The sequence below is a fragment of the Peromyscus maniculatus genome, chromosome 16 (assembly GCF_049852395.1).
Source record: "Peromyscus maniculatus bairdii isolate BWxNUB_F1_BW_parent chromosome 16, HU_Pman_BW_mat_3.1, whole genome shotgun sequence".
NCBI lineage: Eukaryota > Metazoa > Chordata > Mammalia > Rodentia > Cricetidae > Peromyscus > Peromyscus maniculatus.
This window is the reverse complement of record NC_134867.1, coordinates 13,298,519-13,542,311: the sequence shown is the minus strand read 5'-3', so window position 1 is coordinate 13,542,311 and position 243,793 is coordinate 13,298,519. Positions and strand designations below refer to the sequence as shown.

Below are 243,793 nucleotides of genomic sequence, written 5' to 3'. Positions count from 1 at the left end.
TATCCTCATTTTGTAGCATGAGCTCAAGAAGTTTAGTTACTTGTCTAAGGCCCCACAGCAAGCAGAAGAGAGCAGGCGTCAAACAGGAATGCCACGCAGCTAAGCCCGTGCTTCTAATCTGTTAGGTCATCTCTCTTAGATACAGTCTAACGGGAAAATAGCACCTAATTCAGTCGGTGTATTTCAAATGAAAAGAAAGGCAAAGTATTCTTTTTCATCAGTTTTACTTAATTCAAGAAGTAGGTGGCCAGGGCTGGAGAGATGGCTCAGTGGTTAAGGGCACTGTCTGCTCTTCTAGAGGACCTGAGTTTGGCTCCCAGCACCCAAGTCCAGCAGCTCAAAACCATCTATAACTCCAGTTCCAGGGACTCTGTCACCCTCTTCTGAATTCAAGGGAATCCATACACACAGGGCATATGTTTACACAGACACAAACATACACATAAATTTTTTTAAAAAAATCTTTTTAAAAATATAGGAGCTGGAGAGATGGCTCAGTGGTTAAGAGCACTGGTTGCTTTTGCAGAGGACCTGAGTTTGATTCCTAAGTACCCACCAGACAGCTCACAACCATTTATAACTCCAGTCTCAGATATGACACCCTCTTCTGGCCCTCACAGGTACTGCATGCACAGGGTGCACATGCAGGTCAAACATCCATACAAACAAAAGAAAAAAATTAAACTAAAAATCCAAAGAGACAGATGATCTAAAGCAGTTTTTCCTCCTACTCCTGTGCTGGGGATAAAAGCAGGGTAGTCAAGTGCTCTACTGCTGAGCTGCATCCCCAGCCTTCAGAGCAGTGTTCTCTGTTTCCTCGGCTTATTCTTTCTCTAATAGAGAACAAGAAAAGACTAGCATGAGTCAGGGAACTTATTCTTAGATGCAGTAAGGGCTGGGAAAGACGCCTGCGCAGTCATGCATGCACCTTCCCGGACACCATCCCCCGGACAAACCCCAAGTCTCCACTGCGCAGATCCTTGACTAGTGAACCGACAAGCACATTCAAATTCCAAAGTGGTCGGATTGGGATTTTTAAAGCTATTTTCTAAGTGATTTAAAGGCAAATAGAAAGAGAAGTCTTAAAAATGCATATATTTCCATCTCACATCTCTCATAGCAGAAAATATATATATTCATTTTTCCATAATATCTAGAAAAGGAAGAAATGCTTACTTCTTTCAAAAATGCTTAGGCTATTCACTAAAATCAGTATTTTTTAAATGCTCCACATGTGTTAACACTGAGAAACGGCCATGCTTTTACCACTTCCCGGGAATGAGGGAGGCCTGACTCCCCAGATCTGCCTTTAGACTGTGTCATGTTAGAAAGAGGGCGTGGGCAGGGGCTCTAGGGGCGTGTGGTGACTCTGGATTCGCTTCAGAAGCTGCTGGGCCACAGGTTTGAATTCTGTTTCCCAGTGGAGTCTGTGATAGCTTCTTAGGTCTTGGTCAAAACTGCCATCCAGGGCCAGTTCTTCATCTGTATCAGGAAAAAAAAAAAATCAAAATTAGAGCAATTACATGGAGCGTGATCACACTGAATAGAGTTTGTTTCCCATGGGAGGAGACTTTTCATTCAGGGTCATCGTTAATGCCACCATGACTGGACATGACCCAATGACACACCATGTGATTTAGGATTAAAACACATGTATTTATTTATTTATTTGGTCTGTGTGTTTTTGAGATAGGGTCTCCTATGTTGCCTAGGCTTCTGCTAATCTGTAAACTCCTGAACTCGTGATTCTCCTGCCTCGGATATCCCAGGAGAGGTGACCACAGGCTCATACCACTGCACCCTGAGAAAGAAAGCTATTTTAATGAGCATTCTTTTGAACTTTACAAATAGTTAAGAACAATGTGTGTGTGTGTGTGAGTGTGAGTGTGTGTGTGTGTGTGTGTGTGTGTGTGTGTGTGTGTGTGTGTGTTTACTCAGTCTTTTTTTGGTTATTTTTATTTTATTATTATTATTACTAATATTTCTGGGTGTTCCCCCTGTTGTAAGCCTGTGCACCACATACATGTCTGGTGTCTGTGGAGGTCAGAAGAGGCGACTGGATGCCCTGGAACTGAAGTTAGAGATGGTTGTGAGCCTCTGTGTGAATGCTGGAAATTAGGACAGTGCCTTGGAATTTTAGAACCTCAGCATTCAGACTCTGGAATGCTAAGTGCTGGGACTGCTAGCATGCACCAGCACACCTCTGCAAGCTAGCATGCACCAACATGCCCATGCAAGCTAGCATGCACCAGTATGCCCCTGCAAAACAAGTATATTTTAATGTCTCAATTTAAAAGGGCAATATTTTGTTGTTGTTGTTGTTTGGGGAAAAAAACCCTCTTAGACTGAAGTGAGCTTCTCTTTCAATAATTTCCTAAGTTTCACACTTCTGTTTGCATCCAAAAGTCAGTAACAATTTCTCAAAATAAATGAAGACTAGATAGATGTGCTTTAGAAAGGCTAATTACTTCAATGATAGAGAGGAATCCATCGGGAAAATGGGTCAATTTGATACAAAAGTCACTCTCCGACCCCACACTTCCCATAAAAAAAATGGGGGATGTTAGAATCCAAAAGACTGAGTCCCCAAAGAGAACATAAAAACTGCAGAAAAGCACTTGTGAAAATAAAATGAAAAATAAAAGTTTAGTTTGTGCAACCCAGAGCACACTTAAGTATCTCCATCCTGCGTGGAAAAACACATGGCCACAGTCCTCATGAGCCGCCACCTCTTTCCGTCCCTACTGGCCTCACTCACACCCTAGGCGACAGACTTCTGGAAAGTGCGCTGGCTCTGCCATCCCTAGCTCTGTGGCCTGAGGTGGACATCTTACCTGGCGGCCACTAAGTCCCAAGATGACCACAAGTCCTGTTACTCACACATGCACCATGCTGTAGGACCGATCAGAGCCCGTTGAATGGCGCCTGCTGCTCCGATTACAGTTTCTGCACCAGACATTTGTGTCTGCTCAGTGTGTACTTGGCACCAAGGGTGGAGTGGCATCAGCGTTAGATAAGGGACTGTCCCCTCCCCTCCTCGGGATCAAGTGCAGAGTTATGCAGCTCTGAGATAAGTTCTATGCAGACACCAGCACTCCAGCCAGACCTCTATGGAGACCTTGTAAGCAAACCTGGCCCTCTCCACGGCTGAGATAACCCAGGCCTCGAGCAGGGAGGGTGTGGCCAGTGTTCCATGCCTTCAAAGGCCTTCCTGTCTGGCTTCTTCTGGACAAGAAGAACCTGCTAGACAGAGTGACTCCAGATTTCCAGACCATCTTCCTGTTTCCTCTTTTCTAGATCTTTCTGAGCACTGAACATTTGTTGGCAGAGTCTGTGTTCTGTTCTCCTTTCCCAAGGTGTTAGTTCTAAGCAGCAGGACCCTTTACAATTCCTTCCTCTGCTAGGGCTATGGATGCATTTGGTGGTTTGGCATATTCTCTGTTTGGGGGGCTTTTTGTTTGTTTTCTTGGTTGGTTGGTTTGGTTTTTCAAGACAGGGTTTCTCTGTGTAGCTCTGGCTGTCCTGGAACTTGATCTGTAGCCCAGGCTGGCCTCGAAATCAGAGATCTGCCTGGCTCTGCCTTCTGAGTGATGGGAGTAAAGGTGTGTGGCACCACCACTGCCCAGCCAGTGTTTGGTTTTTAATCTAATGTTAATGTTAGCATTCTGTTGCCCTTGAGGCCCAGCCAATATAGAAATTAATTATCAGTAGTCAGACCATATTAACTCCAAGTCAGGACAGACAGGATAGAGATAGTCAAATAACTGCCAATAAGAAAAATGCAGGAATAAAAAGTGCATTAAAAAGGGGTGCGTCTCGTAGGCGTTAGAGTTCTGAGCGTGTACTGCAAGGAGTGGCAGAGACTGATCCCCAGAAAATGCAGATCCACCAAATGTCCCGTGACCCGCAGGAAGCAGTAGTTCTTGTTCCGTGACTCTCTACATACTTATTCATACAAATAACAAATAAATGCTACCTTTTCTATGTGCAATGATATATCTGGTATTTTCTTTGCCACTTCAGTTTTTTACATTTTTATTTTTTGCTTTTAAATATTTATGGTTATAATGGATTCAGTTGACTTCCTAGCCACAGTGTGAATTGCACTGATCTTGATAACCAGGCATTCTTATGCTTTCTCTATGCACTGTACATTTCCAAATATTAAAACTTAGGGTGAGGTATTACAAAGGATTGAAAGACTTAAAATAGTCAGTGCCCCAGTGTCACCATGCACAGAGAAGCAGTGCTCCGGTGCTGCGGTGCCCAGTGAAGCAGTGCTCCAGTGCTGTGGTGCCCAGTGCTGCGGTGCCCAGTGAAGCAGTGCTCCAGTGCTGTGGTGCCCAGTGAAGCAGTGCTCCAGTGCTGCAGTGCCTAGTGAAGCAGTGCTCCAGTGCTGCGGTGGCCAGTGAAGCAGTGCTCCAGTGCTGCGGTGCCCAGGGAAGTAGTGCTCCAATGCTGTGGTGCCCAGTGAAGCAGTGCCCCAGTGCCACCATGCACAGAGAAGCAGTGCTCCAGTGTTGCGGTGCCCAGTGAAGCAGTGTTCCAGTGCTGTGGTGCCCAGTGCTGCGGTGCCCAGTGAAGCAGTGCTCCAGTGCTGTGGTGCCCAGTGAAGCAGTGCCCCAGTGCTGCGGTGTCCAGTGAAGCAGTGCTCCAGTGCTGCGGTGCCCCGGGAAGTAGTGCTCCAGTGCCGTGGTGCCCAGTGAAGCAGTGCTCCAGTGCCACGGTGCCCAGTGAAGCAGTGCTCCAGTGCTGCAGTGCCCAGGGAAGCAGTGCTCCAGTGCTGTGGTGCCCAGGGAAGCAGTGCTCCAGTGCTGTGGTGCCCAGTGAAGCAGTGCTCCAATGCCACGGTGCCCAGGGAAGCAGTGCTCCAGTGCTGCACTGCCCAGGGAAGCAGTGCTCCAGTGCTGCGGTGCCCAGTGAAGCAGTGCTCCAGTGCTGCGGTGCCCAGTGAAGCAGTGCTCCAGTGCTGCGGTGCCCAGTGAAGCAGTGCTCCAGTGCTGCGGTGCCCAGGGAAGCAGTGCTCCAGTGCTGTGGTGCCCAGTGAAGCAGTGCTCCAGTGCTGCGGTGCCCAGTGAAGCAGTGCTCCAGTGCTGCGGTGCCCAGTGAAGCAGTGCTCCAGTGCCCAGTGAAGCAGCGCTCCAGTGCCGCAGTGCCCAGTATCTTGTGCTCCAGTGCCCAGTGAAGCTTCCCTCGAGCAGTGTACTGGCTCTTAGCTTCCTATGCAGCACAAGTCACTGGTGGAGAGGTCTCATGTCTCTCAGTCATCCTCTTTTAGGGAACAGTCCTCAGCTGCTCCAGGAGCACCTGGTGGCACTTTGATATTGTCCTCATGCTGTGATTCTCCAACTGGAATGCTGAGTCCCACTGTCCCTTGTCACAAAACCTGATGCCAAGAGCCATGCACCTTGGGGTGAGCATACCACAACTGAGTATAGGGCAAGCAGGCTGGCCCAGCAGGTTAAGGGGTCTCCTGCCAAGTTTGGCAACCTAAGTGTGACCCCCAGAACCCATACAATGGGAGGAAAGAACTATGCCCCAACTGTCTTCTAATCTCCACACTCTATCATGACAGGCTCAGGTGTCCTGTGAGCCAGCTCCCTGGTCAAACTGAGCTGGTTTAACTGCCCACACCGCAACGGTCCTGGGGGAGACTGCTTGAGTGCTAGGCACATAACAGAGGAAAACACAGTACAGATGTTGATCCTTTGAAGACAAGCCCCAGCTTCTGTAACAGCATCACTTTCGGCAAGTCATGTTGCCTTTCTAGACTCACTTGCTACTAAGTGAAAGCACCTAGTTAAGGACCCCAAACACATACAGGGAGTATAGAATGAACTTAGAAAGAAAATAACAAAGTACAGACACGCTGACACAACAGAGGCTGGGAGACGGCAGGCTCTCGGTTAGTCTGGACAACCAAATGGCCTGTTGCTACATCATAATGTAAAGATCCTAAAGGAAAAGGACTCTTAACACAAAGGTAGCTGGCACCCCTTGTAGCCAATCACAGCTTTCACAAGGCACCACTCGGGATGAAATGTGATTTCCTTCCAGGGACTCAGTGGGAGCCGAGAAATAAAGCTTACAAAACCATCCCAAAGGAGAAATCACACAGGTCGTGCATTATGAGTGACTGCTGTCTCAGCAGCCTAGGATTTCTGTGATCAGACCATGGGGGGGGGGGGCTTCAAAAGCTGTGAAACCCGCAAGGGAGTGCACGGCATGTGGGCACACCGAGGGCTGGAGGAGCCAGGTGGGAAACTTGGCAATGGGGCAGAAGGCAACAGACCGGCTACAACCAAATGCCTCCTGGGGATTCTGCCCTGCTCGGGAGCCAGCCCTGCCCACAGCTTTCCTGGCTGCTCCTGACAGGTGGTGTGGCCCCTGACACCCTTGTTATCCAGAGCTGACTGCCCCAAGCTTGGACAATGATGGCCTTTCAGACACACAAAATCTGACACACGCCAAAGCCTCAGACTCCTGGGGAGCGGCTCCCTGAGCCAGCCAGGTCTTCTCCCTGAATGGAAGATGGGAAGAGTGCCAACAGCCAGAGAGAGGCAGCCACGAACACTGGGTGTGGAGAGTGGAAACACGAGGTAGCGGGATACATGAGCAAGCGTGGAATGAGACGGGTGAGGAGGAACAGGGGAGCTAGCCGAGGCAGAGCTGGGGCCCCTGAACGGTGGACCCAGAGCGGGGCTGAGGACGCCTGCTCCTGAACCAATCCTTGAGGCTGATGGATCCCAAGCAGCCCCCGGGGACACTGCACTATCTGGTTTCCCTTCCTCCACACCCTTCCCTGAATGTCTTCACGAACTACAGCAGAGGTCCCCAACTCTGGCTCTGCACCTCATTCTCATGGATTCCCAGGCTGGCCCTAGAGCCCCTGAAATAAGAACCGCTAAGGCTGTGCCAGGCTGGCTGTCCTGATTTCCGAGCTCAGGCCCCATGGCAACTGAACTCAGATAACCTGTGTAAGCATCCCTGCTTCCTGCCACCAGAGAAACCTCCCAGTTCACAAGGACGCCGAGAACTTCAGTCATTTACAACTAGGTCCATTCTTTTTCTTGGCCAGAATTTTAACACACGTACACACAAGTATCATATACCTTCTTGACAAACTCCATTCATAGCCAAATAGATCGGATTCTTTCAAGGAATTTCTGAGCTTCTGTTCCGGTCCAGTGATCTCCTGCTGCATCCCTTAGCATCCACAAAGCACATTAGCCCTGCTTGAGGTCTTGCCTGGTATCAGGCACAGTACTAAACTCTTGGTGTAAGTGCACAGTTATCCCTAGGTGCCCTGAAGAGTAGCCATCGATCAACCTGCGCTCAGAGGGGATTAAAAACTTAAGCTGAAAGAGGAATGGTGGTGTGAACAGGAATGGCCCCCAAGGCTCATAGTTGAATGCTTGGTCATTAGGACATGGCGCTAGTTGACAGGGATTAGGAGGTATGGCTTCGTGGGAGGAAGTCTGTCACTAGGGGCAGGCTTTGAGGTTTCAAAAGTCTGCGCCAGGGCCCAGTCTCTCTCTCCTGCTGCCTGAGGATCTGCATGTAGAACTCTGCTTCTCCAGCGCCATACCTGCCTATTGCCCTGCTCCCCGCCATGAGGATAATGGACTAAGCCTCTGAAACTGTAAGCCAGCCCCAGTTAAATGCTTTCGTATGTAAGAGTTGCTGTGGTCATGGCATCTCTCTCTTCACAGCGACGGTCCAGTGACTAAGATGAGAGGCTAAACCTAAGCTTTAACAGCTTATGAGGGATGAAGCAAGGGCCTGGAATGTGGAGATGTTGGACTTGAACACTGTGGGTCTTCTGTTTCTGTGTGATGCTTGTCTAAGCCTCACAGTTAACTTCCTGGGACTACGTGGGGTTCGTCACACTCCCACTTTAAAAACAGAAAGGTAGGCAACAGAAAAGAGACACACTATTCAAAGAACACCACAAATACAATCTGGAAGAATTCAGGCCCTGGATTCTGAGTTGCACTGAGCCTTTCCACACAGCCCATCCTAACTGGATCACCATGGACCCTCGCCTTTAAGTAGGGAATAGAATTTGTAAAAATCATTCACTCATTAACTTACCTAAATTATTGTTTTTAGACAAACACCAGGTTGGAAAAAAAATGCTAAAAGTAGAAAAAAGTTAAAGTAGGAAGTGATCTTCAGTTTATAGGCTTTCCTACCTTTCAAGCATGGGGACCCCACTGTAATGTCATATAATTTCACAGACCCTTCCCCACGTGATCATGAACACCACTAATTAAAATATAGTCAACTGGAAATGTTGACTTAATTCAAAATAGCTTTTAACCGTAGTTTCTCAGTTATGACAGAGTCTATATGCCTTTAACAGCAGAGGCACAGCACAAGGCTGCTGATATTTATGAATCAAAGAAGAAGAAGAAGGGGGAGGCCACAGGAGAAACTGACCGTTGCAGTTCCGGGCAGTTAGGAATCCTTCTGCTCGGACTGGAACTAGTTCTCCGTCTCTTCCAGAAACTATCTGCAAGAGTTTCCTTTGGCATTACCCCGCCAGGTCAGAGAACACAGTTTTCTTGCTTGTTGGGTGAAGGTCACAGATCCACAGCAAGGGCCCTTACCTAAAAACGACGACAGGAGGACCAGGAGCCTGTTGGCATCTTCATCTCCAAAACACAGTGATGCGCTTGTGATATTCTCGCTGAAGTTCCACAGGGTCTTGCACACCAGACAGGCCAGCTGCCAGTCGCCGGGACCAAACTCTCTTAAGCAGTCCACTAACCTGGGCGAGGAATGCCAAAGCGAAGGCGTCAGCAGATCAGAATCTGTCTTGACGTTTTCTATCGTTGGTACGATGGCTAGTCTTCTGAACTCCACATAATCATCCTCTAAGTTCGTAGCTACACATTTAACCGACTACAGAGTTTTCACTCATGCACCTCTGGATTGTGGTTAAGTGTCCAGTAGATTCTCACCCCCCTCTGGACCCCTGCTCCTCTAGTGGAATGGTCGAAGGGCCCAACCTCCAGTGTACTGAGAGTTGGGAGTTCTTGCCTTACTTACTTTTTAATGCCTCCACCTTCTTTCAGAATGGCACGCTTGTCTTTATCCACGGTGAGGTTTAGGAGAACCCCACAGGCGGCAAAGCAAATGTCCTGATGCTTGGCTTCCAGCAGCGCGATCATGAACTTGTGCACTGGGAGAGCAGAGAACATGTGCAGAGCGTCAAAGTCTGCACCCCAGCTGCAGCTTGTTTTACAAATGGGGTGGGGGGTTCGGGGCTGAGGGATGGGGCAGGGGTGGGGAAGCGGGAAGATGTGGCTTGCAACTCTGGAACCTTGGTGAGTGTGCCGAACCCATTCCTCCTAAGTTTTCTCCAGCTCCCACTGTGGACCCGATAATACCCACTGCTCTTGGAGCCGTTCCTACCTTCCACAGCCTCTGGCCCTATTACGGCTACCACTGACCCAACAGCAGCCCCCTCTCTGGGGGGAGGCCCCAGTGGTGACATCTGCCTCTCCCCTTGGCATTTTATAAAAAGCCCTTGGGATTGAACCTCAAGGTGACTGGGTATTGACCCAGGGCCCTCCCGAAGCCATCCTGTGTCTCTGTCTTATTGTCTCCTTCTATATTTTTATCTAACACTTCCTCATCCCTCTCTCCTCCCCCAGGAACCCTTCAACAGGTCAGAGTTGGACTCTGACAGACTTCCATAGGGGCGGCAGAAAAACCTGATAATATTTACAAATCATAATACGTTATATTTATTGCAGATGTCCTTTGGGTTGTTGGACACTTAGTGTGTTCAGTTACAAGCAAAGTGTAATGTATTCTAGCATGTGAATGAAAAAAATCTCCAGTCTGTCCCTAGGGATAGACATAATGAGTGCAGATTCCATTAAGCACAGACCATATACATACACACATACACACACACACACACACACACACACACACACACACACACACACATACACACACACACATGAATGCACGCATGCACTGCCTTATCCTATCACTTAAGGGCTACTCTCGGGGAGAGACACAGCCTTGGTCTATTGCAGCGTTCTGAGCTGCTCCCCCATCTGGGACAAATGTAAAGCATGGTTCATCTTACAATGGAAACAAACACCACACTTTATCACCCAAGCTTCCAAGCCACTTAGCTGACTAGTGGCAAGAGTCACGTGCTTAGGATCTCAAATGTCATTTACCCACCATTTTTCTGCATGAGGAAATTGCAGACGTCACGGTCCTGGGAGAGGTTTCCAAAGACCCGCACGGCCTCCAGGATGCCATCCATGTTGTTACTCACGAGGAGCTTTAAGAGCACTGGATTTGGCAATCAGACAGAAAATGAATAAATTTAAAATAACTTCCAAACACCATTTATACTCTCTACTGTTACTACAGAAATGTACATACTTCAGCAATGATAGAAGGAGTACTGTGTGTATGAGGTTCTGTTATGTGGGTTTGCTGTTATTTGTTTGATACATCCCTGGCTGTCCTGGAACTCACTCTGTAGACCAGGCTGGCCCTAAACTCACCGAGATCCACCTGTCTCTGCCTCTGGAGCTGACGTTCCACACAGTTCTAAACCTACACTGGTGACGTCATTCTCTACTTCTTACTGTAACCGTATTTAAAGGTGAGTGAAAGCTAATCTCCTAGCAAATACAGAGAACTTCACATCTTTTTAATGCTGCTAAAATACAACGCACAGGCCATTTCAATGAGAACTAAGAGACAAATTGTTCCCATGGTCGAGCATCTCGGCTATCATGGGGCGGCTGCTGCAGCAATGCCTCCAGGGTGTGTTTTAGGTGCTAAAATCAAGACCTTAAAGGAGTGCCAGTGGAGCCATGCCCGACTGAGCCTTACGTTCGGCGACATACAGCTTTCTGTGTTGCAGGACGGAGCTCTTCACTTGATAGAATGACAGGTTGTTGAGGGCTGCCGTGGCGTTGATCACCAGCTCCTCACAGTCGCCCAGTGACTTGGATTCTGAAACCAAGCGATCAGGGAGTCAGAAACCCTTGGCTCTGCAGGGACGCCATATTGACAGCAGCAGGAGTTGGGGCCAGGGAGCAAGCTGGGTGTAGGGGCCCAAGAGGCACGCTTGAGGAAGCTTTCCTGCCCGTGACAATGCAGGACGTGCTAACCCGATTCCCACAGCCAGGTCTAGAAAAGTCAGACGGGGCCCTGGGTCTGCAGTGAAAGGTGCAATACCACCGGGACTGGGACCTGAGATGTCCCTGACCTAACCCACGTGCCCTGGCCTTCGGGACCCAACCTGGGTAGCTTACTTCAGTTCCCACATCTTGCCTCTCAACAGAGTGATCCTCAGGTCCTTATCCATCCTTCACCATTGACTCTCTCTTCCAAACACAACAGATGGCTCCTGGCTTCCTCCGTTACCCCCAGCCCGGCCCACCTCTGATCTGCCTGCATCCCCCTCCTGGGTGCCAGAGTTAGAAGTGCGCCCACCATGCCCAGTTTATTTTATTTTTTTGAACCCACACTTGAATTTTAAGTATTTACTGGAGCTCCAAGTACATTTACACGGGCTGGAGCTGCAGCTCCATTGGTAGGGGGCTTGCCTAGCATGCACAGAGTCCTGGTTCGATTCCCAGCACTGCATAAACTGGGCATGGTGGTGTGCACCTCATGTGGTAGAGACAGGAAGATCAGGAGTTCAAGGTCATCCTTGGACACATAGTGAGTGTAAGGTGAGCCTGAGCTATATGAAAAGAAACTACGAAGAAAGACAAAAGAAACAAACACTTGATGAGCATGAAAATGAATAAACAGAATTTCAGCTTGATACATAAGGAGACTGTGGGTTTTTTGTTTGTTTTTTTTTTTTGTCCCTATCTCTCATGCCACCTCCAGACTCATCTCTTGAGGCTACGGTCACCATGCAGAGGGGCACAGATGAGCTATGGAGCAGTCGGGTGCCTCGGATAGTGTGACTTCCCTGAGGCACGGGGCAGAGGCCAGTGTGCCTGGAGACTGGGTACCATGGTGAAGGAGAGGAGAAACCTGAGTGACTTGGTTTGGGGCTTTCAGAACTGGCAAGTGATTGTTGTATGGTTTGGATGAATATCTTCTGAAAGCCCGCGTATTCAACATTTTGTTGCCAGCCTGTGGTGGTCAACAGCGAGAGGTAGCATCTAATGGGGGAAAGGTATGTCACTGGGGTGTGCCCTTAGAGAGGGCAGCAAGACTTGTGGACCTCCCTCTTCTCTATTTTTGACCCAAAGATAGAAAAAGAGAGACAGACAGTCTCCCCATCTCAATAGTAGTTTCCACTAAAGAAAGACCATGGAGTCACCCAGTGTGTGAGAAGGTGCTAGCTACAGCCGGAAGAGGCTTTCTCTCCGGGGGTAGGATTGGCTGCGGCACTGACCGTGAACCTCAGCCTCCAGGCATGTGAGAAATAAATTTCTGTTGTGGGAGCCTGGGGAGATGGCTCAGCAGTTGAAGGTGCTTGCTGCTCCTCCAAAGGACCGGAGTTACATTCCCAGCACCCTTATCTGGCAGCTCACCTTATGCAGTTCCAGATCTGGGGGTTCTGACGCCCTCCTCTGGCCTCATAAGCACCCGCAAGCGTGGCATACAATCTCAGGCGCACGCACACACAGATCAGCATCAGTTTGCTGTGGCAGGGTAAACTAGAAAGGCAGGCCATGAAGGATGGGGACATAATTACAGGTAACCCAAGAACTAGAAAAAGAAATGAACCTTCTCCGTGTGGACTGATCCTGGAAAAATGTGTCATTTTAAACTTTCAGCCAGTGTTTGCTCTTTTGATCGATAAAAATTGTTCTAAATTGTGATATGATTCGCCAACCATAAAACTTGACCTTTTAATATTTTTGCTTACTTATCTACTTACTGCGTGCCACAGCCCACCGTGCACGTGTGGAAGTCAGAGGGTAACGTGTGGAGGTTGATTCTTGCCTTCCACTCTGTGCATCCTGGGGCAGAACTCCAGTCGTCAGGGCTGGCCACGAGTACCTTTCGCTGGTAAGCCATCGAAACAGCCCAAACTCACCCTTCTGAGGGGCATGATTCAGTGGTTGTGCTCTTTGGCTAAGATTTATGGCATTCCCCATCTTCCTGTTTGGAAATCTGGGGTGTGTTAAAGCACCTCTAGGCAGAAAGGTTTTGTGGTGGCAGGTTTGGTTTTGCCTCGTGTAGCCCAGGCTGGCCTTTAGCTTCCCTGCCTCTACTTCCCGACTGCTGGGGTTACAGGCATGTGCCACCCCCCATGGTATAAGCAACGCTGGAGACTGACCCCTGGGGGGTGTGTATGTCAGGCAAGCACTCTGCCAACCGAGCCAAATGCCCCAAAGTGTTTTTCCTTTCCACAGTGAAGGAGGTTCCCTAAAGGGGGCCAAACCCTCACCACAGCCCTCCCACGGAACAGCCCCGAGCTACAGTTCTCACCCAGCGTGGTCAGCAACAGGTCCACCACCCGAGGATCGGCGGCCAGCACTGGGCCGATGCGCGGGTGAATGGCTACGTTGGCCAGGACGCGGGTCAGCTTGACCAGCACGTCCTCAGCCTCCGCTGCCGGACTGGCTCCTGAGGGCCCCAGCCTTGGGGGGTGCTGGTCAAGTTGGTAGAAGTTCTGAAACAACGTGAGCAGAGTTTCGATGCTCCCTCGTTCCCTGGAGAAAACTTCCCGGGCCTGGTTATTCTTTGCTGTCAGGTTGCCAAGGATAAAAACAATGCGAATTACTAAATCCTGCAAAAAAACAAAACAAAAAGACAGAGCGTCACAAGCACGAAGGAGCTGGAACCGTCGTTGGAAAGAATAGAGTCTTAATTCAATTTATTCACAACTTAACTAATAGTAAAAAAATGGATCACATCTGGCCTCTGCAAAGTCTTGTGGCGTGTGGGTCCCAAGATGGGTGCAAAGTGACAGAAGAGACCGGGGGTGCTTGGTGGCCCTGAAAGAAGGCAGGGTGGCTGATGGGAGCCCTCATCTCAAAATCTGGGTGGTCTTTTTGAAAAGTTCCCTGAGAACAATTAGTGGAGGGAGCTAAGTATGTCATGTGAATTAAAGTTCTGAAGCTAACACATTTCTTGAGCATCCAAATCCTTTATCATAAAAAACCCTCCCCCCCCCAACACCCCTACTCCCCACTGGGGTACCGTATTCAAAACTCAAGCACCTAATAGAGGAATGGGTTACAGCAGGGCTTCTTGATTTCAACACTGTTGACACTTGCAGGAAGGGAAGTCTGTCTGTCTGTCTGTCTGCTGAGACACGGCCTCTTCATGTAGCCATGCCTACAACCATTGCACTACGGAGGGACCCCATATTAATACAGCGGCTGTTAACTCTGAGCATAGGTGATAGCTATACAACTGAAACTTTTAAAAATTGTTTGATGGTTTATATATGTGTGCAAATGTACTTTTCGGTACATACGCCATATTATAGATATGTTTTTATCTATTGGCTTTTCTTGACATATGGTCTCATGCATTCCAGACTGGCCTTGAACTTACTATGTAGCCAAAGATGACCTTGAACTCCTGGTCCTTTGTTTCCACCTTGGAGGGCTGGGGTTGCAGGTCTGTGGCACCAAACCCAGTTTATTTTGTAGTGGGAATTGGCCACCGAGCTTTGTGTGTACTAGACAAGCAAGCACCTACCAACTGGAACACTCCCCTCCTCTAAAACTAGTTTGGTTCATTCATTCATTCATTTATTTATTTATTTATTTATTTATTTATTTATTTATTTATTTATTTATTTATTGGTTTGGTTTTTTGTTTTGTTTTAAAGAAAGGTAAAATATAGACATGAGAAGCTGAGGAACTGCCATGTGTTCAAGGCCAGAATGGGCTACATAATGAATTCCAGGTAGCCTAGGCTAGAGAAAAGGGGGGAAAAAAAAAGGAAAGAAAGAAAAAGAAACATGAAGGAGAAAAAAATTAAAAACCCAACATGAGAAACCTTTAAATTAAAGATACAGAAGTATTTTTGGCTTCACTGGGCAAGGTGCTGCATGCCTGTAATCCTGGCACTGAGAGGAAGGCAGAGGGTCATGAGTTCAAGGTCATCCTCCTCCACTACACAGCCAGTGGGAGGCCATCCGAGCGACCTGGCACCCTGTCTCAAGTGAACAACTGTTTGCTTAGTCTGACAAGGTTACACAGAAGAATGGAGGTGAGCCCTTTTAGTCCAGGGTGAGTGAGGAATGAGCAGATGAGGTCACACGGAAGGAAATGAGGACGAAATGCTTGCTGAGGTCATCGCTTAGCTGGGTGTGCTATTTAGTGTGCCGGCCACCGAGCGCTTTTACCCGGGCTACTGCAGAAGCTGTGCAGGCCCATGGCCAGCCCAAGTGGAACAGATCCTGGGCCCTGGGGCCCTCCCACACAGGGGCCATTGGTTCCTCTCCTCTGTCCTGCCGGCTTGCAGACCGTTAAGGACTTAGGCCACTGGCTAGGGGGATTTCCACCATTCTGGCTTTGCTGATCAGATTAGTAGCTACAGCAGCCTCAAGGAAGGGGGCGGGGCCAAGGGCTAGGCACAACTTTTAACAAGGTACAAAGGAACAGATGGAATCCTGAGGTCCAGTCCTAGGGGTTGGGTGTGGCAGAGTCAGGAAGATTGAGGGCAAAGGACACCTTTTGATTTGCCGGAGACAAATCTGCCAATGCCAACTTGCTCCTGCTTGTCTGGAAGGAACGTCCCTGACCCTGGCAGGGCAGCTGCCGGCCTGCCGCTGGCTGGCGCAGCTGTGAACCACTTGCCATCATGAAGAAGGGGCAGAGCCCAACACTGCGGCAAGGACAGGAGCCTGCCCAGGACAGGGACCATTTTCAGAGACAGTCAACTCACAGCTACCTCCCAGACAGGGTCTGTGCTCACACAGACCATAATGGCAGTGTTCCGAACAGTTTACAAATCTACTTGACCAGCACAGACTAATCTATGAGGGGGGACATCTTTGCAAAGAGTGGAACGGTAAAGGAGATGAATTCTAGCTAGAGAGCCACGGGAGACGCAGGGTCGCTGGACCCCTAGAGACTGTATCCTGACACTGAATGAGTGAGACACTGAATGAGTGAGACACTGAATGAGTGAGACATGTGACTGAGTGCACCAAGATCTTAGCTAACAGCGCTGAACTGTGGAGCAGAGCCTGCAGATTGAGAGTGTAGAAAACAAAAAAACAAAAAAATGGATGCTCAAAGCCGGGAGTAGGGGTGCAGACCTGGATTCCTGGCAGTCATGAGGACTGAGTTCAAAGCCAAAGCCAGCCTCTGAAATACAGTGAGGGAGGGGGAAGTGTAAGGATTCGGTCCTTAATTACGTCATCAGCCTGGGACTTAATTATGTCATCAGCGTCCCAGCCTAAAAAGCAGGTGGGCCCTCTGTGCGTCCCTCTCTTTCCTTCCCGCTCCTTCCTTCCATCTGCCCCCTTCCCTTCCCCCCTCCTCTCTCTCTCTCTCTCTCTCTCTCTCTCTCTCTCTCTCTCTCTCTCGTTCTTTCTCTCTCTCCCCTCTCTCCCAATAAAGCTCTAAAAAGGTAACCATGGCCTGTGATTCCTCCTCCAGCATGCTCCTCCGCCGGCATGGCCCCGCGGGCGGCAGCCAGCCACGAGCAGCGTGCCATTTAACCAACATGAAGGAGGGAAGGAAGAGAGGAAGGAAGAGACAAAAGAGGAGTAGAGAAGGAGGGGGAGAAGAGGAGGGAGGTAAAGAGAGGAAGAAAAGGGGGAGATGAAGAGAGAAGAGAGAAAAACGATGGGTGTGAGAGGAAAACAGAAAAAAGAAAGAGAATGGGGGAATGGATGGAGAGACAGAGAGAGGCAGGTGAGACGGCTCAGGGTTAGTTAAAGGCTCTTGCTGCCAAGCTTGAGGACCTGAGTTCAACTTCTGGAACCCACAGAGTAGGTGGAGAGAAGCTACTCCCCAAAAGTTAGCTTCTGATCTCCACATGTGTGCCATGGCATGCTTGTGCCTGCACATGCTCTCGAACACACACACACACACACACACACACACACACACACACAAATAAACATTTTGAGGGGGGAAAAAGGAAGAGGGAAGAAGGGAGCCAGTGAGCAACAGATTCACCACAAAAGAACTTGAGATCAACCTTGAAATGCTAGGGAGTGCTGACTGTGTGGACGGGCTGGGGGTAGTCTGTAAAAGGTCCCTGTGGGACAATCTCATGATGCCTGATATCAAATTATGATTGCTTGGCCATGTGCATTCCCCAAAGGACCTGAAGCCTGCCGGAAGCACAGGATTTCACCAGGACACTGAATCCATGGCACGGTTCCTTCAAGCAAGTCCCAGTGCCAAAGGCCCTGGGCTCTGGAGACGGTGTTTCCAACACCCAGGCCAGGTGCCGGAGAAAAGCAGGACAGAGGGGGTTGCCCAGCACTAAGTTCCCTGGTAGGAAATTCTGCTTCCTATTTTCCAAGCCAATGACTGTGAGCAGAATTTCTGCAGGAACTTTGATCTGCTTTCTGACTCTATACAAGCTCTGCTTCTGTGCTGATTAATACGGACCACAGCAGGGGTGTCAATGACCAACACACCGGCCTCCAGATGTGCTGGTGGGGTTCCCTCTCTGCTCTGATAAACACCATGACCAAAGGCAACTTGGGAAAGAAAGGCTTTGTTTGTTTGGCTTATGCTTCCACATCAAGTCCGGGCAGGAACCTGGAGGCAGGGACTGAAGCAGGGGCCGTGGAGGAAGGCTGCTCTCAGGCTCACAGCTCTCAGGCTCACAGCTCTCAGGCTCACATTCAGCCACTTTCCTTACCCCTCCCAGGATCACTAGCCCAGGAGTGGCATCACCCACAGTAGACTGGACCCTCTCACGTCAATTATCAATTCAGAAAATGCCCCACAGGTTTGCCTACAGCCCAATCTATTGTGGGGTTGGGGGTTGAGGGGTTTTTGTTTTGTTTTGTTTTGTTTTGTTTTTTCAGTTGAGGTTCTCTCTTGCCAGATGACCCAAGCTTGAGTCAAGTTGATAAGACAACATAACTAACCTGCAAACAAGGCTTAATAGACGCACATGAACCGCATCACTACCCGTGATCTTGGCCATGTGAACAAAGCTGTTCCCAGCGTCTTATCCCCGACAGCAAGCTCCTCCCCCATTTCACAACAGCTGCCTTACTGTCCCCACGCGGTGATCTCCCAGCCCCACAAGGGAACATTAAAAGAGACAGCAGAGACTTTGTGAGTGATTTAAAATGTCCTCTGGGGAATTTAACAAACAGCTTATTCATCTTGCTACATCATTGTCAGGACTAATCCATTTACTCCCCACATGTCGAGGGCTGCACTGTGGAGAATTCTCAGTGCTGGGTTCTTTTTCTCCCCCTTCCCTCCCCCTCTTCCTGGGTTCCTCTGGCCCAGGTTACTTCCTCCACCAATCCCTGCTCAGCGGCTGGGGGCATTTATCCCAGAGCCTGTGAAATTCATCTGGACAGACCAAGCACTGCTTTCCCTAAAACCCCCCCTGGGTCCTTGCCACATCTGAATTTTTTTTTTTAATTCTAACTTCCGTGTGGGTCATGGCATGGCGTGGATGACTCGGTTCGCAGAGGTTGCAGGGCGGGAAGAGTTAATGCGGTCACCATGCCTCTCCCCTGCCTTCAGATGGCAGAGGGAGGGGGTGGTTCCTGGCAGTCGCGGTGCCAACTGAGGGATGGCACGCAAGAGCAACAAACGGGACTGACAGATTGCGCCGTTCGCGGCACCCGGCTTCCACCAGCTGCTCCCCGCACCGTGTCTGTCCGCTACTGAGGTGTCCTGTCTTCCCACCTTTCTCAAATATGTTTCCCAGGGAGCCAGGAGTGCAAAATAGGCCGAAACAGAAGCAGACTCCTGGAAGGCTGCTCCTGCACCGGCCCCCGCGCCTGCGTGGCTCACCTTCAGTCCTGAGCCTGGAAACTGAGCCAAGGTCTCTGCAAGGTCATGGCCTCACTGTAAGTGGCCTGGGCTCTCCTCATTCCAGCCCTGAAGAGTATCCCCACCCCCAAAAGCAGACCTGTGGTTATCTACTGCTTCCCAGACCGTCTGAAGTATATAAAGTACCTCTTAGCTTAAAAAAAAAACAAAGAACACCCTAAACACAGAGAACATGCCAAGAATGAGAAATCAGTTCATAGACCCTCCAATTTCACAACCGAAAACGGTTCCATCAACACACCGCTCTCCATCCCTCACTCTCTCATGGTCTCTGAGAAGAGCGTTCCACTTTCACAGCATTTCTATTACACCAACACAATGGTGCACACTCACACCACAATTGCACAGTTCTGAGACAGCAAGACGAAGGTGAATCAGGCGAGGCTTTCACCCGTGGAGAAGACAATCTAGTATAATCAGCTTGCACGGGCTTTCTAAGTTTGCTGAAAATAGAACTAATTATTAACAGTGACAGCCAACCAGCGCACAGACAAGCAGTTGCATCCACTGTGAGGGGCCTGGTTCTCCTCAAGCACCCCCGGCCTCTCTTCTTCGGGGCATGCCCAAATGCTCAGGGCATGAACTTGTTTAGACTTTGCGGGCCCCACAAACTGTACATAAATGACTTTAACTGGGACAGAATACAGAACAGGGCACTGCTAATGGTCTGTGACCAGCTCCAGCAACAGCAGCAGCTTCTGTGGGGGTTACCTTCCCTGTGAGAGATCCAGGCTTAAGGCCGACAGGAGTTTGTCGCCCTTACTCTGGGGTATGGAAACTGGGGCTCCCAGAGATCCCACTGGTGAGGGACAAGACAGAGCCTGAATAACTATTTCAGAGCATGTTGATGGACTTCAATACCTCATTCCCGACTACCCTTGATTTCCAGTCCCCCAGCCCTGAGGGATTATTTTTAGGGGAGGAAACTTGAGACAGGGTCTCTCTACATAGCCCAGGCTGTCCTGGAACTTACTATTTAGACAGGCTGGTCTCAAACCCAAACAGAGATCTGTCTGCTTCTTCCTTCTGAATACTGGGAATAAAGGCATTCACCACCACACTAGGGCCCTAAGGCATCTTTGATCCTTCACCAGCCTCTGAAGCTGATTGCCTCTTTTCGCTTGTGAAAGGTGCCCCTGGTGGCCGATCTGTGCATTGCAGGACTTGGAACCTCTTCTCTCTCTTGGGAGCAGAACATTCTTCTGCTCAAAAACATCCACTGCCTCTTATCACCCGGTGAAGGAGCATCCAATGAGCCATCTGCCCTGGGTGATCTCCAGTGCTTCACCTCACGATGCTCCCACCCACTGGCAGCAAAAGGGAGCACATGATTCTCACACCCGCCCCAGTGTACCCTAAAATAGTGCACGAGGCTGCTCCGAGGAGAAGGACTGATGTCAAGCTGTCACAGAAGGAGTAAGCTGTGTTCCACAGACCCCTCCAACCTAGCAGACAACTCCTCCCCAGCCCAGAAAAACAGTTTAGAAAGATCTTTAAGAATGGGCTAAGCTTAGCTGGGTGGTGGCAGTACACATCTTTAATCCCAGCACTCTGGAGGCAGAGGCAGGCAGACCTCTGTGAGTTTGAGGCCAGCCTGGTCTACAGAGTGAGTTCCAGGACAGCTAGGGCTACACAAAGAAACCCTGTCTCTAAAAAAAACAAAACTTAAAAAAAAAAATGGGTGAAACGTAAAGGAAGATATAAACGGACTGAGACTTTGACACCCCCCCCCCATCCCTTTAACCAGAAAACTCATCAAAACGCCCTATTTTAAACTCTGGGTAAAGTTTCCTGCATCTTAGACTTGTGTCAGGCTCTCCTCCTGTTTGCTTTATTTACCCAACTTTCCACCTTTAAATAAAACCTCCACTGTCTGCGAGCTTACAGGTGGCTGAAGAATAAATACAGGTTACCAAATGCAAGCTGTAGACAACTGGGAAAATGCTCGTTAACCCATCGGCCCTGGAGGTGGATGCCAGCTTCCCTGAGCATTTAACAAATGTATCTAGCAGAGCCATCTGAGACGCCACAGACTCAAAACCAAGGACCTAAGCAGATCGTTTTTAAGGCAGAGACGGCCACCCACCCATCCACCCTATCAGCAATTATTTACTGAGCACCCATACTCCCAGGGCGACAGTAGAATTCTGCTGTGCTGGGTTCCTTGTTGAGCCACAGGCATGAAGGCATGTGGGTTCTGTGACGAGCCGGGGGAGAGCTGGTTCCACAAGGACAGAGCAGCAGGAGCTGGAAAGAATGAGCAAGCTCAGGCCCACTGTGCCTGCCGGGTCAGGGGTGCAGAAGAGGGCGAGGCTGAACAAGGAGCAAGCTCAGCCAAGTGCTCGCTCTCCCGGCACCCACTGGGAATGCGCCTGCAGAGAGGCTGGGAAGGCAGCCAAAGGGCACGCTCCTGCCAGGGAGGAGGCAGAGAGCCAGTGGGAGCAAGTTACCACACAAAGACACCAGGGGAAGGGGTGGAGGCACCCTCCTAACCAATCCTCCACAGCTGCGAAGAGGCTGTAGGGGATGGCGGGCGGGGGTTGGGGGTTGGGGGTGGGGGGAGGGCTATCTCTGCACTGCCGAATGCCTGGGTAGCACCAGAGCTAGCTAAGTGGGGAGGGCTGGGATGCTTTCGCTTCCGGCCCCCATCTCCAGCCATTCCAGGTCTCTCTTCCCACAACAACATGATGTCCATGTTGTCCAAATCAGTGCGCACCCTGCGTGCCTGGCTGGAGGGACGGCTTACCCTACAGATCTAAGTGGAACAAGAGGCTGATTTTAAATACGACACAAGCCTGGTGATTCCCGACAGTGTTTGCAAAGCTCTGTTGGTGATCCTGCATCTGCTAGTTCTGTTTAAGAAAGAAAAAAATGAGAGAAAGAAATTCACCCTATTGAAAGTGGAAAGAGCCGGGGGATAGTGACTTCATGGCGACTGAACACTAACGTAGATAAAGGCTCTTCTTTTTGACCTGTGGATGACCTTTGTAAAAGGCTGCCACCCTTATATAAGTCTTATTTCAGGCATTTTACCAGATCTCTTGCCCAGCAGATATTTACAGAAGAAATGGGGAAAATCCCTTCATGTTCTTCCAAAAATCAAACCCACGTGTATTTTGCTGAAGCTTCTAAATGCGTAGCACTGACATCAGAGCCGCCTCAGGAGCCAGCCCTCCTCCAGCAACGCGGCTTGCTCCTTCTCCTCCTCAGGCCCATCTGTTTGCACATTTGGTTTGTACCAAACGCAATTTACACCACAAAGCAGACAATATGTGCCTATTTCTTAAACGAGATTTGTCATTTAATTGGCTCTTGATAGGAATTCTTATCTAACTGGATGGGGTGGCTTTGAATCAAGCTGAAGGCGACTGTTTCTGTTTTGTGCCCACCGAGACCTGATTGTGTCTAGGAGCTTGAACAAATGAATTACACAGCTCTGCGCGGAAGACGCTTCCCTGCCGTCCCTGTGGGAGTCCGTTCTGAGAGCTGGGAGGAGAGCTTTTGTAGAGGCAGTTGACCCAGAATCCCCCAGCTGGAGTCCATGACCATCAAATCCAGACGGAGCCCACTTCACCCTGGACTGGGCTGAAGATGGGCTGTCCGCAGGAATAATGCACCACTCTCAAGTACATCTGTTGCCAACTCACAAAGGTCAGATGTGTCCAGACTGTGCTCTCTCAAAGGAGGAAATCTACGGGAACACTGGATTGTTTGAACGACTTAATCTTGTTTTATTTCACATGTCAACAACTGGAAGCTTGTCTAGCTAACCCTGGCCCACGTGCCCGCCCCTGGGCAGGTCATCCTGAGGGTCCCAAGGGTCCGGTCTCATCCCTCCTGAGTGGGCTACTCTGATTGGTGCTGCCTGCCTGCCAAGGATGGCAGCTGGTCCCAGGGCAACTTGTTTTGACAAAAGTCTGGCAGAGAAAACTGGGAGAAGAGTCTAACATAACAATATAACATCTTGTTTTCCCTAAGAAACTGTCTCTAGCTGGTAGAGCGCTTGTTTAACATGCCCTACTCCCCAGTATCTATACACAGAGCGAAAAGACCAGAAACCGTCAGCGGTCCATGCAAAGGCAGGTGAGACAGCCTCACCATTTTCTGGAGAAGCTCACTTGGCTGGCTCGCCACTTGCTTCCCACTTTGACACACTCAGCCTGTGTCAGGAAGATCTGAGTAAGCCTTTGCACACCCCTAGGGGTTTATCTACAAGTCACTGTGCACACACTGAAGGCTGTGTCTTAGGGGACCCCCTCAACCGTTTGTGTTAGGTTCTCCAGGCTAATGCTGCTCAGTTCAAGCCCCTGCAGGAGTGTCTTAGAAATGGGCTCTTGGGTCCCCTCCGACCTCAATCAGAACCACCCAGGGTGGGGCCCAGGAACCTGCATTTTCAAAGCTTGCCAAGACAGCCATTCCAAGGACAAACCAAGCCTGGAGCCTGGGGTTAAACCGAGGAACCACAGAGCACTTCTCAGCTTTAATCCCTACTATTTTTATAGGATCACTTCACAAAACATGCGAATTCACATGCCTGTGAAATCATTCTCACAGCACAGACAAGTGAAATCCAGCCGGGCAGTGGTGAGGCAGGCCTTTAATCCCAGTACTCCAGAGGTGGAGGCAGGCGGATCTCTGAGTTCGAGGCCAGCCTGATCTACAAAGCTGAGGCTGCACAGACAAACCCTGTTTCAAAAGAAAAAACAAAAACAACAAACAACAACAAAAAAACTAAAAAAAAAAAAAAAAAAAAAAACCCCAACCAAACAAACAAACAAACCAAAACAGTGAAATCTATCTACCCCTTCTTTAACTTCCAGTACACATAGAAAGTGCTGTAAATGCTGAAGTCAGGCTTAGCCACAAGGTAAACACTTACTTTGGGTATTTTCTCATATAATTTCTCTTTTTTCCCTTTAACAAAAACAACAGCACATGGGGAAGAAATATTTCACATCTCCCAACAGAAGTTAGCCCAGGTTCTAAACAGGATCTCCCTCTCAGTGTGCTGTGGAAGTGACTGGCCGCAGCTTACTGTGCCCTGCTGCCCCCCTCCCCCAGATGACTTCTAGGGGTGTGTGTAGGCGACATTTATCATTATGAAGCTTTGGGGGTGTTGTCTAGGGGACTCACTATGTAGCTTGGGCTGGTATCCAACTCATGATCCTCCTGCCTCAGTTTTCCTAGCGCTAGGACTAGAGGTATGTGTTTTAGATTTCAGATTGTATGGTCTTTAAAATCATAACTGGCACACACTTGTAGTCTCAGCACTCTGGAGGTAGAGACAGAAAGACTGCCTATTCAATGCCAGCCTGGTGGGTTCCATGCTATCAAGGCTACTACAGTAAGATCACATGGCCAGAAGGAAGGAAGGAAGGAAGGAAGGAAGGAAGGAAGGAAGGAAGGAAGGAAGGAAGGAAGGAAGGAAGGAAGGAAGGAAGGAAAGAAAGAAAGAAAGAAAGAAAGAAAGAAAGAAAGAAAGAAAGAAAGAAAGAAAGAAAGAAAGAAAGAAAGAAAGAAAGAAAGATTGATTTAATTCATGTGGTGGTGGCCCATGCTTTTAATCCCAGCACTCAGGAGGCAGAGGCAGGACAATCTGGTCTACAGACAGAGTTCCAGAACAGCCAGAGAAACCCCGTCTCAGAAAGACAAAAAACAAACAAAAATTTAAAAACAAAAAAAAAAAGGAGAGAAAAAAAAAAGTTAACATGCACAGCTATAAATATTATTTTGGTTTTATTTTCACACGGCTCTTGGCAACAAGTCACGTTGTATTGAGAAATGAAGAGCGCAGTTTCTCCACGCTGCTTAGGGAGCATGGTGGACATTCAGGGCATTCAGCTCTCAGAGCGGACACCAGGGAGGAGATGATTGGACCCAGAACCTTTCACACACTGGACAGTCCCTCTCCACTGAATCATACCCCCGGGCCCAGATTGCTGCTCCCTTCCTTCATTTTATTCAACATTAATTTTTAAGTTATTTTTATTTTGTGTGTATGGGTGTTTTGACTGCATGTATGTGTGCCTGGTGCCTGTAGAGGCCAGAAGAGGGCGTCAAATCCTCTGGACCTGGAGTTACAGACAGTTGTGAGCTGCCATGTGAGTGCCGGAATCGAACCCAGGTCCTCTGCAAGAGCAGTCAGAGCTCTGAACCACTGAGCCATCTCTCCAGTCCCTCAACATTATTTTTTAAATATGCAAGATAATTTCAGATTTTGTTGGGTCAATCAATGCTAAGTTATAAGTCGTACAAATACATGCTATTGAGAGCACAATGATCCATCTTGAAGGGAAGAAAGACCACATACTTTCATTTAATGCTTTTGCACATTTGGATTAGAATTCTGCATAGGCCAGATTAACTTTTTTTTTTTATGTTTTGTTTTTCAAGACAGACAGGGATTAAACAGGGTATCTCTGTGTAGCCCTGACTGTCTGGAACTCTCTCTGTAGACCAGGCTAGCCTCAAACTCAGAGATCCACCAGTCACTGCCTCCTTAGGATTAAAGACATGTGCCGCCACACCTGGCTCAGATGAACTCTTAAATGCTCCTGGTATAATAACTAACTTTTAAAAGGCTACACCATGTACAAGTATTTGTACTGTTAACAATCACATGGAGGTAACATTTTTGGCACGCCAGCTGATAGAACATCTGTATAATTCCTGCGGACACACACACAACTGTTGGCTTTCTGAACTACGCAGACAGCAGAGTAAACTGCTGTTTTTCTAAAGGATGATTTTTAGCAAAAAGCACAGTAAATGTTAAGGTGGGGTGTGCTGCCGAGTTTTATGTCAACTTGACACAAGCTACAGTCAGCTGAAAGGAGGGAGCCTCAATTGAGAAAATGTGTCCAGAAGATGCAGCTGTAAGGCATCTTCTTAATTAGTGATTGATGGGGAGGACCCAGCCCATTGTAGGTGGGGACATCGTTGGGCTGGTGATCCTGGGTTCTATAAGAAAGCAGGCTGAGCAAGCCAAGGGGAGTAAGCCAGTAAGCAGCACCCTCCATGGCCTCTGCTTCAGTTCCTGCCCTCACAGCTTTGGATGATGAACCGTTATATGGAACTGGGAGTGAAAAAAAAATAAAGCCTTTCCTCCGCAAGTTGCTTTTGGTCATGGTGTTTCGTCACAGCAATAGTAACCCTAGCTAAGACATGGGGCATTCAAGGTCATGATTTTCTCCAACTTACTGGCAATGAGCTCAGGAAGCTTTTAAGTTTTATGATTTAACTGATTCAACCTAAAAAGCCATGTTTACAAATACATGTGGTCATCACAAGAGGAAATGCTGTATAAAAATAAAACTTCAATGTGCAACACAAGATTCTCCCACAAGTTTTATTACATTTGTGTTGCTGGGGATAGACATTTGGGGCCTTTCCCACACGGACGAGAACTCTACCACTTGGCCCTAGCCACCCCCCAGTCCTCTTCTAAACATCTTCTTGAGACAGGGTCTCAGTCGAATGTACTCTGTGGTCCAAGTAGGCCTTGAACTTGCAATTCTCCTGCCTCAGCCTCTTTGTCTTAGTTTGGGGTTTTTATTGCTGTGAAGAGCCACCGTGATCATGGCATCTCTTATAAAGCAAACATTGAATTGGGGTGGCTCACTTACAGTTTCAGAGATTCTGTCCATTATCATCATGAAGGGGAGCATGGTGGCGTGCAGGCAGATGTGGTACTAGAGTGGAGGTTGCTACGTCTTGCAGGCAACAGAAAGCTGACTGAGTGTCACACAGAGTGAAGCTTGAGAAAAAGACCTCAAAGCCCACCCTTGTTGTTGGATTTTCTTTTTCTGTAGCCCCACATTGGGCACCAAAATGTTGTTGTTTTTTTACTCTTCTGGGGGTCCCGCCACCCAGCTCCCAAATAAATCACACACAGAGGCTTATTTTTAATTATAAATGCCTGGCCTTAGCTTGGCTTATTTCTAGCCAGCTTTTCTTAACTTAAAATGATCCCCATCTATCTTTTACCTCTCGGCTTTTTCTTTTCTTTTCCTATATACCTTTCATTGTTTCTCTGTTTCTATTTGTATAGTGAGTGGCTGGCCCCTGATGTCGTCCTCCTTCTCTGGCTACTTCTTCAATCTTCTCTTCCTCCCAGATTTCTCCTATATATTATTCTCTCTGCCTGCCAGCCCCACCCATCCTTTCTCCTGCCTCACTACTGGCCGTTCAGCTCTTTATTAGACCATCATATGTTTCAGACAGGGACAGTAACACAGCTTCACAGAGTTAAACAAATGCAACATAAACAAAAGTAACACACCTTAAAATAATATTCTATGCCAGTGGTGGTGGCGCACACCTTTAATCCCAGCACTTGGGAGGCAGAGGCAGGTGGATCTCTGTGAGTTCCAGGCCAGCCTGGTCTACAGAGCGAGTTCCAGGACAGGCTCCAAAGCTACACAGAGAAACCCTGTTTTGAAAAAACAAAAACAAACAACCAAAAAACAAAAACAAACAAAACAAAACAAAAATTTCTACAACATGCCCCAACAATGATACACTTCCTCCAACAAGGCCACACCTCCTAATACTGGCACTCCCTTTGGGGGTCATTTTCTTTCAAACTACCACACTCTTATAGCTGAGTACAATAGCCTATAGTACAGGCCAGAGTCATCAGACCCAGCTCCCAGGCTGGGGCTTGTGATGGTCACTGAAACGTGGGGTTTAGGGACTGAACTGAGTGGTACTCGGTTTCCCCCATTACTCCTTCTTGTTGGCAGCTTTTGATTCAGCACACTTAACAAATACAATGGCATACATACGATTTCATCTCCCAAACCATACTGTACCTGGGTATCTATCGAGAAAGAAATCTCTCATTCAGTTATCCGACTTCATGTAAGTCTGTTATAGAGGTGTTCTGTCACAAGGGAGGTCAAAACTGAGTCCCTGAACCACCGGGGGGTTGGTTTAGTTTGGGTTGGTTTGGGTTTGGGTTTTTCGAGACAAAGTTTCTCTGTGTAACCCTGACTGTCCTGGAACTCACTCTGTACTAAACCACAGTTTTCATAGAACTGAGCATCACGTGGGGCCCCATAACGAAATAAGAGCCTCCTATCCAAACACTACCTGGGGGAGAGAATATTGCTTAGCTTCTGAGACAGATAAAATCAGGCATGTTGGGATGGTACCGGCATAATTGAAATATGAAATGTGGTTTCTAGAACCCTCTGAAGATTAAGTAAATTCCTTGAAAACGTCTGGAGGGCTTGGGGGGGGGGCACCTGACTTAGAAATAAACAAAGTCTCTAAGGTGTAGCAGACCTTTCCTGGTGGCTAAGCGCTTGCTGCTAGCTCTGTACATTAAGAAACCACAAAGCTGCCGGGCGGTGGTGGCGCACGCCTTTAATCCCAGCACTCGGGAGGCAGAGCCAGGAGGATCTCTGTGAGTTCGAGGCCAGCCTGGGCTACCAAGTGAGTCCCAGGAAAGGCGCAAAGCTACACAGAGAAACCCTGTCTCAAAAAACCAAAAAAAAAAAAAAAAAAAAAAAGAAACCACAAAGCTTTCAAATATATTTCTACAACCCAAGTTAATCTCGCAGAAATAGTTCGCACAACTGAAACAGAAATAATCAGAGCTAGTAGTACATCTGCTTAAGCTTCCACGGGCCTGAGTTCCACTTTGAAGTGTAGACTATCTAGAAACCGGCTTTGTTTTTCAGGGGTGCGGCAGGAATTTGGTTTGGGCTGTCCCTTTGGGCCTGTGCTGATCTGAGGTGAGTGTCAACCTGCCTTCTCTGTTTTGCGTTCTTATGGCAGCCCACCAGTACGAAAAGAGGGGTGGGGACAGTTCTTAGTGAGTCCTCCTCCAAACCGGGAAGAGAACAGTAAATACTTAGGGAGACACTTGAGCATTAGGAAAAAATATTTTACAACGCTTTACAGATTCCAAAGAATCTCAGACTCCAAACTCATTCTTTCCACATTGAGAGCTTCCCGCGTGAGCATCACACACACACACACACACACACACACACACACACACACACACACACACACACTCCACATCACGGCATATGACCCTGGGGAGCTCATGGCAGTCGGGGAGGCGCCTGCATAAATGATGACCTTGGTTACCACGACAAAAGACTTGTACAAGACTTATGGTTAATGACTTGAGGAAGTACTTGAGACACATAATTACTTCCTTGTAGTCTGACCACTCTCCCTGCTCTTCTAAAATATTTTGGCTTTGAGGAAAATAAAAATGAAGTATTTTTCTTACTAGAAAAAAAAAACAACACAAAAACCTCAAAGGTATAACATTGCAATACTCAAGTAAAAAACATAAGGGATACTTGAAAAAAATCTTCATTTTTATTTTTATTTATTTTATATGTATTACTGTTTAGCTCACACGTCATTACTTATGCGCTTGGTGCCTAAGGAGCTCAGAAGAGGCATGGGACCTCCTGGAACTGGCGTTATAGATGGTTGTGAGCCACCACGTGGGTGCTGGGAATCAAACCTGGGTCCTCTGCAAGAACAAGTGCTCTTAACCACTGAGCCATCTCTCTAGCCCCATGGATACTTTTCTAAAAGTTAAAAACATACTATAAAAATGAACAGTTTAAAAAATATTTCTCAGTTGGATGTGGTGGAATACGCCTGTAATGTGGAGCTCGCCTGTAATGTGGAGCATGCCTGTAATGTGGAGCACACCTGTGATGTGGAGCACGCCTGTGATGTGGAGCTCGCCTGTAATGTGGAGCATGCCTGTAACGTGGAGCACACCTGTAATGTGGAGCACGCCTGTGATGTGGAGCACGCCTGTGATGTGGAGCATGCCTGTAACGTGGAGCACGCCTGTGATGTGGAGCATGCTTGTGATGTGGAGCATGCCTGTAACGTGGAGCACGTCTGTGATGTGGAGCACGCCTGTGACGTGGAGCACACCTGTGATGTGGAGCATGCTTGTGATGTGGAGCACGCCTGTGACGTGGAGCACGCCTGTAATGTGGAGCACGCCTGTAATGTGGAGCTCGCCTGTGATGTGGAGCACGCCTGTGATGTGGAGCACACCTGTGATGTGGAGCACGCCTGTGATGTGGAGCACGCCTGTGATGTGGAGCACACCTGTAATGTGGAGCTTGCCTGTGATGTGGAGCTCACCTGTAACATGGAGCACGCCTGTGATGTGGAGCTCGCCTGTAATCCCAGCACTTGAGGCAGAGGCAGAATGATCAGGAGGAAGCTGAGGGCCAGTCTGTGCTCTATGAGACCTTGACTGAAAGGCTGCCCCCCTACATTATTTATCTCACGAATGAGGGAACCAATATGATAATAAAGTTGTTTCTAGGAGCAATTGAAGAACTGAGCATTTATAAGCATTTAAAAGAATATCAGTTCTAGACATGGTAGTGGGCACCTGAAGCCCCAGCATGCAGGAGGTGGAGTAAGAGAATCAGGAGTTCAAGGCCATCCTTGGCTATACAGCAAGTTCAAGACCAGCCTGGGCTATGTGAGATCCTGTTTCAAAAAACAAACAAACAAACAAAAACCCAAGAATATTAGAATAAGATTTGGGGGATAGATACTGTGATAGTTTGAATGAGACTAAGCTCCATAGGTGTATATTTTAAACACTTGGTCGCCAGTTGGAAGAATTTTTCTGGGAAGGAGTGGAGGCTTGAAAGAAAAGGGCCCCACAGCGAGTGGCGCTCTTAGGAAGTGTTGTGGGATATTAGATCACACGGTGTGAAAAAGTGTCACTGGTTAACCTGCCTGCATAGGCACTTTCTGTTCGGTTTAATAAAGAGCTGAATGGTCAATAGCTAGGCAGGAGAGGACAGGTGGGACTTCTGAGCAGAGATAGGAACTCTGGGAAGAATCTGAGGCATGCAGGATTGACCAGTGAGATGGGGTGGGGTGGGGTTGGATATACAGTATGGAGGAGAGGTAACGAGCCACAGGACAGAATATAGATTAATATGAACGAGTAAATTTAAGTTATAAGAACTAGTTGGGAACAAGTCTAAGCTAAGGCCAAGTTTTATAACAATAATAAGTCTCCGTGCCATTATTTGGGATCTGGCAGTCTAAAGAACTATAAGGAGATATGGCTTTGTTGGAGTAGGCATGGCCTTGCTGGAGGAAGTGTGTCACTGTGGGGTGGGCTTTGAGGTCTCCTATGCTCAAGCTACGCTCAGTGCGGCACACAGTTGCTTCTGCTTCCTTCTGATCAAGACGTAAAATTCTCAGCTCCTTCTCCAGCACCATGTCTGCCTGTTGTCCTTTTTAAAAATGGTTGCTGCCCAGCTCTGAGCAGTTACCCTCAGCTTCATTCCTACTTGGTCAAACAAGTCATACTTAACTCTGGCTTCAAGATAGATATCATCTATGACCCCTTGCTTGGGTCTCTCAGCCTAGCCAAGAAGTATTGGTATGGCAGAACAAACCCAGAGGGAAACTCCATTCTGACTGGATTTGTACAGTGGACGGTTAATAAATGTACTAAATTGTGAAAAAAAAAAAAAAAAGGTTGCTGCCTTTTAAGCTGTAGCTGTCGGAATCAGCAACTGTGACTTCCGCTGCTACCACAGAGGTTTGGCCGCAAGGGATGTAGCCGGAGGGAATTCTGTTCCCCGGGCACTGACTCTTTCAAAGCTAAACTAAACCTCTCTCCCTCTAAAGAACCCAAGATCCAAAGTTAAGGTGGAATTCTGCTCTTCAGAGGCTGAATAGCAAGTCGCTCACCTCCTCTCCTTGCTCATGTCCTCCAAAAAGCCCTCTTGCTTCTCCTCGCCCCTCCTTATAAACTCTTTCTCACCTGGCTCCTCCCTTCTACTTCCTGTCAGCTAGTTGCTGACTCAGCCTCCTGACCTCAGGTGAATTTTATTTAATCAAACACATCTTGGCATCATTAAACAAACGTTCCAGAGCATAAATAAAAGTAACACACCTTACAGTAATATTCTACAACATCTACTTGCACAGCACCAAGTCCTGCCATGGAGATAATGGACTAAACCTCTGTCAGCCAGCCCCAAATAAATGTTTTCCTTTATAAGAGCTGCTGTGGTCATGGTGTCTCTTCACAGCAATAGAAACCCTACCTAAGACAGAAGGAATAGGAGGTGTGGCTTTGTTGGAGAAGGTATGTCACTGAGGGTGTATACCAGGCTTTTTCTTCTTGGGCCACCAACCAGCTCCCAAATCATGACATGGAGACTTATTAGTCTTTGACTGCTCAGCCTTAGCTTAGCCCTTTTCTGGCTAGCTATTTTAACTTAAATTAACCTGTTTCTCTTTATCTACCTTTTGCCTCTGGACTTGTTACCTTTCTTTCTTTCTGCAGATCTTACTTTCACTGTTTCTTGTGTCTGACTGGTAGCTGCCTGACTTCTGGCCCCTCGTTCTCTCCTCCTCCTTCTCTCATTCCTCTTTTCTTTTCTCCAGAGAGCAGATTCCTCCTCCTATTTATTCTCTCTGCCTGCCAGCCCCACCTATCCCTCTCCTGCCTAGCTATTGGACATTCAGCTTTTTATTAGACCAATCATGTACCTTAGGCAGGCAAGTTGAAACAGCAACACATCTTTACATAACTAAACAAATACAGCATAAGCAAATGTAACAACTCTTTGCCTAGCTAAAATAATACCCTGCAGTAGAGGTGGGCTCTGAGGTTTGTTTGTGTGTCTCTCTGCCTCCTGCTTATGGATTAAGATGTGAGCTCTTCAGCTGTCCCCGCCATCATGCCTTCGGTCTAACCCTCTGAAACTGTGAGCCCAAATTAAATGCTTTCTTTTATAAGTTCCCTTAACAAGTAACTGAAATACACCACGATAACCACTTACAAAGTAATGGACCCATAACTTCTGAAGTGATCCTATCTACCATTTAGACACCTACAAGTTAATGTACAACTCCACAATGTCCAGGCTTCAGTCAATTAATCAATAACAAATTCTCCTAAAGACGGAGGCCACTGTCAGCCATGCTTCCTCCCACTCACACCTTATTGGTGAGCTTTGAATACTTTTACTTTTCCTGAGGTCAGAAGAGTTCACCTACAACACAATACCCAGGCGTCGAAGCATTACACACCGTGGGTTTTCACTTTAACTCTTTGGAAAGTCATTTCTTTGGCTTAAGGGGGGGGTGGTGAAGGGAAAACCATGCAAAGCTCAGGGGGTGAAGTAGAGAGCAACAGGTCTGCAGCTTTAATGCCATCCTCACAGGGAAGGGCTCAAGGCCCTGCTAGTGGGAGCACAGGAGGTACCATTTCTGGGCTCCCACTGTGTCACACTTCAGCTGTGTGCTCTACACAGGCACAATACTGTTTTCCCTTTGCTGCTCTGTTTCCTTGGTGTGTATAGTTCAGGACCGTACGTGTGTGTGTGTGTGTGTGTGTGTGTGTGTGTGTGTGTGGTTTATGTGTGTGAGTGTCTGGTGTGTGAGTGGTATATGTATATGTCTATCTGTCAGAGAGTGTGTGTGGTGTGTGTCTATGTGTGAGTTATGGTGTGTGTGTGGGTATATGTGTGTCTGTGAGTGTGTGTGTGTGTGTGTGTATGTGTGTGTGGTTTATGAGTGTGAGTGTCTGGTATGTATATATCTGTCTGTCGGAGAGTGTGTGTGGTGTGTGTCTATGTCTGAGTTGTGGTGTGTGTGTGTGTGTGGTATATGTGTGTCTGTTGTCTGTGAGTGTGTGTGTGTGGTTTATGAGTGTGAATGTCTGGTGTGTGTGTGAGTGGTATGTGTATATGTCTGTCTGTCAGAGAGTGTGTGTGGTGTGTGTGTGTGACTGTGTGAATGTATGGTTTGTGTGTGAGTTGTGCGTGGTATATGTGTGTGTGGTGTGGTGGTGTATGTGTATGCATGTGCACAAGTGTGGCAGATGTACATGTACATGTGTGCATACATATGAAAGCCAGAGGGTGACATCTACCATCTTCTTCAATGACTCTCCACCTTATATACTGAAGCAGGCTCTCTCACTTGAACTCAGAGGTCACCAATTTGGCTAGTCTAGGTAACCAGATTCACCTTAGGGGACCCCTGTCTCTGCCTCCCCTATACTGAACTTCAGGGGGCCACCATGACCACTGGACCGGCTTTTATGTAGGTGCTGGAGAAGCCAAGGTTCTGATGCTTATGTTCTCTTCTGAGGCATCATGTCCCCAGCCCCTGAAAACCCTAACACAAGGCAAAAGGAGATCTTCTCCAGCAAAGTCATCTAGACCACCCAAGACCAAACCTCTGCAGTAAAAACAATGATGGTAGAATAAAATTACAAAGACCATAAAATTCAATTATAAGATAAGGTGTATAAATCTCTTTTAAGTATAACACCAAGCTACAATAAAATATATTTTCTTTTTCTTTCTCTCTCTCTCTCTTTCTCTCTTTCTTTCTTTCCTTCTTTCTCCTTTCTTCCTTCCTTTCCTCTTTCTCTCTCTCTCTCTCTTTTCTCTCTCTCTCTTTCTTTCTTTCTCTTTCTTTCTTTCTTTCTTTCTTTCTTTCTTTCTTTCTTTCTTTCTTTCTTTCTTTCTTTCTTTCTTTCTTTCTTTCTTTCTTTCTAACAGGGTTTCTCTGTGTAGCTTTGGAGCCTGTCCTGGATCTCTCCCTGTAGACTAGGCTGGCCTCAAACTCACAGAGATTTGCCTGGCTCTGCCTCCCAAGTGCTGGAATTAAAGGCGTGCACTGCCTCCGCCGCCGCCGCCGCCGCCGCCGCCGCCGCCGCCGCCGCCGCCGCCACCACCACCTGACTAAACTATATTTTATATCTTTTTTTTCTTAAAATAGAAACTCCTGGAGCTTAGCAGACGGTTCCATGAAACCTGCTTGCTATGCAAGAATGAGGGCCTGAGTCCAGATCCCCAGCACCCACAAAACAGCTGCGTGAAGTAGCACCCACTTGTAATCCCAGCCTAGCCAATCAGTGAGCTCCAGTTTCTGTAAAAGCTCCTGTCTCAAAAAATAAGGTGGACAGCAGTAGAGGACACTGCCCAACATTGACCTCTGACCTCCATAGGCACATGTGTGGGAGTGCACTTCTCAGTCTCCAAAACATAGCCCCCTTGGCCTCCCCCCAAAGCAAAAAAAAAAATCCAAGATAACAAAGTTTATCCTTGGGTTAATTCATTGTCAAAAGATTATAGTCAGATTAAAGATAGTTTAATTTATAAAATCTAAATTAAATGCTTGATTACACAAGTAAATGGTGTATTGTGAATGATTTAAAATAGATTAGACAAGTTCATTTATTGTCTGATGTGGTGTGGTTTGAAAGAAAATGGCCCTCAAAGGGAGTGGCACTATTAGGAAGTGTGGCCTTGATGAAGTAAGTGTGCCATTGTGGGGTGGGTTTTAAGGTCTCTTTCTCAAGTTTCCCTCAGAGTGACAGCCAGTCAACTTCCTGTTGCCTGCAAGATGTAGAACTCTCAGCTCTAGCACCAAGTCTGTCTGCTCACTGCCATGCTCCCTGCCATGATGATAGGGGACTGAACCTCTGAAAATGTAAGCGAGCCACCCTAAATTAAATTGTCTTTTTGTAAGAGTTGTCATGGTCTGTAGGAGCCCACAGAGGCTATCTAGTGAGAACTTACTCAGGTTCAGAGAATCTGGGCTTGCTTTACCCAGCAGGGCTGCATAAGGAGATGATTTGGCCACAGGCACCAGGTGTTTGGAAGGGTCTACACTTGGCTATACAGTATGTTTTGATCTTGCAAGGGGGAGGTCTTTTGCCTCTCCCCTTGGCATATTATAAACAGCCTTTTTCAATAAAGGATGAGACTGTTGGGTATTGATCCAGGCCCTCCCAAAGCTATCATGTATATCTGTCTTCTTATTGGCTAGGTTGTTGCTCTTTCTATCTGATATTTTCTTGTCCCTCTCTCCTCTTCCTAAGAACGCTTCAAAAGGTGGGATCTAGACTCCCACAGATGGTGCCAGAACATGGGACTTAGGTACAAAAGATAAGAGAGAAGGGGTACCGCAAAGCACAGGTAATTAAGTTGAGGCAGTAGTATTCTATTCTTCAGGAATAAAATTGTAAATATAAATAAAGCAGAATAGTTCAAGTTAGGCTGCAGCAAGTACCTCTATCTGTCTCTGTCTATCTATGTTTCTATGGTTTCTCTAAAGTTGTAAAAGAAAGTTTTGGTAAAGTTTGGAGAATAGGGCTGGAGAGATGGCTCAGCCGTTAAAGGCTAGGCTCACAACCAAAAATATAAGTTTGGAGAATATAAGCTTTAGGTCCAGGGATACCATGAAGGCTTTCTTTTTAATAAGAAAGTCACTTAGGGTTATGAGTAGTTTTTCCCCTGAGTATGGATAGGACCTGGGATGCAGAAAGCAGCGTCCAAGACCTAGCAGCCACTGCGAACGTAGCAGTCTAAGCAGCTTCAGAAGCTCCAGAAGCTGCCAACAACAGCAGATGCCAAGTGAGGCAGTACAAGCAATGGGGTTCTGTGTGATTCCTGTAGGGAAGAAGTCATGGTGGGACAATGTAGTCAGCCAGCTGGAGAGAGATGGCTTGAGGCTATGAGCAACCTTGACAAGCCAAGCAGAGATGCTGCACAGCGAGAGATGAATGGCAGGCAGCAGCTTGGAGAGCAGCAGAGACTTCAGACCACAGTGGCTAGAGCACCAGGAGCCAGAGTCCCTAGTGGCCAGAGCTGAGTGAGGGATGCCCTGGGAGAGTTCAGGCAGAGTGTGGGTGGAGAGCTGAGTGGAGCAGCATCACCCTGGGGTGGAACAGTGGCGGAGGTAGTGCTGTGGACTCAGGGGTAACTGCTGGCTGACAGAATGCCATGGAACTCAGGCCAGCCTGGGCTCACAGCAGCAGAGTGAAGTGGAGCTGTGTGGCCAGCACTGGTCAGCCATGGAGCGGGGTAGCACGTGGAGAAGGACCCCTGCCATTGCAAGTAATGGAGCTGGGGGTGCAGCAGCCACAACTGGCCAAGGCTGGGTTTACTCCTGGAACCAGAATTGTTGAAAGCTGTGGTTCGTAATGGCGGGAGGAACCTTGAGCCCTCTAGCCTCAGGACACAGGGGTCCTTGGCAGATGGGCCAGTTATAGGAGGCACAGACAGCCTGGAACAGTAGAAGCTGAACAGAGCTAGCAGCAAAAGCTGTGCAATTTGTTTGCTGGCAGTTTATGCTGGCTGCACAAAGAGCTCTTCCCCATCCAGCGAGCAGCTTCTGCCCTGGAGCAGTTGTTGCCTAGGGAAAAATTAACTCAAAGTGCCTCTGAGGTTGAGAGTGAGGCTTCAGAGATGCTTGTCTGAACTGGGTTGCAGGCAAGGGGAACTGCAGTAAGTTTTGGTAATGAGACTCCTCATATTCAGAGCTGTTTGCTTCAGAGTCATTACAACTTTGACAGCTATACAAAGACTACAGGGCAGCTGATGAGCCAGGCCCTGATTTTGAGTGCTCAGAGGAACTTTAAGACTGGTACCAGAACTGTCTTTTTGAACTTTTCAGACTTAAGAAATGGGATGAACAGGAGTGGTTTAATTGCAATGGGGTAATTTTGAATTTACTTATGCATATAGACTCTATCAACTGTGATGACTTCTGAACTGTTTTGTGTATGCATATATGTTTTTATTAACTGTGGTGATTCACAAACTGTGTAGAAATGAAGAAATTTGTTTTTTTCTAATGAGGCCCAAGATACAGCTTAAAAAATTATGAAGAAAAGGTGGAGTTAATATTCCTCAGTCTCTTTAATTTTTGAAAAAAAAATTTTTCTTGTTTTGTATGGATAATGTTAACTTGTGTTAATGTACCCTATGTTTTATTAGCAAAAAGTGTAAAAACTCTATTAAGAATTACTTTTGGATGTTTGCTAAAGTTTGTAAAGTGTAAATACTTTTATTGAGAGTTTGCTTTTGCATGTAAGTTTGTAAGAATTGTAATTATGTACAGTAATATTCATCCTTGAATTATGTTAACCTGTTAATGTTGATGAACCATGGTATGGTTATGCTAAGGAGTTCTTGGGTTTGATGTGGCTGCAGCAAGAGTTTACTGATTTATTTGGTGCAGTTGCACCAGGAGTTTATTGATTTAAAAAGGGCTTGGTACAGCTAAGACTGCTGTAGTCATCTTAGACCCATTCAGAAAGACCATTCTATATTTATCATCCTCTACTCCTTTACTGGGAGGTATGGCAGCCATAGGGAGCAGGAGTATTGATGTGGTAATTCTAGCTATTTGCAAGCTCTTAGTAGAAAGCTGATTTGGAGCTAAATAGAGTTAAGCTCTGAACCATCCCCTGCCAGAGGCTGGTAGTCAGTGACAGGTAATTCCTTCTTGCTAGATATCAACCTAAGACAGAGTACACTTGGCAGAAAGTGTATCTCAATGACAGGAAAAGCTGTCTAGTGGTAGAAGATGACCTAAGACAGGCACAGTCCATCTGAGGGGTCTGAGGGCCCTTTAAATTATTAAGAAGGGGGACCCATGGGAGCCCACAGAGGCTATATAGTGAGGACTTACTCAGGGTCAGAGAATCTGAGCTTGCTTTACCCAGCAGGGCTGCATAAGGAGATGACTTGATCATAGGCATGGTTACCAGGTATTTGGAAGGGTCTACACTTGGCTGTATGGTGTGCTTTGATCTTGCAAGAGGGAGGTCTTTTGCCTCTCCCCTTGGCATATTATAAAAAGCCCTTCTCAATAAAGGGTGAGGTCATTGGGTATTAATCCAGGCCCTCCCAAAGCTATCCTGTATTTCTGTCTTTCTTCTTGTCAGCTAGGTCTCTCTTTCTATCTAATATTTTCTTATCCCTCTCTCCTCCTCCTAAGAACGCTTCAAAAGGTGGGACCTGGACTCCCACAGTGGTCATGATGTCTCTTTGCAGCAATAAAAACCCTAACTAAGACATCTGACATGAGAAAATCTCATATCCCGAAGCCTTTTAAAGGATACAGTTTGTAGAAAATACGAAGCACACATGTGAAGGGTTTGTGGCCTAAATACTCAAAGGAAAACTCAATTGCAGTGCAGTGCATAGCGGCACACACCTATAATTCCATCACTTGGGGGGATGAGGCAGGAGGACCTCAAGGATAGTTCAGCCTGGATTACAAAATGAGTTCCAGGCCAGCCTGGGCTACACAGCAAGGCTCTGTCTGCCTCTGCCCTCTGCTGTCTATTTCCTGCCCCACTGAGTTCAACCCCATCTCTCTCATATGTGTGCACATACACAAATAAATAAATATTTGTAGATCAGTTTTTAACATAAGAACTTACCAGCACTTTCAGCAAGGTCTTATCTTTAAATTGAGGCAATGACAGAAATTTCTCTATCACTAAAAGCAGAATAATAAATGGCTAAACTAATGTAAGCTGACAAATTTAGTCATTTTCAGCAGAAGTACTTGACTGGAAAAATTAAATTCAGTTCCATTTGGTGGCAATAGGTCATATGATTTAGGGTGGCCTGGCCTGACATAACAAAAACTTTGGATGAATATCATCTGGGTCTATATGTGACTTCAGCTACTGACCTGAAGCTGCTGCTATTAAGCAACTTTAAGGACTTGCCATGTTCAAAATAAATACATAATGAGTTCGTGTTTAAAATGTCCCTTTTGTCATTTACAAAGGTGAATAAAAGAAGTCTATATTTAACAGATAGTCAAAATGTTACTATTTGTACCAAGTAACACACCATATTAAAGAGAAGCCACTTGTGAGGCTTGCTTTGTTAAGACAGCTGAGTGTAGCCCAGTTGACTACTTATATTCCTCCCTCACCTCTCAAGTGCTGGGATTACAGATGTGTACCACCACATCTGGCTAAATTTGTCAATTGAAAACAACTATAAGGCCATCAAGAAGACTCACTGGGTTAAGGAACTTGAAGACTCATTGGTTTAAGGAACTTGAAGATTCACTGGGTTAAGGAACTTGAAGACTCATTGGGTTAAGGAACTTGAAGACTCATTGGGTTAAGGAACTTGAAGATTCATTGGGTTAAGGAACTTGAAGATTCATTGGGTTAAGGAACTTGAAGATTCATTGGGTTAAGGAACTTGAAGACTCATTGGGTTAAGGAACTTGAAGACTCATTGGTTTAAGGAACTTGAAGATTCACTGGGTTAAGGAACTTGAAGATTCATTGGGTTAAGGAACTTGAAGACTCATTGGGTTAAGGAACTTGAAGATTCATTGGGTTAAGGAACTTGCTGCCAAACATGATCTGATCTCAATTCCTAGGTCCCATGTGGTAGAAAAAAAAAAACAACCAGCACAAGTTGTCTTCTCACCTCCACACATTGTGTATGTATGTATAATGAATAAATAAAGGCATAAGTACAATTTTAGAATGTAAAAAATGTATTATACATTTTCCTGATCCATTAAAGCTATGTTCTTTCATAAATATTTTGTCCTGAAAGCAGGTGAGCTGGCTCAGCAGTTAAGAGCACTTGTGCTCTGACCCAGGTTCAGTTCCCAGGACCCACATCAGGCATCTCACAACTATCTGTAACTCCAGTTCCAGGGGATCCAATATCCTCTTCTGGTTTCCTAAGGTCCCTGCATGCATATAGTACACAGACACACACCCAGGCACACACATATACACATAAAGAAATAAATCTTCAAATACTTTACCTCCAAATTCCATATTGTAAAATACAACAGGATCAAAGAATCAGGAAATTTAAAGGCTAAAAGAATCTTCAAGGTACCTCTCCTGTGGAGGATTCTAAGCTTTTTCCTGCATTTTAAGTCCCCATGGTTCTTATAAAAATGCTGATGGACAAGCCTCACTCTGCCCATCTAACTCCATAAGCCTGGGGTGAAGTTCAGTGGGTCTTCTACTGAAATAACCAGTGTACTTCATGCCCACCCTAGGACAACCCATGTAGGCAATCTGTAAATCCCCAAGACCAATGGAACTCCTGTGGTCCACACCTTAAATCAAATACCGCCCATAACAACCATATCTCACGGAGGCAGTTTCTGCCTTAGATTATTCTCTGTTCAATCCTTGCAGGTATTCACTGCCTCCTGGGGCCATTATACCACTAATGGAAGCTTCTAGCAGGGGCTACTATGTTAAAAAACATAAACTCACTCAACATGGGCTTCCACAAGTACACCAGTGCACAGACACTGAGAAAGAATGAAATGTGTGACTGACCTGTTTCTTCTGGTATTTGTTCAGTAGACTCAGAAACAAGACATAGCATCTGGAATAGCTTGCCAGGGCTGCACAGCAGTCATGGTAAGATGTCAGTTTGCTGTGGGAAATGCCAAATGGGAAAAATAAGAATAAACTCTATTTTTTTTATTTAAGTGCACAGAATATCATTCTAACTGCAGGTCATGCAAATTCATGAAAAGAAGTCTAGAGATACCTTATGCAGTCCAGAGAAATGAGTTAATTCATTGTCCAAAGATTACAGTTAATTTACAAAGACAAAGTTTAGTTCACAAAGTCCAGAGAAAATGCAAAGAGGCTTGCTACCTGCTCTAGACTCTAGGAGGGCAGAGGGAATGTTTTAAAGCCCTTTCCTTAGTGGGGCTGAGGACTTAGCTCAGTGGTAAACACTTGTCTAGCAAGCATGAGCCCCTGAGTTTGGTTCCCAAAAAGATGGCAAAGATGGCATCACAGTGTCCTACACTCTTTCTATTGCTCTGGTAAACTCCATGACCAAGAGCAACTTGGGGAGGACAGGGTTGATTCTTTGCAAAAACTGATGATTGGTGACTGAGAGATGGCTCAGCAGTTAAGGGCACTGGCTGCTCTTGCAGAGACGCAGGCTCAGTTCCCAGCACCCACATGGTGGCTCAGCTGTCACTCCAGCTCCTCTGAGGAGGAAGCAGCCTCTTCTGACCTCCAAGAGCACCAGGCACACACGTGGTGTACATACATGCATACATACATACATGCATACATACATACATACATACATGCATACATACATACATACATACATACATACATACATAAGGCATTCACAATATACATAATAAATCTTTAAAAAAAAACTAAAAAACTAATGACTGTCAAACCTTTTGCAAGACTGATCAAGGAAATCAAAAAAATCATAAGAAAGTCAAACTAAACATGAAAAGCAATTTTAATAACAAAGAAGCCACATAATATGGGAGTAAAATGTGTGAATTCTAGCTGGGTGGCGGTGGTGGCACACACCTTTAATTCCAGCACTCAGAAGGCAGAGGCAGGCAGATCTCTGTAAATTCAAGACCAACCTGGTCTACAGATTGAGTTCTAGGACATTCAGGGCTGTTACACAAAGAAACCCTATCTCAAAAAAAAAAAAAGTGATTTCTACAGTCAAAGATGCCTGACCTGAACTGAGGCTCTGTGACCTACTGATTGTAAGATGTTAGGAAAACAATTGCATTTCTCTGTGCCTTGGTTTCCTTCTACGTTGGATGAGGTGACAATCATGACATGTATTTGATTAGTTCTTGGAAAGTACTTGATTGACCAGCATGCAGTAAGTACAGTACCGTGGTTACAAATAAGTAAAATAAAAAACAAAAGCAAAAACAAAAAACTATCATTACAGATAGAACCAATTAAAATGATCGTTGATTGACTGAGGTACTAGAAACCAAACCTAGGGCCTCTCACATGCTAGGCAAGCGCTCTACCACAGAGCAACAGAGTACAGAGTCACACACTGTATTTATTTATTCACTGAAACAGGATCTTACAATGTACTCCACGCTGGTCTCAAACAATTGCAACCTTTCTGCCTCAGCCTCTAAAAGCTGAGGTGGAACATTTAATGTTGTTTGAAAACTTAGGGGAAAAATGAACAAATTCTATTTAAAAAAAAAAACAACTGTTCGAAGCTGAACTAAGTGGAAAACATGACAGCATATGTGGTCTTTAAAGAAGTGAATTAAGCCGGGCGGTGGTGGCGCACGCCTTTAATCCCAGCACTCGGGAGGCAGAGCCAGGCGGATCGCTGTGAGTTCGAGGCCAGCCTGGGCTACCAAGTGAGCTCCAGGAAAGGCGCAAAGCTACACAGAGAAACCCTGTCTCGAAAAACCAAAAAAAAAAAAAAAAAAAAAAAAAAAAAAAAAAAAGAAGTGAATTAGTAGCCATGGCGGCAAGTACCTGGAGTCTGTCTACTCAGGAGGCAGAGGAAGGAGGACCATTTTAGCTCAGCAGTTTGGGATCAGCCCTGGCAATACAATGAGATGAGAGAGAGAACAGAGATAGACGGGGTGGAGAATCATCTTGTAAGACTGTTGGCCAAGCGCATAGAAGGAAAAACGTAAATGCCTAACTTTAAAGGCATTTCTGAAGCTGATCAGCATCTGGCTACTTTCAAACAACCTAGCTTCAAATGATTATCAAATGTGGGACAGTGGGTGCAAAGGTGACTAGTGAATGTGGGAGTCCAAGTTCAAACAACTGACACAAAGTTCTAAGAACGTAATGCTAGCACTGAGCTGTCCTGGCCACAGTCCACACAGCAGCTTTGCCCTCTGGCAGACAGCCACAGCACCCACAGAGCATTGTCTGCCCATCTCTGCCTTATGGACTTCAGGTGCCAGGGCTTTTCACCCGGGGAAGTGAGTTTACATCAAAAGAGGGTACTGGATATTTATCCCGCTCCCCACACCCTTTCCTGCCTCCTGCCCAGGACCCAGAGTGCCTGGCCACAGGTGTGCGCTGTAAAAACGTGCTCATCCTCAGAAAGGTATAAGGAGAGACACCACTCCTTCCAGGCGGGCTCTTATTCCTCTCTTCACAGCTCCCACCTGCTGTGTGGTATTAATTTAAAATGTGTTACATTTGTTTATGCTGTGGGACATTTGTTTAATAATGCAAAGATGAGCTGCATTCTTTTATGCTGCATTTGGTTAACTCTGCAAAGCTGTGTTCCTTTGCCTGTCTAAAACACCTGATTGATCTAATAAAGAGCTGAACGGCCAATAGCTAGGCAGGAGAGAGAAATACGTGGGGCTGGCAGGCAAAGAGAATAAACAGGAGGAGAAACCTAGGGAAGAGGGTGAGGAGTTAGAAAAGGAGAAGGAGAGGCGGACGCCAGGGCCAGCTACTCAGCCACACAGCCAGCCACAGGGGGCCAGCTACTCAGCCACACAGCCAGCCACAGAGTAAGAAGGAAAGGCATATAGGATAAGGAAAGGTAAAAAGCCCAGAGGCAAAACATAGTTAAAGAGAAACGGGATAATTTAAGTTAGAAAAGCTGACTAGAAACAAGCCAAGCTAAGGCTGGGAATTCATAAGTAAAAATAAGTCTCTGTGTATTTCTTTGGGAGCTGGGTGGTGGGTCTTCAAAGAGTAAAAAAAAAAAAAACCTCCAACTACACCCACCATGCTGTCTATCTGTCTGTCTTTCCATAGCATTAATATTTTCTAATGAACTCTATACTCCAGCAGTCTATCTCAATGTCCCTCTTGAACTCCTATCAGAGACCTTTCAAAAATAACAATTACAAATTAAACCAGACCAGACTTGAATCAGCAATCTCCTTTTTGAGATAAAGCACTTGAGTGTTATATCCGGTACGCCAAAACTTGTGATATGTTTTGTGGGACATCGTTCTTTGTCTCCAAGGGGCAAAGAAGACAGGCGAGCAAAGTAACACACGCATTTGGCTAGTTCACAGCCTTCCTGCGTGCTAAGTACCTGACAGCCAGCCTAGAGTGGCATTACACTCACACAAGAAACCAGCTTGAGTCGGGTGTTTTCATCTACATTCACGGTGTTGGCTGCAGACGAACTCAAAGCGGGGAAAGTTCCTTTCTAGTTAGGCACACAAATACTAGAGAGAACTCAAAATGTACATTAGCATCGGCTCTATTTTGCTGTGATAAAACACTGACTCAACTTGGAAAGGACTTGTTTGGCTCATGTCTCCCTGTCACAGTCCATCAGTGAGGGAAGGGACGGCAGGGCGGACATTCAAGCAGGAACGCGGAGGCAGGAACTGAGCAGAGACCATGGAGAATGCAGTTTAGCGCTTACCTCCCATAGCTCGCTCAGTCTACCTTTTCTATAACCCAGGCCCTCCTGCCCAGTGGGCTGGGCCACCCCACATTAATCAAGAAAATGTCCCACAGACATGCCCACAGGCCGATCTGATGGAGGCCATTCCTCAACTGAGGTTTCCACTTCCCTGGTGACTCTATGAGAGAGTCACGAAAACTGACCAGTACAGCACTTTTTTTTTATAAATATAATTTAATTTAATTTTACATATCAGCCACGGATTCCCTTGTTCTCCCCCCTCTTGCTCCTCCCCTTGCCTTCCCCCCAGCCCACCCCCAGTACAGCACTTTTAACGAGGTGTCTTCACATTCGGTCTACCTACCTAAATATTCTGGCGATGTTGGTGCAGACATCCTTGTCGTCCATGTACTGCTCCATCACTGTGCAGAGCGGGGGGAAGGCCCCGACCTTCAGGAGCCTGCTTCTCGTCAGCGGTGAGTCGGCCAAGTTTCTCAGCGTAGCAGTTGTCTAGGGAAACGTATGCTTGTGTCATTTAAGTAAAGCTTAGAAACAGGGCCATGCCACTAGGAAAGCCACGCCTCCCCGGAGTGCCCCTGGGGTGGGAGTGGGGATGGTGGGGGAGGATGGTGGGGTGGGGGTGGGGATGGTGGGGGGAAGGTGGGGATGGTGGGGGGATGGGGGTGGGGATGGTGGGGATGGTAGGGATGGTGGGGGTGGGGATGGTGGGAGTGAGGTGGGGATGGTGGGGGTGGGGATGGTGGGGGTGAGGTGGGGATGGTGGGGGTGGGGTGGGGATGGTGGGGGTGGGGATGGTGGGGGTGAGGTGGGGATGGTGGGGGTGGGGATGGTGGTGGTGGGGATGGTGGGGGTGAGGAGGGTGGTGGAGGGTGGGGATAGGGGGGTAGGGGTGGGAACAGTCCGTGCACAAGCAGCGTGAGATGAGAACAATGAAGTGTAACTAGAGTTTTCCTGCCTTGCCCACAGTCAGGACAAATCTCTGTCACCCACCAGTCCCACAGCCGCTCAGACCCAACCAAGTAAACACAGAGACTTACATTGCTTACAAACTGTATGGCCGTGGCAGGCTTCTTGCTAACTGTTCTTATATCTTAAATTAATCCATTTCCATAAATCTATACCTTGCCACATGGCTCGTGGCTTACCAGCATCTTCACATGCTGCTTATCCTGGCGGGCGGCTGGCAGTGACCCCTTCTGTCTTCCTGTTCCCTCCTTTCTCCTCTCTGTTAGTCCCACCTATACTTCCTGCCTAGCCACTGGCCAATCAGTGTTTTACTTATTGACCAATCAGAGTAATTTGACATACAGACTGTCCCACAGCAACAAAGCCCAAATCAGCTCAGTTGTGGAGAATGGAAGACTGCTGGGTGTGGTGGCATATGACTATAGTCTCAGCACAAGGAAGGTGAGACACAGGGTTACAAATTCAAGGCCAGCCTGGGCTACAAGAGGGATCCTGTCTCAAACAAATATGTAGATGGAATATATATATGGTTTTTCAAAGACAGGGTTTCTCTGCTTAGTCCTTGCTATCCTGGAACTCACTTGGAATATTAATATTTTTAATTAAATAGTTTGCAAAACCCTCAGAGTTAAACAATCATCATCTTGTCTTTGACCCTGTCTAGGCCCAAGTACTGCATATAAGAACCTTCCCACTCCAAATTCTTTTAAAAATTTTATTTATTCATTTATTTATTTACTTATTTATTTAGTGTGAGTGTGAGTGTGTGTGGGCGTGTGCATGTGTGCATATGTGTGTGTGCATGTGTGTGTGCGCGCGCGTGCATGTGTGTGCGTGTGTGCATGTGCATGTGTGTGTGCATATGTGTGTGTGTGCATATGTGCGTGTGTGCATATGTGTGTGTGCGTGTGTGTGTGTGTGTGTGTGTGTGTGTGTGTGTGTGTGTGTGTGTGTGTACATGGGGAGGGGTACCCACATGCTGTAGTGCTCATGTAGCGGTCAGGGAACCTCTGAGAGGCAGTTCTCTGTCTGTACCGGGTGGGTTCCGGGGGTCAGGTTTAGGTCCTGAGCTTGGTGGCACAAGCCTTATCCACTAAGCCATCTCACCAGCCCCTACATTCTTCGTTGTTGTGAGACAGGGTCCTGTGTAGCCCAGGCTAGCCTCACACTTGCCATGTAGCTGAGGCTGACCTTGTGATCCTCTTGCCCGAGATTACAGGTGTGATCCGTTTGCCCAGTTCCCCTCCCTAAATTCTTCTAAGTGGCACTGAAGAAGGATGAAGCCAATAGTTCTGAAAGACGTTTAGTCTCACTTTACTCAGAATGCTGAGTTCTTACCAATTTAGCACATTTTGTTAAGAGCTTTTCTCCAGAAAGATTTTTGCTGTGGGCTTTTGTCTGAGGGTCAAGAAGAGAGCAATTTGGTAAATGTGTGGCAGTGATTTTGTTGTCTAGAGATTTTAATTTTCAGTGTGATCTTTCTCCATGGGATTCTCAGCAAGGCACCCGTGAAGAGTCGCTGGGTCCCCCACCTCCAGCCTGGCTTGCTTCGTTCCTCTCCCACAGTACCTCCACCTCGGGGTGGGGCGGGACTCACTGGCTGTCTTATCATGTGAGACGAGAGGAGATAATGGGATGTGTGGACGGCACTGTTAGTGTCCACCGCACAGGGTGGGGCTGCCCTTCGCTGCCAGCTTCCCCCAGAGGTGCAGAGGAGGGAGCCCGGGCCTGAGAGCCACTGTGGTAGGATTAGGACCATCACTCACTCCTCAACCCTCTAGATCATCATCTGTGGGAAGCCGAGTGGCCTTCCCCTGGTCACTTTCTGGGTGGTGGGTGTATGGAGTGTAGACGATGTAAGAATGATTTGTGTATACTGTAAAGCTCTGTGCAAATGGAAGGCAATGTTGTTGGCATGGTACACTTTTAAAAAGCAATTGATGCAAACCCAGTGCACCTGGAATCTCAGTGTTTGGGGGTAGAGACAGGGGGTGGAGACAGGGGGTGGAGACAGGGAGTGGAGACGGGGTAGACTCGACTACAGAGAGAATCTGAGGCCAGCCTGGGCTAGGAGACTGCCGCAAAACGAAAACAAAAACACAACAACAACAACAAAACCAAACCAAATAAACAACAAAAAATTTAGTGAGATGACTGGCACCCTTGATTAGTTTTTCCTTTTTATCAATGAACTGAAATATAACTGATTAAAATACAACTGATCGTGTTGAACTAAGGTCCTTCTTGAAAGCTGCATCACCAATCAGCAGGGATATAAACGCCTCGCACATTCCAGTCGACCACAGACCTCCGTTGGCCAACTATGTATCATCTGAGTCAGCCCCTCCCATTCCCCTGGCACCTGGGCACTACTGATTCATGAGTCTAAAAGTGGTTCTCAACCTTCCTAATGCTGAGACCCTTTAATACAACTCCTTGTGTTGTGGTGACCCCCCCAGCCATAAAATTATTTTCATTGCTACTTCATAATCACAATTTTGCTACTGTTACAAATCATCATGTAAATATCTGTTTTCTGATGGTCTTAGGCCACCCCTGTGTCAGTCTAGGGGTCGCGACCCAAGAGTTGAGAACCTCTGGTTTAAAGGCTGGCTCACCCACTTCCCCCCAGGAAACTGGAGAACCAACGCCTGAATGACTTCTGTCTTTCCCCAGGGCAGGCAGAGCCCATGGGCACCAGGAACATGTGTGCCAAGCATGCTATGAAGACAATTTCTTCTCTCTGTCTGCCATGGCTGAAAAACCGTGGATGTCGCATATGGGGCACAGTCACCATGCTCCCTCACCAACCTCCTCAGCTTTTGGCTAGAAAGGGGTCACAGTGTCCCTGGGAACTCTTGCTCCTAATTTAAACCCTAGTTCATCCCTCCCCCACTCCATTTTCTCCTCTCATTAGAAAAGGTTCAAGTTTTACGATTCTTCCGTTCCAAACACATTATTTTTGTAAAAGACCCAGTGGCTGGGCATAATGGCTCACACCTGCAATCCCAGCACTCCAAAGGTTGAGACAGGAGGATTGTGAGTGACACCAAGCTTGGCTACATAATAAACTGGAACCAGCCTGGGATGAGATCCTGTCCTCTACCCCCCAAAACAGTCCAAAGCAGGAGTGGAGGCACACACATTAATACAATCATGTTGCTGCATTGTGTGGCATGCATGTAGTTGTAGGGGTAATATATGATCTCTTGAGCATTTCTGCATCTATCAATAGTAGTGCTGGCAGGAAAAAAATACATTAAGCTCATACCCCTGTGTGCAAACTGTCTGGTAACACCTCAGCAGATCATCAGCCATCAGTCTGGGTGCCCAGGCTTACAAAGTCGCCCCTGCTCTCTGTCACCTGAAGCCCGGGTGCTGTGTCCATTTGTCTCAAGATAAGACTCAGTGGCCTGACCATGACCTCATGATCTGGTTGTTCTCGATCACTCAAATGCCACTTCCTGCCACAGACCCTACAAGAACTCTGCACTCTCCTCTGGCTGCCTGTCTGCTCTGGGCCGGAAGCTTCAGGGACGGCATGTGACATGTTTGTCTTTTCACTGTGTCCCCAGGTCCAAGGCTGGCATGAACATATACGAAAGAGAGTTCCTCTCCTCTGCGCCTGCTCTGGCGGCCACCATCTCTCCCACAGCTTCGGCTCTTGCCATCTCCACAGTCCCCTGAGTAGACACCATCTGTCACTCTCTGTCCGGCTCTCCCCAAGGCCACTCTCTGTGACGAGGGGCTTTCAAAACCTACCCTTCCTTGACCTCCCAAAGCCAAGGGACATCATCCACGTCCTCCAGGCCCTCGCTCCCCCAGTCCATGCCTCCAAATTCACCTCCTTTCCCTGCCTCTTTCCCTCCCGACTCCTGCCTTTCAACATACTTCCGCCACTCGGTGTGTCTTCCTCAACTACCCTCAGCCTCTTGCTCACCTGCAGGGCCCAGCGAGGTCCACTTCTTTGCGCAGATGGTATAGTGACTAGTCAGTGCTTCTTTCTCTGTCAACACCACCTTGCTCAAGTCCCTCCCTCTGCAGCCATTATATATGTGTGTATGTGTGTGTGTGTGTGTGACGTATTATTTATTAGATATAATTACATTATTTTTATATAACATATATATGACACACACACAAAATCAGTGCTTTCATGCACCTCCTCTCTCGTGGAGAGTCCCTCTGGTGTACCATTCCTTCCTCCCTCCCTCCCTCCCTCCCTTCCTCCCTCCCTCCCTCCCTCCTTCCCTCCCACCCTCCCTCCCTTCCTAGGGTTTTATTTTAATATGTTTGTGTGCATGTATGCATGTGTACCATGCAAGTTCCTGGTGTCCCGAGAGGCCAGAAGAGGGTATTGGATTCCCTGGAATTAGAGTTACAGACTACTGTGAGCCATCACGCGGGGGTTGAGTGGTGAACCTGGATCTTCTCCTACAAGCGCAGCAAGCGCTTTTAACGTCTCAGACAGCCCTCCATAATCCATCTCTTCAAGCTTTCCAGTGTTTAATTGCTGGCAACTGGGTGAATGACACCCAGAGGGAAAAGACACAGAAGGAAGGAGGAGAAGTGGGGAGGCGAAGCTTCCCGTGTTAGAGACTTCCGGGAAGTAGAGGTTGGGGGAGGGGCTGGGGGAGGGGCTACGGTGGCCAGAAGGGCGAGTTCCGAACCTAGTTCTGAACTTCACTCCAACTCTTGAGCTCCGCTCACGAAAGTGAACATTTTAAATCAGTAAAAACTCACAGTGGAGTAGCAAGGCGTTGAGCTGAGCCGGGGTGCTCCAGGCATGCGCCCTGGGGGCGGTTATCTTCCACTCCGAGCAGCCCATCCACCCTGTCTGCGGGCTGGAGCTGATGGGAGGGCACGCTTCGCTCACAGATAGGTTTGCCCCCCTCTACTCTCTCCACCAGTTCCCGAATCTCCTTAGATATTGTTATTTCCTGCACTCTTAGGCCTCTCCAATCCTTTCTTTAGAGAAAGCAGAGATCTAAAGAGGCAAGCTTCTGAAGGGCTTGCCCGGGCCATCCACTCCCAACTCCCACCTGCCATTTCACCAGGAGACAAAGGAGAAACCAGGAGCTGCGATTCTTAGCTCTGCAGCAGGCGAGGCAGGCAGAGGCAGGAAGAGCTGGCTGGGGACAGGGAACGGAGACAGAGGCTGTGCAACTGACTGAGAGGGAGGCCGAGCAGGGCTCAGTGCGCCCACTTTTGTTAGATGGTGAGTGGAACAAAGGGAACCGAAATGTTTGCCGCCGTTTATCAAGGGAGGAACATTCCATCTGGGCTACCTATCTACTGCCCACTTCCCCATGCACCGCCCTCAGCCAGGCAGCACACCCCAAGATCCCGCCCCCCTCCGGCCAAGCTGCCTGTCTGGCACTGAGCGTGCTGAGTCTTGAAGTCTCGTGGTGCAATCAATATCGGGAGACCATTCTTATTTTATTTTACATTTTGGTGCTGGGGACCGAACCGAGGGCCTTGTGCTTGCTAGGTAAGCACTCTACTGTGAAACATATAAAGGCTCGAATAGCCTTTTAAATGCATTATACCCAAGAACCCTTAAAATTTAGTATACATTTTTTTTCTAAATTGACTATTGGTATGTAATGACCGATTTTAAATTGTATTTTTGACCAGTAATGAGCTGAAAAGGCCTTAGAAAACTAGAGGACTTTGTCTTAGACTCCGAGGGCCCTGGCGTCGGCCACAGCACAGGCCCAGCCCCCTTGCTGCCGTCCCCTGCTCCAGTGGAGAGCAAAGAAGAAGAGGGTACTCGGTGGGCAGGAGTCCCACCCCTCCCCAGCACCCCAACTGTCTCCTTCCAGAGTGGGTGACATGCTTTTTCTTCCTCTCTGGGAGTTTAAAAGCAGCAGCTACCTGTGGTGATATTTTATTTGTGCACCCCAATAAAGCTCAGCTGGGAGATGAGAGAGCAAGCCAGCCACGTCTTACCTCTGGGAAATCCTCAGCCAAATAAAATATCACCACAGCTACCACTCAGGCATACGGGGTGCCACAGATCCGAAAGACTCTAACTTGCCGTCTCAGAACTCCCTCCTTTAGCGCCCGAGGCCAAGCAAGCTGAGCAGGAAGGACTTTTCAGCCTTAGTCAGGACACTGCCACAGGAGACTCACTTTCTCAATCTAAAAAGAATCTTGCAAAGAAACATTTGGGCACGCTATGATTAAGGAGCCTAGAAAGTACCGTGCTGCTTCAACCACAGCCAGCATCAGGATTCCATTTCACTCTTCAGTATTGCTAAAGGTGTTAGGCAGATGACCTGACAAGCTACTCCATGGCTAACGAAGCAGCTTGTGTGCATCATCCCATTTGCCGCTTGAAACAATGGTAGCTCAGGCAGGAAAAACTGGTGCGCGTTTCTCAGACGAGGAAACTGGGGTACAGGAAGTCTACAAGCGTCCCGGTAGCCTGGAGTCCTGGACCTCAGGCTCCCTGTCCAGTGCTCTTCTCCCACTCTATTTGACATTTGTCTCTAAACACATTTATTTTCTCTCTCAGTTGTCTGGAATACCCACACCCCACGTCCCTCAAGTTTTACTTCAACTGCCAATTGCAAAGCGGTTCACTTCCCGCTGACGCTGTGAAGGGATAAACACCGTCCCCAGAGACCACAAATGAGGCCTCATGATTGCAACACCAAAGCTGGTTTTCTAACCCCAGCTAAACCCACCTCCCCCATTAACGAAAGCACACTCAGTCTTTGGACTTTTGCCCAACTGAGACCACATATATGTCTGAATCCAAGCCTCTGTGGTAACCCACGAGGTTTCCCGTTGTCTCACATATGGTGAATACAGTCTGGCGGAAATACAAGATACCAACACACAGTGTCACTGTACACATGAAACTGTTAGAGCCAAACTTTTCCAGGAATCTCATGGGAGTCCAGGCAGGCATATGCAGAGGAAAGTTGCTCATTCACAAGCCTGCTGAGACCTGCCTACCCATCTCCCACCACGGCTCTTTGACTCCAGCAGGAAGTACCCCAGTCTTCCCCACCCACAATGTCCTATTTCGAGGCTCTGACATGTGCCTATGTCCATCACTGGGTATCTCTTTACTACGTGGAGGTCTTTTTACCTTGGGAAAGAGAATACATGACTGATCCTTTTCATTTTAATAATCATATGTCATTAAGACAGGAGGGAGTTTGGAAGTTGTATAAATTACATAGAATGTTGATGCGTCAAAATGAAGAAATGGGGTCTGGAGAAGATATATTAATAACTACTGAGGAAGAAGGGGCATGGTGCTGGGTGGTGGTGGCGCACACCTTTAATCCCAGTACTTGGGAGGCAGGGTAGGCAGATCTCTTGAGTTTGAGGCCAGCCTGGTCTATGGAACTAGTTCTAGGACAGCCAGAGCTACACAGAGAAACCCTGTCTTGAAGATAAACAAAATCATGGGTGTGGTGTACAGTTGTAATTCTAGCAACTGGGAGGCAGAGGTGGGAACTTCTGAAGTTCCAGGTCGTTCAGAAATCCTGTCTCAAAAGCTAAAAACCACTAAGCGATGAAATGGTAACTCTGGATTTCACAATTCCATGCTAAAAGTTAGTGGCATTTCTTCATCGCCACAGTGAATATATTCACAGGGAAGAGGCAGGGCTGAGCAGACATGATAATGTAATGGCAAGCAAATGGGCCACTGCGCACAGTGAGCGTGCATCCATATTTCCCCACCCTCGATCTTCCTGGCTGCTGAGGAAAGAGCTTCAGCCTACTCCTCCTGGCCATGCTGTGCTCTACCCCTCCTTCCTGATTGGAGGCTCGGTCCAGACCAGTCCCGGTTCCTTCCTCTTGTAAAAGTAAGCTGCCGTTACAACATAGTATTTTCTGAAACTCTAAGGATGTCATGGGCCACAAGAATATGAAGTAGGAGTCCTGTAGCTGGAGTTTCCTCCAGTCCCGCTCAGACCCGCAGCCACTCAGACCCAAATAAACACACAGAGGCTATATTATTTAAACTGTTTGGTCTAATGGCTCAGTTGAGACAGGGTTTCTCTGTGTAGCTTTGCACCTTTCCTGGAACTCACTTGGTAGCCCAGGCTGGCCTCAAACTCACAGAGATCCGCCTGGCTCTGCCTCCCAAGTGTAGTTCTTATATCTTAAATTAACCTATTTCTATTAACCTATAAGTTGCCACATGGCTTGTGGCTTACTGGTACCTTACATCTTGCTTCTCATAGCGGCAGTGGCTGGCAGCGTCTCCTGACTCAGCCTTCCACTTTCCAGAATTCTCTTCTCTGTTTGTCTCACCTATACTATACTTCCTGCCTGGCTACTGGCCAATCAGCACTTTATTTATTAACCAATCAGAGCAACACATTCACAGCACACAGATATCCACAGCAGAGCCCAGCTATATACAATACGCAATACCTTGATTGACCAAGGAGTTCTTCAAGAGGGAAGCCATTTATCAAGAAATATTTGGTGTTATTCAACCTTTAATATACATCAGCTGTCTTCTGCTATGAAATTCTTGTGCGTTCATATACTACTAAGCCATATGGCAAACAGTTTTAAATTTCTCAGACCTACTGCTGATCCACTAGGTAACTAACACCCTTGCAGGGCCTTGGAGACAGGCAGGCTGTAGATGCACATCTTTGTTTCTTGTGCAAATGAAGCTCAGACCATCCCCTTCCTTCAGGCCTAGTAGCAATGCAGAGCTACAGACTGAGGACAGCAGGGCCTTTTGCATAACCAGGTGCAGTAAGGACTGGAGCAGGATTCCTGGCCCGAGGAAAAGGAACAGGGCAGATCTTTTGTAGAGAATAAGGATTTGAATCAGGTCGGGGAGTAGGAGAGGAAGGAAAGATGGAAGACGGAGGGATGGAGGATGAAGAGGAGATTGAAAGCACAGGTGCTTACTAAAACTATGAGAGGACAGCAAAAGAAGGGGCAGAGAGGAGCTGAGTGTCAGGACGGAACTGAAGCTGTGTAGATAGAATTTTGTGTTAGAGAAATAAAGTATTCGGACAAGAGAGCATGGTGTACATAGATTCTTTTCCCTCAGCTAACCCCACGCCGGACATAGTGTCTTCCCCAGGACCCTGGGAAGGGATCTTCTCAGGGCAAGTGCCTGGGAAAATTCTGATATAGGGACAGACAGAGCCTGTGACTGGGTAGGTAAATGGCATTTGAGGACTCAGCTGTAAAATTCATCCTCCAACCACAGTGATGGGCCCCACCCTTCCATAGTTCAGAAACCAAGGCATTACAAGACTGGGATTCTCCCCACATCTTCCGGCCTGCTGCCCTTGGACAGTCAGAAGCAAGCGTGAGTTACCACTGGGAAGCTGCCTCCCAAGAAAGGGCAGAAGAGAGAGAAGGGTGGACTCTGAATGTCTGTTTTCCCATGTCAAGGGAGTGGTAAGGGCCAGGTGCCCTGGGGGATAAGGTATTCCTTTATAGGAAGTCCATAAATGAAAAACAGCTGTCCCGATTCAGTGAAAATAAGTCATTACAATTTGCATATCATCAAAAAATTATCAAGCCTAGTAGCCAATCCTCTGGATTATGATCCTCCCCAAGTGTCATTAACCTTAGGGACATCGTGTGAAGCAAAATATGTAGATGCAGAGCTGTAGTCAAGTGTACTGTGCCCTCATGGCTTCTGCTTTTGATAAGATGTTTCCACTGGCTGGATGGTGGGTACTTGGGACCTCATGGTGGGTACTTGGGACCTCATGGTGGGTACTTGGGACCTCATGGTGGGTACTTGGGACCTCATGGTGGGCACTTGGGAACTCATGGTGGGTACTTGGGACCTCATGGTGGGTTCTTGGGACCTCATGGTGGGTACTTGGGACCTCATGGTGGGTACTTGGGACCTCATGGTGGGTACTTGGGACCTCATGGTGGGTACTTGGGACCTCATGGTGGGTACTTGGGTCCTTGGTTTACAATTTTTGCAACATTTTATGAATTTACATTTAGTTAAATATGGAAGTTTTATTTATTTCTTTTCAGCTTTCAAACTCACATTTCTCCTGTCTCAGCCTCCCACAGGCTGAGGTTAGGGACACACCAGCCTCACCACACTCGGCTACAGGTCAGTGTTTCTGACAAAGGCAACTCAGGGACTTCCCTCAGTTCTAAGGCTACACCATCCCAAAGGTTGTCCTTTAGAGATAAAGATGAAGCCCAGCACCTCATGATAGCCTCCTGCTGATCAACACTGGCTAATTCCTCTCTCTGCTGCTCCCCTGGGGCAGGTAATTTACTACAGGCTTTAAGGGGCCTGGCCTTCCAGCTAGCCTGTGTTCCTTACTCCGTGTACTCTGGACTTTAACAGTTTATAGCTTAACTGTGATTCTACCAACTTCCATCTTCAGAGCACGGGTGAAGCCCTCATATTGTCAAAATGCCAAAATTATATGACGTGTGTCTGTCTGATACACAGCACAGATGGAACACTGGCCGTGTGGAAATGTATACATTATGGGTGACTCTTCTCTGGTCGTAGGGATTTAATGAAGAGTTATCCCTGCTGGTGGATGTCCTATGACCAGTACCCTCGCATCCAAGCATGTCACGGAACAGCCACCCACAGACACTTGTGAATTGAATATTCCTTGGCTTCAGCCAAGGAGCAGACACACCAGACTTCAGAACTAGCTAACTCCAGTACGAGGCATTTTGAAAAACAACTTTGTTCTATTGAAAAAAATATATCACTTGAGGCTCTGATAATAACAAGATGGTATGTTAAGCCAGAAAACACGGGGTGGGGGAGGGGGGCGGAGGGGACATGACACCAGCAGGCACCATTGGACCAGAGCGCTGTAGAAACTTTGACGCCCTCTCTGGGGCCTTTTTATCGGATGTACACACAGTGGGCTCTGGCACAGGCCTAAAGTCCTCCTGTTTCCCTAAGGATACAGGTGAACGGAGGGAAATCACCTGCTGCTGGACCCGAGGTGTGTGGAGGATTTTGGGAAACTGGAGTCAAGAGAAAAGGATGCTAAATATTCAAATTGAAAATAAGTTAGGTACTTGGAGAATGCTGTACAGAGTAGAGGGGAGTGGGGTGGTGAGATTCTGTGGGGGAGTCCTGGGAGGTAAGATTCATGGGCACAGTGTGTCTCCTGGGTTGGGACTGCGGAGAATAAGTGACCTTGGGGCAGAAGGAACAGTGGAGGCCAGAGCCTGGGGAATGAGAGTGACAGAGAGGTGAATGTACTGCAGGACACTAATCATTGACACCAAAGCACAGGGCAGGCGCGGGATAGTGTGTCTGTGGTACCCACAGCTAGTGGGCAGGGGTGGAGAGTGTGTCCTGGTACCCACAGCTAGTGGGCAGGCATGGGAGAGTGTGTCCACGGTACCCACAGCTGGCAGGCAGGGGTGGAGAGTGTGTCCTGGTACCCACAGCTGGCAGGCAGGGGTAGACAGTGTGTCCGTGGTACCCACAGCTAGCGGGCAGGGGTGGGGGAGTGTGTCCGTGGTACCCGGTACCCACAGCTAGTGGGCAGGGGTGGGGGAGTGTGTCTATGATACCCACAGCTGGCGTGGTGACGGCTCAGACACAGTAACCCCAGGGATGGTCCTGGAGCAGTAGTTGAGAGCTTTACATCCAGATTCACAGGTAGCAGGCAGAGAGAGAGAGACAGTAGGCCTGGTATAGACTATTTATTTATTTATTTATTTATTTATTTATTTATTTATTTATTTATTTATTTATTATTGAGATAGGGTTTCTCTGTGTAACGGTCCTGGCTGTCCTGGAACTCGCTCTGTAGACCATTCTAGCCTCAAACTCACAGAAATTCACCTGCCTCTGCCTCCCAATTGCTGGGATTAAATGCATGTGACACCACTGCCCGGCTTTGGCGTAGACTTTTGAAACCTCAAAGCCCACCCCCAGTGACACACTTTCTCCAACAAGGCCACACCTCCTAATCTTTCCCAGACACTTCCACCAACTGGGGACCAAGTATTCAAACCTATGACCTGTGAGGGCCAGTCTCATTCAAACCACCACAGAGGTATATCCTTATCACAGGGAGGAAAAAGTATCAAATAAGTTTACAGAGATGATGCAAGAGATTTTTTACTGTCCCATTTTTTTAAACCTATGAGATCATTAAAAAGTACTAAATATATAAATTAAAAAGTACTAGATGTGAACAATATAAGCTGACTGAATAAAGAAACCAAAAGAGAAGAGGTGACATGAAACAAATCGACTATTAAAAATACAGAGTAGAGCCGGGCACACCTTTAATGCACACTTTTAATACACGCCTTTAATCCCAGCACACAGGAAGCAGAGGCAGGCAGATCTCTGAGTTTGAAGCCAGCCTGGTCTAAATAGTGAGTTCCAGGACAGCCAGGGCTATGTACAGAAATCATGTCTCAGAAACAAAATACAGATTTAGTTATATACAATTCTATCTGTAATATATATTACATTATATATACATATATATATGTATGTATGTATATATATGACACTATAATGTTGAAGGTATGTCCATATAGCTCAGGATAAAAATATCTCAAGTTATTTTTTGTTTTGCTTTGAGATAGGCTCATGATCCTCCTGCCTCAGCCTCCCGGGTGTCATGATTACAGCTGTGTGCTACCACACATAGCTCAGATGACTGTTATACTTTTCCTTATATTTTCTACATTTTAGCAGAAATGATCATTGCTATATAATCAGAAATAACTATTTTCAAAAAGAAAAAAGCCACAAATGATCCAAAACATTGTCAACATGGAAAGAATGCTTTATGAGCTGGAGATATATATGGGTCAGGTTAAAAGCACTGACTGCTCTTTGAGAGGTCCTGAGTTCAATTCCCAGCAACCACAGGGTGGCTCACAACCATCTATAATGAGATCTGGCACCCTCTTCTGGCATTCAGGCACACATGCAGGCAGAACATTGTATATATAATAAATAAAACAAATCTAAGAAAAGAAAAGAATGTTTCATAAGCCCCCCTTACGAAATACAGCATTCCAGTGGGATTTTGCTTTGTTTATAATCTTTTTCAAAATGGAGGACAAAAATCTAAAATTAATAATCATCATAAATTTCTAAGGATCTTGAAGTCAGGGTGTAAATCTAATTTTTAACATGCTCTCCCAAAGATTTAGAGCACTGTAAAGGTTCAATCCATCCTTGTTAATTGACAAGCACATTTCAGATCCCATGACTTATTACATCAAAGATGCTATTATTTGATATATAAATGCTATTAAGGGTAAAAATCTCATCTACAAAAGAAAATGAGAACTAGAGAGATTTTGGTGGAAATAATTTAACTGTGAAATTTAATCTGTCACAAGAGCAGTAATAAAACTCCATAACACAGAGGAAAATTTTTCTTCCTGCTCTGGCCAGATGAATTATACCTGGTTTTATTACCTGAGTTCCCGTGGTCCCCAGAGCTGTGTGGCATCTGCAGAGCTTATGACAGAACTTCATCCAGTATCTTAAACTCCTCTGTCATTGCAGACCAGAGATGTGTCCTTGACTATCAGTTATAAACAATCTCAGTGTCTGCCCTGGAAATTCTCAGCATTGTATGTAACTGATGTGCAAAGAACATACACTTCCCATTCCCTGTGGGAGACTGCTGGGGAGTCCAGCTCTGACCTTTCCCACCTATTGAAGGGTTCTTAGGTGGGAGAGGGAAAATAAAACATCAGATAGAAAGAGAGACCGAGCCAATGAGAAGAAAGACAGAGACACGGGATAGTTTCGGGAGGGCCCAGGTCAATACCCAACAGCCTTGAGGTTTATTCCAAAGGGCTTTTCATAATATGCCAAGGGGAGGGGCAAAAGACCTCCCCCTTGCAAGATCAAAGCACATCATACAGCCATGCACAGACCCTTCCAAACACCTGGTAACCACTCTTGTGGCCAAATTATCTCCTTATGCAGCCCTGCTGGGTAAAGCAAGCTCAGATTCTCTGACCCTGAGTAATTTGGGCTCCCACAAATCCCATGCCTCCATCTTTGTTACTGTTATTCGATGGAAACTAGGGTGCTAGTTGAGTATGCTAGGCACTCTACCACCGACCTACCTCCTCAGCCTCTCCCTCGCCCTCCTTGTCAGCTTTCTCTTTACTTTCTATTTGAGAAAGAGCCTGGATTATGTTCAATTCTCCTGCCTCAGCTTCCTGATTGGCTGGAATTAACAGACCCCCGCATCAGGCCCAGCTCCGGCCTCCCCTCCCTCCTTCCCTCTCTCCCTCCTTCCTTCCCTATCCTTGGTCTCAAGAAGCCCATACTGGCCTCAAACTCATTACTTAGCTGAGAACGACCTCGAAGTCTTGACCCCTCCTGCTCCTCTCAAGTCCTGGGATTCCAGGTGCACACCACCAAGCCTGGCTTTCAGCCCTGAGACCTTTGCAGGACAGCGGGGGTGGTTATCTGCAAACAATATGGAAGGTTCTGCCAAAGTCATGGACTAGTCTCAACAGAGCGCACACTGACTGGCCAGCGGCCGTTACCCTTGATCTCTGAGACCCTGGGTCCCCTCCTGATGCAAAGGCTTCTTCTCATCTGCTACTTTAAATGGGGTTAGGAAGCTAGCGCCTTTCGCATCTCTGACCTTTTCAAGTACAGCACTCACCTGGACCAGCAAGTTGCCTGCGTTAGGCAGGCACGCGCCGCGTTTCTTTGTGTCCTCGCTCGTTTGCCGTATCAACTTTGTCAATATTTCCACGGCACCTTTGCCGATCATCTCGGGAAGAAATGCCGGACTCCCGGAAATGAATTTCAGAGCCCCCATGCAGTACAAAAAAGCCTCAGTGTTACTTTGCAAGTCTTCACCCCTCAGCACCTCCAGTAGCGATTCTGCCAAAAGGAGGAGTTTCTATAAATGTCCGAGTATGGCAGCAAACGTGATGATGGCACACACTTTGTAAAATACATTCATCGAAAGCTACGTGCAGACGCTCTCTGTTCCTCCTCAAGCAGGGAAGTCTCAGCTACCACAGAACTCCGCAATAGTGAGGAGCACGAAAGAAGAGGTTGTTCACATGCAAAAAAGAACGCCTTCTTTCAGACGCCATTCCTTGGCTCTTAGTAATATTTACCAGACTTTATTTTTAAGTTATAAAAATTTCAAGTTATTGTTGAATACCTGTGACAAAGGCCCTCTAAGAATTACATTTTCAACAAATCTTGAAGAATGTATTTGTTGCTCTCCTGAGGGGACATGGATCACATGGGAACTTTGAAATCAACCTGTTACTGAGAAGGATCTTTTGGACATAGTATTCACCCTTCCCAAAACAGCTTAAGAATGCCCGCCCCCCCTCCCTAAGCAGGTTTCCTCGTGGCTTTACCCAGCAAGTCTGCATAAAGGGGGTGATTGGACCACGGGCCTGAGTGCAGGTGTCTGAGATGGTCTGCACTTGGCTGTGCTAGGGGGAGGTCTTTTGCTCCACCCCTTGGCATTTCTATAAATATCCTAGGGCAGAGACAGTCAGGGCCCAATGGAATAGGTTCCAGGCCCTCTCCAGGCTATCCTGTATTTTTTATCTGTTTATCTCCACACTCTAAATCCTTCTAATATTTCCTACTGCTCCCACTCAAGAGCACTCAGGGGAAGTGTGGGGGTTGTGGGTAGCCCCTCCCCTGCAACCTCAGTATTAAGGACTCTGAGGCAGAAGGATGGCAGCAAACTTGAGCCCAGCCTGTGCTATGCTCGGAGTGAGAGAGACCTTGTCTCTACAAACAAAACAAGCAAACAAACAAACAAACAAACCCAACAACAAAAACTGACTGACTGGCCCAGAATGCAGATGATTTGAGCGGGTTCAAGTACGAGCATGTCAAAGGGACCGTATGAATCCTTTGTTCTGATCTGTAATTTGCAGATGTTAGACATTCTTTCAGCCTCGGTTTAGTCCCTGTGTGCTGAGATCTTCATCCCCTGTTACCTATGATTTCCACAGCTGCCTCTTCTGCAGGAACAGCAAAGCTCCTAAAAGTTTCCAGGCAGGGTATCTGTCTAGTTAGTTATTTAGGGACATGCTGGGGACTGGGCATTGTTAGCTGGGCTGAGAATGTGGGTGAAATGTCTGTAGCTCCGTACTGAACCGTGTCCACATCAGTGTTCCGTAATAGTCACACTGTCTCTCCGATTCTTTTTTGTTTACTCCTGTTATATCAAGGGAACTAGAATCTTTGATTATGTCAAAAACTCTTAGGTGTGTCTATTCTAACAGTAACTCCAGGCCTAGGAAACGATTTTTTCACACAGTGATTCCCCTCAAGTCACACGACATCCCTACACACGCTGAAGAAGCAAAACCAAGACCTACTCTGTGATACCAGACTCTCGGTGATGCTCTAAGGCAAACGTGAAAAACAGAGAAAGACAACAGCCACATTTTCCTAGAAACTAGATGCCTTGCTACCCTTCACTGTCCTTTTCCTCTACGGACGGACAGACTCGGCATCTGTCCTAGGGTGCGGCATCCTCGCCTCTGGAGCGCTGACAAGACTCACCCAGGATGTTGTCATTCTGCAGCAGGACGTCATTCTCCTCACTCCTGCTGATTTTAAATACCAGTTTGCAGACATTCAGAAGATTCTTCCTGCTCACTTTTAGCTGCAGAGAAAGAACGTGCTTGCATTTCTATGGCAGAGGTAAAGGCAGGCTCGAAACCTCTAAAACCTAAGCACTTAGCCCAGGAAGAGGGTTTCAAACATAAATGTTCTAAGGACAGAACCTAGAAAAGTTTGTGTTGTTTTTGGTATTTTACTCTTTTTAGGGGGGCCCACCACCCAGCTCCCAAATAAATCACACACGGAGGCTTATTCTTAATTGTGAATGTCTGGTCTTAGCTTGGCTTGTTTCTAACCAGCCTTTCTTAACTTATCCCATCTACCTTTTGCCTCTGGGCTTTTCCTGTTCTCTTACTTCTGTAAATCTTACTCTTACTCCGTGGCTGGCTATGTAGCTGGGTGGCTGGCCCCTGGAACCCTCCTCCTTCTCTGGCTTCTAGATCTTTTTTTAATTATTATTTTCACCTTCCTCTCACTCCAGTTTTTTCCCTCTATTTATTCTCTCTGCCTGCTAGCCCCACCTATCCTTTCTCCTGCCTAGCTAGTGGCCATTCAGCTCTTTATTAGACCATCAGGTGTTTTAGTCAGGCACAGTAACACAGCTTCACAGAGTTAAACAAATGCAACATAAACAAAAGCAACACGCCTTCAAATAACATCCTACTACAAGTTTGGGCCACATTATGCATCAGCTGTAATATCTAGCTGAGTTCTATGAACACAAACGCTTTAATAAGAAGGGTTTGTTTCTCGCTATGAAATGTTTCACACTGATGTGTAAACTAGTAGATGTTTTTTAAGGAGTGTGCCTTTAGATGGAGTAATTGATTTAGAAAGGATGATAGATATCAAAGTTCAGATTAAACTCATCTAGAAAAGAATCCACACAAAGGAAACCTGTCCCTCTGTCATTTACATCAAAGAATTAAAACCAATACTTTGGATTAGACCGCACTGTGCTTATTCGTGGGGCTATTTCTGGAATGCTTTTGAGATAGTCATTGTTTGGAGCTGAAATTCCTCTCTAAACCACACAACAATATCTACGTCAATTCAACACAAGGCGCTTTCTTTTATTAAAAAAAAAAAAAATAGAGTGAGCAGCAGAACCAAGGTCAGCTGCACGTTTATCTCTAGTAAAGAATGGTCAGTAATGGGGAATAGCCTAATAAACTGTAGAAGAGCAAAACTATTCAAATTAAGTAAGCACCCCCCAAAAGAATACAACTTGTTTTTTGTTTGTTTTGCTTTGCTGAGGCAGGGTCTCACTGTGTAAGCCAGGATGGCCTTGAATTTACAAAGATTCACTTGCCCCTGCTTCCTGAGTGCTGGGATTAAAGGTATGTATGCCACTGGGCCCACACAACACTCTTTCCTATTATATTGTTTTATATTTGTTTATTTGTGTGTGTGTGTGTAAGTGCATGTGATAGTGAGTGTGTGTGTGTGTGATAGTGTGTATGTGTGCGTGTGATTGTGAATGTGTAAAAGCCAGAAGACAACTTGTAGGAACTGGTTCCCTCTGTCACGTGGGCTCTGAGGCTCACACTCAGGCCATCAGGCTTACAAAGAAAAGCACCTATAATTTCTGGGTCAGGTGAAAGTATTGTGTGCCCTCTGCAACAGTGTGGAAACCTGTCTGTAGGAATGGGGTCCTCTGAACAAATAAAGACTTCTGTATGAAAATGAAGGCACAAGAGTTATTATTTTACTATTTAAAAAGTTATCGCTAATATTTTTGTTGAGTTTTTAGTTAATTTTTTAAAAGATGACAGAGTATGTGCGAGTTATCTGTTAGATCCACAAATACCACTGAGCACTTAACTGCTCCTGGTATGAGCTGTTCCCTGGGGGAGACAGAAAGCTGAGCAGGTTGTCTGTGGCTGTTGAGGCAGAGGGAGGGAGCCAAGCTGAGCATCTCCACCTACTGCTTCTGCTCCGGGGCTGTGCACAGTGATCGCAACCTTGTGCATTAGGTATCATCCCTGCTCTGCGAGAGAGAGGGGGCCCGGATCCCACCTGCAGAACGGTCTCCCACCAAGTGTTCTGTCCCCCCACCCCCTCACCCCTCACACAACCCCACCCCCGCCACTCCCCACCCCCACCCCACCCCCACACTCCTGTCAGAGCCTGCCTGCATCTTAACCACTCCCCAGGGCACTCACAGGACAGAGCAGAGATTCCTTCTACTCTCAGGAAGAAAAAGGAAACGGGACTTGAAAATTAAGACAGCGATTACATCAACCTGGCTTTATAGCCCAGCCAGTGTGTGACTGAAGCTAACAGAAAAGCCTTTCCACATTTAGGCAAGGGTGGTGTGCGGGCAGACTACCGGGAGGGAGGCTGAGATCTCTGACCAGCTCGTCCGAGTGTGGTGGGTACCCTGTGCTCTACAGCTCACGAAATGCCCCAGTGAATGAACTGAACGCAGCTCGCCCATCCCCCACCTTCCACTCGTAGTGAAAAGCAGCAGAGAACAACAAAATCAAATAACAAAAAAACCAAACAAGTGTCTGCGTTCCCTCAGAACACCAGCAGCGAGGAGTATTGTGCCCAGCACTGTGGAGGCCAGAGGTGCTGGCTGGCTGAGTCCTCCTTAGAGTTCAGTGATGGATCCCGGAGTTTGGCCGCCTTGGTTACAGGTTTTCCCAGGGCTAGGACGAATTCCTGACGATGCAGGGTTTCCAGGTAGGGTGGTTTTCTTCTTACATTAAAAATGGTGCTTTTGTTTTGTTTTGTTTGTTTGTTTTCCAAATTAGAGAAGTTTGAAATCATTTCTGTCCTCCCCTATAACTAATCACCAATGACACATTGGGCATTTCTTTCTGATTGTTGCCCCTCTGCAAAGGGTGCTGGATTTTTACATTTCCAGAATATAGTCGCACTCCTACTAAGTATGTTTGTGATCTTTGAACATGCTTAATACAGACTGACATATTTTCATAAGGTTTTTAAGAACAGGGATTAAAATTAAAATGGCGGTCTGGCAGATCTCTATTGAGCCAAAGAATTCAAGAACTTGGAACAATTCACAGGCTTATTGCATGTTTTTAAGTAAATACTGTTAAATGGTTGAGCTGTAATATCAAACTGGTGGATAGAAAAACAGCAGCAAGAAGAAGAAATTCAGTGTAGAACTTCGGGCTCTGTATATCTTTAGCCATTGCTCATTTTCCTTCCACGGTTCTTACGAGACGGTGTCTCGGGGATTTATACAGAACCGTGTCCTGAAGCCTCATAGAAACAGGATCTCCTCCGTGATGTTCTAGTAGACCCAAGCAGCCGACAGGAAGTGGGAAACCATTGCTTTGACAGTCCCTTCTGACCCGGGGGCTCCAGAGTGAGTAATGAGGCACCAACATGGCATAGGGGGATGGTTCAGTGGTTAGCAACACCGGCTGCCATTTGCCGAGGATCCAGGTTCAGTTCCCAACACCCACAAGATGGCTCACAACCACCTGTAACTCCAGTCTTAGGGAATCCGGTGCCATCTTATGGTCTCCACGGGCACAAAGCACATAATAGTGCACACGCGTATGTGTGTGTGTGTGTGTGTGCGCGTGCATGCGTGCGTGCGTGCAGGGGAAACACTCATAAACATAAAATAAAATAAAATAAAATAATTAAAACAAAAGGAGGCACCAACTCACATAGCCCCGCATCAGAACTTAACCTCACCCAGATTCTGTGCGACAGGCAGCATTGTTTACCTACTTAAGTTTTACCCACTTAACATCCAGTTCAGAAGGCCTAAGTCAGTTCAACTGTCACACACACACACACACACACACACCAAATGTTTTGCACAACACCACCAGAAACTGTGGTAATATTTTCACTGTGGAAAAGGTAAAGTCAGTCCCTGGGTACTGGCAGCCTGGGTCCTCCCTGGGACAACTCCATCATCAGATCCCTAAAATGAAATTACTCTTTCAAAGGCACACTGCACTGAGTCACACACCCTGATTTCTAAAAAGAGAATGGATAGTTTATGATGAGAGCTAAGTAAGGGTGTAGACTCCACCCAAAATTACACAAAAAAATGTGACTAGAATATTCTGCTTATGAAAGACTTCATTATCAAAATAAGATGAAATGGACGTGTTCACTGCACTATTAGGACATGGGGCTTCCCCTCCGTCATTCAGTCCGATCTCCCATCTTCCCTTGTACCAGTGATGGGGTGGGCATTTACTTTCATAGGTAAATGGAGCATCATCCATTTGTTGTTGATGCTCTCTTAGAACATTCCAGAGTGGCTACGGCTTGTCGTTTGGTTCTGACTGTTTACGGCTGTACAACAAAGCTGCCCAGCAGGTTTTGTTCTGGGCTGAGCTGCTGCAGGTATCTGCCTTTTCTTCTAACACTTTGCAGAAAGGGATCTTTCTGTGACCACAGGCCGCCGGGTTCCTCTTTCACACTAGCTCACAAAGCACCTGGCCATGGTCTTTATTTCTTAAACCATAAGGCAGAGTTGGGCTCCCAGCAGAAACCACAGACGAAGACGACAGCCCACACAGTCCCAAACCGTGCTCAATCTAACTGTTTGAGCAACTGGATGGGTCTGATGTTGTAAATCTTTCTTCCCTCTTCCTCTCTCACTTTCCTGTTCTCTCTCTTCCTTTTAAAATAGACTCTAGGCCCAGCCCAGATGCAAGCTTGATGGGATATTCCCTATGTGCTGCTCAGCCTTATCCCTCAGGAAACGCGGTCTAGTCCCGTCCTGGGATGCAAGCTTACTGCCTCAGTTTCCTCCAGATTCTAAACAGACACATCACATTTTTTTTTTCATCTTTTTGCGATGTGTACAGACAAAGCGTTTCACAAAGCGCAGACGGAGGGCCGTCCACTGGAACAAAAGGAAGACAAACTTACTGCCAGGATGAGTTTGGCAAGCTTGAGGCTGAGCGAGTCCGAGCCAGCATCCACCAGTTTATACAGGGTCTTCAGCAGGACGCTTCTTCCCTGGAACTTCCTGCCGAGCATGCGCCCTTCCTCCAACGCGTGATGGAGCTGCGAGCAAGTGGCACACACGGCCTCGATGTCTTCTGTCAGAGCAAAGAGAGCAGCCGCCACTTACTCATCACGGTTGAGTTTTCAGATACGCCAAACACAGGCAGCGTAGGGAGAAGGGAGCCCCCTGGGCATTCCCTGGACATCCTCAAACTCCCAGGGACCATTCTCCTTTCTCCCATCACCGCCATGTGTTATCAAATAGAACACGATCGCGCTTTCATCCTCCGCGGTTAACATATTTACTAACCTCCTAGGTTAACATATTTACTAACCAGTCACTTCGCTTATCTAGAACAAGAGCCTTGCAGAGCCTCTCCCCTGGCCTCCTGTCCTTCAGTCTCACTGAGGCCCGCCGTTTGCATCTCTGCCTCCATTTCTTCAAACAAGTTGTGTGACTCCAAAGGAACCAATATTACCCTGTAGTGCTATTTATGGTTCACGTGTGAATAGGTGTGTTGTGCTACGTACAGACGGATGCTATAAGTGAGTTGGGATCCTGATCGGCACACCCGCATGGTAGAGCAAGAATACCCCGAGTCCACAACTTAACCCCAGGCGGGCTAGCCTTCTAATGTATCTGTTGATGAAAACAATGAATGGTATGTTCCTTTCAAAAGGACTCCTCAGGGAAAAGAGGCGTAATAACATCCATCATTATTATCGAAGAGGAGACTTTTAAAAAGATGTTAATTAGGAAAGAGAGAGACAAGAACATTTTGTTTTAGAGCTGCAATCCCGGGGCCAGTGACTTTTCTTGGGGTGGGGGTGTGGGTGGGAACAGTGCTGGAAGAGAGCACAGGGGAAATAAAAGAATGCAAGGTACAGCGTGTTCTGCTGGGAAGCATTGCCTCTGACGGACCCCATCACAAGACTTAGAAGTGGGAAGGCGATCTTAAATAAATACCATAATGTGAGCGTAGACCCCGACATGGAGGAAGTGTGCGCCAGCAAGGGGAAGTGACTCAGAACATTTTTAGCTCTTTTCAACAATTACATCTAAGAAAAAGTTTAAACCTCAGTAGCCGGGTGCCCTCCAAAGCCTTTCAGCTGAAGAAGTGAGCTGGTGGGAAAGGACCTAGACCAGCCTGAGACAGAGAGGGAGACTGAGCTCTGTTGTGTGAAGCGTTTCTGTTACGTTGATTTTTTTCTTCTCCGACTGGCCCGCTCTTCGCTAGTCCAGGCTTTGGGCCGTTCTCAGATCAAGGCTGTTGTAGCTTACAGAGGAATTGGAAACCCAGAATCAAGGATCAGAGTTTCAACTACTGCTCAAGTAATCCCTCTCTATCAGTCAATTGACTACAATCGTTATAGCACTCCGGAGGCTGAGGCAGGAGGATGGCAAGTTCAAGGCCAGCCTGGGCTATACATGGAGACTGTTTCAAGAAGCTAGAGCAAAACAAAACAGAAAGGCACATGGCCCCCAAAGACTTTCTAAGAGCTGAAGCTAGTTAGGAGTTTCAAACGTAATCTAGGGTTGTCTAGTTACCAAGGAGCTTTGCCCCACAAGTCACCCCTTAGCCACAAAGGGAAACCCAGCAGCCACACAGAGCCGGAGCCCAGCAGACAACACCTGACCCAAATGATCCAAATTCACATTTCCAGTAAGGATAGGTCAGCACATGGGCCTCCTGCCATGAGGCACAAGAAAGATGCAGCGTGAGTGTGCGGCTATTCGTAAGTGTGTGGCTATTCCTGCCCCGAAGGCCGGATCTGGGTCTCAGCATGAGAAAATGGGGAGGAAAACCTGATGCGCGGGATGTTCTGGACCATAAATGGCCTGTTTTTCTCACTTGTATCAGGATCATGAAAGGGCTGTGGCAGATGATTGAAACTTGTGAATCAGGGGCTTTCTTTTTCTAATAAGGAAATCATAGGGACAATCAGCAAAATACAGGCAAGATTTGTGTGGTGTTGTATGGTCTCTTCCAGATATGGAGGAGAACACGCTTGCTTCTAAAGCTAACAAACAGAAAATCACAGGCTGAAGTAGCTAAGAATATGGATTTGGGCTTCTTTGTTTTTATTTTGTTTCATTTTGAGACAAAGTCTCATTGCGTAGTGGAGGCTGGCCCTGAAAATGTTAGCAATGTGTTCTCAAAAAGTTCTAGAAACAAAACCACGCAGCAAGGTAGGGGCCAGAGAGAGAGGAACATGGAGAGAAGTGAGAGGCAGTGGGTAGAGCATTAGTACCGGTGAATATGGGAGAAGGGCAAACAGGATTTTAAAAACTGTCCTATTAACTATTTTAACTAATCTAGTAACTAGCTACTTGACAAATCAGAGGAGCTGCAAGGTCTCAAGGAAACCGGACGCCATGATACTTGCTGGTTTTAAATTTGTCTAGGGACAAAGAGGCGATATTTCTTTGTTTTGTTTGCTGGCTCTGTTTTTGACGCAGGCTCTTGCTATGGAGCCCAGGTTGGTCTTACACTCACAGCTTCCCAAGTGCAAGGGTTACAGGCCTGGCATCTCACACTCAAACTCTCAGTGATGTCCTAACTTTGCTCTAAGTGGTATCTGGTGGGCAGAGTGCTGGGCGTCCACTGAAGACTCTACCAATGGAAGATCGGCCCTCTGGGCAGGCCGCCAACCTGAAGGCTTCTGATGTGGCTTCTAATCCTTGCCCAGACTCACCTTTCTCACTAGATCTGTACCCATTTGCTGAAGGAATGGCCAAAGTTCACTGTCCAAGCTAATAGGAGGGTGGGAATAGTAACTCCAGGGGAGAAATGTTGTTACATTCGTCTTCCCAGAATTTGGAGCAGCAAAGGGCTTTGGAGGTGATGTGGTCTCACCCATCTTTCGGTACAGAATTTACATGCAGCACCAGGCACCTGGTGTTAGGACCCAGGCCAGAAAGCCTGCCCAGAGGACCCACCCCATGGAGAGTACAGCCTAGCTGCAGCACAGAACCAAAACAAAAAAACCCTAAAAAACAAAACAAAACAAACAACAACAACAAAACCAGCAAGTGCTGGCTGCTGGGGAAGCAGGTGTTGGGCACCAGCTCCCTGCGTGCAGGTGTAAGGATGCATTTCCCCTGCATCAGTGCATGCCATGCTGCTCATGCACCCAGGAGCAGTTGCTCAATTAGTCCTACTGAGGCCCACTGTGCACACGGTACTAAGCATGGGGCTTGCTCTGTGGCTCTGGCCCAGGGTCCAAGGATTCTAGTTCACCTTCTCCAGTGGAATTCTGAAAAGGCTGGGGAGCGTCCTCCCGGCAGCTCCCCATGTCCTCCCAGGAATTCCTCCTTGTGGCCCGTTGGAGTGCTAGACAGGACACATGCCAGGCCACTTCTTGAGCTGTGTGAGTGGCCTCCCTGGCACAGGCACACAACCTCAGGAGGAGAGAGAATCCACAAAACCACCGCATAGTTCTCGCTGACCAGGCTGTGTGACCCACTGAGTTCCAGAGATCTGCTTTCCCGGACCTTCTAGAATGTGGACAGTCTCCCTGAAGAGGCTGAAGCGGCCTCTCCTCAAGAGGAGGATGTGCACTACTGCGGAGTTTTAGAGGCTGGCTCTCTCAGGACACCCCAAGTACAATTTTACCACTAACACTTTGGTTTACATATTATTTACTACACACGCGTACAGGGTAAGTAAATACATGACATGTTTCCAGCATATCCACAGAAATGATGGTCCAAGTCCACTGAAAATATCAGGGCCATGGGGAACACAGATCAATGCCAGGTTTTTATTTAAAACAAGAAGTGTTGTTTTACCCTTTTCTAATTCATGCAGAAGCGGCTCAATCCGTGTTTTCCAAAAGACTTCATCGACTTCTATTTCTGTCTCCTGTTCCTGTAAGCTGGCTCTCGAGGCTGCAAAGGAATCTGGAGAAGGAAAAAGCATTGTGAAAACGGACTCACAGGGCACACTCAAAAGCCTTTCCTCTGCACGGCTGAAATGAATAAGCAACAGAGTCAACTCTCACTTTGCTCTGAGTCCCAACTCTAATGAGAAACATGGGTCTTTTCATCCAACTGCCCCCAATAAAACTCGGATGAGTTAATTCAGACAGAATTTACAAGTGGGAGTAGAGTACTTTGAAAAGGCTGCTGGCCGTAGGAAAGCAAACTGGTTTAAGTTAGTTTTTTTACTTAAACTTTTCCCTCTGTAACATAGAATAGAAAGCTATATACACACATATGTGTGTGTATGTGTGTATACATACATACATACATACATACATACATACATACATACATACATACATAAAGACTAGAAGCTGAAAACACTTCATAAAAATCTTAGCCCTTTCAGGAAGACACTACACAGGAAATACCACCAAGGCTATGCTTTCCTGTGGGGGAGGGGAATGCCTTGGTTTCCCCACCCCAAGTCTATTATTGATATGTAGGGTGACCTTTGTCTATAGCTTAGACCCTCCCAAGCCCGCTTCCTCATCAGCAAAAAGGAGAGTGTTTGCTTTTAGGATTATGAAAGCTAAATGTTACAACAGAAGCAGAGATCTGCCTGGGGGCCACACGCCGAGGATCTGTGAGCCTCTTTCCCCTGACTAAACAGACAGGTCGTGGATGATGTGTGTCACCACCATGCCACCAAGTGCTGCACCCACTCTAGGGGACTGTGGCTGCATCCAAGACGCAGAAGAGGGACTCATGGGGAATGTTTTTCTTTCTTCCTTCCCCCCCCCCCCCAAACAAGGTCTCACTCTGTCCTGGAACTCACTATGTAGCCCAAGCTAGCCTTGAACCCACAGTGATTCTCCTGCCTCGGCCTCCCAGGATTACAGGTGTGAGCTGGCACACCCAACTAATGTTCCTGCTCTGTTGTTTGGCTTCTGAAGATGGAGAACGTGGAATCCAGGTAGAAGCCAGGGTTATTAAATTATTCCCCTAAGGTCACAGGACTCCACTGCCCTTATCCTTCAGTTTCATGGCAAGCCAGCAGACTGAAAGAAAACCATGTATGGAACAGAATTCATAGAGGAAGTGGCAAATCATGATTCCACCTTGCGTAGGCAGTATCTCAGATCACCAACTGGAGCTGGAGTGGGCCGGCCACATGGGGGCCTTCCTCAGCCTCCCCCTCTAATGTCTGCCTTCTGCGCCCCTAACCTGGTGCCAGAAAAATGTACATGACATGTTGGAGATCAGAGGAGCAATCAGAAGATTCTATACACACAACCATCTTTATTTATTTATATTGTTTATAATTCTTGATTTATTCATTGTGTCTTTTTTTTTTCCGGACTCTAGCACTTGCATGTATACATACCCATATGCAGTTACATACATACATGCATAATTAAAAATAAGTTTTTTTTAAATCTTCTTAACTCTTCCCAACTGTCTGTATGAAGTGAAGAGAACTATGTGTATAACACACAATGGCATGTGTTTAAATTTTAATTTGAATTCAGCGATGTCTGAAATGACTCTTCAAGGCACCAAATAAGAAACTTTCCCCCACACCGCACTGATGTCTCCCAGGAGAAGCCGGGAAGCTGTATAATTTAACACCTGCTTTCCAGTGCTCAGGCCCCCCCACTGCATTGTGGGAATGTCCACTCCCTATTGCAAGTGTAGCTTACCTTTATCAAACCTTGCTGGGGCCAAGGAAGGCTGAGCATGGGAGAGCCCCGAGCACCAAAGCAAACGGAATTCTTGACAACTAAACTACGGTTAAATGGTAAAGACACACTGTAGCCGAAACAGGAAGACTTTGGCTAATCTAGCCAACCCATAAACAAGATTTCATTGTCTTTAGGGGCCAGGTGTGGGGCAGGATTCAGAAATGCCTGGACTTCAGAAAGGAAGCAGTGTTCACAACAGGGTCTTTCTTGAGCAGCACCCTACAGCGCAATGCATGAACACTCACATGAACAGGACCAACACTATAGCTCTGGTCACATCTGATGTCACTGTGTTTGAGAGATATTTGAACTTTGAGAACATTGAAGTTTGCAGAACGGCAGATAAAAGGCTGTAGACCATCACCTCAGCCTTTTGGATTTTTGAGTTTGCCTGGGTAAAACATGTGTATGATTCAGAAAGTAAATATGAATATTCAAGCAGTATAAAAATACAGCTGCTCATATTTCTAGGTAACTAACCTATTTAAAGGCCAAAGTATGTAAACAAAATCAACATGTATGAAGGCAAATGACAAACCAGAAGTTGATAAGTCAATAATAATAAATTTCCTTGACATATTTATGAAACACTTAAATTTACTTAGAAAGTGGGCTGGGGAGATGGCTTGGTGGGAAAAGAACCTGCTGTTGCAAGTTGGAGGATCTGAGTTCGGATCCCCAGGACTCATATCAGAAGCCAGGCATGGTGTTATACCTGTCACCCCAGAAGAGGGGAGCAGAGACAGGCAGTTCCTGGGAGCTCACTGCTCAGTTCAGTGTAGCTGAAATGGTGAGCTCCAGATACAGGGCGAGAAACTCTGCCTCAAAAAATAAGGTGCAGGGTGACAGAAAAAGACACCAACACTGACTGTGACATTATGGGAGCGTGAACCTACTCCCACACACCAAAAAGCAAAGGGACTAGAAATTCAGACTTTCAGTCTCTATGGTCTTCACAAACAAAAACCCAACGAGCAAAGTGAGCTCTGTGGTGTATGGCTTCGAGAAAGGGCAGCTAGAACTCATGCCTCGGAAGAGTGACTCCGTGAACATTCATTCACCCAGGAAGAGACGCTTATCAAGGTGGATCAGAAACCACGGAAGTTTAGCTGCCTCCTCGGGACCCTTCTGAGACCTTTCAGACTCGCTTTGAGAAGTTAGCTACACACCGTGTATCAGGGTTTCTTCTAGGGCTTCTCTCAGGAATCTCCATTATGTGGTTGCGTCTGGCTATGTGTGGCTTGTCATTTCTTTGTCCCCGAGCTGTCTTTAGTGCCCCACCACCTCCATCCCATACACTATCCCCAGTTAATTATAGAAACAGAAGTGTGTGCACGCTCACGCACATGTGCAAGCACACACACTCTTTGTCTCAGTCTTGGGGAACAACATGAAAATTGAAAAAGCACTTTCATCTAGGTTCACAGTTTGCTAAATATAAAAATTACGATTCAACAGGAAATTGGGTAAGTCAGGCAGAAAGTACTGCCTGTTTTTGAAGATTCTGCTGCCTCAGTGGTTACGGTTGTTAACCACAGCTTTGGGTTTTGGACACAACAGCTTGACACAATGTGAGGATTGGCTGATGTTTTTAGCATGCAAATGTAAAGGCCTTGGCAACAGCGCTGTCTTGGGAATCGGAAGGACTTGATTCTTCTGAGTTCTAGACCCATTCCCTGTGAGCACCGAGAGCCTCCTTCCTGACAAGAAGCTGGTTAGAAGAGACTTTTCACCAGTGTTAGCTTGAGGCCTTTTATCATCATTTTTATTTTTGTTGAGACAAAGTTCATAATCCTGCCTCTGCTTCCAAAATGTCCAGATTATAGATGTCTGCTCATCCAGCCTGACATAAACTTTTGTGTGAATGAAAAAATAAAGTAGCAAACACGTGTGCAGCCCTGACCAGCTTGGTCCAGCACTGACATTGTGCTACATTTGTATCTATCTCTTTCTATAAAGACTTACAACCTTGCCGCACTGAAGCCTTCTTTATGCCTACCCTGTCCAAGTCCTTCCCCTTGGGGGTCACCAACTTCAAAATGGGGGTGACAGAACATTGTCTTTCCAGATGCGGTACTGAGATCCCTAACTTAACGTTTCATCTGCTGCTTGTATTGACTCCAGCCCGTGTTACAAATGCCCGCTGGTTCACTTGTCTCACTGCCACATTTTGTACCATTTCTAGCCCTTGGTCGGTCTATTTCCTCAGACAGAATAAAGCTCCCAAAGGACTTTCATAATAAAATGTTACAGTTTCATTTAAGTGGGCAATGCTTTTGAACTTGAGCTGAGAACTACATGGAGGTCAAGTTTGGCCAGCCTCCAGATATCTTTACTCTGTGATGTCTGTGAGCATCTGTCCACACTAAAAAGGCATCAGGCTTGGGTACCGGTAAGACTGAAGTGAAATAACGAAAACTTAGGACGTAAATGTTGACTTCTGAGCAAGTTGGTTCTAGTTTCTGAAGTTGATGAACAGATAATTGTTAATCAGGATGCCGTGTGGCACTCTAGACACTCCCTGACTCAGCCTCTGACTTCCACCTGACATTTGTCTTTGAAAAACAAGTCCCATCAACTTAACTACATGGAGATGCAGAGGGTGAAGGATGCAGAGGGTGAAGGATCTGAGGGTGAAGGATGCTGAGGGTGAAGGATGCTGAGGGTGAAGGATGCAGAGGGTGAAGGATGCTGAGGGTGAAGGATGCAGAGGGTGAAGGATGCTGAGGGTGAAGGATCTGAGGGTGAAGGATGCAGAGGGTGAAGGATCTGAGGGTGAAGGATGCAGAGGGTGAAGGATCTGAGGGTGAGGGATGCAGAGGGTGAAGGATGCAGAGGGTGAAGGATCTGAGGGTGAAGGATGCAGAGGGTGAAGGATGCTGAGGGTGAAGGATCTGAGGGTGAAGGGTGAAGAGGGCGAAGGATCTGAGGGTGAAGGGTGCAGAGGGTGAAGGATCTGAGGGTGAAGGATGCTGAGGGTGAAGGATGCAGAGGGTGAAGGATGCAGAGGGTGAAGGATGCAGAGGGTGAAGGATGCAGAGGGTGAGGGATGCTGAGGACCAAGAACACGAGTATCTCACCTGCTCTGGTTTCCAGCCTGCTCAGGTCTGAGCTGCTAGGACACGAGGAGGCCCTGGCAGGCCGCTTCCCCTGGTCCCTAGGAGGAAGAGGAAAGAATGAAACCGAAATGTATTTTCATTTTTATGAACTGCAACTTGTTCTTGTAGGGCTTCAGAAGAAACCACAGAGAATAGTTTAAGAGACGGTGTTCAATTGTCTGCTTCAATCTACCTTGCCTTCTAATTTACATTTATCTGCAAGAGCATAGGTCTATCGGCTTAACGGTATGAGATATAACACTAGAAAGAACCAAAAAAATAAATCCCAAGTTGACTGGAGGGGGAAAAAAATGGTTAAGGATATGGACCACAAGAGGTCGCTGTTATAACAAGAAACAAGAGTTGGAAAACAGCGAAGACAGCCCAAGGTGCCCAAGGTCACACAGCAGGGTCCGCTCTGGAGTGCAGAGCTCCTGATTTTCAAGGCAGTTCTTCCCGCTGCCTCACGGTGCGTCCCATTCACACTTTAAAGCTCAATCCAATCAATATTCTCTAAAAATATTTGCAGAAATATTTTAAATGTTAAAAATAATCAGGAAGTGTATTTTGGCAAGCCCCAGATGAGCAGCAGCATTTTGTGTTCCAAATCAGAGTGGGCGTGGCTAGTCACGGGGGGGGGGGGGGGTTGGAGGGGCAGGGCCGGGGTGCTCAACTTTGTGCGCTGTTGCCCGGCTGCAGATTTTCTCAACTACAGCTGACCGGAGGGTGTTATCATCTCAGGGTCTGTGGGAGGGGGCGAGAGAGGACGATGGGGGAGACATGACAAAAATACACCAGGGGCAGGTGTGACAATGCCACGGGACCCTTTGTTAGCTATAATTAATATGTGCAAATAAAAACGGGGCTGGCGAGACTGCTCAAAGGGGAAAGAAAGATGCTTGACCTGCACGCCGGCCGGGGCCGGGCGACCTAGGTTCGGTTCCCAGAACCCATATAAAGGTGGGAGGAAAGAACCAGCTCCACAGTTTATCCTCCGGTCTCCGCATGCATGCTGTGGTCCATGCTCACACCCATCATAATACACAAAAACCTTAAAATTAAAAAACAAAACAAACAAACAAACAAAAAAACCACTTCAATGGGATGGAAAGCCAAATAATTGACTGGATTTTTCATTTCTAGCTATAACCTGAAATTTTAAGATGAAGAGTTTCACATATATGATGTGTGTGTGTGTGTGTGTGTGTGTGTGTGTGCGCGCGCGCGCGCGCGCGCGCGCGCGCGTGCGTGTGTGCATGCATGTTCTGAACAAACACTGACATTATCAACACAGTTTTCAGCTCACAGCACTGCCCCCAGTACCTGCCCGCTCTCTCCGAGTCCTGGCCAGGGGTGAGGTTGGCCCCACGATGCCTCATGTGAGCAGCATCACTTCTAGAAAAGAAACACATGAGAAGGGTGCTCAGTATGCACACAGGCTTGGAAGTGCTGCCCCCCAGTTCCCAAGAAGAGACAGGCTTGGGACTCACTGCCACCATACATGGTCATCACAGTGGGTGGACGCTGAGTGTAGGGACGCCTCCCCCAGCCTGGGTTCGAATCCTAGGCCAACATTCACAGCCTTGTGACCCTGGAAACCTACATGGCTTTGGGTTCCCCATCCTAGGAACTTAGCAAGTTGTCAGTACTATTTTCGTTTCCTTTTGAGTCCATAATCACCTGGAGGAACAGTCAGTGCTGGATACGGGCACAGAAGGTATTTCCTCTGAAGAAGGTAAAACCGACCTTACAGGAATAGTCCAAAAGAACTAGGGGTGCTGAGGAAAAATGACTGTGTGGGAGGGGTAGACCGAGGAGTGCCTTGAACTAGAAACGGACAACTCCATCGCTCAGCAAGTAGCCTGAGTGAAGAGAAGAGGGTCACAAGAGCCTGAGGGGCACTGAGGGGCACTGAGGGGCACTCGAGGCAGGGACTAGCTGCCAGCATGGGACTAGTGAGGTAGGCACAGAGAGTTTCTGCTGGGAAGACCGGGAAGAGCCGCCTGGAGCTTTGGGACTTGCTGTGGACACTAAGAGACAGCCAATAAGAAACTTGCAGCTTCTCACACAAGGATGTGATACTGTCATTTGGGGGGGGGGGGGGGGACGAAGACAGAGTACTAAGGAGGAGGAATGAGGGATCATGTTTCCGGAATCATAGGGGGACTAGAAAAGAGATGTGCGATTCCACAAATGAAAAGTTAACAGGGCACGGGCCGATTCCAGGCATCTGAAAGACAGAATTCTAGACCTGGAGGACCTGGACAGCGGGTCCCTCCCAAAGCAGCCGCAGAGGATATGGAGGACAGTTTATGGGGGTCAAGTAAGCATGGGTTTTGTCTTGTTGAGTTTCCGACGCTGGGTGGGACAAAGGTGTGGAAATCAGAACAGGCGCAAAGGCCGAAAGTCACAGGAGGGTAGCTCTGAGCCGTGTGCAAGGACAAAAACATCAAAGAGGCGCGAAGAAATGCACCTTCCTGTAGTGGGCACGGGCCTGGAAAGGGGACCCGATGGAGGATGGGGTCACAGTGGCTGGGGACCAAGGAAAGAGGTCCTGTCTGGCCAAGGCCAAGCCAGCTGTGTATCCACAGAGCGGTGCTGCTAGAGCCCTGCACAGGCATGAGCATGAAAGGCGGGACCAAGAGAAAAGCAGAGCTGCGTGGGCTGGGTGGCTTAGGAGGTGGCGACAGGCGCACTTGTGAGTCCAAGGTGAGCTATGTTTACTGTCTCACAGAGAGGAAGAGAGGGTGGGAGGGAAACCCCTCCTTCACTGGAGAGGAAGAGGAGCAGATGACCCGGTGCGCTCCACGGAACTTGCACAGCTGACTGAAAGCACATGAAACAAACTTGCATCTTCCCCTCCCCCCGAAACCCTCTAAATACTTTAAATATTTGGAGAGGCTGTCTTCATCTCTGTCTCCACACTGTCTCCCGAGGCTCGCACCCCCTTAACAGCTGTGTGGAGTAAACAAGGTAAATTTTTACTCCGAGGAGGTTTCCTCATCTATACAGAAGGGTGAGGAGGCTGCTGGAAGGACAGAACGATCCGGAACATGGAGTTCGTCAATACGTGATTGCTAATACGCTCACTCTTCAGTCCTAAGCCCTTCAAATGCTCGCTCCCCACAGGGAATGTCTTCACACCTTTGCTGGCACTTCTGTCTGTTTATGTCCCTTTAAAAAGGACCCCGGCTCTGAGTTCACACTGCCTGCTGCCAGGGAAGGAGTAGCTATTTGCGTTACACACTCCCAGTCACAGATGGCCCAGCTGCTGCTGAGTGACCCTAGCCACAGATAGTACGCAAATGCAAGAGTCCATCCAGGTTCCAACAAACCTCACCCTCACAATGATGCAGCCTGATACCACAGTAGCAGTTTTGATGGTCACATCCCGTGATTAGATTAGTCAATTTCTTTTCTTACATGTGCAGCTAAGGCAGATGTCCCCATGCAGTTCAGACCTTTGTGCATTATTAAATTCCAGTATTGTATTGGCAGTGATTTCCTGCCTATCAGATGTATTTAGGTCCCGATTCAGTCATCCAGAATAACTGTTCTTCCCAGCTTCCTGCTCCATGTTATTAAACAGCATTATTAAATTTTTCACGATGATTTTTTTTTTTTTGATGTGCTCAAATTAAACAATTCTGGAAATTAGTCATTGGGCTCTTCTATAACATTCTTTTTAGAGGAAGAAAACCACCATTTCATTAGTTAGGACATCAATCTACAAATGGACATACATCTATTTCTCAAGGACTTAACCATCGGTGGTATTTCCTGGCTCCTACGACCTGGAGGGGACTTGGTAGTGTGGGGTTTTAGGAAGGCTTGATCAGGCTTTGGCTTTACAGCTCAGCCATGCTTGAAGCTCTGCCCTGGCTGTAGGTTGAAGTCCTAGTGAGAAGAAAATTTCGGTATGGTTTTTCCAGGGCCTCTCCTCCGCAACCCCCATGTTTTGGGAGGCAGGGTCTTCCGGCCCCCGTCACTGGCAAGGGTCTTACATTGCACTTGAAATATTAGAAGCAACTGTAGCAGGCAGTGCTCTACAAAGCTGCCGGCATCCTGCAGCCCATCCGTGAATGGCACAATCAATCATCCCGACCACATCCACCGCTGGACCATAAATACCCCAGGAAATAAAATAATAGCTCTTTAAAATATTTCAAATATATAGATTTTGCTATAATTCAAGACAGTTCTTCTAGTTATTATGATGACAGTTCTTCAATTAAGGATCAGCAAATGTTTTCTTAAAGAGCCAGTAGTATTTTACATATTTTACAATCTGGGGGTCAGGGGCAAAGTCAATTATATATACATATATATTTGTAACTACTTAAAATATAATGCTTTTTAAATATTTAAACCATTTTTAGCTCAAGGACTGTAAAATAAAAGGAGACAAACAGATTTGGCTCCTTGGCTATAACAATAATAAAATAATATGGGTAATAATAACTAGTTAGGTTTGGTTGTTACTGTTTTTGTTTTGTTTTGTTTTATCAAGATAGGGCTTCTCATTGTAGCCATGGCTGTTCTGGAACTCACTCTATAGACCAGGCTGGTCTCGAACTCAGAGATCCTTCTGTCTCTGCCTCCCAAGTGGTGGGATTAAAGGCGTGCCCACCACTGCCAAGCTACTAAGTAGATTTGGAATTAAGAAAAAAATTTCATTTTGGGAAAAGTTACATCTATAGAAAGTTGCTGGAGCCCACTGAGGTTTCTTAGTGGCTGTACCCAGCGGGACTACACAAGAGGATGATTGGACCAGGGGCCTGAGTGCAGGTGTTTGGAAGGGTCACAGTTGGCTGTTACTAGCAAGGGGGAGCATTTTTATAAACAGCCCTTCTGAATAAAGTTCTGGGCCCACCTGAGGCTACCCTGCCTTTCTCTCTGTTTCTCTCCTCTCTTTATTTCTAGCTAAGTCTCTTATCCCTCATTCCTCAAGAGTCTCTGGGGTAAATAAATGCAGGAGCTGGTCTCCTACAGAAAGTAAAAAAGAAAATTTTAAAAATGATTATAACAAAAGACAAATAAGCAAACTTGGAACATAAGTTTTCTTTGTCTTAAGAAAAAGACTTTTTTTTTTTTTTCGATACAGGGTTTCTCTGTGTAGTTTTGGTGCCTGTCCTGGATCTCGCTCTTTAGACCAGGCTGGCTTCGAACTCACAGAGCTCTGCCTGGCTCTGCCTCCTGAGTGCTGGGATTAAAGGCATGTGCCACTGCTGCCTGGCACCCTTCTTTCTTAAAAGAACAATGACTTTATTTTTGTGTGTGTGTGTGTGTGTGTGTGTGTGATATAAACAAAATAACATTTATTATTTTGAAAAGGTCAGGTAATAATCGAAAGTACAAAGAAGTTTTAAAAAACATCCTCCCAGATCCCACTGGCCAGAAATAAACATCACTATTATACAGTAAATATTGTTCCAGGTATAATTTGCACACACACACACACACACACACACACACACACACACACACACACACACGGTGAGAACGGAAGGGTGACCGGAAGGGAGGGCAGGTGGGTGGATGCATTCATACCATATGTGTTACCGTAATGAGAAATTCTAAGTTACCAGGTTTGCTAGAATTTAGCAGAGAAAACAGAAATTGAGGTGAAACCGTAGGAACCGCAGAGCTCCAGGGGAAGTGAATCTTCCCAAGAGATATTAGTTTTTCAAAGATCCTTCTAAACTTGAGGGAAAAAAAAATAACGAAAACCATCACTGTGAGACTCTTCCAACTTCACTGTCAGCCTGGGAGACCTGCTCCTGAACAAAGTGGAGACATTCACCGTAGTCACACTTCCCCCACATGTGGGTTTGGTTGCTTATACTTGACCACACTGCCCAAGTTTCTGCTCTATAACCATCAAGGTTGGCTCAGTCTTCATAATGTGAAAATAAAGTCAATTCTCACCATGGATGCTTTTACCAAAGCCTTTCAATTTCAAGTTTTGAATTCTGACTCATTCCGTTGTCTAAGAATTTTCTAGAAAGTGCATGAATAATCCTTCCCTAAATTCGTTAATATTTGAAATTGCCTGCCTGCTGCCTGCTGCCTTCTCAGTGAAGGGCAAACGACTACTGGTACAATTCTTGGTCTCTCTCTTTATACTCCTCTCTCTTCCGGCACCAAGGGAATGCCCAGCTAATGTGGGAGCACAATTTGCCTTTCTCTCCTTCCCTGTGGCTCGTTTGTGGGCCTGAGTAGTCACAGGACGCTTCTTCACCCAGCCAAGACTTCCAGGGTGTAGTTAGTGTGGGCACTGCCGGAAATGTCTTATTGTGAGTTTCCCATACCAGATTGTGTTGGGACACCAGGTGCCCACCTGAGCTTCGGGTTTAAGTCTTTACTACAGGAAGCTGTCTTTTAGTATGTCTTAAGTTTTCTTTTTTTTTTGTTTATTGGCTCTGACTTTCCATGGGTTGTGGCAAACTTTGAGAAAATACACAGATAACTTGGAAGAGTGCCCGAGACTTGGTTCCAAGGGAGCCCATGCTAGGAAGGGACCGACAGGAGATGGGGATTCTCTTCAAAAACACAAGTTTCCCCTTTCTACCTCACTCGCAGTCTCCCCACCCATTCTCTCAGCTTCAGCCTTTCCTATTTCTTTCTGCATGATTTCTTCTGGCCTGGCCACCACATCTCATGTTTTTAGCGTCTTTTCTTCTAATTTTTCAGTCTGTGCTGTGGTTTTCCTCTCCCTGTCCATACATTTCTCTTCCATTTCTTTTGTTTGTTTGTTTGTTTGTTTTTCGAGACAGGGTTTCTCCACGTAGTTTTGGTGCCTGTCCTGGATCTCGCTCTGTAGACCAGGCTGGCCTCAAACTCACAGAGATCCGCCTGGCTCTGCCTCTCAAGTGTTGGATTAAAGGCGTGAGCCAATACCTCCGCCCGGCCCTTTCCTTCATTTCTTTTTGAGTATTACAGTTGTTTTTGTTTTTGTTTTGAGGGCTTATAATCTCCAATTTGAATTTCTGCAAACCACAGAGCTCCACCCACTTCCTAAAGAGAGGATGATCAAACCATCCATGCTTCCTGTGAGACTCTAGGGTGCCTTTCTTCTACCATGCATTTTCTTCCTCTGTCCTTGCTCTGATCCTGACAAAGCTTGAGTCCTAGGAGACTTCTTATCCTTATATTATTTGTCTTTACTTGCTGAGGGCGAATGTGATCCCGAGAGGGTGAGACCTGAAACACTGAACAGTCAGCTGGTCCATGACTTTGTCGACTTAGAAAGGTGTGTTCCCCTGGTGTGTGTAGAGCAACCACGGACACACACAGAAGCCCTCTGACATGACAGACAGCACCCTCAAATTCTAATTTGTTGACCCTCTTTCTCCTCCATGTCCCCTCCACTCCCTCTCCCCACCCCACTCTGCTCACAGGCAATCCACCCTGCTCTCTGCGATCCACCCCACCCTCCAGTCATTTCATGATCTGCATCTTTAATGGACTCGCCCATGGGGTATTTTCCCTTCTCTTGAGGTCTGCCCGCATCCTTAGATCTCATCTCTCCCATCACAAAGTCATCCCCTTTCTCAAAGTCTGAGGAGGTGTGCCACACCCCTCACGCTTTTTGTTTTCACCTAGATTTCAGAGAGGCTGCAAAGTTACTTCGACTTTTGGACTGTAACGTTCCAGGGCAAAACCTAATCTGAGGTACACAAACTGCCCCCGACACAGACTCAGGAAAAGAAGGAAGGCAAAAGGAGGGAACAGAACAGCTTGGCTGGGAAACCGGAGCTATCTGTCGGGCAGAGCTGGGTCTAGGAGTTTAACAGTCCTCACTGGATTTGACTGTGGTCTCCATCCTGGGCTTTGTTTGTTGACAAAGGACTTACTTCCCTTTCCCCAGGCAGCGAAAGGGTCATCCCAAGCTGTAGAAGCTCCCCAACTTGAGAGCCTGGAGAGTGGCCACTCTCCTAACAAGGCCACTCTCCTAACAAGCCTCAGTGTTGCCCAGGGAGTCGGGACAGCCCGGATTCCTTAGACAGACTGTGTGCTCATGTCTGTGATAGCTGGGCCCTGGGGACTCTTTGTTAGCCGGCCCTAGAAGGCAGGTCAGAGAGGACCCGGCAGCCTGCACCCACACAAAGCCTGAGCATCCACTACACACAAAGTGAGCGGGCTTGATCACCTTAGGGAACTAAAGTCCATGTTTAATAGTTCAGGGTTGGGGCTATTATTTTTTTTCCTGTTTCATTGACATTTTACATATTTGCTGGTTTTATTTATTTTTTTTTGCATGCTTTTGCTACTTAACCAGGAGCCTCTCCCTCCCTCCCTCCCTCTCTCCCTCCCTGCCTCCCTGCCTCCCTCCTTCCTCCTCTCCCTCCCTCCTTCCTTCCTTCTATTGCTTTCTTTCCCTCTTCCTTCCGTCCTTCCTTCTCCCTTGCACTGTTATCCGAGACAGGGTTTTACATAGCCCAGGATGACCTCCCACTTGACATTCAAGGGAAGGTAGCCCTGATCCTGGGCCTCCCGCCTCCACTTCCCTGAGAACAGGGTATGGTACCACACAGGCTCTTCAGCTTTACTGCAACCACACTGAAGGCCCTTGGCAGCTTACAAGCAAGGTTTCCAAGCCGTGGTCGCCACTCCACGGCTCCACGGGGGCTTGCAGGAAAAGAAGAGGGGCGGTCATTTCCATCTTAAAAACTACAAAACAGAGAGCCCTTGGGAGTGTTCAGTGACTTGACAGGAATATACAGCTAAATCAAGTCACACAGAGACCCTGGACGCTGACCCCAGAGAGCCCGGCTCCCTCCAGTCTACACTGTTGACGATCACCCACTACCTACCGGGGTGCAGCTGCCCTCCAGAGCCCTCATTACCAAACCATGACACTGAACGACGCTGCAGAGCCTCCAAGCACTTAGGCATTTGCACACAGGGGTTCGTGACTGCACCCACAGGTGGGTGGGTGGATGCACGCATGGCGGAGACAGGCACACATACTTTTACAGAATGCCAGCTCTGTTGTTTTCAGTCCTGCGGTGGCGGAGATAATGGGGTGTGGGTGAGGATCGGCTTCTAAAGCTCCGGTGACTTTCGGATGGGCACACGGAGACTGCGGTGACCGGCCACGGACGCCCAGGGGAGGCTTCCCCAGTGCTTGGGAGCGGCTTCTCTTCCAGAGTTCCGCCATCTCACTTCGGACGGATGCTACCTTGCTTAGCAAGTATTTTTTTTTCCACTGTAAGTATAAAGTTAAACTCCAGGGCATCCCAAAGGCCTGAATTATCCATATTTTAAATTAAAGGTGCACAAATCAATGCAAGTTTGCTGAAATAAACTGATCTTTTCCTCCCCTGAGCCAGAGGAGCCTGGAGGACCCCGGGTGGGGAGCCAGAGAGTCCTCCTTGCTCTGTCCCTCCATCAGCTCACACTCCTCATCGGCCCACACTCCTCTCCATCCTCCCCACTTCCCCCTCCTCACCCACTCCCCAGCCCACTCTCACCCCACCCCCACCCCTCAGCCCACCCCCACCCTCAGCCCACTCTCATGCCCACCTCCACCCTCAGCCCACTCCCATCCACCCCCACCCCTCAGCCCACTCCCATCCACCCCCACCCCCATCCCCTCATCCCACCCCACCCCCACCCTCAGCCCATTCTCACCCCACCCTCACCCTCAGCCCACTCCCATCCACCCCCACCCCCACCCTCAGCCCACTCCCATCCACACCCACCCCCTTGTCTACCATCTCCTGCCAGCTCATCTCACTGACAAGAATCTTCATTTTTCCACTTTACAGTCTCAGGATTAGAATAAAAACAAAACAAAACTTTGCTAATTGAGGGGAGGATGCACTGAGCAAAAGTGGGAATACTCCACGGCTTAGGGAAGGCCATTTCTTGGAACTACAGTCACTTAAATGTTTACAAGAAACAATTATTGAGTGTCCCCAACTGATCCACGCATGTAATTAATGAGAGAATTACTAAGAGTTTCCATTTTCTCCTTTGTTTCAGCTCCACCACATAAACTTTTCTGTTGGCGTTGCTTCAGAAAATTCCACCCAGTGCTGGAAGGAGGTAGAGACCGATCGGGAGGACAGAAACATTGTGAGAGCAAACTCCCAACTCCAACAACCATCCCATGAGACAAACGGAAAATACTTAGAGATGCTGCCTGCCAGCGCCTGGGCATTTGAAACAGGCGGGAGGAGGCGCCTGCCCAACGCTAATGGGTTTGTCCTTAGCTGTTTGTGGGAGAAAGCACGTCACTAAAAATGCCCCCCACCCCCCCACCCCCGCTGTCCTAGAAAGACCGAGGCACAATGAACCCTGGCGTGTCCAATTGTTTCACAGCGGCTGAAGTTTCATGGAAATAAATAAACAAACGACTCTGCTCTGGTCCGCCTGTATCTAGTCAATTTGCATTACTGTAAGGTTGGATGTCACAGGGTAAATGCTCTTTTCCTGTGGGGCACAAGCCCTGCTGCTTTTCCCGCTGGGGTGATGAGTTCCACAGCCTGTGTGGCACTCACCAACTGGAAAAGAGTTGCCTGGGAGGGCCTGTTTGAGGCCTCGAGTTCAGCCCCCAGAGTCCTAATGTGAAGTCCTCTTCCACTTAAGGAGATATGTCATCTCTTCCTTAATTTGAAAAATGTTCTGAATGCAAAGCAACATCACAAGGACTTCTAGGTTGCCTAATATAAATTCTCTGTGTGACACTCTTTAGGCTGCGTCAGCAGACAAGGTCAGCTCAGCTAAACTAACGCGCTGCCAGTGGCCACTTCGGGGGTGGGGGTGGGGCGGGTCCATGAGGGAGAGCCAACATCAGCTCCAAAATCTAAAATGAGAGCATCAAGGACTCGGGGCCGAAAATGGCCTGTGGAATTTAATCTTGTTAAACAAATTTGAACCGGGCATTTGTCCATGATGACCCAATGGAAAGTTCTAGAAAAAAAAGAGAGAGATCTTTAACTGAACGACCTTGCTTATCTTAGCACCAGTACTGGCCAAGAGTGGGGCCTGGGCCTATCCTCTGTTCTGTCTGCTGCTCCCACCTCGAGATGTAAGGTTTTAGTAAATCACCACGGGAGGAATGAACACGACGCTCACACAATGCTTCTTTCTCCACCGACTCTCAGTGTGGTAGGAAAGGGCTTCTGGGAAGCCCTGTATAAGAATGATACATAAGGGCTGGAGAGATGGCTCAGAGGTTAAGAGCACTGGCTGCTGTTCATCCTGAGGTCCTGAGTTCAATTCCCAGCAACCACATGGTGGCTCACAACCATCTGTAATTTGATCTAGTGCCCTCTTCTGGTGTGTAGGCAGAATACTGTATACGTAATAAATAAATAAATAATAAATAAATAAATAAATAAATATTTAAAAAAAAGAATGATACATAAAATAAACTAATTCCCCACCATTCAGGGATGAGGGGCAAACGGATCCCGTGGGGTATTGCTGTGTTAGCCACTAGTTAGCACAATGAATGTGTAAACCAAGTTTCTCCTGGAGAACAACACAAGTGTCCCCTCTTGTGGATTTTACAACGGTGGACTAAAGCAAGAATCCCAAATAATACAGAAACAGAAGCCGTACCCATTGGTCCCACAGGGCCCAGCTGACACCGTCCAACCTCCCCTTTATCCCACAGCCCTATGGCGCATCAGTTTGGCTGTTGTGTATAGCAGGATTTCAAAGGATGAAGTAGGGAATAATGGGAACCCAACCCTATTCAACCACAAGGAGGAAAAACACCTTTCCTAGCATGCATTAACTAAAAAACATGCTTATACAAGAGGGAGAGAACAAATCCATCTTCTACATAAGACAGAGAACCGCTGAGTGACAATAGTTACCCTCACCCAAAAACCCATGACGAAGAATACTGACCCGCCGCTCCGGAGATGAGATGATGGTTCCTTGGACACTTCTTTGGTTTCTCTGAAGCCTTGGTCGTAAGTACGTTGGGGTGGGTGACTCTTTAAATGACCAATGGCATTTGATGCTGTTAAATAAGTCCCATTTATTTTTGCCGCAGAATTCTCCACGGAAACAGTCTCTTTGGAGTCCTCCGTGGTCTTTGCTGCAATGGCAAGGAAGGGAACGTCTCTCAGCACCTTTCTTACTTCAGGGGCTGCTGCCCCTCAGTGCTTTGTTTGTAGTCTACGGACTTATATAAAAGTTACCATGGCTTGTAATCAAGTTTGGAGTTTTTATGGCCAAAACCTCTCTGAGCACAATTAAACTCTCCTACAGTTTTAGGCTCGGCACCATCATTTCTGGGGATAAAAAAATGAATAGGATATTAACTCTATTGGCTTGACGTCTACCTGAAGGGAAACACAGGCACTTAAGGTTTTGAACTACCAATCCCACTAAGTGCTCCTACGCCCCCGAAGAATAATTCTTCCTAAACACAATGTTAGCATTTTTCCACTTAAAAATGATTTATGGCTGAATGTGATGGCAGACACCAGTAATCCCAGCCAATTGGGAGATAAAGGGAAGAAGATAAGGAGTCCAGAGTTAGCCTTTACTGTATAACAAGTTCTAGGTTCCAAGAGATTTAGTGTCAAAAAAACAAAATACAGCCAGAGCTGTTACAGAGAAACCCTACCTTGAACAGCCAAAAGAAACAAAAACAACAAAAAAAAACCCGTTAATATAATTAATAGAGTATCACGTACAAGTGGTGCATCAGTGACAGAGATTTCCTTGTTCATAGGACTTACATGGGTCTTTTAATAAGTAGTATACAAAAACAAAACACACAATGTGTGTTGATAAGGGCAAACAAAGAACAAGCAGAAGAACAGTGGAAAAGGATGAAGGGGATTGGGAGGGAGACTGAAACAATTTTAACGAGGGGTGGAGGATAAGGGTAAGGAAGTCGAGAGGATGATGATGTTTGGAGCTGGGCGGCCAGCCTGCGCAGGGGGTCTGAGGCAGGAGTGTGCCCAGGCTGGTGGAAGAGGAACTGCGGAGAGGCCCTGGAGGAAGAGAGCTGGTCCCAGGTCCCAGGGCAGTAACAATGTGACCCTCTAAGAAGGCTTCCTCAAGAGGGGCAGGCAGGCTCCAAGAACACAGCCCACCTCCAAAACGAATGCACGCTGAGTTTCGGGACACAGGTTCTTACACTGAAAATACAACTTCCCTGTCAGCAAAGGGACATGGGGAATAGCTTGTCATCCACCTGCCGCTGGCCTAGTCTGTGTCCAAAGGGAGGCGCCGATAGACCTCCCTGGTGTAGGTGGGGGTGGGGATGGAGTGAGCTTCACGGAGGAAAATACTTGCAAGTTTTTCCATCCTTATTCAGAAACCAGCAAACAGATGGAAGCCAGTAACAACAAAGCCCCTCCGCCCGCCCTGCTTTCAAACACCGCACTGGGAGGTTGTGAGGAGCCTTAAAGACCGGCTGAAGTGAGAAAATAAGAACTGAAAAGTGATGTCAAGTGATCCAAGGGCACCAGAGAGTGGAGCCTCTGGGTCCCCGCCCACAGCTGCCTGGCTCAGGGCTTTTGTGTCTGGGGGGGCGAGGCCTTTGGTCTCCATTCCATCCCGGTTCAAGGGCGGCCACCTGAGCATCAGCTCTGAGAGGTGTTCGGAGCTCTCGGTTTTCCCACCTTCTCCAGTCACTTCCGTGCCCGGCACACGGTAAGAACTGATTGCTGGGGCCTAGTACAGTGACGTGCATGGTGTTGGCTCCCTCGGAACTCGAGTTCAGTGCTATTACCACTGCAACGCGAGAACCCTTTCTCTGGCCTGGGCCTCTCTGCCACACCGCCTTAAACAACTGTACTTCCAGTTTACAAAGCACACACTGGTTGAGATTAGAAACCTCTCAGCCTCTCCCTCTGGTTTTAGCAGTTTCTTTATTCACTCACTCTTCACATACTTATTAAGAAACACTGCATGTCAGGTGCTGCACAAGACGGTGCAGAAAAAAGTCCAGCCTTCGTTGACCTTCCAGAGGGGAACACAGCAGAACCGTAGACGGGGAGCCGGGCTCCCCTGTCCGCACAACGCTGCACCGAACGTGTTATTATCCCACAGCGGGGAGCTGGCCTGACACCTGCTCTGACTCCAGACGGAGAAGCTGAGCACAGCCAGTCACAGTGGCGCACACACAATAGTAGCCCTCAGGAGGCGGAGGAAGAGGATCGCTCAAAGTTCAAGGCTAGCCTGGCCTCTGTATGGGGTTTGAGGACAGCCGGGACTATAATGCAAGACCCTGTCTCAGAAAACAAACAAGCAGAACTGGAGAGGCGGCTCAGTGGTTAAGAGCGCTGACTGATCTTCTACAGGACTTGGGTTTGATTCCCAGCACCCACATGGGGGCTTACAGTTATCTGTAACTCCAGTTCCAGGGGACCGGACACTCTCTCCTGGGCTCCGGGGATACTGGGCACATATGCAGGCAAAACAGCCATAAAAAATAAAATGTATATTTTAAAAAAGCAAGCAAACAAAGCCCAAATCAGGAAAACAAACAAAACTCCTAAGCACACAGAATGATTCTCGGTGCCCTTGATACACACGTGCGTGCGACACCTGTAGGCCACTGCGGACCATGGGCCACTTCAAGAGGAGACAGAAACCTCCGTTCGGGGTTAGGACAGGGGACAGCTCTGTCTGAGACATGCTGCACACAGGAAAGCACACTGGAGCTGCTTGATCCAGGAGGGGACACAGAGAGGCAGAGGTGTGGATATAAAATATAAATAAATGTTCTAGACAGGCAGCGAGCTGACAGTGAGAAGTGAGGAGCTGGGAATTGATCTGGGAAAGTGTGGAGAGGAGATGTGGTCTCGGCAGCATCTGGAAGGGTCAACAGGAAACAGACAACTTTTTTAAAAAGGAGCTTAAGTCCAGGGTTGAGGCCGGCTTTCCAGCATGCCCATGACCTGTAAGGCAGGTGGGCGCCTTGCTCCATTTGATGTCCTGCCGTTCTCTCCTTGAAAGGGTTGATTGTAAATAAAGTTCTCCAGATTTGTCTTTTGCACTGAGCCCAGCAAATAATACCATGGGTCCTGCTGAAGGCTTGACCCAGCTGCGTGTGTGTGTGGGGGGGGGGGCGGGGGACGGAGGGTGGAGAGCGCTCCTGGGGGTGCGTGGTTAGGGTTTGAAGGTGTGTGTCTGAACACTTGGTTCTCAGCTGGAAACCGTTTTGGGAGGGTGTGGAACTTTGAGTGGGCGGGGCCTCGCTGAGAGAAGTAGGTTGCTGGTGGACAGGCTCTGAGGTCCATAGCTCCCAGGATGCGTGAGGACAGGCAAGGGCCTGGGACAGATCAGGCCAGAGCCAGGCCACGACAGATGTGCTTGCAAAGGAATTGGGACTCCATCCCCTTGGGCAGAGGCCAGGAAATCTGCTCTGCCTCGTGTTTTATAGTAACTTGCCAAATAAAGATGGTCTTTTATAATTTTGGATGAGTGGGGTGGGCTGGGTATTGGGGGAGCCAAGTGAACAACGATATATTATGACTAATGAAAATCAGTAGCCATAAATCAGCAATGGCTACTTCCACACTATGGTGGCTGAGTTAAATATATTGGACAGAGATGGAATGGACCACCAGGACCTAAAATACTTACTGTCCAGACCTTGACGAAAAAGGTTTTCTGCCTTCTAGAACAGACTAGTATGTGCCCAACTGGGTTCTTGAGAGACTCCACAGCCAGGTCAAGTTGGGGGACGTGGGCCGAAAGAACACTGAGTAGCTTTCTGTCCTGTCTGGAATGGTTTGCTTGCCCTCTAGAAAGCACAATGGCCAGGAATGAGCAGTGCCTTCCTGACTTGCCTGAACTCTGGACCTATTTCCAAGGAACAGCTGTTAACGCTTTGCCAGCAGCATCCTCTGGAATTGTCTGGAACCCAGCGTGATCATCATTCTTGGAGGCACAGAGGTCCTCTGAAGGATTTTGAACAAGGGGTGATGCTATCTGGTGTATTCCCTTCTGCGCCTTTTAGTGCTCTAGGGACGCAGAATGCGAACATTTCTCACGGTCCTCGGGATTGAAGGGGTAGGACGTCTGCTCACAGCACCAGTGACTAGGAGCTTGGGGTCTCCAGACTCTGCTGACGGTTCCCAAGGTCTTGTGTTGAAACCCTGCAACCCCCTGAAGGGCTGAGGAAAAATCTAAAGGGAGCAAGGCAGGGGTGAGGCAAGAGGTGGTAAAGGCTTTGGGAGTGGCAGAAGAGGAAGACACGGACTCCATCCCTCCCCGGGAGCTCCAGAGGGCGTGGTGACGGAAAATGTGACAGGGACTGGGACACGGTAGCGTCTGCCCTGAGGCCTCTGGTTTGGATAACAGGGGGAGGGGAGGGGGTCGGCTATTGGTCACCACTTCCCTATTCAAACCTGCCTTCCACACTAAGTGTACCTTTGAGGATAACCACACAAGACTAGGCCCCTTTCCTAGTCTCAACCCAGGAATTCCAAGTCATCACACCCAAGCCCCACCCACGGGTGTCAGCTACAAATGCCTTCACACCCAGGGAGAGGCACACCCTAGGTCTCCAGGCTCAGATGGCTTTGGGGCCTCAGTGACCCAACAAAGCACCTTTCCTAGACAATAGAGAGAATGGCATCTGCAGAAATGACAGGGATCCCAGGGTGGGGCAGTCCCAGTCATTTTTAAAAATTGATGTGCACTTTTTAAATGACAATGACTTCTTACTGAGAGTAGACACAGAAGCCAGAGATATGGGTCATGGCCAAAGAGACCTCGTAAAGAGCTGGAATGAAGACCCGCCTCAGTGGTGGTGGTTGGGGGGCGGTGGCTTCCGGCCAGGGACTGGGGTGCTGTGGCCTTCAAGCCAGGGCCAGGACCCACAGCAGGGAGGGGAAAGCATTGAGGACAGGGGCAGGGGGAAGGCTTCGCTCCCTGGTCCCCTTCACACCAACAGGGACAAGTGGGCAAGCGGTGAACTCAGGTACAGACAAGTTCATCTGTAGGAGACCTTGCGTCTGGAGTTCCCTCCTGCAGTTACCCATCTCTTCTGCTCGATTGCCCTGACACTGGATCCAAGAAGCAGAATGACGGACCGAGTCCTCGGGAAGACTATACTTTCGGGATCATTTCTATACGTTAGACTCAAGTTCCCCGGGGGATGCTCTTGTGAGATCTGCTGTTCACCTAAAACCAGAAACCACGGTGTCACTGCCTTGATGGTCGTCCTGGCCACTCATGGAAGGCAGAATCAAGCCGGGGCCCCGTCCATGTTCCCAGGACCTGCACGGCCCTCCAACTCCAGCTTCCCCACCTTCCCATGGATGGCCATCTTCTGCTCCTGAGCTCACTCCTGGATCGGGCCTTTCTGCCTGTCTGTCCTTTCAACGTGGACACTTTGACCACAGGTTGTCCATTCAAGGCACCTTAACAAGGCCCCTGAGCTAGAGGACAGGAGAGTCACCTGCCACCCTGTTATGTTCTTTATCCTCTTCACATCCTGTGAGACCCCCTCACTCGTTTGTTCTAACATCGTTTCTTTACCATCCGTAACTGGAGGTTCTCTGAGGACAGGACTTGCTGGTCTAGAATGGTACCCTGCACTCGGAAAGGGGCTCAACAAGAAACAGACTGTATCGGAACAGACACACAAAGCGGGAGAGCAAGCTGCCAGATACCTGATCTACTTGGTTACGGCATCATGGTGTGACGCACGCTCCCACACTTCCTCATACATTTTTCCTCTTCCTCCATAACCATCACCCAATGGGGGAGTATGTGAAGTGAGGTGAGGTACATGTGATCTGATGATCCCACCCCAGGCTGTGTGGACACCACCGAGCTCCGATCATTCTGCTACGGAAGACAGAGTACCACCACATCTGGTTTTTCACAAGACGCCATAAATCTGGCTCCTACTGTGAGATCCTGCTACCATTTAAATGTCGGCAGTCATCTAAAAGAAGAGCTCGCAAGTCAAACGCGATGCTCAGATGGAGGCGTGCAGCCCCATGGATGCTTTGGACCACCCGAGTCACAGTGTTCCAACTCCTCTTCATCCATCCCTCATGAGGAAGGCCCAGGTCAACCAGCTTCTGCTAACAGCTTTCTACACCAGTGAGCACAAACAGGAAGAAACAGCTTGTAGTAGGACTCCAACACACTCAGCAACTGGAGTCTGGACCCAGGGCTCACCCTGCATGCTCCAGACCTGAGAGATCACCCTGCATGCTCCAGATCCTGAGAGCTCACCCTGCATGCTCCAGACCCTGAGCGTTCTCATTACCTGTGTTTTACTTCACTGTTTTCCAATGTTAGTGTTACCCACCAAATTTCTTGCCATCCACCGACCATTCCTTCTGTCCCTACACTTGGGAGCCCTCAGTGTGCCTGGGTAGAGTTTGTCCACCTGTTACACTTCTCATGAGGAGGCATCTCTAGCCCCCACTTGTGGGTCTAGGTACACGGCCAGTACTTGTACAGCAAGGATAAAAGTCCCATTCGACTTCTACTCCCATATTCACAAGGATCGAAATCTTTAAAGGTGGGGTTGGTGTGCATTATGAGACTCACAATTTTCATTCATTTCTTAAAAATATTTTTTATATTTTGGTTTATTTATTGTATGTGTGCATACTCACTCAAGGGGTCAGGACACAGGTCTGGAGGTCAGAGAACAACCATCAGGACTCAGTTCTCTCTTTCCACCACTCGGGTTTCTGGGGTCAGACTCAGGTTGTTAGGTGGGGTAGGAGATGCCCTTACCACTGAGCCACTTCAGTGGCCCAATTATCAGTGATTTCTGATGAAATTATCAACTTTTTAAAAACTCTACTAGGCCAGGTGGTAGTGGCAGCACACGCCTTTAATCCCAGCACTTGGGAGGCAGAGTCAGGCAGATCTCTGTGAGTTCGAGGCCAGTTTCTGGTCTACAAAGTAAGATCCAGGACAGGCTCCAAAGCTACACAGAGAAACCCTGTCTCGAAACCCCACCCCAAAACAACAACAAAAACTCCCACAAAAACAAAACAAAAAGCCCTCTACCCTGAACATTATTTCTTTCTGATATGTGAACCACTCTAATATTCTTTTTTTACAGAGTAATGCTCCCCCACCAGGGGTGACATTTAGATATTCTTTATAAACAATCAGAAAGAAATACATAAACAATTTTCTTAGCTACTGTTGAGCTGATATTAACAAGGTCTAAGTTTATATAAGAACCATCTAAGGGCAGGAAAAACTACATAAAAAATAGCTTGTGTGTGCAAATTCAAGAAGTATGCCTGTCTGGGTCTGCAGGATGTTACAGGGCCTTACAGGGGGCAGCAGCAGGAGATCGGTCAGGCAGAAGAGTTCCCTGGGACGCAGCCCTGTAGAAGCGCGACCGCCCACCACTTATCCTTCTTATCTTCACAGGGTCCAGGGGAGGTTTCGGGAGGGACGGACAGGCATCCTCCTCCGTGGTGGGAGATGCTGGAGCTCTGGGTTTCTGCAAAGAGATTTTTGAAGAATTGGCATGAGTCTCTGTTTCTCAAATAAGGCTTACCACCACCACCCTGGAGCTGGCCCTACCCCAGCAGGTGCCTGGGCTCGACTTCACCGTAGCCTCTGGGTCTACCATCTCATTGGCCCATCATAATTAACATCATATGTACACACACACACACACACACACACACACACACACACACATTCACTTAATACATGTACACACACATACACACACACATATACATGCACATACACATACATTCACACACATATACACACACACAGACATGCACACACACATAAACAGACACACATTCAGACACACACTTTTTGGTTTTATCAGCGCATCCTATGAGCTGTTCTGTCACACAGCTAAGCATATATGATTTATAAAATCCAAGTTATCTGTGCAAGAGACTGTAATGGTAAATATGATGTATTCAGCACACTTTGCAGTGTATTGTGTAAAGAGTCTTTTTCTGCCCTGCCAGTCAGCTCCTAAATAATGACAGGGACTTCTTATCAATTATGAAGGGGCTGCCTATAGCTTAGGCATGTTCCTAACTAGCTCTTATAACTTATTTATATCAATCTACGTTCTATCACATGGCATTATCTCCTGCACCTCCGGTCTCCTCTCCGTGTCTCCTGGCTTCTCCTGTGTGCCTAGATTCCTCTCTCTCCCTGGAAATCCCACCTATAACTCCTGCCTAGCTATTGGCCACTCAGCTTTTTATTACACCAATCACAGCAATACATCTTCACACGGTGTACAAATATCCCACAGTGTTGTGCTCAGTTTAGTTGAGAAAACACTTGTTGGACTGCATGTGGAGATTCAGGTCAAACCTAACACTTAGAAGGTTGCAACGGAGAATTCGAGTCTGGGGCCAGCCTGAGCTACAAAGACCCCTTTCACAAAACAAAACAAAACAAAGAAGAAACACACTTATTGGGTACTGATGTGTTCTTTAAGCCCTGGTACACATCCTGGACTCCACAAAAGCATTTTGTAGGGACACCTAAATTTTAGATTCACTCAGATTAAAGAATGACAAAGCATAAAACTAAGAATTTATATTATACTTATTATATAAAAATGCTTACTTTTAGTCTCAAGAATTCTGATGCAGACACCCTCCAGAAAATAACAGTAACGGCAAAACTCCCATTCCTTTAAGGAGTTTGTGTGTGTGTGTGTGTGTGTGTGTGTGTGTGTGTGTGTGAGAGAGAGAGAGAGAGAGAGAGAGAGAGAGAGAGAGAGAGAGAGAGAGAGAGAGAGAGAGAGGAGAGCAGAGGTTTTTCACAAGACGTCGCCCTCAATCAGTCCTCCACACTATTTTTGAGGAGACAGGTCTCTCACTGACCCCTGCGCTCACTTTGGCTAGCCTGGCTGTCCAGCAAGCCCTGGAGATCTGCCTATCTTTGTCCCACAGTGCTGGGGCTACAAGCAGGGGCTGCCAAGCCTGGCTTTTACAAGGCTGTTGGAGGTCTGGACACAGGTTTTCACACTTGTGCAGCAGCGTTTTATCCACTGGGCCATCTTCCCGGCCCCTTTTTTATTTTATTTTATTTATTTTTTGAGACAGTGTTTCACAAACTCTCCTTCCCCCTCCACGGGCCAAGTGCTGGGATTACAGGCACAAGTGTCCACTCCCCCCCCCCCAACACACACACACACACACACACACACACACACACACACACACTTCTTTTTAAATATCTTTAAGATATGCCTTTCCCAATCTCTCCGACGGTCACAGCTCCCTGTGACCTACCCTCCATAGGTCTGTGGCCTCCACCCAAAGCCAGAAGCTCCCAGGGTCAGTGTGACCTGGTCACCCTGCTGTCCCTGATTCCAACATTATCTGCCCGGGAAGAGCAGCCCCCCAGCAGCGAGTGCCTCTAAAACTCCAGTCAGACCCACCGAAGGGAGACGGCTCAGTCGCTTCGGCAAGACAGGAAAGAAGCTCTACCCAAGGGTTGATCATCCAATCTTTTAAAAATCCAGTGGGAAATCCATATCAGATCATTTCTGGGGGTAACGGTTGAGTTCACTACTACACACATCCTCTCAAATACTCACACGTACAAACAGAGCACAGGCATCTGTATTTGAGTTCTGCTCAGTATGTACTTCAGATGAAGCCGGGCGGTGGTGCCCTGCACCTTTAGTCCCAGCACTCAGGAGGCAGAGGCAGGCGGATCTCTGTGAGTTTGAAGCTAGTCTGGTCTACAGAGTGAGATCCAGGACAGTCAGGGTTACACAGAGAAACTCTATCTCAAAAAGCAAACAAACAAAACAAAGTTTTAAAAATCAAAATGATATTCTCCCAAATATTTTCTATTTCTTCTTGTCCCTTTACATCCAGAATCAGTTTATAAACCAGAACAAAAGAAAAAACAGTCTAATGGTTTTAGAAGAAGGCAATCTTTGAAAGGCACGGAGGAAGGGGACATAAGATATTCAGCATGGTCGATAGGGTGCGTCAGGGAACAGCGAGTCTCTATTGGCTTTGAGAACTGGAAGGCCATGGCTTCTGAGTTTGTTCAGCTGTGATTTGGAGAGAGTGGACCCTTCTCAGCTTCTGAACAAGAGCTCATTAATGCCCCCCTTCCCTGTGCACACTGCTCATGCCTGTACCACACTGGCTCCCATTTGCTTTTAATTATTCCCCAGAGTCAAGGCCTCTGGTCTCGCCTCAGTAAAGACTTGAGTTCTGAGGGGTCTATTCTGAGAAATCCACACTCAATGATCTGCACCAAATAGTGGCATATTTGTTTAGGGCATTGCCCCTTTAAGTTTTAATCTCACCAATTTTATTTTATTTTTTCGTTTATCGAGACAGGGGTTCTCTGTGTAGCTTTTGGAGCCTGTCCTGGAACTCACTTTGTAGGCCAGGCTGGCCTCGAACTCACAGAAATTCACCTGTCTCTACCTCCCGAGTGTGGGGATTAAAGGCGTGTGCCACCACCGCCTGGACTAATCTCACCAATTTATTGCAAAATAATACTAAGAGTGTGACTTTTGCAGGAGGCTGGTAGTATCAGAAGAGTAAAGAAATGAACATAGGAAAATGAACACTTCATATATAATAATGAAAGTCAAAAGGCGTAAGTATAATTCAATGCTGAAGGGCAGCATTGTCTTCTTGTGTCAAAATACCTGTACTTGGAGGTGTGGCCAACCTGCCTGCTGACTTCAGTGGAACTGAAAAGCACCTGGATGAACAGGGCGCTCCTCTAGGTGTGCCTGTGAGGCTGGAGGACCTGTCCTGAATCTGGGTGGCACCACCCCACAAGCCAGGGGCCCGGAAAGAATTAAAAGGGGGAGGGGCGTGGCTAGCACAGGGGGTCTCCTCAGTGTCTGGTCGGCCATGAAGAGTGCTTTCCTCTGCCATGTACTTCCTGTCGGGATGTTCTGCTTCAGCCTGGCCCAGAAGCAGCAGAGCCCAGTGACTGTGGACCGAGAGCTCGGGAACTGTGAGCTAAAAGACATTCTTCTCTTCAGCTGTGTTGCTCGGGGTTTTGCACCAGCGACTGATAACCGACTTAACCCTTGAAGCTCAAACCAGGTGTAAGAAGTCTGCCAAATAACGTACCGAAAACAAACAACGTGTTACATGGGTGCCTGAAGTGCCGCAAGTGTTCGGGAGACCGAAGGAAATGGCCCATTAAAGGGGACATGCAGTCTGGACCGCTCACTTCCTCCAAGTAGATAACCAAATTACCCCTGGGAGGTGAGACAAAGGGCCGTTACAGCTCTCCATCAAAAGTATTATTTCCTAGTGCAAAATTAGTAACTGTTTATATAAAGGAAACCTAATTCCATTTTACTACTGGCCCTGACACACTATTTGTCCCATCTGAATATGTGACTCACTGGGCTACTGAGACCATGCAAAGGAATGTATGCAAAAAAAAAAATTATGAAACGATTCTACAATTCCTTCCCTCCCTTCCTTCCTTTCCTCCTTCTTCCTTCCTTCCTCCCTTCCTTCCCTTCCTTCCTCTCTTTCTTCCTCCGTTCCTTCCTCCCCTTCCATGTGTGCATATGTGCTGTGTGTGACATCAATGTCAGACGTTTTCTTCAGTTGTTTATCATCTTATTTTATTAACCTAAAACAAATCTATGTGCATGGATGTTTTGGCTGCATGGATATCTGTATACGACTTGTGTGCCTGGTGCCCACTGGGGCTAGAGAGGGTGTCAAATCCCCTGGAACTGGAGTTACAGGTTGTGGTGAGCCACCACGTAGGTGCTGGGAATGGAAACCAGGTCCTACTGGAAGAAAAGCCAGTGCTCCTAACCACTGGGCCATCTCTCCGACTCCTACTCACCTTACTTTCTCTCATCGAACTCAGAGTTTGCTGATTGGCTAGACTGGCTGGCCAGTGAGGCCCAGAGATCATCCTGTCTCTCCCTCCCCAGCCCAGGGATTACGAATGCATGCTACCATGCCTGGGGATTGAACCCAGGGCTTCATGCTTGCATGGCACTCACTCTACCAAATGGGCTGTCTCGTCTCCCCAGTCTCTCCGCTCTCTCTCTCTCTCTCTCTCTCTCTCTCTCTCTCTCTCTCTCGCTCTCGCTCTCGCTCTCACTCTCGCGCTCTCTCTCTCTCCTGCCTTCTCCCTTTCTTCCTCTTTCTCTCCCCAGTGCTAAGGATAGGACCCAGGGCCCACGAATGCTAAGTAGGCATGCTTCTACTACATTACATCAAAGCCCAGCAATGTCTTCATGTTGGGAGAGAGAGAGAGAGCACCCACCTTGTGGTTTGTACATCAAAATGACTTTTATGAAGAACATTATTACTATTTTTCTTACGAATTGCGGTGATTTTGGAAATCAGGGAACATTACAAATATGTTTAAAACTCTCCTTTGAAAGCCCGACCTCCAGCAGGCTTTACTGTGCAGTTATAACCAGTGACTGGCTACAATCAAGGACACCAAGAAGGCCAGATGCTAGGAGGTTCTTGTGACAGTTTGGATGTAATTGGCCCCCATAATATCATAGGGAGTGGCACTGCTGGGGTGTGGCTTTGTTGGAGTGGGTGTGGTCTTGTTGGAGGAAGTGTGTCACTGTGGAGGTGGGCTTTGAGGTCTCATGTATGCTCAAGCTGTGCCCACTGTCTCAGTTCCACTTCCTGTTGCCTGTGTAAGATGTAGAACTCTCAGCTACCTCTCCAGCACCCTGTCTACCTGCACACCGCCATGTCCCACCTAATGCACTAAACCTCCAAACTGTAAGCCAGCCCCAATTCAATGCTTTCCTTTATAAGAGTTGCCATGGTCACGGAGTCTCTTCACAGCAACAGAAACCCCAACTGAGACAGTTCTAGATGATAGCACTCTCTGAACGTGGGCACACAGACTATACCCACTGAACAACCCAGCCAAAGAGACACAATTAGCAGAGCATCTCAGGGCTCCTGCTGGCCACAACTCACCCTAGCCTCGTGGTTCCTGACCAATTTCTGCCCTGACTTCTCAGATCCCCAGGGAGAAGGCAGGGTCTTCCCTACCTCATGTGAAGACAGGAAAGGGGTCAGTGAGGTCCCACTTCAGAAAGTTCTTCATGATGCAACTTGTAAAGCATGAACACACACACACACACACTACAAGACCTTTGAAAATCAGAAAGCAAATCTTTCTCCTAGGCCCCGAATCTTTGAGATGTGACAGCTCCGTGTGCATTTTCACCCTGTAACTTTACCCACAGGTACCTGGGACTCTCCGCCACTCGAAGCACTGTGACCCCGACTATAACGTCACTGTGCATTTCGCAAGTGGCAAAGGAAAACTGTCCGACACACTCACTGTTCTTTCCTTGTCCTGGATTGTCTCTATCCCAAGGCACATTTGAGTCCCGTCTTCTTTAAATATATTAAGTTTTGTTTCACTTGCCCAATACATGGACCTTGGTTCTTGCCAAACATTGAAGACACAGTAATCCATGCTGTTAGAGGCCAGCACTATCCTGCCCTGGGGGTAAGGGCAGTGCTGGGGTTCCTGACGGCACACCATCTTTGATGGTGCTGGCGCATCTACTTCATCTTTCAGAAGTCTGGCTGCTGAGTGTGTGTGTAAAGTGCATTAGCTGTACTTCCACGGTGTCTGTCTTTCCTCTGTGTCAATACAAAGCTGATTAAGAATATCTGGGGCTTAAATAACTGAGCTTTGTGTGTTTCGGAGGTGGAAGGAAACAGGCTATAGCAGTGATGATGTCAGAGGCACAGTTTCCTATTGGTTCACACGATCGTGCCTCCACTGACTTTATTCAATCCGCTGAACGGGCAGTTACTTCTGTGTGTGTAAACTGGAATACCAGTGAATAGAGCAGCAGGAGAAGAATAGGAAGAAGTTCCCCCAGTTGCCCCAGGTCTCAGGGCCGTTGCAGAAGCAGGGGGCTGCCGAGGAAGGAAAAAGATGGACCTGGGTTTCGATATAGCAGGCGGGTGCGACCATCAATGGACGGCTGCAAACAAATTTCAGTGCTTTCCCTGGCTGAGAAGGTTCCAGGTGCTGACAGGAACCCTCCTGAGCCAGTCAGGTCAGTGCCAAGGCCTGAGCAGCCGGGCCCAAGAATGCCAGCTTAGATCATTCCCAGAGCCTGGGCTGTTTGGACTCTGAGCATCCCCTGGCTTTCTGGGTGATAGGAAGGTATGGGGGCGGGCATAGGCCACATGGGAGAGAAGAAATAGAGGGTTCACGAGTTTTGTTAATGTGGTCAGTGCAGGAGTAGATGGCTTCTCTGGGGTCTTACCTCACTGGCTGCTAGGTATTTTTTAAAGAGTCTGAGAAAGTCTCTAAATCCGAAAGGTGATTGTTTCTGTCTTTACAAACACTTTCAGCAAAGATGCTCCCTGGCTGCGGGGTACTCCCTTTCTCCTCCCCCCTCTCTCCAGGAGTTTCCTCTTCCCCACACCGCTGTCTGTGGTGGTAATCTAATTGTATTGAAATATTATTTTGATTTGTACTGAAATATTAATTTGATTGTATGTTAATAAATAAAGTTGTCTGGGGGTCAGAGCTATTAGAGCCATAGCAAGAGTGTGGCGGTGGTGGCACACGCCTTTAATCCCATAGATATCTGTGTGTTCAGGGTCAGAGCTATTAGAGCCATAGCAAGAGTGTGGCGGTGGTGGCACACGCCTTTAATCCCATAAGATCTCTGTGTGTTCAGGGATACAGCCAGCATTGGAGACATATGCCTTTAAGACCTAGGGGGCTGTACATTCAGACAGTGACGAGGCAGTCATGTGTTTGGGTTTACAACCAATGAGAAGGCAGAACAACATACTTTAAAAATACGAACCGACAGGAGGTAGGTCTCTTTTCGCGAAGCTGGGACAGCAGGAGGAAGGGTGAGATTTTAGCTCTGAGCTCTGACCTCTCGGCTTTCTCTTTTACATTGTTTCTGTGTTTCTTATTTAATAAGACGGTTGGTTACATCTACATCTGGCGCCCAACGTGACAAGAATCCATTAAAAACTGCTTGGCTTGGCGGCAGGTCCGCTTTCCCGCAAGGGCGGCAGGCGGCCCGCGGCGGCGGCGGCAGCGGCGGCACACGGCGGCCGGCGGCGATCGGCTTGTTAGTCCGAGCTGCTGGCGTCCTAGTCCGGGTAGCAACTTCTAGCCCGGGCCTAGGTCTGTGAGCAGCTTGCCTAAAGCCGGTGCTACAAACAACTCAGACCTGCCCTGCCTGTAAAGCCAACGCACGTGGTCGGAGCTTAAGGAAGCCAGACCCAAGCCTTGACTCGGCACAAGAGGGAACACGTGGCTGCATTTAAGCTTTAGCCGGCTACGCTTTCTTGTGCGTTCTCTCTTCTCTCTCTCTCTCTCTCTCTCTCTCTCTCTCTCTCTCTCTCTCTCTCTCTCTCTCTCTCTCTGGATTTACACCTGGGACACTAGGTGGCTGCTTTGAAAATCCCCTCGGATTTCTACTGTTCTACGCAGATTTGGTAAGTCATAATATATCAGATATTTTAAAGGAAACTATCTAAAAGAGAATTTTTTTTTCCACATTAAAAAACAAATGGGTTTTATGTGTGCATTGGAAGAAAATTGGTTTTTGTTCGAAATTTTAGGCAGTCTGGCAATGGAACAACTATATAATATTAGTATTGGTGGAATTATGCACCTCATCACTATAATAATCCACATTTTAATATTTAAAAAGATAGTCCATTTAAGTGCCAGGATAACAGCGTTAGAAGAACTTGTTAAACCTGTAAAAATTCAGACAGAAGAAATTAACAGTGAAGTTGTTTCAAGTCGGGATCATAAGGTTGCAGAAAGAAAGCCTGTTTTCACACAGTCACCCTTAATTTATCCTGTAACAGTACAGCAGATGCCTGATCAAATAGCTACACAAAATACTTGGGCTCCAATTGAAATGTTGGATTTAAAAAGGTTTAAGGAGGCAATAGTATCTTATGGCATGCATTCCCCATAAAAAAGCTGATTCTGTAATCACTCATTTGCTAGAAGTTATGGCCATCATGGGTATACCTGCACAAATCAAAACTGACAATGCTCCATCATATGTCTCTGTTAAAATGAAACAGTTTTTTGCTTATTACAATATAAAGCATATTACAGGCATACCACATAATCCTACAGGTCAAGCAGTTATAGAAAGATCAAACAGAACTCTAAAGGATATGCTAAATAAACAGAAATGGGTAACAAAAACCCCCAGAAATAGACTGCATAATGCTCTTCTAACTTTGAATTTTCTGAATGCCAATGAGAAAGGAACAACAGCTGCAGAGAGACATTGGATAATAGAAAAAACTACAGAATTAAATCAGCCTATATACTTTAAGGATGTGCTGACCTCAGAATGGAAACCAGGGTATGTATTACATTGGGGACGTGGTTTTGCTTTTATTTCTACAGGAGAAGATAAGCTGTGGGTACCATCAAAATTGATAAAGGTTCGATTTGAACAAGAGAGACCTCTTAATTAGAGGAGGTGATAGTTCATCAACCAGCATGAACATCCAATTTAAACTAACTTGTATCAATAACACATGCCTTTTCATTTAATCTGATAATAACTTGTCAAAAGGAAACATCCCCAAAATTAGTCTTGGGGAAAGGTTTTTGTTTTTGTCTTTTAGGAGAATGAAGGTTAAGGAATCTGAAGAACACTGGACAAATGAGACAACTGAAGAAAAGGGACAAATCATCTATCCCAAGAAACAGAGTGAAACGGTGTATGGGTATATATTATCTAAAAAAAATTTTATGTCTTCCTAAATGTTTGTTTCTGCTTTTCTCTAAAGATTTAACACTATTGGTCTTCTAACAGTCCCAGTTCAATTAAAATTTAAAGCTGACTTTGGAGTTGGAGAATGGCTCTCTCCTTCTTTAAAATCAAGCATGTTGTTAAAAGGAAAATGCAAACTCCCTGTATCATGCCAGAATAAGAGCCATTTTCTGCTATGGTACAGGACAAAAGCAAAATTAATTAAGGGACTATTCTATTACTAATCTCAACTCTTTGATTCTATTCTGATTCTTTAAACTGTTCTCAAAGTATAAATTTTATATCAAAATTTACAAGATTAATATATATTATATTAATATATATATACATTTTAAACTTTGTTAAGATATGAATGGTCACATAGAGTACTAACTAATTCTAGAAAAAAGGCTAGCTGCATATATATGTTTTTGTGTTCGAGTCTCTTATCAGTTTTCTGCAGGAAATCACGGCCTGGCCTAACATCAACTGAAGTCTCCAGAAAGAAGATGGGGCCCCACAACAACAACAATTCCACGTGGACAATAATAATATTAAGCTGACAAACATCATCCACAGATCAGCTATGAACTACAAGATGCTCAGAGCAATTTTGAGATGACTAGCTGAGATGATTCAGTCTCAAAGACTACTTGAATAAGGACTTGAGATAAACCCTAAACTTTGGCATTATACACAGACTGGATAATGAAGGATATAGTTACCTCTCCTAGAATTTGACAATTAACCTAAAATTTTTCTTTCAGGATAAAGAAAACTTCGCCCATACCCAGCAGGAAGCAATTTTAAGAATACGACGCCCACATTCCCAAAGAGGTGGTGTGGGGCGGGTGGTTTTTTGGTCTTTTTAATGGGTTTTGGGTCTGGGATAATTTTCAGTATTTAGGGGGGTTGGTTACAAGTTATTGTCAAGGGTTAGGAAAAAGGCTAAGCAAAGGAGATTAGATTTAAGGTTCTTGTTTAAAAAAAAAAAAAAAAAAAAGAAAGAAAGAAAGAAAGAAAGAAGGAAAAAAAAAAAAAAAGAAAGAAAAGAGAAAGACAATTACTAGTTTTAAATACTTTACATTGGATTGAATTGTTTTATATTGTACACAAATTTGAAACTGATATTGTTAGAAAATGCTATATGTATATTTCTAATTGTATTTATTCCATCCATTTAACAATGTAATGCAAATTTCTGATCCTTGAATGTTATTATTATCAACTATCAGGATATAAAGAAATGAAAGCTAGTAGTTAGACATTATCATAGAACTTGTAGTCATATTAGATATGTTTTAAAAATTGAGCAGAGATGTTTTAGACAGGTCATCTTCAAACCCTTCAGAGATCTACAGAATATGGCATTTAAAATGTTTTAATAACTTAGAAAATTTTTCTTTTTTGAGACATGTCGGCTCCTGGCAGTACCAATCTACTTTAGAGAAAATATGGGCATTGAAGAAACTGCATATGGAGTCAACTTTCATTCTGGCAAAAGTTAGCCACTGGACAACAAAGTATCCTCGAATCAACAGGACAAAATGGACAGACAGATCACGAAACAAGGGACTACTGATTCTTGCCAAAACAAGTGTGGTTATGGCTTTATCAAAAGGCATCTTCTGAGGCCAGGACAATATGGCCCCATCCCTGAAGTGGCCTTCGCATCCGGAAAAGGTACAGTGCCCTTTTCTTCGAAGGCAGCTTAACAGGCAGAGGGCCGATGGATTCTGTTGTTCAATGGAACAGCAGCTGAAAGCTCATGCCTCTCAAAAGTAGACTGGCATTTAATAGAGGGATGTGGAGAAGAAGGGGATGCTGAGATGAAGCCATATATACACAGCCAAGAAGAATGGACAGCTGAATTAAAAAACTGTCAACAATTTCCAGAATTTAAAATCCTGAATCATGACAGGACACTAGTGGAATTCAGGTGTTTCTGGTACGTGGACTGCTCTCACCCAATGTGAGGTTGAACTGTTGACCTTGTGTACATCCTACTTCACAAATGAGTCTGTCAGATACACTAAGCCTATAGGCTGAAGATGATGCCCCAACACTGCGGAGAAACCTCAGGTGACTGCCCAGGCAGCTGGCTGTTTCTGTCAACTCACAAAATTTTTTTGGAAGTTGCTTGCATGCACTTCCTGTTTTTATTTTTGTTAGCTAATATTATTCCCTTCTTGGGTCTCTGAGGGAGTTGAAGATTAGTTAGTTATGGTTGAAGATTAGTTAGTTATAGTTGAAAATTAATTAGGATAGAAAGTACATTAGATACATCTTGGAATTATCAAAATAGGATAGATAATGGAATTATTTTCTCTGATTCGTCAAATACCTGTTTAGGTATTTATTACTTGTATATATTGTATATAGTTATTGTACTTTTGTATATAGTTTTTCTTTTGTTAGTCATAACCTTTTGCTTTTTTTCTTTTTATTAAAATAGAAAAGGGGAAATGTGGTGGTAATCTAATTGTATTGAAATATTATTTTGATTTGTACTGAAATATTAATTTGATTGTATGTTAATAAATAAAGTTGTCTGGGGGTCAGAGCTATTAGAGCCATAGCAAGAGTGTGGCGGTGGTGGCACACGCCTTTAATCCCATAGATATCTGTGTGTTCAGGGTCAGAGCTATTAGAGCCATAGCAAGAGTGTGGCGGTGGTGGCACACGCCTTTAATCCCATAAGATCTCTGTGTGTTCAGGGATACAGCCAGCATTGGAGACATATGCCTTTAAGACCTAGGGGGCTGTACATTCAGACAGTGACGAGGCAGTCATGTGTTTGGGTTTACAACCAATGAGAAGGCAGAACAACATACTTTAAAAATACGAACCGACAGGAGGTAGGTCTCTTTTCGCGAAGCTGGGACAGCAGGAGGAAGGGTGAGATTTTAGCTCTGAGCTCTGACCTCTCGGCTTTCTCTTTTACATTGTTTCTGTGTTTCTTATTTAATAAGACGGTTGGTTACATCTACAGCTGTCTCCCACCACTCTGAATCTCAGTGTGCTCCTTTTCTTGTCAACTGAGTGGTCGCTACAGGCAACTCTTCCTTTAAACAGGTGTGGTGACACAGAGGAAAGAAGGTGGCGGGTGGGCGGGGAGCACAAGGCCGTTTCAGGATGTCTTGACTGGCAATTTGAAATTTTCATGACTGTTTAAGCTGAAAGATGGCCTTTATATAACCTATACATTTCACACTTTAACTGAATGTGGAAATTTCTTAGACTATTTTTCCTTTGAACATAATACTCAATCATTCTGCAGTAGAGAAATGGAATTTCACAGACCCAGAGCAGAGTCAGATACCCAATCTCATCTAATCGAACCTCATCCTGTAGTCCTACAACAGGGCAGTGTAACAAGGGCCATGCTCAAGAGACTTTTAGGTGCAAGTATACCCAAATTGAGAGACTTCTCCAAGTCAACAGTACTATGCTCGGCTACCTTCCAAGACCACAGGTATCAGAGCCGTGTGTCAACAGCAGCTGGCAGATTACTTCTGAGGCCTTGTTTTGTCTTCTGCAATATAAGAAAACTAGGGTCCTCCTCAGGGCTATTCTGATTCGTATTTTAAAAATTCAAGGTACAGTTTGAGACAACTGGGGTCACTTGGACATGGGCTGGTGGTACAGTTGAGCAATGTTGGGTTTTCTGAGCTGTGGCATCAATTCATGGTTACAGAGGAGACTGCCTATGGTTTCCACAAGATGCACACTCATGAGCATTTTCATGGATGAAGTATCATGATGCCTGTACCTTACTTTCCAATAGTTCATCAAAACAAATATAGCCACAAGTAGACACAAGCATGCACACACACACACACACACACACACACACACACACACACACACACACCCATGCATGCATAGAGTAATAAAAATTGAGAAGCAATGTGACTAAGGCCCCATCTCCATAGAAGTCTATGAAGCCAGCAGAGGTGTGTGGGGAAGACAGGGTACTGGCTGAGGTTCTCTGTAGAAACCTGCCCCCACCCGGCCCCTCCAACGCTGTCAGGCATCCAGGAGGCATGCTTACTCTTTAGAGAGGGTGAAATATGGCCTCGTCAACTGGGTCAGTAAGCAAGGGTCCCCTATAATAGCCCTAATTGATAAGGATCAGGTACTATAAACTGAGTTTTCCTTTCTTGTGTATGTATTTTTGAAGCACTGTCTATGTTGAATAGGCTAGCCTCCAATGTGCTATGTAGTCCAGGCTGGCATGAACTTAGAAGCCTCCTGTTTTTACCTCCCAAACCCTGGGATTCCAGGACTGGACTGCCACGTCCCACCGTCACGGCTATTAACTGAGTATTGATGTACTAAACGCTAAGCATCCCTACCTTACTTCTTCCCTGGCCTCTGAGAGTCAACAACCAGACTTTGCCATCTGGGACAGAGCCTGGAGAAGGGCCGGGCCCTAAAGATAATGCCTTCGGGACTGTCAGCAACCACACGGCCCAGCCAGATAGTCTAAGGGGTGGGTTGGCTAATATACCTATAGACCAAATTCTAGCCATGTGCCAAAAAGCAGCATCAGGCACCAGAAGGGTCTCTAATGTGAAAACCAGAAACCAAAACAAACTCAAACCTGCAACAGGAGCTATATAGGGAGAGCTGAGTTGAAAAATCACCGAACTATATCAAAAGTTCTGCACCCACGAAACAAGAACAGAATATTACCTAAAACTCCAAATTAATGGTTGGGGGACGAGAGCTTTTGGGAATTAAAGATAGGAAAGCAAATGAAAAGAACCCAATAAGTGGGTTAGAAACCACGAGCCACGTGGCACCATGAGGCCCAGAGGCATGGAGAACAGCTACAGATCCACCCCTGGGCGGGCATCGATCAACCACAAGCCTGCCCCAACAGGTGGTCAGGCACCATTATGATGACGAGTATATGGTGGGAGAATGGGAGAGAAAGAGAGAGAGAGGCAGAAAGGTTTATGTGCTGGGAAGAGAGGTGGATCCAAAGAGTTGAGGGCAGAGAGGAACCGGCTGACATGGGTAGCCTACTTGCCACCTAGGGCCACGGTGATGTCCCGGCCTGGGCTGATGCCGAGGGCCATGTCTGGGTCTGTGGCCCTGATGCAGCCATGGTAGACTGTGTTGCTGTCTGTGACTCCTGTTACCAAGGGCCCTGCAGATCCCCAGAGGCTGGGCCACCATCTGTGACCATGTTGGTGTCCAAAGGATGTGCCCTCACAGGGCCTGCGCTGCCCAGACTGCTGCCGAGGGCTACGTCTGGGTCCGTGGCCCTGTGGCCCTGTGGCAGCTGTGGTCTGTGTTGAAGTCCGTGGCTCCTGGTACGACCGAAGACAATAAGGATAGGGCTGCACAGAGTTGGCTCTGCCCCTCACTGGCTGAGAACTGGCCCGTCCCCCACCAACTATAGCACTTGGGAGAGCGGGCCCTGCCCCTCACCCAGGCAGAGCAGCAGAGCTGACCCTGTTGGCAGGGTACAGGCGACATGGTCCTCGAGAGCAGGGAAGCTGACACTGGCCCCCTTGTCTGCCATGTGGTGGCATGGGTGAGGGAAAGATGCCTCTTCCCACCCTCCTACCCCTACCCCTTGCCACCTGCGGCAGGTGGGAGAGCTGGCCTCGGGGCCATGAGAATGGGGGAGCTGGTTCTGCACCTCACCAACTGCAGCCCTCCGGAGAGAGGGCCCTGCGCCTTACCTGGGCAAGACAGCAGAGCTGGCCCTAGTGGCGTGGGTGCAGGTGACCTGGCCCTGCCCCTTACAGCCTGCTACAGTGGGTGAGCTAGCAGGGGCAATGCTGGAGAGCTCACCCTGATGGTGTCGGTGAGGGAGAGCTGGCAGGCTGACCAACCCAGCTACCACCCAGGCCCAGAACCAGGGCTATGAGCTGGCCCACCCCAACATCCACCTCATCTATGAACTGCTGGAGCGTGTGAAGGGGCCAGACCTGCAGACCCAAAGCTGCAGGATCACCACGACACAGGACCACCACCAACTATCCAAGAGGAGTCCCAGTGAAGGTTCGGTATTGAGGGTGTAGCAGAAGCCAGAGGCCAAGGAACCAGACCAATGACTGACTCATTGCAATGAACACGTACAAGTGAAGATGTATGGACCAAAGGGTACACTGTGTAACTCACTGTGTCACACTACAGATTCTGCACTGAGACTTTTTGTATGTTGGTTAGTTTGTTTTTGGTTTTGGTCTTTTGTTTTTATTTTAAATTTTATTTTATTTGTGGGAGAGGCAGATTGCAAGAGTAGAGGGTAGTTATGAAGGGACAGGGAGATGAATGGGATCAGGATGCATGATGTGAAATCCACAAAGAGTCGACAAAAAAAAAAAAAAAAAAGCCTAAAAGAAAGGTGGGTTAGAAGAATAAGGTACAAAACAGAAAATAGAAGTAAGAAAATTGAAACGAAAAAGAGAAACAGAAAATTGAAGAGTTGGCCCAACAGATCACACACCTGAAAAACAAACTCTTAAAAAAAACAACAGGCTTGATCGATACACATTGTACATATGCATGGGACATATAACTGAACTCTGTTAGCATACATGACACATGTTAATAGAAAATGTTTAGAGGGGGAGGCATGATTAAATATGAAAGGATAGGTCCCAGAGCTGAAGGGCAGGAGATTTCCGATTGAAAGTGCGATGAATCAGAATTGCCAAAGCTCATCATCGGGTGTGGTGGTTAGTTCTTGTCAAGGACATAAACTAGAGCCACCAGGGAAGAGGGAACTTCAGATGGGAACTGCCTTCATCAGACTGGCCTGTGGGCATGTCTGTGGAGTCATTTACCTTTTAATTAGTGATTGCCGTGGGAGGGCCCAACTCACTCTGGGCAGCTCACCTGTGGGCGGGTAGGCCCGGGTTCTATGAGCAAGCAAGCGGAGTAGACCATGGAGAGCAAGCCCAGAGTGTCGCTCCTCAGGGTCTCTGCTCCAGTTCCTGCTGCCGGGTTCCTGCCTTGGTTGCCTTTGACGATGTAACATGTAAGCTAAATAAACCCTTTCTTCCTTCCTTCCTTCCCGAAACAGTGTTTTCTTATCACAGCAACAAAAAGCAAGCCAGAACAACTGGGGACAAGGAGAAAAATCCTACCAACTGCCCCAAAAAGGAAAACAGGAATCAAGTATCAAATCACTTACTCCCCACACACCCTTTCTTTGGGAAAAATACTTGACCCAAAGCAGAGTCAACGAGACAGAGACAGACATGGGATGCAGGAAACGAGAAATGGCCCCCGGAAAGGGAGGAGGTGCCCCCCAGGATGATGGTGAAGGGTGACGAGAAGAGCAGGACCAGGTACCCAGAGCTAGTGAGGGGACAGGACCTCTCTGGAGAGCTCTCCCGTGAGCTGAGTGATAGGATACCCATGTCTCCAAACACACAAAGAGGACTCGGATGGGTGGGGGCAGTTGGAGGTTGAAATGGAACTAATACAAAACTAAGAACACAAGACAGTTGTTATCAAGAAGGAAACACAAGCTGATACAGGCAAGATGAAGCAAGCATCGTTGGTCCTTATCAACTCAAGGGTCAGCCGTGAACGGGGTTGATATGATCATCGTCCAAAAGAGACCGTCTAAGCAAATGCCACGGCGCATCTATGTGGGAATAGTAGTAGGGCAGGAAGAGGGTGTGTCTGATGAATGGAGGCGGCGAGCACAAACAACGTGAGTCTGGGGAAGTCGGACAGGAAAGCCGCAGACAAGGTGGTCTGGGAGTCTAGAGTAAACAACAAAAGAAAAGCCGGGCGGTGGTGGCGCACACCTTTAATCCCAGCACTCAGGAGGCAGAGCCAGGTGGATCTCTGTGAGTTCAAGGCCAGCCTGGTCTACAGAGTGAGGTCCAGGACCCTGTCTCGAAAAACCAAAAAAAAAAGAAAGTGCCAGAAGAAACCCACAGGGTAAGGACAACAAAGAAGAAAAAAAACATCATTTTTAATGATTTTTGTTTGGTTGGGGTTTTTTGGTAACAAATATCCCTCTCTCTCTCTCTCTCCATATATATATAATTTACATTTTAAAGTACATCTACCTATGGGTGTGTGTATATATGTATGTATGAATATATAAAGTCCATATATATTAAAATATAAGTACATAATTTTATTATAAATAATTAAGACAAAAACAATACATAACTTTTTAAAACTCAAAAACTATGAAATATTGTTTAGTAAATTACTTTAATTCTTCTTTACTACAAAATCACAGGTATACCACAGAAGCATTTCACTAGATATTAAACATCTTATTTAAGCATGTAAAGGCATCTCACATTAAATTATTAGTACACTCGGGCCTACATGATAATATCCTTAGCAATACAAGTGCTGACTCCTAGTACTTGTGGCCAAATTCACGTCACCACACTGGTGGTGACAGCAAGTACTCACCAGCTCGAGTGGGCTGAGGCGGGTGCCAGAGATGGGCCTGGAGTCAGCTAACTCAAAGCTGGACGCATGAAGGCTGGCAGAAGAGAGGGTGCAGAGAGTTAGTTTGTGGGGGACTTCTGCTTCTAGTGTGTGCCAGCAAACTCTAGCTGGAACACAAGTAAAGGCCCTCAATGCAGAAGCACCCAGAAAAGGCAATTTAACCGGGTTCTGACACTCAGAACTGTCAATGGTTTTCCTGTTACTATTAGGAAGACTAAAAATACTGAAAAATGAGCTAGATATAGGGGTCCGTGCCACAACCCCAGTCATCAGAACGTGGAGGATAAGGAGCTCAAGACTAGCCTGAGTTATATGACAAGACATAGCCTCACATGAATTTTTAAATGATAAAAGAGGGGCAGAGATGCAACTCGGTTTACAGAACGCTCAGTCTGTGGGGTGCTCAGTCTGTGGGGTGCTCAGTCTGTAGAGTACTCAGTCTATAGAGTGCTCAGTCTATAGAGTACTCAGTCTGTAGAGTGCTCAGTCTATAGAGTACTCAGTCTGTAGAGTGCTCAGTCTATAGAGTACTTAGTCTGTAGAGTACTCAGTCTGTAGAGTACTCAGTCTGTAGAGTGCTCAGTCTATAGAGTACTCAGTCTATAGAGTACTCAGTCTATAGAGTACTCAGTCTGTGGGGTGCTTGTCCGGCATGCACAAAGCCTTGGGCTCATTTCTAGCACTACCTAAAACTGAATGTATGGCAGACGCTTGCAGTCCCAGCACTCAGAAGGTTGGGGCAGGTTGTAGGCATGCTAGTTACCTGAGGCTATGGCAGTCACTATTAACTACTTCATTTCAAAGTGAGTTTTTTTACCCAGTGTCTAGAATTAACTTTAGGAATCATGGTCAAAAGTCAAACTTTAAAAAAGAAATTGGAAAAAGCCGTGATCACGGGTATGTGGTGTCTGTAGTGGCCTCTTCGGGGCCCCGTTTTTCCCTTCTAAAAAAAAAAAAAAAAACAAAAAAAAAAATAAAAAAGAAATTGTCTTGAAAAAAAAAATCAAGATAATCCATCACACTACCATTGAAGAAAACTCCCATGATTCTATCAATAAACACACACACACACAGACACACAGACACACACAGACACAGACACACACACACACACACACACACACACACACACACACACACACGGAAAGGAGGGAACTTCTCTACCTTATAAGGAATATCCGCAAACACCCGACAGCTCACATCATGCTTTCTAAGAGGAACCTGAAGCTTCACCACTAAGATGAAGGTAAGGCAAGGATTTACCCATGCACAGCTGCTTTCCAACAGCTACTGAAGTCACAGTTAATTCAGGAAGACAGGGAAATAAAAGGCAGATAGATAGGAAATGAAGAAACAAAAGAACTTTGTTTGCAGAAAGCATTATCTTCTCTGTAGGAAAGAATACAGAACTGACAAAATCTAACACCACCACCCCCGCCCCTTGAGTGGATAATGGATTACAGCAGGGTTGCAGGATACAAGATTAATACAAGTCAGCTTCCTTACATGGACAGACAGGTAGAAACCGAGAGGAAAATGCAATATAATAAGTGCTTGGTTGTAAAGCCACCAAAACACGCATGACCTGTGAGGAAGTGGAAAGTCAACGGCAGGAACCAAAGGAGCATTAACTAGAGAGACAGCATTTTCATGGAAGGAACACAGAATACTGTTGCACTGTTAGTTTTCTTTATTGCAACATTATGTATAAAGGTTTTTTTAAGGTGTTACTTCCATCTTACACTAGAGATTCAATGCAATCTTAGAGTTAAACCCAGAAAGTTATTTGTATCAACAAACTGAATCTGAAGTGTATACGCAGAGGCAAAAGACCCAGAATAATCAACAGCAACACTACAGTAGACCCGGAATAATCAACAGCAACACTACAGTAGACCCGGAATAATCAACAGCAACACTAAACAGGAGCAAAGTTAGAAGACAGACACTGTCTGACTTCAGAACGAACCATAATGCCAGTAACAAGACAGTGTTATCATACTGGTGAAAGAAGCATCATCAGAAACAGACCTGCGAACACACAGTTAAATGACGACCACCAGAGGAGCCAAGCAATGCAGCTGCTCCTTGCTTTGATTGGACTTAGAGACCTAAAAGCTTCCTAAGTGGAAAGTTTTGTTAAGTCAAATGTACTTAGCACACCTCACCTACCTATGTCTATAGTGATATTTTATTTGTACTAAAATGTGATTTGTGTGTTAATAAATAAAGTTGCCTGGGGGTCAAAGCTATTAGAGCCATAGCAGAAGCTGGGCGGTGGTGGTGCACGCCTTTAATCCCAGCACTTGGTAGGCAGAGCTAGGTAGATCTCTGTGTGTTCAAGGATACAGCCAGCGTTGGAGACACACACCTTTAATCTCAATACCAACCAAAGAAGACCTGGAGGTCTGTACAGACAGGCAGTGACGAGGAGGTCAGGTGGTTGGGTTTACAACCAATGAGAAGGCAGAACAGAAGTCTATATAAAGACAAAAACATAGGAAGTAGGTCTCTTGGCTGAAGAGGCTAGCTGTAGCAGATGGGTAAGGCTTTTAGCTCTGATCTCTTGGCTTTCTTCTTTGCATTGGTTCTGTGTTTCTTATTTAATAAGACGGTTGGTTACATCTACATATGTCAGAGCTTGTCATGGTGGCGCACTACCAACTGAGTTGTTTACTCTCAGGATCCGGTGGCCAGTCGGAAGCTGCAGATTGCTACTGTTGCCCAGCATCGTAAGAGTGCATCCCACAGCATTGGCTAGCCCAGGAGAATACCAAAAGTCACGGCCTAGTTTCTCCTGAGTACCCAGCACTTCCAAAACATCATAAAGTGAACCATTGTTAAGTGAGTGACTTTCTGCGGTGCAGAAAGATAATCTTAGACACACACACACACACACACACACACACACACACACACACACACACACAACGGGGAGGCAGACTTCACACTCATCCCAGAAAAGAACTCAAATTCAATTTCAGACACAAATGTAAGACTCAAAATTATAAAACCTCTACAAGATAGCATAAAAGAAAGTCTGGGAAAATTGGGATAAGGTGATGACTTTTATTTACAGCAATGACGTCAGCACCAGGACAGAAAGCTTTTCAGCAAAACTATACCAAAATTAAAAACATCTGCTCCACAGAAGACAGTCAAGAGAATAAGAAGATAAGAAGTCCAAGTCTGGTAGGGAAAAAAAAAAAAAACTTGCAAAAGATGGATAAGATAAAAGACTGCTATCCAAGCTACTCAAAGAATTCTTAAATCTCAACAAGAACACAAACAACCCAATTTAGAAACTGGGCCGCAGACTTGAACAGATGCCTGACCAAAGAAGACACACAGATGGCGAGCGAGCGCATGAAAAGATGCTCTGCATCACGTCACTGGGGAAAGATGCAAATCAGCACAAGATACAGCCACACACCTACCGGAGAGTCAGGGTCCAGATCGCAGGGAACGCAACAGAACGGCAATGCTCACTTCATGCTGGGGAAGCACACAGGGGAGAGCCGCGGTGGAAGGGGCCGCTTGGTGCTTTCTTACAAACATATTGTCACCATCTGTCCCTGCCATGGGGTCCTTGGCAGCTACCCAAAGAATCTGGGAACTTGTACCTCCCTCAAAACATGCACGTGGAGGGTCAGAGCACTGATGGACACGGGCTGTGGAACCAGAACTTCCATTGGAAGTACTCAAGTGTGCGAATAGAGTGCAATCAAATGATGCAACTTTATTAGGTGCTAAAAAGCAATGAGCTACCAAGCCATGCAAAACCACCGAGGAAGCATCAATTCGAGTGGGTCGGAGAAAGCAGCCAATCAGAAAGGGCTCCATAGGCACGATGCCTGCTATTCGGCATCCTGGGAAATGCAGGACTTTAGAGACAGTAAAATGATCAATGATTGGCAGGTGTTAGGGCAGGGAAGGCTGGGTAGAGAAAATGTAATCTGGTGGCCTAAAGGTCTGTGTGTACACCAAAGCCAAGGGTCGGTACCTGAAGGAGGAGGGAGGTCTGTTTTCTGGGGTTCTTGATGAGGCGGGCCCAAACAGCTTCCTCTGGTCTTCCCGGGGTGTAAATGGTCTCTGGGTTCTAACCGATCTTAAGGCATTCCGCGCTTCATTTATGATTTCCGCACTAGTCTTCTGCTTGGACAGCAGAGGTCGATGAAAGGGATCCAGCTTTTCTAACTTCTGATCATTGGATGACAGCATCTTTCCTTTCAACTTAAAACGGTCTTCAGAGACACACCCTGCAAATACAGGATACAAGGAACACAGGCTATTTTTCAGCTGGTACATTAGAAAGAAACACACACATCCATAAACTAAGCTACACCTTTATACACACCCAAAAATGAACACAATGGGGGCTGGGGACGTGTCTCGGTGAATGGCTGCACAAGCTTGAGAACCCAAGTTCAAATCCCCAGAACCCGTTACAAAAGCTGGGAGTGCGGCGTGCGCGCGCCTGTTGCCCCAGTGCTGGAAGGCCCAGGCAAGCGACCCCAGGGGCTCTCTGGCCAGCCAGGCTCGCCCAACAGCAATCTCTAGGTTCAGTGAAAGACCCTATCTCAAAAAGTAGGGTGCAGAAATGATTGAGGAAGACAATTTCCTGTCAACTCCCTGGCTCCCACATGCCCTGAACAGGCAAGTGCACCTGCACATGCACGTGCCTATATGCATGTAACACACACACACACACACACACACACACACACACACACCTGCATGCACACTCACGCGCATGTACACACACACACACACACACACACACAAGGACTAAAACCAGGGCCTACTGCTACCAGTACTTTACTGAGCCTGAGCCCTGCCCCAGCCCCGCCCCACCCCAGCCCAGCCCCGCCCCACGCCCGCCCCAGCTCCAGTCCCACCCCTAGCCCTGCCCCAGCCCCGCCCCAGGCCAGTGCCAGCACCAGCACCAACCCTCACCTCATATCCATAAACCTACCTGAAAGCACTGGGAGTTCTGTTAAAAGTTTTAACTAAACTTTCCCCCTTCCCCACCACCCTCTATACAAAGGGCTTACATAGGTTAACCGGGAGACTGATGATGGGGCATCCTTCCAAACTGCAATTGTTTTCCAACAAACCCCCAAGAATGGCTCATTCTCTCCCATACTGTCCATTTTACTTTTGAATGAATCAATTCAAATCACCTTCAATTAAGATATTGCCCATGGTGTATAAATACCAAATATGAATATCTAGTATTCTTCTCCCAGCCTATCAAATACTTAAAGCCATGCAGCAGGGCCATGAGACAGCAGATCCTTCTCAAATGTCAACGTGACCCACAGCCTAATCCAACAATGGCCCAATGTGGTCCACAGAGACCAAGCTAGCTCAACAATGGTCCAGTGTGGCCCACAGAGACCAAACTAACCTGACAATGATCCAACATGGCCCACAGAGACCAACATAACCTGACAGTGGTCCAGTGTGGCCCACAGAGACCAACCTAAGCTGACAATGGTCCAGATTTTTAAAAACATATTCTAAGCAGTATTTGTTATCAAGGTATTCATTATTTTAATAAAACCTCTAATCCTAAAAGAAAAATAAACAAACAAAAACAACAAAAAAACTAATCCCAATCCTAAAAAATAAAAAATAAAAAAACCCAACCCTACACAAATGTACTTCCAGAGACAGAAGCCTATACATTATTCAGGCATCTTAGCCATCCAACTTTAGAACTTGAGGCTTCTACTAAAAAGAAAATGTTTTGTGACCCATGGAAGGAAACAGAAAAGATCCTATTTCCATAAGCAAGTGGTTCCTTAGACAGAGACATTGGCTACAGTATGACCCCTTCCACTGAACTCTTACACAACAACAGGAACGTTCAGTGAGGTCTACTGCACTCCACCCCACAAGTTTCTGAAAATACAAACACTGTCGTTCTCCACATACAAAACACCAGGTGTTTCACTAGGGCTGCCTGGGCAATTCTATTTTAGGAGGTTTTGTAATTCAGGATTTTGAGTTTAAACGAGGACTCCAGAATTTTATATACATATAAAATTTATATACATACATACATACATATATATATGCATATATACACACACATGCACACACACACACACACACACACACACACACACATATATATACACAACTATCAAAAGCTAAGGCAGGCCTAAGACATTATACTTCTAACACTTCCGACAAGGTTAGATTATCAATGACTTTCAATGGGATTTGTTTCAAAATATATAAAATGCTTTAGGTACACATACATCTGTCTACATTTATTTCTATTTCATGTATATTAATATATGCTTGTGTATATTTTTAATATATAAATTCAGCCTCACAATATACAACTTAAGTGGTCACGGCAGGTGTGTTGGCTTGACTTTGAAAGACTCTTTGAAAGTTTTGGGGTGCGGGACAATGGTGGAGTGTGTGCTTAAAACTCCAAAGGCCCTGATTCTGATCCCCAACACCCACAAAAGGAAACAAAAGCCATGGGCACTTGAAATCATGTGACTTAGAAGTTTCTATCCAGTAAAGAGGTTTCTTTCCAGACACTAATCAGGTTGTCTGTGCCTTCAGCCTAGCACAGCACTAATGAGTCCAGCAATGCCCCCAGGGAATCAGGTAAAACTAATAAAGATTCAACAGAGTGCTTAGGAAGTAATAAAGGCCCCTTGCTCTTGACCCACAGTCCTCTCTGGCTAGCTTTCAGTGTGCATTGAAAAGTACACTGAGCAACAGCGCAAGAACTCAGGCGATCTTCTAGAAGTTCTGTAAAATATTTGCATCTATAGGTAACTAGACTGACCAAATATCTGTGGGGGAAATGTAGGTAAAGGGGTAAAAAAACAAAACAAAACAAAAACAAAAAAACAAAAACAAACAGTGTCAGGGCGGGAGTGATTGATGGCTCAGCAGTTAAGAGCACTGGCTGCTCTTCCAGAGGACCTGGGTTCGGTTCCCAGCATCCACATGGTGGCTCACAGCTGTCTACAGCTCTAGTCCCAGGTTATCTAAGGGCATCTTCTGGCCTCCTTGGGCACTGCACGCACACGATGGACAGATATACATGCAGAAAAAAATCCATACACAGGAAAATAATAATTTTTACAATGTGTGTAAATGTTCACAACTTTCTCTGTCCCTCCCAAGTGCTGCTTTGTTATTTAGTAAGAATGGGTACAATAATAATATGACCTGTACCATTTATCTCTCCTTATTAATTAATTAATGTTAATTAATATTAATGTTAGCATATATTAGCTAAATCAAACTTAGAAATGTTTACTAGTATAGATAACCTGGTGACAATTGTGGTTCTTTTGGTAAAGAGGGTGTTTGGTTTGTTTTTTTTTTATAGTGGTTAAGTTACAGGTTATTATCAGTTAGTTTGTAAATTATCAGTGGGTTTAGTCAACTTGGAAAATAATTACTAAGAGTGTGAACATCTGTTTACAACAAAGCCTGCCAGAACCCTAACACAATCACCCTACAGAAATCTTAATTTTATGAAGCCTTCCCGCCAGTGGGAGCAGGTTCACTCTACCAGAGATAATCAACAGACACAAAGGCCGTGTGTTTCCTATGGGCAGAGGCCTCCACCTGGATCTCTGGGAAGACAGAGAACATTAAAACTCGGCCTTTGTGCCGGGCGTGGTGGCGCACGCCTTTAATCCCAGCACTCGGGAGGCAGAGGCAGGCGGATCTTTGTGAGTTCGAGGCCAGCCTGGGCTACCAAGTGAGCTCCAGGAAAGGCGCAAAGCTACACAGAGAAACCCTGTCTCGAAAAAACCAAAAAAAAAAAAAAAAAAAAAAAACTCGGCCTTTGTGCTAAGCAGGCTGGATCTCCAATGACAGTGAAGTGTTTACTTCAATAGCAAACAATGTGCTAGGTCCTCTTGAGAACATCATCTCAGCAAATCTGTGGCAATCCTACGAGGTAGATAAACTCAAAGCAATAGCGAGGGGAAATCAATGCCATATGTCCAGGACTGTTGGCCAAGCTATTACAGACCTGGATGGGTGGTTGGAGGCCATGTTTGGAAGCTGTGGGTTGCAACACTTCCCTATCAGTATAAAAACACTCCAACATTTTCCCTACAAGGGAAGCCTCCTCAGTACGCACCAGCTGAGTGTCAGCCTTACTTGTATCCAAACAATTTCAATATAAAGAAGGAATTGAGGGGGCAATGAAAATCGATATAAATGGCCATGTGACTGCCCAACCGGAAACGATTTCAGATTAGGAGAAGGCCTCTGGAGGTGGCAGCGCTAGGTTCCAGAAAATAGGCTGACTTTGAGGACCTGACAGTGGCCCTGGAGGAGAGAACCGTGAGTAAGCCAAGGAAGAGCATCGGGAGCATGCGCGGCCATGCATGACCATGCGTGGCCCAGCAGTGCTGCAAGCGTGAAGTCTGGATGGGGACCAGAGGGAGAGCGACATGTCAGGGAGAAACAAAACACAAGCTGATGCACAGACTGAAGATCTTCAAAGTTGATGTCACTCGGCAAGGGTGGGCAGGAGGAAGAAAAGAGAGGAAAGGAGACAAAACTGGGCAGTTTATATAACTCCGCCTCCCACTCTCCCCGAGAATCACCTCCTTAAGAACCCTTCCTGGGCATGCCTTTCCCACACCTTTACACTGAGTTTGGAGGCCTCTGCACAGACTCCATGAGGCCCCAAGTGTTAGAACTAGCCGCTCATCATCTGGTGTTGGTCCCTACCCTGGGACTCTGAACCCCAACCCTCCAGAGTGGCCCAACTGGAGACCACACATACTTGAGCTAAAAAATTCCCAGATGAAGACTACATGGCTTCTTTAACTGGAGATATCTGCTGTGGTAGATTATAAAAGTATATTGGACTTCATATTGACATCTGACTGTGAGTTCAAATAAAGCTCCCTCTCTCTTTCCTGTTGCCCAAAAGTATGGGACTGGACAAATGCTATGATCAGTGAGCCATGGACAGGCACCCTGAGATCCAGGAGCGACAGTGTCACCAAGGGAGAAATGAGATGAGAAGAGCAGAATGAACCTGCTCCCACTGGCAGGAAGGCTTCATAAAATTAAGATTTCTGTAGGGCGATTGTGTTAGGGTTCCGGCAGGCTTTGTTGTAAACAGATGTTCACACTCTTAGTAATTATTTTCCAAGTTGACTAAACCCACTGATAACTTACAACTTAACTGATAGTAACTTGTAACTTAACCACTGTAAAACAAAACAAAACAAAAACAAACAAAACATCCTCTTTACCAAAAGAACCACAGTTGTCACCAGTTTATTTGTACTAGTAAAGATTACTAAGTTTAATTTAGCTAATAATATGTTAGGGAACAGGGAGGTGAGAAGATGGGAAGAGGTCAGAGGCAGCACAGAATAGGCAGACCGACAGGGCTCAGAGAGAGGCCAGGGGCCCTTCCAGAAGAAACCAGGGGAGAGGAGAAGCCTGCAGAGAAGGAAGCTACATTCCGTCCTGCATCACACTGTCTTCAGTCTGTGGCAGCCAATGGGGCCGCGAGGGGATGGGCGGCGCCTGTAGCAAGTCTGAAGCAGTAACTGATGTTGTTGTTTTGGTGTGTACGGGCATTTTGCCTGTGAAAATGCCGATGCACCCCATGCATGCAGTGTCTGCAGAAGCCAGAAGACAACACTGCATTCCCTGGAACTGGATTTGCAAGTGCTTGTGAGCCACCATGTAGAGGCTGGGAATCAAACCCTGGTCCTCAGGAAGAGCAACCAGTGCTCTTAACCACTGAGCCATCTCTCCAGCTCCATGTGTTATTTTTAAAACAAAATATTTCTTATTAATGTGAAAGAAAGTCAAAGTCACTATTTACATGGTTTATACCTAATTATAAAAACTTACTCACATGGCAGCAATTGCAGTTCCTGGGAATCTGACGCCCTCTTCTGACCTCAGAGGGTACTGCATGCACACGGTGCACATACATACAAACAGGCAAACACTCATACACAATAAACAAGAATAAATACATCTTTAAAAAAAACCCTGTCATTACTTTTGCTACTAACAGCACCTGAACCAGACCTTTCATGCTAAGTATAGCATTACCCTACCAACACTACCAAAATCAGTGTTCGTGGGTGCACACTCCTTTCCCTGAAAACCAAGCACTCAGGACCTTTCCAGGACTGAATTACTTTGGTGTTAATATGAGCATCCAAAAAGGCACAAGAAAAGCGCTTGGATGTCAGAGCAAGTGTTTACGTCCTCTGCTGAGCCACAGCTCTGTGACCTGGGGCAGGGTGTTGAACATCTCCACGCTTGTGTCCTCTTCTGTAAAAAGCACGGATGGTGATGGCCTCTTACGGCAGTTTTTAGCATTGCGTGAGATGGCCCATATGCTTTAGCACAGGGCTTAGACCTTAGAAACATTAATAACTACTGTCCAAGTGCTATGTGATAAAGAGAAGCAGAAATTTTTTTCTTATGAATGAAAATATGCACTGATAAAGAGAATTTAAAAAACAATGAAATTTGTTTAGTGTTTTCATGTATATCGCAAATTTAAATTTTCAAGTAGAGAGTGCTGTCCTTGATAAAAACAGAAAGTTTTTTTTAATGGCTTTATTGAATGTCAGGTATAACAAACTAACACCAACTGTGAGTCAGAACCTTAGAGATTCACAAAATGGGATACAAATAGTGTGACTTGCTTTTATACCAAGCTAAAAGAATTTGAAGTTGGGATGGGATGTAAGAACCTGCTGTAATACTCATAGCATGGGTCATAAGAGGCACTCCAACACATATGATGTAATTAATATTGTTCCACTTGGACGCATCTGTTACCTAGAAAAGTTCAAGTTTGCGGTGTGTGACCTTGGCTACACAAAGCCCCTTAGTCTACCACTCTCTCATTCAACCAGTGTTACTGAGCTGCTGTTATTAAATACCAGGCGACTGACTAAACGCTCAGTATTTAAGAATCTAACACCCCTGCGGATCTGAGAGTATGCAGCAGTACCACTGGACACTATCGGGAACCGAAAAGAGAACAACAGCGGTGTGTGTGTGTGTTGGGGGGCGGGTGTCCTTGGTGAACCTGCGGGGGACTCCTCACCTCCCACGCGAAAAGCGGCTCTGTCACTCAGGGTAAAGCCCGCTCCTCCATCGGTCCAGGTTAGGGCCGAGCGTCGCAGCATCCTCACCTCTCTCTCCCGCCCTCCCGCGCCCTGGCTTTGCCCTGCTGACTAGCGTCTCCATGGTAACCGTACACAAACCACCTTCTGCTGCAGGCGGGGCGGTCAGCCTGCAGACCCTCGGCGCCGCCGCCGAGCGATGCGATGCGGGATGCGCTGGAGTTGGTGCTGAGAAGGAGACTCCGGGCTCAACTCTGAGCACCTGTGACGAGGGCTGGACACACAGACCCTCGCGGAGGGAGATCAGCTGGTCCTCCAAGGCAGCAGCGACAGAGAGGCGGGGCGGGGCGGGGCGGCCCGACGCCACTCTCCACCACCGAGCCTGCGCCAATCCCGCTGCGCCTGCGTAGCCGTGCCGAGGCGTGGCGAAGGCGGGTTTGGGCGTGCCCGCGGGAGGATACCCTCGGGAAAAAGGCATGGGTGGGTGGAGGAAGTTTTCTCTTACATTAACAGTGTCTTCAACCATGTTTGCATCTCCCCGTGAGATCTCCGAGCCTCCATTAAACAGCAGGCAGAGGAACAATTGAATGTTTGGAGGAAAGAGTCGGTTTCTGATTATGGATGTCAACATCTACCTGGAACCTGTTTCTTAACCCCTCCTCTCTTACTCATAAGGGAGGAGGGGGTTATCCTGTGTGTGTCTTGGGCTGTGACAAAATAAATATAAAGCGCTGTGAACGTAGCAACGGATGCTAACCTGTTAGATACTTTTAACTCCGTGCATTTGTGCAGCACTCAGCAATTTACAGAGCAACAGAACAGCGAGGGACCCGAGGTCAGATCAGGTGAGCACCAGAGCGATTATCGTGGAGGGTTGCTGTAGCCAATCACTACAGCCCAGGCCCAAAGGGGAGGGGAGGAGTCCCATGTTTATGTTTTTAGTTCAATTCTGTTGGCTCCTATACTGAATCATTAGGTGACTCTTGTGAGATCCAAGCCAGGCAAAAGCTCTAGGTTCACACAATGGTTTATAAATATAGGGGTTATCAGACCAAGTGTTGTCAACACTGGAACAGTGCCATATCCCATGGTACCAAGCATCTTGTAGAGAATGACTAAATTGCATCTATTTTGCACACATATTACGTTTGATGAGAAATGACACCCGGTACTAAAGAAGGGAAAGGTTTTCCAAGGGCTTAACAAGATTTCCCATATCGCGGACACTGAAAACTCAGTGGTTGATTAAGTTTAGGACCCCAAACGAAATATTCATGTTCGTTGGGATTGAAATCCCCAACAGTGATTCAACAGGGTCTGTCCTATGAAGTCCCATTTACTAGTGACCAGACTCCTTTATGCCAAAGGACATTGCCTGTTGCATAGAAAGCCATAACTAGTGTTTTGATTTCACAGTTTGTGGTCTCTTGGCGGTCTTTCAAAATACAGTGATGTTTATCTGACCCTAGGAGGAGAGTTAGGTAGTGCTTTCTAATTTTTCTGCTATTAAATGACTGGTAATCTGATATTAACTCAACCTCAACGTCGTTCTAAATGATGTCTGGTGAAAAACATCAAATGTACCAAACTACAATAGCCAATAGAAATTCACTTTTCAGCTCTCTAACCCTCACCCCACATTTGGGGTCTACAGTGAGCCTTCCCAAAAGTTGCAATAAGTTGACTAACTAAAAAGTATCATCTCCAAGCTAGGCAGTGGTGGCGCACACCTTTGATCTCAGCATTCAGGAGGCAAAGGCAGGCAGATCTCTTGAGTTCAAGGCCAGCCTGGTCTACAGAGCAAGTTCCAGGACAGCAAAAGCTACACAGAGAAATCCTGTCTTGAAAAACAAAAACAAACAAAATTATCATTGCTATTGAAGCATCAGCTTAAAAACCTGTAAATCAGACATGGCCTCAGGCCTATAATGCCAGCACTCAGGAAGTTTAGGCAGGAGGATTACCACAAATTCAAAACTAGCCTGGGCTACAGCATAGGACCTTTTATCAAAGACAAAAGACAAAGCAAATAAACCAACAAAAGCAAACTGGTTATATCAATAATTGTTAGCTACAGTCTTGTGTCTAGGTTGTTGGTCCAAACTAGACCTTGTAGGCATACCATTGAAATATGAAGCTAGTCAACCTAGTAGGCCAGATATCAGTCAAGCAAGTTAGAATAACTGAAAAGAATAACAAAGACAGAATTATAGGGAACAATTACCTGAAGAAATAATGCTATATAGCTTATGTTACTGTAAATCAGTGTATGGGAGAATATTTAGGCTACCACAGTAGGGTCCTATGTGGCTGATATGGCTGCTCCTCCAGGTATCTGGTGGCTTTTAAACAAGATTAGCCGGGCGGTGGTGGCACACGCCTTTAATCCCAGCACTTGGGAGGCAGAGGCAGGCGGAGCTCTGTGAGTTCGAGGCCAGCCTGGTCTACAGAGAGAGAGATCCAGGAAAAGCGCAAAGCTCCACAGAGAAACCCTGTCTCGAAAAACCAAAAAAAAAAAAAAAAAAAAAAAAAAAAAAAAAAGATTCTACATAGATGACTTTTGTAAAAAGGATGGCTTCAAAGCTACCGATATGTTTTATAGACCTTAAAGAGAAATGATTAGGCATATGACATTTATAGAGTACTTTATAGTTTCCAAATTGACTTCCTTTGGAACATTTCATTCTGTTGTCTTATTTAGATTTATGATAACCCTGAAAGGTTAATCCAAGGATTATTATTTGAATTTGAATTCAGAGGTCAGAAGGTTAGGTAATCTCTTCACAAGTATAGAGCCAGTAAAAAGGCATGTGAACTGGTGTTCGTGGTCTCTAAGTCCAGTTGGCTGTCCTGCTGAAATAACTGTAATCTTTCGGACCAAGGCCTCTCCTCCACAGTAATGGGAAGTACTCCCTGGGTGGCTGTGGTGGGCTGTAGACATCAAGAGGAACTTCACATCTTCACTTGAACATGCTCCACGGACCTTCTGGATTTTGAGTTAACAAGAGGATTGTGTAAGTGATAAATTAACAATGTAATATTGTGAACTCTCTGATAGAAAAATGAAGGGAGGGGCTGGAGAGATGGCTTAGCAGTTAAGAATGCTTTTTGCTCTTACAAAATATCAGAGTTTGGTTTCTAACACCCACATAGAGTGGCTCACAACCACTTGCAACTCCAGTTCCAGGGAGCAGGTATGAGTGCTTTTGCACACACACACACACACACACACACACACACACACACACACACACTACAACAGAATATAAACTTGTAGATGGCATTTATTTGCAGATGCTTGTTGTGGGATTTTGTACACTGTGTGAAAATGTATTGTAGTGATTGCTGTAATGAAAAGCTGCATGGCCAATAGCTAGAAAGAGATATAGACATTCATAGAAAAAATTGTTTAAAAATAATCAAGTCTTTAAAGAGAGAGTAAAGTAATACAAAAAATAAGCTATATAAAGCTGGGAAATACACAGGGCATCTGGATCCTATATGGTGCTTTGCTGACTTTGAATTTTTTAAATGTACAAAAAACAACAGCTACAGAGAGACATTGGATAATAGAAAAAAACTGCTAAATTAAATCAACCCATTTTTAAAGAATGTCTTATCTTCAAAATGGAAGTCAAAAAACATGTTATGTTAGGGGAAAGGTTATGCCTTTGTTTCCATGGGAAACAAAAAGTTACAGTTCTCTTCAAAATGAATAAAGATCAGATTTGATTGGGGGAGATCTAAAAATCTGTCTACAAATGCCAGTAGATCTTATAGTTTACATCACGCACGCCTTGTACTTAGTGTCTATTTCTTATTTTGACTTATCTATTAGGTATATCCTTGAAAAGACATAAATAAACAGTTCATTAACATTCAAATTCCTTCCTCACCATAAATTTATGGCTGTAACAGAGATGTAACTTTTAGGAAAGAAATGCTTCTGGCAACGAGTAAAGACTGCCAACTTAAAATTCTAATACTCACTTCAAGATGTTCAGTCATTTAATTATATTTATCACACAATCCCTGTAAAGAATTCATCAAACTGATAGCCCGTGCACTTCTTGCATACAAATTCAAAAGCATATATGCATTTAAATATAATTCGGTAGAACTTTACAATGTGATGGAAATTAACTGAGTTCATGAAACTTGGGGGACATAAAGCTATGGCTGACCGGAGGCATCAGCTCATAAAGTCACAGGACAAACCTCTATTGAATGGGGCTCAGCAGTTGCCTGGACATCTAAGGATTAGTTCACTTTTCCCACACTTTCCCTGCACCTCTGCCTCCGCCAGCCCTGACCACAGAGCCCACAGAGCTCAGACGGCTGACAGAGATACTGATGAGGAAGGGACCATTCAATGGCCATGTGAGTACAAAGGATGCAATTACTTAGTATTTCGTTGGAGGGAGGAGGTCCCAGTGTTCGGGCGAGTCTGTAGGACTCGGTGAAAAGCTTCATCCTGTGCTCCGGCTGTGGTGCCTCAGCCAGGTTAAAAGAAGCCTTTGAAGACAAGTGGAAAACGGCCATCTGTCCAACTCCCCTGTGAGACATACTGCCGGGATCTTTTGAAAAGTGTCCACCTGCAAATAACACACAGTTCTACCTAAGGGAGCTTAAATACCAAGGCCATGATGTACTGATTTGTTTAGCAATACTCTGGAAGTGGACTGGTTCAGTGTGGGTCCTGTAGCTCAGAGATCGACACGTGTCAGTCATAGCTCACATCGTCACAGATGGCTGTGGCATCACTGAGCTGTGCATTCTCAACCTGCAGAGTCCAGAGTCAGAAAAGAGAAGCGGATGGACCTTGTCCATCTCCATCAGGAAGGAAACATGTCCCAGGGAGCTGAGGGGCATTTGCCTACTGGGCACAAGGCCCTGAATTCAGACTTCAGTCTCCAGCAAAACATGGCAGAGGAGGTCTGTTCACGCCGTGATGGCTAGGAGGCGGGGAGAGACGGGAAGATGGGAATTCATGCCAGAGGAGGCCTATTCACATAATGGTGGCCTGGAAGCAAAGGGGAGCGGGATGAAGAGAGGACCCCAATATCCCTTTCAAGAGTGCAGCCCCCCACTAAATGCCACTAAAGACTAAGCTAGGCCACACTTTCTTCCAACGTCAGCAGAGACTAGGCACCCAGCCTTTAACAGCACAGACCCTTAGGGAACATTCAAGATTCAAACTGCGGTAGTCAAGGTTCTTAGTTTTTGCTTATTTGTTTTTTGAGACAGTTTCACGTAGCCCAGGCTGGCTCTGAACTATGTAGCCAAGGATGACCTTGAACTCCGGATCCTTCTGCCTCCAACTCCCTAGTGCTGGGCTGACAGGCCTGTGCCACATGTTGTTTTTATGTGTTGGGGACAGGGTTCCTTGCATGCTAGGCAAGCACTCTGCCAGCTCAGCCCTGCTCCAGCCTCCAGGCCTGGGTCTCGAGGGAAAAGGCCACGATGCCATTGCACCTTGCTGCTGTAACCCGTGGCAAGCTGGAGATCTCTTCAATAGGACAACGGGGTGCCAGCTGTCAGGTGGATGGCGATGACTGTGACAGGGTCTGGGTGAACCGAAGAGTGCCTCCACATAGAGATTTTGATGGTAGCTCATTCTGATGGGAGCAGACCGTTAGGCCTGTGGCAAGCCACAGTTCTCCAGTCTGGCTCTGACTCTGGAGGTTGACACCATGGCCACCAGTCTGCTGGCATTCAGCACTGGCTGCAATAGGATCATCCGAAGAGCTCCAGAGCCCACCCTGACGCTCTGGTTTAGTTGCTGGGAGGGGCCCATATGGCTCTTCTCTAGAGCTACCGAGGAAACAGCCTGCCAGGAGAGCCTGGGCTCCTGAGCCTTTTAAAGCGGAGCTGTTGAGAGAACCATTGTTCCAGAGCAGACGGGACCGAGAGGGACTGAGGTGTGCGGAGTTTGGGGATGAAAACCCCGTTTTAAGGTTGTGGTGCAGTCCTTGACAGCCTACCCCACCAGTCTCTTGCCTCTGCCCTCCCGCTCCAAGACCACCCCGGGGCCAGCTCTCCACACCTTTCCCAAGAGTGCTCAGTGTTGGCCTTTGACCCAATCAAATCTCTGACTCCTTGTCTCCACAGTCGGCATGGCGGACTGCATTTCCATCTTATTATAATGACAAACGTTTCTTGGGGACCTGTATGCAATAGGCCACAATGGTAAGAGCTTTGCTTACTTTCAATCAGTAATTTTTTCAACCCTAAACTACTATTAGTCAGTTCACATGCCCGGAAACAGACTTAGTTTCTTCATTTGTTGGCCACACATGCGGTAAAAGCAGCAGAGCCGGGCTTCAGGCCTGGCTTAGGGGGGCTATGTTCCTAGGGGCACGGAGTTCGCCCAGAGGAGGCCACTGCCATTCCCTGAACCCCCTCCCTGCATCTCCCCAGCACTGTGCCATGGTTTGGGGTGGTCCCACACGCAGGAAACTCAGGACGTTGGCTTATCATTGGTCATTTGGTAGGGTTGCAGGAAGGAGCTTACCCCAACTAGCCTGTAGGAGAGGGGGGAAGAGCAGTGTTATCCACATCTGGTCCTACCTCCTCTTCCCCGCTGCACAAGCTCATGGTTGAGCCCACCCCACATCTGCTCTTTGTGGTCTCCTCTATCTTGAGAACAGAAATCGTCGAGGGTGAGGGGGTCTGGAAACAGCCAAAGGTAACCTGGAAGGATAAGCCACTGGGCTAGGCTGGAAGGAGAAGCAGAGGGAGAAGAGGTGTCTTGGAGGCTGGAGGAGGCTGGGCAAGGGTCCAGAGCTGAGTTGACAAAGGAAGTACCAGGCCCAGTCAGTGGAAAGAGTCCTGAGCGGGAAGGCAGGAGACCTGGATTCAAATGCAGCTCACAAGCTTATGCCCTAGGAAGGGCTCATAACAGCTTGCAGCTACTGTGAGATCTGGAGGTTGAACTAAATGCCCTGCACAGTGTGGCTGAGCGCTGGAATCTGACTGGAGGGCGTTGTTAGTTGGAGGTGGTTGAAGGCTATAAGATTTGGAGGTGGCTCAGATGTGGGAGCCAGATGGTAAGTTCAGAAGTGAGTCTGGCTGGATCCTCTCCCGGAAAACATAGCGGCTCAGCGAGGCCAGGGGAGGCACCAACCAAGAGGGGACAGGAGTAGGGACAGTTTGACCATCAGGCTACACTGGAAGACCCCCACGCTGTGCACATGGCACCAGTGTGCAGAATGACCGGTGGGAACCACCTCCTGGCACCGGACAGTACAGAGGAAGCTGCAGCCCCTGAGCTTGAGGCTGCAGAGGAGACGTGCCCATCAGTACTCTTGGATGAAGACAGTCATACGTTACCCCTAGAAGGAACTCCCTAAGTAGTCTGGGACCCACAATCTAGGGGTTACCGAAGACACTTACTTTGCCTCTCCTTGGCACGCTCACATTGGTTTGTTTGTTTGTTTGTTTGTTTGTTTGTTTTAAAAACAAACTACTTATGTATCTTTGAATCACACTAGCCCGGTGTCCTAGGATGTTTCATCTGTCAAATTGAAACAACCAAGAGTTAAGAGGGAACCAGATGTGGATAACACTGCTCTGCCCCCCTCTCCTACAGGCTAGTTGGGGTAAGTTCCTTCCTGCAACCCTACCAAATGACCAAGAGAGGGAACCTCAACTGAAAATGGCCTTGATCAGATTAGCTTGTTGGTGTATCTGTGGGACGTTTTCTTGAATGCTGATTGATGTGGGAGAGCACAGCCCACTGTGGGCCGTGCCCACCCTGAGCAGGTGGTCCTGGATTGCAGGAGGAAGCAGGGCAGTGAACAGCGCTCCTCCCCGGTCTCTGCTTCAGTTCCCGCTGAAGTCCCTGCCCTGACTTCCCTGGCCCGTGGAGTGTTACCAGATGCATGAGCCAGATAAACCCTCCCTCACTGTTTAGCACAGCGACAGAAAAGCAAACCAGCACACCCAAGAATGTCTCAACCACGTGGCAAGAAGGAGCATTAACTCAAGAAAAGGAAGATTTGATTTCATTGTCATCACTAGACATTGTAGTCTAGCTGGAGGTCTAGACAATCTCAGTCGATCCCAGATCAGCTTGGCTGGGTCTCGGCATCTGGTTGCAAGATCTCTGAGATGTAAAGCTACTAAACACATCTTCAGTGGTGTAAGAGCCATGCAATATTTTATATTATTTGAATAAAAGGTGTTAACCAAGTAGGGCACCGTATTACCTACCAGAAGACACCAAATAGCAAAGCCTCTTCATCAGTGCTGTGATTCGTAGAGGACGTTTTCTTCAGCAGAGTTCAAAACAGCTCCCGCCCCGCAGAACTAAACACACACTCAATGCGTGTGAAACAGAGAACCCCCAGCTCTCGTGATGAATCCGTACGCTGGCTGGGAGAGTGCGTCGGGGCTCTGTAGGCTTTCACCACCAGGGAACTAGACAAACGGCAGGGACCTCCGTCTATTATTCCTCACTGCACGGGAGTCTGCAGCGATCTCAGAATGCAAAGTTTAAAATAAGCCTCACTTCCCCTGCCGTCTCTGCAAGGCTCCTGCCTGCGAAGTTGTGATGCAAACACAGCCTCAGCATCACAGGACGAGACAGGACGCCTGCCTGCTCACGGTGTGGTGTGAAGAAAACAATTGCTTTCTGAGACTCGAAAGCCGAGAGTCTGGGCCGAACTGCAGAGGGAAAGCGAACTGCAGCAGCGTGTCGAGTCATTCCGGGAGATGATGCTTTCTAGGCACCACACACACACACACACACACACACACACACACACACACACACACACACACACACACACACACGAGGTTACCAAAATGAATAGTGGTTCTGTCACTTTCCATTAGGGCATGGAAGGGAACAGAAAGTTGTCTCTGCTTTTGTTTTGTTTTTTTTTTAAAAAAAAAAAAAAACTCAAATTCAAACTCCAGAAGGGATCTCTTGGTAAATTGCAGTTGGTGTAGGAATGAAGCCCCCGACTCATTCGGGGTCCTGCCCTGCTCTGTTCATGGGCTGCAGCTCCCCGCCCCCAACCACCCAGCCTCCTTTCCCCAACCTCTAATTAAGTGGAAGGGCCAGGTTCCTGCTGGACCCTTTGTCCATCCCATCACATGCCACCTCTCAATTCAGCCAGCATCCAATTTAAAAGCTTGCCAGGCTTCAAGCTAAGTGGCTTATGCTCTTAGGGAGCCTGATTGCATCTTAGACCAGCTGGTTTCTTACAGCAGTTCCAGACAGCAGCCGCTGCAGGTCCACCCTGACTGAGGTCATGGCCAGCAATAGAAAAGGGGCTGAACGGGATGGTGCCCTGTTGGGAGGACCTTCCCAGAAACTTAGGCTATGTTCTCCGGGCTCTCACCAAACTGGGTGTGGCGGTGCACATCTGTAATCCCAGCATTTGGGAGGCGCAGACTGGAGGGTCAGTTTGAGGTCACACTCCTTATAAAACATGAGGCTATCCCAAGAAAACAGCAAACAAACCAAGCGCCTGTCACCAAGAGGAAGGAGGAAGGGCTCTGTGGGCAGCACCGTCTCCCTTTGCCAGCTCCGTCTCTGCGGTTATTCCTGGCATGGCAATAACCACGGCCTCCACAGGGCACGTGTGCTCAGGAAGAAGCTGGTTCCCACCCTCTACTGTTACCATCTCTAAAGCTCCTCCCTGCCCCTCCGGTGGGGGCTTTCCCTTTGGCATGTCTACTGTCTGCCCCTTGGCCGGAGGGGGTTCTCCTGAGCCTGCGTGCACCTGACTGCGTCTGCCCGGAGCCCCACACAGCCGCTGTCAGACTGAGCGCCGAGCCTCTCACCGCCCAGGTGTGCGCAGCTGCACTCAGACATACATGGAGGTCATAGGACATCGGGCACACTGGTCTGTCATTCTCTTGTTTTATTCCCTTGATGCTGAACCCTGGAGCTGGGCTGCTGGCCAGGAAGCCGCAGCTGAGAAGCCTCCGGTCTTAAAGATGCCATCACTTTTACCCACCAAACGATCTCTCAACCCCACTTTTTTTTTTCTGAAACAGAATCTGGCTTTGAAACACGGATGATTGTGGAAAGCGATTGAACCAAAGGGGTGTGGCCTAATGCATTAGGGCGGGGTGGAAACTGCAGGGCCTGCCTGGGCAGGTTCTTCTCAGTCCTTCATATCTTCATTGAGAATGTAAGCTGACCTCTCCTGAAATGAGGGTCTTACGACCAATAAACAGAGAAGATATTAAGAGAATTTCCTATCTTGCTGTTCCTTTGCTTTGAGATAGGGTCGCTCTGTGTAGCCCAGGCTGGTCTTTATCTCGTGGCTTTCCTGCCTCCAGCTTCTAAGTACTGGTTACTCCAGCTTCTAAGTACTGGTTACCTGTATGTCTCACTACCCCTGACCATTCTCAGCATTACAATTACATTTATGCATATATGTGCAGGGGACGCCCATGTGCCACAGTGGGCATGTGGAGATCTGAGGACAGATTGCAGGAGTCCGCTCTCCCCTTCTGTCACGGGGTGATGGAAATCGAATTCATGTTTCCCGGGTTGGTGGCAAGCACCTTCATCAGCCATGCCAGCCTGCCAGCCCAGCACTCAGCGTTTTTAGGAGCCATCTAGCCCTTCTCCAAAGTAGCTCACATTTTACGTTCTTTTTGTTTGTGTGTTTGCTTTTCAAGACAAGGTCTCTCTATGTAGCCCTGGCTGTCCTGAAATTCACTCTGCAGACCAGGCTGGCCTCAAACTCAGAGATTCACTTGCCTCTGCCTTCCGAGTGCTGAGATTAAAGGTGCGCTACCACCGTCCCACACATTTTACATTCTTACCAGCAAGGTATGAATGTGCCAACTTCTCCATGTTTTGCACAGTACTTCCTATTTCCTGGTTTTGATGATAACCATCCCAGTGAGTGTGAAGGTGGTTTTGGCTTGCATTTCCATTGTGAGCAGAGATATTGAGCATCCCTCTTGTGCATGCCGGTGTACATGTCTTCTTTGGAGAAATGTGAATCCAAGTGCTTTGGTATTTTAAATTTTAGTTGTCTGCCTTCGTTATTAAGAAATCAAAATTTTTTACATAGTGTAGGCATTAGACCCTTTCTACATATTGTAGAACTATCTCCTCCATTGAAACATCCCCTCCTGGAGAAAGGAAGGAAGGGACAGGTCTAAGACCTCGCTTGTGAGGTTACAGGAGGTCAGAAAGCTGTGAGACTCGCACACAGTCCCTCCACGGTGGTGTGAACAGTGAACAATAGCTCTGCAGAGGAAGCTCTTTGGAGGTGCTGCCGATAAGTTGGGCATGGGCTCCGGATGCAGGTTACCTATGTTGCTGGGTGCTATAGGAGACTTTCGGGTGATGTACTGCCTTGGGGGGAGTGGTTTCCTTAGTAGTCCTTGGGTTCCCCACCTGGAGGGAACAGACAGTTGTTCACACCTCCCCAGGGAAAGTCACACATCATCATATGTGTAATTTTCGGAGTCTCCTATTCCATTTTTATTTTCACTTTCTTGATAATGTCCTTTGATGTTACAGGTTCTTAACTTCATTGGGGTCTAATTTATCCCTGCTCCTATGTATTGCTTATAATTTTGACGCCAGATCCAAGACTCTATTCCATCCATGTCAAAAGGCTTTTCTCCTGTTTTCTTCTAAAAGTTACATTTATTAGCTCTTACCTGTAAGCCGTTGATCTATCTTGAGTTCCCTCTTTATATGTGGTGTAACAGATAACCTTCATTCTTTGGTTTGGGTCTATCTAGTCTGAACTGTTGAAAAAGGGAGAAGTATTTTTTGAGGCAATGATATACTGTGGGCACCTAAACGATGTAGGGTCCAGAGAACCAGAGCGGCTTTCAGGAGAGGAGGCCCTCGGGTTCTCAGTGTGGAATCCACTCTAGAGTGGCTGCGTGTGGTTGCTGTGTGCTTAGGAAACAAACCCACCCCCCACCCCCCACCCCCCCAGAGCTGGAGCAGCTTCAGCAGACCCCGGGACCATGGCCTGAGAGAAAGATAGATGACTCCTGATAGCAGCAAGGTCAAATGTTGCTGAGGCAGCAGCAGTGGGGGCTGAGGCCACCAGAGGGCGCCACGGAGATGGGTATCTGGTGGGAACACATTAAATGGCCTCTTGGGTTCCCGTGGTAGTCAGAGAGGCTGCTTGCCAGGATAGGGGAGGACCAGGCCATGCTCTCAGGATCTTCATGATGCCTGCCCGGGGCCCAGACTATTTCTGTGACTTTGTTCCTGTCCTCTCCCACCAGGCACAGCCTGGGAGAGCAAGAGCTACGATTAAGTTTCCTTTTCAAAATGCAGCTCAAAAAAGGCGCATTCTGTCTCCAGGTCCCCAGCCCTCGGTGAGAGACTCTAAACCGGCACTGAAAATTAAGCTACATTTGCCAAACATAAATAGTCTTTGAATGGCTATTTTTTAAAGTTAGTGATTACATTTTCGGTGGAGAAATTACAGGAAAAACGAGGAATTATCTACTTAAAAATCAGGGAAGTCATAAAAGCTGACGTGCTTCTGTAAGAGTCATCTATTTCAAAATTTGCAAATGTCAAGAAGGCAGTTCTCATTTACTTCCACAAATTTGGTGGACATTTTCATTATGCAGCAATCCTAAGATTTGAAATGAAGTGTTGGGCAGTTTTCAGATGAAGGAAGAAATCCCCACGCTCAGGCCTTCTGATCATATAACTAGAACAACCGAGTATATTAACCCTCTAAAGGGGTTAATTCTGTCTAAACACAGTCCCCAGAGAAAGGCACACGGTGCTTTCTGGAACATCCCCGATAACGTGCACATCTCCATGAGATGTGTTCACTCTTACCCCGTTGGCCTGGCGCCAGCCAGCTCTGAAGAACAGGAAACACTGGACCAGCACTTACAGTACCGTAAGAGAGCTTCACAACTGGAACCGCAGGAAAGGCTCACTATCTAAAACCAACAAAATGAAAGCGCCGTAAGACCCACGTTCCTTCTGGTAAAGACGGTGTTTAAAGCATGACCGATTGCTGGCAGCAGGAGGGGTCAGCTGGCATCTCCTCAGTGGTCCCACCTGAGGTACTGTCCTAGGAGTCACGAGCCCGGGGTCTAAAAGCAGGCTGGTTTGTGCCTGTTAGGTACAGCACGGATGTTAGAATGTAAGCCCGAGGCCTCCCTCATAGCTGGCGAGGGAGGTGCCTTAAGCGTGGTGTATTCTATCCACTTTATGGACTGAGACCCGTAAATAATACAGTGTTCGAGGGTACCCAGCAGTAGCTTGGTTGAGGCAGAAGGGGCGTAGTCAGAAATGAAGTTTTTCCTCCATTCTTTAAAGTACCATTAACGTGGCCATGTTTTCTGTTTCACAAACTGTGGGGTAAATTACAGGGAAGGGACATTCCCTTTTGGTTACCTGTAAGAGGAGACAGACTCCAGAGCATTCAGCATTTCATTTTGAAAACTTTTAAATTTAGGTTTAACCACATTGGTCCGGGATTCCCTCTCCTCCCCCCATATTAAATTACCAGGTCCACATCTCGTGGTCCATCTAACAACAAGATGCTATTAAATACAGCTGTCATGGGGTGTAGGCTCTTTGGATGCCTAGGTATTCAGTGGAAATGCTTGGGGAGGGAGGGGCAGGGAGGGTAGGCTTCCAGAGAAAGGGTGCTTGAGCCATCATGGGAAAGGAAACTGAATTTGGCCCCAGGGAACAATTTCGGGGAGCTGGCATGGTCTGTCCTCTGTCAGTGGGTACACTGCGGTGTACCGTGGAGAACACTCACCCTTGGCATTTTGTTATGTCACACATCTAGTCCTCTATAGTCGGAGACACAATGTTTTGCCTGCATGACTTCACTTCGCCTTGCAGAACTCGTAGTTATGAACGAAAGAACCTGCCAGGGTTAGCAGAAGCTGGGGGGAGATTTGTTTGAGGCTCTGAATCCCCTTGAAGGCTGGAAAATGGGCTCAGTGACTGCCTAAACTGGAATTGTACCCGAACTGCACTGGAGGAGGTGTGAGCGCATCGCTGCTCACAGCCTAGACCCTGCGCACTGGTCAGCACGCCTCTCCGGCTGACCTGGGCAGTGGCTGACCTGGGCAGTGATTTCCACGTTCACCAGAGTGTCTTCGGCCTGGGCCCCAAGGCCTCGCTTCAGCTGGGTTTGGTCTCCGGCTGGTGAAGTCTAGCTAACGCTATCCATTGACTTGGAAGGCTCTGAGGCTTGTTTTCATTTTTGATGAGAGCAAGACTTATAACATGTTCTCAAATACAGAGAACCACAAATACGACAAACGTCAATTATTTGCCAACGAAACCTCGCCCAACTGTGTCCAATTTACCGTTTGTGGCCATGAGATTTTAGGGAGCCTGGCTTTATTCCTAGTGGTCTTGATTAAATCCACTCTGGAAATTCCCTTTTCCTGGATGGTAACTCATGAAAGAAGCATGAAGCCCAGTTGTGACCAGTGAGTCATGCAGACACATCACTGAGGGATTTCCTGGAAAAGCTCCTTAGTTATGAAAATGAGACATAAAGATACAATAACCCCTTTGCTCTGCTCTTTGATGGTGATATGTGGGGACTTGAAGCCTGGAGCTGGGCCACTATTGACTGGCTAGGATACAAAGGCAGAGCAGAAAGATGAAACTGACCTGGAATTATTCTTTTTGACACAAGGCCGCTCTACATAGTCCTGCCTATCCTTGAACATAGTATGTAGACCAGGCTGGCTGCAAACTCCCAGAGATCCACCTGCCTCTGCTTCCCAAGCATTGGGATTAAAGGCGTGTGCCACCACATCTGGCTGGTCTGGATAATGGATGACATTACTTGGCCACTCAATCGGCCCACCTTGTATCCATCCCACCTAGGCATTATTTATGTGAACTAATGCATTTCTGAGTTCAAGTTTTCCGTCACCTGCAGCCCAAAGCACACTGTCGTGCTCACGTTGGGTCCAATACTGCAACAAAAATTGTGTTAAAAACAGAAAGCAGGGCATCTCCCTGGGCCAGAGGAGACTGACCTTCATTGTAGGTGAAAATAAAATGGGGGGGGGGTTGGGGCCACAGGCAGAACACCCCCTGAGCAGCGGTTCCTCCCAGAAGTCCCTCCATATTAGCTGCTTATTTCCTCCAGTGAGTGCCACAGGCGGGAACAACACGTCCTTTCCCTGACAGCTGCGGAGTGATGGCAGATACTTCTTGACCCCCTGGAGCAGACAGGTCAGGGCCAGCGAGAGGGCTCACCAGATAAAGGCGCTTGCTGCCCAACCTGACAACCCGAGTCCCGTTTCCAGGACCCACACACACAATAGAAGGTGAGAACTGACTCTTGCAAGTCGTCCTCTGAGCTCCACATAAAAAGCCATGGTGTGTGTGTGTGTGTAATAAATAAATACACATTTTTAGAAAGATCTAAGTTCAGTCAGTCTCTTAAGACTACATTCCAACTCTGGGCCTCAAGGAGAGAAAACGGGTGAGAGGGGTCACTTGTTTAGCAGACATGAAGCCTTGGGTTCAAATCACAGCACCCCTGCACTCTCTCGGAAGCAAGCAGCGGTGCCTATTCATTCCAGAACATTCCGATGTGCAGAATACCCGACCGGCCCACCGAGTTCCCTCAGGTGTCCAGTGTCAGAAGCTGCCCCCCAGCATCTCTGCTCTGTTCTAAAGCCTCCATGTTCTTAGGAACCAGAGATTTCCAAACGCTGCTACAAGAGTCCAGCCTGAGCCAGTGCAGGATAGAGGCTCCCAGCCCTGAGGAAAACCGCAGTTAGGACCTTGTGGAAGACTCGCCTCTTCTCTGAGGGTCAGCTCAGCTCATTTACACTGAAGTGATTTTTTTAAGGACATTAAATGCATCTGTTTCTTCTTCTTCTTTTTTCCTTTTGGTTTTTCGAGACAGGGTTTCTCTGTGTAGCTTTGTGCCTTTCCTGGAACTCACTTTGGAGACCAGGCTGGCTTCGAACTCAGAGATTTGCTTGCCCCTGCCTCCCGGGTGCTGGGATTAAAGACATGCGCCACCACCGCCCGGCCATCCTGTTTCTCCTTGCCAGCCCCTTCCACTGAAATCGAGGTGTCTGAATTATGGAATTAAAAGGCTAATGTAAAACAAGCTGTTTGGCCAGGCATGGTGGCCCACATCCTTAATCCTAGCACCCAGGAGGCAGAGGCAAACAAATCTGTGAGTTCGAGGCCAGCCTGGTCTACAGAGTGAGTTCCAGGACAGCCAGGGCTACACAGAGAAAAAAACTGTCTCAAAAAAAAAAAAAAAAAAAAAAAAAAAAAACGAAAACAAAAAACCAATCAACAAACAAAACAAACTGTTTGTATTAAACTCTGAGAAGTTTACAGATGAACCACCTATTCATGAAACTTGTCTTTATGGACGGGAGGGAATGTTGGTGCCTAGACTGTTGCTTACTAGGAACTTGGGGACAATCATTTGAAATAAGTTTTCAAAGTGTTTTATTTCCAGGAACTACAATAATGGCTGTAATGTGACATGCAAGGGCAAGGGAAAGAAATATTGAGGATGTGGAAGAGTATGCTTCATTCCTTCATTGGGGAGTTTATTTCATTCCTTCACTGGGGAGTTTATTTCATTTATATAGTTTTTAAAGCTTTAAAATTTTCTTTTTTTTTATTTGTGTGTGTGTGTGTGTGTGTGTGTGTGTGTGTGTGTGTGTGTGTGTGTGTGTGTGTGTCAGGGGGTATGGGTATGTGAGGGGGGTATGTGGGGGGTATGGGTATGTGGGATGTGTGGGTATGTGGGGGGTATGGGTATGTGGGATGAGTGGGTATGTGGGGGGTGTGGATATGTGGTGTGTGGATATGTGGGGTGTGGATATGTGGGATGTGGGTATGTGAGGGGATGTTGGCATGTGGGGAGTATGGGTATGTGGGGAGTATGGGTAGGTGGGGGGTATGTGGGAGGTATGAGTATGTGGGGGTATAGGTATGTGGAGGGTGTGGGTAGATGGAGGTGGGTAGGTGGGGGATAGATAGGTGGGGGTGGGTAGGTGGGGGGTGGGTATGTGGGAGGTATGGGTATGTGGGAGGGTGCGGTTAGGTGGGAGGGTGTGGGTAGGTGGAGGGTATGGGTAGATGGGGGGTGGGTATGTGGGGGGTTTGGGTAGGTGGAGGGTATGGGTAGGTGGGGGGTGGGTAGGTGGGGGGTGGATATATGGGAGAGTATGAGTATGTGGGAGGTATGGGTATGTGGAGGGTATGGGTATGTGAGGGGTATGGGTATGTGGGGGGTGTGAGTAGGTGGGATGTGGGTATGTGGGGGGTGTGGGTATGTGGGGGGTGTGGGTATGTGGAGGGTGGGGAGGTGGGGGTGTGGGTAGGTAGGATGTGGGTATGTAGGGGTGTGGGTATGGAGGGGTGTGGGTAGGTGGGGGGTGGGGAGATAGGGGGTGTGGGTATGTGGGGGGTGTGGGTAGGTGGGGGTGGGTAGGTGGGAGAGTATGAATACATGGGAGGTGTGGGTGTGTACATGTGATTGCAGGTATCTGTAGAAACCAAAGCATCAGTTTCTGCTGGGGCTGGAGCTGAAGCCGCTGTGAGACATGAGACACAGGAACTGGGAACTGAACTCTGGTCCTCTGCAGGAGCAAAACATGTTCTTAACCAGACAGCCTCCTCTCCAGCACTTACTTATGCTTTAAATTATGGTAAAACATACAGAAAAATAACATATCTCTTTTCTAAATGTGCAGATAAGTTTGCTTTTAAATCAGGCAATATAATGTTTTTGGATATCAAATTATTCTCATACAATTTGCTAACACTAACTGCTCATGAATTTTCAAGTTAAAAAATCCTTTGATTTATTTTCTGAAGAATCACGAGTGATAAGGCTCAAGACTGAGCCACATTACAGTATTGACCTCTTTCATTTCCAAACACTTCCAAATGAAAATTATCCAAGAACCGAGGAGAGACTACGGAGCCAGATTCATGGCACGAGCCGCTTAATTTCTCGTTTTTTAACCTCCCGCCAATAAAAGATATTAGATAATGTTCCGTGAGTCTTGTTGTAGTCAAAGGGAATTATGGATTGGCAATTACAGTTTAAAAGCTTTTACTATAGAAAATTCTCAGTGATACAAAGTGAACAGAAGAGTGTAATGAGGCACCTGGCCCGACCCCCAGCTCTAACAATTGCCAATATCCTCCCTTCTCGTCTGATCTATATCTACACACTCCCACACAATTATTATACATTTTCCTGTTCTTTTAGCTAAAATTTCTACTCATGAAGATGTATGAATCTTAATGCAAATTTGACAAATGAATACTCCCATGTAACCTGTACCCACTGCAATATAGAACTTCTCTATTTCTCCAGAAAGTTCCCTCATGTTTCTTCCTATTTGTTGCTCACACAGAGGCAACCTCTGTGTTTATTTTTAACTTCAGTTATCTTCCAGTTTTAGAAACTTTACATAAATGGATCATCTATGTAATTTTTAGTCTGCAGATTGAAAATGCAGTGGGGGGTATCCTAGGTATATACATCCACCAGAATAGCTAAGATTCCAAAGATACAGCTTCATTTTGTAAGGATGTGGAGTAACTTGAATCATCACATGATGGTGTATAATGTTGAAGGTAAACACTGGGTTGTAAGCCGTGTGACCACTTTGGGGAATGGTGTGATAGCACATTGGTTCCTTCTTGTCATTCTGACAACACCTGACAAAGAATACTGTAAAAGAAAGGGTTATCTTGTCGCAGCTTCAAAGAGTTCAGTCCATTAGGGCAGGGCAGGACAGAACTGCTCACAGCACAGTGCTCCACGTGGAGCCGAATGGGGCGTTTTGCTGGCTTTCTTTTCCCTCCTCCACCCCTCCCCACCCTCATTCAGTCCAGGCTTCCGGCAGAGGGGATGGTGCCCCCCACATACAGGGTGGGTCCTCTTTCATAGTTAACTCTCTGGAAATGCCCTCACAGACACACCTAGAGGTGTGTCTTCACCTCCTAAGTAATTCTAAACTTAGTCAGGTTGATAGTAATGATTAACCATCACAGACATTGTCTAATACAATTAATCTAACTATGCCCCAACTTAGTAATTCTGTTCCTAGAGATTTGCCCAGGAATAATAAAAACTTATATCCAGAATAAGACTAACACACACACACACACACACACACACACACACACACACACACACACACATTGCACATAGCAACCTTTTCCACAAGAGTCAAAAGCTGGAAGTAATTCATTATCTAGCACCCGAAGAATGAATAATTGTAGCATCGTCAACCCTCTATTTCCATGGGTTCTGCATCCGTGGGTTCAATCAATCAACATCGAAAACATTTAAGAGGGCTGTAGAGATGGCTCATCAGTTAAGAGCACTTGCTGCTCTCTCGGAGGACCTGAGTTTGGCTCCCAATATCCTGTTGTGGGATAATCTTTTTGTACACTGTGAAGATGTGTCTCTGCCTAAGGCACTTTCTGATTGGCTTAATAAAGAGCTGAACCACCAATAGCTAGGCCGGAGAGGACAGACGGAACTTCCTGGAAGAGAGAGGAACTTGGGAAGAATTGGAGGCATGCTTGGAAGTGAGAAGAGTACTTGCTGCTCTTGCAGAGAACCTGAGTTTGGCTCCCAGTAGTCACATCTGGCAGCTCATAGCCACCTATGATTCCAGCTCCAGGAGAATCTAACACCCTCTTCTGGCCTCTGAGGGCACCCGCATTCGCATGGACATAGCCGCACATACACTGGCCTCTGAGGGCACCCACATTCACATGGACATAGCCACACACATACACAATCAAAAATAAGTTTTTAAATTAGAGAAAAATGTATCTACACTGAATATATCCAGACTTTTTTCTTGTCATTATTTTCTAACAGTATAATATAGCAACTGCATGGTATTTACAATGTTTTAAGTATTATAAGTACTATAGAGATGATTTCAGGTATATGGGCGAGTGTTCGTGGGTTTGATGCAAATACTATGCCATCTAATATGACTTGAACATCTTTGGGTTTCGGTATTAGGGTCTGAGGTGGTTTATGATGAAACCATCAAAAGCGTTCGTGTGTGTGTGTGTGTGTGTGTGTGTGTGTGTGTGTGTGTGTGTGTGTGTGTGTGTGTTACATACTGGAACCAATCCCACAAGGAACTATGGGGGTAACTATGTATTCTCTATGTCATCTTCTCCTCCTCATCCTCCTTCTCTTCCTCCACCTCCTCCCTTTTCTTCTTTTTGTGACAGGGTCTCTCTCTGAGTAGCCCTGACTAGCCTGGAGCTTGCTGGCCTCAAACTCACGAATGTCTTCCTGCCTCTGCTTCCCAAGTGCTAGGATTAAAGGTGTGCACCACACACCAGTTCTGATTATATATTCTTACAACGAAGAACTACTCGGTAATAGGGAAAGAACAATTCAACAGTCTTAGTCAGGGTTTCTATTGCTGTGAAGAGACACCATGACCTTAGCAACTCTTATAAAGCAAAGTATTTAATTGTGGGCTGGCTTACAGTTTAAAGCTTTAGTCCATTATGGTCATGGAGGGAAGCATGGCAGCATGCAGGCAGACATGGTGCTGGAGAAGGAGCTGCGAGTTCCACATCCCGATCAGCAGGCAGCAGGAAGAGAACTGTCTTGAGCTTCTGAGACCTCAAAGCCCGCTCCCACAGTGACACACTTTCTCCAACAAGGCCACACCTACTCCAACAAGGCCACACTTCCTAATAGTGCCACTCCCTAGGGACCAAACATTTGAACAGACGAATCTATGCGGGCCACAGACCGTGGAGGTGAACCTCACAAATCCTGGTCCAAGCAGGAGAAGGCAATAGGCTTTGGCCTCAGCACAAGGAAGTTTGCAGACGCTGAGTTCAGAATGAGTTTTTCCCTTGACTGTTGCTAAATGACACGGGACGGAGCATGTGCCACATCATCAGGGCACTGGGCAGCGAGGAGCCCACATCCCTTTGGCACAGCTGGGTATCCACAGACTGACGGGCTTTAATTATGAGAAGGCGCCAACAGGCAAGAGCCGTGCCGAAAGCAGACCATGGAGCCACGTTCTGGCCACCGCTCGGGGCTTCCCAGAAACACAGCCTTGCTCAGGCAGGGCGGGCAGAAACATTCTCCCATGAAACCTATGATTTCAAGCCTGAAACGAGCAGTTAGCGTTGACAAAGGGTTGAGAGAGCAAGGGTGAGTGGGAAGGAGGGGAGAGAAAGTATCCCCATCTGCCAATTACTTTCACATCTCGTTCCTCGTTGTAGACTAAAACCAAGGCTCAAAGAGCAAACCCTAAGTGGTTCCAGTGTGTTCTGTACAGAGGAGGGCAATGGCTGTGCACTTCTGGAAGTTGGAGGTCAAGTCACTAAATCTTTGGGCTCTGATGGATGGCAGAGTGGTTACTAAATGCCGTTCAAGGGGCACAGAGGAAGTACCATGGTTTCAGCATCTCTGACTCTGCTCTGCACACAATCTATTAATCAATCAGCCCTCTAGTCAGTTAATTAGAGTTATAAGTGGGTTGACAAGTCACTCTTAAGAAACAGGACCTTCCCCTGGGAGGCCTGTATACCAGCCACGCACGTTGTGATAGTTTAGCTCCGGTTTTTCCATTGACAGCCGCCTAAGAAACAAAGGGGTCATCCTTCGGGTTGGGAGCCTGGGGCACTTGGAAGAGGAGCCTTGGGAAGACAAATGGGGCCTCAGGCACTGGGGAGCATGGTGGTTTCTGGCCAACAGACAAGGGCGGATGTTTACTGTGCGGAGAGTGGCAGACTGTTTGGCCTCTTTAGACTTTTCCAGGGTCTTTGTAGTGGCAACTCACGCTGTCATGTCCACAGCTAAATCCTTGCGTGGCTGCTGCCGTGGGGGAAGGGACCGGTCGTCTCCTCCTGAGTCACATGGCTAGGCATGCTGGGTTGGCTTGAGGAAAGAGCAGGCCTTGGGTTTACAGAGACGTAGGGCACAGCTCAGCTGAGGAGTCCCTCGATACACAGATTAACCCGCCCTCCACCAAGGGAACCGCTGAGATCCGTGTGTGGCTCTGACACACCTAGGTTTTCATGTCAGACCAGCACGGAATGTGTAGCCTTGATTTCAAGAAATTCAGATCCAAACTTAGACATTCATAGATTTCTGGCATACATCTCCCCTTATTAACCCCCCGCCCCCCGTGTTTTTACTGGCCACCCCCGTTTTCTCTTTGTCCAGCTGTTTTGTCTGTTTTTAGTTTGACATTGTGTGCGTTTGAATAAAGCCAGCTCGAATCCTTTGGGGAACGAGGTGGGGAAAATAAATAAGGCTTCTGCTTGTCCTTTGAGAGCGGGAGTACACGGGGTTGTTCGGCAAGAACGGGGGCCGCTGGCTGTCCTTTGTCAAATGAGTTGTCGAGTCCCATGCTTCCCTTCTTTATTGATTCGTATAGGATCTTAGTGTACAGTTCAGGCTAGCCTTGAACTCATAATCCTACCTCTTCAGCTTTCCCTGTCCTTGCATGGAAGGTGAGTGCTGACACACCTGGCCTGTGTTTTGCTTTTAAATAGGAAAATAATTTTCAAGTATGTGTAGTTGCTCCTGGCTTATGTCAAAAGCCAATCTCTTGTTTTATTTTATTCTGTTCAGACTCTTTCTAGTCCAAACTGGTTTACTAGCCTGTTCCATTCTGATTTGTTTCAGCTAACTTCTAACCTTATAAAAATTAAAATTAGAGAAGTTGTGTCAAGACTGTGGGCAAATTGCACTTTAGTTCACCAAAATGTTTTGTCCTAAACAAAGATTGACCACTGAGGTTATGTCGTAGGTCATGGGGTCTCTGAGAACTCAGGGGATTGATTCGAAAGGACAACCTCCAGGAATGGTTTGGTGGTATATGTCTTTTTCAATATTGCATTTCTTCATGTGCGTGGTGGGTGAGTGTACGAGCTTATGTGAGGGTGAGAACAGGGTTCAGGAGTCAGTTCTCTCCTTCTGCCATGGGAGTTCTAGGGCTTTGAACTCAGGTCAGCAGACTTTGCGGCAATCACCTTTACCTACTAACCATCTCACCAGCCCAACACTGATCATTTCCAGTGGTGGTGCATGCCTTTAACCCAGCACTCACTGGGGAGGCAGAGACAGACGGATCTCTGAGTTTGAGGTTGGCCCAATCTATGTACTGAGTTCTAGGACAGCCAGGGCTATGTAGAGAAATATATATCTATGTTCTTTGTGACCCATCACCCAGCAGTGTTCAGTGTTTTAACTGTGTCTAAAGTATTATTCTAAGTACTCCAGGGATCGCAAAGATAACCCCAGCTCTTCCCCACAACAGCCTCCAATATGGCAGGGAAGTGGTCTATGCGGAAGTGAGTGAAAAATAAGTGCGTGCATTCCAGGAGACAATGAAGGGACGTCATGAAGGCAGACAAGCACTTCAGAAAGGAGGAGACGGTCTGGCGTGGGTGCTGAGACTCGCGCAGGCTTCTGAGGAGCAGCTGAAAAGGTTCTTATTTAGTCTTTGACACCGCAGGCTGGGATACAGCCTCAGTGGCAGCTGCTTGCCTAGGATGCACGGAACCTGTGTTTTATGGTGGGGCATGCTTGTAATCCTGGCATCTAGGAGGTGAAAACTGGAGGAACAGAGAAGCCTGGGGTCAACCTCAGCTAACATAGTGAGTCTGAGGCTAGTTTGGGATACATAAGGCCCTGTCTGGAAAAAAAAAAAGTTTCAGATAGCACATATGTCCAGATTAGGGTCTGAGGTGGTTTATGATGAAACCATCAAAAGCGTTCATGTGTGCTTGCGTGAGTGTGTGTGTGTGTGTGTGTGTGTGTGTGTGTGTGATGAAAGTGTTAAATGACAACTTGTACTCCTGCCAACCAAGAAGGAGCCAGCCTTCAGTTCAGCCGCCAGTTCTGGAGCGGCTGCGGCCTCGTTTGCCTCCGAAGGCGTGTAATAGCTGCAGTCATGGAGACAGGCAGCCAGAAGTCAACCGGCATGGTGACATTTTAACCTCCTGGCTGTCATTCGGATTGCTCAGATCTACCTCCAAGAGCTCTGACATTTCAATAGTATCATTACACAACAAGCTTCCTTTTCTTTTCCCCATGCCGGGTAGCGCTGCTTACACTGTGGAATTCGCGTCAGGAATAGCCTCGACGTTGTTTCCCTGACTCTCTGGCGTCTGAACGGAAGGCAACAATGTTTCTGATTCTCTTCGGAATTCTTGGTCAGAAGTTGTTCCCCTTATTGAGGCTGCATTTTATGTTGTCAAAATGCATGCTCTTGTTTTCCTATAAAATAATATCTCGATTTACAAAAGAATGGGTTTTAAAGAATAGTTTCCTTGACAGATATTTTATTAGTAGAGGTTAAAAAAAAAAAAAAAAGCCCTAAAGACTGGAGAGAAATAAGAGACTTGAAGTCAGGCCAGCAAATGTGGTGCCAAGAAATCATTAAGATCTAAAATACCATCAGTTGTATGACAAGGTATGTATTTAGAACTATCAGACCAAGGCAGGCAACATGAGGCCCCACCCAGGAAGATAGGAAGGAGATGGCCCTGCCCTTCTGTAAGAAAGAGGCTCACTGAAGCAGGGGTGCCCTCACACCAGCCCTCGGAGCCAGATCCCTGTCCTGCTGGAAACCATCCTCAACGGACACCAGACCCTCAGATTTCTCTCTCCCTAGCCTAAGGTTTCCTGTTGCCATACAAGCCTGCGAGAAGTCTAGGAACAAATACATAGTCATTGCTCCCCAAAACGGACACACCTTCACCCCTCCCTTCCAAGGCCTCAACCTGCTTTAGGGAAAGAAAGGCCTTTTGTGCTGGTTACTGATAAAAGACACATGCATGGCAGGGTGGCACTTGGAAGCAGGGGATGGATGCGTGTTCTCTTAGGAGGCTGCGCTGGGTGGGCATCAGGAGAGAAACCAGGGAGAAGGGAGGGTATCACAGAGGAAGCTGGGAGGCAGCCTCAGTCAGGAGCTGCCCTGTTTCCGGGGTGGCCCAGGACAGAACGGGGTGTGCTTTGGAGCATCTGGGTTCCAGGAAGGCAGCGAGGGACTGTGGCCCCTCCCCTCTCTCCTCTCCCTTCTTGTCGGCCTTCCGTGTGCCAAACCGTGTGCCATCGGGCCCTTCGCTCACATGGTCGACTTTGCTGGTGTTTGTCCAGGTTCCACCCGGCTACCAGTTCCAAACCTAGTCACAGCGCTAGGTCCCCACGGCTCGCCTCTTCATTCTGGTGATCACAGAAGGAGCAAGCGCAGTTGGCTACAGGCTGGTCTCAGCTAACACTCACCGCCGTTTCCTGGCAGAGGCACCATCGCTGTGCCGTATCGATCAGCAGCTATCCGACCTCTCTTTCCCTTTATAAACTACCACTGAGCACAGTTCCTGGATATTTTATTTTTTTATTTTAATTTAATTTTTTTTAGAGAGAAGATTTTACTATGTAGGAACCCCCAGTATTCTGCAATCTCACTGCCCCAATGTCCCCTGTCCTAGAATTACATGTATGTGCCACCACATCTGGTTCCAGCCATGTTAATGCTAATTATTCAGCATATAAAACATGTAAATCGTCTTCCTCCCCAGAAGTCTGGTTAACTGATTTGCAATTTTAAAGGTTTTTATTGACTAACTCGGAGAGTGGTAGCCCAGTGAAACCCTGAACAACAGATTCAGAGACTGAAAATATGGGGCACACACCCAGGGGTCAAGGTCAAGATGGGGGCTCTCAGGACGCAATCCCACAGCCCCTGCTTGGCCGGTACGGTTTGTTTTTGCACACACCAACCTTCCTGCCTTAAAACATGACCCTGCAGAAGACGCCTCCTTCACTACTGTACACATCTGGAACACATGTTCTTCTCAGCAGGCAGCTCAGAAGAGCCTCTCGGGAAGCCACGCCCACTGCTGGGGTTGACGTTAGGCCCACAATACCATGGATCCCTCCTCCAGCAGGCACACAGGCTTTCTTTTGTTCACTCAGGGCTGAGGAGGCAGCCATTTCCTGGACGAAGACAGCCACATGCATTCACTTGAGGTGGCTAGGGCGGACAGACACCTTTCACAGTGCAGGAGTTCTGGTGTTGTTTAGTTTTGACATTGGCGTGACCGGGAGCCCACCAGAGATGACCACTCGGCACAGTGTACAGCCAATTAAAGTCTTTATTACAGCCGGCTGGGACTACACTCGGGTATTTGGGAACCCAAGTAGAGCACACTGTGTCCAGAACACAGTGGTCCTTGAAGGCAGAAATCATATGCTGGCATCTTGCTCAGCAACTAGGGGGCTGGGATGGGAGTGGGGGACGGGGGTGGGGGTCAGGGGTCATGCTTCAAACAGCAGGCACTTTAACCGAAGCTAAGATAAGCGGTTAGTTAAGGATTCTTGACTTTGGATTCTTGGATAGAGTTGGGTAATTTTCCATGGGATTCTGGCTTCAGCAGGAATACAAGATGGGGGAATCTCTGCACTGCCCTGCCCTGTCCCACTGGATTTCTTTCTGGAACTCATTATATAACCCACTCCAGCCTCAGACTTGCAGCAATCCTCCTGCCTCAGCCTCCCCAGGGTGTGTACTACTCTACCCCACTTTCAGGCAGCATTCCTGGAAGAGGCTCTGTTGGCTGGGGAGGTTCGGGATGAAGAGGCCTCCTGCTCTGCCCCCTGCCCTTTCGATAGTACTCAGGAAGGGCTTCCCGGTCTGCAGCCTGACTTCCTCCGGCCTGATGCCACAGAAAACACAGTCAGCTTCGCACACGGCGACAGGGTCCCAGAGACAGTCAACTCAGAGGAGATGTGCATTTTTGGCTCAGGATTTCTGAGTTCCGTCTGTGGACACTTGGACATATCGCTTCATGACTGTGTCCTCGTAAGGTGTACATGGCAGAGCAGGCTGTCACCTCACAGCCACCGGTTTAAAAAAAAGAAGAAAGGTCCCAACATTCCTGTTAAGAATGCTCCCCTACTGACCCAACTTTCTTCCACCAGGCCCCATATCCCAAAGGTTCCACCATTCCCGGACAATATGGGGACCAAGCTCACAACATGCGGGCCATGTCTTGATCTGTCAGCCTTCCTGCTCAGTGTGTGTGATGAGGATGCATCCCCAGCTGTCTGAACAGAAGCTGAAGGTGACTCCTTTTAAGCCAACTCAATCTAGAGGTCACATGGAGTCTCGGTCTGGGTGTCTGGGTTTCCAGTCCACTTTCTTCAGGACAGTTCGGCCAAATGGTGTGAACCTCTGCAGCGCCTGTCACCCAAGAGCTCATTATATCCCAGACCCCGCCGAAGCCCAAACCGGGGGTACTGGCCCAGGAGCGGATGTTTCGATGAAACCTCCAGGTGGTTTAAAAAAATACTGATTTGTTTGTTTATTTTCATGTGTATGTGTGTTTGCCTGAGTGTTTGAAAGTGCAGATGCCCTGGGAAGTCGGAAGAGACCTCAGGTCCCCGGAACTAGAGTTAGGGATGTTTGTGAGTCCCCCATGTGGGTGTTGGGAATGTAACTGGGGTCCTCTGTAAGAGTCGTAAGTAGTCTTAACCACTGGGCCATCTCTCCAGGCCCTCTCCGGGTAATTTTGACACAGTTTGACCTCAGGAGATGGTAAGCGGCACATTAGCTGTCTCTCCCTTAAAGCCCCTCCTGGTGGAATCTTTAGAAGCTTTGGACACATCGTGGCTAGGCCTGCTAAAGATATGTGTCCTATGAACTTCTAGACCTTCCGTTCACATCTTCCTGTGGGGGGCGGTGCTGGAGGAAGGAGTGAAGACCATTCACATCTTTATGTGTGCGAGGGCTGGAGGGAGGAGCTAAGACAGGGTCTTGCTGTGTAGCCAGGCTCTAGTCTCAAACCTGCAATGCCCCTGCCTCCTACACATGCGCCATTACCCCAGGTTTCTATTCATTTCTTTGACCTGGAGTTTCTCTGTGTCAAACTTACCTTAAGACTTGAATTTCTGAGACCCGTTTATTAAAGTGTTGGTTCTCTCTCCACACCTCAGGGAACACATTTTCCAACAGGGCAGATGCTGGTTAGATAAGCACATACAACTTAAATACAAAATATTTTAAAAATGAAAGAAAGACCTTTGTAGTCTTACTAGAGTAAGGGATTACACATGTTTTTTTTTTTTTTCTCAAAGAATTACAAACAAAAGTTATTATCTAGCTTCTGGCATCCAAAGTAAGATTGGAAGCAAAATGGTGATAACAAGCTTGAGAGTTATGCCTTTAAAAAGATAGGTGTGGTGGCTCAAGCCTGTAATCCTAGTTACTGGGGAAACTGAGGCAGAAAGACTGAAAGTTCAAGGACTGACTAGGCTATAGAGCAAGTTCAAGGGCATCTAGGCCGCCTAGGAGGGCCTCTGTCTCAGAAGTGGGACGCAGGGCTGGGGGGTGGGGGGTGTAGCTCAGTGGTACAGTGCTTACCCAGCATCCATGAGGCCCCAGGTCGGATCTCCGGTGTGTCAAAACCAGACAGCACCAACAGAAGAAAAGGAAAGAAAATATGTGGCAAACTGTGTAGACAGGAACTTCTTAAAGCGTTCATTATCAGCTTCCACGCCATGCAAATTACAGGTAGACAAGAATGGGGATTTAAAAAAAAAATCCCATCTGTCTAACCCTGTGGAAAGGGGCAGATAGACGACCCCGACAGGACTCAGTTCTCACCAACATTCTAAGATCTGCTGGGGACCAGGGCTGTGGTGGGAACTGCTGAGGAGGTCAGAATACGGCAGCCATGCATGGTTAGATGGGGGGAGGGGTCTGAACCGTACTCTCCAGGTTCCTTCTGTCTCCATATGCCAGGAACTTCACCAAGGCCCTCACATGCCGGAAGCAAACTACCTTGGCAGCCAAAGCTGTGGCTGGAACCTGGCTGGGGAGCCAGAAGGACACTGAAGCAGAATTCAGATGTGCCCAGGATAACAGAGAGAGGTCAGGGTGTCCAGATCCATAGGAAGGGCCATTGGGCTCCCAGACAGGCTCATAATGATCACCCCAGGCTGTCACAGACGGCTGAGACCGGAACAGCAAAACAACCTGGCCACAGCTTAGAAGTCACCATCAGGAAGCAAGGAGCCCTTTCCAACTCCACCTGACCACCATACAGCCTGTAACGTCCTTATCCCACCACACTACCTTCCAAGAGGGCACCAGAGGAGCGATTTCACCATAGAGACCAAGGCAGCCTTAAAGACAGAGCGGTTCCACCATCTGGCAGAGTCCTCCGCTGATTGGCCACAGTCTGACTTTTCCAACACAACCCAGTGAGCAAGGGTGCACCCGAGGACCATGAAGGACATGGTCTCTGCACACGGGTGTGTAGGAAGTCAGAAGTCCTATTCTTCCCTGTCAATCCACTGCTCAGAGGGGCTGAAAGTGGCCTAGCATCCTGATTATTCCCCATAAACTATATCATGTGCCTTTCTGGGGGACACCGATGTGGGGATCCCCAGGATGCTGAGTGGGTGGTCTGGACTTCCTTAGAGCTATGTTTAGGATGAGGGAGATGCCACATTGTGACAGGATCTTCATGCTCCTCCTCCCTGAGGCATTTTATCACATGATAAAATCAAAGAGGCCCAGTTAGGCAGTTGGTCCCCCGCCCCCGTAGGGGGAGCACAAAAGTAGACAGCCCCTGGCGTATGTCCAGGGGGGTGTATGGGAAGCTAATTCTGTCCACTTTCCACTTGCATTTCAGCTATCTCCGTGAGACCCATTCCAGTTTGATCTACCCTCTTCTAAAAATCAAAATTAAAAACTGACATTACAGTCTGGCACAACCTTTCCCACTATCTGGCATTATTCTGGTTCTCTGCATCCCCCTCATGACAAATCATAACGTCTGCCTATTGATCCCCTGAAATCAAACCTCTCATAGCCTAGAAAATCACATCAGATTGACAGGGGATGTTTGTGTAAATTCAGCATTTTCGGCAAATGTTGTAGCTCGGAAGCTGGGGCAGAATTCTCTGCCTGGAGGCTGTGGACATCAGGACTGGCCATATTTAAGGCTCCAGGCTAAATTTAGCCCTCCAGCTGGTTCTTATTCCAGCAACTGAGTGTGGGTTTGCCCAGCTGTATTTTAAGCTGAGCCCCAAATTTCCCTCTGTTTGATTTTGTTATGTTCTGCAGGATTTTGCCTCAGCTACCAAAAATAACAAGAGTTTTCTGATGGCGTTTTTAACTAAGTAAAGTCAACTGAAGTGAACAGGAACATGTTACTGTCTAGCAGTAACATGACAGTCTGTGACTTGAAGGGACCTGGCCAGCTAGGAAGAGCATCGCGTGATTGCCCTAAGTTAACAGTCTGGGCTTATGGGAGAAAAAAATGGTCTTGATTGCTAATTGCATGCTCAGAAAGTTTACTGTTTAAAAACTCTTCCAATGGTTTTGAAACCCCGGGCTTAAGGAGAAAACAGTATACATCATATGCTACCATCTGCATGGGGAAAAAGAGAGTATGTATTTACATATGCAGATGATGTTTCTGGAACTCTTCTCTGGACCTGGCAATGCTGGCTGTCTCTGGAGAGAAAACTGAAAGACTGGGATCCAGAGGGTCAGGTTGGAATCATTCCCCATGACTGTTTATTCATTTCTGGTTTTGATGCTTTAGAAAACATCTGTTTGAGTCACAGATCTGTGCATGGGCATGAAAAACAGTGGCTTCCTTATTCCATTATTGCCTCAGTAATAATAATGTAGCACTTCTTACTGCAGAAACTCTGGAGATGGGCAAGTTCTGCACCACGCACAGGAGCATATATTTAAGTTTGCAATGTACACACACACCCTGACATACTGTTTATATTTTAGCACATAATTGCATTTTGGAGGGTTTTAAAATACTGAATAAAAAAGTTGAAAGTATATATGCCAAGTTTGTGTGCCAGTGTCTCTCTGTGTGTGTATTTGTATAGTATATGCATGTGTATGTTATGTGTGTGTGTTGGTGTGCTTATACGTGTGTGCATGTGTGTGCAGCCCAGAGGATGTTGATCATGGGTGTCTTCTATTCTTCTCTACCTTAAATTTTGCAACATAATTTCAGTAAATCTGGAGCTCACAGATTTGGTTAGACTGCCTGGCCAGCGAGCCCTTTGAATCTACAGCCTCTTGGAGTCAGCATTACAGATGCACGCCTCTGGCTTTTATGGAGAGTTAGGATCCAAACTCCAGCCCTCAGTCTTGGACAGCAAGTACTTTACCAACTGAGTCATCTCCCCATCCTCAATCTGAAAAGGTTAGTAGAATTTAATTCTTCACGGGAAAATTGTGGGTAAGTGCTGGTTTCTTCTTTATTTCTCTGTATAAAATATCTCAACTCAAAGCTTTCTCTTCAAAATAATTTCTGATCCTGTGTTTTCAAAAAGCAGTGGCCACAGCAGCGAATCCCCATAGCATTAGGTCCCCACAGGAGCGGGTCCCCACAGCATCGGGTGTCCATAGCAGCAGGTCCCCCACAGCATCAAGTGTCCACAGCAGTGGGTCCCCCATAGCATCGAGTGTCCACAGCAGTGGGTCCCCCAGTGCTGATATCGGCCTCTTATTTCTTCTAGTCTTCTGGATTTCTTCTAATTATCATTTATCTGACATCATTCAGGGATGACTCATATTTGCTAATGTCTTACCTAAGATCAGCTCATTTCGGCTTAACAAATGCTTATTGAACGAGAACTATGGGCTCACTGTGGGCTGGGTGCACAGGGTTATCGAGATGAAAAAGACACGATGTATCTCTGTTCGTGTGGGAATAATGATTCTTTCTCTAAGACTTTCATGAAGCAGGAAACATTTTTACATTGATGTTAAGCTTTAAATAAAATACTTCTCACTCATCAGCTACATGCATGGCTTCCATCCTCCTGAAGCCTTCCCACGGGATTATTATTTTAAGTACTGTCTTTGCTAGATGAGATAACCTTCAAAGGCAATTGTAATGGTTCTCTCTTATTGGAGTAGCTGTAAACCAATAAAAGACTGAAGAGAGGGCCTGGAGAGACCACCCAGGGGTTATAAACACTGGCTGCTCTTGCAGAGGACCCATGTTTGGTTCCCAGCGTTCACATTGTGGTTCAGCACCCTTTATTCCAGTCCAAGGAGGTCTCACGCCCTCTTCTGGTCTCTGCAGGCACTGCCTAATCTGATACACGTACACACAGACGGACAAAATAACCAAACATAAAATAAAATTAAGTAAATCATGAGGCACTAAAAGAAAGACAGAAGAAGCCACACGATCAAGAAAAAGATAACAATTCACACTGAAAAATGATAATTGCATCTCTTAGCAAAGGACTCCCATGAGCTTGTACCAATTTCAGCAATTTCCCCTTCTCCACTAGTTGTGAACTTAGAGTCAGCGTACTTACTGTGTCCAGAGCACACTCTTTAAGGTGCCTACAAAGGAGCTAAACGGAAATGCTTGATAGACACTGTAGCTAAGTGCAGGGTAAAATGGAGGTGTGGAGCAGGTACCCAAGGTCTCAGTATTGGGGGACGGGGCTGACAAGAGCCTAAGGAACCAGCAGAAGGCATCTGAAAGAGGGCAAGAGACTCAGGGCCTTCAAGGTGAGAGGGTGGTGGGCACACAGAAGGAGCATCTGTCTTACTGTGTCGTCGTCGTCGTCGTCGTCGTCGTCGTCCCCCACCCCCCGCCCCCACCCCCCACCCCCACCACTACCCCCAACCCCACCCCACCCCCACCTGGACTGTCTGGGAGCCATCAGCCCCTGACTGCAGCGTGGTGGCAATGGTGGCACAGGACCAGCTACCCTGACACACATTTTAAAAACTGTTGTCACGGGGACTCTTGGCCTCCAGCATCCGCCTTTCCTTAAGTCCCCAGCAGGCCTGCCATCCTTTACTAGTTTTCCAGCTGAAGCAGAGCGTTTTCTCTTGGTAGAGCAAATTGCTTCCCTGCCCACCAGCTCAGAAGGAGCATACACCTTCCAACCCATCAGGCCCTTGGTACTGGGCATGACCTGTGGGAGTCTGTGGGAGTCCAGCTCCGACCTTTCCCACCATCGAAGGGTTCTGAGGTGGAGGAGAGAGGGATACGAAAGTATCAATAGAGAGACCTAGATGAGGAGAAGGAAGACAGAGACACAGGACAGCTTCGGGAGGGCCTGGGTCAATACCCAGCAGCTGCTTCGTTTATTCAAAAGGGCTTTTTATAATATGCCAAGGGAAGAGGCAAAAGACGCCCCCCCTTGCAAGACCAAAGCACACCGCACCTCCAAGTGTAGACTTCCAAACACCTGGTCACCATGCCCGTGGCTAAATCATCTCCTCATGCAGCCCTGCTGGGTAAAGCGAGCTCAGAGTCTCAGACCCTGAGTAATTTGAGTTCCCACAACAACCCTCCTGCCTCATCTACAGACGCTTCTCGACGTGCCCAGTTCTTCTTCTGCATATCCTCTGATGCCCGTCAAGAGCACCCCATCCCACCCCGTCTCATTAGCAGAGGTCCATCTGTGGTGTTTCTCTCCCTCGGTTTCCCTCCTTTCCACTTAGGATGTGTTCTTTCATCCATTTTTCTTTGTGGCAGGCAGACTCTAAAATAGCTCCAAACTGTTCTGCCTTGTGTGTTTCATGCACCTTTGTGGAAATTCTTCCTCTTAGTGTGTGGGGGGGGCGGGGGGGGGAGAGGGAGGAGTCTGTGTCCTATATTGTGTCTTTACTAGAAAATGGCACAGGCGATGTCTGTCTAGTTCAGATCTTAAGTGTCCACTCCAGCTTCCTTTCTTTTGTTGTGATAAGAAATCTGGACCACAAGCAACTTGGGGAGGAAAGGGTTTATTTGGCTTACACTCCCAGGTCACAGTCCATCACTGAGGGAATTTGGGACGGGAGCTGGAAGAGGAAACCGTGGAAGAGAACACTGCTCACTGGTTCATTGCAAGCTCATGCTTAACAAGCTTTCTTGTTCCTCCAGGACCACCTGACAGGGAATGGTGCCACCCATAGTGAGCAGGACCCTCCTATGTCAATTAGTAATCAAGACCATCCCCCACATACATGCCCTTAGGCCAGTCTGATCTGGGCAGTCCCCCAAATGAGTCCCTTCTGAGGTGAGTCTAGGCTGAGTGAAGCAGACAATGAAAGCTAATTAGAACAATGTCTCCATGTGCCCAAGGCTCTGTCCTCCCTCTCTACTATTAGGAGATGATGGGATTTTAAGGTGTGGCAGGTGAACAATGGCATTGGAGTCAATGCCACTGAAAGGGACTGAAGGCCCTGGTCTCCTTCACTCTCTCTACATTCCAGTCATGAGCTGAGTGGCTTTTTGCTCCACACACACTCACCACAAACCCAAAAGCAACAGGGCCAGCCAACCATGTGCTGAAAACTACCAACCGTGAGCCAAACAGTTACAACCCTTTTCTTTTTCTAAGTCGAAATTTCGTAGACACTTGTTTCAGTAACAGAAAGGTAAGATAATGTTACTCCTGGGGTTTTATTACAAAAGATTGTGACTTTCCTTGTGTTAGCCACCTCATCACTTCTGTCCTTGGCTGGCTTTGATGAAATAAGCTCATAGGGAGAACAAGATAGCAAGGAATTGGGAGCAGCAGGGGGTAAGCCCCTTAGGCTAATAACCCAGAGACTGGACTCTGCTGAGAACTGTGTGAGCCCAGCAGCCTGTCCTTCCCCGGCTGGTCCTCAGATGAGGACCCTGCAGACAATCCTTGTTCAGAGGCCCCCCCACTGTGGCCTCTTGACACACAGCAAGGCCCTGCTCTGCTGTGTCCAGCTTCCCAACCCACGGGGACAGTGAGTGATAACTGTGTGTTGTCTTCAGCTGCCACGTTTGTGACGAGTTTGTTACACAGCAGTGGTAACTAATGAATCCCTCTTACATTTCTCAAAACAACAAATACCTCGTCAACTCCTTTCCAGCTCCTGAGGCGGTCCACACTTGCTGATAACCACGCTCCTCTCTCTTTCAGGTTACTTCTTCACATCTGGGTGATGTAGGTCTGCCGCCTTGGCCACGCTGGACCTGCGTCCCTGTGATGGAGAGCCGTGCTGACCATCTCGCTGTTATCCGTGGCCACTGAGTTGTGATCCTTTGCGCTGGTTCTCCCCGGATCATCCACCTGCTTCCCCTCCTGGGCCACTAATTCACACCTCTTCCTCCTCCTCCTCAAATCGCCAGTACCCTTCACCCATCTCCTCTTTCAGCTGATGAATTTGCTTTGTCTTTCCCAAGGGGCGGGAGTGGGTAACCCGCAGAAACAGGTGCCCTTATGCCCATCCTGTCCCTGCAGACTAATCTGCACCTGCATCTGGTCGCGCCCCCCCCCCCAGCCCCCAGACACATTTCTCTTAACTAAGCGTTGGGACCTTACTGCGTGCACTTCTCCACCTGTGCACGAGACCCTTAGCCTTCACAGAGCTGAGTCCGTAGCACCGGAATGTGCTCTGACTCCTGCAACTTGAGTTTGTCTCTCTAATGGGCTCTTTCCATCAGGACAGACCAGGATCCCGGGGGGCGGGCAGGGGCAGACTCTGTTGGACTCCTCCTCTCTTGCTTGGTGCCACTCCATGTCCTTGTCTCTTTGGAGCAGAATTCCTCCACCATCTACCATTTCTCTCTTGAAAGTCTCTTGACTCCCCTTCGGTCAGGCTTCTCCACCTCCCTCCACACTGCTCTCATCAGGACCAATGACCTCCCGGGGCTACATCCAGCAGAGAACTCTCAGTCCACCTGCCTTGACTCAGCAGTGAAGTTCCTCCTTAGAACCCTTTCTCCCCTTATCTTGGGGACACCGCTGACCTCTGGTTCGCCCCCATGACTTCTTCCTCGTTCTCCTTCACTGGTAGCTCTTTCTCAGCCCGGCTTTCCTGCCAGGAGCCGGGGGCTCAGTCCTCAGGATCCCTCTCTCCCTGTACTTACTCCAGATGACCCAGCTCCTTCTCACAGCTTCCACAGCGCCCATGTGCTGAGAGCGTCAGTGTTAAGTATCCGGCCTGGATGGCTCCCAAGCCGTGTGCTCCAAGCGCTACTCATCACCTGCCCTTGGATGCCTAAGGATATTTCAAAATCAGCATGACTAAAACCGAACTGACTTCTACCCAGCGCTGCTTCTCTTGAGGGCCTTGCCCTTCACAACTCCATCTTCCCTGTGCTTAAAGTCAGTATCATGAACTTATCCTGGGTCCCTTGTCTCACGTATCATAACAAGTCCATGGCCTCATTATGTTGGTTTTACACTTGCAAAATAAATTCAGGGTCTATCCTTGTCTTAGTTAGGGTTTCTATTGCTGTGAAGAGACACTATGACCATGGCAACTCATAAAGGAAAACATTTAATTGAGGTGGCAGTTTACAGTTTCAGAGGTTCAGTCCATTTTCATTGTGGTGGGACATGGCGGCGTGCAGGCGGACATGGTGCTGGAGAAGTAGCTGAGAGTCCTACATTTTTCAGGCAACAGGAAGTAGTCTCTGACACTGGGCAATATCTTGAGCCTATATGAGACCTCAAAGCCCGTCTCCCCAGTGACACACTTCTTCCAACAAGATCACACCTACTCCAACAAGGCCATATCTCCCAATAGTGCCACTCCCTTTCGGGACCATTTTCGTTCAAACCACCACAATCCTGTCCTCATCTCTCCACTGCCACTATGCCAGCCCAGGCCACCTGTCACCTGTCACCTCAGTAACTTTCCCTCTATCCTCCTAGCTCCTGCCCTAGCCCTTCATCCGTCTGCTCCCAACACAGCCCCCAGACTGGTCAGTTTAAAGGACAAGTTCTATTACTCACCTGACCAAACTTTAGAAGCTGCCCCTCCAGACCACTGGCCATTAAAGCCGGCATCTGCCGTAGCCTGTGGTAAAGCTTCGCGTGGTCTGTCCCCCACGCCATCGCTGCTCTCTGAAGTCTTTCGCCACTGACCCCCTTGCCCATTCTGTTCCTGCCACAACTGCCTCCTGTTCTTCCTCCAAACACAGGGATGCTTCTGCCGCCATTCTGTTTGCATCCTTCTCCCAGCGTTCACAGCCTGCCCCTTCCCAAGCCTTACACCCGAGTGTAAGTTCTCAGCAAGGGTGACCCTAACTTGCCCTGTTGAGAATGGCCACCCAGTCTTCAGGGACAAATACGGTGTTAGCACCTGTCCTGGGCAAGGAAACTCAGGTTTGATATGGTCCAGTCAGATCCCAGAGCTGTCCTGGGCAAGGAAACTCAGGTTTGATATGGTCCAGTCAGATCCCAGAGCTGTGAAGCGTCGGTCAGCTTAGCCTGAGCTGCCTGTGAATCTGACCACAGTTCTGAGCTCTTGACACACCTTCCAGGGACTCGGCCTGACTTAGCTGAGGGGGATAGGGCTGAGGGAATGAAGCAAAAACAGACACAGACACGGGACAGAAATGCTAGGAGGTGGGTGCACTAGGCTCTTAGGCGGAGAAACCGCAGCTGCGGCCCCCCCCACCCCCCATTCCGGAAGCTCATTGTGTTTGTTGTACAGAGTTGAGCAGGGAGGTTACGACAAACAAAAAGCAAGGCTCGTGGTGCACAGCTGGATCAGGGAGGAAATTTAGTCAACCTTGGGAGGAGCCGTCTCTGTAGCGGTCAGTCTTCAGCACATTAACATCTGGGGGAGAAATCTATGGTGGCCATTTCCTGCATGTGCTACCAACATCTGCACTCAGACCCTCAAGAAAGTCTTTGCCATCCCCGCCCCCCTCAGACTCACGCCGCAGGGGCTTTGCCATTTCTGCATGGGTCTGAGGGTATGGTATCCTTGACGTGGTCATGCCCATGTCAACAGCACTCAGGACTTCCTCTGCTCCCTACACAAAAAGCTTGGAAGCCGGTGGTTGTTACAAAGGTTTAGTTCTTATGCCAATGATGTTTCTCCCATGAACCAGCCCTGCCTCTGTGCCAAGCCATGCTTTGGCCAGAGCCCAAACTGAGGCTCTAAGAGCCTCTGAATGTGACAGTTCACTGGCTATCAGAGAACATAGGAAAGAGAACACGAGAGAAGCAAAGGCGTCTCTCAAAAACTTCTACTTGGCAGAGACAAGTATCGCTTCTCCCAATTTATTAGCCAAAGTAGGTCGTGTGACCAGCCTAGTATTAATGAACAGCAAAAATATAATGTTCTCTTAGGGAGACAGTAAATATTTAACAATAACATACTCCACTGACAGCTCTTACCTGGGATTTTTAACCCCATCTGTCTCTGGATCTTAAAAACTTTTTTAATCCTATCAGCAGGAATTCACACAGTGCTGAGTAACCTCTTATTTTCATTCTATATTGGATCTCTTGCTATACAGGTTCATTTAGGCTTAGTGTTGCTTCAAGGCTACAGAGGTTTACACAGGACAGCAGTTCCCAACCTTCCTCATGCTGCGACCCTCTCCTGTAGTTTCTCGTCTTTGTTTGTTGGTTTGTTTGTTGGTTGGTTGGTTGGTTGGTTTTTCGAGACAGGGTTTCTCTGTGTAACAGTCCTGGCTGTCCTGGAACTCATTTTGTAGGCCAGGCTGGCCTCGAACTCACAGAGATCTACCTACCTCTGCCTCCCAGAGTGCTGGGATTAAAGGTGTGCACCACCGCAGCCTGGCAGTTCCTCATCTTGTGATGATCCCCAACTATAAGATTATTTTTGCTGCTACTCCATAACTGACCATAATGTAAATATTTTTGGAGATAGAGGTTTGCTAAGGGGGTCTCAGCCCATAGGTTGGGAACCACTGATTGGGAACATTCCCGTTCTGCCTGCTGAGATCCAACCCAGCACCTCCCCCTCCCCACGCTCCTCAGCACTTTACGTGTGACAATTAGCACACGTGTGCCGTGTCTTGGAGTTACTTGTAGACACACCTGTTTCCTTCAGTCACTGAGGAGCATCTTCAAGTACAAATCCTATCTACGCACAGAGAAAGATTTTTCTCGGCCCTGGTTCTGGTGTGCTCATGTAGATAAGACATTGTCCGTTGGCCTTGCAGTTGGTAATTATCTCCTTTGCCACCTCCCTGCCAAGACTGGGCCTCTGGTAACAGTTACGTCTGGTGATCGCGTCCTAAGCAAGGCATGATGGTGTGCATCTTTAGTCCCAGCACTCGGGAGACAGAGGCAGGAGGATCTCTGGGTTCAGAGGCTAGCCTGGTAATTTACAGAGTGAGTTCTAGGACAGCCAGGGCTACACAGAGAAACCCCATCTTGGAAAAAACAAAACAAAACACAACCCAAATACAAAAGAATGTATCTGCTTTTCTATACTCACTGAAATGACAGTGGTACCAACAACATGAACAAAAGCAGAATGGTATTAATTGCTGTCTTCTTATTCCTTACAGGAAGATTATTGCAGAATAAACAAACCAGACAGAAGAACTCTTCTGAGCCCATGTCATCATCATGTGTCCCCTCCCCACTGTGGTTAAAGTCCCCGAATGAGTGAGCAGCTCATCCCTTTCAGAACTGAGCTGTTGAAATGGTGGTGAGGGCTGAAGCCTGGGGTGATGCCGTGGTGCTCATTTGGGGAGCGCGGGCTTCCGTGTGCCCCCTAACACAAGACCACTCTCAGGTGAAAGGCTCCTTTTCATGTGCTCAGCATTTACTCGCTTACAATGTTATTTGTATTTTATGTGTATGAGTGTTTGCCTGCATGTGTTTGTGCGCCCCACAGGCATGCCTGGTGCTTGCAGAGGCCAGGAGAGGGCGTCAGACCCCTGGAGCTGGAATTGCAGGCTGTTGGGAGCCCAGTGTGGGTGTTAGACCTGAACCAGGTCCTCTACCAAAAGAGCCAGTGCTGTTAAGGCTGAGCCTTCTCGCCAGTCCTAGAACTTCTGTTTTGAAGAGTGCCACCACAGTGGGCAACCCGAGACTGCAAGAAAGCCCAAATCGGCTGTAAAGGCCATGGCCCTCTGGAAGAAAAACCACTCCCCAAGCAGGCTGCTACGGGTCCTGTGGCACTGGGCAGATCCCCCTGGAGACCCGCACGCTGGTCTTGTTAATACTCGGTCACTAACAGCAGTCACCAGTGAACTTGAATAAGCTCCTGTGTATGCTGCATTCACAGCTATTCCCAGGGAGATACTGGGACAAATGTTGCATCCTCCTTTGTCCCAAAGCCAGCTCTGTTCCCAGGAGGTGCTTTGGGAGAGTAGATGTGAGTGAAGCCAAAAACCAAGCAAGCAGAACAGCTTTCGCAAGGGCAATGTGTGTGTGCCGGCAGCCCACTGGTCTCACCCCTACCCCTTGGCCCCTGGGTGGCGCAGACAGATTTCCGCCCTCCCCCCCTCCCCCCCACGATGCTGTGTAACGAGGCTCTGGCCTCAGCGCAGAGGCTGCTCCTGCTGTGGGGACCCAGGCTGGGGTGTGAAACCGGCACTTGGTCTGGCCACAGGGACCGTTATCGCTGCTCACCACGCCACTTCCCGTCACACACATCCTGTGCCAATGCTGTGTCAAGACCATCTTGCAATTTTCAAGTGTCTCAGCGTCATTTCCCAAAACCACGACATTTGCTCATGCTGTGAAGTGGCCTGCAAAATTTCCCTTGGGTTTGTTGGGACCACACTCCCAGAGACGGAAGCAAAAGCAGTTCTTTTCTTGGGGACCCAAAGACAGCCCGACTTTCCTGCAACGCCCCAGTCAGTGCAAACTGGACCAGGTCTCGTGTGTTTATCTTAGCGGAGATCCGCTAAGCGGACAGCAACAAGAGGAAGTCTGATCAAACAAAAACTAGAGGCCAGGAGCTTGCTCGCTGTCTAAAAGTACTTGCTGGTGAGTCTAGTGGTCTGCGTTCTTTCCCTAGAGCCCATGTGAAAAGCTAGAAGCGTGGCTCGCACTTGTCATCCCTGGGCTCTCACCTCGAGCAGGGAGGCAGGGGCTCACTGGACAGCAAGTCTGGAGTCCAGTGAGCAGCGTCAGGCCCAAGAGAGAGCCTACTTCCAAAGGGGAAAGGCGAGGACCTGCTCCTGAGAACTGTCCTCCCACCTCCCTGTGTGCACCATGGCACGCACACGTCCACACTACACACACACACACACACACACACACACACACACACACACACACACACAAATAAATAAATAAACTAAACATTAACTATACCTGCCTGCATATTCTATAAGTAAATAAATAGGTATTATTGTCCCTCCCTCACAGTTTTGCTTTTCTGTGACCATTCCTTCTCTGTACTAGGGAGGCTGGGAAGGTGTGTGTCTGTGCAGGGAGCCGGCCTCTGCACAGATGGCAGTACAACCCCTCCCTGTAAAGAATACAGCTGACAAGATTCCTCTGGCCATTTTGGGTCCTGCTTGCTTACGTCATCCAACTTGGATGTAAATGGCCAATGGAGCCACATCCTCCTGGACTTAAACCCCCGGATTAGCCACCTTGCCAGCCAGCCTGTATTTTCTAAAGGCAGGTGACAGAGCTTTGGAGCCAATGGCTGCCAGCATTCAGCAGCTTCTGCAGTCCTGTGGATTTGCTGTCACTGAGAGAGGGAAACTGTAGACGTTTAAGAGATGTGGCAATGTGTAGCAGTGACCGCGTTCCTGGGCATGGAATTGTGTGGTATTAGCCGTTCAGTGGCTTAGGCATACAGGGAGAAAAAAAAAACATTGCATATTCTTTACCCTCTCCCTGTCAGCAAATAGAGTATACAGTCAAACCAAGGGGCCAGCTGAGGGAATAGTTCCAGCTTAAAGGGAAAAACAAAAACAAAAAACAAACAAACAAAAAACCCACTAACAACAAAAAAGCAAAAATAAAATCATGGAATGTAAACTTCTGGGAACCGCAGCCATTCCTGTTCCTTTTGAGGGAACGTTAGCTACGTCTTTGGGGCTGTGAAATGTGACATGTCAAGCTGAGTTTAATTCCATGGTGCTGGACATCGAATGTTTATTTCACACTTTTAAAACTATTAGCTAAGCTGTTGTTAAGATGCCACTGTTTTTCCAAAGAACTCTAGCCAGGAAGGGGGCTGTAAGAGAAAGTGGTCGAGGAAGGTAAGAGGGCTAATGTAAGCGGCTGGAATCACTTCATGATAGGATTTTAATTGAGTGAGTGTGAAAGTGCTGGAGCGCTGTCGACACACGTAACAGGCAGAAGGGTCCAAGGCTGTGTTAACTACTGCAATCATGGTTCAAAGAAAAATAGGAGAACCTTAGCCAGGTGTGCAACTTGAAAGTACAATGTCAGAGGGGTACAACAGAGCTCCTGGCTTCAGTGCCAGAGAGACACCTCTGAGATCCCTCAGAGGTCTGAGCACTAAGAGAAAGCATGATGGGAATTCCACACAGACACATTCCTTCTGCGGTGGTTTAAATGAAAACAGCCTTCATAGCTCATATGCTTCGATGCTTGGCCCTTGGTTAGTGGACTGCTTGGGAAGGATTAAGAGGTGTGGCCTTGTAGGAGGAGGTGTGGCCTTGTTGTTGGAGGTGTGGCCTTGTGGCTTTGAGGTTTCAAAAGCCCACCATGAGGACTAGTATCTCTCTCTACCTACTGCCTGGGGATCAGAATAGAAAGCTCTTAGCTCTTCTCCAGCGCCTGCCTGCAAGCTGTCTTGCTCCCCACCACGGTGATAATGGTCTAGCCCTCTGAAACTGTCAAGTCCCCAATTAAACGCTTTCTTTTATAAGAGTGGACTTGGTCATGGTGTCTCTTCACAGCAATAAGACAATAATTAAGACACCTTCTGAATGAACTTCAAAGCTCAGGTCATTTTTAGCAAGAGTGAAACTATTCCCTGTGACATTACTTCCTAATGACTAGATACTTGGGGGTGGGGGGGGGGTCAGGTCTGTCTGGTCCAAGCTGTCACCCGGTAGCTAATGCAGACTTTTTTCCAGACTCACAGTTAGACCCTGCCTCAACAAGGAAGAAGGTAAGAACTGACTCCCAAAAGTTGTCCTTAGACCTTCACACACATGTGGCACATACCTGCTTCCCTACCTAACACACACACACACACACACACACACACACACACACACACACACACACACACACACAATGGGCTATATATGCATCATGCTATAGTTATTGAGGGAAAACCATACTCTCTGTCCAAAGAAGACAGCACTGGCCATGTTGATCTAGAACCATCTCCTCATCAGAAGATGAGGGACAACAAGATGTCTCAGCAGGTGAAAGCATCTGCCACCAAGGCTGGCGACTTGAGTTTGATCCCTGTGACCTATATATAGAGGGTAGGAACTGACTCCTGAAAGTTGTCCTCTGACCTCCACTCTTGGGCCACGGCATGTGCATGTGCACACACACAGAGATGAGGGGCCGAGAAGACTTACCAAACAATCACGAGGACCTGAATTCAGACCTCCATCACTGATGTAGAAGCTTGGTGGGACGGCACACACCCGTAATCCTAGAGCTCGGCAGGCAGCTTGCTGGTGTGGCAAGCTGGACTTGTCCAGCTAGTGACTCCCAGGCTTGGGAAGAGATCCTTTCTCAAAAAGCAAGGTAGAACTCAGTAGAGGAAGACACCTGCGTACACATGGACATGCACACACATGGACGTGTACACACACAGGTACCAGCCATACACACACCCACTCCAAGTTAGAAAATGGAAGAAGCAAAGAAAACAGTGTCCCACATGCTGCCATGTGTCTTTCAGAAAGATGATGAATGCATGTGTGCAGGTGATATTTCTAGAAAGATTCACCCTGCCCCACGCTCCACCCTCACAAAAGCGATAGCTGAGGTGAGCCTGAGGGAGGGCTAGGGTGGCCAGGGGACAGGGATGTGAGAGGAACTTGTTTGTAATATCCTAACCAGTTTCCTGTTTCCATTTAAGTATGAAGATTATTTGATGAGCTTTGACAAATGGATGTTTTGCTCTTTTATCCTCTAATTATGTGCATATATTGCAAAATGGTATTGAGTTAGAATCTTTGAAAATTCTGTGGAATAAATTTACATAAACTACTTCCTTTCGTGTGTATGTAATGACTGTTTCTTTCTGTGGGTGTCTATGCGCTATGTGCATGCTTGGTTTTCATGGGGACCAGAAGAGGGCGTCAGGTCCCCTGGAACTGGAGTTACAGACAGTTGTGAGCTGCCATGTGGGATGTTGGGAATTGAACTCGGGTCCTCTCTGGAGAGCAACAATCATTCATAGCCGCTGAGCAATCTCTCCAGTCCCTTTGGTTTTGGGATAGCAACGGGAGAAGAATGTCACTTTGGGAAGTTCAGCTGTTCTAATCTTTCCTTTTTGAGTCAGGGTCTCACTACGTGGACTTGGCTGGCCTGGAACTTGCTGTCTAGATCAAGCCGGTTATCACACGTGGCCAGTCAATCTAACATTAAAGACAAATGCCCAGGGTAGTGAGTCACTGGGGAAAGGGCCTGGGGTTTGTGGGAGAAGGGAGAAGAACCAAGACCGGGGCTGTGCCAGCTCCGTGAACTAAAATGTCTGCGCCTGACATAGAGTCCCCGTATGAAAGCAAGGAGGGGTTTTGGTCTTCAGGTTTTGGAGACAATATCTAGCTATGTAGCCCAAGCTTGCCTTAAAATTCCGCTGGTCTTCCTGCCTCAGTTTCCCGAGTGCTGGGAATACACACCCAGAGGGCGCAGAGGCTCTTTCAGGAACGTTTGTTTAAAGTTCAGTGTTTCCAGATGATCCCTCAAGATATGTGTGACGAACCTTGTGTCTAATCAAACTGGCTTAGTGTTCTGGCTGTACCTTTGTCGTCTTAGGAAGTGGAATCCCATTAAGCAGGTGGTTAAAATAAACTATGCTGGGCTGGAGAGGTGGCTGAGTGGTTAAGGGCATTTACCGCTCTTCCCGAGGCCCAAGTTTGGTTCCCAGAACCTACGCTGGGTGGCTCATTGTAACTCCAGTTCCAGCAGATCCAGTGCCCTCTTCTGGGCTTCAAGGGCCCTCATCCACGTGTGGCATATACTCACAGAATATACACGTTTCTAAAAATGTATTATGCTGAGTACCCCGTGAAAAACTCAGCCAAGAGAAAGAAAGGCTGGCAAGGTGACAGAGGACACAGGGAAGGCATAAGGTAAGTCGTCTCCAGCACAGAGAGGTGAGGGCAGAGGCCAGACGTGTGGGCAAGGGGCTGGAGGCTGAAATGGTCCACCACGAGCTCCCTGAAATGTGGTCCGGTGACCATTGTTTTGTTGGTCTCCATTGTTTCCCCATCCACAGAACCTGTTTCCCGACCGTAGATGCAAGATTTCACACAAAGAAATACTTTCTGTTGGCTACAGTTTGTCCCAGAAGGTGCCATGCGTTAGCGGCGTGGTGGGTGGCTGTTGTGTGGTGATGGAGCCTAGGGGTAGTTTTAGGTAACCAGCGGCGTGCCCTTGAGGGAGACCACGGAGAGTCTCCTCTTCATCTCTCCCTCTATTCCTGTCATGGAAGAGTGACTTCTTGCTCGTACCATGTGTCCCCTGCCATGATAAGCTCTCTACCCATCAGCTCAAAGGAAGGGAGCCAGTCAGCCATGACCCGAGGCTGACAGACCATGAGTCCAAATGAACCTTCTCTCTTTCTAAGTTGACTGTCTCTGGCGTTCTCTTAGGGAAACGACAAGTTAACACGCTCCTCCTCCCCAGCTTTCCCCTCTCATCTCCACAGTACTCAGAACATGTGTAGAAAGAGAAAGAGGGACGGACGGATGGACAAAACCGTCGTCAAAGGAGTTGGTAAGGCAAGCCCAGTTGCCCGGCTTCTCAAGCTGCCCTGCCCCGCAGCTGCAGACCTCTAAGCAAGGTGTTCACCAGCTTCGCTTTGTTGACCTTGTGCAGAAGACTGACAATGTTTGTTTTAAAGACTAAATTTAATGTATACAGAAACGTATAGGCAGGTATTAGTATAGGCTTAGTCTGTCATTGGGATACAGAGGCTATATGACAAACATGTCCTGTGATTGGTACTCATAGCCGTAAATAATGGAGTCACCATTGTAGGTGGCTCAAACATTCTCTGTGCTCTGGTTAGTGACGGCCTGAGATGCAGGGGCCAGGGTAAGTAGCATTGCTTAATAAATATGGGATTTCTGGTGCGTGAGCGGGCTTTTGGGAGGCCGCTACCTATGATGGGACACCTCACACAGCCTTGGGGCAGGGGGAGGGGCTTGGACTTGTCTCTACGAGATGTGCCCGCCCCCCACGGGAGGCCTTGCCTTCTTGCGGGGAGTAGTGAGGGGTGGGTTGGGAGGGGGAGGCTTGGGGGCAGGAGAAGGGAAGAGGGGGATCATTGATTGGTGTGTAAAATGAATGGAAAAATTTTCTTAATATAAATAAATATGTGATTTATTCAAGGTCCTCCAAGGAAAAGATCTACATGTACTACATATACATGGACATTAGTCACTAAAATGTGCTTAGGGAAAACTCCCAATTCCTATCATGAATACAGGGGAAGAATCCAGGAAGAGGTCCTAATGAGGACAGATTTGACGCTGCACCCACAGCAGGAGCTGGACCTTTCAGAGACCCTGACTGCCCTCACCATAGGGGGGCTAATTCCAGCATCAGTGAATCATGGTCTTCCAAGGTGCTCATCCATCTAACAGAGATTCAATTTGGAGGATTCTGCCAGACAGAATTAAATATATTGGCTTGAAAAATTACAGGGAACCTATGTTCATAGCAGTTCCCTTTTGATTGAATCAATTTTCTAGGCATTTCTCTTTTAAGAGTCCTCAAGGTCTGTCTATAGCGGTGGTTCTCACCCTGGGGGTCACAACCCTTCGGGGGGGGGGGTCGAATGACCCTTTCACAGGAGTTGTCTAAGACCATCTGCATATCAGATATTTATATTACAATTCTCTCTGTATAATCCTGGCTATCCTGGAACTCACTTTGTAGATCAGGCTGCTCTTGAACTCACAGAGATCCACCTGCTTCTGCCTCCCGAGTGCTGGGATTAAGGGTATGCTCCACCACCACCCGGTTTATATTACAATTCTTTTTTTAAATTTATTTTATAATTTAATTTAATTTTACACATTATTATATTACAATTCTTAACAGGAGCAAAATTACAGTTATGAAGCAGCAACAAAAATAATTTAATGGCTGGGGGATCACCACAACATGAGGAAATGTATCATGGGACTGAAGGATTAGAAAGGTTGAGAACCACTCGTCTGTAGTGTATGCCCCCCCCCCACCAACTTTCTCTTAGAAGGAAGTGCAAAAAGGGACCCCAGAATGCTTTGTGCAGGGCCATTAATAGCTGTCCAAGGGGAATGAGGTAGAGGAACAGGCGTGAAATATCACTTACCACAGACATTTCCACAAGCAATGGTTCCCTCCCATAAGCTGAATTAATTATTAATTAAACCAGTGGATTCCAGGGAAGTCAAACCACAGTGCAACGACTACTCTGAGACATCCCCAGTGAGAGGACAGGAAACGCTCCGTGAGGAGACCCACACGTTGGCACCCAAGCAAGATGAAGTTCTGGCTGCTGTTCTCCCAGTCTCCTATGACCACCCGGTGTGTCCCTGCAGGCTTTGCGAGAGGCAGCTGATGCACACCACATCTTTGTTTTGTCATGGGAATGCTCGCGGCTTTGCTCTACACGCGATGGAATTAGGATGCAGAAAAACCGCTGTATCGTCCTGACGCCTGGACCAATGGCCTCTTTATCACCACGGTGGAATGCCTGGCAGGATCAGCTGAGGAAAGACTCCCTTTGTTTGCTTACGGTTTCGGAGGGCTCAGCTCATGATGCTGTGGCCCTTGTGTTTGAGAGAGCGTGTGGCCAAAGGGCCTGTTTATCTCATGGTGGACAGGAAACAACGAGGGGATACAGGAAGAGGCCAGGGCAACCTGTAGCTCCCAAGAACATGCCCCATTGTAACCTACTTCTTCTGGGTAGACCCCACCTCCTCAACTTTCTACAGCCTTCAAAAGTAATGCCACCTGCTGGATACTGACAGTCTCCCCCACGAGCCTGTAAGGGACAACAACCTGTCAAGGGTAGAGGGGAAACAGAAAATTATAGCTTGAAACGTAGTCTTTCCAAACCGCTATTTTCAGAGATAGGCCCTTTGCATAAATCCAATAATTTAACGAATACTGACATGTGGTGGTATTCTAATTGTACTGAAATGTGATTTTGATTGTATGTTAATAAATAAAGTTGTCCGGGGGTCAGAGCTATTAGAGCCATAGCAAGAGTGTGGCGGTGGTGGCACACGCCTTTAATCCCATAGATCTCTGTGTGTTCAGGGATACAGCCAGCATTGGAGACATATGCCTTTAAGACCTAGGGGGCTGTACATTCAGACAGTGACGAGGCCGTCATGTGTTTGGGTTTACAACCAATGAGAAGGCAGAACAACATACTATAAAAAAAACGAACAGATAGGATATAGCTCTCTTTCGGGAAGCTGGGACACCGCAGGCAGAAGGGTGAGATTTTAGCTCTGAGCTCTGACCTCTCGGCTTTCTCTTTTACATTGTTTCTGTGTTTCTTATTTAATAAGACGGTTGATTACATCAACACTGACATAAAAAAATTACAGCTGCCACTGGGCGGTGGTGGCGCACACCTTTAATCCCAGCACTCAGGAGGCAGAGCCAAGTGGATCTCTGTGAGTTCAAGGCCAGCCTGGTCTACAGATAGAGCTCCAGGACAGGCACCAAAACTACATAGAGAAACCCTGTCTCAAAAAATAAATAAACGAGCTGGGCGGTGGTGGCGCACGCCTTTAATCCCAGCACTCGGGAGGCAGAGCCAGGCGGATCTCTGTGAGTTCAAGGCCAGCCTGGGCTACCAAGTGAGCTCCAGGAAAGGCGCAAAGCTACGTAGAGAAACCCTGTCTTGAAAAACCAAAAAAAAATAAAAAAATAAAATAAATAAAATAAAATAAATAAATAAACAAACAAACAAACAAACAAACAAAAAATTACAGCTGCCAAGGATCATTCTCTACTTTAAAAGAGCTAATTGGAGGTGTGTAATGCTAGAAGAGACCTAAGTATGAATGTATAGTAAAGCAAAATTAAAAAAAAAAAAATTCAGACGGGGCAAAGGAATTTTCCATTCACATTGTAGGAAATCTTTGCGTGAGTGTGTGCATATCTATGGGTGAGTGTGTCCCTGTGTAAGCGCAGGTGCACACACGCCATCTTGCACATGTGGAATCCAGAGGCACCTGAGAAGCTGCTGCTCATCTCCCTTGCCTGAGACAAGGTCTCCTGTTCACTGCTGTGTGAGCCCGGCTGGCTCCACCTCCCTTCTCCCTGAAGGAGCGCTAAGGGTGCAGGCATGTGCTACTGTGTCCATGTGCTACTGTGTCCATGTGCTACTGTGTCCACGTGCCACTGTGTCCACGTGCCACTGTGTCCACGTGCTACTGTGTCCATGTGCTACTGTGTCCACGTGCTACTGGGTCCATGTGCTACTGTGTGTCCATGTGCTACTGTGTCCACGTGCTACTGGGTCCATGTGCTACTGTGTCCACGTACTACTGGGTCCATGTGCTACTGTGTGTCCATGTGCTACTGGGTCCATGTGTTACTGTGTCCACGTGCTACTGTGTCCACGTGCTACTGTGTCCATGTACTACTGTGTCCACGTGCTACTGTGTCCATGTGCTACTGTGTCCACGTGCCACTGTGTCCACGTGCCACTGTGTCCATGTGCCACTGTGTCCACGTGCTACTGTGTCCATGTGCTACTGTGTCCATGTTCTACTGTGTCCACGTGCCACTGTGTCCACATGCTACTGTGTGTCCATGTGCCACTGTGTCCATGTTCTACTGTGTCCACGTGCTACTGTGTCCACGTGCCACTGTGTCCACATGCCACTGTGTCCACGTACTACTGGGTCCATGTGCTACTGGGTCCAGATTTCCACGGCCCTGGAAGCCTGAACTCAGATCATCATGTTCACACAGCAAACACTCTGTCACGGAGCCGGCTCTCCAACCCCACAGACTCAGTTTGGAAAGAACGACTCCCTCTTGAGGCTGGGCATAGCTCGGCTCACTATAGCTCAGCTGCAGAACGCTTTCCTGAATGTTGCAAGGCCCTGCATTCTCCCTCTCCAACACCTGGAAACCCCCCACCCCACCCCAACCAGCAAGCAGCAACAGCAAAGGAAAATTCTCACAACTCAATATGAAAAAGACAAGGGGCCCCGTGTATAAACAAGCAAAGGGCCACCCTCTAAACCCAGCACTCAGGAGGCAGAGGCAGGCAGCTCTTTGTTGAGTTCGAGGCAGCCTGGTCTACATAGTAAGTTCCAGGCCAGGCAGGGCTACATAGTGAAAGCCTGTCTTTAAGGGGGCGGGGGGAGAAGGACGAAGGAGGGGAGGGGAGAGAGGAGAGAGAGGAGGAGAGGGAGGAGGAAAGAGAGGACAAGGAGAGAGCTGTGGAAGGAACAGGGGAGAGAGAGCGTGCACTTTATCTCTAAATAAAATACATAAACGGCCACTGGACCCCTGAAAATATGTTCTATGTTTTCAGTCGTTAGGGAAATGGAAACCAAACCCACAATGTGATATCACTTCACGCGCACTTAGAAAGACTGCAATAAAAAAGAATGTGTCAAAACCAATCTGGCAGTTGCTCAGAAGGCTGAGCGGAGAGTTGCCATTTGAATGAATAATCCCACTCCTATATATATCCCCCAAAGCAGCTGAATACACGTGTCCACAAAACCCACCAGTTAATGTGAATGGTAGTATTACTCATAACAGCTAAAGAGCAGAAATACCTCCAGTGTTATGAGCTGATAAATGGATATAAAACATAATGAGTCTATCTAGCAAATACCATTCAGCTATTAGAAGGAGTGACTAGGACACATGCTATGCTGTGGCGTGAACTTGGAGTGTCCCCATATACTCACCTGTTGGTCATACTTGGAAGGTTAAGGAACCTTTGGGAGGCGGACCCTCACTGGTGGAAGGTGGTCACTGGGGTCATGTGACCAACCAGACTCCTACTCTCGTTGCCATGCCTTCCTAGTCTACAGCTAGGTGGTCCCCTCCATGATGAACTGGATACCTCTGAAACCGTAAACAAGAAATAAACTCTGTCTTTGTTCTGTTGCTTTACTCGGGGTATTTTATCACTGCAGTGAGAAAATAATTAAGACTTGCTGCAACATAGATGAATTTTGAAAACATGCTGGATGAAATAAGCCAACGATTAAAAAAAAAAAAAAAACCTCTATTGTATGATTCAGTTTCTATTTCTTTTCTTTTTCTGTGTTTTGTTTTGTTTTTTGAGGAGGGTTTTTTGCTGTTGGGTTTTTGTTGTTTTGTTTGGTTTTGGGGAGGGGGATTTTTGTTTGTTTGAGACAGATTCTCACGATGTAGCTCTGGCTGGCCTGGAACTCACTATGCAAACCAAACCGGCCACAAACTCAGAGATCTGCCTGCCTCTCAAATGCTGGGACTAAAGGTGTACACCACCACACCCTGCTGTTATGATTCTATTCTCTGAAATGACCAGGACTGAGAACAAAATCAGTGACTGTCTTTGGATGGGAGACTTGAGAAGATGTGGAATGTCTTCTAAGATGGGTTCCTTTAGGGCTCGTGAAAATATTCTCAAGTTGATTATACTGATTGAGGCATGCTCTGAACATACCAAACACCACCGGATTGCGTGGGTAGGTGGGTATGCGAATTATATCTAAATAAAGATGTTCAATCATTTCAAAAAGATTTTTATTTTTTACTTTGTGTTTACAGGTGTGTGTGTGCAAATGCTCACACATAAGTGCTCATGCAGGCCAGAAGAGGGCATCAGATCCCCTAGAGCTGGAGTTACGGGTGATGGTGAGGGGCCAGGAGCAGGTGCTGGGGTTCAAATTTTCGTCCCCTGTAAAGTCAGCAAGCACTCCTGACTTAGTTAGGATTTCTATTGCTGTGAAGACACACCATGACCATGGCAGCTCTTATAAAGGAAAACATTTAATTGGGGTGGCAGTTTACAGTTTCAGAGGTTTAGTCCATTATCATCATGGTGTGGCATGGTGGCATGCAGGCAGACATGGTGCTGGAGAAGGAGCTGAGAGTTCTTCATCTTGATCCTCAGGCAACAGGAAGTGAACTGTGTCACTGGGTGTAGCTTGAACATAGGAGACCTCAAAGCCCGCCCCCCACAGTGACACACTTCCTCCAACAAGGCCACACCCACTCCAACAAGGCCACACCTCCCAACAGGGAGCTGTTTTCTTTCCGTCCATAACTCCTAACTGCTGATTCATCACTCCAGCTTCAGTAAAGACTTTTTAAAGCAGTGGAGAATTAAAATAGTGAACACACAGACAAATCTAAATAAGCACTGGCTACATGAAGCAGACGTAACATCAACATTAACAGAGGTCAGGACACAGGGAACAGAAACATTGAAACAGTCATGTGTGCTAGAAAGTGTGGTTATCGATGAGACATTCTAAGGGCCTTCTTCTGTTTGCAAGGAAAATAAAGATAGTATTTAACTATGAGACTGTTGAACAGTAAGATAGAAAATTAAAAAAATAAGTATAAAAACAAATACAATTATTGATCAGAGTCCCAGAAGGCAGAAGAGGAAAAAGATTGAACAGGAAACACAAAACCAGATGAAAGAATAAATCCATCACAGTACCAAAACCACAGTAATGTGGACAGACGAAATTAAAGTCTGAGATTCAGATTTAAATCAATTAAAAGGCCAATTTAATTTAAGTTAAATCAAACTATGTGCTACATTTTTATTGCCTTTTCTGTTTGCTATTTGGGAATTAGAATAAAATTGCATTCAAATCTTGTCCCTTCTCATACTCGTGACTTTAAATGAGACTCTTAGCATCTCACCATTAAAGATGTTTTAGGGTGAGGTCAAGAAAACAACCTTCCACTTCTTCTTCCAGGGCGAATAGAGTCCTACAGGAGAGCAACTATTAGTCTTGAACTCTATACACAGTTTAATAACTGTTTAAGAGTGAGGGTAAGATTTAAAAGCTATGACATTTACAACGCTCTCTTTAAAAAAAAAAAAAACTATAAAGCACATAGGAATAAAAATCTAACAGGAGATGGAAAAACCCTTTTATGGAGAAAGCTCCCAAACTCCTCTGAAAGATATAAAGAAAAGCTACATAAACGGAGAGATGTACTCTGTTCGTGTGAGGAAAGGGAATAGAGTGAGAAAGCCCATTTTCCTAAGTGTCCACTACAAATTTAATACATTTCGCTCAAAATCTCTGAGGGATTTTCCCACTGACTTTAATAAGAAGATCGGAAAATTCATTCAGAAGAACAATGGGCCCCAGAGTAGCCAAAACAATTCTGAAATGATACACAGAAAAGAATTCACCCTGACAGACATTAGCACTTAGAGCAAAGTTACAGCCATCGACGTACTCTGATAGCAGATTTTGGTGAATAGACTCGTGGGACATTTTCTGGGGAAAATGTAGAAAGGCTCATTTAGAAATTAGAATTTGGAATGTGACAGGTGAAGTTTCCAGTCATCAGAGAATGGAAGGCTATTTATTCAATCAATGGCAACGGGATTTTGACTAACAGTACTTCTCTTCACGTATTTTTTTTTTTGGGGGGGGGGCGTCTAGGGATGGAAGCCAAGACCTCAGGCTTGCCAGGCAAGTGTTAAACCACTAAGCTACACCCCTAGCTCCCTGGACTAAGATATTTCTAAAGACAAAAAATTAGATTCATGTGTCACTGTGCTAGGCAGTTTTTGTCGAATCGACACAAGCTAGAGTCATCTGGGAAGAGGGAGCCTCAGCTGAGAAAACGCCTCCTTCATATTGTCCTGTCGGCAAGTCTGTGGGACAGGTTCTTGATGAAGGATTGAAATGGGAGGGTCCAGCCACGTTGGTCCTACCATCCCAGGCCAGGTGGTCTTGGGTTGTATAAGAAAGCGAGGCTGAGGAGCTGGAGAGATGGCTCAACAGTGAAGAATGCTTTTTGTTCTCACAGAGGACCTGGGTTTGATTCCCAGCACCCGCATGGAGGCTCACAGCTATCTGTAACTCCAGTTCTAGGCGGTCTGATGCCTCTTCTGCCCTCTGCAGGTACAAGAATAGGAATGAAAACGTGAGACCATACCAACAGCTGCTGACAGTGGAGAGAAACAGGAACACGAGTGGAAACTTACGGCTGACCAACAATTCCACTTCCGTGTGTCCAAAGACGTGGACACTGCAAAGAATGTTCTTTTCAGTATACTGTGCAATAGCTCAAAGCCAAAGCAAGTCACCTGACCCATGCGAGTGAAAGGCGGAGGTACAAAGTGGGTTATTCATACAGTTCAACACTGTGTAGTCATTAAAACGAGAGGGCTGGATCTATGTCACCCACATGGGTAAACGCAATGTGCATAAGACACTAAAAGTGAGCAAAGTAAAAGAGGATTTATATAGAATTTAAAGTTTATGAGACAATAGTACATATTACTTATCAGGACACGGTAAAAATATCAAGTCTTCCTGATTATGATGCACACCCATGAGAAGGAGTGGGACTCTTGAGTCCAGCTGTCCTAACATCACACCCCTTGAACTGACGAGTCATAAAAGCTTACTCACATCCTTATTCGTTGCAGGTGTGAGTTGAACTAAGAGCCTTGGGCATGCTGGGCAAGTGCTTTTTCTCTGAGCTGCACCCCAGCCACACTTGGGAACAACTGAGGCCCTCATGAGAACGGGGCACAATTTTTGTACAAAGAACTCTGAAGGACTTCCAGAAGTTTCTGGTGTTGCTTGTCAGTCTTTTTCCTAAACAGTCGTTGATGGCTTCTTGTGGGCCATAAGACTTTATCATAGAGATTCAGCTGTGTATTAGAGCTGAACTTTGACCGGCCAAGGGTCTGTCAAGAGGCAAAGCCATTTATGATGAATATTTGGTGTTACCCAGCCTTTAATATTCCAGCTGTCCTCTGCTATGAAATCTTTGCGTGTCCAGACCAATTGGCAAACAGTTCAGCTCCCCAGACCTGCTGAACTACTAAGTTACTAACTGCCCTGCTGAGCTTAGGAGACACATAGCTTTGTTTCCTGTGCTAATGAAGCTCAGACCATCTCCTTGCCTTGAGGAGGCCTAGTGGTTCTCCAAAGCAATTGACTGAGAACAAAAGAGGTTTTTACATATCAAGGTGGGAAGTAAAACAACATTCCTGAGGAGGCAGAGAACCGAGTGTGGTGGTATTGTGTATTCTAATAAATTTATCTGGGGTCAGAGAACAGACAGCCACTAGATACAAAGGCTAGAAAATGGTGGCACTCACACCTTTAATCCTAGCATTCCAGAGATAGAAATCCCTCTGGATCTCTGTGAGTTCAAGGCCACATTGGAAACAGCCAAGCATGGTGACACGCCTTTAATCCCAGAAAGCCAGCTTTTAATCCCAGGGAGTGGTGGTAGAAAGTAGAAAGATATATAAGGCGTGAGGACCAGAAACTGGAGGCATTTGGCTGGTTAAGCATTTGGCCTGGTTAAGCTTTCAGGCTATGGAGCAACACAGTACAGCTGAGATTCATTCTGGATGAGGACACAGAAGCTTCCAGTCTGAGGAAACAGGACCAGCTGAGGAAGTGGCGAGGTGAGATAGCTGTGGCTTGCTCTGTCTCTCTGATCTACCAGCATGGACCCCAATTACTGGCCTCAGGTTTGATTTTATTAATAAAAACTTTTAAGATTCCTGCTACATCTGGCGCCCAACGTTCGTGTTACGAATTCATGAAAAAGCTGTTTGCCTGTGGCCTTGTGAGCCCCAGCTCAGGCCCAAGCTACACTCAGCCGGTTGTGGTGGCGCACGCCGATAGGATTTGCTGAAGGAGACAGAGGCAGGAAGATCCCGAGTTTGAGGCCGGCCTAGGAGGCTTGGGAGAAGCTTCGGCCCGGACTGAGCCACAAACAGTGGTGGGACCATGGAAGCAGTGGCTACTGCTCCACGTTGCCAGCTCCTTCTCATCATGTTGGTGACTGCGGTGATGCTGCTACCAGGGACGAAGGGTTTACTGCTGCTGGTTCAGAGAAGAATTGCCAGGACCATCGTGTTACAAGAAAGCATCGGCAAAGGTCAGTTTGGAAAAGCTTGGCAAGACAAATGGTGGGGAGAAATTGTTGTGAAGATTTTCTGTTCTAGGGAAGAATGTTCATGGTTCCGAGAGACAGACATTTATCAGACTGTGATTGCTCCAAACCACAGAGGAGGCACAAAAAAAAAAAAAAAAAAAAAAAAAAAAAAAGTCTGCAGGAAACCATGACCATGCCTAACAGTGACTTTGAAATCTTCAAAAAGATGACAGGATCCTACAATGATGATTCCACATGGACTATGATAAAGCCATTAAGCCGATTAACACCATGGAAAAATCGACTTTGGACTACAAACTGGTCAGAACAATTTCGAGAGGACTAGCTGAAATGATCCAGCCTGACAGACTACTTGAACAAGGACTTGAAACAAGCCCTGAACTTTCCTATTATGCAGAGACTGGACAAATGATACAGGACTTGATTAACCCAAAAATTTTCTTTTCAAGATTCCCTAAAGATGTCTTCACCCCTAGAAAGCAAAAAGAAAAAGAGAATATAGATATGAGATAGATCATCGAATCTACTCTGAGAAAAAAGATAAAGAAATAATAGGATAAATAGGTAGATCACTGAATCTACACTGAAGAAAAGGGGAAGATATAAAAAATGACAAAAGGTAGACTAATGAATCTATTATGAAAAGAAAAAAGAGAAAGTATGGATATGATAAGATAAAAAGGGAGATTATGGAATCTACTTTTAAAAAGGAACTACTTGTTTTAAATAAGTAATGAAAATTTTTTGGTCTGAGTTTATCAGATGTTACTGGACTGGACATTGTTAATATATATAATGGAGTTTTCATCTGAATCTGTCAAATGTTAATGGACTAGACATCATTAATGTAATTTTTGTCTGTATATATTGTATATACTTATTAGATAGTTTTTCTTGTATTAGTTATAAGCTTTCTTTAATTTTAGACAAAAAGAGAGGAAATGTGGTGGTATTGTGTATTCTAATAAATTTATCTGGGGTCAGAGAACAGACAGCCACTAGATACAAAGGCTAGAAAATGGTGGCACTCACACCTTTAATCCTAGCATTCCAGAGATAGAAATCCCTCTGGATCTCTGTGAGTTCAAGGCCACATTGGAAACAGCCAAGCATGGTGACACGCCTTTAATCCCAGAAAGCCAGCTTTTAATCCCAGGGAGTGGTGGTAGAAAGTAGAAAGATATATAAGGCGTGAGGACCAGAAACTGGAGGCATTTGGCTGGTTAAGCATTTGGCCTGGTTAAGCTTTCAGGCTATGGAGCAACACAGTACAGCTGAGATTCATTCTGGATGAGGACACAGAAGCTTCCAGTCTGAGGAAACAGGACCAGCTGAGGAAGTGGCGAGGTGAGATAGCTGTGGCTTGCTCTGTCTCTCTGATCTACCAGCATGGACCCCAATTACTGGCCTCAGGTTTGATTTTATTAATAAAAACTTTTAAGATTCCTGCTACAACCGAGTGCCCAGGGAAAGAAAGGGCAGGCATTTTTTTCTGTAGAAAGAGACAGAACGGCATGGCGAGAGAAGAGAGGAAGACAGAGGTTCTGTAGAGGGTGAGCAGACCTCGGGTAGAGTTCTCTGAGTGCCAGGAGTAGAGAGTAGTGGAAATGGAGAATGAAGACATGGAGGACGAAGATGGGGTTGGAAGTGTAGGAGTTAAGGCGTTAGCAGGACTATGAGCTAGGGAACTGGATGGAACTGAAGCTATGGAGGCAGGATCTCATCCCAGAGAAATAAAGTAGACGGATATAGAGCTTGGTATCTAGAGTTGTTCCTGCCTTGAATGCCTGGTGGAGCTATAGCTGAACTGATAGAATTGTCTTAGAGGAATAAAGTTGACAGACATAAGAACATAGTGTACGTAGACTTTTTCCCCTCAGACATCCCACGCTGGACGTAGCTAAACCCCAGGACCCCTAGGTACTCCATAATGACTCTCAACCAGTGGTGCTCTGGAGATGTTTCTGGGCGTGGCTCTGGAGATGGCTCTGGAGATGTTTCTGGGCGTGGCTCTGGAGGTGACTCTGGGCGTGGCTCTGGCCAGCTCCTGTCATCTTCTGCAGGATGCCTAATTTGACTTGTACCAGATAAACCCCTCTCTTCTTCCAGGGGACTCGTTCTTGGGTTTCCAGAACCGTAAGCCTGGTACCCCAAGTTTTACCTGCTGTCTTCTATGGAAGGCTCTGGAGCCAGGCTCTGCCTGGCGGTTGGTGCTCTGAGCCCTGCCTGGGGCTGTGTGTGAGCCTGTCTGTGCTGCTGTTTCCCTGCATCGCGTTAGCTTTCCTCTGTGTGCTGCGACGCTGGCCATGGCCTCTAAAGCCTTCGGGTTGGAGGGACAGACCCAACCCCCTCTCTGAATTTTCCCATCACACATCATATGCACATATACACACGTGTACTCACGTACCCACTCTCACAGACTCGTACACACGAAGAAACACCACAACCACTCCCTATTCCAAATACCTGGATCCCTCCCTTCCCTGCAACAAGAGCCAGGCTGCTTAATCATTCAAAATCCAATGCCGTGTAGATATTGTGGGGCAGATCTGATTTCATAATGGAAGACAGTGGGAACAGTGGAGTGTGCTGTACACAAACACACGGATCTCAAATAACAAAGGGCAATGTTATGGCCTCGTTGGAACCGCTGTAACACAATAGCCCTCCATCTACCTCCCACCCCAAGCTCAAATCCTGTGACTTTTCCTCTTCACTTTGGAAGCAGAGCTGACGCACAGTCAAGCTCCCAGCTCATCGGCTCTGCTGTATGTGAGGCTCCCCTCTACTTTTACAACACTTCATTTCCGTCTGTCCGTCCATCCCGCATCCTGCCCTCCTTCCCATTTCCACCGCCCTCACTCCCTAACACTCCAGAGTCATGGGTTTGATATTTGTCTGCTCCTTAGTTCTCCTGCTGCTTTTCTGTTGGGACGTTGCGGCAAGATGGCGTGCCTCTGATTCGCTGCGCTGATTCACGTCCACAGGCAGCCGGACAGTTCTAGGTGCTGTGCTGGCTCAGGGTCCACAGCGGCACCTCACAGCCAACAGCTGCGAACATCTGCTCGGTTAATGTTAGGTTGTTTTTTCAGTCCTGGGCATTAAACTCCAGGCTTTGAGCGTCCAGGCAAGTGCTCTACCCACTGAGCCGTCCCCCAAGCCATATCTCTGGGTGGAATTTGGATGGTGGGTCCAGAGGTGTGTACACGGTGCTGAGCTTAAAAGATGACGTGTTTGTGGGAAGACTGCTTTTGCAAATCAGGGGGAAAAAATGCTTGCGTGTCATGAATCATGAGGTTTCTGTTTGTTTTGTTTTGTTGTTGTTGTTGTTTTTTAATCTCCGGGCAGGAAGACTAACTAACTGACCATTCCTGGAAGGCCTTCTGCGCTCCCAGAACCACGTGCGGCGGCCTTCCCTGGAACCTGGTCCATAGGTGGCACTCTCCCTTCATCTTCCTGGACCGCAGCCCTCAGAGGAACTGTAGGTGACACTTGCTTCCTCTGCTTCCTCTTAACAGTCGATGTCCCCCAGTGTCCTGCTCACGGGCGGCGGGGGTGGTGGTGGTGGTGGTGGTGGGCGGCACACGGAGACTGCGGTAAAACGAGTAACAGAAGAAACGTCACCTGGGACTTCCGAATCACAAGCGGGGAGCTGCGCCTGCCCCCCACATGCGGCCCTGGGATCCCCTCTTGTAGAACGGCTAAACAGCAAAGTGTTTCTCATTATCAATGCAAATAAAGTCCCTGCAAATCATCCTGTGTGTGAGAAGTCGTTCGTGTTGGTGCAAGCCTGTGCCCTGTTGGGTCTCATCTCCCTTCCCTGCCGACACATCCTCTCAGAATTTGCAAAGGGGCATTCTCCCCTAAACAAGGCCCCGCCCTCACCCGGCCCCCACAGCAGCTGCTCAACACGATTCGGACAGACTCAGGCCCGAGGCGGGACACCTGCATGAATCCTCCCCACTCCGCCGCTGCAGAGAGTTCTAGAGGGGGTGGCCGAAGGACAGCTGAGACAAGTGAAGGCGGCCACCTCTGCTTTTCCTCCAAGCCACTCACCGGCACCGGGAAGGGGGGGGGCGCTAACCTCCTGGCCCTTTGGGGCAAACCTGCCCCCCCACCCCGTGGGTTTCTAAGCCTCCATCAGGGCCTGTCTGGTCCCAGCTGTTAGTGGAGCCGAAGGGAAATTAAATCATTGTGAGCATCAAAATTCCTCGAGTGTGAATTAGTGAGCTTGTCTGAGAAGCTCATGGCATACTTCCTCAGTGTTTATAAAAACTGACTCAGTGAAAAAGGAACCAGTGCTGGGCAGATCTCAAGCCTTTCTAGACCTGAGTTAGAAAACAGAATGCCTTCTGAATCCCACCGGTACCCGGGTTCTGGAAAGGATGCTGGTGAACATGTTTCACTGTTTGCTTTTTGGCCAACAAGTAGGGCCCCAGTTAGATCTCTGCCTCCCACCCTACCCCTCTTCCCCCCTCGCCCCACCAGGCTCCAAGAGTGTCATCCAGGCTTTGGGACAAAGCAGAGTGCTTAGTGTTCCAACAAGGATTCTGGAAACCAGGTGGCTGATGACCAGCCTGCTTCAATTTTATATTCCTCCAAAGAATGAAAACTGAGGGAGTGAGGAAGAGAGAGACAGAGACAGAGAAGGCTCCCGCTTAACAGCCAGGCCCCACCCCAGCCTAGGGCATTCTGGGAACGTGGTTCAGGCAGCCCTCTCCTAAACAAGTGGTCCTGACACTCCGGCAGGGAGCCTTCTTGGGAACGCTCTCAATTCCCACCCTGTCTGTTCGGCCACTTTTATTACCCTTGGACTCACTGATGTGCTTCTGAGAGGCCAAAACTGACCTGTCCCTCGGGGAGACAGTCTCTCCTGACCAGATGGTGCAGGCTGCTCCACCTGGTAGCTTGAGGCCAGGGAGGTGAGCCAAGTGTCCTACAGTGTGGCCTCGGGACAGCCACCCACAAGGGAGCTGAGACTGCCTCACTTTCAGGCCTGCCTAGGTGCTGAAAGGTCGAGCTGGTCCCTTCTGAGATCAGGAAGGTCCATGTGTCAGTGGCCACCATAACGTATGTCAGAGGAAATCATCCTGCGACACCAACACCTCAGAGTGCTGTAGATGCGGGGGAGTTAGAAATGGGCGAACAGCAGATTCCACTGACCCGCTGTCTCCAAGCCCTCTACACCTACAATTCCGTGTTTTGTTCCAGATGTAACACGAGGTGAGAGAGCATGCTGGCTCCTCAGCTCCTTTCCCTTGAAAGTAAATCTCCAAGAGTTCATTTTCCCCCTATCATTAAAAAAACAAAAACAAACAACCAACCAAAACCAAAACCAAAACCTACTTCAAAGCATCACCAACTCCTTGAACTCTAAGAACGAAGCCTTGGGGTGGTGTCTGAACTGCGGGAGCGTGAGTCCAGCAGATCTGCCCGCTTCACCTCCTGCCGGAATTGTCAAATGACTCTCATCCCATGCCTTAAGAACCGGAAGTCTTCTGTGTCTCCATGGCCTCCGCTACCTGTCCATTCACCGCTGTCTTACATAGTCTTCAAGACTTCCACCTTACCTCCTTCATGAGCCGAACCCTCAGGCTCTAGGAAGCGCAGGTTTCAGCGGCTGGGTACAAGCCTGTCTTTCTTCTCCAGTTCCTCTTTGCTCGTGCCTAGCACTTGCCCTACCTCCTAGCAACATCCCAGCCCTCCCTGGATCCTCCAACTCTCCACAAGCGTCCCCCACGGTTCCTCTATAGCGCACAGATGGCTGCCAGTCAGCAAGAACCAACAACTGTTGGAAGGATTGGAATTCAAACCATGTTAGCTTAATCAAATAAACAGGAGTGCCAGGCCCAGCCCCACGCACATGGGGCACTTCTGACTCGCTTCTGAGAAAGGACTAGAAACGGCTTTACTAATGAAGAAAGGGACAAAGAATGTCCTGCTTTCTGGAGTTCAAAGACTCGTGTCCAATGGCGAGGAATGCCAATGCTGGCTGGCAAATGAAATTAGCAAATTAGAGAGAGCAAAGTCATCGGTCATCTCTGCCAGCTGCAGGGACCCGAGGATGGATGCAAATGGGCACAAAGCTTGCGGAAGTCATTTCATGGCTTGTGTGAGAGCCTCACCATGTGAGACGGCTCACTCGTCTTGATAGAGGTATCGAATTTTCAAAGGACAAGGGAAATTGTAGGGTGAACACTGCCCCAGCTCCCAGGGTGACAATGATTTTTGTGTTTGTTCTTTCTGCCTTCCTGGGTTGAATGCTTGTTTCGTCCGGGTTTATTTCTAGCATTTCACTTCTTTTAGGGAGTCCCCAACATCACAGACTGGAGGGTGGATGTCTACACTTTATCTCTAGAGTGTTCAGGAGGGTCAAAATGACCACCCCTTCTCAGTCACTTGACTTATGTCTGTCTGCTCAGGGGACAGTCAGGCCCATCCCCCTGGATCCACATCTGGTCAGCTCACATTTGTATCTCCAGCATGTAACTCAGGGCACAGGATTTAGTAAGTGCTGCTGGCTGGATGAGCGAACAAATGAACAAGGAAAAGAAGTTGCTGAAAGTAGGCAAGCTTACATTCACTGTCACTGCAAAATCAAGGTAAGCGTCACCCAGGCATGGCTTTTGTGGGCGTCAGTGGGAGATGCTGGAAGCAGACCCTCAGCAGTACTCCCCCAGGGAGCTGCTGCTCACCATCCATAGGAATTCATCCTCTGTCCTGCACTCAGAATCCACAGGAAGCTGTCTGCCACACTGAGGTCGCACCTCGGCAGGCTGCCTCCCACCAGGCATTAACAGTAGTAGACGTATAAAACACCACCCATTCCCAGAAGTGGGACTTCCTTCCTTGCTAGGCATGATGGCACATGCTTTTAATCCCAGAACTCAGGAGGCAGAGAAAGGAGGATCTCTGTGAGTTCAAGACCAACCTAGCCCATCTAGCAAGTTCCAGGCCTGTCAGGGCTACACATTAAGAATATATATATACACACACACACATATATATTTTTTCATACATAAGCACACATACAAGTGTATATATGTATATATGTATGTGAATATATACATACATACACATATATGTGGATATATATGAGAATATATGAGATATGTTGTATAATGTTCTCATGTATATTCATATATACATATATCTATATGTGTACCTATATGTATATATACACACATATATTTACACACACACACACACACACACATATTCCTTCCTGATTGGACGTGGGTGCACACACTTGTTAATCCTAACACTGAGAAAAGGGAATTTGTTCTCCCCCTTTGGCTGTCTGATCACTGTCCTTCCCAGAAGTCAGGCTCTGCGCTCCAACTTCACGTCATAGCTCCTCTTCTGCTGCTCTGTGACTAAGACACCAGTATGAAGACACTGACTGTGGTGTTTGGATAAAAATGGCCCCCGTAGGGAGTGGCACTATTAGGAGGTGTGGTCTTGTTGGGGTTGGGGAAGCGGTCACTGGGGTGGACTTTGAGGTCTCAGAAGCTCAAGCCACCTCCAGTGTGGTTTTCTCTTCCTGCTGCCTACACATGGATGTAGAACTCACAGCTGCCTCTCTAGCACATCTGCCTGTATTCCACTATGCTTCCTGCCATGATGATAATGGACTAAACCTCTGAACTGTAAGCCAGCCCCAATTAAATGTTTTTATTTATGAGAGTTGCCATGGTCATGGTGTTACTTCCCAGCAATAGAAACCCTAACTAAGACACTGACTATGAGGATCGTTCTTTTAATGGCTCCATGGTTTCACTGAACTATTTCCACACCAGGCAACATTGAAGTTCTCAACATTTCCCATGACTGTCGCCCTGTTAAAGCTTGTTCTTTTCCTTATATACATGAACAAGTACCTCAGGAGAAGGCAGCTTTGCAATGTGGACTGTTCCTAAGGACATGACATGTCCATCCACTGTTTAGATTGTTCCTTCACCTTTTACATTGTCTCTACGTAGCCTTACAGGACTTTCCTTCTGTTAAGGATAATTTAATCTTTCTTCCTGTGTGGTTTTTCTTCTCTCGTACTCTAATTGATAATTGTTTCTGCATGATTAGAATATTAATTTCCTAATGTCAGCTCTGTTGCCTGCTTCTTAGGTAAACTTTCCTATCAGAATAGATATTTATCCACTTTTCTTGTTGTTGTTTTTTAGGTAAACAATACCACCCACAAAAAATAACAACTCTACCTCCCAGTTTTAAGGTTTTATACCTCTAATTTTCCCCTCTAATTTAATTGTGATGCTTCATATTTCTAACACATTAGTAGATAATAATGGCAATAATGTACATTTTTATTTGTTTTCTGACTTTAATGGGGCTTTATATTCTGAATTCTACAACATTCACAGATGCGATTGGGATGTGCTTTTATGTTTTTGTTTCCTTTTCTGTGGGTTAGTTTTTTGGTCAACTTGACACAAGTTAGTGTCATCTGAAAAGAGGAATCTTAATTGAGAAAATGCTTCTATAAAACTAAGATGTAGGCAAGTCTGTAGGGCATTTTCTCGATTGATGATTGATGTGGGAAGGCCCAGCCCACTGTGGGTGGGGCCATCCCCAGGCTGGTGGTCCTGGGTTCTATAAGAAAGCAGGCAGAGCAAGCCAGTAAGCAGCACTCTTCTGCGGCCCCTGCATCACCTCCTGCCTTGAGTTCCTCCTCCTCCTCTTCCTCCTTCTGTACTGGGGTTGACCATGGCCTCACCCATGCTAGGCAGTTACTCTGTTTTTGAGTCCCAGCCCTCTCATTGGGACTTAATATCATTGTAACACTGGGCTCCATTTTTGTCGTTTGTTTGAAAATAGTTTAAATTGCATTGAAATAACAAGCTCCTATAAAGTCTCATAGAATCAGCCTAAGGAAGCCGGTGGTGGTGCACGCCTTTAATCCCAGCACTCAGGAGGCAGAGCCAGGTGGATCTCTGTGAGTTCAAGGTCAGCCTGGTCTACAGAGTGAGATCCAGGACAGGCTCCAAAGCTACACAGAAACCCTGTCTCGGAAAACAACAAAACAAAACAAAACAAAACAAAACAAAACAAAACAAAACAAAACAAAACAAAACAAAACAAAACAAAACAAAACAAAAAGAATTAGCCTAAGGAACTGAGTTGGGGCTCTTGGGGTCCAGCTTGTTAAAAACATCTCCAAATTCCTTCATGTCCATTGGTCTGCTTAGACTTCCCTTCCGTTCTGACCACTCTGGGTAATTTCTATTTTATAGGAAATTCATTATCATTTATATACAAAACATTAAACAAACAGCTGGCTGATGCTTCAACTTCATTTCTTACAATGTTGTGTAGTTAAACTTTCTTATGGTTTTTCTTGATTAAATTAATTATATTTCTAGATTTCATCAGTTTTACCCTTTTCCTGGATTCTAATGTAAGAAATTAAGCATGTGTCTTTACTCAGATTTTCTTTTCCATATATCTATTTGAATTTTATTCATTTTTCACAAGCAGACATTTAATATACTTTTGTTTCTCATTTTCTTTTTTTAATATGGAGGTCTTTGGATTTCTTTCTGAGCACTAACTTGTCTATTCCCATAGATTCCGGGTTTTGGGTTTTTTTGTTTTTTGTTTGTTTGTTTGTTTTTGTTTTTTATTTGTTTTGTTTTTATTTGTTTTGTTTTGTTTTGTTTTTGATACAGGTTTCTCTACATAGCATAGGCCCCAAAGTCTTCCAGCACTGTGGTCCAAAGAGCTGGGATTTCAGACTCGCAGACCTTGCTGTGTGTGTTCAGGAGAGCCGGCGCGTGCATAAGGCCACCACTGTGCAGGTCTCCCGTGCCTTCTAGTTGCTTTGTTGAATGCAGCTAATGGAGAGTTTCAGTTTTCTACAGTAAGGTCTTAGATTTACAATTACTTAAAAATAATTTCTTAGTTTTATGGAAATGCTGTTAGAGACTTTTAAAAATTTATCGTGTGGGGGTAGGGGTGTGTGGGGTGTGTGTGTGTGTGTGTGTGTGTGTGTGTGTGTGTGTGTGTACACACCCCTGAATTTTGAGACAGCATCTCACCATGTACTCCGGGCTGGCTCACAATTGTAGCAGGAATTGCTAAATGGCCTTATTAATAGAAAACCTGAAGCCAGATATTGGGGTGAAAGCTGAAAAATCAGAGAAACAGAACAAGCCACCCATGTTCTTACCTCTACAAAATCCTCAGCCTCAAGAGTGAGTTCCTGTTTCCTAACGCCTTATATACCTTTCTCTGCCCTGCCATATTACTTCCTGGGATTAAAGGCGTGTGTGTGCTTCCCAAGCAGAGGCATGAGATCTCAAGTGCTGGGATTGAAGGCGTGTGCCACCACACCTGGCTTTGTTCCCAGTGTGGCCTTGAACTCACAGAGATCCCAATGGATATCTGCCTCCCCAGTGACAGGATTAAAGGTGTGTGTCACCATTGTCTGGCCTCTGTGTCTAATCCAGTGGCTGGCTCTGTCCTCTAATCCCCAGGCAAGTACACAATATATCACCACACATAATCTTCCTGCTATAATCCCAGATAGCTGGGATTATAGATATGCAACCCACACCCAGCAGGGCCTATTTAATTTATTATGTTATTTTGGTGGTCAATATTTTCATTTTTCTGTACTTTTCATAGTCTTATATCAAATAATTAAAATCTTCTATCACTAGTATTTTTCTTTCTCATTCTTTTATTTTCTTTAATTTTTATTGTATGCATTTTTGTTGTTTTATTGACTTTTTCATTGTGATTTTGCTACATATATATTCTTCAACCCTATCTGCAGCTCCTGGAGCTTCCTGTGGCTGACATTTTTGACATTATAAAATACCATACTCTTGTCTTGTGTTAAACTCAAATTCACTTGATTTTAAGGATGCTGATTTCTGTTTCATTGGTTAGTTGACTGATTCATCCCTGTGCTGTATAAATGCTCCAATCCAAAATTTCAAGAGATATTTGTTTTGCTTTGTTTTAGTAACATAATTCTTTATTGATTCTTTGGGAATTTCACATCATGCACCCCAATCCCACTCACCCCCAGTCCCTCCATATCTACCCCTACCCTCTGCAGAATCCCCCCAAAAGAACTCCCCTCCAAAAAAATTAATTAATAACAAAACAAGCAAGAAGGCCACCTCGCTCCTCTGTATTTCCAACACCTCTTCATTTGTCCTGTCTGCATTGGAAGCTGAGCTGTCACGCAGTGGGCCCTTCTGTCCAATCAGCCCCGCTGCCGCAAATGTTCATTGCAGTGAGTCATCCGTCCGGATCAAGGCCTCAGGCACACGGTCATCACTGGACCCTCACCGAAACGCCTCTCCGATGTCCTGCTGTTGCCCCAAGCCATGGAGCTCCTGCAGCTATCATTCTGCGGGACCAGCCCTTTCGTGTGCTCCGTCGTCACTTGTATCTGGTGGTTGCTGGCAACCGTTGGTGGCAACTTCGGTTAGGCCGATCAGCAAGGACAACTGCACCTGGACTCACAGTGAGGCCAGACTCCTCCAGCCTTAGCCGTCCTTGACTTCTGACGTGGTAGCTCAGAGCTGAGACCGAGACCCCCAGAGAGCAGATGGCGGCTGCTGTCACTCTTATTATGTCCCCTTGTCCTATTGGCCAACAGTCACTGGGACCGGCCAGCAAACCACTAAGGCCCAGATTCAAGAGGGAACATACCCGACCTCTAAATGAAGAAGCGTAAAATAATTTGCAAACATTTTTTAAATCCACCATGTCTCTCTAAGTGATTTCTCTTTCTCCCTACTATCTATCTGTCTGTCTGTCTGTCACATAGACATCAGCATCACATTTGCAATCATATCCATACACAGACATACATGGAGTTGTATGATTATACTAGCTATCAGCATATGTCGTTAAACTGTACTGGTACTTGTGGCATTTTCTAAGAAATAATACCACCATTGAAAAGGGGGATATATTGACTATTGACTAATAACAAATGAGATTCCAACTCTTGATTTTTGCTTTGAGACAGGGTCTCCCGGCGCCCCATTTAGCTGTGTAGGTCGGCTGAACTTGCACTTGCTATGCAGCCGAAGGTGGTTTTGAACTTCTGATGCTTTTGTCTCTCCCTGTAGAGTGCTGGGATTATAGGTGTGCACCAGCTTGCCTGATTCATACGGTGCTGGGGATCAAAGCAAGGCTGGCATGCTGCCAGGCCAGTCCTGCCAACTGAACTACATGCCCGGCCCCAGTTTTCTAGTTCTTAGAATAGCTGGGAAGCGCAAGGATGGAAAGCCTGAGCAAGGTTCCTCGGGAGAGTAGTACTGGTTCACTGTCCTTAGACCCGGCTGGCTTCTGAAGCTCCCGGCCTCACCAGCCTCAGCCTTTCGGCCACACTACCACAGCTATCCCTTCCCTGGAGATCTGATACCTTCTTCTGGCCTTTGGGAGCACCCCACAGACATGCACATACACACATAGAGAGACATGTAATTTAAGATAAAGTTAATCTTTAAAAAAATATTGCTCGATGCTGGCTTAGTGGTGTATGCATTTAGGAGGCAGAAGCAGAAGGATCTCTGAGAGTTTGAGGTCAACCACATCTACATAGTGAGTTCCAGGCAAGCAAGGGTTACATAGGGAGACCTTGTCTCAAAATAAACAAATAAATAAACAAAAATAAACACAAAAGCAAGCAGAGAGGAGCTTGAATGGCCCCAGCACAAGGAAATTGCTTTCATGTAATGAATATATAAATTGCCATGATACACCATTGCGCATTGTAACATGTATGGAAATGTCTGTATCATTCTAAGTATGTATCATTATTAAACAACAAAGAAAACTCTTAAAGTCTGTATTTTGTTGAAGTTCCCACTCTCTTTTCCCATCAGCTATTGGATCCTTTGGGTATACTAGGAAGCTACTGCCTCTCCAACGTTAGAACAAGGATTGGCAGAGTGGAAAGCTGGAAGACCGGGAAGCCTTTCCAACACGTTTGGACCTCTGAGTTAGCCAACCTGGAAATCACCGACCCTTTGGATTTGGTATGTGAGTCACGTTCCTTATGGCTTAAGCTATTTTTAACTGCTTTCTATTATCTGCATCCAAGATGATCTGGGGTGGGGGCATTGGGTATAAATGGAAAGAGAGGTTCTGGGGGTCAGCATCAAGAGGAATGGCTTCGTCTAACAGTGGACACTCAGAGGGGGCTTTGAGGACAACAAGACTTGGACGGGTCGAAGGGAGGGAGAACCGATATGGAGGCAATCAAAGGCTGGGAAGAGTAAGAAGAGAAGCACATTGGCTAGGTGTGGTGCATACATGTAACCCCAGCACACAGTAAGCGGAGGCAGGAGGTCTCAAGCTCTAGACCAATCTAGACACTGTCGTGAATTTAAGACCGGCTTGGACAAAGCAGTAACATGCTGTTTTAAAGAAAGAAGGGAGGAAGGAATGGAGGGAGGGAGGGACACACACACACACACACACACACACACACACACACACACACACACACAGAGAGAGAGAGAGAGAGAGAGAGAGAGAGAGAGAGAGAGAGAGAGAGAGAGAGAGAGAGAATGTAGTTGTAACTCCTGAGGGTCACCTGAACCCACACTGGCTTGGCTCCTTGAGATAACTTGTGTGCATTGAAATCGAAAGAGCTGGGCAAAAGTTTGGCTCACTAAGTGTCCAGATCACTTTGCTGAATTCTGCCCCACAGCCAGGCATAAGAAAGAAGGGGGCGGGGGCGGGCGGGGGTTAGTCCCCCTCCCAGTCATAGTGAGACAAGAGCCACAGAGATGAAGACCGGGGCCTCAGCCGCTGATGGTGGGGTCAACGTGAGTAGACAGGCCTGTGCTGACCAGAATGGAACTGGACTGTCAAAACTACAAAGTAAAAGTGAGTAACCAGAAAGGGAGGGAGGGTTGCCGTTCCCCAGGTCAAACCAGATTTCTTGTTAAAGTGACAGGCATCAAGCAAGATGGTGTTCTAGAAGGCATAAGGTATAAGCCAGATGAAAATTGAGCAGCTGCAAAGAGATACAGAGGAAGCTATGTGGCAACAAATTGAGGAACATTCAGGAACCCAGGATAAAAATGGATACAATGAGAAACTTGAAGGAAAATGTTAATGTGGGCTCCAGACCCAGGAGTATGGCTGTTCATCAGGAGGCGTTTGACTTGATCCACACCACTGAGCAGGCTCTGTGCTGCTCGCTCATTTTTATCCACCTCGGAGCATGAGAGCTTGGAATGCTCAGACGCCTTGAGTCTTTACAGAATCCTTTATTTCCCTGGTCCTCACAAAAGCGGAGTAGTGTCTCATTGTGGCGTTGACGCGAGTCTGCCGGCTTGTCTTGTCAGTATCTTCACTGCCGTTTAGAAATCCTCTTTCGTGGAGTGCAGTTGAAATCTTTGGACTTCTTTTTAACAATGAGATGTTTGCAACCCTCTTAGAAACCACTGGAGAGCCTCTCCAGTCAAGTCCATTGTCAAACAGAAATATCTTCTCTCCAACTACGGCTGGTGTTTACATTTACTTGTAGTTTCTCGTAATGAATTAATATTTTGCTTTTAAAGAAGTCTGGTTCGACTGGCTGATTTTTCAATAGCTTCAATGCCATTTAGTTTACCATTTCCCTTTAAGATAGTATGTTTTCTGATTCATTAAAGAAGCCAATGCTTACACGGAGGCCGTAAAGATGCTCCTTACATGTTTTAAATTTTCTTTTTTTCTTTTACACGTATAATGTACTCTTAACCCCCACGCTGCTTTTCCAGCTCCTGAAGATGTGTTTGTTTTTTGTTTTTTTGGTTTTTTTTTTTTTTGGTTTTTTCGAGACAGGGTTTCTCTGTGTAGCTTTGGTGCCTGTCCTGGATCTCACTCTGTAGACCAGGTTGGCCTCGAACTCACAGAGATCTGCCTGGCTCTGCCTCCCGAGTGCTGGGATTAAAGGCGCGCTCGCTGCCGCCACCACCACCTGGCAAAGATGTTATTTTTTTTAACATTGATTTAATCTTGTATGTGTGATGGTTTTGCCTGCATTTGTATATGCACAGCTCATGCTGCGCATGCTTGATGCCTGAGAAGGGGCACCAGATCACCTGACACAGGGGTTACAGATGGCTCTGAGCTGCCATGTGGGTGCTGAGAACTGAACTTGGGTCCTCTGCATGAGCAGCCAGTGCTCTCGGCCCCTGAGCCGTCTCTGCAGCCTCTAAAGGTACTCTGTTTTTATTTTATCTTTAGAGACAGGGTAGCCCTGGCTGTCCTGGAACTCACTCTGTAGACCAGGCTGGCCTCGAACTCACAGAGATCTGCCTGGCTCTGCCTCCCAAGTGCTGGGATTAAAGGTGTGTGCCACCAGGCTGATATTCTTTAATGTTATGTCTTGGAAGTTTTATTATTTATTCTTTACAGTTATGCCTATAACTACCTAAAACTGATTTTTGTGGATTGCATGAGGTGGGACCATGGTCATTTTTTCCTTCAGAAATATATTCTGTTGACTCCACGACTTTTTTTGAACAGGCCACCATTTTCCATTGCACTGTGCTGGCACCTTTGCTGAAAACCATGTCTTACCTTGTGTGTGGGCTCTTTGTTTTATTCTGTTGGGCTACTTGTCTATGCTGTGACAACGCCAGGCTAAGCCTTCATAAGAAACAGTTTTTACAAGCTAGGTGTGGCGGCACACGCCTTTAATCCCAGCACTCGGGAGGCAGAGGCAGGCGGATCTCTGTGAGGTGGAGGCCAGCCTGATCTACAAAGCAAGTTCCAGGACAGCCATGGTGACACAGAGAAACCTTGTACAAAAAAAAAAAAGAAAGAAAGAAAGAAAGGAAGGAAGGAAGGAAGGAAGGAAGGAAGGAAGGAAGGAAGGAAGGAAGAAAGAAAGAAAGAAAGAAAGAAAGAAAGAAAGAAAGAAAGAAAGAAAGAAAGAAAGAAAGAAAGAAAGAAAGAAAGAGTTTTTAGGTCTTGAGATAGTCTGTGTTATTGGGCTTTTGCCTTTTCCTATAAATACATACAATTTTAAATTAGCTTGTTACTTTCAACAAAAATCTGGGCTCTCCATTAGAATTGTGTTCCTTTCTCAGGGACCGTCCGCTCAATCCTGGCTGCCTGGGTATTTTCCCATGGTACCAAACAGCGGCTCTCCTGTGCTTTGACGGTGGTGGTTGTTGTTGTTGTGTTCTGTTCTTAAAGTGGTGGAGATCAAGTGTAGGGTCTTGTATGTGCTGGGGAAGCAAGCACCTATAACTGAGACACAGCCAAGCCCTTTACAGTTGTTCTTAGGAGTGGACTGTCTGGACCTGGCTGCCCACACATCAGAGGCAAAGGCCCGCATGCTGCAAGCTTTCCTGTCATTATTCGATGTATGAATGACTTCACTCTAAAGACCACATGTGCGAAGTTTAAATACACGAGCATGCACACACACACACACACACACACACACATTAGACAGTGTCTTGTCATGTAGCCCACACCAGCCTCAGACTTTCAGCAGTCCTCTGCCTCTGCCTCTTAAGTGCTGGTATGTGTGATAGTAAAAACTCCTACTTCCTGAGTAGCCAGATGTGCACACACACACCCTTGTAGTCCCAGCAGTCCAGAGTTCAAGCCAGCCACAACTACATACCAGACCAGCCAGGAATACACAGCATGTCACTGTTACAAAAATTATATACATTATTTTTTGGTTGCTGTAAGGCGTGAGTATGTGTGTGTGTGTGTGTGTGTGTGTGTGTGTGTGTGTGTGTGTGTGTGTGTGTAACTAATACAGACAATGGTTCCAGGAGTGGGGCTGTTGCTGTGGAATTTGACCAAGGTGTTTTGAGAGGAATATGGAAGACTTTGGAACTTTGGACTAGAAAGTGGCTGAATGCTACAAGCAGAGCCTAAAGGGCCATGCTTGGGGGATCTCGGATGACAGCAGTGTGGGAGAGAGGCCTAACTCAAGAGGTTTCTGAGAAAGCATAGACACTAACAACTGACTGCCTTTTTACCTCGGTCTAAGGACGTGTCTGAGACTGAATTAGAAGCAATGGACAGATTTCTTCGGTGGAGGAAACTTTAAGAGACCAAATGCTGATGGCTGTTACTTTAACGCTTACATAAAAAAGAGCAAGCGAGGCAGAAGGAAACACAAGTGTACAGCTTGTGCTGGAAGAGACGATGTGATTGTGAGCGGTATTGGCGCCATTAAGGGGAGGCCTGCTCCACTCTAGAACAAGTGAGGTCCCCCTCAGAGCTCCAGCTTGAGAAAGGAAAAGGCCGACGGGGTTTTCTGTCCCAGAAAGAAGCTGCGGCCACCGTCGCTCAAGAGCGAGAGGGTTCCTCCCCACTGGCAAGGGGAACCTGGCAGCGCTCACTCGCGGTGTTGGGTTTAGGGTCATGAAAGATGTAAGAGTGAAGGGGCCATGGCGTCTTGTTCTGTGGTTTCTGAGGGCCGCGGAGGCCAGGTAGCAAGTGGCAGGGGAATCCCTGAGTGAAAGCCCCAAAAGGGGAAGAGGCCGGCAAGTGGTCATTGTGTGCCGCTGTGGAAACGAAACCTGGGTTGCTGTGGGGACCCTTCGGAGAAGCCAGAGCGTGACATACCTGCCGAGAAGAGCGCAGACAGGGAGTGTAACCAGCCCAAGGAAGAGAAGTATGTTGGAGGCAGTGAAGCTGGGACACAGAGTCCGCTAAGCTGTTTGACACCAGACAGAACTACGGGATTTGATGTTTGCCCTGCTGGGTTTTAGTTTAATTTTGACCTATTATTTTGTCATTATGCTCTCATTCACTCATTTTGGAAAAATAATGTATATCCTGTACCATCATATGGTAGAGGTACATAATTTGTTTTTTGATTTCACAGGGGTTGCAATTAAGAGATTGCCTCAGAAGTCTCAGAAGAAACTTTGGACAGCGTTGAGACTGCTAAAGACGTGGGGATTTTGGAAGTTGGACTAAATGTATTTTGCATTATGTTATGGTCCTGAGAAATGGGGGCTAGGGGGTGGTGTGAGAAATGTTCCCCATAGGCTCGGGTATGCAAACACGTGGTCCACGGTTGGTGGTGCTGTTCGGGGAGGTTCAGGAGGTGTGGTTCTGCTGGAAGAAGCATGTCACTAGATGTGAACTTGAAGAGTCTGTAGCCCCACCCTGTATCCAGTGCACTCTCTCCACTTTGTGCTTGTGGTGAGAGATGTGAGTCCTCATTTCCTGTTCCTGCAGCCATACCTGCTGCCTGCAGCCATGCTTCCCGGCCATAATGGACTTGTGTCTCTGTAACCATAAGCAAAAATAAACATTTTCCATAAAAATCTTATATATATATATATATATATATATATAGTTACATTATATGTGTGTATGTGTGTATGCATACATACATATAATCTTACTTTGTGAAACAAGACCCATTATCTGCAGTTGGGGGGAGATGTGACCTAAATTGATTTAAACAAAAATTATTGGCACATACATGCAAAATATTTGTGAGGAAGATCACTGTATATAAGATTTACTTATCTCCCGGTGTGTGTGTGTGTGTGTGTGTGTGTGTGTGTGTGTGTGTGTGTGTTCATGAACAAATGTGGTATGGTTTGTGGGATATGTACATGTTAGTGTAGGTGTACACACACACACACACACACACACACACACACACACACACACACACGAGGATGCTGGTGCACATATGTACACAGGCATGTGGAGTCAGTCCAACATTAGCTATCCCTTCTCTGTAGCTCTCCACTGTTATCTTTTGAGACAGGGTCTCCCACTGAACCTGTAGATCAATGACTGGGCTGCATTGGCTGGCTGATGAGCTTTGAGAATCCAACTGTGCCCCCCACCCCACCCCCACCCTACTGCTGGAGTTACAGACATGCACCACTGTACCAGGCTTTTCACCTGGGGGCCAGGGATTGGTAATCCAGTTCTCATGCTTGCAGGGCGGGAACCTCACTGGTTGAGCCGTCTCCACAGCCTGTGCGTAAGACTTCAGATGAAGTTTATCAGGGTCCACCTTCTATCTCTCTGTTCTACCACAGCTGTTCTCGAACAGGTTACACCAGTCCAAGTCCATAGCCAGCAGAAAATGAGTGTCTTTGTTCTAATGCACCCGAGGGAGGTTCCACGGACTCCGGTGGGGTTCCTGCCTGTTTCCGAGCTAATTGCTTTGCTGAGCATCCCTCGCTGGCGCTCACTCTGCCACTTCCTGAGCCAGGAGTGGATTCAGCTCTTTGAGTGACCTGAGAATGGAGTTGGTGGTAACTCCCAAGCAGGAAGGTGGAATGTGGCTACCAGTTATCGAGTGCTGGGCAACTTGAAAGGGAAAATGGCCACGTCTCTGGCCAGATCCAGTGTCTGATTCCACACACCTTAGATGTGTTTGGAAGACCACCATCTTCCTCTGCTGCTCTTCCATGATGCTGCTTCCAGGATGGAGACCGTCTTAGAGACTTCAATCTGCCCTGCGTCCTGCACTACACACCAGACACACTGGCGCGGCTCTTCAGATCCCAGCATGGCCCTGTCCACACACACTCGGACTGCTGCCATCCTGCTGGAGCAGGAGGTAAGACAGTCACTGTTCCCCAGGTGTCACCATTGCCCTGGCTCTCCTTGCCCCAGGATGAGCATCCTGACTCCTCCATGTACCACTGTGACTCTGGAAAAGTCACTCTGCCACTCTGAGTCACAGTTTTCTCAGCTGCAAATAGGGTTAGTGATGTCACCTTAACCTCTTTCAGCAGGAAGATGGTGACAGGCCTCGAGACGGTGTCTTCTAAAGAAATCATACAGAGTAGGGTTTGTTTTGTTTTCATTATTTGTTTGTTTTGAACACTTTTGGTGCTCCGGATGATGATGGGAATGCTTTAAGAGTGTTTGTTTGGCAGTCTGTGCTCTGAAGACCACCGCCTCCATCCCAGACAGGTCAGTCCTAGCTCTGGCCCTGTCCCAAGTGTCCGTGTCCGTGTGCGTGCGTGTGCGTGTGCGTGTGCGTGTGCGTGTGTGTGTGTGTGTGTGTGTGTGTGTGTGTGTAACTACTCAAGGGTTTCCACTGAGGGGAACAAGAGCCCAGAAGTTTCCCTGAAGCCTTTTGGCCTAATCCTTCCAAGAGTCATTGAAACCTCTCTGGATTGATCCAAGGAAGTCAAGGACACTTCGCCAGACTTTGCTTTACATTCGCTGTCTGTCCCTCCTTACAATAAAACTACCCAAGCTGCTGCTTCTTCTCCTTCTTCTTCTTTCTCCTCCTCCTCTTCTTCCTCCTCCTCCTTCTCCTCCTCATGTTCCAGTCCCAACATAACACTGGAGTTCAGGGATTATGTCTAGAGTCACAGTGGCAGGAAGTAGCTGAACACAGAAGCCCCTTTCCAGAATCTTCCCTCCTTCCACAGCACCAGAAAGAATTAAGACTGCAATGGGATCTGGGACTGGGGACTGGATAGTACAGGTTTTGACAGCATTGGACAGGAAGATGGCAATGTTTACACAAAGAGAATATGGACAAGAAGGAGAGAGGGGAGGGAACGCGGTCAGGAAGAGCAGCCACCCTCCCGGCACAGGCGCAAAATGCAGACCGGAAGCAGCAGGACCCGATGCCTTGATGACGTCACATGTGCGGGGTCCAGCACAGTGCCTGACCTAATGGTGTTCCGCTGGATTGAGGGTTGATGTACAAAGGAACAGACAGTTTTAAGGGAATCAACAGATAAAGTATGCAGCTGGTTGAGTATAAGGATGAAATCTTTAAAAAGAAGAAAAACAAACAAACCAAACTACGGTGTATATGGATGAAAATTCCTGGGAAGAAGATGCACTTGCTTGGCCACAGGCCGATTGGGACTTCAGTGACTATGGAGAGGACCGGAATGTTCCAAGTCCTGAGCCAATTTTTAGCCTTCTTAACAGCCATTGATTGCCCTTCTGAATGTGGCCTGACAGCTCTGTGGCTATTAGGTAAATCTTCGGAATGCACAGGCAACAGTGTCTTCTGCCAAGCAAAAGGCTGAGGACCACACCAGCTAGTGTCCGAGGCCCACAGCTGTCCCAGCCTTGCTTTCCTGGGATCTGCCTACCAATGGGAGCGAAAAGTGTCTTGACTTACGGCTCTCCTGTTCTGGTACTATAAAGCTTCCTGGAACTGTTACTATATCAGAACATGGTGTTTAAACAAACAAACCAGCCCGAGACTATTCCCAAGCCATGGTCGTTCATATTGGCTCCAGAATAAACTCTCTTTCATCCCCTTTGAGGTGAGAGCTATGGGTTTTCATGGAAACTCTAAGCAGGACTCAGCAGATTAGAAACAGGTGGTTTGGGCAGGATGACTAAAGATGCCATGTGGGCTGGGGAATGCAGCTCTGTGTTAGCGCAACTAGCTTGCCCAGGGCCCCAGCAGCAAACAAGAAAAAAACAGTATTCAATGCATGGCTTTAGTTTGGTCCACTTGGGAAATCCTAGCAGGAATTTTACAGGATGGTGTGGTTTCTTTCTTTCTTCAACTTTAAAAATTATTTATTTATTCATTTATTTTTACATGTGCATACGTGCCCCTTCCCCCCCTTCTGTGTGTGTGTGTGTGTGTATGTGTGTGAGTGTGAGTATGTGGGGGGCGGGGCATGCCACAGCGCACAGGTGAAATTCAGGAGACACATTATAGGAACTGATTTTTCTCCTTCCACCATGTGGGTGCTGGGGAATCAAGACTCCATCAGGCCTGGACAGCCAACATTTTTGCACACTGAGCCATCTCCCAGCATTGATATGGTTTCTTGGTGAATGTATAGATATCCTGATAGGTTTCTGTTATAAAATGCTAAACCAATGGACTATTTCTTGTGTCAGTTTTCCTTTGCACAGACGGCCCCTACAGCTGGCCAGGCTGTCCCAGCCCATCTGGTGGGAAGACGCTCTCTGCACTGCGTGCCTTTTGGTCCTGCATTTTGTTGTCTTGTTTACAGCGGAACCTTCCCTCCTCTGACTTCCAGTCACTAGCCTAGCCTTATTCCTGCAGCTGGCTTTCTCATCTGCTGGCCACTCAGTTTTATAGAAGCACTACATGCCATGGAGCACACTCACCTTTCCAGGCTGCAGGACTCCTGGTGTGGACCTGGATTCCCAAACACTCGCTGTCTCCCAGTTTGCCAGTAAGCTTATCATGCATTTGCACCGAGCGGGTACTCAAATGACCATGCACATGAGCCCCAGGGGTCCTGGCATTAGGTCCCTGCCTGTCTATTGGGAGAACCCACAGATGTGACAGCGTCTTTGCTCAATCATGTCATGTGGAGCCCCCAGGAAATGGAAACTCCTAAATCTCCTCCAGCTGAAACATATGGATTTAGTTGTCTCAGAGCCTAGGAGTAAATAAAGACTGGAAACAAATACTGTCCCGAGTACAGCTGCTGTTAAACCACATGGAGTTCCGTCCATTCACCTTAGAGGGTCCATCTAAATGTTCCCAGTAGTCTCAAGGTCTTCCAGAAGAATGTCTTTCATCATTGTTAGCTACACTCTTCAGCTGTCTGGCACTCCCAAACTTGATCAGCCGGCGTTGTCAGATCATGATAAAATGTGGGCATGTGTACCACACCAGGGAGGGGACAGAGAGGACCAGACCACTCCTACAGACTACAGCCTTTGCTTGCTCATGTCAACAATGGGCCCATACAGTACCCTGGCACTAGAAAGATACTCTCCAGCAGCCCCAGGTGGAGAGTCCCCTCAAGAGCCATGGGCTGTTGCATGGGATGCTGGCCTCCCTGGGCATCACCACCCTGAGGTGAACTATCATTGTCTGCTCGGAGAACAAAACTGCGTTCATCACCTAGGTCAGCTCACTCGAAGGCACAGCTAATACAGCGTCACACACATTCACAGCTGTGAGACCCTTCCTCTCCACACACCCACCTCCAATCTGTCAGCTCACCATGATGGGACAGGCACACCAAACTTGGCCTGGGAAAGATTGGGTGCTGATGTGCATTCCACCATGTTTAATTACGAGATTTTTGTTGGAGACAAACCATTTCTCTTCCAGAACCTCTTTTCTCACCTACCAGGGCACCGTACAACCTTGCCTTACAAGGATGAGTTGAGCCTCAGTGGAGAGGCTGAATATAGACATTTTTGAAAGCTGTCCAATGCTTTGCAAAGATGAGTATATCATAATAATTGAGAGTCTGTGGAGAACATGAAGTGAGTCGATGTCACTCACAGCTCCCTTTTAAAGCAGTTCATTGTGCTCTAACCTAGCTATTCGTTTTATATGGTTTTCCTCTTAAAGTCTCAATAAAAATGGAACATCATGAATGCATGAGGGGAGAGCATTAAACACAAATTAGCTATCCCACGTTCTTTAGTCACTTCCCAGGGAAGCCACACACCTAATAAAATGCCCGCCAGAGCTGGCACACACACTGCTGATAGCCCCAGCAGGCACTGGCCTTGGCACCGTGACAAGGGCAACATTTCCAAATGGATGGACGCTTCCTGAACAAAGTGTCCACTGTCCTAGGAATAAACAGGCTTTTCATCATCCAAGCCTGTGTGTTCTGGTTCCAACAAGCTTCCCCATTGCTGGGTCAGAAAACCGGGACACCAACAAGAAGGGCCTCTTGGGCAACCTGTTGTTCTTGCTCCTCCCTCCCAGAGGATTCTGGGACTGAGCAGGCCTGCAGGCCTCTGACATAACTTGCCGTGGCTTCATGGTGTCCCTTCTGCATTTCTGCAAAAGTGGAACCCGACAGATAGATTCTTATGGCTCTGCTAAGATCTAAGCCAGGGCGCCACTCTCCTTGTGACGTGAAGGAGAGCCTTGGGGCCACAGAGCAAGAACTTGCTGCAGCTTCAAGTAGGACGTCATGGAACACTGGCCAGGCCAATGTTTTTGAAGTGGACGCGTCGCTGTGAGGACACGGTCGTTGAGATGAAATTCACTGGGGGAGTGAGAAAGGACAATGGACTCCCCGGAAATGAATCACACGTGCAAACTTCAACTGGCAAAACTGGTTCCTTCATCTGGGCCAAGGAGGCCCTAGCTGTCCAGCTCAGCCATTCTTTTTGTCCGTCTACAAATGTTCAGTGAACATCTAAAGTGGTGGCAGACTATCCAACACTGCAAGAATGAGCTGAGCACCCTGTGTTCTGGAGACACAAAATGAACCCGTTCAAGTCCCTGGCCTGCTTATATTCTGGAAAAACAAAGAAATAAGCAAGTAAATAAATAAATACTTCCGTAGAGCTAGGCGCTAAGAGGCATGGGTATGTGCGCGGGTGGATACCTGAGAAATGATGATGGTAATTTATTTGAAGCCTTTGTGGACTGTAATTAAGCTATTGCATTTCTGTAGGAGCAGAACTGGCCATACAGTAAGAACTTGGCAGTTCCTGACGTACAATGGTCTCGCATCTGAGCCGAGGTATTCCGGGCAGCATTTGCTGGCACTGTGTGGTGCAAGGGCACGTGAGGGACTCGGTGCTCAAGGTGTGTGCTCAGAACCAAGGCTGCGGTGCCCACGGATGACGCAGCAAGGGGAGGCGCTGCTAGAAACACCTGGGATTCGTCACCTGGTTGACCGTGAATGAATGGTTGTCGCATGTTTAGAAACCTGTTCCTGTTGCCAGATGTGTTCTGATTCCTGCATCAGATACACAACCCCATAGAGCAGTGGTTCTCAACCTTCCTAATGCTGTGACCCTTTAATATGGTTTTTCGTGTTTGGTGACCCCCAACCATGACATCATTTTTCGTTGCTACTTCATAACTGTAATTTTGCTACTGTTATGAACCATAATGTAAACATCTGATGTACAGGATGTACGATATTTGATCCCTGTGAAGGGGTCATTTGACCCTCAAAGGGGCCGTGACCCACAGGTTGAGAATGACTTCCACAGAGGGTCATGCCCCACATGAGGAGCTGTGCCACATGGTTCATTCAGAGTCTCTTGGAGAACAAGTTCAAAATGAATGACCAGGCCCCACCTCAGGGGTTCTGGTTCCGGGGATCCAGAGTGAGCTGAAGAGTTTGCAGACTGGCCAGTCTCCCGCGTGAAGCTGGAGCTGCCCATCAGGATCCAGGCCCGTTTTGGCGTCGCCTTGCTGAGGAACTGCACTCTTTGCATTAGGAAAGGAGGCGGGCGGATAGACGCAGGTGGAGGAGATGTTAGAAACGCGGAGAACCTGCTGGCCCACTGTCCCTTGGGTTATCTCAGTGCTGTGGGAAGCGAGGTCACCAGCCCAGGGCGACCACAGGGGAGGAAGCGCTGAGGGTTTGGAAGTGGAGTTACTGTCTCGGAGAGAAGTGGGAAAAAGTGGTGTCGTGGGAACAGGAGAGCCAGACAGACAGCAGAGACGTCACTGCAGGTAGTGACGACGGTCTTGAAAGGGGGTCAGCAGCTACTCTGGGGAAAGGAACCGGTACGGTGAGCTGAGTGGCATCGAGCCAGGACCCTGGTTTTGCCAGTCAGGTGCAGTGAAGGGAGGCAAGGGTGCCAGGGGGTTGGCTGTCAACTGATGGGTGGGATGATGGTGAGGGACCAGACACCATCTGTGTGCAGCTGTGGTTATAATAAACGACAATGGAAATGTGGGAGGTCCAGCAGCGGTGGCCCCTGTGAGGTAGAAGAATCTGTGGATAAAGAGACCGGGCTGGAAAGAGGCGACTGTGATAGGGGAGTCAGACGCCTGGAACTGTGGAGGGAACCGAACGGCAATGCCAGTGTCAGAGGGAGCCGACTGGCAATGCCAAAGTCAGAACCGGCAATGCCAAAGTCAAGTGCATTTCATGGGGACAGCAGCAAAAGCTAAAACTGCTGGAGAACAGTAAGCGGAGGAAGTGGGGACTGAGTACCAGGACGATGACACCTGAGATAACTGAATCACCAAGTATAATCAAGAGCACTGCTGAACACCGCGAGCCGCTGCTTTCAAATTCTCTTTATAGGACCCAGTACCCCGAGGAAGGGGGAAAGTTCTGAAATACAGCTTCTGGGCCCTCAGCATCGATGCCACTTGCAGGGGGAGGGGCTGTGGTGGTAGACACATGGCCTTCTCCAGGACAGCAGCTACTAAGTCAGGACACAGCAGGCCAGGACGTTATAAGGAGAGGCCGGGCCGAGAGCACAGCATCACCGTCTGAGGCCTTAGCTTTGTGGGGAGCACACAGAATTCTCCCCAGAACTGTGGAGCAGGCCCTGCCTGTCAGGTCGGGTCCACTCCTGAAGCAGCACAGAGCCTAGGGTTGTCTTCTCCTCCAACCTCAAGAGTCCAAGTCCCAGACTGGCTCTTCTCCAAAGCCAGCCACTGCTACGACTCCCTGACCAGGGGTGGGCGGTACTCGAGCCACACGAAACCAAATCCCATCTCAGCACATGACCAAGAGCAGGAGAGAGCGAGGAAAGGTAGGAAGAATTTAGACATAAGGTTGACCATGGCTAACCTTGGGGATGGGACTATGGATAATTTTTTCCTATTTTCTAAAGTTTCTAGAATTAGGATGTGGTGATAATGCATATTTAAAAAAAAAAAAAAAGCAACAGTCACTTGGCTGTTTGTAAAACAAGGGTCCATTCCAGGCAGTAACTGCGACTCCCTGAACATAGTGGGAACTGACTGTGCTTGCAAGAGGGAAGAAAGCAGAGCAACTGAAGGTAGCTACCTCAGGTCCCATTTATGAGTAGCCAGAGCCCCCAAACCAGAGAAAGACAGACAGAGAGGGAGGGAGGAAAGGATCAGTCCATGGCCTGTCCCTGACCTAGACTGTTGGGCCAAAAGGCCCCTGTGCCTACATTGCCTGCCCACCAAGGGTACCGAGCTCTGTTCCAAGCCAGCTCCCTGCAGCACCTGCCTAAGGTGGGAATCACTTTTCTCATTTCTCTCTTCCCAGCTGTGGAGGTCAGCGCTAGTGCAGAACTACAAACGCCTTCTTTACTGCGACCTGAGCTTTGAGGTCAAATTCAAGGTTCTCTGGTCTGGTATAAACATCCCGGGACCATGGATCAAGGACAGGTCACAAACAAGACTGTTACATAAATGAAGTGTATCTTTGGATACATTAAGGATACATTTCCCTAAAAGGGAAAGCAGGGCGTCTTACCGGGGCACCCAGCTTTCTAGATGTAATTCCCTATTCTGTGTCTGTCCATGAAGAGCACCTGCCTGGGTGGGTGCTCTACCTGAGGGGGCTTGTGCACTTCCTGTGATGGGCATAACTAAAGGTGTCCACATCCTCCCCTACTGAAGTTGTATCTTCACCAAGGTCCCTTTCTGGAAAGACACTGCCTTTCCCAAATAAGCAATATGCTGATGAATTAAATATTAGGTTGGCCTTTAGTTACTGATAGAGGAGAATTTGTTGTTGTTATTATTATGTTTTGTATGGTCCAGAGAACAATCTAGGATAGCCATACATTGGCTTTGAAATGAGTGAATTTATTAAGTATATAGCCAGCCAAAGAAAAAGAATAAATAACAAGAGATAGATAAGTAGGTAGATAGATAGATAGATAGATAGATGGCAAAACATCATAAAATTGGGTGCCCAAAACATCCCACAAACATTGACTGGTATTACGGATTATTTGTTTAACTATTTAAATATTTAAAACATTCATTTAAATATTTATTTAAAAGATGAGTTGCATTTGTTTAATTATGTAAAGATGTGTTGCTGATTTACCTTGCCTGCCTAAGGCACCCAATTGGTCTAATAAAAAGATGAACAGCCAATATTGAGGGAGGAGGTATAGGCAGGACTTCCAGGCAGGGAGAGTAAGTAAGAGGAGGAATTTAGGCTCAGGGGAAGAAAGGAAAGAGGTGCCAGGGAGACAAAGGGGCCAGCCGGACATGGAGGAAGCAGAGAAGTAGGACATACAGAATGAAAGGTAAAAAGATCCAAGGCAAAACATAGATGAATAGAAAGAGGTTAAATTGAGTCAAAAGAGGTAATGGGACAAGCCTAAGCTAAGGCTGAGCATTCGTAATTAATAATAGGTCTCTTTGTCTTTACTGGGGAGCTGGTTGGTGGATCAAAGAAAAAGTCAACTGCAAATGGTACCCAATGTGGGATGCCAAATGCTGTTTTAACTTGGACACAGTGTCTGCGCATTAGTCTACTGCTATCTCAGTCACCCTTTGCAACTCTGCAGTTACCAGCCTGCTTCTCTAGCAGTGGCCTGGCTGCTCAGGCCACAGCCTGGAGAGAATTCTGCTCCTGCAGACACTGGCCCTGCTGCTACTGCTAAAGGTAACTTTAACCAAATCTCTATCATTCTAATTATAAACAAGACTCGAAATTCAAGGGCTGGGATTAAAAACCTGTGAGCTCAGAGAGGCTGAGCAGCAACTACCTAGCCCTCTTTGCTTGCTGGCATCCATAGAAGACCTGTACTTCTGCTTTGCCAAACCAAAAAACCTGCACCACTCCAAATTCCACCCTGCTACTTCCTGTGTCTCTCTATCTCTCCTGGAGGCCTTCTGGGGCTCTATGATTACTTTCTGTCAACTAGTTGCTAACACAGCCTTCTAACCCAAGGTTAATTTTATTTAATTAACAAGAATACAAGCTCAGGGTTCACAGTGTGATCAAATACCCCAACAGACTGGGGTAGCCCCGCTGGACAGTCAGCTAGAGCAACCCCATGGACAGAGTCCTGAGCAGAACAGAGAGCCACCTCAGGCGAGGCTTCCAAATAAAAGGACAGCAACAGATGGAGAGAATACCATTGTCTTAGTTAGGGTTTTATTGCTGTGAAGAGACACCATGACCACAGAAACTCTTATAAAGGAAAACATTTAATTGGAGCTGGCTTACACTTCAGAGGTTTAGTCCATTATCATCATGGCAGGAAGCATGGTGGCATGCAGACAGACATGATGCTGGAGAGGTAGCTGAGAGTTCTATATCTGGATTTACAGGCAGCAGGAAAAGAGAATGGCACTGGGCCTGGCTTGAACATCTGAGACCTCGAAGGCCATGCCCAGTGTGGGAGGCCTATCTATTTGTCTGTGAGAGGCCTGCTCTCACTTTTCCCCAGGCTACTTGTGAGGAGGGAGGAGTGAGAAATATTTAAATCAAAAGATAGAGGGGAGAGAAACAGATAGAAACACAGGATAGCCTCGAGAGGGCCTGGATCAATATCCACCAGCCCCTTCTGTCTCTTCTAAAGAGCTTTTTATAACAATGCCAATGGGAGGAGCAAAAGACCTCCCCAGCTCAGCCAAGTGCAGACCCTTCCAATCACCTTGTAACCATACATGTGGTCAAGTCATTCTCTAATGCAGCCCTGCTGGGTAAAGAAAGTTCAGATCTCACTAGGAAACCTCTGTGGGCCTCCACAACTCCCCCCTCTTGATAGAATAAAGGGTTCCCCAGACCCCTCAGATAGACTGTGCCTGTCTTAGGTCATCCTTCTTGATTAATTTTACATGCATACATTCAGGAAGCTATCAAGAAGAAAGTTGCCCATCTTTGGCTACCAGCCTCTGGCAAGAGGTGGTACAGAGCTTTACTCAGCTCTGACTCGGGTCCCTACTAAGAGATTGCAAATAGTTGGAACATCCACAGTGATCCCTAGGCTGCCACACCTCCCAGTAAAGGAGTAGAGGATAACAAAGATGGAATATTCTTTTTGGAATGTGTCTAGGATGACTACAGCAGTCTTAGCTGCACCAAGCCCTCTTCTAAATCAAAACTCCCTCCTAACAGATATTCCCTACAAAGGCAAGACTGTCTACATGGTTATATTAATTAAGAAATTGAGTACAATAAAATCAGAATTAAACTTCATTAATTTAAAAATTAGAGCAATTAACTTTTTCATTGTCAATACACAAAGAAGCTAGGAGGCTAATTACTACTGTCAATAAAATTTTCAAGAGATGATTTTGAATCCCAGGAGAAAGCACTCATTTTAAAACACTTCAAAGTATCCACTCAAGTAAACAAAAACCCATGCTAATTATAAAGACATAATTAGCTGTTTAAGTAGCTCGTGTATATATGTGTTCCTACCATAGCAGTAGAATTTCTGTAAAAACTAACTCGACTGTGAGAGGCTTACCCATTTCTGAACAGAAACAGAGGAGGGGGAGTGGGAACTTCTAGGAAGAAGACAGAAAAGCTTCCCTAATTATGACTTCCAGGGGCCACTGAGACCATATAATTATATTTTGGGCTATCATAAAATAGTGTTCAAATATATCTGAAGGTAAAAGAGGTCAAAAGCTTCAGGATGCTTCTAATGATTGATTTGGTTTATAAATCATGTTCCTTTAAAATTTAATGTTACCTAATTTGTCCAGACTAGACAGGTATTGTTGAAGTAATAAAAACAATTCTAGCATGAACATTACTATACATATTTACAACTAGTATGAATATCATTATACATATTTACACTTTTTACAAACTTATATTCAAAAGGAAACTCTATAGAACTATTTTATAAACTTTAGCACACATCTAGAAGAGATTTCTTAACAGAACTATTATCACTATACATATTTACACTTTTTACAAACTGGCATTAAAAAGCAAACTCTATAGGACTACTTTACAAACTTTAGCAAACATCTAGAAGTGATCTCTTAACTGAACTATTTATTTTATCTTCCAACAAGACAGTAAGTTTGCAAATCATGAGTAATTACTATACTGAGCTGCTGTAAAGGTCCTAGAAAAACTCCCTGTGCCACTATTAGGCCTCTGGAGGAGTGTCACTGGAGCTGACATTCCTCTGTGCCACACTCCTCTCCAAACTCAGACAGACAGCAAGCTTTCTGCGGGTACAATTTTCCCCCTTTATAATTTTTTGAAGCTGCATCTTAAGATTGACATGAGCTCTTTTAATGACGCCAATGTTTCTCTCTTGCATTTCAAGTACAACCCAGGTTTTTTATTTGCCTGTAAGTTTTTTTCACACCCAAAGCAATTTTCTGGTATTCGGACCATTTTTTCCTGGCTTTCTAAAGGGTTTCAAAGTGGCTTGTTGACAAATGGCATTAGCATTTAAAATGCCTCCTGACAGGTAGTTTTTGTCCACCTGCTTCTCGTTCCTGGGAGGTAAGTTAAACTTTCTCACAGCACTTGGGAAAAAGCAGCATTTTTAGGTAAAATTTGGGGGCAGTAAAGTTCCCTTGGGTGTTTTGCTGCTCTATCCGAGCTTTTCTCTGGGCCTGGTTATACCATCACACTGCCACATTGTGAACTACATTTCCCAAGCTGCCTTTCAGTTCCAGGAGAAAACTCAACTGCAACCAATGGCATCTATGCACTCCGGTTCTGTTTACATGGTCTGTGTTTGTACTGAAATTAAAACAAGCTTTTTTACCATGGGAGGTTTCTGTTCTCCCTGAGCTGGCATTGACATGTGTACTTCCTTCACCTGACATTGTCTGCAGAGTGGGCCGTGCCCTCCTGGGCACAGTTATGGATTGGTGCCTTACCAGGTCAGTGAAAAAAAAATGAAAGTACTTGAAATAAAAGCTTTTTCAGAAAGATTCCCGCCCCCCCCCCCCCCCCCCCGCCCATAGATCTCCTGTGTTCCTGCTTGTCCTCTCCCCCAGGATGCAGAGTCCCTGACGCTGCTGCCATAGCTCAGGGCCTACACTAAGAGTGCCACACTCTTCTTCCACAGCTGGGTCCAACCAAGCCCCCACTCCCCCACAACAGCCACGCCTCCTCTGCACATCTGCAAACACTCTGCCCCTAACTGCTTTTTTAATACTGGCTTGAAGGGGAGATGGGACTACAGAGAGGGTTTGCAATGTTCCAAAGAGGTGTTTTTTCTAGGGCAATTACAGGTGACTTCCCCATTCCAATAGGTGCTCTTCCCAAGTGAATCTAATTTTGCCCTTACAGAAAGAAAAGATTTGAGAAGAAAATACCTGAAAAGCTTTCTGTTTTTGAAAGAGAAATTACTAGGTTTCCCCCAAGACTTCTGTTCCCTAAACTCGGCTTTTGCCAAGAGGAAACTGACTCTGATAGTATGATGTCATTAGCAAGCGTTTTTATCCAGCAGCACTAGAGCAGAAAGTTTTGGCTTGACCTTGTCCACCTCAGGGAAAATTCTTTCCTGCTGCTCAGGGCTTAAATCTAAGCTGTCCACAGGCCAAAAGCTTCTACAGGAATCTTTTTCTGCCCAATTTCTTTCATAGTATTTTTTCATGACTCTGATTCTTCCCCAGGAGTCTGCATTCATAGTTCTAAGTTTTTTCCTGCACTGTATTCCTACCTTATATTTTTTCTAGTTTTTATAGATAGAAATTAAGAGAGAGAGAAAAGAAAGAAACCTAGAGAGAGATACTCACTGCAGCCTCACTTTGGCATTTCTTTCAGCCACTTTACTTTGACTCCCAAGGATACACCCGCCTTAATTTTACTGCATAACTAGACATGCCTTACTGCTCCCTACGAGGCCCCCAACCTCCCTTTTGCCAAGTCCCTGTTCATGGCGCCATCTGTGGGAGGCCTGCTCCCACTTTTCCCCCAGGATACTCATGAGGAGGGAGGAGGGAGAAATATTTAGATAGAGAGATAAAGGGGAGAGAAACAAATAGAAACACAGGATAGCTCGGGAGGGCCTGGATCAATATTCGCCAGCCCCTTCTGTCTTTTCTAAAGGGCTTTTTATAGAAATGCCAAGGGCTAGAGCAAAGACTTCCCCCTAGCTCAGCCAAGTGTAGACCCTTCCAATCACCTGATAATCACGCACGTGGTCAAGCCATTCCTTAATGCAGCCCTGCTGGGTAAACCAAGCTCACATCTCACTAGGAAACCTCTGTGTGTCTCCACACCCCAGTGACACAGTTCCTCCAATAAGGCCACACCTACTCCAACAAAGCCACACCGCCTAATAGTGCCACTACCTCTGAGCCTATGGGGGCTATTTTCATTTAAACTACCACAATCATCAAATCAGGTACCCACGATGGGAGAAGTTAAGACAGTCAGCTGTAGTTCCCAGTTGAGATGTTTCTCCATGGCTGAGCTTCCTTTGGCTTCTCTTTCTCACTGTGGGGACATTTATACATGGGATAAACAACAGTAGCTGTAGGAGCCCATTTTCAGGTTTCCTAGTGGCTTTACCCAGCAGGTCCGCATAGAGAGGATGATTGGACCATGGGCCTGAGTACAGATGTCTGAGATGGTCTACATTTAGCTGTGCTGGGGGGAGGTCTTTTGCTCCACCTGTTGGCATTTCTATAAATACCCAAAGGCAGAGACAGTTCGGGTTTGATGGAATAGGTTCCAGGTCCTCTTGAGGCTAGCCTGTATTTTCTATCTGTTTCTTTTCCCTATAATCCTTCTAGCTAATATTTCCTGCTCAAGGGCACTCTGGGAAAATGTGGGGGTGGTGGGTAGCCCCACCACCACCACAGAATGGCACACCATGAACAGGGACTGAAGCTTTCTCAATTTCTATCTAAGATATGTGGGGGTGGTGGGTAGCCCCCCAACAAGTAACCTCTGCTGGACGTGGTTGACCTTCTCAGCCTGCTCTAGCACCATATGACGGTGCTCCGATATAATGTACCTTCCGTCAGGTATGCTGATTATACATAACAATTGGTTTCAAGTGGTGTCTTCACACAGACACATAATGTGTTTTATCATATTCACCCATTACTCCCTTCCCTGTCTACATAGTCCCTCTTCTGACTTCATTTTCTTTTCTTTCTCTGTTACTTCTTTTCTTTCTTTCCTTTTTTGGTAGCCCAGTGAGTTTCATTAGGGTTGTGGGTAAGGGATTATTTGCAGGAATGTGGGTTACACCACTGAAGAAAATCTCTCTCCCTCCCCCAGAGACCATTAAGTATCCACGGGGAGAATATTTGGAATGAAGAATCAGAAGTCTTCCTAAAATAAGGTTTACTTATATTTAAATATGACTCTTTGACTGGAGTGTGGACTTTCAGGAAGACTAAACTACATGGAGTCTTTTATGGAGCAATGTAGTGTTTTAAAATAAACAGGCTGGGTAAAGAAAGGAAAGAAACAGTACAACAGGGAACTGATCTGGAAACAAACATAGACATGTCTTTCACTTCCTCCTCTCCTTTGCTGTGTGTAGAGGGCAAGATGAGTCAGCTCTGTGAGGATGCACCTCACTCAGGTCATACCTCTTAACATTTTGTCTTTAGAGCAGCAGGTTGCAAAGAGTGGTCCTGCGAACCCTTGAGTCCCTTTTAGGTGGTCCTTGAGGTCAAAACTAGTTTTATGATTTTCTTCTTACCTCCTAATTGAGTATTTCAGTGACCACGTGATGTGTGACGACGTGGCTGCATGGAAAAGGATTCTGTGATCTCAAATATTGTGAAAGGTTTTGACTCATAGACAATTCACGGTATCTTTTAGCATTTTAAAGGCCCTCAGGATTCTGTAAGGGGAAGTAGTTTAACTTTAGTGAAACACAATGTTGCAAATTTATTTGACCATAGAGTGTGTTTTTGTTTTGCTTTGTTTGGGCACACAGCTGTTGCTATCCTGTTCTGCATCTGCTCCTCCAGACGTTAGCCGTACCAAAGCCAGAATTCCTCTAGTCAAGGAGTTTCTCCGTGATTGCTCACGTGCATCATTAATAAAGGAGATTGGAGCATCAGACCAGAACACAGCCCAATCGTGGGCCTCAAATTCCACCTCTGCTATTTACTGCCTGTGACTCTGGGAAAAGTATTTAACAATCTCTATTCCTTGTGTTCTCCATGCATAAGACATTGGAGGTCTTAGCATGGGCCTAAATGTAAACTGTAAATGCTATAAGAGAAGAAACCTTAATCTCTCTGTGGTGGTTTGAAGGTAACTGGCTCCCATAAGATCATAGTAGCCCTATTAGGAGGTGTGGCTTTGTTGAAGTAGGTGTGGCCTTGCTGGAGGAAGTGTGTCACTGTGGGGGTGGGCTTTGAGGTCTCCTATGCTCAAGCTTTGCTCAGTGTGACACTCAGTCCACTTCTTATTGCCTTTTGATCAAGATGTAGCCAGCACTGTGTCTGCCTTCACACTGCCATGCTTCCCACCATGATGATAATGGACTGAACCGCTGAACTGGAAGCGAGCCGCAATGAAATGTTTTCCTTTGTAAGAGTTGTCGTGGCCATGGTGTCTCTTCACAGCGATAGAAACCCTAACTAAGACCAGCATCTCACTCTACTCAAGTGCAAAAGAGCAAGAGAGTAGGGTTGGTTACATTCAACATTCTGTGTCATCCCATGCTGGCATGCCAGGAACTGACTGAGTAGGGTGAAGCTCAGTGGTAGAGTCCTTCCCTAGCATGCACAACGTCCCGTGTTCCATCTGCAGAACCGCCAAACAAACGAACAAACTGGCCACCTGAGGTGAGGATCTAGCTAGAGAGAGGAGCAAGTTTTAAAAAAGACGCTCTAATGGGATCTGTCCCTCGCCCAGCCTTAAAGATATCATGTGACCTTGACCTTGTTAGTGACAACAGCAGCTGCCTCTACACTGTGACTTCACCACCACTGAGTATGAAGAGACTTCACAGGCTGAAAACACCCTGAAATGCGGCCCAAGAGTGCCCAGAATCAGTGCTGGCCTCTTGGCTGTCTATGGCGTGTGTGTGTGTGTGTGTGTGTGTGTGTGTGTGTGTGTGTGTTCTTCCTAATTACAATATTCCCTCCAAACCGAAACATTTGCCCCATAAGGAGAGGCAGGCTCAGGAGTCTCTGGGGTTGAACAGGGGGTAAACAAGAGGTCATGTATCTTGGAAGAGCAGAGGCTTGGAAGATTCTTGAGGGCCACCACCAACAGTATAAAATGGAGAGCACAGTGGCTGCGGCTGGAGACTGACCAGCCACACCAGGAAGAGAGAGAGATGCCCCGAGGGTGGAGCTGCCTGCAGGCTGCATAGTGGCTCGGATCTGTCATCTGCATTGGGTGGGTTCTCTGGTGACACAGCTGCTTTCGGGCCACCCTTGCTCCTTGTACATGACCCCTCACAGCACTCCTGTTGGGAACCTCCATAAAAACTCACTGGCTCATCAGAGAAATGCAAATCAAAACGACTTTGAGATTCTGTGTCACACCTGTCAGAATGACTAAGATCAGTAACGCAGTGACAGCTCATGCTGGTGAGGATGTGGGGCAAGGGGAGCACTCCTCCATTGCTGATGGGAGTGCAAACTTGTACAGCCACTATGGAAATCAGCATGGCAGTTCCTCAGAAAGATGGGAGTTGATCTACGTCAAGATCCAGTCATACAACTCTTGGGCAAATGCCCAAAGGACACTCCATTCTACCACAGGGACAGTTGTTCAACTATGTTCACTGTGGCTTTGTTCATAACAGCTAGAAATTAAAAACAGCCTAGATTTCCCTCAATAGAATAATGGATAAAGAAAATATGATACATTTATACAATGGGGTATTATTCAGGTGTTTTAGAAAATGACATCATGAAATCGGCAGGCAAATGGATGGAACTAGAAAAAATCATCCTGAATGAGGTAACCCAGACCTGGAAAGATATGGTGTGTATTCACTTATATGTGGATAGTAGCCATTAAATAAATAATAATCCAGCTACAATCCCTAGACCCAGAAAAGACAGGCATAGAGGAAGGGACTGGGGACACACAGATCTCCCTGGGATGGGGAAAGCAACTAGATTTTTATGAGTGGGGTGGAAGAGGTATGATCAGGAAGATAAAGTAGAAAGAGGGAGAGGAGATGGGGTTGAGGAGGGAGTGAGGTGAGACAGCTGGAATTGAGGGGCTTTTGAGGGCGGTGTGGAAACCTAGTACAGTGGAAAGGAACACAAATGCCTCCTAGTGATACTCTGCTATACTCCTAGATCAGTGCCTTATCAGCCATCGTCAGAGGGGCCTCCTCCTACAGATGGACACAGAGACCCACAGCCAGACATTACACAGAGAGAGACCTTGGAACACACGGCTCTAAATGAGATATCTCCATCAAATCCTCCCCTCAGAGCTCAGGGAACCAGTGGAAGAGGAGGCAGAAGGAGTTGGGAGACAGAGGAGATGGAGGACCCCAGGATAACAGGACCCTTTAAAACAACCGAGCAAAGCTCATATGACCTCAGTCAGAAGCAGCAGTCACAGGGCCCACACGGGTCTGCACCAGGTCCTCTGCATGCACACCATAGCTTTCAGTTTAGTACTTGGATGAAATTCCCAACGCCTATGACAGTTCCCCATCGACACACCTGAGGGCAATGAGGATGGAGGGGATAACAACCCCTGCCTAGACGTCCCAGCCAGTAAGTTCTGCTTTCATCTTTTCCAAGAAAGACAGAGAACTAGTCACTTCCCTGAAAACACGCTGACTAGAATACAACTGGACTGTTACCAAGACAGAAAGCGAAAGCAGCGCTCTCTGCAGGGGGCTTTCAAGAGATGTGCTTAGGCAAGCTGCGGCTGTCTAGACTGGTCCCTCTGTGAGAACTTCTGATGTGAAAAGGCAAGCGTCTAGGAGAGCCTCAGTGGACCCATGAATCTGGCCTAGGACTCTGCACTCCTGGTTCCCAGATGACCTGGACAGGGAGGAGGGACTTAGAAAGAGGGAGGTGGCCTGAGAACCAGTGGCCTCAACCCCTGAGGGAAGTGCCTGGTAGTAGACATAGATAGACGCTGAATGCATATGGTGGCAAAGACATAGCTTAGTCACTACTGAGCTGGATAGGGGACACATGTCAATGACGCAGACCTGAACGTCAGAATCCTACAATTTGGTAGAAAGAGAGCAAGCATAGTAAGGGAAGTGAAGAGGGCTGAGACATCAGCGTCGAGACGCAGAAGCGTTCATGGTCACAAGATCCTAGAGAAACAGGGGGAGCAGGCTTTCTGATGACCACAAGGCAGGCATGGCATTGAGTAGCCACTCAGAGGACAAGGGCTGCTGGAACGGGAAGCCACCTGTGCTGGTTAGAGTGTTTTGTCGAGCTGGTACTAGCTAGAGTCAGCTAGGAAGAGGGGACCTCAACTGAGGAACTGCCTCCATCAGACTGGCTTGTGGGGGCATTTTCTTGATTAGTTATTGATATAGCAGAGCTCAGTCCACTCTGGGCAGCGCCATCCTGGGCAGGAGGTCCTGGGTTGTATAAGAGGCCAAAGCCCGGCAGTGGTGGCGCACGCCTTTAATCTCAGCACCAGGAGGCAGAGGCAGGCGGATCTCTGAGTTTAAAGTCAGCCTGGTCTATAGAGTGAGCTCCAGGACAGCCAGAGTTACACAGAGAAATCCTATGTGGAAAAAGAAAAAGGGGGGGGGGAAGGAGGGAAGAGGGAGAGAGGGAGAGGGAGAGGGACAGGGACAGGGACAGGGACAGGGACAGGGACAGGGAGAGGGAGAAGAGGCTGAGCAAACCACTAAGCAGCCTGCGCTTGGGTTCCTGCTCCCAGATTCCTGCGTTGGGTTCCTGCCGTGACCCCCCTTCACGATGGACTACAACTGTAAGCTGAAGTAAAAACCCTCTCCTCCCCAACTTACTTTTGGTCACCGGGTTTATCATAGAAATAGGAAATCGAATGAGGACACTGCTTCTTGCCAAAGTCCCAAGTATCCCCCCTAGATCCCAGATGCCTTACATTTCCAGCACTCCATCAGCTGTATAAAACCAAGAATGGAATTTAACCAGATCCCACAAAACCCATAGGAAGGCACAGTGCTGAAAAATACCCTAGCCGGCAACCGAAAGTCTCATGTCTGTTCTAAGAGATGGAAACTGGTGGGTGCGGGGACGGGGTGTGGAAAGAGGACAGGCTGTCCTGGACTTTCTTCAGATTCGGGAGCACAAAGGGCCAGCATTTTGCCAAGAAGCAAGACAGGGTGGGGGTGGGGGGCGGCGGGGGATGTAAAAGTGCTTAATTTTTTTTCTTCATCTACATGTCTCCAACTGCTATTCCATGCTTCCAGCCGTTACCATATGTTCACAGATTTTAAAGGCACAATAAATGCCAGGGGGAGCAGCTGTGGACTGATTCACACCTTTGTTCATTTGTGGCACCCCCATCCGATCGTGTCATCTAAACCATGTCCTTCTCCTCCACCTGCTCACCCTCTGCGTTAGGGCAGCAAGAGGACAGCCAGTTCAGCTCGCTTACATCCCTCTGCCTTCTTATCCGCGTGTGTGTGCGCGCGTGTGCGCGTGTGTGCATGTGTGTTTGAGTCAGGGTCTCTTATGTTGTTTTTCCACGGTGTACACCAGGCTACCCTGACTCTGAGTTTCTAGGATCCTTTCATCTCGGCCTCCCATGTCCCCATAGGGACACTTGGCTCATGGACACTTACCCTGGCTTTTTCATGGGTCCTAGGGATCTGAACTCAGGTTCTCAAGCTTATTCAGCAAGTGCTCTTACCCATGGAACCATTCCTTAGCCCAGCCTTGTGGATTCTTATTGGTTGATCTTTAAGGGTTGAACCTCACAGAGAGGACCCACAAGTTTGCCCAGCTAAGGAAAAGGCCTGGGTCTCCTGAATGTTTCCCTTTATTTAAATCCACACGTCCTTCTTATCGCCAGCATCTCATACAAGAGAAGAAATGGGCCCCGGGTACATCCTTAGCCCAGCTGCTCTTGACAGTCGGGAAGAGGGGAGCCACAGGGGAAGGGAGGGGTCCAAGCTTGGAGTCTGTTGCTGCCTTCTCCGAAAGGCTGGCAGAGCGGCTACCTTTCTGTTTCAGGTCGCAACAGCATCTGATGCTTTGCACGTGGCTGCAAAAGCAGCTTGCTCTTGTGGAAGAAACCAGTAGGCCTGGCCTAGCCCCCCAGGATCCCAAGCTGGCCAGACCAGCCCCAGGGAAGTGTGCCCAGTACTCTGGCCCCAAGGAGCTGCAGGCTTCCAAGATGGGGCTGGATGCTCTCCACACACCAAGTCGGCTCCTAAGGGATGAAGGGGCTCCCCACACCTGCTCTCATAGCTCAGGAGGGGCCACACAAAGGTAACGGCAAACTCTAGCACAGACAGGTTTGATAGCCCAAACCTTCCCTCTCCCTTCCCGGGGAGACCAGAAGCTTCTCTGGGTGGAGCAGGAGACGGTGGGGACTCCCCGAGAACCATGACAGGAAGGATGGAATGATCTAGAAAGCGGCTGGAGCCAGCTTATGGGTTTCTATGGCTTGTCTCCACCCTCGTTAGGGAGGCACGAAGCCTAGTTTCTGCTCATCATTTCCCCGGGGGCCTTCCCAGCCCCGAGGGCCCCCAGAAGAGCTAGTCCACGGCTCCCGCCCTGCTCACTCTGCACGACCCCTTGCCCAGCCGTGACCATCTTCAGGACTCACACGGAGAAGCCACGGAAGACTACCAGGCGGGGCACTAGGGAGGAGGCCCTGTGGTGATCACAGCCCTGGAGGTTGCCATAGGGGCTGTGGAAGGCTTCTCACCCAGTACCTGCCCCACTCACGCCCACAGGGCTGGACCAGAGGTAGCCAGGTTCATCCTATGTGACCCCTGGTCAGACTCATGACTCACTGGGCTGAGAGTGCACACCCCGCCAGGCAGAACCAGCTGAATGAGGACATGATAGGAACACCTGGGTTTATTATGGCTCTTTTCTTCAGGGTAGGAACCCACAGGAGCTACGCTAGCCATGCGGGACCTTGCAAGGCAAAGCCAGGAAGGAAGGGGGGCATTGATCAATTTATCCTCCTATCCTTCCTCAGTTTTGGGGGAACCCAGGTCTCTCTCTACCTTGTTGCCCTCTCCCCTGCCCCCCGCCCTGGGTTGTTTTTTTGTTTTGTTTCGTTTTTTCCAGAAAAATTCTCACTAAGGCAATGAGTCACAGTTTCCTGAGCACTGCCCTCCTCATGTTTACATTTTCCTCACGCAGTTCCAGGGGGAGCGCATCATCTGTATGTTATGACCAAAGAAGTCCAGGTCAGAGCCCCCGCAAGGTCTCCAGGCAGAGGGGCAGGTCACTGACCGGGACCCAGCAGGGCCCGTCCCCCACCGCACCCCTTAGCCTCAGGAGTGCTTCTGATGCTGGGAGGATATTTTTTTTACTGCAGCGGGGGACCTTTCATAACCCGGCCATGCCCGGCCCATGCACCTCAGGCTCTGGACATTTAACCGTCATCAAAGATCCAGCTGGGAGGCGGGGTCCAGTGTCTCCTGCCAAAGAAAAGTATGGATGAGGATTCTCACAGGCGTCGGCAACGTGAGAGCCAGCATCACTGAGGATGTTGGGGAGCAAGTGGGCAGTACAGGGAAAAGGGAGGAATTCAGGAGTGATGAAAGACACTAAAAGGTTGGAGGAGCTCCCCAGGGAGAAGAGGCCTTTGTTTTCCTTTGTCCGTGAGTTTTACAGCAAAACTGAACAAAAGCTCAGACAACTTCTTTTGAGACTGGTTAATTTTCTGGCTACTGTGGGCCAAGCCAAGGAAGGGAGGGGCCCACCCGCTCTATGCATACCCAACCAGGGAGATCATGTATTGTTCACAGACTGCCCGCCCAGTCCGGGAAAGTCGAAGCCCCTCTGGGCATCACTGAACTCGGCTTTGACTTTTGACCTCAACTGGCTAAGCTGTTAAGTCACTGGCCAGGGTTGTATGACCCTCGACCCTGGAACTGTGTCCAGTGCTGTTCATTGCACTTGGCCCTCTCTGTCCTCCAATTTACGCATCGGCCGGTGGCTTCACCACAGCGGAGCTGACTCTGTCACAGCCACCAAGCTGTAGCTGTGGGTTTTCTTGGTGACCTCGTATTTTTAGCTCCTTCATCTGTGGGGGTCCGGGTGGTCTCCCCGGTAGAAGATGCCTGTCAGAAGCTGCCTGTTACAGTGAACCACACTAGAAGCAAGGTTGTGTGAAAACACGGATCCTTACATTCGCTCCTTGGGAGCGTTAAGGGGGCCCAGGGCCCCGTCTTACCCTTGACCTGCCTGGCTTGGTTATCTCATGTCCAAGCCAAACCCTCCCTTACCTTCCTCATGTCTCACACTCTGCGGTTTTAAACCTGAATCTTCCTTTAAACGTCTTTCTCTGTTCTCACTGCAGCATCTGTGATCAGCATGCCGTTTTCACATGGGCCCTTTCCCGCCCTGTCTACAGAGCGCTGTCTCCTGCCTCGCTTGCAGGAAAAGACACTCCAGCACCCAAGTATAACCCTCAAACACACACACACACACTCCTAGGCACGGCTGTGGGTCTCAAGGGGGCCCCCGCCAACACCCTGACTTTGTGAACAAAGGACATGGCGACTTCCTGCTGGAGAGTCGTTTTCCTACAGAAATATATGAAGCCGTACTCTTGCGGTAGAATTTAGTATTTACCACACCGTACTCTCCTCTCTCCTGGGCACCAGTGATAATGGCGGATAGGCAGCACTTCCCCTACCATCCTGCCTAGTCATCCCTCTGGTGATTTCGACATGAGGGAATTAACTAGGAACCTGCAAACCAGCCCCACCCCCACCCCCCACCCCCGCCCCATGCATATGCAATATGCATTCACACATGCGCACACACGCATGCATGCAGGCATGTGCATGGATACTTTTTCTTTCTTTCTCTTTTCCTTTTTTTTTCTTTTTCTTTTTTTTTTTTGAGACAGGGTTCCCCAATGTAGCCCTAACTGTCCTGGATCTCACTCTGTAAACCAGACTAGCCTCCAACTCAGGGATCCGCATACCTCTGCCTCCAGAGTGCTAAGATTAAAGGTGTGTATCACCATACCCAGCACTGATACCATTTTTAATCAACTGCTCTCCTGAGGCATCCATTCAGATACCATGCTAGAAGTAGAATGCTTCCCTGATGTGCATAAGGCCCTGGGTTCAATTCCCAGCAAAAATAAATACATTTGATTCAGATAACACACAATTCATTCATTTAAAATGCTCAGCTCATTATTTTTTACCTATTAATGTAATTTTTCATTGTTATATAAAAGTTCCTATGTAAATATGGCTATGTGATTAATTGACATTAATTGTCTATAATTACGTTCATAAGCTTCTCAGGGAAGTTCGTCTCTTTCTCTTTCTCCTCCCTTTCTCTCCCTCCAAGAGGAGGAAGGGCCACCTCCCCTCCGGCCCAGGCTGTCTTCCACAAGCTTTATCTCCTCTGTCTAACCACCAAAGGTCCAGACTTGAAGGCTAGAAATTGACTTGATCCCGTGTGCGTTTCTGCGGCAGCCAAGTTCCTGTGACAGAACGTCCCGCTTGGAGGCTGTTCCCAAAGCGCCAGGCTCGCTGCCTTTGAGGGCCGGGCTGCGGCTCTTCAGTCTGAGGTGGCGTCCTTGCCCGTGACCAGTGAATGTCAGCAGAACAGCTTTGCGGGCCAAAAGCTCCCCACTGCACTGGCCCCACGCAGACACGCGCTGGGCTCCTTCGAGAAGCTCCTCTACCCAGATGTTGGACTTCGAATCTCCCCACGCAGATGTTGGCTTTTGAGTGTTGGCTTCCTCCTTTTCGTCTCTCTTGCCTGTGGTTTCATACTTCTCCTAACGGGTGTGAGAAGAACCTTCTGGAAATCCGGTCGGGGGGGGGGGTGTGCTGCTATGAATGTTGTGTGTTGGTGCTCTCTTTCATGGTTGGTGAGGAGATGACTCCTGAGTAGGGTCGAGTTAGAGTCTTGCTTCCGTGGGCTCGGGATGCAGGAGAACCCTCTCCTCAGAACTGTCTTAGAAAGGGAAGAAAGGCAAGTGGCCTGGAAGTGAGAGCTCAGCTCGCTGGCAGCGCCTCCAGTCTCTGAGGACAAGGCTCCAGAAAGCCCCGTCCACTCTGCCACCAAAGCCTCCCTATGGGGATGCCGTTACTGCCATCGGCCATGACTATGGACGATCAACAGGCAAGTGAGGATCTCTGTGTAACTAGATGTGCAAGCCTGGCCTCCCCCAGAAGAGAGGGCAGCAGCTCCTGTCTGTAAATGACTTTGCCTAATCCTGAGTGACAGCTTGCTGCTGCTAGGTGCCTACTTTTTCGGCTTTTCAAAAAGAAGATGACTAATGGGGTCGATTTAAAACACATCCTCACATAGGCAGTTATTCTTATACCTTGATCCCTTTAAAGTATCTGCCAACACTTGGAGTATGCACTGGTATGCAGATTAGACCTAACAGGGGAAGAAGGGAGATGTCTTTGCTCTGGAAAATCATATTTACAAGGTTTACAAAGTTAATCTATTACATTAGGGAGCTAGGGTTAGGATACAAGACGATATAAATGTAGTATCTGGCGACAGATTCCATGGTGTTCTTCCTGAACTAAATCGTTTTGTTTGGTTGGTTTTTTTTTTTTTTTTTTTTTGTGTGTGTGTGTGTGTGTGTGTGTGTGTGTGTGTGTGTGTGTGTGTGTGGCTGTTTGGTTTTGTTTTAAAGAGATTTTCACTTTGTAACCAAGGCTGAGCTGAAACTTAACTTTTATTTAGCCCAAGCTGGTATTGAACTCAAGGTGATCCTCCTGCGATAGCTTCTCAAATGCTGGGATTGTGTGTGTGTGTGTGTGTGTGTGTGTGTGTGTGTGTGTGTGTGTGTGTGTGTGTGTTACTATGCCTGGCTGAGGTAAAAACTTTTCATCTTTTCTAAGGTTTAGTTAGATTGGAAAAAAAAATATCTCCACAAAACCAAAACATCCAGACTCCCACTTCAGTGAGGCCGACACCGGAAGCTGCATGCTTGTGGTTGGCATTGCTGAAAACGGGGAAGGATTTTAAAACGTAAGCTTCCATTCAAAACCCAAGGGGAATTGCAGATTTCAGTAAGTCATCCATTAAAGCCAAGAAATTTGGGGCATTTGGGGCAAGGAATAAGAGGGGAAATGTTGCCCGACATGGCAGTGTTTGAGGCAGCAGGATTGCTTATGAATTTGGGGCCAGCCTGGGCTACACAGTGAGAACCTGATCTAGAAAGAGACAAAATAAATAAATAAATAAATCAACACTTAGAAATAGGAAAGTATCAGGAAAATTCTATCTAATGAAAGCAAACTTACAAGAGGAGGAGACCTCACACAGAATATATGCATACAACCATCATAACAAGATGAACCGCCGTATACACAGAGAGACCGGAAGGCTTCTGACTCCAGCCATGTCAAAGGACGGAATATGATCTAGAAAACCTGCTGATCACAGAGGAGTTCTCCCTGCTAAAGAGTGTCTATTTAGTATTAAAATAGAAACATAATTAAGTCTGTACTTGCTGAAGAATCAGATATCAGCCAAATATACTCGACACTAAACTCAGGTGATTAGCTTGTCAGTGATGACTCAAAGCCTCGTTGGCAGCTTGAACACTGGGGGCCATCATCCACACGTGAAGTCACAGCTGCCTGTCTGTCTTCACAGGGATGCGCCAGTGCAGAATAGCCGAGCTCCGGTCAGCAGAGCGTCAGAGGTCAGAGGCTTTGCTTTTGCAGACATGGACCCTAAGCTGGCCTTGAATTTGGGGTCTTCCTTCCTCCGCCTTCACAGTGCCAGAATTAAGGGACTGTGTCACCACTCACAGCCCAAGCCGAAAGCCCTTGGCAGGTTTCAAGTGACCAGCCATTAGCTGTGCCCCCAAAACACCCAGAAAAGAGGTCAGAGCAGAGTTAAAGTCCTGGCCAGGTTTTCTTCTTTAGAGTGCACCTTGGCATAGTTTGGGCACAGGATCAATACTGAATAATACTATGAATAAATGAATGAGAAAATAACAGAAAGCTGGAATTTTTATGTTGCCTGAGAATTTCCACTGATGCTCAAAGCTGAGATGAGAGATGTAACTCACCATCCAGGTGGGATCTGAGAGCTGGTCATAGCAACGGACCGCCAGGCCGATAGGATGCTGCTGTTGGAGCTGGTGGCTGACTGTAAGGATTGCCAGGAAGCATGCTGTGCATTTCTTTTCTTCTGTCTCACTGGAGCAGGGAATAACCTGCATCCGTGATGTGTAGCTATTCCCTCAGCCTGCAACACCCGGAAAAGGGATGAGGGAAGCTCAGGAGGCTTGGGAAGCTCAAAAAACTGAGGACGCTGGGATTGACCGGGCCCCTCCGGGGTTGTATAAGTGGATAGCAACTGATGGAAGGAATTATCCTCAGTGGCGCTGCCTGCATATCATGCAGCGATATTCGGGGGTGCAGCTTTCTAGAATCTGCTCGTGCTAGGGACAGGTTTTCAGGGATGCCTTTGAGTCACCCATGCATCAGGAGCCTCTCGCCCACTGCCCCGCAATTAACTCCAATAAACTTGTTTCATCCAGCAAGACGTTGGGATGACATCAGTGTCAATCTGGGTGAGTAGATATTAGTTCATAACTCCCCGGGATAGTCTTGCAACAGTTCCCCACAGCTGAGCCAAGAGGGATGGTTTCTCCTACTCAGAGAATGGGAAAATCAGCGAGGAGCAAATCTAGAATCTTCCTTCTCCTTCTGGGGTGTTTACTGAGAGCTGCTACAGTCTCGAAGGTTTATGCTCTTGGAAGCAAACAATTTTTGGCAAAAGCTTGCACTTTCTGGGCTTGCCCAGAAAGACCTGGTATAATGACCAAGGGCCACATGGGCCCTGTACTTGGGTATGGGTCATCTTGATGAGCCCTGGCTACCACAGTGAAGTGAGCCTGGCATTTGACGACCACGTGGGGAATCCCCCTGGCACTGGAGTCGAAGGGGAATTCTGAGTTGACCAGAGAAAGCATTCTTCCTGGTCTAGGGCACAGGATCCAGGCCTACTAAATTACTTACAAGAGAAATACCCAGTGCCCTGGCATCTGAACCCAGAGGACACTGAAGGTGCAATCTTTGCGGTTGGGTCAGGCCTGAGCTGGGGACAGGGAAATACCTGAGGATTTTATGGGCAACATTTACTCTATATTAGACTGGACATGTTTACAACTGTATATTGGAGACGGTTTATGTATAGCCCAAGTGGCCCCAGCAGTCATGGGACTGCCTGAGCTGTTGACCAGGGTATGACCAGAAGATGTCATAAAACAGGGCACAAGGCCAGTGATGGAGGGGAAAGGGAAAAGTGACGCCGTCGTGACTTCCTGCTCAGTTAGTGTGTTTTATTCCATTTGGTAAGTGAATAGGAGAATGAATAGATGTTTACATATCATTTTGACTCTGGCCACCTGTCCAGCGCCTGCTGCGAATCTGGCATGACCTGAGTCCAGATGTTGCCTTCCCCATAGCTTCACACGAAGGACAGCATCAGCTCCTGCACCAGCTTCGCAGGTGTGGCTGGGAAGCCACCAAGTTCATGAGTCAGGCAAGGTTGACATCAGGCCACTTGCGACTTGGTATGTGGCAAGTTAATCTTTCACCAGCTCCTTGTCATACTGCTGGCTATTACTTTGTCCGGGTAAGAGAAACTTCTAGAGTCATGTTAGCTGAGAGTACAGGTGTGTCATGTGTTCAGTACAAGGATATAGACAGCTTCACCAGGGGCTGCTCAGGACACACCCTAACAATAGGAAGAGAACATTGAAGAGGAAGATGATACCCCTCATAGCTCTGTGTGCATCATGGGTGATCAAGCTGGCCTGATCACCCTGTGAGCAAAGCAATTGTTCCTGTTCGAACCTTTTCCCCCAGGTTCCCCAAGATCCCTTCTCCTCCCTCCTCTATTTATTTTTTAAATTGAAGATGGGGTCTGGCTATGTAGCCCAGACTGGCCTCGAACTTGCAGTGATCCATCCGATTGCCTCTACCTTCCCAGCCACTGGTATTACAGGCCTGTATCATTCTGTTAGCTTCTTCTCTCTTTAGAAGTTAATTACCCAGGTATTTTATGATGCTAATAGGCATTGACTAACCTGGTACCTGAACCATTTTCAAGAGAGAGTAACTGAGGTAAAGGGAGGCGGGCTTTCTCGGACTGCATCCCATGATAAAACAAGATGCATAGAGCAGATTGATAGGCCTTCATCACATAAAGTCACATGTCTCAGCTAATAGGCAGCAGAGGATTTTTTTTTTTTTCTGGAGGCTAGGGCACTTTCAGAGAACACAGATCTCAGCATAGAGCCCCAGGCAGGCCTAACACCATCACCTCTGACCATTTTTTCAGGTTACCAAAGGGTTTCAGAGCCAGCAGTGTGCTTCTTTACAGCAACCTGAAGGAAGTCCGGCCGCTGTTGTTACCCACATTTGACAACACAGAGCAGGGACAGGTCTGCGGTGCCCAGCTGTTAAAGGAAGCCGATGCCACCACCTCAGACCATGCAGCAAACTGTGAGCTTCCCTCCAAATGAGGTCATGCCTAACTGAACAAGAGCACCATGGGAGGATCTCGGGCGTCCAGGCAGGTGTCCCCCGGGCAAGGGAACAGGGTCAGGAGGGCAGATGGTTCTCCGACATCGTTTCAGATGGTTCTCCGCCATCGTTTCAGATGGTTCTCCGCCATCGTTTCAGATGGTTCTCCGACATCGTTTCAGATGGTTCTCCGACATCATTTGCAGGTTTCTCCAACACTGCTCCATATGGGCTGGCCCTGGTAAGCAGAGCAGTATGCTGGGTCCCAGGAGAAGCCATGACAATGAGCCCCACCCTGACCCCCACCCTCCCACCCCCGCTTCCTGGGTCCCCTGTTGTGTCCTAGGAACCTGTGTGCTGAATCTGGTGCCAACCTGGGCTTCCAGAGCTCAAGCTGTGCCTGGGCATGGCGGATCGCTGGATATAGACGTGGCCGTGGGGTAGAGACACTTGCCATCTGGGAGAGGCTACGACATCAACAAGGGAAAGAAATGAGAGAAGCAGAGCCCCCCACCCCCCACCCCCACCCCATGTCTCCAGCCTCCAAGCTTTTACTCCTGGGCCAACGCCTCATCACTTCATCTCTACGGAGGAGTACCCAGGGAAAGGGAAAGTCGTTCATAACATTTGGCACACTGTGGGGTCCAGTTGATAAAGGTGGGACCAGAAGGTAGAGTGGCTTTCCAGGTTTGGCTCAAATGCCAAAGATGTCTTTTTACGTTCAGCCGTCTCTGTGTTTTAACATCAACGCCAGCTAATGCAGAAGGCAACAAACGGCCGTTATATCGCGCCCGGTTAATTTCCACACTGAGGTTCAGAAGGATGGCTCGAAACGACCTTTTCTTTGGGGGTTTTTAATGACAAAGCATATTTAGACGGACTAAATTTGGCTAAATAAATAAATGTAAGTTCAGAGCCTTCAATTTACCAAAACGCATTTCAAAAGCAAGAGGAAGACATGAAAGGCAACAGCCCTACCCAGACTCGAATAGTTTCCAAGGAAAATTCCTGTAATCTTGAAGAATAATAAAAGCTCACGGATATATTTGGAATTTTTGAATGGTGGAACTGTTTCTGAGAGCATTTTTTTTCAACATCCCAAGTGAAAAATGAGAACAAGACCCGAGTTGTTTGGTAAAGACCAAAAGGCCCTTCGGTTCTGAGGACAGGAGAGTGCTCAGACTGGATGAATCCAAAGCACTGCAAGAGGCTGGCGCTTCCCATCAACTGCATGACGGCAGTTTGCGCCAGAAAAACCACACTCACGCCTCAGACAAGGAATGCGTATTATAACTATCTGTATTGTTTGGTTGGTTGGTTAGTCGGTTGACTAAACGAAGCCTTACAGAGTCCAGGCTAGACCCTAACTCAGCTGTGTAGCTAGGAACAGCCTTGACCTCCGGCTCCTTCTGCCTCCTCCGTGCTGGGGTCACAGGCATTTGCCATGATGACTTGTGATCCTATTTTTTAAAGCAATTTCATGCCATAGTGAATCTTCTGAATTTTCTTTTTGATTTTTAGGTGCTGGTGTCTTGGGTTCTGCTGAGTAGGGCCCTCCAGGTACAGAAGACCAACCAAGCTCCCTTTCCTGACTCCACAAATGACTCAAATGCGCACTGGGAGAAGAACTGAGGGCAGAGCCCAGGGTGATGCCATGGGTGACTCAGGATCTAGAGTTGTTTCTGGATGAAAAGTGGAAGGAACTCTCTAGAGAGGTTCCTGGATGGGTGGCGGGACAACCTTTGGGAGCAAAGACATAATCAGGAGACCCCAGACCTCAGAAGTTGTCCTTATTCCTGTCTTCTTCCGTGCTATGTGGGGAGAGAGTGACCTGAGGAGCTAACTGTCCCTCAGCTCTCCTGAGTTTCTCAAAAAGTCTTCCTGCCCAGGGGCTGAATTTTGCACTCCAGGCTGGAGAAAGTACCCATGACCACCCTCCATCATAGCTGCCCTCTTCATCCCAGATGCAGGACTCCCGGGAAGCTCCTTCCCCTGGACTGAAGTCAGCCCTGAACTCAGAACCCTTGGAAGGTGGGGGTCTGAGAGGTCAGAGTCCCAGTCTGCTGCTCTGGGATGGGACGGTGCTATCTGGGTTTCCTGAGGGCCCCAGGGGCTTGCTTATACCATGTTTTAATGTCACGTGGATGAACTGGAGAATGGCTGCTTCACCATGCTTCAGACGTTGAACTTGACGCTTTGGCAGTGACTTCACAATTCTTTAACGCGAAGCAGAAAACTTTTCCAACCATTCCCAGCACCTCTGCGACCTCTGAAGGCGACTCTCCCCGCTTTTTCCCACCCCCTCACCTCCACCTCAGGGGAACTCCGTGGGGCCCTTCCAGTCCCCAGTTCATTCACCTCTGCTACGGACTTCTTCAGTCTTCACATTTTTCCTCTCTTCCACAGCCCAGGCTGCCAACCTCACCCAAGCCCTACCACAGCGACAAAGCTGCCCAGGCAAGGCGTGGGCTCTACGGAGACGCACGGCCGCTCGTCCCCTGCCACTGCTAGCCAAAATGGCCACCAATACCATGGACCCTGGACCAATACCATTGATCCTCAGGGGCTTCAGAAGCTGCAAAAGGTGTACCACAGAAACTGTGTGTGAGCAACGGGACACGTGTTGAACCCCATCCCAATTCCTTTCAAAGACTAGGGAGAAAAGGACCCCACCCCACCCCAAGGAAGGAATCCGGCACCATGTGGCTAATTTCAAAAGAACAGCTGAAAACGCCCCCAGCAAAGAGCATTTCTTGTATTCATGCAAACCTAGCCAGTGAACTCGCTTTGTGCAGGACACTGAGCTGATTAACTCAGCAGCCGCCCTGTGCTTTGTCTGTGGCTCTTTGCACTCTCTGGGTGTCCTTTCCTCTCTCTCTCTCCTCACTGTAAGACCCACCTACACACCACACATCAACACACACCCCGGGTGCTGGGGGAGGAGGGTCACAAGAAGAGTGGATGTCTGTCGAGAATTGGCCTGTTCCGATGCTGTTGAGTTCTGATTAATGACCCAAGTCTGCCTAAGCCTTGAAGAGGATATTATGAGAAATAAAGCCCAACCCTTGCATTCCAGAGGGTTATGGACTCCAAAGTGGACACAGTATGACCTAAGCCCTAAACAAAGGAGGAAGTAAAACACATGAACAAATGGAAGGAGCCTGGCCAACTCTCTGCTTTCCTTGGCAGGATAAAACCGCTCACATTACCTGGGACTGAGGACAAGGACGAATTCTTTTTACTTCCCCCAAAGGGCAAAGAGAGCTGGCACCTGAGTCCCCAGCAGAAACACAGTGTTCTCAGACACCGGCCGTTCTCCCACCCCATCTCTGTGCTGATGGCAACTAGAACTCATCCCGAGTTCCCCTCAGAAACCAGAGCGGTCTGGCCACTCCAGCGTCCTAGGCACAGGTAGTCTGGGAAGAAAAAGGTAGGAAGATGTCCAGAAGAGGTCGGAGGTAGAATTTCACTTATCAGAACTTGCTCGAAGTTAAAGATACACAGACTAACTATCCATCAATCCTTCCTTCTACCCACCCACCCTTGCACATACCAGTCTACCAATTCATGCGTCCATTCGCACATCTGTTACCACTGGAAATACCAACAAGCAGAGAGCCAGTATATTGTGGCATGGGGTGGAAGGCTTCCTGTTTAAATACAGAAAGAACACACATCTCCAACCCCTGGCACATCCCTCCTTGCCTTTCGTACAAAAGTCCCCAGTTTCGTGAGAAAACATAACCAGCCCCATTACATAGGAAGGGTGCATGTAACTGGGCGTTGAGGAAGTACAGCCAGTCCTGAGCCAGCCCGCCTGACCCTAACACCCACTCAATACAGTCTAATTATAGAGCAAAGACGTGGAACTTGACCCAGGATCTGTTTCCATTTGCCATGAAAGGCATATTTCTCCATAAACAACTGAGGGCAGCCTTGGAAAACAGGCTTCCAGACCAGACATGTAGAACTCTGGCACGAGGAATCTTTGGAAATGTTCGCTATCCCACCAAGAAGCCGGAAATATGGGGAATAAATGTGTACTCTGGCTTCTTTCAAACAAAATGATTTAATTTTAAGAGTTCCAATTCATAAAACAGTCTGGCTAATTTTCCAAGGGGAAAAAATGGGCATATTTTGTTTTCCTTCAGTCTTCAAAGAATATTCAGGCCATGGAAAAAAAATTTACATTCAATTTCCTTAAAGGACTTAAAAGGGACATCTGCCTTATGCAGGACTAGAGGATGGGGGTGAGGAGCAGTTTTGACATGAAGTAAATAAAGTCTTTTATTTTTAATATAAACTCTTCATGGCTTAGATTAGACATCGGGGCAGGCATGGTGGTTCAAGCCTGTGCTCCAACACTCAGGAGACGGAAAAAGGAATATACCCAGAGCTTCAAGTCCAGCTTGGTCTATGTAGCAAGTTTCAAGTCAGCCAAGGTTACAGAGTCTAAAAAAAAACACAGAAGGGGTATGTGTGCAGGGCTGGAGAGATGGCTCAGTGGTTAAGAGCTCTGGCTGCTCTTCAGAGGTCCTGTGTTCAATTCCCAGCACCCGCATGGTGACTCACAACTGTCTCTAACTCAAGTTCCAAGGTCTAGCCTGTGAGGGCGATGCGGGTACATGGTGCACAGCTACGCACGCAGGCAAAGCACTTAGACACTTAAAGTGAAATCAATCAATCTTCTAAAACTTAGACATCAGCTTAGCTGTTTTACTTACAAGTTAAAAATAAGAAAAAGAGCCGGGAGGTGGTGGCGCACGCCTTTAATCCCAGCACTCGGGAGGCAGAGCCAGGTGGATCTCTGTGAGTTCAAGGCCAGCCTGGACTACCAAGTGAGTTCCAGGAAAGGCGCAAAGCTACACAGAGAAACCCTGTCTCGAAAAACCAAAAAAAAGAAAATGAAAAACAAAAACAAAAAGTCCTTCCACCCACACATTCCCGTTTTTTCCAGTTTGTTTTGGGAAAGGTTTGAATAGGGCACAGTTCAGTTCCATAATCACACAGAGTTAGGAACGCTAGGTTTTTAAGTTTATTAACATGTATTTTATTAATATTAATGTAATAGTTTTGTGAGGAGGTCTGGCTGGACACCCTAGGGTGGCACACATGGCCATGCCTGGCCCTTATGTGGCCACTAGGGCTTTGAACTCAGATCTTCTTGCTTTCAAAGCAGGTGCTCCTGCCCACTGAGCCATCTCCCCCCAAACAGTAGCTATAGATTTTTAAGAAAAGAATGGCCATTCCTTTATTTGTAAGTTGGCATTTTCAGACTTATATAGTGGTCCTCTTTGCCCACATTACATGTGGGGTCCTTGTGTTGTTGTACCTGTATAATCAGATGGTTAGCAGTTCCCTCGAAGTATCATTGTGAAAAATGAAAAGGCAGGAAACATTCTTGATGTTGTCTTTGAACAGCAGCAACAACAATCATGCAGGAGCCCTGCCTGCTGAGTCTCCCCGGACCCTCCTTCTCCCTTGCCCACCTCCGTCTCCACCATGTGCCCCTCTGGGAACCACAGGCACGTGGCCTGCTTACCCTTCCATTCTAACACTACTGCTCCAACCAAGAGTGTTTTTCTTTCTTCGTGACCACTCCTGGGCAAAGCAAGGTCTCCCCAGGAAGAAGCTCCTTCCTACACCCCTCACGACAAGCAGATAAGCAACCTGATCTCTTTTCATTGAAAAGATTTACTGCCTGACCCTCTGGGAGAACTGACGTGGTTGGTCGAAGTCATAAGAATGAGGAAGGTATAAATATAAATAAATATAGTTCGTGGACACTCCCCTAGCTCCCAAGGCATGCATCTGACCAGAGTCGGGCTTCTTCCTTCTTCTGTGACCTCAAATGACTTCTTTCAGCCACCAGCCACATTGGATGTGGGACAGCCTTTGGTGACTGCACATTTGACTTGGTTGGCAGGGGAGGAATCAATCTCAGAATTCTCAGCTGTCCCCTCGGCCATCTCTGGGACACTGGTAGCTGTCATCCCCCATCCTGGGCCTGCAGCAGACTCAGCCAACAGATCCCAGAGCTGTTTCCCATTAGTCCTCCTCATTGTTATTCTCATCTTTAGGAGGCTTTGCCATGAGATGGATTTATTTACTGTATTACTAGGTCACTTAACCTTGGTGCTTTGCATGACATGCACATAGCAACCAGCTAAAAGTCTCCTGTCTTGACAAGGCTCTCCTCACAGATAGGTGTTTGGGCCACTTTTCCAAGCTGCCCACCAGGTCAGGACTAAGCTTGACAGTCACCCAATTTGAGCGTTAATTAACGAGGGACTGACTGGAAGCCCTTGGTTTAAACATGGGAGGGTGAGTTAACCTGATCTAAACAGAAGAGTTTAATCAAGTCTATAGAGACAGAGCTGGGATGGACTTGCTATGGAATTCTCTTCAGAGGGATGAGGACCTGGTCATTCAGGCTCTTTGCAAGCGAGAGGTGGTAGAGAAGGGGGCAAAGACTGCAAGCTTCCTTCAAGGGCATGCCCTCCACTATGGCCAGTCTGTAGGGTGAATGAAGAGCAGTGTGCGCGCCAGGGTTTTTGTTGTTGTTGTTTTAGTTTTAGTTATTTTTATAAATATTGAAACTATTTACTTACTTTTATTTTATGTGCATTAGTGTTTTGCCTGCATGCATGTATGTGCACCACATATTTTCAGTGCCCATGAACGAGAAGAGGGTGTCAGATTTCCCTGGAACTGGATCACAGATGGCTGTGAACCACCATGTGGATACTGGCAATCAAACCAAAGTCCTCTGCAGGGACAGCCAGTGCCCTGAACTGCTGATCCATCACTCCAGGCCCCGACAGTGTATTTTAATGCAGGTAATTTGGCTAGGCTGTAGACGCTTGGGGAAGTTCACCAAGTGACATTCTCAGACCTAGGTCTATCAGGAGGATGTACTCTGATGTGGCCTGCTTAGTTATACCTTCTTGCTATGGCAGAAGCCACTTAAATGCATTGATTGGAATGGAGGCTGGATGGGGGTCAGTCTTGGGGACCATGAAAAGGCAGGCATCCAGCTAGGGTTTCAAGAGGAAACAGGGAGGACTTTTCTTTCCCAATCCTGGACTGCCCCTGGGTGCCACAAAGTCACAGATCCGAAACACTGCTGAGCTGTTTAGTGGAAATGAAATCACAATTTAAGATGAGAACCATAGATGAAGGCATATGAATCACACATCAGTTTCTCCAGATGTCCCTGAAGCCTGTGCCTGAGGGTGTGGTTGACTTTTCCAGCTTCTGTCCTGTGAGGGTGACTCAGTCTCCCTGGGTTGACCACATAAATGACAAGGCACTCCCTTGAAGATGCACTTCAGCATCAGTACCTGCTGTGGACCTGAAATTTTCTCCAAAGGCTCATGGCTGTTAAAGACTTGGTCCTTGGGCAGCACGAATAGGATATTGGTACAACCTGTAGGAGAAAGAGCAGATCATTGGGGCTATGCCTTGAAGGGGGTAGTGGACTCTATTTCTCCATCTCCTTGACCATGAGCTGCCTCAACACAGGTCCACAGAATCAAGATTAATCAGTCATGCTCTGGGGCCTCCAGACTGTGAGCCAAAAGGAGCCATTTTTTCTTCCTAAGCTGATCCGTCTCAGCTATTTGTTACAGCAGCACACAGCTCACACAAGCACCAAACCTTCTGGGATAAGCCACATATAAAGCCTTGTTTATCTCACAGATAGGCTGGAACTGAGTTAAAAGTCAACCATTGTCCTAGAAACTCACATCCAAAATCGAAATGTTCTTGATTTAAAACATCCCATAGATGTTGAAGCTTGCTCAGATTTCTCAATGGCCACAACCTCCTGACTTAATTACACCAATGGAAGACTGATCCCAGGTCTCAGGATGCCCATTATGGTCTGAGAACGGCTCTTTGGACTGCCCTGTGCCACTGGTACAAATCTAGGTGTTTCCTCAGGTAAAGCCATATTCCATTAAGATCACCAGAGGGCTGCTTGTGCTCCTGTGTGTTTCTGCTGGGCAGCTCACACTCCAGAAAGAACAAAACCTCCTCTCTGAAGGTAACACTGTGAGGGCTAAAGTTATGTCTTAAATTTAAATCACTGTGCTTAAGAGATCTATAAAACAAAATTGCCTCCAACCTGTAAGGATAGAGAACTTCCTGGGATGCTGAAGACTGTTGTTCACATAAGACGCCAAGTCATGTGTATTCACGTCTGTAAACAAGCTTGGTTGCCCCAGCTGCACAGGATGTGCTTGGTCACTTTCAGGTGGGAGGTGCGTAGGGAGGAAGTGTGTCGGGAGGAAGTGCATCAGGATGTATGCTTGCCCCAGATTGGAAGGAGGGAAGTACATAACTTTGTGGGGTTTGTCTTTATAAGCATTGGCCATTCTCTGGGAATCCTGGGTATGGACCTGGCCAGTGTCCATCATCCTGGCCAATATTTAATAAAGCTTGCTTCAAATTTGGCTCAAAAAATGTGGTAGTGGTCTTATTCTTGCCCAGTGGGATTAAAAACACCTGGGTCTGGCTCCTCCAGATGCTGGTGATAATGCCCTCCTTTTCTTGTTTTTGTTGTTGTTGTTTGTGACTTGACTGTCCTAGAACTTGCTTTGTAGACCAGGCTGGCCTTGAACTCACAGAGATCTGCCTGCCTTTGCCTCCCGAGTGCTGAGATCAAAGGAGTGCACCACCTTGCCTGACGATGCTCTTCTTTTTAATACATGATGCTTTTAATTTCAGGCCAAATAATTTTTCTCTAAATTGAGCATGTCCTAAGGCCTAGGTTCCTGCTGCCCGTGGTTAAGGTACTTCTAGGTTCAAGCTGCCTGACGAAGTGATATGATTGACACATCCTCTGACTAATGGAGGCCCAGCCTTTCTTGTCCCAGATCATAGCCCTGCCCCCACTCCCTCAGGGTTTCTGCCATGACTCACCTGCTCCACCCCTCCCTGCCTGCACCCACACCCTCCCCTCCCCACCGGTGATCTTTGGGAATTACCATTTTGATGGGTTAAAAATAGATGGGGAATGGAAGTGAACTCTCTGTTAAAGTCTTCTCAGCGTGTCCTTAAACAAGAATACTCTGGAAACGAGGTGTGGCGGCCAACACCTGCAACCCTCCTCTCAGGGACTCTACTCAACACCAGCATAAGCTACATAGTGAGACTCTCTCAAAAAATAAAAACTACAAGTAAAATTACAAATAAAAATAAAACAAATAAAAACAACCTCCAGCCCCAGCCTTCATTTGGAAGCTGACAAGATGGCCTTGGGCTAATCCAAAGCGCTCGTGCCTTTTCTCAAGGCCACTGTGCCCTTCATCACATGACAGTAAGTCTCCTGATTAGTGCTTTCCATTTTCCCAAGCTGAGTCCCGGATTTTTCCCAGTGCCTTGCTCTCTGCCAAGGGGACTTCCGAGCCTCCACACACTTGGACACATTTCCCCTTTGTATATCAGAGGACAGACAGGGGAAAGAGAACTCTTTAAAGAGAATCCCAGAGCCAGGCATGGGGACAAACACCTGTAATCCCAGCACTCAGGAGGCAGAGGCAGGTGGATCTCTGTGAGACTGAGGCCAGCCTGGTCTACAGAGTGAGTTCTAGGACTGCCAGGGCTACACAGTGAGACCCTGTCTCTAAAACAAGCGGAAAGAAAAAGAAAAGAACCGAAGGTCCCAGGTTGTAATTCTTGGGTCTGCCACTGACTCCCCGCATGGCATGAAGAAGGCGTGGCCACTGTCTCTGGTTTCATTTCCTTATCTTTCACAGAAAGGCTGGAACAGAAACCCTCCTGGGCCCTGTCCAGCTCCATCGAGATGGAATCTCCCCTCCCTGGGGAGCCCTGGAATGTGGCCACCACAGCCTGACCCCTTGGGCCTTGGGGACCCACTGGCTGCTGCTGGCCTGTGAACTGAGTGGGAGGGGCAACAGAGAGGGAAGGGTGAAGCTCCAGGGCAGACAGCCAAAAAGAAGGATAAGGAGTGTTGGGGGGCTCTTCACAGTACAGATGGACCTGCTAATGGTGCCTTCTTTGCAGGATAAACCCCCTCCTAAACCAGGAACCTGATGCTTAGACGCTCTCTTGGTTTGCTCTCTATTGCTGTGATAAACACCATGACCAAAGGCAGTTGGGGGAGGAAAGGGTTTATTTCTGCTTACTTGTTTCTAGCCCATCAGAAAGGGAAGTAAGAGCAGGAGCTGAAGGCAGGAACCCAGAGGCAGGAACCAAAGCAAAGACCCTGAAGGAATACTGATAGATTCACAACACGCCCCCACAGTTGGGCATGTCCGGCAGACCTAGACACTTCGGCCTAGCCAGTTCCAGGTCAAAATAGCCATTTCTTTCTGGGCCAAGGCATCTTGTGTGGCCAGGACCCTATGGCTTTGCATGGTTTCGAAAGAGCGTACAACACAACCATGTGATCTGCACATGCATGGAGTAGCCACATCGACCTGTATACTCATGTGCCACCCAGCCTTTATAAGCCGGTGCCATATTCCCGGCTTCCTTCTTCTTCTTCTTCTCCACACACATGTCTCTTCTGCAGGCCTGAGCACTTGTCTGTCTCTCTTATCTTAATAAAACTCTTGGTAGTGGATTCTGTCATGTTTCGTGACATTTCCTCGCAGGGTAAGAGCGCTGCCAAATAACTAACAAACACTGCTTACTGGTTCGCTTCTCATGAATGGCTCATCCCCGTTTCTTATACAACCCAGGGCCACTGTCCACGGGTAGCAAAGCCCGTGGTAGGCTGGATCCTCCCACAAAAATCATCCATCAAGGAAATGCCTCACAGACTTGCTTACAGCCCAATCTGATGGAGTCATTTTCTCAGTTGAGGTCCCTCTTCCCTCCACTCTAGTTTATGTCAAGTTGACACAATAACTAACCAGGACAGAAGCTACTTGAGCTCTCTAAACCCATCCACGTAAGGCTAGACAAGGGCGGAACAAAGCTTCACACAGGCCGTTCAAGCCCTTCCTTCTGCTCCAGGACCACTCAGGATGGAAATCCCTGGACGGGAGCCGCCCACAGGGCACTAGTGTGCCTACACTCGGTCACAACAGCCTTCAGTGACCTGGGGTAGCCACCCCCCCCTTCCTCCACTCTTTCCTCCCTCAGCCTCTCCTTCCTTTCTTTTTCATCTCGTTCTTAGCAGAAAGTCAGGTACTTAGCGGCTGGGGAAGGGGTGTCAGCTCCTCCATAGTTGCTGTTCTATTTCCTGTCTTTGGGAGTCCAACCTGGGATGTATATTTATCCGGACTTTAAAGGGACAACGTAGTTAGAGCAACAAATCTATTTTTTTTTCTTTCTTCCCCCCTTTTAAAGGCAGGGTCTTACTATGTAGCCCAGGCTGGCCTCAAATAGTGTCAATTCGCCAGACTTGGTGGCACACACCTTTAATCCCAGTACTTGGGAGACAGAGGCAGGTGGATCTCTGTGAGTTTGAGGCCAGCCTGGTCTACAGAGTGAGATCTAAGACAGCCAAGACTACACAGAGAAACCCTGTCTTGAAAGAAAGAAAGAAAGAAAGAAAGAAAGAAAGAAAGAAAGAAAGAAAGAAAGAAAGAAAGAAAGAAAGAAAGAAAGAAAGGCAGGGAGGGAGGAAGAAAAGGGCGAAGGAAGGAAGGAAAGAAGGAAGAAAAGGAGGAAGGAAGGGAGAAGGAAGAAGGAAGGAAGGAAGGAAGGAAGGAAGGAAGGAAGGAAGGAAGGAAGGAAGGAAGGAAGGGAAAATCAGTGCCAATGCACAGATCAGCTTTTTAGATTAATTTGTTTATGTGTTGGATATCGGGGTGTGCTTATTTTTGCCACAGTGTATGTGTAGAGGTCAGAGTACTTGGACTCGGGGTGGGGGGTGTTCCAGCAGCTCCCCTCACCGTGTTGATGGCCTGATGTAGGCAGAAGGCAGCACTTGGCTCTTGCTGGCCACAGGCGTGGTCCAGAGACCGCTCATCTAACTTTATTCTTGGATGATGATTGCAGAAACCTCAGGCCTGCACAGACCTATCCAGAATGATGGCACAGGACACAAGACGGGGGTTGACAACCTAATCACCGGTCACCTGACATCACTGCTCATCGGTTCCTTGTCTAAAAAGTGGAAACAATATCTGGGAGTGCTGGAGCATGCCTTTGATCCCGGCACCCAGGAGTCAGGGGCTGGAGGATCTCTGTGAATTTGAGGCCAGCCTGGTCTACGTAGTGAGTTCTAGGACAGCCTGGGCTACACAGGGAGACCCTGTCTCTAAAAGGGAAAGACAAGTTGAACCTGAGATTAAGCACTGAGGAAACGAGAGAATTCCCAGAGTCACACAGATTCACTACCGAGCAGGCTGAGTTGGTCCATGGAGGTGGCTGTGGTACGTTCCACATTTGGATGCCTGAAAGAAGCCAGCCAACCAAAGGAACAGGTTCCTCTTCCGGGTCCATCCTCGGACTCACAGCCCCCTGAGAATGGCCCAAGAGTGTGCCCCACCAGAAGAGCATCTGGAGGGCAGAGGAGGCATGGGGTTCTTCCTTCAGGGGCAGTGACTGCCTCTGCTGCACACTCCAGACGATGGCGTGAGACCTCTCAGGGAAGTGTCCCTAAGGGCAGTGCCCACACACACCCTCCCTAGTGCTGGAGTGTGGGTGGAGCAGACAGGGGCCCAATGGAAGCCATTGTTAAGACTTGCGGTTCCGGCCTGTCCAGATTTCAGGTGGCTCCGGGCACCTGTCTACCCAGGTTCAAGCCTCTGAGATTGGTCATGTGGGCTTGGCTTTTTTCCTGACTGACTCAGGGCCTGCTGACTGACAATGACCCTCGGCTTCCCTCCCACTAATGAGAAGATAGACTCCTTTGATTTGCGGAGGGCACTCCCAAAGACTACCTTTTGTCACCCCTCCAGAGTGGAAATTCCTTAATGAGCAGAGAACCACACCCTCCCCTCAGAAGAGGGTGGATACCTGGGCTAGCCAGCCCATAGCTAAGAGGTCTGGGCAGGTTTGGCCTGGACAGTCTGGGAGGCCCATACACCTCCTGGGCTGGCTTGGTCAGTCCTCCTTGGCTCTCCCCAAAGCCTATACCACCTCCACACCCACATCTGGAAGGAGATGCTGCTGTAGGCAAGAGGGACTGAGGCATGGAGGATCCCTATGGTATTTGACCAGTGTGGGGCATTTACCCACCAACCCCACAGCTCCCCAGAGTTTTCTTGGGTGCAAGCAGCAGGAAATATTAGATAGAAGGATTTATTGCGGAGTATATTGCGAAGATAAACAGATAGAAAATACAGGATAACCTCTAGAGGGCCTGGAACCTATTCCAACAGGCCCGGACTGTCTCTGCCCCAGGGTTTTTATAGAGACGCCAAGGGGTGGAGCAAAAGACCTCCTCCCCAAGCACAGCCAAGTGCAGACCATCTCAGACACCTGCACTCAGGCCCGTGGTCCTGATCATCCTCTATGCGGACCTGCTGGGTAAAGCCACGAGGAACCCGAGAACGGGCTCCCACAGACCGGAAACCAGGAAACCAAAAGAAGTTGTGAAGCATAAAGGAACTGCTTGGGGTCCCTGCTCTGTCCTTCATGCCAGTGACCCCCACTCCATCTGGTCTCTTATTTCCCACCAACTAAAGGACCGGGGAACACAGCCCAGTGACAAAGCCTGTGCCTAGATCGGACAAGGCCCTGGGTTTTACCCTCAGTACCATTCATGAGTGCACACACGCAAAGTCAGGAAACGTGGTTCCCTTCGGGGTCAGTGTGGAAGGGACGTATAGGATGGGGGGTTCGGCGAGCTGAATGTGTTTTGTTTCTAGAGATGGGTTGGTTCCACAGTAGAGTTTGGTTTGTTAAAAATTAGTTTGTAAAAATTCATTAAAGGCTGGGGACTTGGTGGAATGCTTGCCTACCGTGAAGGAGGCTGTGGGTTCAATTCCTGGCACCACATAACCCCCAGAGTGACACTGGAGGTGGTGGGGTACGCCTTTAATCCCAGCAGGTGGGAGGAAGAGGCAGGTGGATTACCAGGAGTTTGAGACCATCCATGACAGACAGCTACCTAGTGAGACAGCGTCTTGAAAAACCAACCAACCAGACAAAACGGAGTGTGTAAATCCCAGCACTCCGGAGGTCCAAGTAGACGGGTCAGAAGTACAAGGTTATTTTCAACTATATGGTGAGTCTGAGGCCAGCTGGGAGCTTGTGATAAAGGACCCTGCCTCACACAAAGCAACGATTTCTTTAAAGGCTGGGGCGTGGCTCAACGGTAGTGCACTTGCCTAGCATGCCCCAGACCCTGGATTCTGTCTGTTATTCATTAAGCAGCGCTGTTTACCATGCAAGGAAAGCCATGAGGTACAACAAAACCCATGATAAGGGTTTATTAGGGGAAAGAGAACCGAGGGAGTGCTTGGGCCTATGAGAAATGGTCGGGCAGGGAGAGGAAGAAGAGGGGGAGGAGTCTGTGATCCACTTTTTATGAATCCTCCCCACACACACACATGTGCATAGATTACATGAACACACTTCGCAAATTGGTAGGACGTAAGGCGTAAGGCCCTACGATGACTAAGCCTCTTGCTTGGCTACTGGACAGCGCATGTGCAGTCATGTAGCTGGGGGTGTGGCCAGGAATTCCAGCACTGTCCCTAATATACAATAAAACTCTTGTATAATATTAGGGGAACCAGCCTAAATATTATACATCCCAGGGGCTCAGGAGAGAGAACTACTAACGGCGAGAACTATTTTCAGGAAATAGAATCTCAGCACACCGAGCTCTGTAGTCCACTTGCTTTAATTCTTCTGGCATAACATCCTTTATACACAGCTCCAGTTCTGTTCTCATGTCTAGCTCCTTTCTTGCCTGATTTCTCTATATTTATCTACTGTCCCCTCTAGGTTCTATCTTAATTCCTTCATCTAGTTCTGTCCCTTCTAGGTTCTCATCTATCTAGTTCTTTCCCCTATCAGCTCCTCTCCCGTCTCCTTCTCTCTCATCTGGCTCTTCCTCATCTTGTTCTTCCCCATCTGGCTCTTCCTCATCTTCTATCTCGTTACTCTAGTCCTTTCTTTTAGCCCTTTAATCTAGTTCTTCCCCATCTCAATTCGTTCCTCTCAAGTTCTTACCCATCTAGTTCTTCCATTCTCTTTTCTCTTCCTCTCCGTGCCCTGGAAGTCTCGGTATATAAAGGGAGGGTCCAAGCTAAATTGTGTAAAGCTATTACTTAATGTCCACCTCTCCTAGGCGGTGTCTCCTTG

At 47.3% G+C, this 243,793-nt stretch overlaps 1 protein-coding gene and 1 long non-coding RNA gene across 5 annotated transcripts; one reads left to right on the top strand and one right to left on the bottom strand.

The window, feature by feature from the left end:
• Positions 1-1,080: 1,080 nt before the first annotated feature.
• Positions 1,081-126,931, bottom strand: Armc2 (armadillo repeat containing 2). Of its 4 annotated transcripts, none has more exons than XM_042262008.2 (19): positions 124,418-126,931; positions 117,323-117,578; positions 113,281-113,353; positions 95,436-95,607; positions 88,056-88,248; positions 77,511-77,582; positions 76,170-76,246; positions 71,213-71,323; positions 67,342-67,514; positions 62,407-62,509; positions 60,521-60,744; positions 45,277-45,422; positions 41,093-41,192; positions 13,447-13,747; positions 10,876-10,998; positions 10,210-10,323; positions 9,055-9,187; positions 8,613-8,773; positions 1,081-1,482 (listed from the first exon to the last, which is right to left on the bottom strand). In XM_042262008.2, exons 1-19 carry the CDS (start codon positions 124,497-124,499, stop codon positions 1,325-1,327), a joined length of 2,772 nt encoding a protein of 923 aa, XP_042117942.1. In that variant the 5' UTR covers positions 124,500-126,931; the 3' UTR covers positions 1,081-1,324. The 4 variants fall into 4 exon arrangements, with proteins under 4 accessions (XP_042117942.1, XP_042117944.2, XP_076408501.1 ...); XM_042262010.2 differs by having other exon boundaries at positions 124,581-126,931; XM_076552386.1 differs by having other exon boundaries at positions 71,213-71,311; positions 124,581-126,931.
• A 102,163-nt stretch (positions 126,932-229,094) lies between these two features.
• Positions 229,095-231,631, top strand: LOC143268848 (uncharacterized). The gene is made up of 2 exons (XR_013044978.1): positions 229,095-230,587; positions 230,963-231,631. It is a non-coding gene; the product is annotated as an uncharacterized LOC143268848 (long non-coding RNA).
• The last annotated feature ends 12,162 nt before the right edge of the window (positions 231,632-243,793 follow it).

Bases quoted from the DNA above. Each gene is read 5' to 3' on its own strand.
- Armc2 (XM_042262010.2), bottom strand. From the start codon at position 125,067: ATGTTGACATCCATAATCAGAAACCGACTCTTTCCTCCAAACATTCAA. The intron at 95,608-113,280 runs GTGAGTACTTGC...ATCTCTTTGCAG, and splicing joins GCCTCAGCCCACTCGAGCTG to AAACCCAGAGCTCCAGCATC. The intron at 71,324-76,169 runs GTGAGATACTCG...TTCCTTCTCCAG, and splicing joins CAGGCTGGAAACCAGAGCAG to ATTCCTTTGCAGCCTCGAGA.